Raw genomic sequence first — 222412 nt, forward strand, 5'->3', positions numbered from 1 at the left:
CAGAGGGAATAGTTCACATTTTGGATTGAAACCCTGCATCAAGACGAAGAGTGAACCATGGTTCCATCCTCATTCATTCTTCCCTAATGCTTCCTGTTATCAACTCCCCTATTCATTGGATTCTTCGGAGAGGCTTAGACAGGGTGAACGCACATGCACGTGGTAATTTTTCCCATGGAATCAAAAACTAGAGGGCATAGATTTGTGAAAGGGGTAAGATTTAGAGACCTAAGAGGCAACTTCTTAACTTAGAGGGTAGTACTAATATGGAACAAGCAGGCAGAGGAAGAGGCTGATGCAGCTACAAAAACGATATTTAAAAGACACTTGGACTTGTAGTCAGAGCGGAGCTGAAGAGCCTGCTCCCATGATGTGTTCCTCTGTGTAATTTCTCTGAGGATCACGGTGGACAGGTTAGTGATACCCTGAGATCCCGATAGCAATGCCGAATGGAGTTCAGCTCCTGGTAGAGCCACCCATGGCGGTAGGGTTAAAGGGGAGGTTCCAGATGAAGAGAGGTCCAACCAAGATCTCAGTGGTGCAGCTGGCAGAAGACGATGATACAGCACAATGGCAGTGAAGGCAGAGGAAGGCTGCAGCCATGTTAAGTCCCCAGCTGTCCTGCATTCCATGCCAATGGACCCCGACCACTGATCGGTCAACCACTGTGTGGTGGCTGCCCGTGCATCAGCCTCCCCATGTTAAATAAAGTCACGCACAGACATTCTCCATTAAAGGAATAACCCTTGGGAAGAACACCATACTCAACTCGAGTAATCGCACCACTGGTATTACTCTATGACTCTATGACCATACTGAGTAATCCTATCAATACTCTGGTTTCGGTGTTAATGATTTCTTGAACATGGTTAATAACCAGGAAACAAGCTTAGTTCAACCATTTCTTTGTAGAATTAATTGATTTTCTGGAGATGTTTTGTTAATATTTGATAATACTTTGGCTATTTGTTGGTTGGACCAAAATTAAAATGGACTTTTAAGAGTTCCTACACTCCATCAAAGATCTGCTTTCCTACTATTTTTGGAACGTAAGCATGGCGACTTCAATCTATCAGAGCAAGTGCCAAGCCATGCAAAAATTGTGGAAAGGTTGCAATATAGGGAGTGCCATTTGTATGTGAAAATCCGCCTAAAAGAAGGGTACAGTTATGCACCTGGTTATGTCTCCGAGAGCTTGTGGAAGTTCTGCTGCTGTTGCTGATTCTTTTCACCATGAAGTTTCATGTGGCCACTTGTTACTCAAGACCAGTGTTCAGACTGGTTTGGTCAGTGCTGCAGTCGCCTGTCCGAGTTTTCTCCACATGTTCACCCTCATCACTGGGTGATACGTTATTTGGTAAAGATGGTGCTAATAGATAGATTGTACTTGGTGTATTAAGGAACTGATTTTGTAGTAACTGAGTATATACAACAGGGAGCCCAAGATAAAAAAGATGGCTCTTTCTTTATCTATGATGCTGTATACAATAACACCATCTTCTTGTTCCACATGTGTTTCCCACCATAGGTGATCTTACTGCTATGCGATTAGAGAGATATACAAGAATGTTAATTCTTATAAATATGGCACAGACTAGTGAGCAAGGGACAATGGAGGCTTAATACTTTGAAGATTATAAGAAAACAGGTTCATACCTAATATTTATGGAAATATTGCATCAGAAATAAGTGATACTTCCTCAAAGATGTCCAAAGCATTTTACAAGTAATGTGGTTTTGTGGAAATGCACTTTATTATTGTAATGTAGGAAATGCGGCTCCTAATTTGTGCATAGCAATTCCCATGATCAGCAATGAAATAAGGACCAGATAATCTATATTTCCTCCAGTCCTTACCTACCTCCCCATGAGCCTTCATATCCAATACATTATTCTCCGCAACTTCAGCCATCTCCAAAGGGATCCTAGCATCGTTACCCTCCCCCCACCCTCTCTTTCCACAGGGATCAATCCCTCCATGATTCCTTTGTCCATTTGTTCTTCCCAACTAATCTCCCACCCGGCACTATCCTTGCTAGGGGCTAAAGTGCTACGCCTGCCCATTCACCTCCTCCCTCACTTCCATTCAGGGCCCCAAACAGTCCTTCTATGTGAGGCAATACTTCACCTGCGAACCTGCTGGGGTTACCTATTGTGTTCGGTGCATCGCATGTGACTTCCTCGACATTGGTGAGATCCGTCATAAGTTGGGGGACCTCTTCTTCGAACACTCCGCTTCATCCGCCAAAAGTGGAATTCCCAGTGGGCAAACATTTTAATTCTGATACCCATTCTTGTTCTGACATGTTAGTCCATGCACTCCTCTTGCACCATGGTGAGGCCACCCTCAGGTAGAGGAACAACACTTTATATTCCATCTGGATAGCCTCCAAACTGATGGCATGAACTCTGATTTCTTCTTCCAGTAAAAAAAAATTGCTCCCCCCCCCCCCCAGCTATTCTTTTATTCTCCACTCTGGCCTCTTTCCTCTTCTCACTTGGCTATCTCCTTCCCCTGGTGCCCCTCCTCCTTCCCTTTCTCCTATGGTCTGCTCTCCACCTCTCCAGCCCTTTACCTGTCTTACCCACCTGACTTCACCTTTCACTTTCTAGCTATCTTCCTTCCCCTCCCCCTATCTTTTTATTCTGGTGTCTTCCCCCTTCCTTTCCAGACCCGAGGATATCTCTCGGCCCAAAACGTTAACTGTTTGTTCATTTCCATGGATGCTGCCTGACCTGCTGAGTTCCTCCAGCATTTTGTGCACATTGCTTTGTATTTTAACATTGTTGGCTGAGGAATAAATCTTGACAGGGCACAAGAGAAAGCAGGCAATACTTCACTTTAATGCCTCATTCAAGATAAAGCACTAATAGCTACACAGCACTACCTCAGTACCACAATGAAGTGTCAACCAAGAGGACTCTGGATTTCCTTCAGTTGTTCCACATAGAGCCCAATGCAGCTGCAATCAGGGAACCTCTTATTACAGGCACTGATCTTACATGACTGATTAACAGAAGCCCCAAGTATTTAAAAGGAGATGCATAAGTATGTGAATTTCTGTGGCAGATATTCAATCCATCTTCACTGTTTCACTGAAATAGGGTATCACATCAGATGCGATTTTACAGTCCCAGATGGAATATTATAAAAATAAAGAGAATCCTGAACTTACAAAGAGGAATAATGGAACCTATTCAGTAGCTGAACACTTCCATGCAATAGGTATCTATTTCTGCTCAGGAATCTGATAGGAGTTCAAAGGGATGTTACAGCACAGAAGGAGGGGAGGCCATTGACCCCATTCCAGCTTCTCCACGGGCATTCCAGTCAGTACCATTCACTCGCTCTCTTCCATAGACCTGCAGTTTAACTTGCATCAAATGCACTTTCGTTGACAGTCTGCACCCCCTCCATCCTAATTCAGAGCAAATTCCAGGTCATTGTCACACACTGAATAGCAAAAGGACAGTTTGTCCCCCTTCAACCAGTGGATATCTTCACTCACCTCAACTCTAAACTGATTCCACAACCTATGGACTCACTTTCAAGGATTCTACAACTCATGTATTATTTATTTACTTTTTTATTATGATTATTATAGAAATGTACTTTTCTTCAGCCCAACCTGGTAAACCTGAGGTATGGGCACAGCCAAGTACACTCATTCCTCAATTACTAGGAACTTTCGAACTATTCCGGTGGTGTTTAGTATTGTGGCTTTCTGAAGATTTACGTGGATATTACTGTGTTGCCCTAATTGCTTAATGCTATTGTGCAGTGCCTTTGGGATGATACCAGTTGTAGATGTTACTATTGGGACAATGTATACATGTTCATGTTCCAAAGTCTTTCAATTTCCTCTTTTAATTCAGCATATTTCTGGTGTTTTTCACTTATTGATTTTTGTATGTTATGTGTGCATGAAATGGCTATATCCATTAAGTAAGTTGTTCTTGCTTCTGTATTATTATATCCAGTTATTATAGATTGTTCTATCTGTAATAATGGATTGGTCGTAATATAATTTATGGGAGTCTAATTCTAAAACTGGATCAGACTTGTAATTTATAGTGAAGTATGGTATCTTTTATGACTTTGTATTTTAAAGCAAGATTTTGGTGAATGATGTTTGCCTCTTGATTGTGCTTGTGTAAGGAATCAGACTGAGTTAATTTTCCTGCGGGATCCTGTAATGTGTTGGATTATTTCTTGGCATTTTCTACTTTTATTGTCTTGAATTTGTGGGTCTTTTATTATGTATTTTGATCATTTTGGTGTTAACCACCTGGCCCTTTATTGCCACAAGCAACCCTTATGTTTGTGTGAACTCTGAGCCAGGCCTTCAACGCTACCTTGTCAACCTCTAGTCTGCTCAGATTGTGGTGATGTCTTCCACAGAGGGTCATGTTCTTCCAATAGTTAACTTTTTCTTCAATAGTGTTAATTTCTTCATTTTTCTGGATTGTATTCTCATTTAAGTTTAGTGGTGTGTACTTCATATCGGAATTGCATGTGCTCATGTCGAGTGCAGAATCCTGCTTTTGTTGATGAAATTATATCCTTAAAAGTTTTATCTGACTGTTGTGTAGTCTTTTAATGTCTGTTATTCCTCTTCCCCCTTCTGTCCTAGTTAGTGTTAATCTAAGTGCATTCAACTGTACATAATGTTTTCTGAAATTTGTCATTTCAGTTATTTTTCTTTGTAAGTTTTCCAGATTGGTTTCGGACCAAGACATTATGCCAAAAGAATACGTTAATATGGGTATAGCGAAAGTGTTTATTGCCTTGATTATATCTTTATTATGAGCTCTGTTTGGCAGCTTTTCTTAAGCCTTAAAGCAATATCTGTCAGAAGTTATTTTTTGTTTATCACACTAGAACCTAAAAAGAAACGATCTAACCCATCAAGTCCATTGCCAACTCTCCTGGCTAACTAATCTGGGATCACATCTTTGGAATGTGAGATGTGGGATGAAACCAAAACATCCAGAGGAAATCACAGAGCTACAGGGGAAAACAGGCAAATGCTGCGTAAACAGCTCTAGAGACAGGATTGAACAGAGTTAATTAGAACTGTGAGCCACAGGTATTCTAAAAGAAATTAGAACCTTTGCATATATCCTAAAGTTTGAGGACCAGAACCATACAGAATACCCTTGTTTTGCCTAATTAGGAAGTTAATAAATGTGCTTTTTTAATCAAAATCTCTAATGTTTAGGATCCCAAACTCTCCATATGCTCCACTATACATACATATACACAGACGTTACAACTCCAAGAAAAATGCAGGGTGCAACATCAGCCTATATATGACCTTTAATCACCTTATCCAAGATGATGTACATAATGTTTTCTGCAATTTGTCATTTCAGTTCTTATTTTACTTTGCAAATTTTCCAGATTGGTATTGAGAGGGTTATCTCAATTTTCTTTTTACTCAGCAATTTCTCTCCATTCTACATCACGATAACAGACAAAGCATGATTCTAACCAATAGATCTGTCACAGACACAACCCCAGTGCAAACTAGGGTTAAGCAGGAATGTATCGTTGTTTTAACTCTCTTCTTACGAAATATTGCACATCACCTCCAACAAACTTCCTACTGGGGTGGATCTAGCCTACAGGATGACGGAGGAAAATCCTGACCTCGGTTACCTTTATGCCAGAACCCAGATCACCCCAGCTTTTGTAAAAGTTAGGGTATTGTGCTGGAAGGGTGAACTCCAAGTCATTTTTGACCTGTTCACTGAAACATTTGAGGCACTGAGCTTTAAACTCAGTGTCCTCCCAAACAGCTCTAATGCATCACATAATTCCCTGATAATAAATTCCACAATGACACCCTGGAAAATGTGGATCTACTTCCATAACGCATGAACCATCTCTCAGCAAAGGTAAATACTGATGGAGGAATTTACCACTGCCCTTGTGCATTAATGCAGCCTTTAGCCATCCGAGGAAAAGAATATCTGAAGATGAAGATCTTAAAATCAGCATTAAACTCATGCATCAATGATTCTGACATTTCAATAAGCTTTGGAGGCATAGACTACTTGCAGCATGCATCTTGAAACACTGGAGAAATAGCACCACTTCTGTCTCCACAAAATAGTCAAAGCCCATTTGAGAAAACACAGACAAACCAACATCAGGGTCAACGTCTCCAGAATCTAATCTCAGCCATTTCCAGTATTCAAACAACGTGCCTGACATAAGGCTCATGAAATCAGCAGTCGATTCCATATTCTAAACCAGCAAGAAATTACTAAGACAACGGAGAAGGTGTTTCAAGGATGTTCTCAAAGCCTCCTAGTAATTCCTCATCTATGACTGATTGAAATGGAGGAGACTCTTGTTTCTTCTTTGAGAGTATGCAAAGCGGAGCAAAAGTTAGCAGAAAGACAGTGTTTCGCACGAACTAATCAAACACCTTCTGCTCCACTTGTAGCAGAGACTCTGGATCCCACTAAGGCGTTATCATCCACCTCAGATCGTTCAACACTCAAGTAATTCAAGTCAATCTCAGCCTCGTGGAAGTCACTCAGGAAATTATGTCCTGCCACCTTCAAAAATCCCCGGGAGGGGTCACACTATTCCTACCCAGTCTTTAGTTGCACGCTACTAAGTCTTATCACCTCTCGGATTCACTCTGCTCTCACTCTCCGTATTGTATTCCATCGGCTGTCTCGTCATTCTGTCAGCCTATCTATGGATTCATTGCAGGTTTCTCACAAACCCAATAGTTTGGCTGTCCCTTCAGTTTATACAGGGTGAGAATTAAAGTCAGGTTGTATACAGTGTGCTGCAGCTCCTAGAAGATGTATTGGAAATGTCATATAATTGTCATCAATATATATTTTTCTTCTACAAATCTTTCACCTCTTCATATTCTGTAGCAGCCCTATTGTTCTCTGCTGTCTGCTTTTCATTATCATCACAGTCATCGTATAGTCCTGGTTACCTATTTTCTGTCTTCCAAACTTTGAAAATTGTATCTTTGACTTTGGTCATTCAAAGTTTCTTTCTGTTGCTCAGTACTCATTTCATCTCCAAAGGGTTCTGAAACATTCTTTAATACAAAGAGTCAAATTCAAAGACTTCAGATCAAATCATTGTAAAATTGATTACAAACAGTGGAGAACTGTTAAAGTATGAAAAAATGCAAGAAAATCTCTTTCAAACTTAAATGCAAGATATGGATTGAGATGGAATCAGATCACATTTTAAAATTTCAGCAATGTATGATCTGTATTTTATATGTTCATATAATTTCACGGCTTATTGGGTCCCAGTAGGTTCATAGAACAGTTTCTCTGTCAGTCTGTTCGCTTTCCTTGGGACAGTCTTTTCCTGCTGTCAGTTAATGTAATAACGGTTCAGCCCACTTGCATTATTCATATTGTAAAAAGCTAGATAGCGTTACACTGAAGCAATTGGAGCTAACGTTAATGGTCCTTCAACACATCAAGAGCAAAGGCAAAGCAAATGAGAGGTGCTTATTTACAGCAAGTGGGAATTTTCACTGGTGCACGTTTGAAGTGGAAACAGTGGAAGGAACTAATCATTAACCTGTGTCAGTTTTGCTGAATAAGTTAAAGAAGAGATGCAAGTATCATCTGTGTCATATTCTCCAGCTGGCAGCTGTGCAGAACAGTCTTGAAACTAGTACAACTGTTGGCACAACTTCATTCTCAAGCTTAACTATGGATGCAGAAGGCAGATTTATTTTAGGAGAAGATTCAACCATAGCCCAGCAGTGTATTCTTGGATATTAATGTATATTCAGAACTTTCTTTTTCATCCATCTGCTTCTTGGTTGATGTGAACAATTATTTTGGTGAGATAATTTAGTAATTCTGTTTATAATTAATTTAAAGTTAACATAATCTAATCCTGCTGTAAATTCCTGGTTTCCTGGATATTTCAGTAATTTAGCTTGCTGTGAGCTGTGCACCTTGGCATTTAATTGCTAGCAGCCTCCTGATATAGAAGAGGATTTTGCTGTGAAAGGATTTGAAGATACTGATATTTGCATTGTTGAGAGATCAGTGAAATGGAATGCATTAATGTAGCTCCTGGTGCTTGGGACAGTTTCAATGGAGCATTGAACAAAAACTGCCATCGTCACTGAGCCTGACTCATTGAAAATCATAATGCCAGGCAAAAAAGGTGATACAAAAGCAGCAAAGAAAGGAGGCAAAGAGAAAGAGGAGCCAGAGAAAAGCAAGAATGCCAACAAAAAGAGTCCAGAGAAAGGAAAATCTGGAGCTAAAGATGATCCCAAGAAAAAGAAGGAAGACAAAAAAGGAAAAGGGAAAGAGGAACATAAAAAAGGAAAAGAAGCAAAAAAATCCAAAAAGGCTGTTACCAGTGATGAATCAGAAGAAGTGTCTGAAGTAGAGCAAAGTGCAGATGAAATAGAAGAGACTGAGGAACTGAGTGAAATAAATGACGATGAGACCGAGATGGAGAGTGATATGTCAACATCAAAAGGGAAAAAGTTGGCAGCTATGAAAGGTGCTTCTAAAGCAAAGCAAGCTTTAAAAGGTGGTCGGAAAGGAAAGAAAGCTTTTTCTGAGACTGAAGAGACAGAGGAGACCGAAGAGACAGAAGATAATGAAAATGAGGATGAAGAGGAAGAAGAGGAACCAAAGCGCAATAAACAATTAAAACTGAAAGGAGCCACCAAAGCGATGGCAGGCTTTGGCAAGAAAGAGAAAAAGCAAGCCAAAAAATCAATACATCTGAAAGGAACTTCAAAAGCCGTCATGGGTCTTGCAGGAGATGGAAAAGCAAAGAAAAAGAAAAGAAAAGATGATGCAAAACTTCATTTAATGGGGGCTTCAAAAGCTGTGGGTTTAAAAGCATTCCAAGGCAAGACAGAAAAGCTTGCCCAGAAAAAATCTGTAAAAGGTATAAAGGCTGCCTCCAAGCTTTTCATGGGTTTTAATAAACCCACATTTAAAACCAAAAGTTCAAAAAAACGCAATTTGAAAAGTACCTCGAAAATGTTTATGGGCTTTGGGAAAAGAAAGATTCCAGCTGCAAAAGCCAAGAAGCAGCCAGTTGGAGTCTTGAAGAATACCTCAAAGTTCATGATGGGATTTAAGTCAAGTCTGAAAAAGAAGCAGGATGAAGAAGCTCCCAGAGGACCAAGAAAGGCGTCGTTCCTCTTGATTCGGTTGGGAGATAAAGCTGGATCACCTGAGAAAACTGAAAAAGCAGCAGGGAAAAAAGGACTGGGAAAACTGTTCACAAAAACCAAATTTGGTTTTGGAGTTAAGAAGAAAACTAACAATGCCAAATTTAGACCCAGCGCTCAGCTCCTAGGTCGTTTGGCTACTGCTTCCAACTGGCTCACCAGGAAATTTCTCTCCCGAAAGGCTAAATATGGAATACCATCGAGAGGTTCATTGAAAGGAATTGGATCCACAGCATGGTTTTCTAAAATTGGAGCCCAAAAGTTACCATTCCCATCTGGTAATGAGGTCCTCCATCACAGAGCAAAAATGATGAAAAATCCCAGAAAACAACAGGCCTGGAGCCACAGCCAGTGTAGTTACAAAGATAGTTATGAAGATAGAGGAATGATCCGAAACAGGACGTCACAAAATTATGCAAGGTATCAACGACAATTTCCTTCATTTCAACAATATGATAACTATGGTGATGAAATGGGATACTATGATACACCAGCTGAGCTATTTGATGAGAGGAGAGAATATTATGACACCGACTATCCTGAAGAGTATGGATATTACGATGATGAAATGGAATATTATGATTATTCTGGTACTCTATCAGAATATGAAGATGATGAAGCAGAATATTATGATCCCTCCTTTGGATATTTGCCTCGAGAGCAATATAACTATAATGATAATGACATTGATTATTATGATCCTTATAATGGTTATCTTCAATATGAACCAAATGGTTACTATGAGCATGATTTGGAATATGATGTTCCTACTCAATATTCATCACCAGACCAATATTCGTATGCAGAGAGTGGAGTAAATTACCACAAATCCCCTTATGCACAGTTTGGAGAGTTTGATCCTTACCTGGAGGATCCATATTCATCACAAGATTTTGGCTACGGGTTTAACTATAGTGAGTACAATGGGTCACCATTCCTTGAGTCATCTTACAATCAGTTTAGCTATCCGATGAGTGATATTGAAGAGCAAGAAGAAGTGGACAATGAGTCGGATTTTCAAGCTGACGCTTCTCCGTGGCTTTATCAGCAAAATACAGAAATGCCAGTTTCTTTTCCCAGACAGTACAGACTCTTCCCAAGGCCTCAAGTTAAGCTTTTTGGATATGAAAGACTTGAAGTCCCTAGACTGCCCTCACCATATTCGGTGTCCAGTGATTTTGATTATTCTCCTGAAGAAAATGGATTACAGGACCATTCCTTCACGTGGAATGCAGAAGAATCAAGCTCAACTTCTTCAAGTCCATTTCTTCAGCAATATGGCCACAATGCACCATTATCTCCACAGTCACCATTCAGGCAAGTGGGGTATTCCACAGGACAGCAAAACAGAACTTTCTCTAGGCTACCATCAACTCGTTTCAGTAAACCTATACATACAGAGCGCAGGAAACAGCCACCAGAAGTGCAGTATAAGAGCCCACCACCCTCATCTCAGCCATCAGGAAGACATTTTGACAGTCCTTCAGTCAGACAACAAATAAGGCCACCATCGCCACAGCTACCTGTTAAACAAAGAGGATTTTCACAGTCTCCACAACCATCGATCAGACGGTTTGGCCACCCTAATGATGCACTAAGTCCAAGGTTATCACAGAGGCCATTTAATTTGAAAGGGTATGAACCCCAGCTGCATCCATTCCCAAATCTATGCTCACCCAAACCTGTAAAACGAGCATCACCTTGGCAACCATCTCTGAAACAATTTAGCTCTCCAGTGGAAGGTGAAAACCAAAGATCATCTTCACCACAACTTTCTCGTAGACAGTTTGGACCTCCATCATCTCCTCAACCATCACCTAGGCATATGGGAAGATCTCCTCAGTTATCTGTCAGAATGTCAAGTCAAAAAAAAGCACCAGCAGAATTAGCTCCAAATACAATTTATCCCAATTTATTTAAACGCTTTGGTCATCCTTCACCTGTGGAATTCCGAAATCAACCTTCCCCAACAGCCTCACCAAAGCAAAATAAACCAAAATTCTTTCATCAATCATATGGACAAGAAGTTGACAGCTTTATAAAAAGGGATGCACAAAGTCTATCTCCATCAATGTTGCCATTGAGACAACATAGCCCACCTTCACCGCATTCTCCATTCAAAATGTTTGGTCGTAAATCAGGAACTTATGGAAGAGGAAATTCATTTAAGCACTTTGATCACACTCTTAATCGTGAACCCCAAAGGCCACTTTCACCTCAACTATCATTAAGGCAACATGGAAACTTTTCTCCCTCACAGCCCTCTTTAAGAACAGCATCTCAGAGAGAAATGAAGAATCTACCTTCACCACAGTTACCCTCAAAGCAAAGGTCACCTCTTAATAAGCAACCAATGTTTGACATTAAGGTGTCAGCGGCCAATGTCCCCAAACAAACTTCTGATTATCCATTTCTAAGGCGCTTTGGCCAGCGTAAGAACCAGTCCCAAAAGCCATCATCGCCAAAGCCATCAATTAGGAGATCACCCTCACCGAATCAAAGCAAAGGAGAAAGTCATGCTACAATTTTTCATAAGCAATCAGTTTCCCAAAAAAGTCTTAGACAAGATAATATGTCTTCTCATCCTTCAAAATTTGGTTCTAAAAGAGTTATGACAGATTCTTACAGAGCACCTTCCAGAAATCCTTTTTTAAAACAGTTTGGTCATTCTGCAGCAAATGATCAATGCAGGACAAATTCTGCACAACAGGCAGTCCGACATCATGGACCTATTTTAGATACAATGGAGTATCAGAGACCTTCCTCACCCCAAGCATCACTAAAACAAAAAGATAATCATTACAATGTCAAATTATCTCCAAATCTGTCCCCTCCACAATCATCAAAACCTTTCAGACGAAATCCATTTGCAAGGCGTGGAGGTCTTGCTACTGGCCCAAATTCAGAAGAAGATCTTGTTTCAGATATCAAGGCAAGCACTACAAATCCATATTTAAAGCATTTTGGTCAGCCTGCTGGAGAACCCCAACAGATGCCCTGTCCAAGATATTCATTTAAAAAAGACATTCAATCAGATCAAAACATTAGGGGAACTTCCCCAAAATCATCATTTAAGAAACCAGGCCAACCAGTTCCTTTGCAAGGGTTCCAAAGGCCACATTTTCAACAACATTCTTTGAGGCAGAGTGGAGCTTCAAGAGAACAAATGAGCTCCACTACTCCAAAACCAAAATTCAAAATGTTTGGCCATAAAACCTCCCAACTGGAAACCACAAAATCAAATCCTGGGAAAGGATTCTTAGGAAATATTGTAAAACTCAAACGCGGTGAATCCCAATGTTCCCCGTCACCTCATTCGTCAGTAAGGCAGAGAAGTCCTCCTGGATCACAAAGGCAACCTTCACCACATCCATTGATGAGATTAGGGAAAATGTCAGTAAATGTAAGAAGATCCCCAAATCCACCATCTCCACGTTCTTCAGTGCAACAGGTCAGTACACCTATGGGCCTTTTGCACTCACCTCCTGCAAGTCCACAAACGAAATTACACAGTCAAAAAAGTACCAAAATGCAAACTCATAGGCCAGCTTCACCAAAGCCAATATTTAAGCATTTTGACTACAAGACAGAACAGTCGGATGCTCTACAATCGTCTCAAGAGGAGGCAGGTGATGTCTCAGAACACCAAAGGCAATTGTCTCATAAGCAACCATTTACTCAACAGAACTATCCATCTGAAACTCAAACAATTAACCAGCCTCCTAGACTACAACTTCAGAGACCTATCTCACCAAAGTTTTCTACAGAGTATGCGAAGCCAGTGGAACATCCTGATAATGGAGAAAGTACAATGGGAAGATATGCTGTCGTTCTACCTCGTGTTCACTCAGTGCACAATCGAGCATCGCTTGCTTCTCGTCACCATCAGTCAAAGTACCATTGGTCTCAAAGTGATTCAAGGAAAATGGCCAGTGTTCACACAGCAAGAAAAGAATTTCTGCATCCACCACAGCAAAGTACTTCAAAACGTTCACTTTATGGGCAGGAGATTACAACTGTCTCAACAGTGCCAGGTCCTGTTTCGAATAAAATCAGTTCCCATGATTGGGAAGAAGATTATGACAATGAGAAAGGCCTGCCTTGGTTTAATAAGGTAAGTAATTTTTCAAGTGGCAGTGAATTGAACTATGATAGACCTATTAACGTAATGAATTGTTCAATTTGTTTTGCTGTTTTCCAGTGAATGATTAATCATTTGATATTTTGCTTGGAAAAGTCTGATAAATAATGCTCAGTGAAGTGGTGTTTGGAAACTCATTGCATGAAACTACAGCCCTGTCAGGTTCAGAAAGTTTAAAAAGTAAATTTCCTCACATCATGTCAAGGATTATTGATCATTTATAATTTAAAAAAAAGAATTTTAAAATACACAAGAATATGAATGAAATTGCAGAGTGTTATTCATGTCCTAGAATCCAGTGGAAAAATCTCTCACCCGCAAGAAGGTGAATTCAGGGTTTTATATCTTGACATACATGAACGTTGAAAATTAATTTACTTTGAACTTTGAATTTGGTTCACTTAGCAAATATGACAGTGTAATTACAGAGGACAGGTTGGGCTTCCCACAGATGGTGATAAGTGGAACTAGGGAAGTTCCAATCCAGTTATACCTTCCACAATGAGATTAACCTAAAAGAAAAAGCAGGCTGAAGAAGCATGTTTAATTAATAAAACAACAAATAAATCAAGGCTGAATTTCTTTACACCAAGGGAAGTTGAGATAGACAGTCAAAACGAAGAGGGGAGCTTATGTAGAACATGTTCTTTAGTCTGTAAATCTAAGACATGAATCTATGAACTGAAATACAATATACTATGTACTTAATATAGCTGATCAGAAGAATCATTTTTTACTCGAAGTTAGTAGAATATTTAGCACTAAAAGATTATCAAAGTCAGATAACTTCAAGCATTACAAGGTATTAAGTCAATTTTCATGGTGTGCAAGAAAGGATACAGAAAAAACCACAATACCTCCAGCCCTAGACAAATGAAGCAGTTTTATATCAGTCATGTAATTCCTAGTGCAGCACGTCAGTAGGCCAATACTGAGAAAATGGTGAATTATTAAAGAACAAGCTACACTTGGTAACGTTGTACTGGGAGAGTGCTGTATTGCCGGAAGGGCAACGCTAAGAAGATGCTGAATTGTTTGCAGAAAGGTAATACTGAAGTGAACAGTGCTGTGGGTGCATTAGAGAGGCTTTACTGAGAGAGTACTGGAGCAGCTGGTACTATGGGAATACCTGACCATTGTAAGGGTGATACTGAAGGACCATTCACAGTCAGAGGGGCAATTCTGAGAGAGAAGTACACTCTACAGGTCCAATACTGAGAGAGTGTTGCACTCTCGGAGAAAGAATCCTGGGTGATTTGCATCGTGTGCAGCTTTAGCAATGTGGAAGCAAAGAATTTGGTGTGAGGGAATTGATGAGGAAATTACTTCATTCTAAAATTTGTTTTAATTTTTCATTTAGAATTTAACTTGTAGTTTATTTTACAATAAGAGTATAAGACCATAAGATATAGGAGCAGAAGTAGGCTATTCGGCCCATCGAGTCTGCTCTGCCATTCAATCATGGGCTGATCCAATTCTTCCAGTCATCCCCACTCCCCTGCCTTCTCCCCATAACCTTTGATGGCCTGGCTAATCAAGAACCTATCTATCTCTGCCTTAAATACACCCAATGACTTGGCCTCCACTGCCGCTTGTGGCAACAAATTCCACAGATTTAACACCCTCTGACTAATCTCTCCTCATCTCTGTTCTAAATGGACGTCCTTCAAACCTGAAGTCATGCCCTCTTGTCCTAGAATCCCCTACCATGGGAAGTAACCGCCATATCTAATCTGTTCAGGCCTTTTAACATTCAGAATGTTTCTATGAGATCCCCCCTCATTCTCCTGAACTCCAGGGAATACAGCCCAAGAGCTGTCAGACATTCCTCATGTGGTAATGTTAGTCAAAGATAAGCAACTGCCCACTAGTGCTCATTACTGTTTAAGCATATGTATGCATGCATGTGTTTGAGTTCTCATCAATGTGTGAATGTTATATCCCATACAGCAGGGTCTTGTTTTTAGTTTGTTACGAACCCCGTAACTGGGTCACTTACCAGCAAAGATAGAGAGGTCCGCTGAAGTCTGATGGTACTATTTTTAAACGTTTTTATTTATAAAGGGGCACAAAAGTAAGGTTAATACAAACATTCAGATAATATACGTCGTCAATACTCAATCTAAAGCGCGGGTATAGTAATAATCAACATTAAGAAGTAGCTCTATCGTTTGTCTAGGGGTAAACTATTGTCCAATGGAAATATCAAAGTCTCTGAAGTTCATGCAGGCTTTTAGCCTTTCGGGGACCGCTGGGGTCTCACGTGTTGGAGAGAGAAAATAAACTTGCCAGCCTTTTGGACTCAACTCGTTGAATCGGGAACGTGAGTTCCCCGTTGTCAGTTCGAAGTCCTTTTCGGGGTTATCAGCCACTCGTTCCCCAAGCTGGGGGAACCGAATCACACGTGGCTCCCGAACAGCTTCCCGTCCTCACGGGAGCGATGAGCGATGGTGTCTCCTTCTGGTGCGTCGCTGGGGTTCTGCCTCCTGCAGTCCCCTTTTTATCGTGACCCACAGATTTGTAGATGTCAATCAAGGTAGGGTGATACAATCCCCACCCCACATTGCCCGAGGGTGTCCATGTCCCTGATAGCTGGCACGTAGTATAGAGTCGCAATTCACACAGGTGCCTCTAAGAACAATGGTCAAATCCGTTGCATTGTCTCTCATTTCCTGGGTCCAAGACCCGAATTAATAGCGATCTTGCGATTCTCCAGAAGGAGGGGGCTGATCCCACACCCTTCGGCCCCTCAGAGCTGTTGTACATTCATAACAAGTTGTCTTGATCTCCTTTGCCACTACATTAAGACCTCTAATGGGTCAGCTGGTGTGCAATGGCCACCATAAGTTAGAACAAACCATGCACAGACAGCTTCCATTCCTCATGTTTGAGACCTGGAATGTCAGGAGCTTCGTTAATAATCCCAATGACCAAGCTGAATAGCTCTCTGCTATCATGTGTCAGGGATTCAAATCTTTAATGTAAATATCAGCATCGCAAGTGAGAAAGGATGGGAGGAAGGTGGCCAGTTTAAAGGACTATACCTTCTCCTGGAAGGGCAAACTGAAGAGAACAATTGTCTTGACAAAGTGAACTTCACCATCAAAAAAAGAGACATTCTGACATCTCAATAATTATCCGTGTGGAATTCCCTGAACACTTTTATGGTTCTTCCTCTCACTGTAACATTGAACCTACACACTACATTGATCGATGTATATACCCAATCCTGGAAACTATTGATCAGGACAAGAAGGACTTCTATTCCAAACTTGAGAAAACCCTGGTCCGTGTTCAAGAGGACTACAAACTGATCCTCCTGTGCAATTCAATGCCAGAGTGGGAAAAGACCCAACTCTTTGGGAAGGGGTAGAGAAGTTCACCTTCAATACATTCCGAGCCCAGGAAGAGGGCAGTGGCTCCTCATGGCATTGAGAGCATGCTGCTTTCCCCATAAGTAACAAAGACATGTGATGGAGATAGAAAGAATAGTAAATGGATGGGGAAAACTTAGCCATTTGTGGAAGAAGATAGATGTTCCTGAGCCACAGATCTGATTCCACGATGTCACTGAGGACGTGAAGTGTTCAGTTAGAATGATCAGTACCAATAACATAAATTGAAAGGAAGATAATATCCAGCCAATGGGCTACATGAAGTTGAGATTAAGATTAAAAATTAGGACCTCAAGATAGGGATCACTGGAGCCTTGTGCTAGTTAGTAGAGAAATTGAAGGATAAGGGATTGTGTAGCTGAAGAGATGTCATATGGAAATTGGAGAGGCAGGAACTATATAAGACAGATATGTTTCATTTCAACATGAACACACTAATACCCAAGCAGAGAGGCTTTCTACTGCTACTAGATGAATTTAAACTATCTGGGAATGAGGATAGGAACTAGACAGCTGATTCAAAAGGGAGAGAGGTGAAAGTAGATGAGCAAGATAAATGTTTAATGGAGTCTAAGAGGCAGAGGTATGAATCTGGTAGATGGGGCACAAACTAATAAAAAGAAAACAATGTTTAGAAAAATTGTGTTCAAGACAAAGAGGTTTGAAATGAAGTAAATGAACTGAGGACATAGATAACCAAAGATAGGCATAGAACAGTACAACATAGGAATAGTCCCTTAGGCCCAAAGAGGTGTGCCAAACTAATTAAAATAAAAATCAAAAGCCCACCTTAATTATATTCTTCTGCTTACACTATGTCCATAAGAGACCTTAAGCGTATAACATATCGGAGCAAAGTTAGGCCATCTAGCCCATCAAGTCTACTATACCATTTCATAATGGCTGATCCATCTTCCCTCTCAGCCCCAATATCCTACCTTCTCTCCATATCCCTTCATGCCCTGACTGATCAAGAATTTATCAAGCTCTTCCTTAAATATACCCAATGACTTGGCCTCTACAACTGATTGTGGCAACAAATTCCACAGACTCACTACTCTCTGGCTAAAGAAATTCCTCCTCATCTCTGATCTAAAAGGATACTCCTCTATTCTGAGGCTGTGTTCTTTGGTCTTAGATTTCCCTACCATAGGAATCAACTTCTCCACATCCACTCTATCAAGACCTTTCACTATTCGATAGGTTTCAATTAGGTCACCCCTCATTCTTCTGAATTCTAGTGAATACAGGCCCAGAGACATCAAACGCTCTTCATATGACAAGCCATTCAATCCTGAATCATTTTTGTGGACTCCCTTTTAACCCTTTCTAATGTCAGCACGTTCTTTCTTAGATAATGAGCCAAAAATTGCTCACAATACTCCAAGTGAGGCCTCACTAGTGCTTTGTAAAGCCTCAACATTACATCCTTGCTATTATATTTTAGTCCTCTTGAAATGAATGCTAACATTGCATTTACCTTCCTCACCACAGACTCAATCTGCAAATTAACCTTTAGGGAATCCGGCACAAGGACTCCCAAGTCCCTTTGCACCTCAGATTTTTGAAATTTTCTCTCCATTTAGAAAATAGTCTGTCCTTTTACTTCTTCTACCAAATTGCATGACCATGCACTCCCCGACACTATATTCCATCTCCCACTTCTTTGCCCATTCTCCTAATCTGTAAATCCTTCTGTAGCATCTTTACTTCCTCAAAACAACTTGCCCCTCCACCTATCTTTGTATTGTCTGCAATCCTTGCAACAAAGCCATCAATCCCGTCATCCAAGTCATTGACATATAACATAAAAAGAAGCAATCCCAACACAGATCCCTGTGGAACACCATTAGTCACTGGCAGCCAACCACAAAGGCTCCCTTTATTCCCACACTTAGCTTCCTGCTAATCAGCCACTGCTTTATCCATGCTAGAATCTTTCCTGTCATACCATGGGCTCTTAACTTGTTAAGCAGCCTCATGTGTGTCACCTTGTCAAAGTCCTTTTGAAAACCCAAGTGCACAACATCCACCGATCCTCTTTTGTCTATCCTGCTTATTATTTCTTCAAAGAATTCCAACAGATTTGTCGGGCAAGATTTTTCCTTGAGGAAACTATGCTGTCTACAGCTTACTTTATCACGAGCCTCCGAGTACCCCAAAACCACATCCTTAACAATTAACTCCAACACCTTCCCACCCACTGACATCAGATTAGCTGGCCTATAATTTCCTTTCTTCAGCCTGTCTCTCTTCTTGAAGAGTGAAATAACATTAGCAGTTTTCCAGTCTACCAGAACCACTCCAAAATCTAGTGATTCTTGAAAGATCATTACTAATGCCTCCACAATCTCTTCAGCCTCCGCTTTCAGAACCCTGAGTGTTTACCATCTAGTCCAGGAGACTTATCTACCTTCAGTATTTTCAGTTTCCCAAGAGCCTTCTCCCTAGTAAAGGCAACTTCACACACTTCTGCTCCTTGACACTCTCAAACTGCCAGCATACTACTAGTGTCTTCCCCAATGTGCATCCCCTTTCATTTCCCACACATTCATGTGCCTATCTGAACTCAGAACAGACATATCATCACTGACGTATGTTGTGAAATTTTTTGTTTTATGGCAGAAGTACATTGCAAGAAGTAAATCACAACAATAATTTAATAACTATATAAAAATAAAGAAATAATGCAAACAGAGAGCAAAATAGCAAGGTAGTGATAATGGGTTTATGGACTGTTAAGAAATCTGATGGTGGAGGGGAAGAAGCTGTTCCTAAAATGATGAGTGTGGTTCTTCAAACTCCTGTGCTTCCTCCCTGATGATCATAATAAGTAGTGGTCATGCCCTGGATGGTGAGGGTCAGTAATGATCGATGCCTTCTTAAGGTACTGATTTTTGAAGATGTTCTCAAAGGAGGAAAGCTAATGCCTGTGATGGAACTGTCCGAGTCTATAACCTTCTGCAGCTTATTTATGATCCTGTGCACGGAAGCTTCCATAACAGACTGTGACACAATTACTCAGAACATTCTCCATGTGCATCTGTAGAAATCTGTGAGTGTCTTTAGTGGCATACCCAATCTCCTCAAACTCCTATGAAGTAGAGCCACTTTTGTGTCTGATTGCATCAATATGTTGGACCTAAGGTAGATCCTCTGAGATGTTGACGCCCAAGAACTTGAAATTGCTCACCCTTTCCACTGCTGATCTCTCAATGAGGACAGAATAAGTCCCACTGACCACTACACTCTGCCTTGTATAGGCAACCTTATTCCTGATGTTCCTTGCATTAAAATACTCTTTGCTCCTACCTTTTCTTACTGGTTATGGCATCTGCCTCCTTTCCAATGCTTCCACTTTCTGACCTGATGCTCTCGTTCCCATCCCCCTGGTTAGCTCTAGCAAACCTCCCAGCCAGGATATTGGTTCCCTGTCAGTTGAGGGGAAACCTGTCCCTCTTTTACAGGTTACCCCACCCCAGAAGGGTTTCTAATGATCCAAGAACCTGAAACTCTACATCCTGCACTAGTTCCTCAGCTGCCCATTCATCTGTTCTGTCTTTCTGAATAGCATGTGGCACCAGGAGTAATCCAAGGTCCTGCTTTTCAGCCTCTTTCTTAACTCTGTAGACTCAGTACACGAGATCTCTTCCCCCTTTCTACCTGTTGTGTCCCATGACCTCTGGCTGCTCACCTTCCCCCGTAAGAATGTTCTGTGGCCATTCTGGCACCCAGGAGGCAACACACCATTCTAGCATCTTTTTCGTGGCCACTGAATATCCTGCCTGTCCCCCTAAGATCATTATTGCTCTGCCTGACTTAACCCTTCCCTGCTGATCATCAGAGCCAGCCATAGTGTCACCTTGATGGGTAATCCACAGAGCAGTATCCAAAAGGGTATAATTGCTGCTGCAAGGAATGGCCACAGGAGAGCCCTTCACTGTCAGCCTCTTTCCCATACCTCTGCCGTACTGTCAGCCTCATACTGTACCTCTCCCACACTGTCAGCCTCTTTCCCATACCTCTGCCGTACTGTCAGCCTCATACTGTACCTCTCCCACACTGTCAGCCTCTTTCCCATACCTCTGCCGGTGGTCACCTGAACGACTGCAGCCTGCACCTTGGGTGTAACCACCTCACTAAAACTCTAGTCTATGATGCTCTCAGCATCCCAGAACATCCGAAGTACATCCAGCTCCAGTTCCTGCACACGGTCAAGAGCTGCAGCTGGGCGCACTTCCTGGAGGTGAGTCATCAGGGGCACCGGCAGTCTTCCTAGTCACACATTCACACCCTGCAGCAGGAACATTCCACTACCCTTACTGACAGCCCCACTTTAATAGGAATAATAACTCTAAGGATATGTGGAAGAATACTATAAATGTTATTGAAACCTGCAAGCGTGCCAGCTCAGAATTCCTGGTTAGAGGTTTTGCAAAGGAGAGAAATGAGTGAAAAAACAAGGTGTGGTAACATTGATTACTAAAGTTAATGCTATGAATAGCCCAAAGTCAAAGTAAAATTTATTATCAGAGTACATACATGTCACCACATACAACACTGAGATTCTTTTTCCTGCGGGCATACTTAGCAAATCTAATGCCCTTCCCTTGGACAACATCGGTGGCGTGGAGAGGGGAGACTTGCAGCTTGGGCAACTTGCAGTCTTCCATAAAAAAAACCCTGCCCAGGCTCGCGCCCTGAAAACTTTCCAAGGCGCAAATCCACGGTCTGTCGAGACTAACGGAGCCCTACTCACACTTAGCAAATCTAGAGAACAGTAACTGTAAGCAGGATCATTGAAGAGCAAACTGTGCAAATGCAAATACAAATAAATAGCAATAAATAACAAGAGCATGAAATAATGAGATAAAGAATCCTTAAAGTGAGGCCACCGCTTAAATGGAAGATTTACTAGTGAGTCACAGCCTATCCTTAGAGAAGTGTTTGAATATCTGGGTGGTGGAAATACAATGCATTTCAATACAAGAGCTGGTGTTGGTTGGACAGGAAGGTGCTTTGACATGTGCAGAGGGTGTTGGTGGCATTGGAAGAGTGAACTAGAGCTCAGCGAATGAAATTTTATGTGAAATTGAATGTGTTGGAAACTGAGAGCTTTTCAGCTGTGGGGTGGGGAAACCATAACTGAGGAAATTGAAGATATCTTGGAAGAACCAGTGTCATCAAACAACAGAGCAAGGGGAACTGGTAGAATTTGATATGACCTTACAGGAAACAAGATGAGAAGAAGTGTAGGCATTAGGTGTGGAAATATTTGGGCTTTTAATGGATTTTAGTCATTAAGCTGCTCCCTGTGGATAAAGATATTGAGAAAGTCAGCAAAGGTGATAGAACAGTCAAGTTCAGATTGAGAACTGAAAATCTGTTAATTACATCATCATTTTAACAAGAAAAAATGAGGGATGAAATCTGAACAGAATCAAAACAATTTCTATGTAATGCACACAAAATGCTGGAAAAACTCAGCAGGTCAGGAGCATCCATGGAAATGAACAGTCAACGTCTCAGGCCAAGATCTTTCTTCAGGACTATACATGTCATATTCTATATATACCTGTATATAGAATATAGAAGTGCTATATATCCCATAACGTGACATGTAAAGCATAAGACACGTAGGGAGCTGAGGTATAATGGACATGAGTAGTAAGAAACTGACTGAAAGGATAAAAAATTGAGTTAGACAAGAAGAAGTATGTGCTATGGAACAAGAACAGGCTGAAACTGTTGACCTCCAAGGACACCATGTACTTGTGGATCCTAGGAAAGAGGTAAAAACAGGCTCCATGTGCTAGGGGTTCTACGTGCTTGGAGGTTTTAGAGAGAGACCTCCAGAGAAAGTGAAGTCTGTAACTGTCCAGTAATGAGATCATGGTCCAGAGGGAGTTACAAGGAGGTGTTAAAGAGCTAATATTCAACCTCTGCTCATAAAAGAAAACAAACATGACCCTTGACAGCAGGTAGAAGAACGGTGATGGAGCTGGTTATCAGTGAGTGGAGCACATCAAGTTCAGAGAAGGACAGGTTGGAGTGAGCAAAGGCAGTGCAAAGATGGAGAAGTTCAATGTCACGTGAATAGTTGACAAAGAATCCATCTGGAGAGGGTGAGGGGTAGTGGAAAAGGTTCCGCTGGACAGACAACCTTGGCGATGGGAGTCACTTCCCATGACTTGGGGCAATGGCTTTAGTCAAAAGATATGGGCACAGAAGTAAAGGTAGCAGGAAGAGAGATCAACATAATGTCACAAAATGACTGAGTTGAGAACGCAGGAGGATAAAACCGAGGACTGAATGTTCAAGATCAGAGAGGTGAACATTGGATGAGACAATGGAAACATGACCAAAGGTAAGACTAGGGTTGGAGATTGGGTAAGAGTAAAGTGATGAGAGTATAAAGAAAAGGAGATGTTTTAGAATCAGGGCAAGTTTGCTATCTTTGATGCCTAAAAGGAATGGAAAACTGATTGTGACTATCTACCTGAATTGAACACTCACTCCCTCAAAATCAAAGATGAAGCACAAATCCTTTTGAATTCAGAAGAATAAAAAGTGATCTCATTGAAACACATTTTGACAAGAGATTCTAGGAAAGCCTGAAGGGTTTACTTACAAGAGAAAAATCTGCAGATGCTGGAAATCAAAGCGACAGACACAAAGTGCTGGAGGAACTCAATGTTTCAGTCCGTGACCCTTCATCAGGACTCCTGATTAAGGGTTTTGACCTGAAACATTGATGTTTATTTTTTTCCATAGATGCTGCCTGGCCTGCTGAGTTCTCTGTGTGTTGTAAGAGTTTACTTAGCTTGGTCCAGTATGAGGATATCAATGACGATTCCATTCACTGGCCCTCCGCTGAAAATGTCAGTGCTTCCAATGTAAAAGAATGTCTTAGGTCTCCTTTCTGAAACTGGTTTTAGGGGTGGAGTTGTTTCCTCAGTCCCCATATGGAATTGTAGAGGGGCAGTTGACTGGAGATGATTAAGTTGCGGTGGAGATGAAGGGGAATAGTTGGGGCTGGAGAGAAATCCGTGCATTAAGAGTGAGGGTCCCTAGGATGAAGGTAAATCAGCCATTTATCTGGGGGATATCCCAGTGCATTATAATGAAGGAAACACCATGTTGTTCAGGGAGTGCTGTCAGGGCAATATGATCCAATTACTCTGCAATACTCCAAAAGAAATGATGCATGGAGAATGGATAAACTGTGCAAGTGTGACTGTCTCCATAAGCTCTCAGAGTGGCAAAATAATGAATTATGAATTATTATCTTGTTTCAGTCCAAAACAAAAGTTGACTTTCAATTTCAAAACACTGGAAATTATAGAAATAATTTCTAAGCATCACATTTTTTGAGATTTATTATAGTGGGTTTTGATCTTATAAGTACTGTACCTCTTATATGGTATACATTCACTTAATTATGCACCATTCAAATTAAACACAACTAGTTTTATACCTACCCACTGTATACACTCACCTGAATGCTGACTATTCACCCAGTGGTATTGAGAATAATGGATTAAACAAAGGGTCGATAAACATCCTAAACTAAGGCAGCACTCAATCAAAGTCCATTCATCTCTATCTGAGGTGTATGCAGGGTCTAACTGGTGTTTGCCCTGAATGCAAAATAACTCCCCCTGAACATCCTGGCAAGAGATGAGTCACTAACAATTGACTTTGATTCAGTTGGTCAGATTTTTAAGTCTGCAGAATAAGTAATTTTTAATTTGCAACTGAAAAGAGATGGTTACTCCAGAGCTGGAGGTTTAGGAGTTCTGAAAAGTTCATTGTCAGAATGCAAGTCAACAAAGTGAAAACATTAACAATAGACCAGGAGCTTTAATTAAAATGTAACAAGGCATGTTTTTGAACTATTGTTTCTATCACAGTTATATGAGACTCCCAATCCAGCGATCAGGCATTTTATATGGTGTACTTTTACCTGATGATCAGAGTGAGCTTCAAATTAAATGTTCAGAATTAGATTGTACTTCTAGAGTAGGAAGTGACAGGGAGGGATCTGTTTCTAGACTGACCTGTCACTACAACTTGATACAGATTCAGAGGCAGTGTTCCGGTTAATTCATGCTGCCTCCAGCCAAGTGTTTCCAGAAGGCAGTTTACTGAGAAACTTCACTCACTCCTGCTCCTCTGTCTTTCCGGTTAGACTGATTGTCACTCAGCATTTAAAATTAATTGTGAGCAGCGATCAATTCTTTAGTTGTCTTCTTGGAGACGGGGAGTTCTTGCTAATAAATTAGATACCTCATTAGTTGATGATGTTTTTTTCTGAATGATGGATGCTTCATGAATTCACAATCTGGTTCACATTAATCCACATTTATTTTCTCCACATGAATCTCCTGTTCAGGACACTGTATTATATGAACTCCCCGCTATTTCACACACACTGTTATTAAATTCCTCTCTCTCTCTCACACATACATACATTGTAAGAATATTTAAGACATAAAATTATGAACAGTGTAGGTTATTCAGCCCCTTGATTCAACAAAACCATATTTGATCATCTACTTCAATATTATTTTCCTTCCTTATCCCCACATTCTTTGATCCCCCTAATATCCAAAACTCTGTCAATCTGTCAATGACTGACCATCCACAGTCCTACAAGGTAGAGAATTCCAAAGATTCATTGAAGGAATTTCTCCTCATTGCAGTCCTAAGTTGCCTACCTCTTGCTTTAAGGTTGTGCCTCTAATTCTAGATGTCCACCTCATTAAACTCTGTCAGAATGTTGCACGTTCCATTGAGGTTACCTCACATTCTTCAAAAGTCTAAAGGACAGAGGCCTTAACTATTCAATCGCTTCTCATATGTCAGACCTGCTGTCCCCAGAATTAGTTGGGAGAATCATCAGTACACTTCCTTTACAGCAAGTATTACCTTTTTTTAGGTAAGCAGCCTAAATTTGCACACAATGCTGCAAGTGTGGTCTTGCCAAGACCCTACATCCTACAAAAATTATACAAAAAGTAGTGGATATCACTCTGTCCATCACGGGTAAAGCCCTTGCCATCACCGAGCACATCTACATGGACCTACACCACCAGGTTTATGAACAGTTATTAACCCTCAACCATCAAGCTCTTGAACAAGAGGCAATAACTTCACTCAACTTCACTTGCCCCATCGCTGAACTGTTCCCACAACCAATGGACTCACTTTCAAGGACTCTTCATCTCATGTTCTCGATACTTATTGCTTACTTATTTCTTATTATATTTTATTTATTTTTGTATTTGCAGTTTGTTGTCTTTTGCGCATTGGGTGTTTATCCATCCTGTTGGGTGCAGTCTTTCATTGATTCTATTGTGTTTCTTACATCTACAGCATAGACCTGCAAGAAAATTAATCTCAGTATTATATATGGTGACATATATGTATTTTGATAATAAATTTATTTTGAACTTTTAAACTGCATAATTGCAGTAAAGAATCTTTATTCCCATATTCCTTAATTCTTATTTCTTTTACTTCTTTATTTGCTCTGGCCCCTTAGTTGTCAAGTATTTCTAGAAGATATTTTTGTGACCTTTTCAGTGAAAGCAGGCAAAAAGTATTTGTTGAAGTCCTCTGCTAATTTCTTATTCATTATAAATTTTCCAATTTGGAGTCTTTTTTAACATACCTATACCTATAGCAGCTCTTACAGACTATTTTCATATTTCTGTTTCTTACTCTAACTTTCCCCTTTCTTTATCAGTTTTGGACATTTTGATGAATTCTAAAACAAACACAGTCACTGGGCATTTTTGCTAGGACATTTATGAACTTTTCTTGAGATAAATCTTTAATTTCTCTTGTACATCATGGTCAGATCATTTTATCCATTGTGTATTTGTGTCTCAAAGAAATGTATACAGTACATGTTGCAAATTATATGTTGTAACCCATTCAAGCCTATGCTCAACTGTTCCATCCAACTCTCTAACCACAGATACAAACCATACACCATAACCCTCCTCTCTCAATAGGATGGGGACGGAATGGTAAAGTTTGGTGAGGTGATGACAAGAATATACAGGGGAGTAGAGGGGATTGTAGATTTGTTAAGGAAAAATTGATCGTTCAAAGATTGAAGTAAAATTTATTACCAGAGTACATACATGTCACCATTTACAATCCTGAGATTCTTTTTCCTACAGGCATACTCAGCAAATCTATAGAACAGTAGCTGTAAACAGGATCAACGAAAGAGCAAGAGCATAGGAGACAACAAACTGTGCAAATACAAATATAAATAAATAGCAGTAAATAACGAGAGCCTGAAATAACAAGATAAAGAGACCCTAAAGTGAGATCATTGCTTGTGGGAACATCTCAATAGATGAGTGTAGTTATCCACTTTTGTTCAAGAGCCTGATGGTGTAGCAACTGTTCCTGAACCTAGTGGTGTGGATCTTCTACCTGATGGCAACAGAGAGAAAAGAGCATGGCCTGGGTTGTGAAGACCTTTGTTCATTGATGCTTTTCTACAACAGCATTGCATCTAGATGTGCTCAAAGGTTGAGAGGGCTTTACATTTGATGTTCAAAGATACCTTTTGTAGGATTTTCTACTCAAAGGCATTGGTGCTCCCACACCAGGCCATAATGCAGCCAGTTAGCACACTTTTCACCACACATCTATAGAAGTTTGTCAAGGTTTTTGATGTCATGCAGAATCTCTGCAGACTCCTAAGGAAGTAGAGGTACTGTTGTGCTTTCTTTGCAATTACATTTATGTGATGGGTCCAGGTCAAGTCCTCTGAGATAGTCACTCCCAGGAATTTAAAGTGACTGACCCGCTCCACCTTTAATCCTCTGATGAGTACTGACTCACAGACCTCTGGTTTCCCTATCCAAAAGTCTACAATCAGTTCCTTGGTCTTATTGACAGTGAGTGAGAGGTTGTTGTTTTGACCCCACTCAGCCAAACTTCATTCTCCCTTCTGTATGCTAATTCATCACCTCCTTTGATATGGCCCACAACAGTAGTGTCATCAATGAAGTTGAATATGGTATTGGAGCTATATTTAGCCACAGAGTCATAAGTGTAAAGCAAGTAGAGCAGGTAGTTAAATCCTGTGGTGTACCTGTGCTGATGGAGATTGTGAAGGAGGTATTTTTGCCAATCTAAACTGACTGGGGTCTGCAAGTGAGGAAATCCAGGATCCAATTGCACAAGGGGGTATTGAGGTCAAGGTCTTGCAGGTTACTGATTAGTTTTGAGGGGACAATGGTATTAAATGCTGAACTCATTGGAGAGAATATTAAGGGGGGAAAGGCGAGTGGTTTGGAAGTTGGGGAAGAGTAAACGAGATGTGGAGAAAGGTGAAAGATCTGGAGGAAAAGAGAAAAATGAAGAAACCGTTTAGCAGTGATCAGAGAGATTGGGTTGGGGGATTAGAAATAGGAGAGGGGTGAGAAAGAAGACACATTGGATATGGATGGAAGAGAGAGAGCTTGGTTTAAGGGTGTAGTTGTATCTAGTTTGTAGAACAAGCTTCTCTTGATTTACTGTATCACAGCAAGGGGATTAATTGCCTCTCCTGTTGTGGTTTGCACCTGTTTCCAGATGTACTCCCTTGGTGCTCAGCCCCTGGTGCAGTTTCGGAAGCATCTGGAAGAAGATGGAGTGGATGACATGACTCAGCTGGAGTAAGTTCATCTAAATTCAGCTCCTTACTCTACAGTGTGGTGGACATTTACTCATTTAATAAACATTTCCTAGGTCTTCAAACTCACAACTTTTCATTCTTCTATTCCTCCAACCTGCACTACACTAATTACTAGGTATTAGCACTTAGTTGCTTCACATAGCCACTTCGCTTACTGTTGTTAAACACACTGGTAGTCCTGCAGGATTTTTTTAAAAACTAGCTTTCTTAGCTTAAGCTATTAAAACTAAGACAGTTCAGCTTACTGCAGGAAGGAAAGAAATTTTAAAACTTTCCTTTTTTCCATAGATGCTGCCTGGCCTGCTGAGTTCCTCCAGCATTTTGTGTGTGTAAATTGGAACCATTTGGCCTTTATTGCCCAGTTACTGATTAGTTCTTTTCAAATCTTTTTATTATTATTATTATTATCCAAAATACAAGAGTACATCAAAGTAAGTAACACTTACAATGTCTCAAAAGAGAAAAAAATTAGTTCTGATAAAGTTTTGTGTTCCTAGGTTTTAGCTGAGACTGAATTTGGTGTTGTTACATCGTGATTAATTAGTTCCAATGCAATCCGAAGAACCAGCAAACTGAAATACTTACAAACTTATGAGTTTTTACATATATTGTCAGGGAGGAATATGAATATTTATGTATATTGTCAAGGAGGACCTTGGATTTAAGAGCTCAACAGTGAAATGTTCAGACTCCTGTCTAGGTACCATATCCGATGCGGACGTTGGTGACCATGGTTTTCCATACAGATCTATCCCTTGTTCTTGGGATGACTTCCATTTCCTCGATGTGCAGCCACCTGGCTAGGCTTTTGATGTACATAAGCGGAGGTCTTCCTCTGGGTTTGCTCCCCTCGATCTTTCCAGAGAGTGTGAGTTTTTCTAGTTCACCTTTCCGCATGATGTGTCCTAGGAGTCTGAGTTGTCTTTCTCTTATTGTTGTTATGAGTGATCTAACTGCTTGGGCTCTTCTGAGAACTTCTTCATTTGATGTGTGTGTAGTCCATGATATTCTTAACATTCTCCTGTAGAACCATAATTCAGCTGCTTCTAGTCTCTTTTCCATTGCTGACGAAATGGTCCAGCATTCACTTCCATAAGTCAGGATAGAATAAATGTAGCACTGCAGTATTCTGTTTTTAGTGCTTTTATCCAGCTGGTATAATATTTATTTGATTACATTGTTTAAAGTTTGCTGATGAGGTGGAGGAATCTCAAAAGAGAGCATCAACACAATCCTAATATTGCAGTCCATAATAATTTGACTGACATGCAGATTGCTGAATAATTCGCAGAAAGGCATTTATGCTGTACACAAGCTATTGGATGGAACGTGAATAGGCATTTACACATTGTGGCACAAGAGCTATAAGAGAATGCCTTTGCAATGTAGTTATTAAAGATCATTGCGATAATTCTATCCTTTCAGAGACCTGCATGATGGTGCAGTGTTGTACAATTTAAAGAAGAGGTTTGAAAAGAAAATGATATACGTGAGTACTGTAATGTCTATTCTGTGTTTGTGAAGTTAAAAGGAGCTAAACAACTTATATTTGTAGATCAGGCATAACCAGTGAATGAGGTAGTTATGATGACTCCCAGCATTGATTTAACATATTCTCAACATTCTTCAAAACTCTGACTGGTTAAAATAAAGAGGAAACGTTCAGGATAGTCTTAAGAAACTTGAGGCCAAATATCAGGAGCACAGAAAAGGTGAAGCAGGGTGAGAAGTGCACCACTTTACAATCAATCTGTCCACTGGTCACCCCTATCTGTGGAAGGATGCGTTGTTCCCACATTGGCCTCTTTAGTCACCTTAGGACCTCAAAATTGGAAGTAGAAGCAAGTCATCTTTGATCCTGAGTGACTACCTAAAAAGAAGGGGGTGGGGAGTAGACAAAACCAATAAGATTAATATTTATGAAGAGCAATAAGAGCATTATTATCAATAACAATGAGAAGGGCTTTCTTTGCTCAAACAGGATACCTGGGCCAGATGGAATGATTACTAGGTCTTAAAGTTGTGACATTTCAGAGAGTCTACTTAATCTCCCAGTTCTTCCTGGATATAGGAAAAGTAACAGAAGGCTGGAAAATAGCAAATGTAACGCAATTGTTCAGAAAGGGTATAAAGATATGGCCAGCAATTGCAGGAAAATCGGTTTAACTATGGTTATTGGGGTGTATTTAGAAATAACAATCAGGAAAGAAAATTAATAGCATGGAGAAGTTTGAGTTGATAAATATGAACCAACAAGAAATTGGAAAAGGTAAAATTTGATTGATCATCCTTATTTGTATTTACTTAATGAGTTAAAAAAGAGATTTGATGGAAATAATATAGTCGATCTCATATGGACAGATACATATGGCATGTGGGATTAAATAAACAGTGAAAATTGGTGAGGAATAGAGATGAGAGAGTCCTGATAATTAAGTGTTTATCCAGCTGGCGGATGGCTCCCTAGGAATCAGTACGAAACTACTGCATTTTTCCGATTTATATTAATGATTTGGCTATGAATGTGGAGGGTAGAACTTCAACATTTGGAAGTAATACAAAACATGGAAGTGTAGTAATCAGTGAGGAGGATTGTAACAGACAATAACAAAATATAGATGATAACAAAATACAGATAAACTGGCTGAATGGACGGAGCTGATAAGCAAACCTTCATGCAGAAAATGTGTGACCTGATACAGTTTGGCAGAAGGAATGAGGGAGAGACAACCGAGGCAGAATGGCACAGATCTGTAGGATGTGCAGGAACAGGAGAACCCAGCTGTATATCTACATAAAATACTGAAAGTGCCAGGCCATATTCAGAGTTTGTAGGAGCCTAGGTTTCATAATGAAGAGCAGAATTCAAAGGGAGAGGGTCTATTTTGAGCTGTTAATCCGGCACCCTTGCTTAGTCATTCATTAAACTCTCGTTAAATCAACACCCTCGTTAAATGGATGCCTGTCTACAACTCAATGACCCTTCTTTTCCATTGAGTTGTTCTGTGGATTATCTGTAACGTTAATCCAGATCCCATTCACTGCTATTCAATATCACCTCTCACAATAATTAACTCGGAGGGTCTCTAACTAAGGAGTTTTGCTCCTCCCAGTCTCCCAATCTTTTATTAACTATGATAAATTCAGGAAACTAACTATCTCTACTTACGTTGTTCCAGCTTCCTCACTTTGCCACTCAATAATTCATTTGCAAAACCAACCAGTGTTGTCACTAAGCAAATTAGTTAAGTAACTAATTTTGTACTGGGAGAACTGAAATATTTCAGTTCAAGAATGAAGAATGGAAATAATTAAGGATGTAATTCAAAGAATTAGAACAAAGATATTTGAGTAGCAGTGAATTTAGCTGCTTCTTTGTGCTTATAACTAGTAAGTCAGAGTGACCTTCATGACAAATTTATAAACAAACTTGTTTCTTTCTTACAGACATACATTGGCAGCATCCTTTTATCTGTGAATCCATATAGAATGTACAACATTTATGGAACTGACACCGTGTTGAAATATAAAGGGAAGTCATTTATGGACAACCCACCGTAAGTGTCCGCTGTAAGAAGTGGGGTACTTTCAGTTTTATGATATACACTCAGCAGCCTCTTTATTAGGTACCAGGAGTGGAACCGGCGTGGTCCTCTGCTGCTGAAGCCCGTCCACTTCAATGTTCAACGTGTTGTGCATTCAGAGGTGCTCTTCTACACTCCACTGTTGTAACACGTGGTTATCTGAGCTACTGACACCTTCCTGAAAGCTTGAGCCAGTCTGGCCATTCTCCTCTGACCTCTCTCATTGACAAGGTATTTTCACCACCAAACTACAACTCACTGGATGTTTTTTCTGTTTTTCACACCCTTCTCTGCAACCTCTAAAGACTGTACTGCGTGAAAACCCCAGGAGATCAGCCATTTCTAAACTACTCAAATCAATTTGATTTCAACGTTTAAGAGAAGTTTGGATGGCAACGTGGATGGTAGGGGTGTGGAGGAATATGGCTCCGCCACAGGTCAATGGGAGTAGGCAGTTTTAATGGTTCATCCTGGGCTAGATGGGCCAAAGGGCCTGTTTCCATGTTGTGATTTTCCTTGACTCTATGACACCTGTCTGGCACCATAATCTTTCCATGGTAAATGTCACTGAGAACATATTTCTTCCCCATTCTGATGTTTGGTCTGAATACTTGACCATGTCTGTATTGCGTTGCTGCCACGATTGGCTGATTAGATATTTGTATTAACGAGCGGGTGTTCCGGTGTACCTAATAAAGTGGCCGCAGAGTGTAGATAATGAGTGAGGACATTGTGGGAAACAGTTCAAGTGCAGAGTGTCACCAGGCCGAGGAAGGGTGGAGCTATTCGGGCTCCCCTGCTGATTTTCATTCAGAGATCAATACAGACAACTCTGTGTGTTGACACCGGGATACTATTTAGCTGGAGTTACCTCCATGGTGGCATAATTAAGCATAAAGCTTCCTGAAGTGCTATCAACACCTGAACTTTTCATATAGCTGGAAAGGGAAGAAGAAATGGAAAAGAGCAATGTGGGCAACTTTAGAATACAGTTGGTATGTTTTGACTCTGGTCAAGCCAGACCTCCAGCTGAAAATGTGTGGCTAGCAGCATCAAGACATAATAAATCTTTGTGTATACTGTATACACTATTAGAGCATCCACTCTTTCTCTTGCAGCCACCTCTTTGCCATTGCTAATGCAGCCTACTCCAAAATGGTTGATGCCAAACACAATCAATGTATTATTATCAGGTAAGTCGTTTCTCTTTGACCATCAATGTCTGACTTTATTTGAAGTGTCTCAAAATGGGGATCATTCACAAAGTAACAATGCCCCGCCCCACACTTCATATATTTTGTAGCTGGTTCTATCACATCAATCTAGAATGACAGAAACAAAATAATTACTCAGAATAGCCTACAGTTGCTACTTTACTCACTGCAAACAATGCACCTCAAGCATCTCATGCCCATTAAGCAATAATATTCAGCTGCTCAGCTGTAAGTCAATACCTCTTCAAGAGTATAAGATGTCACAGCAACAATGTACACAGTGAAGGGTCTCAACGATATAGGATGGAATAGGGGAACACAAGTAACTGGAGCAGATGGAGACCATATGCTCAACTAAATTGCTTCTTTAACCCTTTACTTTACACCTTCTTCCCTGTCCAAACCCCATGTTTCCAACATACTCAGATTAAATCAACATTTTCAGCATCTGCAAAGCTTTATTTTATTTTGTGATTACAGAGAGGAATAGACCCTTCCAGTCCTTTGAACCGCACCACTCAGCAAACCCAATTTAATCCTAACCTAATCATGGGACAATCAACAATGACCAATTCACCTACCTGGCACAGCTTTGGACTGTGGGAGGAAACCAGGGGACCTCGGGAAAGTCCACAGGGACTCCCTACAGAGTGTGCCAGGATTGAACTCTGAATTCCGGCATCTCAAGTTGTAATAGCATCGCACTAACTGCTACACTACCATGGCTTTGTTTCTGCAGATTTATATTTCAAGTTCCATTCCTAATTCTTTTTCTTTCCATCCTCTGTTCTCCCTGTTATACCTCTTCCAGGCGGATCATTGGGAATTATCAAGCTTTCTGCCCCCTCTGTCAGCTGGCAGAACACTATCTGTGTCATTTAGTTTCCTCCACATCTCAGATCTTCTCTTTGTTCTCTCCATTGTTTTGTATCTTTGAATCTAAGTTTCATATCTGAAACCCTAACGTGCTCTCTTTTCTCACAGGTGCTGCTTGCATGTCACATTTCCAGCATCTAAGCATGTCTTTACATTGAGCATAGAATAGAGAACAATACAGTGCAGGAACAGTCCCTTTGGCTCATGATATTGTGCCAAACTTATTAAATTAGTAATCAAAAGCCCAGCTAAACTAATCCCTTCTGCCTGCACAATGTCTATGTCCTTCCATTTCCTGCACATCCATGTACCTATCTTGGAGCATCTTGAACACCTCCAACATATTTGCCTCTGCTACTGATCCAGGCATTTATCACTCTGTGTGCAAAAAAACAATTGTCTCACACATCTCCCTCTCACCTTAAATACATGGCCTTTGGTATTGGACATTTCAACCTTGGGGAAAATATGCTGACTATCTACTCAATTAATGCTTTGAATAATCTTATAAAGTTCTGTCAGATCTCCCCTCAGCATCCTCTGCTCCAGAGAAAACAACCCATGTTTGTCCAACCTCTCTTTGTAGCACATGCCCTCTAATCCAGGCAACGTTCTAGTAAACCCATCTCCAAAGCCTTGACATCCGTGGTATAATGGGGCAACCAGAATTGAATGTAGCACTGCAGAAGTGGCCTAACTAGGGTTTTATAAAGCTGCAGCATAACTTCCCAACTCTTGAACTTAGTTCCTCAACTAATAGAAGCAAACATGCCATTTGGCTTCTTCACCACACCATCAACCTGTGTCACTACTTTCAGGGATCCCAAGATCCCTCTGCTCATCAACACTACCAAGGGTCTTGCCATTAATAGAGTGCTATCTCTTTACATTTGATCTGGCAAAGTCCAACACTACACATTTGGCCAGGTTGATCTCCTGTTCCATTTATCCACAATATGCATTTGCTGTATGTCCCAGCGTATCATTTGTCAGTTATCTATACTACCCATAGCACCATAGACCTTCATATCATCTGTAAACCCACCCCATCTACACTTTCATCATTTAGAAATATCACAAATAGTAGATGTCCCAGTACAGATCCCTGTGGAATACCACAAGTCACCGACCTCTAGCCAGAATAAGTCCCATTGACCACTACACTCTTTGTCTTCTATAGACAAGGCAATTCTGAATCCAAAATGGCCAATTTACTATGAATCCTATGCATCTTTATCTTCTGGATGAACCTCCCATGAGTTACCTTGTCAACCACCTTACTCAAATCCATGTGGACCACATCCACACCTCTACCTTCATCACCACCTTGAAAAACCCAGACAAGCTGACAGGATGCAACTTTCCTAGCACAGTCATACTGACTGTCACTAATTAGGCCATAGTTTTCAGAATGCTCATAAATCCCATCCCTAAGAACCCTCTCCTGTAAATTCCACTTTACTTTCTATCTTTATTTGTAACAAGTGCTTCATGGTACTTAATCAAAGAGACCAAAGCCCATGTGATCATCAAACTCTTCAGATTCCAGTTAAATCACGTTCTTGACGCCAAGCACATGTTCTCCCCTTTATCCTTGTGCGGACCCACCTGCTCTCTAAGCACCCTCTTGCTCTTGATTTATGTGTAAAATGCCTTGGAATTGTCCTACTTGCCAAGGACTTTTCACGGCCCCTCCTGGCTCTCCTAATTCCCTTCTTGAGTTCTTTTCTGGTTTCTTTGTAATCCTCAAGAACTCTGTTTGATTTTAGCTTCCTAAACCTTATGTATGCTTCCTTCTTCTTCTTGTCTAAATGCTCCACCTCTCTTGATATCCAAGGTCCCCTTACCTTGCCATCCTTGTCCTTCCTTCTTACCCTAGCATGACTGTCTGGTACTCTGTCCTTAAATATCCTCCACATGTCATACATAGACTTGCCCAAAAACAACTGTTCCTATCTAAATCTCCCTAGTTCCTGCAAAATACATTGGTAATGTGCCCTGCCCCGATTTGATACTGTCCCACAATGTTCACATTTACAACTTAAGGAGTTGTGATTTTGGTTACCTAACTGTTCTCCTACCAAAAGGTCAGTAACCTGGGCTAGGCCTATTACCTCACAGTCATGCTGACAGTCACTAATTAGGCTGTGGCTTCCCAGTTGCTCATCAATCCGATCCCTAAGAATCTTCTCCAGTCGCTTCTGTACCACTGACTCACCTGTCTGTAGTTTTAGTCTATAATTTGTGGTCTATAGTTTGCTGCATGCTTTTAGATAGATATCAAGCGGAACTAGTAGTGAATCTTTGCAGTATTGTTAACAATTCTGGCCACTATCATTAAAAAGGAAAGAAAATCTCTGCTGAGAGAGCAAAAAAGGTATTCTTCACCAAAATTCTGAATTTATATCCACTAGCTTGTTTCTGTGCTGCAGACTCCATGTCTTTCATTTTCTTTGAACACTGTCGTTTGTTAGAAAAGTATTGTCAGAGGGTTAAGAAAAAGCAGTTTGACTGTACAGAATAGTCCAACATGGAACAAGTAGCAGGTTGTCTTCCAATTAGGAAGGAAGGATTAGACCACAAAAGGTGTCATTTTTAGGCAAGGTTTTCAGACTAGGAAACATGATGAAACCTCTGGAAATTCTATCTCTGCCCTGTAACAACACTCAGAAATTCCTTTGCCACTTTTTTATTCTCTAGATCATTTAACCAACTTTCCCAGACATTAGAAAAGAAATATCCCACCCCTCAGGTAATTACAGCAGCAGTAACATTAGCCCTTGGTAATCAGTCTAAGTGGGCTTGGTTTCCGTCTTTTGGCCTGTCACTGGGTGGGCAGGTTAGCACAGTAACTGCGACTGTAACACCCTATCTGCCCCCAGAGAGGACAACGGTTCTGAATTTACTATCTACCTTTCTGTTTTTCAAGTGGTGAAAGCGGTTCAGGCAAGACTGAAGCCACCAAACTGGTCCTCCGCTATCTTGCTGCTGTGCACCACAGTCACAAAGATAGTGTGACCCATCAGGTAATTTGCTGCAACTTTTGATAAAGTATATTGACAGGCAAAATACTTTTCAGTAGATTTACACTGTTAGACTTAATAGTCACCTTCTCAAATAGGTTAACACAGTTAAACTTCATTATCATCTGCTCAAATAGGTTAACACTGTTAAACTAATTAGTCATCTTCTCATATAGGCACTCTTCAGGTGCAATTTGAGCTGTAACTAAATTTTAATGCTTCTAACATTTTCTATCATGCAGCAAGCACTTTAGCAGGTTAATGTCTGTGATGATGCCGCTCTCAAAGCTCTGGCCACCAATGCATTTGCTATGGAATTCACTAGTTCTCAGGGTTAAGGGTACTCACAGGGTCCAAGTTAACAAGTGGTCATACCCTCTGCTGGGGGTCCGTAGGCAGTGACTGTTCTTCATGGCAACGAGTTCTCATTGATGTTTACAGTATTTCAGACTGTACCACCCTATCTGCACTCGGAGTGGAGAAAGATTCTGAATTTACCATCTGCCTTTACAAACAACAACATGGGCAAAATCAACTCTTTTTAATTTCACGGACTAACACCATTTATATACAGTCCTTTGTTCTGGTTGAAATCAGGAATTCACAATTGAACCTAGTACTTTGTCACACAACGTGACTTCTGATGCTGCATTTTATCAATTATTCCTCCAAAGGGGTTTATCATTGATCAAATGCCAAGAACAGGAGAAGGCGATTCAGCCTCCCAACCCTAAAGTCCAATTCACCATCTACACCATCATTTATCCACATCTGTTTCGTATCCCCACTCAACAAGATTCTATTAATTTCAACTGGCCTCAACATCCATTTCCTTTTGGAGAGAAAGGTCCCTGTAACACATGTGACTAAAATGGTAAACAATTTGAGTAAACATCAAGGAAAACCAAAAATGCAAAGCTCCTGCTTTCATTTTATTTGTTTGTTTATGTATTGACATGCAACTACAGCTAATCCAAATGTGTCCAGATGGGAATGGCATAATGTTCTTCAAATGGTGACAGAGTGGTAGCGATCTTCAGTTCTTCCAGCTTCTCCAACACAGTTCTGATACCTTGTATATCACAATATGTACACTTCCCTTCTTCTCTGAACCTCTCCAGAGAGAGATTTTAAAATCTGATAAAATTCCAGGCCAAATTTTAGTAAGTTAAGCAGGGAAATTTTTTTCCTGTCCCTTCCAAGTCTTCAAAAGCTCCAATTTCACCCAACATGTCAGAAACCAAAGCTGGATACGATATTTCAAGTTAGGCCTCAACAGAGTCATGGTAAAGACAAAATACGAGGAAATCTGCAGATGCTGGAAATTCAAACAACACACACAAAATGCTGGTGGAACACAGCAGGCCAGGCAGCATCTATAGGGAGAAGCGCTGTCGACGTTTCGGGCCGAGACCCTTCGTCAGGACTGTGTGTTGTGTAAAGACAAAATAATGTTTTTATTGTTTTGAATGTCTTTGATTGAATTGTTTGTGCTTTGCATCCTATTGTTAGTGTTATTTATATCTTTTTCCTCTTTTTCTCACTACTGCTCCATGGTTTTTGTGAAGATTGAGGTAAAGTATTGATTGCTGTGTGTACCTTTCATAAAAGCCAGAGTGACCTGCAGCACTTTCAAACTCAGGCAATTATTTCAAATACAATTGAGATTGCAACATCATTTTTGAAAGGTGTTTGCGAAACCTTGGAAACTTGAAATAATTGCACGAGCCCTGTCAATATTCATAAAGAAAAGTTGTTTTAAATGGAAATTCAGAGCAAGATAGTACCTTCCACAGGAATTTAATCAATTGTCATTGTTAATTGTCTGGTCAATTGTAATTGTTCAGCCAATTGGGAAAGGATTTATAACTTTCAGTTACAATTAGCCAACTTTTCATTTTTTTTGAATTCCCACATGATACCAATGCACTCTGAGTTTCTCCCACAGTCCAAAGATGTAGTAATTAGTAGGTTAATTGCCCATTGTAAATTGTCCTGTGATTAGGTTAGGGTTAAATGATGGGCATCATGGCTCGCTCAGTGGGGACCTGTTCCGTGCTGTACCTCTGGAAAAAAAAAAGATGAAATGAAATAAGATCGATCAAAGGTTAGCTCCTCACCTGCTGTGTGTTTCCCATATTTGAGGATCTTCATGCAGGGAGGATAGTCCTTTCTGTATCTTACATACAGCTCATTACACCTCTGATGTTTAGGGCAGCAATGAAGGTGCTCCATCTCTGTCCGTCCATATAGTCGCACACAGATATAGAAGGATTCTTCATTGCTGTTTCCATAACAATTTTTTTTGATCAGTCAGGGTTGTTAGCCCTGAGCTGGACCCCCGAACCTGGAGGAACAGTGGACCACTCTAAGTCTGGGCTTTGCCCTTTGACCTGTGTGGCATGGGTGACCCTACCAAGACCCAAAGCACAAGGCCCTGACTCCAGCCAACATAGCCTCCAGGTCTTTGAGCCTCCAAACCCAACAACAAGGTTGTGGTCCTCTGTATCTCCACTGTTGAAAGCCAATTGAAGTTTGAACATTTTGTGCTATTTTGAGCATTTAAATGAAAGTGCAGAAAATAATGTACTGAGAGATTTACTTCAACCATCTGCTTCAATGAAACTCTCTCATTTCATTTGTATCATTAACAGATACAGTCATGTGATAATCATTCTTGGGTCAGGTTTGGGATAATTACAACTCTCAAAGTTAGAATGGTACAGTGAGAGACTATAAATCTGCTTAAAGGGATAAAGTTGGGTTTTGTCTTGGTAAAACAATATTTTACAATAGATCATTTCAGGTGAAATGAAATCACAGTGTGTTAGAAGTATTCAACTAGCCATGTGCACTTGTGAGAGTTAAACCAACTTTTGTTTAAGAGAGGTGAGCTTTCATCAGGTCTGGCAAAGTCAGGGTTTAAACATTTATAAGATGCAGAGGCAGTGAGTCAGTAGAAGTGAGCCTTGAGCTGATATATTGTATTAATTTCAGAGGTCTGATTATTTTCCCCTATCTCTGAATAGATTCTTGAAGCCACACCTCTTCTGGAGTCATTTGGGAATGCCAAAACTGTACGAAATGATAATTCCAGTAGGTTTGGGAAATACATTGAAATTTTTTTGCAGGAGTAAGTACTAACATTCATTTGTTCTTGTTATCTAAATAACCATTCACCCGTAACTCAATATACTCTTCCCTGCATACTCTCCTAGTCTTTTAACCCCCACTCATCCTCTCTCTCATCAATGGAACATCCTTCTCCCGACATCTCCCCCTCTGCTCCTACAATGCCCTGTGCTACGAATGCTGGAAGCTTACTGGTTATTTTATCTCAGCCCTAATAACAATATCTCTTTGCAGCGGGGTGATATGTGGTGCCATAACCTCACAGTATCTTCTTGAAAAGTCAAGGATCGTGTTTCAGGTGTGTTCACTACCTTTAATGTAAATATATTAACACAAGTGGGTGGTTGGTCATTGGTGTGGATTGCTGGGTTAAAGAGTCTGTTTCTATGTTGTATCTCTCTCTGTGACTCTTTGATTCTGCTCTACATGGCTCAGGTCAAGCAGGCTAACTTGCTTGATGATATACTGTCATTAGCTGTGTACCAAGAGCCTGCAGAAACCAAAGTTATCCAGATGCTGTAGAAACCAAAAATATAGTCAAAAGGTATGCTAGGTATGTGCCACATGTGGGTGGAGTGTAAAAGTACTGTGGTTTAAACTGTACAGGAGAGTGTCTTCAGTGTCTATTAAAGGGGTTGGGAGTAAAGAGAGTGGAGGAGAATGAGTATATTTAAAAGCAGCAGAATATAAAGCAGGCAGATGTTAAGAACTGGGGTTGGGGACATGATAATGGGGTGTAGTTAAATAAATAGGGTTAAAGAGATGAGGTTAAAGTAGAAGTATAGATTGAGATGGGAAAAATGTGAGCACAAGACATAATTGAACCAATTACATTGCTATTTATTGGGAAGACACATAAAAATAATCTCCAACATTTACATTAAACTTATTTGCCTGGTTGAAAGTGGAAATAGAGCTAACTCATTCTTGAAAATGACCTGTTTGGGTTTCCACTCAGTCATGTCAACTTTGTGTTGTTTTCTACTTCAATCTTTCTCACATATTACATCTAGATTATTGGACGTGTCATTCTATGACCCATCAGAAGGCATTCATTTGCTTGCTACCTTTAACACCTTTAGTCAGATATTGTATTTTCAGTTAGTTGCCTGTGCTATTTCAACTAATTGAGCTAGAACACCTGATTTGCCACTGGCAAGTATGGTAGTATTTGCCATCGTGAACCACTTTTGCCCTGGTTCTGCAATGGCATGCACTTCCACTAATCCACCAACCTTTTGACGTGTCAAATGTCAATGCTCTCAATCCTTCAATAACTTCAAAAACTCTCAATCATTGAGTTCACCCTAGAACACAAGAAAATAGGAGCAGAAGATGGCCACCTGTCCCCTCAATCCTGTTTCACCACTCACTAGATAGATAGATAGATAGATAGATAGATACTTTATTCATCCCCTTGGGGAAATTCAACTTTTTTTCCAATGTCCCATACACTTGTTGTAGCAAAACTAATTACATACAATACTTAACTCAGTAAAAAATATGATATGCATCTAAATCACTATCTCAAAAAGCATTAATAATAGCTTTTAAAAAGTTCTTAAGTCCTGGCGGTTGAATTGTAAAGCCTAATGGCATTGGGGAGTATTGACCTCTTCATCCTGTCTGAGGAGCATTGCATCGATAGTAACCTGTCGCTGAAACTGCTTCTCTGTCTCTGGATGGTGCTATGTAGAGGATGTTCAGAGTTTTCCATAATTGACCGTAGCCTACTCAGCGCCCTTCGCTCAGCTACCGATGTTAAACTCTCCAGTACTTTGCCCATGACAGAGCCCGCCTTCCTTACCAGCTTATTAAGACGTGAGGCGTCCCTCTTCTTAATGCTTCCTCCCCAACACGCCACCACGAAGAAGAGGGCGCTCTCCACAACTGACCTATAGAACATCTTCAGCATCTCACTACAGACATTGAATGACGCCAACCTTCTAAGGAAGTACAGCCGACTCTGTGCCTTCCTGCACAAGGCATCTGTGTTGGCAGTCCAGTCTAGCTTCTCGTCTAACTGTACTCCCAGATACTTGTAGGTCTTAACCTGCTCCACACATTCTCCATTAATGATCACTGGCTCCATATGAGGCCTAGATCTCCTAAAGTCCACCACCATCTCCTTGGTCTTGGTGATATTGAGACGCAGGTAGTTTGAGTTGCACCATATCACAAAGTCCTGTATCAGTTTCCTATACTCCTCCTCCTGTCCATTCCTAACACACCCCACTATGGCCGTGTCATCAGCGAACTTCTGCACATGGCAGGACTCAAATCATGGCTTATTTGACCCAGGGCTTAACTCCTCTCCTAAGACCAGATCTCCATAGCCCTCAATTCCATGATCTAGCATTCACACGTCTCAAAGGTAGAGAATTCCAGCAATTCTCTATCCTTTGTGAGAAGAAATTTCTAAGCACCTCAGTTTTAAATGATTGCCCCTTCATCTTGAAGCCCTGTTGCCTCAAGCTATCTCACCAATGAAAACATCTTAATGTCCTACATCATGGCCCTTTAGGATCTTGCATGTAAAGTCATACTTCTTATAAACTTCAAACAAAATGAACTTCCATCTCACTTCTATTGTTAGGGCAATTCTCTATCCCAGGAATTAACCTGGAGAATCTCCTTGGGACCGACTCCAGTGCTACTGAACCTTTGATTAAACAAGTGGATCGATTTTGTGGCACACGAGTGAATCCGCAGATGCTGGAAATAACTAAAAACACAAAATGCTGGCAGAACTCAGCAGGCCAGACAGCATCTATGGGAGGAGGTAGTGACGACGTTTTGGGCCAAAACTCCTGATGAAGGGTTTCGGCCCGAAACGTCGTCACTACCTCCTCCCATAGATGCTGTCTGGCCTGCTGAGTTCTACCAGCATTTTGTGTTTTTATTGGATCAATTTTGTGTTCGGTACTCCAGATGTAGTCTCACCAAAACCCTGTTGAAATATATTAAAACGTCCTTGTTTCTAAATTCCAATCTCTTGCCAATAAAGGCGATTTGCTTTCTCAATTACCTGCTGCACTTGCCACAATAATTGATCACCCTCGTTGACACTACCGCTCCTCCGTTCCTGATCCTTGCACTTTTCATCTATAAATTGAGAAGTTTGCCTTTCATGGCCAAAAGGCTTACAGACAAATGATCTGTCTCCCAGGACGTAATTCATACTTAAACATCAGGGTAATACAAATGATCGGGGGAATATTTCAGTGCTAAAATAAAAGTGGTTTTAGTAGAAATTTTTGAGACTGAAGTGTAGCAAAATAGATGTGAAATGACGGAAATTTTTTCTGAGCATTTATTATTCCTTCATGAATTAATGAATTCATTATTTCTGATACAAGACCACAGATGGAATATTGTGTATTGGTATGATGTCTCTACAGAAGGAACTATTTGTGTGCAACAGAGACAGTGCATTGAAGATTCACCAGACAGATAGGTACTCTCTGAAGTTTCTGTTGTGGAAAAGAAATCTCAGGAGCAGCAGACAGAATAGATCAGAGAATCGTTTCAGACTAAAGCGTTTTATTACATGATATCATGGAGAGCCCAAACTCCTAAAGCGGAGCTGCGGAGCTCTGCAGCTCTGCTCAATATTGGATTACACTTTTATTTATACCCCAGGTGTACGTGACAAGAAGCACTTAAATCTGAAAAAGGAGGGAACTTCAACTACAACTCGTTAGAATAGCGAAGTTGCACTATATGTCCTTGAGCGGTTACGCATTTTCTTAAGTGTTAGTTCTCAGGACAGTATATCAGGCTTTCCCAAGCACATGTGATGATTCTTAGAACAAGAAGCACAGACATAGTTATTTTCCCATCCCATCTACAAAGCACATTTCAGTCACACAGTGTACTTTAGACGCAGGTAAGTGATCACAGACTTTGAGTTCACATACTAGAAGAAGGTCATTAACCCCTTAACGGTTGTCACAATGTCTTACTATTTTTCTTCCACAGTTTCTAAGGTACAAAGGTCAAATTTAATGTCAGAGAAATGTATACAATATACATCCTGAAATGCTTTTTCTTCACAAACATCCACGAAAACAGAGAAGTGCCCCAAAGAATGAATGACAGTTAAACATAAGAACCCCAAAGACCCCCCAGCTCCCCCCTCCTGTGCATAAGGAGCAGCGAGCAACAATCCCCTCCTCCCACCGCCAAGCCCAAGCATGTGCAAAGCAATAGCAAAGACACAGACCAAAGTTACCCCAAAAGCTTAGCATTTCATCTGAAATTCAACAACCCACAGCTTCTTTCTTTCCCGGGCAGGGGAAAGGGAGGTGTCCCCCATTTTTATAGCGAGCAGGAGACATAACAGCAGTCCGCTGATTCATGATGTTAAAAGTCCGTATCATCGCTTTTTTCGAGCTCTGTGTCCGAAGATTGCAAAGACCTCAGGTCTTCGGGCCCACAGTGAAAGATTTTCTGGCCTCCCCAACAACACACAAGTCTCCTGCCGTGACACCGACCCTCAATCCGCCCGTCTCCAGAGGCCCGAGATCTTAGGCTTCTGAACATGATTGAGATTCTCAGGCCAAACCCTTGGCATGTCGAATAATGGCCAGTCGGAGAACCCTGAGAACACTGTGTATAATACAAGTGGGCAGAAAATAATTTATTATCTTAAACACAAGAGAGTCTGCAGATGCTGGAAATCCAAAGCAACACACACAAAGTGCTGGAGGAACTCTGCAGGTCAGGCAGCGTCTATGGAAATGAATAAACAGTCGATGTTACAGGCTGAGACCCTTCATCGGGACTGAAATGGAAAAGGGAAGATGCCAGAATAAAAAGGTGGTGGGAGGGGAAGGAGGCTAGCTGGAAGATGTTAGGTGAGGCCAGGTAGGTGGGACAGGTGGAGAGAAAGGACTCTGATAGGAGAGGAGAATGAACCACAGGAGAAAGGGAAGGAGGAGGGGACCCAGGGTGAAGTGATGGCAGATAAGGAGAGGTAAACAGCCAGAGAGGGGAATAGAAGAAGAGGGGAGGGGGAGCGAAAAACTTTTTACCAGAAGGAGAAATCGATATTCATGCCATCAGATTTGAGGCTACCCTGACAGATACAAGATATTGCTCCTCCACCCTGAGGCACAAGAGGAATCCATGGACCAACATGTCAGAATGGGAATGGGAATTAAAGAGTTTGGCCACTGGAAGTTCCAGTTTTGGAGGATGGCGCAGAGGTACTTGGTGAAGCAGTCCCCCAATCTACAACGGGTAGTGGAGGCCACATCGGGAGCACTACTTTGAGCACTATCTTATATTATCCTACCTTTCTACTCTTTGAAACCACGAGATTAGTTTAATAAATGTGCCTGGCCTCCATCTGCTTCTGCAAATGCTATTCAGAGTGAGGACCCTGATTGAGGAACAGATTGCAAAATATCTCAGTAATAGTCACAGTAGACAACAAGCCACCAGCACTGTGTATTGGCAGAATTTAAAATCAGATTTGCACAGAAATAACAACAGGGCAGTTTTATATAAGGGAGAAATTATAGATGATAAATGGTGTTCAACAATGTTTATATGCCAGCAGACCAAATAAAACTATATAAAGCACCAGGAATAACTATATTTTGTTAGCTCACAAGCAAATGGAAATGTACATCCAAAGGCTTCATCAGAACTTTAAGCTCCACTTCCTCACCCTAATATTATTCATAACCACTGGCGTACTCTTAAGGAGTATGCCCTTAAGGATGACATCATTACTGTTCATAAAGACTGTGCACAGTGCACATAGAACCGTACAGCATAAGGAAGGCCATTCGGCCCACAATGTTGTACCCAACCAGCTAACAAGCAAACCAAATACCACACAAACATTAATCCCTGCTACCTACTCCGTGTCCACATCCTTCCATCCAAGTGCCTATTCAAACGTCTCTTAAAAGCCTCTACCACCATACCATGAGGTGTACTACAGGCATTCACCACTCCCTGAGTTAAAAACCTGTCACTCCCATCTCCCAATGCATGCCCTCTGGTATTAGACATTTCAACCATGGGAAACAGATACTCTCTGTCCACTCTATCTATGGCTCTCAATCTTGTAAACCTCCATCAGATCTCCCCTCAGCTTCCAGTGCTCCAGAGAAAACAAATCAGGTTTATCCAGCCTCTCATGATGGCACATGCCCTCTGAACCAGGCGGCATCCTGATGAACCTCTCCTGCACCCTCTCCAAAGCTTCAACGTCCTTCCTACAGTGGGGCAACCAGAACTGTACGCAATGCTCCAGGTGTGGCCTAACCAGAAGTTTATAAAGTTGCACAAGGGAATGAACAATGAAGGAGTCTGCTGTGTGCAGAGGGTGAATCACAAGTTAGCGTTGAAGGTTAGACCATGCTGCTGAAATGACTGAACGGTGATTTGGATGATACAGCTCAATGCTTCACCCATTGTATAAAGCAGTCAGGATCAGCAAATACAACCTATAAAGAGGACACTTACAGGTTTAAAACAGAGATGCAGGGAAATTTCTTTAGCCAGAGGACGGTAAATTTGTGGAATTTGTTACCACAGGCAGCTATAGAGGCCAGGTTGTTGAGTGTATTCAAGGTGAAAATTGATAAGTTCTTGATTGGACACGGCATCAGATGTTATGGAGAGAAGCCCGAGGAGGAGGAGAGAAGGGATCAGCCATGATGGAATGGCAGAGCAGACTCAGTGGGCCAAATGGCCTAATTCTATTCCTATGTCTTATGGAAATTAAACCACTAATACATTCAAATTTGCCAGGGCACATGGGAGTTGTTAGTTGTATGGAATTGCTGAGGAATTTTATCCCAATGTAAGAAAAAAAATGAACATAGCAGAATTATTTCTTCATTTTTTTTTAATATTTAGGCCAAAAATGAAAGAAATTACCATATTTTCTATGAGATGCTGGCAGGACTCTCGAGTCAGCAGAAGCAAAAGTTCTACCTGCAGGAGGCTGAGACATATTACTACCTGAATCAGGTACAGTTTCTAAAAGTTCAGATACCAATATTCATTGATCAACGAATAAGTATGACTCCTGGTGTAAAGATAACTGTCTGATAAGGTTTATGTTGTCTTCAGGGGTGCTTGAACCACAACAGATTGCTTAAGCTGCATCTATAATACCGGTGAAATAGTTAGATAAGTACTGAAGTTGCAGACTAATGAGTATATCTTGGTTAGTTTTCACGTACTGGTCTCCATTACAGTCAGGATCCATAGGCATTACTCAGCCCAGTGGATACAAACAATTCATATCAGAATCAGTGAAATAAGGCCAGAGAGTGGATGAATGTTATTCAGACTGCAATATATATTTTTAAACATCCAGACAATATTTGTATTTTCAGGGTGGAAACTGTGAAATTTGGGGGAAGGATGACAGGGAGGACTTCCTTCGGCTGCTCAGCTCAATGGAAGTGCTTGGCTTTAGTCCAGATGAACAGAACAGCATCTTCCGCATTCTCTCTTCTGTTCTGCACCTGGGGAACGTCTACTTTGAGAAATATGAGGTTTGCTTTTTAAGCATTAACATCTATACTGAAATGAAAGAAAAATGATTGAAACGCTCCTGGGTCAGGCCGTATTTGTGGAGAACTTGTCAGAACCATGCTCTGTCTGTGCAAGTTAATTCTGTGACGATGGTGTATCAATGTGATGTTTGATCTCTGCCACTGGCCACTCTTGTTTCTTTGGCTCCTAATGTTCTGAGGATGAAATACAGGCTAGAGCTGAATTAAGGATATTACAGTTATATTTACAGAATAATCAATCTCTTTAGTACAGAGAAAGACTACAATCTAATTGAGGGATTTTAATAGGTGGTAGGCAAAATTGTTGATTTTGCAGAACTAAATGATAAACCACAATCTAATTCAAAGTTTTAAAAGCTTTATGAATAGAATAATGTACCCTTGTAAGGATTTAATCTCATTGGGGAAGTACAAATCAGAAACAGAATCAGGTTTATTATCACTGGAATATGTCATGAAATTTGTTAACTTAGCAGCAGCAGTACAGTGCACTACATGATAATATAGAAGTAAATGAATTACAGTAAGTGGATATGTATATTAAATAGTTAAATTAAAAATAGTGCAAAAACAGAAAAAAATGAGGTAGTGTTCATGGGTTGAATGTCCATTTACAAATCATATGGCAGAGGGGAAGAAGCTGTTCCTGAATCATTGGGTGTGTGCCTTCAGGCTGCTGTACCTCCTTCCTGAAAGTAACGATGAGAAGAAAGTGTGTCCTGGGTGATGGGGGTCCTTAATAATGGACACCGCCTTTCTGAGGCACCACTCCTTGAAGATGTCTTTGATTCTACAGAAGCTAGTGATGGAGCTGACTAATTTTATAACTTTCTGTAGCTTCTTTCAATCCTGTGCACTAGCCACGCACCCCCCTCCCCACACACACACACACAAGATGGTGATGCAGCCAGTCAGAATGCTCTCCACAGTACATCTGTAGATGTTTTCCAGTGTTTTAGGTGACAAACCAAATCTCCTCAAACTCCTTACAGCTGTGTCGATAAGTTGGGATCAGGTCAGACCCTCAGAGATCTTGACACCCAGGAATTTGAAACTGGTCACTCTCTCCACTTCTAATCCCTCTTTGAGGATTGTTTTGTGTTCCCTCATCTTATCCTTTCTGAAGACCACAGTCAGTTCTTTGGTCTTACTGACATTGAGTGCGAGGTTGTTGCTGCGACACCATTCCACTAGTTGGTATATTTCACTCCTATACACCCTCTCATCACCATCTGAGATTCTGCCAACAATGGTTGTTCCACCAGCAAATCTATAGATGGTATTTGAGTCACACTTAGCCACACAGTCGTGGGTATAGAGAGAGTAAAGCAGTGGGCTAAGCACACACCCCTGAGGTGCGCCAGTGTTGATTGTCAACAAGGAAGAGATATTATCACCAATCTGCACAGATTGTGGTCATCCAGTTAGGAAGTCAAGGATGCAATTGTAGAAGGAGGGACAGAGGTCCAGGTTCTGTAGGTTTTCAATCAGTTCTGTAAGAATGATGGTGTTAAACACTGAGCTATAGTCAATGAACAGTATCCTGACGTAGGTGCTTGTATTGTCCAGGTAATCTAAGGCCACATGAAGAGCCATTGAGATTGAGTCTGCCGTAGACCTATTCTAGCAACAGGCAAATGGCAGTGGATCTAGGTCCTTATTGAGGCAGGAGTTGATTCTAACCATGACCAACCTCTGAAAGCATTTCATCACTGTAGACGTGAGTGCTACTGGATGATAGTCGTTTAGGTAGCCCACACTACTCTTCTTGGGCACTGGTATAATTGTTGCCCTTTTGAAGCAGCAGTGAGAGGTTGAAAATGTGTTTGAATACACCCACCAGCTGATTGCCACAAGTTTCTAGAGCCTTACCAGATACTCCATCAGGGCCTGCTGCCTTGTGAGGGTTCACCCTCCTGAAAGAAAGCCTGACACTGGCCTCCAATACAAAGATCACAGGATCTTCACAGCTGTAGTTATATTCTCCCTTTCAAAACAGGCATAAAAGGCATTGAGTTCTGGTAGTGAAGCGTCACTGCCATTCATACTATTGGGTTTCGCTTTGTAGGAAGTAATGTCTTGCAAACCCTGCCAGAGTGGACGTGTATCTGATGTCGCCTCCATCCTCACTGAAAATTGTTTCTTCACTCTTGAAATATTCCTCGGCAAGTCATACCTGGTTTTCTTGTACAGACCTGAGTCACCAGACTTAAATACCGCAGATCTGGCCCTCAGGAGACAACAAACCTCCTGGTTCATCCACGGCTTTTGGTTTGGAAACGTTCAGTATATTTTCATAGGCACACACTCATCCACACAGGTTCTAATGAAGTCGGTAACAACTGCAGCATACTCATCCAGATTCAAAGATGATTTCCTGAATGCAGTCCAGTCCATCGATTCAAAGCAGCCCTATAGGTGCTCTTGTTCTTCCTCTTGGTCCTCACTGCTGGTACTCCAGTCTTTAGTCTCTGCCTATACTCAGGGAGTAGAAGTACAGCCAGGTGATCAGACTTCCCGAAATGAGGGCGTGGAATAGCACAGTGGGCATTCTTGATCTTAGTGTAACAATGGTCCAATGTGTTGTTTCCTCTGGTACTGCAAGTGATTTGTTGATGATAATTATTTAGTGACTGTTTCAAACTGACCTGGTTAAAATCCCCCAAAATGATGGCGAAGGCATCGGGGTGTGCTGTTTCATGCCTGTTGATCACATCGATCAGATCATCTAGAGCCTGTTTGATATTGGCCCGAGGTGGAATGCATACAGCTACCAAAATTATCGCTGAAATCTCCCGCGGCAGGTAAGCTGGACGACATTTAATTGTGAGGTATTCCAGGTCTGGTGAACGGGATTGGGATACCACTGATACATTTGTGCTCCAAGAGGAGTTGATCACCTCCAGCTCTTCTTTTGAGTGACTCAAAAGACGAAGGGTCTGACGAGGATTCTCAGCCCGAAATGTCGACTGTACACCTTTCCATAGATGCTGCCTGGCTTGCTGTGTTCCACCAGCATTTTGTTTGTGTTGCTTGGATTTCCAGCATCTGCAGATTTTCACTTGTTTGTGATTTCCTTTATTTCTCCTGGTTTTGATGCTCACTCACTTTTTGCTATTTGCGCAATTTTTTTCTTTTTCTCGCGCATTGGGTGTTTGATGTTTTCTTGAATGGGTTCCACAGTGTTTCTTTGTCCGTGGCTGCCTTCAGGGGGATGAATCTCGAAGTTATATTCTGAATACATACTTTGATAATAAGTGTACTTTGAAACTTTGAATATGAAGTTAAACAAATTTAAGTCATCAGCATCTCCCACAATTTCATTTCACATTTCCAGCATTCATTGTTTTATTCATCTGGCAATTTCAGAAAACTGTTCAGCTTCCCCTATTTACACCTCTGTAAGGTTTACAGTTTATGGTCTTACTTATCCCATTATATTGCTCTTGTTACTTCCTCTGTCCTCATTTCTGCTACATTATAGACCTCCCTTATGTCTTCTGCTCCCCTCCTGCCTCTCTTTATATTTCAAAATACATTGATGTCTAATTTGCCCCAGCTTTCATGAAAGTTCATCAAGCAGAAATGAACTCTGTTCCTTTTTGCACAGACGATACCTGACACCCTTAGTATGGATTTGCTATTTTGTTACGTAATTCTAGCATTTGTAGTATTTTAATTTGTCCTCTATTGGTTGTGCCCTGTTACAGACTGATTCACAAGAGGTGGCATCAGTAGTCAGTGCTCATGAGATCCGAGTTGTGGCAGAGTTATTACAAGTGTCTCCCGAAGGTCTGCAAAGATCCATCACATATAAAGTGACGGTAAGTCATGCTCTTTGACTCTGCCCCCAGTGAAGTTCTCTGGAGTCAACCTCCTTGTGGAATGATCAAGCAGTTAAGCAGCTTTTCGGGCAGTCTGATGTTCACTTTACTAAACACACCAGATATTAAACCAAACCATGATCTGTTTGAAAGACAAAGGGAAATCCGTACCACGATTATCTAACTCAGCAGAGTGCAGCAAGAGGCAAAAAGTCACCTTTAGAATTAAAGATCGGTACAAGTTTAGCACTGTATGAATGCGAATCACTAATTTACAAGCAGTGCCCGGATCTTCAAATCTGCCATAATTTCCATCTGACTTAACACTTTCAATGTTGATCAGTCGCTGCCCCAAATTTTTTTACAAACAGTCAACAGAGATTTAACCAGACAGCAAAGATAAATTGTCCTCTTAGGGACAATGAGGTTCTCCTATGTGTTATGGTCTTATGGCCTATCTTCTTTTTTTTCATTCTGTTCCTCAGCAACATACTCTCAATGCTAGTTGCCTTATCAATTATTGCTCCAACTCCAATCACCCTGTTAAATTTCTGAATGTCATTACTTCCTTTTGGGTCCATGCCATTCATCCCAATTCTATGGAATCTTGATGTGTTTTCATTGTAAAATATGGTAAACCAATCCAAGTTATGGACAATATCCAAAGTGGTTGTCTTTAGCCTATTTTATCTCTCCTCTGCCTCCCATTACTATCCAACAGAATTCATCACAATTTCTTCATGTTGTGATCCCACTTTGAGAAACAGAGGTTGCGTAAAATCTCCAGTACTGACTTGTTAGAAATAAAATCCGTTATGGTGTAATGATGTACAACACTGTCACAGACATTGAAATGAAGTCTCCGCTGTAATATAAGAAACTCAGCTGTTGATTGATGTAACAAATATGATAGGTGAATAGTTTAGAAGAAGAAGAATAGCCCTTAACTCGGCAGTGGAGTTATCGGGGCACCGTCATGATGGTGTTTCCGTAGCAAGCTATTCTTGTTTTTACGAGGCCGAGTTGCTAGCTCGACGCTCAAACCGACTTGGATTCGAACTCGGGAAGCTTTGCTCCAGAGTCCAGCGCTGATATTATTGCGCCCCCAAGCGGGACTATAAGTGAATAGTAAAGTTCCTTTATTTGGTGGAACACTGCTCAATTTCAGATGGAGCCTTGAAACCACTTCCTTCTAGCTAAGATTTCAAATAGGGCCTTAGTGCAGCATCTCCTCTGCATATACCGGAGGTGCTGCTCCCCCAACAGTACTGTGGTCTCTGTACTGCCTCTCCAGTTATGCAGAGCGTCCTCAGAACCCTCCAACAGTGCAGTACTCTCAGAGTACTGCCCTTCCAACAATGCATGCTGGTTCCCTCAGCATTGCTCTCCTGCCATTGCTGTGCACCCTCAGCTCGCTTTTCCATGTTGCAGACCCTCGAACAATGCCGTATTTTCCAGTACTACTCCTGAAGGAGTACCACATCTCCTCAGTGTTTCCTGTTCAAGGGCAATACTGTCAAACTGTTGCCCTTGTGAGAGTTCCAGGACCGTTTCACTATTCCTCTCAAACTAAAGTCCCGCCAAAAACAGAGCACCACTTTCTCAACTATGCCCCCTAGCAGTCTGAAGTCCTTGAATACCGTAGCTTCACCTCAGGATTTTAAATGTGCAACTTTTTTTGGTTTCTGTTCCATCCTCTGCACTGTCACTCCAACAGGACAGGCAGCACCTATGGATCGGAACAAAACAGTCAACGTTTCAGGCTGAGACCCTTCATCGAGACTAGAAAGGAAAGGGCAAGAAGGTGGGGCGGGGGGGTAGGAAAGGAGTAAAAGCTGGAAGGTGATAGGTGAAGAAGCCAAGCGGGAGGAAAGGCAAGTTGGGTGGAGGGGGGGGGAATGATGTAAGAAGCTGGGAGGTGATAGTTGGAAGGAGTAAAGGCCTGAGGAAGAGGGAATCTGATAGGAGAGGAGAGTGGACCATGGGAGGATAGGAAGGAGGAGGAGCACCAGAGGGAGGTGATAGGCAAGTGTAGAGAAGGGAAGGGGCAAGAGGGGAATGGAAAAAGAGAGAAGGGGAGGGGGGAATAATTACCAGAAGTTAGAGAAATCGATGTTCATACCATCAGGTTGAAGGCCACACAGACAGAACATGAGGTGTTGCTCCTCCAGCTTGAGGGTGGCCTCAGTGTGGTAGGTAGAGGAGGCCATGGACCATGTGTCAGAATGAGCGTGAGGAATGGACTTAAAATAGTTGGCCACTGGGAAATCTTGCCTGTTGTGGACAGAGCAAAGGTTCTCAACAAAACAGACCCCAATCTGCATTGGGTCTCAGCGATGTAGAGGAGGCCGCACTGGGAACGCTGGATACAGTGGATGACCCTGATAGATTCGATGGTGAAGTGTTGCTTACCTGGGAGGACTATCTGGAGCTCTGAATGAGCAGGTGTAGCATTTGTGCTGCTTACAGGGAGGAGATCAGTGGGGAGGGGTGAATGGACAAAGGAATTGAGTGAATCCTGTGGAAAGCGGAGATTGGTGGGGGGGTAGGTAAAAGATGTGTTTGGTGGTAGGATCCCATTGAAGATGATGGAAGTCATCTTCTCCACCCAGTTCTCCACTTTCCAAGTAACAGTCCAAGGAACTGAGCCCAACTGCTTGATCTTAACACTAGCCAGCCTAGGGAGGATCCATTTCTATTTCCCTTTCATCCTGATAGCACATACAATGTACAGTGTTTTAATAACAAAATATTACACATTGACATTGAATTCCAAGGAGCTTTTATTGTTTCTTCCTCTCAGGAAACCATGAGAGAGAAGATTTTCACCCCTCTAACAGTGGAAAGTGCAGTTGATGCCAGGTAAGATCAAAAGCATTAATATTTTCTGTTTGATGTTGATTTATATTGAGACTGATTTATGTTTTTAAATAGTTTATAAGTTGATGATGTTTGATCATTTGTGGGAAAATAATATAATGGATAAAGTAGTCATCTCAATTTTATATAGAGCACAGCAGTTTTGTCATATTGGCCAATGGTATATGGTTTACGTTTGCAGTCTCTACACTCAGTGGACTAGAAGTGTGTGTGTGTGTGTGTGTGTGTGTGTGTGTGTGTGTGTGTGTGTGTGTGTGTGTGTGTGTGTGTGTGTGTGTGTGTGTGTGTGTGTGTGTGTGTGTGTGTGTGTGTGTGTGTGTGTGTGTGTGTGTAAGACAAGAGGAGTTCACACAAAACTCCCTGCCATATCCAGTTAGAAGACATGGTCATATGTGGCTCAGAGATCAGGTGGTTGGCTTCTGTCTCCATCAACTAGCACTCAAATCCAAACCTGGTCCTGGACATGACGCGAAGATTAGCAGCAGCAGCAGCTGAAAATTAAATATGGCAGTGACCAATTTTATGTTTACACTTGATATATCTTGCCAAAGGATTTGCAACCACTATTTATAGAATATACAGTCATAGCCCCTGTTGATCATAGTAAACTAGAAATATTAGTGTGTGGTATTTCTCTCCACGTATTTAAGTGATGAATTTCCTACCTGGATTTCATAGACCCATCGGTTAATTATAGGGGTCCATGACATTAGAAAGGTTGGGAACCCCTGCTCTAAGATACTAAAACAGTATCAGACCTTTGCTTTAATGTATGGAACTGGAAAAGCACTTAAAGTGTTTCAGGGCCAATTGAATGTGCAGAAGGTGTGAAGAATGCAATGTAGGAGAGAGGGGGTATGAAAGGTATAGAATCCAAAATGTACTGATCTGTCCTAAAGTCCAAGGCATATACAATATACAGTATGCAATACACAAAAGGGTTGGGAAAAGGGGAGAGGGAGCAGGAAGCACCAGAGAGACATTCTGTAATAATCAATAAATCAATTCTTTGGGAGGAAATGAAATGGCCTTCGCCATCCAACACTCCTCCTCCTCCACCCTCGCCATTCCCAATATCCTTTGCTCTTGCCAAATTTACACTCTCCTCTCCACAGCTTAGGCACTCTGTTGTTGTTGTTGTTGTTGTTGGGTGCTGTCAAGTTGTTGTCGACTCTTGGCGACCCTATGGATGGTGTAGTTGTCCACAGGGTTTTCATGGCAAGATATGGAAGTGGATTGCCAGGCCTTTCTTCTGTTGCCCAGGTTGGGACCCAGCCGGATTCGAACTCAAGACCATCCACCTCGAATCCAATGCTGATTACACCACCAGCTGGCCCAATGTGCTTCTGTACAGTAGTCTATATAGGTGGAGGTGATACGAAGTGCAGTGAATGAAGGAAATATGCAGGGTGCATTGAAGGTTGTGAGGGATGTTACTTGTGAATGGGAGGTGGTGGGGGGGGGTACATTAGGAAGGTCACAGCAATAGAGAAAGGTAGGATAATGGAAGAATTGAAAGCCATAATTGAACATTGTACATTTGACCCTGGGAAAATCAGGAGCCAATGTAGGTTGGCAAGAACAAGACTGATGTGAAAACTGGGTTGATGCTGAATAGCATACAGAAGTAAAGCTTTGGCATAGACCAGAGTTTACAAAAAAAATGAGATGCCAATTATGAAGGCACCAGATTTGTCATATCTGCAAGCTATTAAAATAGTTACGTTGATCCAGGATAAGGGCTGGCAGTATTACAAAATTGGGAAGAGACAATCTTGGCTGACTGACTGGATGCGGAGTTAATTCTTTTTCAGTTTGAGACCATGGTTCAGGAAGGGTCGGGATTCAGTGGCGAGGAAATAAATGTTGACCTTAGGCTGAGAGAAATGCCTTTAGTCTTCCCTTTACTTAACTGCAAATTGTGTTTCATCACATTGATCTCAGTCAAGCTACGAGGACATCAGAGGCAAAGCTGCACCTGGGGATGTTCAAGTATCTGTGCACCTGCTTATCTGTAGATTAAATGGCAAAGAGCAAATGTAAATGAACAAGAATCTTCTCCAGTTGATAACCTGGCTTAATTTAAGGATATATTTTCTTTTCTTGCAGAGATGCTGTTGCCAAGATCCTTTACTCACTGATCTTCAATTGGCTCACTGATAGAATAAACACATTGGTTTCTCCGAAGACAGAATCCATGTCCATAGCCATCTTAGATATTTATGGATTTGAGGTAAGTCATTACCAAGAAAGAGGCCAGTATGGAGATTTTAAACGCTTAATCAGTCTGGGCCCATAGAAAAAAATTTCTTTTCAGTAATTTTGGGATTTCAAGTTTTTAAAAAACCACTAGTATAGACATACCATGTTCTTTGTCAACACCTTTGACAGCTGTAGGACTAATGGCCTATATTAGGGCATTTCTGTATGGATATTCGGCCTGTGTCTAGGGAGTCAGTTTCTTCAGCCTATTCACTTCTATATGGCATACCAATGTAAGGTTTGAGGGAGAGTTAGAATAAGTCTTTGCCGGGCACCATTAAAGAGGCTGATGCAGGACTTCCATCATATGATTCTTCACCAATCACCAAACAGTGTGGGTTCCCACTCTGAACAAATAGGCCAAACAGAAAATTGAATGGAAACCTAGTTTATTCTGGTCTTGCTCACGTTTTTACACACTGATTTCAATCCCATCCTGAATTTCTTTATGGTAAAAATAAACATATTTGGAGCCTGATAATATATTTTCCTGGAGCCCGACTGAAAAGGACTTTGTCCAGACTTTGTTCTAACTTGATCCAATTTAATGTGTCCTTTCTTTTTGTCAGTGTTCTTGCCTCTCCCATACATAAAACTTTCTCTATTTTTTAAAACATAGTACTCAGCTCTATGCCATCCCTGCAGGTCTTATATAGAACAGAAGGCAGAAAGCAGAAATGTGATGCAATAAAATCCAAATTAAAGATTAGAGGGATGTGAACAAAACTTAGAATTTTCTCTGAATTATGGTAGTCCTTGTTTACTCTGCGCACTTTATTCTGATGTATCAAACCTTTATTTAACTAATCCATGTATCAATTTATTTCCAGGATTTGACTGTAAACAGTTTTGAACAGCTGTGCATTAATTATGCTAATGAATACCTACAATACTTTTTCAATAAGATCATCTTCAAATTGGAGCAGGTACAGGATATCATGTTTTAGTTTTAATTTTAGATAGCAAAAGAAATTTTGAACACTTCTTCCCCATTTCAAAGAACAATGGGGGGCCATGAATTTACTGGATTCTATCTCATTTTGTCAGCAACGGGAAGGTCAGTCCAGCTTTGAAATTACGCCTACGAGTACATAATGCTATGTCGGTATCCCATTCCAGTCCTTCTTCAGACTGTTGTTCCAGTGTACTGTCCCTATTCAGTCCCATGGTTGTATTATTCATTAACCCATCCACCTCCATCCTTGAGGCCTGATAATGGTTTTTATATTATTTGCTTTGTGAGATGTGAACATTGTTGGCAATGCTGCAATTTTCAACCCACCCCTCGTTGGCCTGGCAAAAGGTGTGGTGATTCATGGCCTTGAATGGCTGGAGTTCATCTGCTGGAAGTTTCCCACTCTGCTATTGGATCAGGGCTACCAGGATAGAGACATAGCTGTATGCTAGCATACATGCCTGGAACAAAGTCATGCTACAATGAGAATCAATTATCTGCAGAATGAAATGTGATTAATAATAAGTCAAATTGTGCCATTCTAGAAATTCCACTATAGACATCTGGTCATGTTACCCCCTCTGATGTCTGCATCAGATGAGCTTCTAATGCCATCGTTCTTTATGCAATCCAACTTTTGGGCATTGTTGATAGAGATGAGGTCATATTGCCCCAAAGCATGTCTGTAAGTGGCACTGAACCCAGCCAGGGCTGCTTGCTTCGTTACAGCATCATTTAAAGGACTTTTCGCATTTCATGTCTTCACTCCTGCTGTCTGCTGCAGGGCACATGCAAGACATTTCTCATTCAGAAATGTATTCACATCACCTGCCATACTTCAAGGTGAACACCACTGCCATTTCTGTAGAGGCAGCTCCTGGGTTATGTAAGAGTTCTGTTTCTGAAATATGTCAATCAGCTGGTATTCCCACATCCCAGGAACATTTCGTTCTATGTTAACTTGCTGTCATTCTTTTGGCTGAATTATCATCCTAACACTACCTATTATTAAAGTAATGGAATACAAACTACTGTATCCAGTTATTGATGAACACCATCAAACATTAAATCATCATTACTACTCCCCTGAAAAGTGATTTTAGTGTATGGAGGCATTTGTGTAATTTGGACTTTTATTACATGGGTAATTCGGTGCCCCGGGAGTGCCTGTATTTGAAACCTCTGCAAAGTGGATGCATTGACAGACACCCCACTGATTTCATTTTCGGGGGAGAAGCATCCAGGTGTCAGAGGTAGCACGTTCATGGCTGAGGACACAAAGGCATAGGAGAATAAATGCCAGCAGCCTTCACTCTCCAGCTGTGCTCCTGCTCTGAGGGGCTGCACACCATTGTGACTTCAATAGCAGCCTCATAATGAATTTCCTGAATGGCTGGAATTAGCCTTGTAAAGAGCAGAGGATGTTCCCGAGTACCTGAATCTCATGGTTCATTTGGGTATTCAGAGATCAGGAAACACGTGTGATCTTTTATTCTTAGGGAATTCATTTTACCTAACATATTTCAGGAGCAATACCACTACAGGAGCTGAATTGGAAGATAAGAGCTATTCACTGCTTCCATGGCTTGTGATTTTTGTGCATGTGCCATTCTTTCTAGTCGTGTATCATTTCAATGAAAACTGTTACAGCACCAAAGTCTAAGTGGAGTTTGCCACTGACCTCCTCAAAATGGAATTCTGCATCTGCATCACTCTGGCCTTGCACTTTGACATACAGAAAACCGAGTTTAATACATCAGCTGCACCTGATATAGCATAGTCAACAGGAGAGTTCAGCTGCACACGCAAAGTGCTGGAGGAACTCAGAAGGCCTGTCATCATCTATGGAAAAGCGTATAGTCCGTGTTTCGAGTCGAAATTTCCAGCATCTGCAGAATTTCCGCTGTTTGTGAGGCGAGTTCAACATTTGGCTCAATGGATTTCACATTATAGGTCAAAATCAAGTACTGTTTTATTAAAATAAGAAAAATATTTCAGAAAGTCACAGAAAGCTACACATAAACAGAGGGGAATTATGGTCACTGACTTAGCAATAATGTGTCCCAGATACAGAGCTGTCCTGAAAGTTGGAAACAAGATTTGTTTTTCATTCGAAAATGCTCATTGTGCCATTGCTTCTCGGTAAATATCCCATTTCAAATGTATCACGAAGTCACATTATTGATGACCCAAAGCACCTGTGGTTATTGTTGCACGTGTTACTTCAGACAGAATGAATTGATTCAATTATGCTGTCCATGCTGTAATAGACTTTAATAATCACTATCTTTATGATAGTCAGCATCAGCACCTTAGTGATTTTTGCAATAGTGACAGCCACCAATTTTGGCCATGGGGTTGAAATCATTCAGGACTTTCCTAGAAGCTGTCCCTATTACCCTAGCATTTATAATAACAGGATGAAGAAAACTGTACAGAACAAAAATGTGTTTTATTTATAATTCACCTTTGGAGTTTTGCTTGAAGGGGTTAATTATTTTTTAATTGGTTGATTTGAATGTGTATTTTCATTTTACAGGAGGAATATATCAAAGAACATATTGACTGGAAACATATTACCTTCAGTGACAACCAACCCTGCCTTGATCTTATTTCTCAGAAGCCTCATGGAATCCTTAGGATATTGGATGATCAAAGCTCTTTCCCACAGGTCAGGGTCATTCCTATGATCCTGCTTGTCAAAGTGTCCTTGATACTTTGCTCAAGGACAGTATGTTAAGCTGACATCTCTCTGCTTCTTATCTCCATATCTGTCTTTGTCTAATTTTTTCTTCCTCTCTTTCATTCTTGGTCTTTGTGTGAAGTCTGTGATTCTTGTCAGTTCCAATAAGCTTGCTTCTTCTAATCTTGGTAGAAGTCCAAAATGAGTCCCTGATTTACTGGATCTTAGCAGAGGTGGAGAAGCCAAGATTGCTCTTAAAGCTAGTTTGGCTGGGGAATTACATAGGGCAAAGGCTGAGATCAGGTTCAAAATAAATATCTGGAGTCAATTGTCCATTGATAATCTCTGTCTAGCTGTTCAGTGATGAGTTCTGCACAAGAGTTGATGACTTCATAAACAGGACCCCAGTGATAGTTCACACAAAATGCTGGTGGAACACAGCAGGCCAGGCAGCATCTATAAGGAGAAGCACTGTTGACGTTTCGGGCCGAGACCCTTCGTCAGGACTCGAACTCAAATTCGTCGGCCCGAAACGTCGACAGCGCTTCTCCTTATAGATGCTGCCTGGCCTGCTGTGTTCCACCAGCATTTTGTGTGTGTTGTTTGAATTTCCAACATCTGCAGATTTCCTCGTGTTTGCCCCAGTGATAGTTAGCAGCTTTGGATTCTCACTCCCGTGAGAATCAACACCTTAATGAATTGTAGCACAGTGATAGTCACTAACTTTAGCAACAGTACCCATTAAGAATCAGCATCCTCAGGAACTTCTACACAGCAAAAGTCACCAACTTTAAGAAGTGTATCTTAGTGAGCAGGTGTTAAGTTTTGGGGAGGCCAGGGACTCTTGGAATAGTGTGACAGAAAGAGTCGACATCTTCACAAAAGGTACTCTACTGAAAGCTGCATGCCTGCGAATATTACCAACAATGTGAAATGTACACACTGAAAGGAAGCGTCTTTAGGGGCGGTATCCAGTGGGAAGCAACACACTAAAGAGCTGTATCCCAGTCTGAATCTACATAATCTAAAACTATCAGAAACTGTACCCCTGCGATAATAACTACTACTATGTGATTATTTTAGGAACTGAACCCTAGAGAAAGTAACCATGAGAGGATGTAATATAATAGCAGACAGGGTCAAATTCATTTTTAATTCAATGAAACACCTGTCATGAAACAAGTGGACTGAACATAGAATATAGAACATAGAAATCTACAATACATTACAGGCCCTTCGGCCCACAATGTTGTGCTGACCATGTAACCCACTCTAGAAACTGCCTAGAATTTCCCTACCACATAGCCCTCTATTTTTCTAAGCTCCACGTACCTGTCTAAGAGTCTCTAAAAAGACCCTATTGTACCCGCCTCCACCACCGTCACTGGCAGTCCATTCCACGCACCCACCACTCTGTGTGAAAAACTTACCTCTGACATCCCCCCTATACCTACTTCTAAGCACCTTAAAATTATGACCCCTTGTGTTAGCCATTTCAGCCCTGTGAAAAAGCCTCTGGTTATCCACATGGTCAATGCCTCTCATCATCTTATACACCTCTGTCAGATGAACTTCATACTCTGTCAGTCCAAGGAGAAAAGGCCAAGTTCACTCACCTATTCTCATAAGGCACATTCTCCAATCCAGGCAACATCCTCGTAAATCTCCTCTGCACTCTCTCTATAGTATCACATCCTTCCTGTAGTGAGGTGACCAGATATTTACATTAGCTAAACTCAAGCCAAGTCAACTCCATTTTCAAGTAAAGGATGTATTTTTTGATATATGTGACCAGCAGTTTGATCACAAAATTCTTACAATTTAGGCAACTGACCACACCTTCCTACAAAAATGTCACTATCACCATGACAACAATCCTCTGTACTCAAAGCCAAAGATGCCTCTGCCTGAATTCACCATTAAGCACTACGCTGGGAAAGTGACATACCAGGTAACTATCTTCTTTATTTGTGCTGCTTTATCATTAAAGTCACATTGTCAATGAACGTAAAATGAGATCAGATTGTTGAATATAGAAGTTGAGATGAGAAGTGTTACATTTTGGTAGAAAGAATGAGAGGGAATGTATGAATTAAATGGTACAATCGTAAACAACTGAAGCAACGCTGCAGTTGGGGAGTGTGTATGTACACAAAACTTTGAACAAGGAGAAAAACTTTTAAAAGGCACCTTGGCTTTATTAGCAGAAGCACGCTTTACTAAAACAAAGAAGTTATGCTGAACTTTATGGAACATTTTTTTAGGAATTTTATTCAAATCGGGGGACTCTAGGAAAGATAATCAGAGACAATTTGCTGGAATTGTTGCAAAATGGATGTCTTCAGTTATGTGGAAAGACTCGTAAATCTGAGATGGTTGTCCTTAGACTGGTGAAGATTAAGAGATTTGATAGAAGGATTGAAGATCATGAATGGTTTTGATAGCATAAATAAGGAGAAAATGTTTCCAGTGTCCAGATGGTGGGGGGAGTGGGATGGGGAGGAGGTGTAGTAGAGTGAGTGATGGTGGTCAGGAACCAAAGACAAAGATTTAAGGTGATTGGCAAAAGTGCAAGTGAGAACACAAAGACATATCTTTTACACAGCACATTATAATGCAAATGCACTGCATGTATGTGACAAAAGCAAATCCAACAGTTAAATTCAAAAGGGAATTGAAAGATTATTGGAAGTGTACCACTTTGGATATCTCTATCAAAGAGCTAGCATGGGGCATGATGGGCTGAAAAACTACCTTTGTTTATGCCATACCATTCTGAGATATAATGTAATAGACCTGGAATGGTGTAAACAGATCAGGAAAGAGTAGGGAGGGGGAGAATCTTTATGTTGAGAGATAAAATAACATTATAGGGACCACTTAGCGTATAAATTTCACATTAAAAAGCATCTGGACTAGCAGTCCCTTACTTCATCATTCCTTATTTTGTAAGAGGTTTGACTAGGGCTCTATTTCATTCCTGTTCCTTTTTAACAGGTCCAGAAGTTTGTGGAGAAAAATCATGATCAGGTTCGACAGGATGTCATAGAATTGTTTGTGAACAGCAAAATAAAAGTGAGTTGGGAGATTTTATTTATTTGACAGCTTCAACTCAATCCATTGGTTATGTTGGCCTTTAGCAGCTATTGCTGAAATTCTTTGTTCTGGATCATGACAGAGATGTTTAATTGTCTGAGGGTTCCTGCCTAATTGACATGTGAAAATTAACTTTTAGGAGATGTGTCATGTACCGACAAGCCTGGGTTGTCCAGTGAGTCTAATTAATCCCTTTGTTCAAGAGCCTGATGGGTGAGGGGTAGTAACTGTTCTTGAACCTGGTGGTGTGAGTCCTGAGGCTCTCATACCTTCTAACTGATGGCAGCAGTGAGAAGATAGCAAGACCTGGGTGGTGAGGATCTTTGATGATGGATGCTGCTTTTCTATGACAACATTTCATGTAGATGCGCTTAATAGTTGGAAGGCCTTTACCCGTGATTTACTAGGCTGGATCTACTACCTTTAGTAGGATTTTCCATTCGAACGCACTGGTATTCCCATGCCAGGCCATGATGCAGCCAGTCAATACATTGTCCATACAGGAACCAATTGTTCTCTATGATGGGAATACTTGGGTTCACACTGAAGAAATAAACTTGAGTACTGAATGGTCCCCTTCATCTGAAATGACTTTGTGATGTTCCATAACACTGATCAGCCGATATAATTCCTGGAGAGAAACTGCTAAACACCATGCATCACTCCCTGACCTATATTAATCCTAATGTTATTCCTAAACCCAGTGCAATCCTATTGTATTGCTCTATTTCTAACCCCAGCCTCAGCCTATCAAAGAACTAACCCTAACATTAAGCTATTATATCTAACTATTAGCATCTAACCCCAAAACTTCACCCTTAAATACCTTTATCCTTGTGCTTAAGCGCCACTGTTCTTTCAAATACATATATATTCATATGAATAGCTGGTATGTGCCATAAACAACTCTAAAAAATCTTTAGCTGAGATGGAAGATGGCAAGTGAAGGTAGACATTGGGAAACATAAACTAAACAGTTACTAGTGAAATAAAGATGACAATACCATCAAAAGAAGAGCAATTTCCCTCTTGCTTTCAGGCCAAGCTCTAAGCGTTAATGTTACCCTATCTCAACCCAAATCCTAACTCTTAGCCTAGTCTTCCCCACACCCCAAACCATTCCTCCCTCCTAATTCTAGTCCACCACCGAACCTTTATGGACTGTCAAATTTAACAACAGAAATAATTTAATGACAGAATGCATTTCCTTTGCTTGCTAGATTCTGACCAGCCTTTTCATGGGACAAGCCATGAAGATGACATCACCTAAGAACAGTACCATCAGCCGAAGGTATGCTCCCACCGTGGCAGCCAAATTCCAGCAGTCCCTGATGGATCTAGTGGAGAAGATGGAAAGGTCAGTTTGGGATATTAAAATTGTACTTCCCTTTCCCATTCTAGAAACAGCCCTCAGTATCTAATCCGAACCCAGCCATAGACCCTAACCTAACATTTATTGGCTTTTCTGTGGCTCTGATGGACAGTAAATATCCCCTAGTGTGTTTGAAGAAAACCCAAAAAAAAAATCCTGAGTCCTGACCAAAGGTAAACCAAGAGAAAAAGGTAAACCTTCTTCTGCCATGGACCAATACCAAGAACCAAAGGGTCCCTGGATCCCTTTGGGATCAGGAGATTTAAAGCAAAGACCAAAACAGATGAACATACTGTCCGTCCCCCCCAACCCCCCACCACCACACACATTACCTCTGTGTGTTCATCAATCATTTGGTAAATGTTCTAAACCATTTCTGAGATCAGCTAAGCTACATTATAAATGTGAAACCTTTGATATTTTTGCAGGGTGCATCGCTGATTTGATAAACAGTTAATAATTAATATAACACTTCCAATTTTTCAGTTGCAATCCTTTGTTTGTCCGTTGCATCAAGCCAAATAACAAAAAGGTAAGCTGAACTCAGGAGCTTGGGTGTTGACCTTCGTGTCTGGAGTGCATTAATGTAGAGATAAAGACCTTTGAACTATTTGGGAACAGGTGAAATTGTGTCTTAAGGGTGTATTAATTGAACTAATAAAAGTAATGAATTGAAAATAAAGCAACACACACAAAATGCTGGAGGAACTCAGCAGGCCAGGCAGCATCTATGGAAAAGAGTAGAGTCCAAGTTTTGTGCCAAAACCCTTCATCGAGACTGATGAGTCTCGGCCTGAAAGGTTGACTGGTGCTTGGATTTCCAGCATCTGCAGATTCTCTCTTGTTTGGAATTAAAAATAAACAAAGCTGGAGTTACTTAGCAGATCAGACAGCAAGAGTCAAACGGAAAACTGGGAGATCATATCAGGCAAATTACTTTCTGTAAGCTCTGACACTAAATCTCTCCACAAATGCTGCCTGACTTTCTGAGCACTTCCAGCATCCCTCTGTATTTTAGTTTTGCAGTAGAATTGTTGGGTCTGAGGGCATTTTAATTCACTGTGACTTTTTCTCTGGTCAACTTCTGCCAATGTCATTTAGGAGAATGCTAAACCAGGAGATCAAATCCTACACTGCACCACACCAGTATGAATGAAAATAATAAAAGTGTTAATTTTATGAGATTAGTGAATTAGGCAGTATGTTGGAAATTGGCAGAAGATTGGAAAGGCAGGCATTGATCTGAGGTAGCCGGCATAGAGTTGTAAAAAGTAGATCACATCTGATTAAAAATTTTGAGGAGGTAACTAAATGTATTGATGATAACACTGGAGGACGGAGATTTAAGTGAAAGGAGTCAGAGACTTAGAGGGGATCCAAAGAGAACCTTTCTCACTCAGAGCGTGGTGAGTACCTGGGACACACCGAGGAGAAAGTGATGGAGGCAAAGTCACTGACAACATTCAGGAAGTGTAAGCCGAGTACTTAGAGTAAATCACCTGTGCATAGAGGCCAAATGCTGAAAGACGGAACTAATATGGATGGATGTCCGCGAGTCAGCCTGGGCAGGGTGCGCCAAATAGCCTGCTTCCACCTTGTGTGACTGTAACCTCCTAGATAAAAAGACATAGGTTCAAGTAGATATGTACAGGCGGTAAAATAAGCCGTACATGTCTGGGTAAAGTCCAGGTTGAGTTTACTGTCATCTGTACAAGTACTTGAGTGCAGAGGTGCGATGAAAAACTTACTTGTAGCAGCATCACAGGTACAGAGCAGCAAAAGCATGATATTCAAGAGAAAAACAGCAATTAAGCAGAAATAATACAAATATTATTACTAGAAAGGACATAAATAAGGAAAAAATGCAAAGTCCACCATATAGTACAAAGTGGTCATAGGGTTGCTATACTGAGTTCGTAATTAGGGGTGTGCAGGTCTGTTCAAAAACTAAAGAATTGAAAGGAAGTAGCTGGTTTTGATCTTAATAGGATGGGACTTTAGACTTCTGTTCCTTTTGTCTGATGGTAGCTATGAGAAGATGGCATGGCCCGGATGGTGGGGATCTCTGATGATCGATGTTGTCTTCTTGAGGAAGTGCCTCATGTAGACACTACTATTGGTGGGTAGCGAGGTGCCATTGATATATTGTGTTGGGTTCTCTACTTTCCTGCGCATTTGAATTTCCATACCAGACCATGATGCAGCCTAGGGAGGTTCAACAAAATAGAGAAATACATGCATTTTTGTCAGAATCACGTTAGGACATTGCGGTCCTTTCCTGCCTTGCCTGTTGCAGTCGTTTCTGTTCTATATTTTTCGATACAAATTTGGGCATCTTAAAAATCTGCATTGCAAAGAATTCAGAAGCCACTGCAAGTGGCAGTGTAGTTTGAGATCCTGTGATGGACGATGTTAGCATTGAGACAGGTCACTCAAAATTCAGCACAATGAAGATATTGTTAAAAGCAGAAAAAGATTGTTAAAATGAATGACCAGCTGGCCAAGAACCTTGTGGAATATTCCATTTTTGTTCAATGTCCTTGTTTGTCTCAGTAGATGGCGCCAGTGAGCAACACGACCAAGGGCAACATCCTCAGATGGTTCACAAAACTACTACTTTCACTTTGTTTACTTCATCTTTTTCTTTCAAATATGGTTCTGCTACTGTTGGAGCCTGTGATCTACACTATGGTGATGTGTTTTTTGGCGGATTGAGTGATCTGACACTTTGCTGTCTCCGGAGTTTGGCGAGGTTTCAAGCCAAGCATGCAGCCTGGAGGCCAAGAATTCTGAAGGCTCCACAATCGACTCCATTTCTCGCTGATCCTGCTGATTAAGGCATTGAAAAGGGTTGGGGGTCAGTGAGGGTAGGGGTGGTAGGGTGTTCAGTGCTGTGCACCTGTGTCGATTAAACCTTGATTAAATCTCAATCTCTCTCTCTCTCTCTCTCTCTCTTTTCTCTCTCCCCCTCTCCCTCTCACTCAATGCTGCTGGAGTCCTGGGTATTAGGCAAGGTTTAATCGATACAGTTTGTGGATTGGACTCTGTGGGTCACGTTGTGATGTGTTTCTGATTTCTGGTTTTGTTGTTGCTGTTTTGAGCGATTTTGATCTGGGTGGCAGATTGGCACTGTGGCCTCCAGATAGCGGCGTTGGATTGGACTGAAGGTGCCTGAACTCTTTCGATATCTTCTGATTCAGTGTTTTGTATTCTGTGTTTTCCACTCTTGTTTTTGCCATTTACATGATTTGTTCTTTTTTTTTTGCACGTTGGAGATTTGATGTTTTTCTTTTTCACTGGTTCCACGGTGTTCTTTGTTTCGTGGCTGTCTGTGGGAAGACAAATCTCAGGGTTGTATACTGCATACATGCTTTGATAATACATGTACTTTGAATCTTCGAGTATTAGAGGGTTTAATAGATGGAAAGATCCTCATTGAAAGTTAACTGTGTAGGGAAGGTGCTGTGGCACTTACACATGTTAGAGCAATACTTGGGCAACAGGCTGAAGACCACCACGGGGTCTCCTCCCAGTCAGAAGACAATTTTTTAAGACTGGATGTGCATGGAAGGTGTGTGAGAAACTGATGTTGAAAACTTTCTTTCCACAGGAGCCTGAACTCTTTGAGGTTGATGTTGTAAGCACACAGTTGCGATATTCTGGGATTCTGGAGACCATCCGGATCCGTAAGGAGGGCTATCCTGTGAGGATTACCTTTGATAATTTCATCAAGAGGTTTGTATGGGGTCCATCTGCACTCAGAGATCCTGTATCTAAATTGTGTCCATTTTCATGTTTCTATTAGACTTCCACAATATGAAGGCCAGTGCCAGTAAAACAGTTAGCACTTGGAAGGCCTCAGAGATTAGCTGATTACTTCTCTTGGTGTTGTGAATATGAATTCATATAAATGGGATTTAATATGTTTTTCTTGATAATTAAGCAAAATGAGTGTATGGTGTTTTTAGTGCCATGTGTAGTCATTGTAAAATCTCAGTCCAAAGTGCACAGGTGGAGAATATGAGGTCAATCATTGGTTAGATTGCATGCATGTTAGATTAACAATACGTGTTAAAGGTGGAGGGGTAGATTGATAATGATTGTTCTTCCTTCATTGTCCTTGTAAAGATAATGTAAAGCTACCCTCTTGATCTGCTCCAATCCATCTGGTTAAGGTATTCTCGCAATGCTAGGGATAGGATGATCCAAGATTTAGATCCAGCAAAAATGAAGGAACTACAATATAAACAAGAGAAAATCTGCAGATGCTGGCAATCCAGCCAAGACCCTACAGCAGGACTCCTGATGAAGCGTCGCAGCCCGAAACATCGACTGTATCCTTTTCCATAGAGGCTGCCTGGCCTACTGAGCTCCTCCAGCACTTTGAGTGAACTGCAATGTAGTTGTGAGTCAGGGTAGCATGCGACTAGAAGGAAACGTGCATTTGGCATTGCCATACAACCGCTGCTCCTGTGCTTCTGGGTGCTGGAAATCACAGTTTGGAAGGTGCTGCTTGTCACCTTAGTGAGTTTCCACGGTATCTTTTGGAGATGGTGGATGACATCTCCCTGTAATAATGCTTCAGGACCACCAGTAAGTTGCATTAATATAAATAAAAACAAAAAATATTGAAAATTCTCAGCACCTTGTGGAAAGAGTTGATGTTTCAGGTAAGAGACCATTTGTCAGAACTCATGACTTTTGTTCAAACTCAGAATAGAAGGGAAAGAATTGGAAGAGAAAGAGAAGTTTGGGATAAACAAAGCAGAAGAAGTAGACAGAAATTGTAGTGGAGAGCTGAGAGCCTCTTCAGAGTTAGTTTTCCTAGAAGAGAAAGATCTCTGATAGGAAAAATTAGCTTGATTTCTCTTTTGACAGACAGTCTATGTGTTTCCAGCATTTTCTGTTTTCATCTCAGATTTTTCAGCATCTGCAAGTTAAATTCATGAATTGATTTCTGAAACAAAATAATGTACAGGAAAGCAAAGAACTTTTCTTAGCTGTGTCACTCCTCACAGACAGACAAAGTCTAGTCCATTCAATCATAACAATGCAACGTATACATAGTCCATAGTTAATTACATGCTACAAATACAAACCTTACATATATTAATAAACTATATATTTTATAATGCTGGTGAATTTTGGTGGTTGGGCTCTGTTTCATTGGGCACTTCTTGGCACAAATATTATACAAACGCCTGTATGAGCGATGCTTCCTTTTGCTGTGTTCAATATGAGTTCACTTCATTATTTGAGAGGTTGTGAACAGAACTGAATGTTGCCCAATCATTAAATACCCTCAGTTCTGATCTTAGTATGGAAGAGAGGTCATCTCTAAAGCAGCACAAGATTGTTACTTAAAGCCAAGTCTTTCTTTCCAAATAAGAACTGGGGATAAAAGGATTGAGAAATCTGTAATGATAGGGAAGAAATTTAAGTGGATACCAAACCAATCAAAGACCAAGTAGCCTGCATTTTGAAGCATCCTCTGTTGAACAGAATGTTAATTTGGCATATAGCCGCTATGAAAAATGAGTATTGTTAATATTGCTATTTTTTTCTTGCAGGTACAAAATCTTATTGGGACTAACAAATCAAATAAAGGCAGATGGTGAAAACTGTGTTACCATTTTGAAACAAATTGTTCCAGTCAGCAGGGGAATGTACAGTATCGGACTTACCAAGGTTGGGTCACAAGTTCACTACTGAGCAAACTTAAGTGCATTGGCATATTATTTTACATTGCCTTTCCTGCAGAAAATCCGTCATTTCATTTTAGTTTTCTTAAAATATTGATTGCTTAGGGATTTCTCTCCATAGACCAAAACCAGTTGAAGCCAGTTTTCCCTCCTAATGAAGCCACTGATTTTCACAGCAGTGTTTCTACAGAATTTCATTGGAGTATAGCATTAAATAATTATTACAATACAGGGGGAAGCTATTGTCCCATCAAGACTGTGCTGGATCCTGGTAAAACAACGTGCATCCTTCTCTGGACTGCAAATTACTTCCCCTTGTGTCTCGCAAGAGATTCTGCAGATGCTGGAATTCTTGAGCAGCACACACAAAGTGCTGGAGGAACTCAGCAGGTCAGGCAGCATCTATGGAGGGTCTCAGCCTGAATTGCCGACTATTGATCTCCTTCCATAGATGCTGCCTGACCTGTTGAGTTCTTCCAGCATTTCTGTGCATATTTTCCTTGTGTCTCTCCACTTTGCTTCTGAGATCCCAGATCTTTGTCTCAATTTTGACCACACATAATGTAGTGACCTCCAAAACATAACCTGCCTTTGATGCAAATAAAATCCAAGAACTCCTTCTGACTTTTGTCCAAAAAATATACAAGGAATATAAGTATAATTCCCAAAAATTAATGTTTCTTACATGGGATATAGTTCCACAGAGAGATTATCACTGGAATTTAGTTCATGGATACGGATGTATAAAAATCCTAAAACAGTAGAAAAGATTATGGTAGTATGTAATTTTTGTATTATGCAACTACTTCCATTCCAATAGGGTTAGGCATTGGCTGCCTTACAGACTGCTAGAAATGTACCACTGTTCTCTGCGTCTCCAAACCCATGCCTCTATTTGATTACAAACGTCTGATGGTAGCTGTCTGCAGCTGACTAGCACCAAGATACAAGTGTACTTAGCTTCCACTGGGACATACATAGATTTTGGACAGGCTTCATTTGTGCTTCCATGGAGGTTAAAACCTGCTGTAGACTTCCGGTAAGATGGCGATTGCTTAGCTGCTCCGAACTTTTGTTCCGTTACTGTCGCTATCTTTGCACTAAATGTCTCCATTTTTTAAACCTTAGTTAGGAACTTTTTTGGTTTCTTTTACTTGCCTGTGAACACATCTACCTTACAATGTCTAGCAAGAGTTCTAAATCCGGGAGAAAGGAAGCTCTGGCTCTCTCGGCTGAGACTCTCGCTGTGCTCGAACAGCTCCGAGTCGAAATTTTAAAGGAATTTAGAACTGTTTTCAAACAGCTGGAAGCCAAACTGGATTGGATCAACGATAGAGTGGATGAACATGCTGAACACTTATCTCGCATCGATTCGACTTCTGAAGATTTAGAAAGTCGCGTTCGATACTTGGTCTGTCCCAGCCTAGAGGAAAAATCTAACAAACTCCTTTCCAAAATGGTGGATCTCGAAAATCGCAGCAGACGCTGTAACCTCCGAATTCTTGGGTTGCCAGAGGCCACCGAACAGGGATCAACCGTGAAGTTTTTCGCCGAGTTTCTCTGTGAGATATTCGGGAAAGACTTGCTTCCGAACCCACCTGAGCTTGAAAGGGCACACAGGGTTTACGTTCCCCCCGGAATACTGGGCTCCCGCCCGCGACCGGTAATTTTGTGCTTTCATCAATACCAGGTAAAACACCGTCTGATTATGGAGGCACGTCGCAGAGGTACTTTTACTTTCCAAAATACAATCATTCGCTTTGTGGAAAATTTTGCACCCCAGACCTTAAAGATGCGCGCTGAGTTTAAAGGCGTAATGAAAGTGCTTTATGATCGTAGTTTTAAACCCTCTCTTTGCAATCCTGCCGATTACGAATCAAGCTTAATACTGGAAAATGTAAGTGGCTTAAGTCAGTGAAGGAGGCTGAGGCATTTGTTGCAAGTCTTCCAGCTATCCAGTCATCTTTGGAACCCGATCGGACCTCCTAAAATGGTGGATAAGTACTTCTCGTAGTAAAATTACTTTTTCTGGACTCAGACTTTACTTGAATCACTCAGACATTATTCATTGAAACTCTAAGGGCTGTTGACAATCTCTCCCTGGATTTGGTGTGTCTTTTTTAAATAGACATTCTGTGCTTAATGTTTCCCTATGGACGTTTAACTAGTACTTGTGTAATCTATTTTATTCTTGTATAACTTTATCTATAGAGTTCTACAACTGACTCTAACTTGTTTTGGAGGTTTGAAGTCTTTATTGAAGGCTTCCCTGTTTGTTGGTTCACAGTTTAATTGCTGATTTATTTTTTCTTTTTTTGAATTTATAATTTTCCCCTTCCTCCCTTTTTTTCCCCCTTTCTCTTACTTTATTCTTCCATAATTTTTCACGGGTAGGTTAGTTTTGGTTTTTTTCCAATTTTCTCTGTATTAAGTTTTATATTTCTGCAGAAGATGTTCCATTTTGTAGTTATGTTTTCTAGTGCATAAACTAGTTACTATTTGCTATAGTATTTATATGGAACTGTTGTTAATGACACAGATCTGGAAGTTATATTTGGGTTAATTTTTTTGGTAGAGCTAGCTGCTTTTTTTGGTAGCCATCTAGTTTTGGGTTGTGTGGGTGGGGTGGATTTTCCAGTTCCAACATCACTCACTGTATTTATTGTTTTTCTTTATTGCTCAGGACATGTTTATGTTTTGATTTTACGAATCTATGTTTACATTTCTGCTCCCAGACTGCTACTGTATAGCTTGACTTTTTATATGCCTGCTGTCTTTTATGCATTAGTAATTGATAATGGCTAGTGCACTTAAATTCGTGAGCTGGAATGTAAAGGGATTGAATCACCCTGTTAAAAGGAGGAAGGTATTCTCACATATTAAACAACTCAAAGCTGACATTGCTTTCCTTCAAGAAACTCATATTCGTTGTTTTGATAACTCCCGGCTTCTGTCAAAGTGGGCGGGTCAGCATTTTCACTCATCCTTTGCCGCTAAAGCTAGGGGAGTCTCCATTCTTATTAACTCAAATATTCCTTTTGAACTCCATAATAAAATATCTGATACAAATGGCCATTTTATTATTGTTTCTGGTAAACTATATAACACTAAAGTTGCACTAGCAAACCTGTATGCCCCCAACTTTGATGATGTTAACTTTTTTGAACGTTTTTTTTCCTCACTACCAGACTTAAACTCATACTCTCTTATACTGGGTGGTGACTTCAACTGTTGGTTAGATTCTAATCTGGATCGATCGTCCTCTGTTACCAGATCACCTACTAAATCTGCCTTAGCTATTCAATCGTTTCTCTCTAATTTTGGTATCTCTGATATATGGCGTTTCCTTCATCCTACTGAGAGGGATTATTCTTTTTTTTCACATGTTCACCATACCTTCACTAGAATTGACTATTTCTTACTCGACAACCAACTTATTCCATTTGCCTACTCTTGTGACTATCAGAGTAAACTGATTTCTGACCATGCCCCAATTACTCTCTCTCTGAACTTTCCTGGTCTCCCTCAGAGGAATAAACACTGGCGGTTTGATTCAACTTTATTATCGGATGATGATTTTCTAAAATTTCTTAAGGATCAGATAACCTTTTATTTTAACACTAATACATCACCTGAAATGTCATCCCAGATAGTCTGGGATGCCATGAAAGCATATCTGAGGGGTCAAATAATCTCTTACACAGCAAATCTCAACAGAAGATCCTGTGCAGATCGATTAGACCTCATTAACCAGATTAAAGAATTGGATCAACTATATGCTCAAACTAAGAACCCTGAACTATACAAGAAGCGTGTTGAACTCCAAACTAAATTTAATCTTCTGTCTACTCAACCTGTCAAACGCCAACTTCTCGAAAGCAAGAGTTGCTTTTACATTCATGGGGATAAGTCTGGTAAATTTCTAACCAATCAGCTGAGGCGTTCCAAAGCCAAACAACATATTACAAAGATCCGGAAGGAGAACGGAGACTTTACATCGGATCATTTAGAAATTAATGACGCATTAAAAAATTTTTATTCTCGGCTTTATTCCTCTGAATCTTTGAATGACAATATCTCTGTTGATCAATTCTTAAAGAATCTGAATATTCCCTCACTTTCATCTGATTTTAAAGCCAAACTTAATGCGCCTATATCATCAGAAGAAATATCTTTTGCAATTTCTGCACTGTCCTCAGGGAAATCTCCTGGACCTGATGGGTTCCCTGTAGAATTTTATAAATCATTCTCTTCACTTCTCTCTCCTCAGTTACTTTCAGTATTATCTGACTCGTTTAATTACGGCAAATTGCCACCCTCTTTCAATGAGGCATCTATTATTCTTCTATTAAAAAAGGGCAAAGACCCAACAGAGTGTTCCTCGTATAGGCCGATTTCTTTGCTCAATGTTGATGTAAAGATCTTAGCTAAAGTTTTGGCTCATAGATTAGAAACCGTCATTCCCTCCATTATCTCTGATGACCAATCAGGTTTTATCAAAAACCATCTCCCTTTTTTTAACATTTGGCGTTTATTTAATATCTTATACTCACCTCCAACTGGGATTCCTGAATGTGTTATTTCCCTCGATGTGGAGAAAGCATTTGATTGTATAGAGTGGAACTACCTTTTTGCAGTCTTAGAAAAATTTGACCTCGGTCAAAGTTTCATCTCTTGGATCAAACCTGTGTCCTACTGCTTCTGTTTTAACTAATTTTCAGAAATCCCAGGTATTTAATCTCAAACGTGGCACCCGTCAGGGATACCCCTTAAGTCCCTTTCTCTTTGATTTGGCTATAGAACCTTTGGCGATAGCATTTCGAAATTGTCCTGAATTGACCGGGATTTGGAGAGGGGGTGTTGAGCATAAAGGTTCTCTTTATGCTGATGACTTATTACTCTTTCTCTCAAATCCGTCTACATCCTTACCTCTAATGTTTTCACTTCTTGACCAGTTTAGCCAGATCTCTGGCTATAAACTTAATTTACATAAGAGTGAACTTTTCCCAATTAATAAAGAAGCACAAGAACTAACATTTCATGATCTCCCTTTTAAAGTAGTCCATAATCAATTTACTTATCTTGGAATTACAGTCACAAGGAAGTTTAAAGATCTCTTTCATGAAAACTTTGCCAATCTTTCATATACTATAAAACAGAGTCTGGTACAATGGTCACCTCTATCTATGTCTTTGGTAGGTCGTATTAATGTTGTTAAAATGTATGTTCTCCCCAAATTTTTATACTTATTTCAATCTATCCCAATTTTTATTCCTAAATCTTTTTTTGATTCCTTAGACTCTATTATTTTGTCATATCTGTGGAAGAATAAGCGCTCTAGAATTAATAAAATCCATCTCCAAAAATCTAAAAAAGAGGGTGGCATGGCTTTACCTAACTTTCGTTTATATTATTGGGCAGCTAACATACGTTGTGCTACCTTTTGGTCTTTCTTCCACGGCCAACCGGAGTGCCCTAATTGGGTGGCAATGGAGTTGAGCTCCACTAAGAATTATCTATCTCTGCACTTCTTGGCTCTGCACTCCCTAGTAGTCTGTCCAGATTAATAGCTAATCCTCTTGTTAGACACACTTTGAGTATATGGGCTCAGTTTAGGAAATGCTATGGTTTCCATGGTTTTTCCGTTTCCAGCCCTGTCGTACATAATCACCTTTTCTTACCTACTACGTACGATTCAGCATTCCATGTTTGGTATAGGAAGGGCATTAGACATTTTGAAGATCTTTTCATTGATAATCGCTTCGCTTCCTTTCAGCAGCTCTCTGTAAAGTTCAATCTGCCCAATGCTCATTTTTTTAGATATCTCCAAATTAGACACTTTATTGCTCCTTTAATTCCTAACTTTCCTGAAATGCCTGCGAAAAATGCTATGGACTTATTTCTTTCCATTAATCCACTAGGTAAAGGTTTAATATCAATTATTTGAGATAAATTAGCAGCCTTACGACGGGCCCTGTGGATAAAATTAAAATGGCCTGGGAGCAGGATTTAAATACCTCCTTATCTGATGAGAGCTGGGACTCGATTCTCAAATCGGTTAACTCAACCTCTCTTTGTGCGCGCCATTGCCTTTTACAGTTTAAGATTGTTCATAGAGCCCATATGTCTAAATCTAAACTATCTCGATTCTACCCTAACATTAGTCCACTCTGTGATAAATGCAAGAGGGGCGTGGCCTCTCTCATTCATATGTACTGGTTCTGTCCTAGCTTGGAGAAATTTTGGAAAGATGTCTTCACTACATTATCGTATATTCTGAATCAGCACCTAGAACCAAACCCCTTAATTGCTTTGTTCGGTTTCTGGGGCGAGACAGATTTATGTCTGAGTCCGACCAAATGCCGAATATTATCCTTTGCCTCTCTCCTGGCTAGACTCTTGATCCTCCTTAGATGGAGAGATGTTGCCCCACCCACCCATGCTCAATGGCTTAACGACATTATGGCCTGCTTGGACCTCGAAAAAATTCATTATTCAGTTCTTAATTCGGATCTAAAGTTCCATAAGGTGTGAGGACCTTTTATCGAGTACTTTCATAACCTTCCTCTTGACTAGGGTTTTTTTTTCTTTTCGGTCCCTTGCTTTCAGCTCCCTTTTTTTCTGGTAGTAGGCATTATTATCCTCTGTTGCTAAGTGTATTCACAGTCTGGGAGTTTGATTGTCCTGATTTATATTCTCTAAATCGTGTTGTGGTTGGTCTGGAGTTTTTTTTTGTTTTGTGGGGCTTGGGGAGGATACTAAGTTTACTTGTCTTTAATTTAGGTGCTTTTTTGTTAAATTCTCTTCCTTTGTAGCATATTGTCATTGTATGCTTAATTTTGCACTGTATCAATGTTCCTTACTGTGATTTGGGGTTTTTTAATTTGTAAAATGTATAGAAAAAACTAATAAAAAAAACCTGCTGTAACAACTACTACATCGGAGAAATTCACCCCCGTGCCAAAGATGGGCTCTTGGCTCCATTAGTGGTTTTGCGGAAGGTTGGAGAAGTACAATGGTAGTGTGTTCCCTACCAATTCCCAGTCTTTCTGGCCTTCCAGACATGATAAATGTGTCAACGTGTACCCAGAACGTCGACTGTTTACTCTTTTCCATAGATGCTGCCTGGCCTGCTGAGTTCCTCCAGCGTTTTGTGTGTGTGTGTGCGGTTTTGCACTTCCAGCATCTACAGACTTCCTCGTGTTTGCAAACACGTACCTGTGTTGTCCTTTCCGTGGAGGCTGCCTTTTGTGTTTCTCCTCCAAATAACTGTCAGCAAAACCAATGGATGGTCCGTGATGAGAGTATCCATCTAACTGGAGACTCACTGAACATGGCGGACCGCAGCATTCCATAACATCCGACACCTTACTGGTCAGTCGCCGGAGGTAGAGTCTTCCCATTAATGAGCATGTGATCATTCCACAGGCGCATGGTGCTGCCCTACTGACAATTGTTTGTCCTGCAGCCAAAGGGGAGGAGAACGTGCGCTTCTCAATCATGATTGTAAACTGGGCTATACTGGTGGATAAATGGGTGTGGTTGCCAATACCACTCCAATGTGGTGCATTTATTTAAATGCACTGCATAGGCATATGAAACACACATTTTTCAGTGGAGTTTAGTTCCATATATAGAGTCTCATTCACATGTAGTTCCAGAGGCCAAAACAAGGTACAAATTCAGTAAACAAGGTGTGTGGTCAAAACAAGATACAAATTCAGTAAACATTTTGATGCTGTTGTGATGACGTCAGTGGGAATAAGAACATAAATTCTCACCTAACTGAGGGACCGTTCTTCTTTTGTGATCCTGAAGATCAAGGAAATAATAATTTTGATCTAATCCAAAAGTTGGTAAGCATTTACGTTTTTGTAAATACTGCCATTGAAAACTTAAGTTAGCATTTAAACAGGAAAGGGTGGCGAGGTAAAATAAAATGTTATAAAGCCATACATCTATCAATACAAGAGTGACAAACTGCCATCTGGATTTGTTTCAGATATTTATCAAGGAGAACTTGTACCACACTCTAGACAGTAAACGGGATGGCCTCATGCTTATTGCCTCTCTAACTCTGCAACGCTATGCCCGTGGTTTCTTTGCCAGGAAACGTTATACAGAACTCCGGAGAACAATCATACTGCTGCAGGCTTCAGCCAGAGGCTACATTACCAGGTACGAGAGAAATCCTGTATCCAAACTGGAGAGATTAATCTGTGTTAGAACAGAGCTTCATAAACAAGTTGAAAGAAAAAAAATGAATGGAGTGTTTTGTAATTCCAAAACTAATTGAAAGAAGAACACGGGAGCCAGGAGATGCGTGTGTACTTAGTTTTACTATATTGAGTGCATGCATATGACATGGAGACATAATGACGTATGCCATTCACGTACTTTTACATATAACCCATAATGAATTATGTAAATACACTAAGAACAATTAATCAAACAATATATTTCTAATATTACTTAACTATTAAATACACAACACTCCTCCCTGCATACCTATAAACTCCAACTCAATATAGAATGCATCTCAACTCAAATATGTAATGTATTGCTCTCTAGTCATCTTATATGTATACCTTTGTATACTTCTCAACTGATTGACATGTCATCACCAGATTACATCAGACGCAATCTCCGTGGTGTAAGAGAGTGGTCCAGTTCTGTCCCTAATCTCCCCAAGTGCCCACTTTTGATCACCTCTGTAGTGAAACATTGAACCTCCTTGTTTGAGGAGTTCTCAGTTTGACTCAGCTGTTTGTCCAGCATACTCCTTCTGAGATTGGGTTTGAGGAGAGCCAAGTGTGAGTGCAAGGGATGAGCCAGGAACAGCATGGTTGGTGAGTTGGTGGTTGTGAAATATGCTGCATTGTAATATGCAAGAAGGAAATTAGTGAGCTTCTGATTCAGTGTCAGTGTGGTGTGTTCTGCTGACATTGCTCACAGTGAGTTCTTTGGGCTCTGGACAAACCTTTCCACCAAGCCATTTGTGAGTGATACGGTCCAGATGTGGTGTGTCTTATTCCATTAATGTTCAGGAATGACTGAAACTGTTCCACCACAAACTGTGGTCCATGGTCACTGGCTAAGTGTTCAGGAACTCCAGTCCTTGCAAAGAGGCATTTCAACACATCAACTGTGTGTGAGGCTGTAGTGGAGGCTATACTTCGGGCCAATTTGTAGCTGCATCCACGACTACCAAGAAATTTGTGCCATTGAATGATCTGGAAAACTCTATATGAATTCTCTACCAGGGCAATGCAGGGCATTCCCAGGGATGGAGAGGTGCTGCTCTTGGCATCTTCTGGATGTGTTGGCAGCCCAACGGTGCATGGCAAGCTGGTAAAAATGGGGGAACTGATATTTCTGCTGCATATTCCACCCATTTTGGGTTACCATGTAGACCTGAGATAGTGGGGGCTCTTTTCTGGTTTCTCTTTGGATCACGCCTGCCATAATGAGGCTTTCAATTTGCATTAGGGAGAATACATCAAGAGGAATGTCCTCTTTTGTCAACTTTTCAGGTATTTTCTTTTCCAAGGATAAACAGGACAATCCAACAGCATTTCCATGATTAGCTGTCCTCTTGAATTTGATATTTTAGCTGTGTCCTCCAAGAAGCAGAGCCCATGGAACACTAATGGAACGTTATTCTGTGGCTTGAATAAGAACTCCAGTGGTTGACAATCAGTAATGAGGGTAAACTCCTCTCCCATACAAATACTGATTGAGACGTTTTACACCCCAGACCAGACTCAAGGCCTCTCTGTCAATCTGTGTGTAATTTTCCTCTGCAGTAGTAAGGGAACGAGATGTAAAGGGTATCAGATGTTCACTTCCATCACTCATTACATGTGACATGACTGTCCATAAGGACTATACCATAAGGTGAGGTGTCACAGGCAAACTCACAAGATATTGTGGATCATAATCTGTGAGTACAGTGTCTAACATCACCATTTCCTTGGTGCTTGATGTGAGGAAAGCTACCTCACACTGCTTTGTCCATTGCAATTTCTTTATGCTCAATAGTAATAAATTCAAGGGGTGGAGCACAGTGGCCAGGATTAGCAGGAACCTGTTATAGTAATTGACAAATTCTAAAAAGGACAGCAACTGTGACACATCCTCTGGTCTTAGGGCATCTACCACTGCTTGAATTTTCTCAGCACACTTGCATAATCCTTGTGTATCAATAGTGTGACCATAGTAAGTGATGCTTTGTTTAAAGAATTCACACTTGTCAAATTGTGTTCTGAGCCGATAATCTTCAAATGTTTTTAACACTGCCTTGATAATTTGGAGACATTCCATGTCATCATCACTGGTAACAATGATGTCATCCAGGTAACACTGAGTGCCTGGGCAGTGTTGCTGCACCTGGTCCATAGCTTTCTGCCACAGTGCAGGTGTAGATGCTACTCCAAAAATAAGTCTGTTATAGCAATAAAACCCTTCATGAGTGCTTATGATGAGAAACACTTTGGACTCTTCTTCCGTCTCCATCTGCAGTTAGGCCTCAGTTAACTCCACTTTGCTGAAGTTTTTCCCTCCAGAAAGGTTTGCAAAGGTATCCTTTATTCTTCGCAGAGGGTATTGATCTATTTTCAGTACTGGGTTGATGATATAACCATATAACAATTATAGCACAGAAACAGGCCATCTCAGCCCTTCTAGTCTGTGCTGAACGCTTACTCTCACCTAGTCCCACTGACCCACACTCAGCCCATAACCCTCCATTCCTTTCCTGTCCATATACCTATCCAATTTTACTTTAAATGACAATACCAAACCTGCCTCTACCACTTCTACTGGAAGCTCGTTCCACACAGCTACCACTCTCTGAGTAAAGAAATTCCCCCTCGTGCTACCCTTAAACTTTTGCCCCTTAACTCTCAACTCATGTCCTTTTGTTTGAATCTCCCCTACTCTCAATGGAAAAAGCCTATCCACGTCGACTAAAAAGATAGACAATAGACAATAGGTGCAGAAGTAGACCATTCAGCCCTTCGAGCCTGCACCGCCATTCTGAGATCATGGCTGATTATCTACTATCAATACCCTGTTCCTGCCTTGTCCCCATATCCCTTGATTCCCCTATCCATAAGATACCTATCTAGCTCCTTCTTGAAAGCATCCAGAGAACTGGCCTCCACTGCGTTCCAAGGCAGTGCATTCCAGACCCCCACAACTCTCTGGGAGAAGAAGTTTTTCCTTAACTCTGTCCTAAATGACCTACCCCTTATTCTCAAACCATGCCCTCTGGTACTGGACTCTCCCAGCATCTGGAACATATTTCCTGCCTCTATCTTGTCCAATCCCTTAATAATCTTATATGTTGCAATCAGATCCCCTCTCAATCTCCTTAATACCAGCGTGTACAAGCCCAGTCTCTCTAACCTCTCTGCGTAAGACAGTCCGGACATTCCAGGAATTAACCTTGTGAATCTACGCTGCACTTCCTCTACAGCCAGGATGTCCTTCCTTAACCCTGGAGACCAAAACTGTACACAATACTCCAGGTGTGGTCTCACCAGGGCCCTGTACAAATGCAAAAGGATTTCCTTGCTCTTGTACTCAATTCCCTTTGTAATAAAGGCCAACATTCCATTAGCCCTCTTCACTGCCTGCTGCACTTGCTCATTCACCTTCAGTGACTGATGAACAAGGACCCCTAGATCTCTTTGTATTTCTCCTTACCTAACTCTACACCGTTCAGATAATAATCTGCCTTCCTGTTCTTACTCCCAAAGTGGATAACCTCACACTTATTCACATTAAACATCATCTGCCAAGTATCTGCCCACTCATTCAGCCTATCCAAGTCACCCTGAATTCTCCTAACATCCTCATCACATGTCACACTGCCACCCAGCTTAGTATCATCAGCAAACTTGCTGATGTTATTCTCAATGCCTTCATCTAAATCGTTGATGTAAATTGTAAACAGCTGTGGTCCCAATACCGAGCCCTGTGGCACCCCACTAGTCACCACCTGCCATTCCGAGAAACACCCATTCACCATTACCCTTTGCTTTCTATCTGCCAACCAGTTTTCTATCCATGTCAATATCTTCCCCCCAATGCCATGAGCTCTGATTTTACCCACCAATCTCCTATGTGGGACCTTATCAAATGCCTTCTGAAAATCGAGGTACACTACATCCACTGGATCTCCCCCGTCTAACTTCCTGGTTACATCCTCGAAAAACTCCAACAGATTAGTCAAGCATGATTTGCCCTTGGTAAATCCATGCTGGCTCGGCCCAATCCTATCACTGCTATCTAGATATGCCACTATTTCATCTTTAATAATGGATTCTAGCATCTTCCCCACTACTGATGTTAAGTCGACAGGACGATAGTTCTCTGTTTTCTCCCTCCCTCCTTTCTTAAAAAGTGGGATAACATTAGCCATTCTCCAATACTCAGGAACTGATCCTGAATCTAAGGAACATTGGAAAATGATTACCAATGCATCCGCAATTTCCAGGGCCACCTCCTTTAGTACCCTAGGATGCAGACCATCTGGACCTGGGGATTTGTCAGCCTTCAGTCCCATCAGTCTACTCATCACTGTTTCCTTCCTAATGTCAATCTGTTTCATTTCCTCTGTTACCCTATGTCCTTGGCCCATCCATACATCAGGGAGATTGCTTCTGTCTTCCCTAGTGAAGACAGATCTAAAGTACTTATTAAATTCTTCTGCCATTTCTCTGTTTCCCATAACAATTTCACCCAATTCATTCTTCAAGGGCCCAACATTGTTCTTAACTATCTTCTTTCTCTTCACATACCTAAAAAAGTTTTTGCTATCCTCCTTTATATTCCTGGCTAGCTTGCGTTCATACCTCATTTTTTTCTCCCCGTATTGCCTTTTTAGTTAACTTCTGTTGTTCCTTAAAAATTTCCCAATATTCTGTCCTCCCACTCACCTTAGCTCTGTCATACTTCCTTTTTTTTAATGCTATGCAATCTCTGACTTCTTTTGTCAACCACTGTGGCCCCTTTCCCCCCTTTGAATCCTTCCTTCTCCGGGGGATGAACTGATTTTGCACCTTGTGCATTATTCCCAAGAATACCTGCCATTGCAGTTCCACTGTCTTTTCTGCTAGGATATCCATCCAGTTAACTTTGCCCAGCTCCTCCCTCATGGCTCCATAGTCTCCTTTGTTCAACTGTAACACTGACACCTCTGATCTGCCCTTATCCTTCTCAAATTGCAGATAAAAACTTATCATATTATATCACACTACCTCCTAATGGCTCCTTTACTTCAAGTTCGCTTATCAAATCCTGTTCATTACACAACACTAAATCCAGAATAGCCTTGTCCCTGGTCGGCTCTCGTACAAGCTGTTCCAAGAATGCATCCCGTAGGCACTCTACAAACTCCCTATCCTGGGGTCCAGCACCAACCTGATTCTCCCAGTTCACCTGCATGTTGAAATCCCCCATAACTACTGCGACATTACCTTTGCCACATGCCTATGTTAACTCCCTATTCAACTTGCACCCAATATCCATACTACTGTTTGGTGGCCTGTAGACAACACCCATTAGGGTCTTTTTGCCATTACTGTTCCTCAGTTCTATCCACACAGACTCTACTTCTCCTGATCCTATGTCCCCCCTTGCAAAGGACTGAATCTCATTCCTCACCAACAGGGCCACCTCTACCCACATTTCTGTCCCTACGATAGCACGTATACCCTTGTACATTCATTTCCCAGGTCTGATCTCCCTGCAGCCATGTCTCCGTTATCCCAACAACATCATAGTTACCCATTCGCACCTGAGCTTCAAGCTCATCCGCCTTATTTCTGACATTTCGTGCATTCAGATATAGAATTTTTAGCCCATTTCTCCTCTCTCTGTTTAAATCGCTGCCTATTGTGCTTAACCCAGCTCCCCAAACTCCCTTCGGGCTATACGCCCCTTGAATCTTGTTGTCCTTCCTAAATTTACTTATTCTTTCTGCACATTTAACTCCATGTTCCGTCAGACCATCCCTCTGTACATGTGTCCTCCTTATCACTTGTTCCGCCTCACCTTTCTCTACTACACACTTAATATTCCGGAACCGTGTAGTCCCCACCTGTCCTTTATTCTTCATCTCGCTATCCTCTCTCGCATTCTGGATCCCTGCCCCCTGCAAATTTAGTTTAACCCCACCCCCACCCCGAGAAGCACTAGCAAACTTTCCTGCAAGAATGTTATACCTAAATAAATGACCTTAAAATTCCCAGAGATCCTTACAGGCCCATCCTTCTTGGCTACTAGGACCACTGGTATTGCAAATGGGCTCCATTCTACCTTGGAAAGAATTCTTTCAAACTCCATGCGATCTAGCTCACTGGCCACTTTATCGCGGGTGGTATAAGGAACAGGACAGATTTGTAAAACTTGGGCGTGGCATCTTCATTTCACACTATTCTATCCTTGATATGTTTGAGTTTTCCAATGCCATCCTTGAACGCTGCTGTGGCGTCATCTATACCTTTCTTAATTCACTTTCAACTAACTCTGTTGCAGGGGTTGTGGCATGAAAATCGTGGATGGCTCTCCAATCACGTTATAGTTGTCTCAGCCAATCACGATGCCACAATGATGCCCTCCTGTTTTTACCACATACAAGCCCAATGTAGCTTGTTGTTTGTTGTATTTCACTGTTAAGAATTTCATTCACACGAGTTATCTTTTCTCCAGTATAAGTCCTTAGTTGGATATCTGCTGGCTTCATTTCAGTATCTTTGAAATGCCATTCAAACTCATTTCGTGGAATGACTGAAACAGCTGAGCCACTGTCCAATTCCTTTTTAATTAATTTGCCGTTTACTTCTGGTATAAACCATATTGCTTGTCTCTTGTTAGTTTTCATATCGTAAATCTCAAGGCTACGCAGTCCCTACATGACTCTATCATAATCAGATTTTTCATCAACAATATGCAGATTACTGCTCCTTTTGAAACTGCAGTGACTGTTTTTTTTATCTTTTTCTCTTCCCTGTGCAGTCTGTTTATTTTTGTTTGCCCGGTATGCTCTTTTTATGTGTCCTACTTTGTTGCATTTTCTGCAAGTTTGCCTTTAAATCTGCATTGGTCTGGAGTATGTGAGCCCCTGCCACAATGGTAACACAACTTGTTTGGCCAGGCTGATTTCTGTTTAGACATTGCAAATTTGTTCACGCTCACTTTCATTCCTGACTGCAACTCAATTGCGTCTCGGGCTGCTGTTTCCATTAATATAGTGATTTCAACTGCTCTTTAAAATGTGAGTTGTGCTTCAGTTAAGAGCCATTTTTGAATGCTTTCTTGTAAAATTCCACAAAATAAACGATCTCACAGTGCATCTTTAAGCCCATCTCTGAACTAAGAATGCTCAGACAATCTCTTCAATTCAGCCACGCAAGCTGAACTGGACTCCCCTTTCTTTTGATTCCATTTATGAAACCTAAAGCATTTTTCAATCAATAATGATTTCAGTACTAAATGCTCCTGTGTTACATTCATGGTATTAGCAAAGCTGATTTCGGTTGGTTTGGTTGGAACAGTCAAACTTCCAATCAAACTGTGTATTTTTCCACCAATTATACTCAGCAAAACTGGCTCTCGCTTTTCATTGTTTATTTCAATTGCTTCAAAATACCGCTCAATTCATTCAGTATACATCACTCAGTTACCTGTTGTGCAATTGAACGTGTCTATCATTCCAATGCAACCAGCTATTTCTGCTTTTTTCCCGATTTATTATCATTATCACTCAGTACACACTGTTAATGAACCTGCAATTTTGTGTTTTCTGCTTTCTTTAACTTGACTGTCTCTTCCCCTTGCTGAAGAAACACCTGCTGTGCTTTTTTTTCAACTCAAGTGTGTGTCTCTCTCCCCTTGTGAAGAAAAAAAATCATGCTGCACTTCAATAGGTAGGTAGTCATCTCGGCTTTGCTTTAAAACTACCTCTTCACCATTGTTATGTTTTGCAACTCCAAAACTAAATAAAAGACAAACACGGGAGCCCGGAGATGTGTGCGTACTTAGTTTTACTTTACTAAAGCACATACATATGACATGGAGACATAATGACGTATGCCTTTCACGTACTTCTACATATAACCCATAATGAATTATATAAATAAACAAAGAATGCTTGATCAAACAACATATTTACAATATTACTCAAATATAACTGAAATATTAAATACACGTCACAATTAGATCAGCCAGGTTCTTATTAAATGGTACAGCATCAATAAAGAACAATGGCTGCTTCTGAACCCTATTTTGTATGGTCTTATATTTGTGTAATGGCCTTATGGTACAATTCAGTGAATGTGTAATGACCATTGACACCTTCAAGTTTGATGATCAAAGCTGAATAGTTTGCAAGAGGATGACCAGTGGCAGTACAAAATGGACTCGTGTCAGCACACCAATCCTTGGAAATTTACATACCTAAGCCTTCCCAAGAACACTTCTTGTTCCAATATTTCAGTAAGGGAGACTGCAACATTGCAAAGTCTAATATCAAGGGAATGGACTTGTTCCTTAAGACAACAATATTTTCAAGGATGAAGAATATACAATGGTATTATATGTTTTTTAAAAATGGTATCCTTGGTCTTTTGGGCCAGGAGTATTTAACGCTCAATGGCAGCCCCTGTATTTAGCCAATTTAAACATCCTGCCCAAGGCATAGTTACGCTATAAAGAGGAGAACATGGGAAGTCATCTGCATAGATGTCAGTTAGGTTTTGTGAATATTAAGTACAATTTCCCAAAGACTATAGGACTTCCTAAACAGTGCGTTATGTTTTGAAGTTATGTCCAAACCCATTGTGAGACCAAAAGGAGAAAATCATCTTTCATATATTTTTTTTCTCTTTGTTTATCTTTAAGGAAAAAATTCCAGAAGTTAAAGGAGAACTTCATCAGAGTCCGATCCATTGTTTTCATGTTTACAAATCGCAGGAGATACCTCAGGGTGAGTTTGAACACCAAGTAGTCATTTCACCTTTCAGTATCATAGATGCTGTGTCCAAACCCACATTGTCTACCATCTGTTGTCCACCCAGTTCTGTATACATAGTCCATTTTGTCTGTGTCAGTCTAATTTACTTATTTGAAATCTATCTGATTTATGTGTATCTGGCTCAACTGGTTTGATTCCCCGAGCCAATCTTATCCATTTTCACTTTGTTTGCTGAACAAAGATCACCTGATCTACTTCATTGCATTCATTTACTTTCTTTCTAATCTGCCATTGAATGTTTTATCTACTAGGCCAAAGTATACCCAATATATTTAGTCCATACACTTGATCTCTGTCCACTTGGCATGCATCTGCTTGGTTTACTTGGCCTCCATCCACCAGGTTGATCTACTCCACGTTCACTGGGGTTGATATTTGTCCACTTACGGTTCAGGTGGATATGGACAATTACAAGCCACTATCTGATAGAGCCTGGCCAACTTAGTCAGGACAAGCCACACATTCATTTTATTCTTGGTTCAATTTGTTGTGTACAAGGTTGCCAATGTAGCGTTAATGTGACTCGGACACCCCAGTATTAAACACACACGTTTATTCACCAGGCTTCCATTTTACAAAAACCCTGCGTTCTGACATCATACAGACTCTGACCTACAAATACTCACATAATACATTACATCCCCCTTCTCAAGTTTTTTTTTACAATACTGTGAATTACCAAAACAATGCCTCTAGGTATGACTTTCTAACATTACAATAGCCATGACATAAACTAATAAAAATCTTAACTTCTTATACTGTATTCTACATTGTATCTTACAATACTAATAGCAGTATATTTTCTTTTACTAACATAGACTAATAAACCTTTTATTTCACACCTTGGAACTTATAACATGTGTGATTTTGTCTCAAACTGTGCGAGACTGTAGGTAGATCTAGTTTCTGTATCTAGCTGGAAGTTTGACTTGTCTCCCAGACCTTGTGCGATAGAACTGTGACTGTGCTTGTCCTTCAGAGTCAGTCTCTCGAGTAACCTCTGTGTCCGCATTTCCACCTCAGTCTGTCTGCGCCAAACTTTCACCTTCATTGTGTCGTGGGGTTTCGTCATGCCCCTCACTCTTGGTGTCGTTTGTTTCCATGTCTGTATCCGTGGAAATGTCCTGTGTATCTGTACGTGGAAACACCCTCTCACCTGTCTTCAGCAGATGCTTCCTGTTCCTCCTGTAGACTCTTCCATCCGGTGCGCGAACTATGAAGGATCTTGGTTGCTGATGCCTGTTCACAACCACAGCTGGCTGCCAAGTGTCTCCTCTCTGTATTCTGACATTTTCACCTATATGCAGATCTGGTAACTGTCTTGTATGTCTGTCATAGTAGCTCTTTTGCTTTATTTGCTTGTCATGTACTTGAGCATTACTTTCAGGAGTCAGTAGAGTTGTGGATGTTGGCGGTTTTGACTTCGGACAACGTCCCATCAACAGCTGTGCAGGAGAGAACCCCACACCCTCAATCGGTGTGTTGTGGTATTCAAGCAGAGCAATGTACGGGTCACCGTTGCTGCTTTGTGTCTTCTTGAGCATGTTCTTCACAGTTTGTACAGTTCTCTCTGCTTGTCCATTAGACTGAGCGTGCCCAGGACTGGAAGTAACATGTTGAAATTCCCAGCTTTCTGAAAACTCTCTAAACTCACCACTGGCATATTGTGGACCATTGTCACTGACGACAATATCTGGAATACCATGTCTTGCAAATGTCGACTTCATTGCGGTAATGACACCTTGACTGGACGTGTCACTTAACTTGGTGATTTCCGGATATTTTGAATAGTAGTCCACACAAAGCAGATATTCTGCACCATTGTAGTGAGAGATCTGTGCCAAGCTTCTCCCATGGTCTTCCTGGTAGTGGATGGGGAAGCAAAGGCTCTCTTGGATTGCTGTTTTTATTTTCATTACAGACAGCACACTGAGACACAATGACCTCTATCTGAGTTGATATACCTGGCCAATAGAGAATGTCCCTTGCTCTTTCTTTACATTTCACTATCCCCAGGTGTGACTCATGAATTCTGTTGAGCACTTCCTGTCTCATTTGATTTGGTACTATGAGTTTTGCCGCTTTGAACATTAGTCCTGATGCATAGCTAATTTCCTCTTTAAATGTCCAGTACTTCTGTATTTCTTTTGGAACATCTTTCTGTTGGCCATCCATTCATTGTAATGTCTCTTAGCATTTGCATTTCAGGATCTTTCAGTCACTTTCCTGAACATGTTCAACTTCTCCTCAGAGATGGGTAGCTGAGGTGTAACCCAGCTGACCTCCAGCTCTTTTCCTAGCAACTCTTCCTTTTGCTCTTTGAGGTAAGCATGGCTCAAAGCATCAGCGATGTGCAGTTCTTTTCCTGGCTTATAGGTGACTGTGAGAGTGTACCTCTGTAGCCTGAGAAGCATCCTTTGCAGCCTCATAGGAGCTTGGTGAAGTGGCTTTTTGAAGATGTTCTCAAGTGGTTTGTGATCACTCTCAACCTGGATTTCTTTGCCATATACATACTGGTGGAACTTCTCACACCCATAAACTATGGCAAGTAATTCCTTCTCGATTTGAGCATATCGACGTTGACAGTCTGTAAGTGCTCGTGATCCATATGCCACAGGCCTCCCATCCTGCAGTATAACAGCTCCTATTCCTTCCGAACTGGCATCCACAGACATTGTCGCCGGTTTATTGACATCATAGAACTTGAGTGCTGGTGCATTGGTAACCAACTGCTTCAATGTGTCAAAACTTTTCTTTTGTTCATCTTCCAAATGCCATTCAGTGTTGCTCTCCAGTAGCTTTCGAAGTGGAGCACTGACCTCCGATAAGTTGGGAATAAACTTGGCAAGATACCGTATCATGCCCATGAACCTCAATAGTCCTTGCTTATCTTTGGGTGGTGGTAGCTGTACCACAGCCCTGACCTTTTCATTATCTGGTTTTAGCCCATCAGCGCTGAGTACGTGACCTATGTATTTGATCTCTGTAGTTCTGATCCTACATTTACTTTTGTTCAGTTTTAGGTTGTACTCACATGCTCTCTCCAGGAGCTTCCTCAGTCTCTGATCATGTTCCTCAATGGTGTCACCTCATATCAGCAAATCATCAATGATATTGAACATTCCATCCAGGCCTTCAATCATTTGTGCCACTGACCTCTGGAATACCTCTGATGCAGAAGAAATCCCAAAGGGTAGACGCAGGAAACGATATCTCCCTATGGGTGTGTTGAAAGTGCATAATTTGGAACTTTCTTCATCCAGCTTGATCTGCCAGAAACCTTGATTTGCATCCAATACTGAAAAGTATTTTGCATTAGGCATGCGGGAGACAACTTCTTCAACCGTGAGCTGCGGATAGTGCTCTCTTTTGATGGCTCGGTTGAGATCTTGTGGATCCATGCAAATCCTAATCTTTTTCTCTGTGACCACAGTCACCATACTATTCACCCAGTCGGTCGGTTCTACTTCTTTCGTTATGACTCCCATCTGTTCCATTCTGTGTGGCTCCTCCACTACTCGATTCCTGAGAGCTACTGGAACCTTCCTCGGACCATGCACGACTGGTGCAACAGTTGGATCAATCTGGATGTGGTGTTTCCCTGGTAAACATCCTAGTCCAGAAAACAAGTCAGCAAAGTCTTTGAGAAAGTCATTTTCTTTCTCAACACCATAGATTCGCTTCACCAGGCCTAGCTCTATGCATGTTGCTCTGCCTAGTATTGCCGAAACATGCTGTTGCACAATCACACACTCTATCTTGTGTTTCTGTCCTTTATACACACAGGTGAGTGTTTTCTTTCCCAATGATGCTGTCTTGTGGCCAAAATATCCAACAAGCTTGCAGGTGGATTTTCCAAGTTTTCCTCTGATGTCCAGTGAGCTGAATGTTTCTGCTGACATTACATTGCACCTCACCCCAATGTCAAGCTTAAATGTCACATTCCTCCTGTTTATTATCAGATCTTGAGTCCAATCATCTTCAACATCCATCTCTGCATTATCAATATTCTTGATGCATACCTCCTGTTCCACTTCAATTGTGCCAATGAACATGTCACTGTTGCACTCACTCTGTTCCACAGCATGCATTTTCCTTGCTTGCTCCTGCGATTTGCACATCTTTGCAAAGTGATTTTTCTTTCTGCATAATTTGCATGTCTTACCAAAGGCTGGACATTTTCTGTATCCATGTTTATAACCACATCTGTTGCAGTTAACTTCCTTTTGATTATCCTGTGGAGCTGGCTTTGTCCTACTCTTGTCAGTTTTCACAGCTTTTATTTTGTATCCTTCAGTCTCTTCATTAAGCATTTTAACCTGACTCGACGTGATCTCGCTAGCACGGCACATATCAATCGCTTTTTCCAATGTAAGCTCGGCCTCTCTCAACAGCCTGCCTCTCACATGATCATCTCGTATGCCGCATACAATCCTGTCGCGTATTAAAGAATCATGCAGTTGTCCGAACTCACAGTTTTTTGCCTCGTTCTTCAAATCTGTTATGTTGGCGTCTATGGTCTCTGTCGGTCCTTGAGCCCTCGTAAAAAATATGTGTCGAATGTATGGTAGGTTTTTTCTCGGTTCGCAGTAATCTTGAAACTTTTTCTTCAACACTTCATTTTTATCTCGCTCATCCTCTTGGAAGACAAACGTGTTGCAAACCTTTATTGCCTCTGCTCCAGCCACATGCAGAAACGTAGCACATTGCACTTTCTCCGTCTTGTCATCTACGCCACTGGCGGTGCGAAACAGCTCAAACTGCTGGAGCCATACCTTCCAATTCTCAGCAATATTCCCTCGTAGGCTTAAACTCGACGGTGGCTGTAACTGTGACATCTTTTTACGTGTTTTCTCTTCCTTTCCTTTTCGCTTTCTTCTAACACCATGCAGCATTAATGTGACTCGGACACCGCAGTATTAAACACACATGTTTATTCACCAGACTTCCATTTTACAAAAACCCCGCGTTCTGACGTCATACGCACTCTGACCTACGAATAGTCACATAATACATTACAGCCAACTCTGGCCTTTATCAAAATGGAAAATGTTGGAAGTCGTCTGTGGGAAAAGAGATAACACTTCAGCTAGAATACCTTTCATCAGATGTGTCTCGGCGCTATCCTGGTCTGCCCATCAACTGTACACTCCAAAACACTGTATGGGTGTTGAAACCTGAGCAAGTAGATTCAGAGTCCTTTCTCCAGCATTTGAATAGATTGATTGCCTGGTGTGATGGTGACTGAGGTCAGATAAATTACATGGAAATCAATTTTGTGGCTATGAAATGTTTCTAAAACATGAGCTATACTGCCTTTCTAGAAACACATTTTTCTTTATTTTGTAGGTCCGAGAACAGAAACGGGAGAGGATTGAGATGGTAACAGATTTCTTTCCATATCATCCTTGGTTTGCACCCCTTTCATCCTCTCACTAGGATATAATCCAAAGTTTTAGACATTTGTTTAAAGATTCAGTACGGTAACAGGCCCAATGGGCCCGCGCAGTCCAATTACACCCATGTGACCAATTAACCTTTAACCCATATGTCTTTAGAATGTGGGAGGAAACCCATGCGATCATGGGGAGAATGTACAAACTCCTTACAGAGAGTGGTGGCGTTGAACCTGGGTCTGCCGCACTCTAATAGTGTTAGCTAACTGCAGCATACCATGCCGCCCTTGCTGTGACATCCAATAAATTTAGTGCACATTTACCCGATACACTTGGCAGTATCCACAGTGTGCATCTGCTTGCTCTCCTTATCCTCATCGTGATCCTTAGCCTGTAACAACACTATTAGGATCATCATCTTACCAAAAGGACCATGAACTTCTCTGAAAGTATTGCAATTACCAGACAAAAAAAAAGTTATAGCTCATTGTGTTTGTGCAGAATTGCAGCTTTTGGGAATCAAAGGGCCAAAGTCACCATTTCCTTATCTTATGTGCCACATCCCAAAATGCTCATCTCTCTATAAATAGTTGTTATTACCATATTGAAACTCCAGTTGTACTGCCATTATTACCCAGGAGAGAATTTAATTGCAAAATAATTACATTAAAACTCAGGAACAAACAATGAGAGAAGTGGTGAACGTTGCTCATCTGGACATTCCTGCCGAATTGGCGACCTTACTCCAAGCTGCAACAGGTAAACCTTTCAGCTGATCACTCACTGAAATTTTTCAACCTCTGTTGTTTCCTCTGCTTCACACTTTCTCTCTCTCTGTTACTCTGCCTCTCTATTGGAAATATTACACAGTAAACAAGTGCGATACGTCGACTGTAGCAAAATGATTGCAGATGTTGTATTCAGAAGGTGTGTAACTGGAAATTATGCCATTAAATTTCCTCCCACAATTTCTGTCAGCCATCCCTTAATCTGACTACCCCCAAACTCCCTACTACAGATTTCCCTCATCCCCCATTGAACCCTGAGGCCTCCATTGGTCAGGGTCAACCAGGGAAGTTGTGTCCTAGCTGCCTAGGCACACAAGCCAGGGCAGTATAATATGGAGAGCAAGCTGTTACCCATATGGCAAGTCTCACCTCTCCACGCAGCTGATGAACCCAAAGGAACGGCAGAGACCAATACAGATTGGCACAAGCAGCATCACAGGAGTTGCCAATCAGCATTGAACTCAATGTAAGACTGCCTTAGAGTCTCCAGCTCTGGATTTTTCGCTCCGGTTTACTCCCAAGGCCTTTCCAATAAGTAGGTATGGCCACAAGGCTGCAGAGGTTTGAGATCAGAGTTTTCCTTCTAGATAAGCCATGGCTGATGAACCACATCTGCTTGAAGTGACTGGTTTTAAGGTGCCAGTAACCTGCCTTTTCCCCTTATCCTTTCAGTGGAAATGGTTCCACCAGGCTTCGTAGCTAAGCCACACATGAAGGCCAGGAGCAGGAGTTGGTTGTCAGAGGCTATTTGAGATCCATATCTGGGAGCGTTTAATAAGTAGTGGAAGCTTGTCCCCATTACCACCCCAGGCAATAACAACTTGAAGGGACAACTGAACCCTGACAGCTGACTTCTGCTCCAACTCCTCTGTCAGTCGTTCTGCTCAACCTGTCTGCTTATCGGTCAACTCTTCAGTTCCCTGAAGCTTCCCCCATCCCTGGTCGTTGCTCCACATTGAGCTTCCACACGTGTTGAGCTTTAGACTTACAATTCCATTCATCAACGAATAAACTCTCCTTGGGCTTCCAGCCGGGTACAGGTGTCGATTATAACCAATGTTTCGATGGCAAACTGCCATCTTCTTCAGAGATGATGCCTGGGCAAGTCTAGTCTGGAGGTATTTATACCCACATAGTCCCTCCCTCCTGATCGGTTAGTACTCATCCAATCTGGTTTCTGTTCTCCCACCTTGTTTCAAATTGAATTCCAGTTCTTACTTAGTGCGAGATCTTCGTCTTTGTTAAAATTCTTTTTCTCTAGTCTTATTTCAATGGTTTCCTTTACCAGGTGGTCCCAAAAGCCATTGGCACAGCACAGTAGTTTTGTGCTGTTGAAGTCAATCATATGGCCATTGCAAATGCAGTGCTCTAGAGAAATGAATTATAAACAAGGTGGGAGAGCAGAAACCTGACTGGATGCAGACTAACCAATCAGGATGGATAGAATACAGGGGTGTAAATACCACCAGTCTAAACTTACCGAGGCATCATCCCTGAAGAAGCTGGAAGAGTTTGTCATCGAAATGTCGGCTATAATCGACACCTGTACCCAGCTGAAAGCCCGAGAAGAGTTTATTCGTCATACGCCGGGAAAGCACTAGATCCTTTTTCAATTCCATTCAATCTTTCCAAACAGAATGATACCCTCAACCCCCAACTAGAACTCAGTCAGATGACAACGGACAGACTAATAATCAGTGGTCTCCATTTTCTCTCTCAAACATTTATAATTGAGAAATCTAATCCAAGAGAAAGCTGTTCATGCTTTGATGTTTTGTTTTGCAGTAAATAAAGAAATCCACTCAGATTGTATTCTACAGACTGAAACTCCCAAGGTGCATTTGGGGCTTCAGCTAAAAATGCCTCTTGATATCAACAATTATCCTTTCTCCAGATTTGTACGGACCCACTTCAGGGTAGGTGATGCATGGATCGTTTTGCAGGTTACAGATTACATGAACCAACTGTTCTTCTTATTCCCTCATGGGCACCTTCTTTTGTCTAGAACCAGCTATTTGGAATGTTGACGACTCCACTGGAAGAAGCACTGACCCAAACCAAAGAGGACTTAAGGCAAGAAGCTGTCACAGTCTTCAAGCTGGTAAGGTCCAAAGAACAGAACTATTTGTGTCCTTTATACCAATACATAGAATGTGACCAATTAGTGCAATTGCTCATTCCAGATCTCCACCTACTGCTCTCTGAAGCAGTTTTTAATATCAGTATTGGTATTGGTTTATTATAGTCACATAAAACAAAGCTTGTCTGGTATACTGTTCACACTGGTTAAATTATTACATAATGCATTCAGGTAGAACAATTCAAAGGGTATGGGGAGAAGGCAGGGGAGTGGGGATAACCGGAAAAATTGAATCAGCCCATGATTGAATGGTGGAGCAGACTTGATGGGCCGAATGGCCTACTTCTGCTCCTATATCTTATGGTTTTATGGTCTTATAGAACAAGGTAAAATCCAAATCTTCTGACAACCTGGCCTATCCTACTGGCAATGAAGAGCCTCTAATCTTCCTGCCGACCAATGCTACAATCCATCTGAGTCTCCAGTGGAATTCTTGATTTGCAGCAACAGGAGAGTGGGCTGTAACCCTGGACCAAAAAGGAAATCCTGCCCTCGTTCAGGTTTATTGTCAATCAATTATGCACATGTATACAGCTATATGACACATTGTTCCTCTGGGGTCAAGGTGTAAAACGCTGCATATACAGTCACAGTCAGGACATATAGATACAGTCCAGTACATGCAGTCACAAAATGGTATCAGCACAAGTCCCTGAGTGACATGGCCTGAAGATTGACAGGTTGACATAAAGTGTGAGGAGCATGTTTTATGTGAAACAGTAAAATGTTACTGACACCATTAAAATAAAACAAAACCGAGTATAAACATGTGAAACAGTAGGAATTAAAGATGAAAAGTGGAGAGAACAGGATTGGCATCCGGTGTGATGTCTGGCACATTTGAGTGCACTAGAATTTCCAGACCTTCGTGCTTTAATTGGCTGTTGCTCCTGGACCACCGAGAAGGTTTGTTCTTATTTTATGAATAATCAACACAATCTGTTTCCTATATGCAACTACATATGTTTGTATGGGTGTGTTTGCTTATGTGTGAGCAGGTGTGTATGAGTGCCAGGTGGAAACAAGAAATCTGTTGAAAGTGCTTGCATATCTTTGTGTGTTTACATCGGTCTGATTATGTACTAATTGCCTCCATACATTCACTTCTGTGGATGTGAGAATGTAAAGCAGCAGTGAACAAACTCAACTTTTGGAATGTGAAGGTTCCAGGTATCTACCTTCTGCCCGTATTGTACTTTGTGATGTGTTTATTATGATAATTTGTCACATGGGTTGGGGCTTGGCATGAGTATAGTTACATATTCACACTTTGTCTTAATTTAGTTTAGCCTGGTGGACAGGGAGTGAGCCACGGGCAATGATTATTTTGTTGACCACTAATTATGTTATTATACTGCTTAGTATCACTAATATCACTATTAGACCACAAGTTAGACTGTTATATCGCTAATTTAGATTCATTATTTGTTTTTAATCACTACAAGATCACTCGTCTTTGCTAGTTTTGTAATCAAAGATCAAACTTACCTTTATCAATTTGGGAATTTGTTATTTTGGAAGCATGTCATAAGGTGTTGATTACCCTGGCTTAGTCACTCAGCAGTTTTGTTTGCTTCCAAGCAACTGCTCCAATATATTTATATGTGTGTATTCTGTACGGCTGGGTGTCAATGTCAAGTAAGAACCTGGCCACGTACTCACGAATGCACAGGGAGTGGAGTACGGGGGTGAGAACGCAACCTCGTGGGGCACCAGTGTCGAGAATAACTGTGTCAGAGGTGTTGTGATCTGCTGGTCAGGGAGTCAAGGATCCAAGTGCAGGGGGAGGCATTGACTCACAAGGTCCAGAGTTCGATGATGAGTTTGCTTAGAACAGGCCGGAGCAGGTTACCTGAAACTGGAGAATTCAGTATTCGCATTCTTGAGTTGTAGACTACCCTGGCACAATATGAGGTGTTGTTTTAGTTTACATTTGGGGGTGGCCAAGAGTAGACAAGTTGATGTGGGAAGAGCAAAGGAAATTAAAATGCCAAGCCACCAGGAGTTCCAGATGGCCATGCTGGACAGAGCAGTCGCCTAGTCTGTTGGTGTTGTGCTCTTAATGCTTCAGTACTGTTCGAGTAACATTGTGAATATGTTGCTGATTCAGCATTCTTGTTTGTTTAGATAATTCAATATGGGCTGTATATAAAAATACGTGAATTTCATACGTCATGACGGCACCACAAAATACGTGTGTGCCTCGCTTAAAATAAAGAACGAGTTAGACTCACATTTCGGATTCCTGTGCCCCCCTTTGAATTAGTTTAATGTTTTGAAGTTACAAAACATAACAGTTGGACTCACTGACTCAGATCATTTATGAAACTGCTCCTTGACTTCCAGTACTTGCTGAACTATGGTGCAGAGGAAGGACAAAGGAAGAGGGGTAGTGAGGAGAGGAAAAGGGAGAAGAAAGGAGGATGAGTGGCGAAGAAAGCTAATGGTAGAAGAAAGGAGATAAAAATGGGAGAATTTCAGTAACTGAGATACCTCACAGTTTCTGCACTTTGCAAATTGCTCAGAACAGAATAATAATAGTATTCTTCTTTCAGATACTACGATTCATGGGCGATCCCCATCTGAACGGAGCTCAAGAAACTCTCTTCGGTAATTACATAACCCAAATTGGTTTGGCCAACTCCAGTCTCCGCAATGAAATCTTCGCTCAAATAGCCAATCAAGTGTGGAGAAACATCAATGATAAGAACGCAGAGAGAGGCTGGCTCCTAATGGCTACTTGTCTCAGTAGCTTTGCACCCTCTCCTATGATGGACAAATACCTTCTGAAGTGAGTATTCTGTGAGGTAGGTCAGTTCAAGCCAAGCCAGGCGTGCGGAATTGGGTGTGATACTATTAAAGGCTATCCAAATATATATATCTTTTTAACAATTCTGTCCCGGCAGCTCACCAGACCACTTTCTTGGTTGATTCCCTTTGGTGTGTGCAGCCTTTTTAACTGGAGTTGCCAAGGCAAGTTTAATCTTGCCCTGTATGCATAGAGACACACTATCCATTTAGGAAAGGGACCGTGTGGAGATCCCTCCAACTCTTAATAAAAAACATTTACAATCACTTTATTAGCTACTCTAAAAAATATTTTCCTAGCAAATTTTGTTACGTCTGTTGCTCTAAGTTTCAACATAGCCAATGATCCTCATACAGATGAACCTGGAGCTCCTATGAAATACAATAAGCATTCATTGCTATAATATTCATGGGTGAATAAATCAAGAACAAAGGGTGGATTAAAAGAGCTATTACTACTTTATTTCAGCTCATGGCAACCTAGCTAATCATTTTTCTATGTATTCAAGAGCCTCTTCCCAAACTTACTATCCTGCTTCTTCCTGATCCTCCTGCTATCCTGGTCTCCCACCATCCCATTCTCCACTGAGACAAATCTCTTCTAGCTTCATGGGTCATTTGCCTGCTCTTTCAAAGTTTAAGAAAATTTTATTATCAGAGTACATACATGTCACCACATACAAACCTGAGATTATTTTAATGTGGGCATACTCAGCAGATCTATAGAACTGTAAACAGCATCAATGGGCAACAAACTGTGCAAACACAGATATAAGTAAATAACAACAAATAACAAGCATAAAATAACAAGAGTCCTTAAATGAATGTAGTTATTCCTTTTTGTTTAAGAGCCTGATGGTTGAAGGGTTGTAACTGTTCTTGAACCCAGTGGTGTGAGTCTTGAGGCTCCTGTACCTTCATCCTGATGGCAGCCATGATTAAAGAACATGGCCTAGGTGTGGAGGATCTTTGATGATGGATGCTATTTTTCTGTGGCAATCGTTCATGTAGATGTGCTCAATGTTTGGGAGGATTTTACCTGTGATGTACTGGGCTGAATCCACTACCTTTTGTAGGATTTTCCACTCAAAGGCACAGGTGTTCCCATACTAGGTGGAAATGCAGCCAGCCAGCACACTTTCCACCACACATCCATACAGGTTTGCCAGGATTCCCCTGCCAAGCACTGCACTCCCTCTAACCCCAGTACCTCCCCTACCCAGTCTGCTGTTCCCCTTCCTCAGAGTGGCCTGACCCATGGTAAGTGTTGTACAGATACTGGAGATCTTCCTCTGGTATAAACAGGAATGAGACAGGCACTGGAGACATCCACTGCCACTGGGGTTCCCAAAGTGGGGTCCATGGAGCCCATTCTTAATGGCATTGGTCCATACAGAGCATAAAAAAGGTTGGGAACCCCTGTTCTAGACCAAGGAAGGCAGCATTTGAAACATAATAGGAGGTGGGTTCAACAGCTTGGAAGAGTATGGATAAAGTAAAAGGGAAGGAGAGTGCGGGGAGGTTACTGAAGTCTCCAGGATAAAGAGTAAGACAGAAAGTTTAGAAAGGGATGAGAATTTAACTTAAGGCAACGTGGAGACAAAATTGAGAAGAAGTGTGGTGAATACAGGACTGAAGGTATTATTTTTGAAAGCAAGCAGGATACAAAATAAGGTGGAACTTAATCCAGTTTGAAATTGTCAGGTGGGCATTGCAGGGTCATGGTTGAAACGATCGCAGCTGGGAGCTAAACGTTCAAGGATATACATCCTATCAAAAAGGAATGCGGATGGGCAGAGGGTGAGGTGATTCTGTTGATAAAAGATATGAAATCATATCCTTAGGAAGAAGTGACATGGGATAAGAAGATGTAGAATCCTTATGGTTGGAGTTAAGAAACTGCAAGGGTAAAAAGATGAGAACATCTGCAGATGTGGAAATCCAAGCAACACACACAAAATGCAGGAGGAACTCAGCAAGCCAGGCAGTATCTATGGGCAGAGTAAACAGTCCATGTTTTAGGCCGAGACCCTTCATCAGGATTGGAAAAAAAGATGAGAAGTCAGAGCAAGAAGGGGAGGAAAGGATGGAAGAAGTACAAGGTGGTAGGTGATAGGAGAAACAGGGAGAGGGGGAGGGGTGAAGTAAATAGTTGGGAAGTGATTGGTGCTATGAGTCAGAGGGCAGCAGAGATCACAGAGGGGGAGCAGTGACAGAGAAATTTAAACCTTGTCAGGGGAAGATCCTGATGGAAATATATCAACATGGAATAGATCTCTGAATAGATTCAACATTCAATACTCAAGATTATTTAATGTAATTTCCTCTACACAGGTGTAAGGAAGAATAAATTAGTTGTTACTCCAGATCTGATGAAACAGAAAGAACACACAAAAGATAAAGAACAAAATTATAATATTAAAAATACAATAAATATAAATATGTATGATAGCTTATATACATAGATTGACCCTATGTCCATAAAGTGGTGTTAGGCTGTATAGTATATAAGGCGACTGATGAGAAATACTGAAGCAGTAGTGGGTTAGTGGGTGGAGGTGTTGATCAGCCTTACTGCTTGGGGAGAGTAACAATTTTTGGGTCTGGTGGTCTTCTCTCACTGTTACCATCAGGAAGGAGGGACAGAAGCCTGAAGGCACACACTCAGCGATTCAGGAACAGCTTCTTCCCCTCTACCATCTGATTCCTAAATGGACATTGAACCCTTGGACACTACCTCACTTTTTCTAAATATACAGTATTTCTGTTTTTTGCACACTTTTAATCTATTCAATATAAGTATGCTATAATTGACCTACTTACTTATTTATTTATTTATTTTCCCCTCTATTCTACATTATGTATTGCATTGAACTGTTTTTGCTAAGTTAACAAATTTCACGTCACATGCCGGTGATAATAAACCTGATTCTGGTTCTGATGTGGATGGGAGAGGGACAAACAGCCCATGAGCAGGGCTGGTGGAGTTCTTCATGATGTTACTGGCCTTTTCTCCAGCACCTTTCTGTGCATATGTCCAGGATGATGGATACAAATTATAACAGGAGATAGAAAAAGCGCATAAGAAGGGCAATGTTATGGGGTCATGGGGGATTTCAATATGCAGATAGATTGGAAAAATTACTTTGGTACTAGATCCCAAGAGAAGGATTTTGTGGAATGTCTACGTGATGGATTTTGAGAGCAGATTCTGATTGAGCCCATTAGGGAAAAGGCAATTCTGGATTTGGCATGCAATGAACTAGATTTGATTGGGGAGCTTAAGGATTCAAAGTGCATTTATTATCAAAGAATGTATAAATTATACAACCTTGAGATTTGTTTGCTTACAGGCAAAGCAAGAAACACAAAAGAGCCAAGTTTAAAAAAAAAAGACCAACCCCACAGTTCCCACAAAGAGAGAAAAAAAACATATCATGCAAACAACAGAAATGATCAACAACAACAGCATTCCAAGCCAAATTGAGTCCTTAGATCCAAATCCCTGGAGCATCTCGGAGTAGGCCCGAAGCCTCGGTATTCAGTTCATCATATTAGCAATGCAAGTCACTGCAAAGTTCACAGACACAAAGCACAGCAGCCAGGGGCAGTCTCACAGCCTTAGTGTCATGAAGAGAGGAGCTCCCAGAGTATCTAGGCTGGCGTTTAAATTGTCTGAACCTCGCACTAGGAGACAGGCCCCACAACAATGAATCATTCCAGGCGTAGACTTTGCTATTGGAGAAGCTCTTCAAGCAGGCTCGGCGCTTAGCACGATCCAACCTCACCGACTCTTGACACCCTGCCTTTCCAGTCTATCTGGGCCGGCATTTAGATTGTCCAACCAGCATATTGTACCTCGCATTAGGACCCGGGCCTCGCCACGCTGAATCACTCTGGGCCTAGAACACACTGTCCAGCGATTCACTGCTGACCTGGGTTTTGCTGCTGAAGAAGCTGTTCTTGACCTCTCCAAATCGGCTCAGCACTTAGAGCATTCCACATCTGCACCCGGGCCAGCTGGACGGGTGTCAGAACTCCTCCATCCTGTCTTCCTCTCCAAATCGTTCACTCCAACCAGCAAGGTTCCAACTCCAAGTGCCTCAATCGTGCAGCGCACCAGCAGGGCACATCCCTCAAATTCACTTCGTCCGCACTCGCCTCTTCATTGTTTGTCATGATAATTTACCACAATTTACTTCAAAGAAAGAGTCATTAATGTTTTTAATCAAATTCCTTTGCTTCCAAAGCTTCAGTAAGCTGTCGCACGAATTCGGTAGCACCATTTTAAGTCAGATCCTTAGGGAAAGGAATCCTTAGGAGGCAGTGATCATAATATGAAAGAATTCACCCTCTAGTTTGAGAGGGAGAAGCTATTGCTATCACTGTTAAGGAAACATAACTACAGAGGCATGAGAGAGAGGAGCTGGCCAAAGCTGATTGGAAGGGGACACTAGCAGGAATGATGGCAGAACTGCAATAGCTAGAGTTTCTGGGGACAACTCAGAAGGTGCAGGATAGGCACATCCCAAAGAAGAAAAAACATTCTAAAGGGAGGATGAGGCAACCATGGCTGACAAAAGAAGTCAAAGATGGCACAAATGCAAAAGAGAGGGCATACATTATTGGGAAGCTGGAGAATTGAGAGGTTTTTAAAAACCAACATAAGGCAACTAAAAAAAGCAATAAGGAGAGAAGAGATGAAATATGAGGGTATGCTAGCCAATAATATAAAATAAGACAACAAAAGATTTTTCAGATATATAAAAAATAAAAGAAAGGCAAGAGTGGACATTGGACTGCTGGAAAATGACATTAGAGAGGTAGAAATGGGGAAGAAAGAAATGGCAGGTGAAATGAATAAGTCTTGCATCAGTCTTCACTGTGGAAAACATCAGCAAATGCCAGAATGTCGAGAGTATCAGGAGGCAGAAGTGAGTGTTGCTGCTATTACTAAGGAGAAGGTGCTTAGGAACCTGAAGGGACTGAAAGCACAGTAGGTAAGTCACCTGGACTAGACTGACAATATTCCAGGATTCCAAAAGAGGTAGCTGAGGATACTGTGGAGGCATTGGTTGTGATCTTTTAAGAATCTCTAGATTCTGGAATAGCTAGCCGGCGGAACACTGACATCTGCACCGGGCTTCAAGGCAAGTGGTCCCGGATTCAAACCTGGCCGGCTCCTTGCACGTTTTCCATCCGTGCTGGGTTGAGCGTCAAGCTAGCAACTCAGCCTCGTAAAATACAGCCAAAATGCTAAAGAAACAGCAAGGTTGTCACCTGATGTGCCAGAAGACATGGTAAGGAACAACGAGATTCTGGAACGGTTCTGGAGGACTGGAAAATCACAAATGTCACTCCACTCTTTAAGAAGGGAGAGAGGCAAAACACAGGAAATTATAGGCCAGTTAGCTTAACCTCAGTGGTTGGCAAAATGTTAGAGTCCATTATTAAGAATGAGATTTCAGGATACTTGTTAGAACATGATAAAAAGTGCCGAAGTCAGCATGGGTTCCTTAAGGAGAAATATTACCTGACATAGCTGTTGGGATTCCTTGAGGAAATAACAGGCAGGATAGACAAAGAAGAGCCAGTGGACTAAAACACAAAAATACAACTGCAGATGCTGTGGATCAAAGAATACGTACACAATGCTGGAAGAACTCAGCAAGTCAGGCAGTATCCGTGAGAAAAGAGTAGTCAACGTTTCAGGCCGAGAGCACCGGATGCAATAGACGACTCCAGCAGACTCACAGGTGAATCTCTATTGCATCCGGTGTTTCCAGTGCGGCCTCCTCTACATCGGCGAGACCCGACACAGATTGCGGGACCGCTTCGTCGAGCACCGTCACAATAGACAGGACCTCCCGGTTGCCACCCACTTCAACTCTGCCTCTCATTCCCATCTAGATATGTCCATACATGGCCTCCTCTACTGCCATGATTAGGCCAAACTCAGGTTGGAGGAGCAACACCTCATCTACCGTCTGGGTAGCCTCCAGCTTGGTGGTATGAACATTGAATTCTCCAATTTCCGGTAATTCCCTCCCCCTCCCCCTTCCCCTATCCCAGGTCCCTCTCTGCCTCTCTCCCCTTTCAACTTTCTGTTTCTTTATCTCTACAGTTCTTTCATGCTTATCCCCTCCCCCTCCCCCTTTATCTTTCCTCTGATTGGCTTTCCACCTGGTGCCTCTAGGCCCTACCCCCTCCCCTATCTCTATTACTGGGCTTCTGCCCTCTCTTCCCCCCCATTCCTGATGAAGGGTCTCGGGCCGAAATGTTGGCTACTCTTTTCTCATGGATGCTGCCTGACCTGCTGAGTTCTTCCAGTGTTGTGTACGTATAGAGTCGATAGATGTTGTTTACTTGGATTTTCAGAAGGCCTTTGACAAGGAGCTGCACATGAGGCTGCTAAACAAGATAGGAGCCCATGGTATTACAGGAAAGATACTAGCATGGATAGGCGATTGACTGACAAGCAAAAGGCAAAGAGTGGGAATAAAAGGGGCCTTCTCTGGTTGGTTGCCAGTGACTAATAGTGTTCCACAGGGATCAGTTGGGTCCTAATTCTGCTCCTATGACTTATGGTGTTACAGAAACACAAGTTAAAGATGGAAATGCATGATTTAATTCCTTCTCTTCCTGTTTTTATTCACCAGATTTGTGTCGGATTATGGTTACAATGGATATAAGTCAGTATGTCAGCATAAATTACTACAGGCAATGCATAAGAACAAGTATGGCCCTGAGGGAGCCAGGGGCTATCCACCATGCCTGCTGGAGTGGATAGGCAACAAGAGGAAGGCTAACATTGCAATAGAGGTATCCTACTTTGATGGTGAGCAAAGATTCTCCAAACTGAATCGAATCACTTGATAGTGTCAAATCCACTCACACAGCAACTAAAAAAGAGTAAGCACAAATTCCCCCCCCCACTCTTCTCTTACACCATAGTCCCTTTAAAATCCAACTTTATGTTCCTTGTAATCCAATCATCCTAGACACCGCCTCTATTCATTCCCTGTATACTGTACAATTCCATCCAATCTAACTGGGTGTCCCCTGGCGATACCCACGTCCTTTAGCCTTTAATATTTTGTTCCCTTACTGCATTATTCATAGTCTTTAATATCCCACACAGTCAAATTACACTCATCTCATACCCTCTAGCATGTTTAAATATCGCACTTAGTTAATGCTATTCATCTCTCACTCACCATCAGAATCCCAGCTCGCTGAGTAAGGGACCACAGAGAGAAGGAATATACAGTACCTCATCTTGTAGCTCTCTCACCATTTAATATCCTACCTGGACTATGTTCTCCACTTCACTCCCCATCTCCCAAATAATCAATAATAATCTAATCTGCCAATAACAAATCCAATCCCATTCCCCAAACCTTTCCATATCCCTCACAGCAAATCACAAGCTCAACCCTTGTTCAAACACAACACTATCCCAACAAGTCAGACAGCATCAGGGCTGTGGGGTTGGGGAGTGAGGGAGGAGTAAAGTCTCAGGTGAGGGATGCTCCTCAAGACTGGAAAGCTGAGAGAATCAGAGGAGGGATGGAGGGAACAAAGCCAATGCCTTTTATTGGAGTACGGACCAAACTTTTCATAATATCATTACTTTCATATATTGGCAGTTGACAGATGAGAAAATAAATAAGGGAACAGATTGTAACTGAAATATCCACCATCTCCCAGGGGGGATGTAGGGGAAATCCTCAAATTCAAGATTGCGTCTCAGGGGAAGCGTGTAGCTGGGAGGAAGATGAGATTCTGTTTCTCGTGTTTCTGTTGACCAAGCAACAGTGTAGGAGGCCGAAGCCATGTTGGAGTGCAAGTGAAACAATATATTGGTTCTTGTTTTGAATTTCCAGCATCTGCAATATTCTATTCAAAATTCCATTTACACCAATTCCAGGTTCCCTTCCCCATGCTATCGCAGCCTGCATGGCCTTTAATATTCTTCCCAGTCTGCTAATTTCCAAATTGTTTTAATATTTCAATCTATCAAATCACTTTCTAAATACATCACTGTTCACACCCTTTAATAACACACCGTCTAATCTCACCCTTCCTTCCATCACCGCCTATTTTCCATCACCACATCTCGTTTTCCTTACTTTGTCTCTTCCAAGTCTCTGCAACAGTCTATTCCCACTATCCCCTCATTCCCCATTTCATTTAACAGCCATGATTTGATATCACTTTACTCAAAAAATATTTCTTTGAAACATTTTCTGCACATTCAGCTTTGCTTAACTGAGTTGCATCAAGTTCTCATCAGTGTTGATAGGCACTACACAAGAAGTAATCGGGCATGTCAGTCCTCAACCTCCTCTACTGTCACAATGAGGCCACAGTCTGGTTGGAGGAGCAACACCTTATATTCTGTCTGGATAGCCTCCAACCTGATGGCATGAACATTGATTTCTCAAATTTCCAGTAATTGTTCCCCCCCACCCCTTTACCATTCTCTATTCATGCTTCCCTCTCTCACCTTATCTCCTTACCTGCCCATCACCTCCCTCTCATGCTCCTTCCCCTTTCCTTTCTTCCTCCTGTCCTAATCTATCAGATTCCCCCTCCTCCAGCCCTGTATTTCTTTCACCAATCAACTTCCCAGCTCTCTACTTCACACCCTCCATTCTCACCAATCACTGACCACCTTGTACTTCTTCCTCCCCTCCCCTCACCTTCTTACTCTGACCTCTCATCTGTTTTTCCAGTCCTGATGGAGGGTCTCAGCCCGAAACGTCGACTGTTTACTCTTTTCCATAGATGCTGCCTGACCTGCTGAGTTCCTCCAGCATCTTGTGTGTGTTGCTTTGGCTTTCCAGCATCTGCAGATTTTCTTGTGTTTCTGAAGAAATAATTCTCCCAAGTCTTGATAATTCTCTGTATAAAAACCTTGCCTGATAAACTCTGATGAATTTATCCCAAATCTAACTGCTTGAAGTAGCGTTTTTATGCACCACACCAAGTTCCTTATCGTTCTGAACATTTATCCAATCTAAATGAAGCATAAGATGTAAACAAACTGTCAGCAAGTTAAGTATCTCCCTGTATATTTCTTACAGGCAAGAATTTTCTGTGTCCAGTGAATTCCTGGACTACAGGAGAAGAACTGGGACAAGATCTCCTGCGGCACAGGTGATTTTAGAGTCAACAAAAGAAATAGAAAATGGCAAAGATTTGCTCTTATTGGACTTTATGGCAGAGAAATTACATCTAAAATAGAAGGTTTATGTGTGCTGTGCAGTTGAATTTCTATGAAAAGATATCAGGTGTAAAAAAACTATTTACTTTAGACTAAGCAAAGTCTCGTGGTAATATGAAATCTGCTGCATAATACTGTTCCTTCAGATGATGAATCAGTGATTCCCCCATATTCAGCATCACTTGGAGAAGTTCTGAGTGGAAAGACAAAGGTGGTGGACTTCAGTGGGCGCCCACAATCTTAAAGGACAAAATTGACTGAGTAACACACACAAAATGCTTGATGAACCCAGCAGACCAGGCAGTGTCTATGGAAGGAAATATGCAGTCAATGATTCGGGCTAAAACCCTTCATCAGGAATTCATAGATACTGCCTGACCTGTTGAGTTCCTCCAGCATTGCTCTGGACTTCCTGCATCTGCAAAACCTCTTCTGTTTAGATTCTTAGACTGAGTCTAAGGTCAAAGACTGAGTGAGGGACATATCTGCTAGAGAGGATTTATGGCAGATGTTGTGCAAACCTATAAGAGAAGAAAATATACGTAATTGACCTCATCTTCAATTTTCTAACTGATGTGGATACATCTGTCCATTGGTTTGAGGAACCACTGCAAACCCTTGTAGAGCAAGAATTCTGAATTCACTTAGAGAAAGGCTTTAGGACCCACTGCACTCTTGAAGGATCAGATGTTCTGGAAACACCTTTTTTATTTAGCTGTTGCCATTCATGTTTCAAGACTATAGAATTTTATTCAACAACTCATTTCATTTCAAGTTGTAGCAAGTAGTGATTGAATGTGCTGGATACACCACACTATGGAACTCTGTGGAACAGCCTTAACTAGAAGGCAGCTTGTCACTTCTTTCCCAGAGTAATTAAGAAGGCTAAATGATACTTTGCAAACATCACCCAAATCCCAAAAGAGTGAATAAAAAGAGACAGAAACACACTCTCTGAAATATTCTGTACGAACACAGAAACATACAGGAAAAATTAACAAAATACAGGCAGAGACAAGCATAGTAGGCGCGCGCGCGCACACACACACACACACACGGAACACCATATTATCAATTATGCAAAAACAAAAAAAAACTCACAGAAGCACACTGACTTAGAGAAAGCACAGGCCCACAAACAGGAAAGTATGCACACTCAGAATACACACATACATACTAAAGTTGGCAAAAATATGCACAAAAACACACACAGATGCACAAACGTAAATACACACAGAAACATATAGTAGATACAGAATAACAAAACTAAACATTGAAACTCACACACAAAGAGAAACAGAGATACAAGCACATAAATATAGGAAGGTACACAGTCCTGCACAGAGACACATCCAAGCATTTAAAAACAAGTCCATCCACATACGTGAGCACATTTAGATACACAGAACTCATAATGTGATTTTTTAAATTGCAGAGATGTCACAGAAGGCTGGCGAGGGTGGACTGTGGCAAGAAAGGATAAAGGTGCATGGACTGAGCTTGGAGGCCACGACTATGTAATGGACTTGGTGTCTGACCTAGAACTCCCGACAGAGTTTCCAAGGCAAAAATCCTTCTTTATGATTTCTTCTGAGGGAAAGACAAGAAGCCGGAAGAGTCGAAATGTGTGAGTATTTGTTGGACATTTGCTGAGCACTGTCTTCTCCAGCTTTATGGAATTAGTTTAAATCCCTTTATGCCTGTGATATACCAACAGGATAACATTCCTTTTGAAGGCAACACAATTAGGGGCTTTTATATTGGGGTTATTGAGTCTTGCTGAGTTCTGTGAACAGTCTTTGCACGCCCAATAAAGTCAGAATCAGGTTTATTATCACCGGCATGTGACATGAAATTTGTTAACTTAGTAGCAGCAGTTCAATGCAATACATAATATAGAAGAAAAAATAAAACAATAATACTAAATAAATAAGTAAATCTTATTCAGTATACTTTACACAGTATACATATATTAAATAGATTAAAAATCGTGCAAAAAACAGAAATACTGTATATTTTAAAAAAGTGAGGTAGTGTCCAAGGGTTCAATGTCCATTTAGGAATCGGATGGTAGAGGGGAAGAAGCTGTTCCTGAATCGCTGACTGTGTGCCTTCAGGCTTCTGTACCTCCTACCTGGGTGCTGGATGTCCTTAATAATGGACGCTGTCTTTCTGAGACACCGCTCCTTGAAGGTGTCCTGGGTACTTTGTAGGCTAGTACCCAGGATGAAGCTGACTAGATTTACAATCCGCTGCAGCTTTTTTCGGTCCTGTGCAGTAGCCCCCCCACCCTCTCCCCCCATTATGCAGCCTGCTGTGACATACCAGTTCTTCTGCACTACCCTCAATTTTCCACACTGTCTTAACATTAATATCCATAATGGAATACATAAGTAGTGGCAGGTTGACTGTAAAGGGAAACTGGAAATGTTCTGAGTGAGTACTTACATGTCCCAGAGCTCTTTTCCAGCTTTGTGCCCCACCAGGAAGACAGGCTGTCTGATTACTGCCGGGAATGAGTAAAAGTTTAGATGCACGTCCAGTAACAAGTCTTTATTCCTGCTTAGTGTTTTTGGCCATGGTTTTGACTCGGATGAAGATATTCCTTCGCCCCCTGTCACCCAAGCACCCATCTTTGTGCCGGACTCAGATAGATATATCTCAGGATCCATTAGACAAGGTGAGATTGCTCAATCTGAGTTTTACAATAAAAGTCACAAAAAAAATGTGAAATTTACTCTCTAAGGCTTGAAACTGAGCATTAATGCTTTGACAATTTTTGCTGTGATTACTCACGACTACCTTTGCTAAGTTGAATAATATTTTTATGGGGATTATTATCCCAGTAATTACAACTCAAGGTGATTTGGAGATTACTACTCAATAATTATTGCTCGCAGAAATGATTTTGTCTGTTTGTTTTGTGTTTGAAGTAATTATCCTTGAGATATTTTGCCTTCTTGTCTTCAATAGATTCTGGTGCCTTCAATGAACGTCGATCTCAGAAAGGACTTGACCGCTATCTTGATAGCTTGTTTGATCCTGTTTTATCTTATGAAAATGGGGTAAGGAAAGTCATGCATATCCTAACAGGATCCACGTCATCAGTCACGTTAGATGCTTCTTAAGTAATAATGCTTTGATATTGGGTATGACGATAGTTTGCAGAGCTCATGACTAAACTGTGGCATGAAAAATCCTCCAACAAGATTAACACTTAAAAGGAATTTCATCATAAAGAAGTCAGGAATGGAATTCCAGCAGAATAACTTCTTTATCTTTTATTTAAGAATAATAATTGGATGAGATACAAATTCTAAAACCATAGAATACTACAGAGAGAAATTGGTGCTGTGGTTACAGCAAAGATCCAGACTACTCCACATCCAAGAACAGCACTATGTTTGTCCCTAGTCTTCACAACAACAATTCAAAATTATCCCTAAGCTGCCTCGTACTTTTGTATCTTCAATGTTGTTTTGGAAGTTTACATGTCACCACTGTGTGTGGGATATCCCAATATCCTGAAGGGGTTGTTACCCATGTTTCCTGGAGGGTATTTATGTGCCCCGAGTATGCTGTACGATGTTTGTATTACCACATTTTTCTGGGGCATAGTGGTGGCGTACTCTGTGTGCTTTCAACTTCTGTGCAATGTTTGTGTTCTGGTGGTATTTGAGTTGGATCGGTAACTTTGCAGGTTTTCCAATCAGCCCCTGTGATTTGAGGGTATAGAGCAAATGCCACTATATGTCTGATACTTGTTCATGAAATAGAAGGTCCTTCACCCATTGAGTCTATGCCAGCTCCTGGAGCATCCCCATCTGTCCCAATCCCTCACTATTTGCCCTATGATCTACTCTGTCTCACTTGGCCATCAAGCTTACTGCTGATTCTACTGCCACCCGCCCGCCTCCTTCCGTCAGAGTCGAGCATGGATATTGCATCTTGGCTGTCTTGATACATAAGCCTGGGAAGTACAATACGGGGAGCAAGCTGTTACCCATGTAGCGGGCTCCCCCTCTCCACACAACTGATGAACCCAAAGGAACGGCAGAGACTGATCGAGTTTGGCAACAGCAGTGTCGCAGGAGTTGCCACTCAGCATTGAACTTAACATAGGACTGCCTTGGGAACTCGACTCTGAATTTTTCCCTGGGGGTTTACTGGCCAATCCTTCCCCATGGGTGGGTAAAGCCACAAGGCAGTGGAGGGTTGAGAGCAGAGTTTTCCTTCTCCACCTACACGTTACAGAATTAGAATCAGAATCAGGTTTAGTGTCACGGCATGTGTTGTGAAATTTTGTTAACTTTACTGCAGCAGTACAATGACATACTTGATAAGTAAATATAGGGGAAAAGAACAAGAGTTACATTAAGTATATACATAAAATTAAATAGTTACGTTAAAATAAATGGTACAGAATAACAGAGATCAAAAAGTAGTGAGGGAGTGTCCATGGGTTCAATGTCCATGTAGGAATCGGATCGTAGAGGGGAAGAAGCTGTTCCTGAATCGCTGAGTGTGTGGCTTCAGGCTCCTGTACCTCCTTCCCGATGGTAACAATGTGAAGAGGGCATACCCTGGGTGGTGGGGGTCCTTAATGATGGACGCCGCTCTGTGAAGATGCCTTGGGTACTACGGAGACTAGTACCCACGACGGAGCTGACTAATTTTACTAGTTTCTACATCTTACTTTGATTTTGTGCCGTAGCCCCCTCCCGCATCCCCCCCCCATACCAGACGGACATGCAGCCAGTCAGAATGCTCTCCACAATACATTTATCTGATAACCACTGTGGGAGGAAATAGGAAGACTCAGGGGAAACCTACAAGGATATTGACAGGGATAACCCCAAAATGCTGTGGAATATCAGAACATCCAACATGGAATGATACAGCATAGGAACAGGCCCTTCAGCCCACAATTTAGTGTCAAACTAATAACACCAGTAATCAAAAGCTCAATTAAATTAATCACTTACCTACATAATATCCATATCCTTCCATTTCCTGCACATTCATGTGACTATCTGATGCACCCATCAATAACTCACTCTGAGACGTAAAAACGAGGTATCGGCTTTTATTGACTGGAAGAAGGAACGAGCAGTGAGTGACCACCATACTACATCCTGGAGACTGAGAGGCCAGGCTCAGACCTCCATCACCTTTATACAGGGGTCTGTGGGAGGAGCCACAGGAGCAGTCATCAGGGGGCGTGTCCAGACAGGTATATGTAGTTCACCACACTATCTAAGAGCCTCTATTATATACCACCACCCCAGATACCCACCACTCTCTGAGTAAAATACTTGCCCCACACATCTCCTTTGACCTCACCCCTTTTCAACCCAAATGCATGCCTTCTTGTTTGCTCAATCCTGGGAAAAAGATGCTGGCTGTCTACTGTGTGTATGCCTCTCATGGTCGAATAACCCTCTATCAGATCTCCCCTCAGCCTCTGATGCTCTAGAGAAAACAACCCAAGTTTTGTCCCTGTATTATGTTTTGAATCTGAACACTCCTGAACAACTAAGCAATTGAAGTACCCTCAAATTAATATGTATATCTCCATGCATTTACAATAAATATCTTTGCAGGTATCATTAGTTATTAGAATTTAATTCAGCCTTGAGGATTTGTTAAAATGTGGAGATGATTATGGCATAGGGTTTCATTCACTGATGAGATCTTATTGAGGTGAATTTTGCATTTTCTTTGATTAGCAGATTTAAATTGAAGATTCTTAAAATGTTAGCTAAACTGGTGCGTTAAAAGAATAGCATTTGTTAAAATTTTACTTCTGTGATAAGTTCAGTGGTGGGATTTATTTATCCACAAGTTTTGATTTTAAGTATTTTGTTATCTCTTTCCATTTTTGGACTTGGAGCGAACCTCCTTAGTATCAGACAGAATGAAGGGAGGCGGAAAGGTAGGACCTAGCAATGGAGACAGATCGCAGCCGAGTGATCAGGGACTTGCTGAGAGGCCTGGAGCCCAGCCGGGTTAGTATCCATAGTGTTGTTTGTGTGATGCCTTCTGCCGAAAGTTTTGTTAATGTGTTTTTTCCACCAGAATCAAGGTGAAACAATGACGTTTACAGCATAAGTGATACCTGCTCTCACAGTGGTGCCAGTCTCTGAGAGGTTTGTAACATCAGTGGGTTTGCTTACTTAATGAGCAAGGAGAAACAGCTAGAGCTGTTTCCCAAGGAATTGCTGCTGCATTAGACAGAATTGCCCTACTACTTCCTCCAGCACTGGACACAGAGCTTTTAGCTGATAACAGAATCCAGTCCAATTCCCAGTCGCCAGCCGAGTAACAATCCCAGATTTCTGCAGCAGAGATACCTAGACATAAAGGCAAGAAACCACAAATGTCTAAGTACAAGGAAAATTTGCTTGTCTGGAATTTAATTAACTCTGTTGTTCCTTGATTTTGTTTTTCAGTCTATGATCCTTCTCAAATAAGTGCCCAGCAGCAAGATTTCATAAACCAGCAAGCTTATCTTCTGGTGAGTTTAAATGATAACATTGACAATTTCAGAATCAAAATCAGGTTTAATGTCACCGGCATATGTCATGAAATTTGGTGTCTTTGCAGCAACAGTACAATGCATTATGTGTTGGCACGTGGCCAAGTGGTTAAGGCGTTCGTCTAGTGATCTGAAGGTCGCTAGTTCGAGCCTTGGCTGAGGCTGCGTGTGTGTCCTTGAGCAAGGTACATAACCACACATTGCTCTGCGACAACACCATATGGGTCCTAATGCCCTTCCTTTGGACAACATTGGTGGCATGGAGAGGGGAGACTTGCAGCTTGGTCTTCCAACTTGCAACTGTCAGTATTCCATAAAAAAACCCTGTCCAGGCACAGATCCATGGTCTATCAAGACTAACGGAGGCCTACACAATGCATTACATAATAATAGAAAAAAATATATAAGTCAAATGAAATAAGTAGTGCACAAATAAAAATTAGTGAGATAGTGTTCAATGTCCATTCAGAGATCAGATGGCAGAGGAAGAAGCTGTTCCTGAATCATTGAGTGAGTGCCTTCGGGCTTCAGTACCTCCTGAAATGGAAGAGCTCTGTATTTCTAATGGTTGGTAATTAGTTAATCAATCCATTGTGAAACTGCTATTGGTTATTTGAATATTGGGTGTGATAATCTTGGTGTGTGTGATCCTGATGAAGAATATTTAAAGTTGATGCATGGTTTTTGCTGCAACACTGTTCTTCCACATTTGCAGATTGGGCTCACGACAAAGAATTTCCACTTCGCCACAATGCAAGCGGGGCGCTGACGAGAGCGAATACCTTGTGTTCTGATTCAAATGGAAGAGAGTTGCAGCTGCAGCTGTAACAAACTGATATTTAACTTAGTCCATTTTTGACATTGATATCAAAATATAAGTACTTGTTCTTTCTAGCCCAATGCTGACTTTAGGATTCAAAAGATTTTTTGTTACATCTTTGATTGACTAATAGGCCCAGCAAATGACCATGCAGGCCATGGCTCTCCAACAGCAAATGACAAGTGTCGGCCCTCCAGACGCCATGCTGAGCCATAATCGAAGCCTGAACCATAACCCCAGCACTGCCATGAAAGCCACTGACAGCAACCAAAGTGCACCAAACCAAAAAGTGGGTCTCCCTCTTCAGGTAGGGGCACCATTGTTTGAACGTACCTGATGGGCAAATAAGCACTGCTTCCAAGCTCTCCGAGTTCTGACCTTGCAATAGTTTGGAGTTCCCTTAATATTATATTCTAACAGTGTTAAAATCCTTCATTATTATCCTCCAACAGTGCAGTATATTTTAACACTGCAAAGGAGTACTAACTTGGTTTGTGGTTTCAATTGATGAGATTACACTCAAATCCACAGTTATTATGACTGCAGGTTGACACGCAGACACTGAACCAGAGCTAACAGAACGGAGTGGTGTAACACACACAAAGTGCTGTAGGAAGGCCACAATAGGATGGTGTGCATTTTTTTTTTATAATTTCTTCCAGGTAAGAATTATGTTGCAGATAGAATATTAAATTATTACCTCCTCTGTGTTACAGACAAATGCTGCCAACAAAGATTTCGTCCAGCCAGTGATCTCCCAACATGCTGCCAAAGGAAAGCCAGCTGTCAACACGCCCAGTAAGTCTCCCTCAGCACAGAAACAAAAGTGTTCACTTTTAAATGGAGATCTTAATTAGGTTAACAGTGGAACGGACCAGCATGGAGATCAATTGGATTAGATACCTGTATCTGATTAACATAATCCATGTTAAGCACAATAGCTGTACCTAAGACAGAAATCTGTATCTTGGAGAGAAGAGTGGCAGTCTCCCACAACAAACAGAAAGCTGTAATCTGGATGGATAGAGGAAGCTGTGAAGTTTTAATGAACATGCTGAAAGCTTGAGCTTTACTGGAGCAATGTAAGAAGCGAAAGACAGAGAGGGTCAAGAGGGAGAGGTGGACAGGCAACCAGAAACTCATATTAGAATATTGAAACTTCTCAGAGGTGTTCTGCAAAAGTCACTCAACCTGTATGTGCTTTTCTCAATGTGGAGACCATATCTTTAAGTAGCAAAAAGCAGTCTAAACCAAATACTGTACAAATAAATCATATGAGGTTATTGGTGAAATAGTAGGAGATAACGGACAACTGTGTTGTCTCCTGTAGTTCCACAGAAGGTTCTACAGGAAGGTGAGGGTGTGTCATTGATGACAGAGTGCTCAATGAGTTGTGTCACAGACATTTCTTTGAAATGACAGAAGAATTATGGGGGAGATATTCTTGTTTGATGAATCCTACCAAAGGCTGCTAAATGAACAATAATCCATTGCATCCACCGAAGCTCTGAACATTGGCGTCCAGAGTCCCAGCTTAATGTCACATACGTATAATGGATGCGTTACAACGTTGAGTACTGGCTCCGTGAGAAAGAAACTTCCTATGCCAGCCTAGTGGAGATGAAGCAGTGAGCTGGAGATGGTATGGCAGAGTTTATGCCTTTGTGTTAGGGTATGGTGATGGGCTGAGCGTATAGCCAGGAGTCGGGAGAAACTGAGGCATGATTGAACATGGTGCCTGCTGAAGGTCAGTGGGTGAATTCACTAACTGGGATAGGACAAGTGTTGGGGCTGGAGTCCAGTAGAGGCACTGGGGAGGAAATGAATGGGACCACGGTGATGGTGTGTTGTGAGCTGGGAACAAGATAGAGTGCCTGATGGTTGCATGGGTTGGAGCCTGATGGGAGCACCAGGGAGGGAGATCAGGGGTGGAACATGAGAACATGAAATAAGATCACTCGCTGGAGTCTACTCCAACACTCATCAACATTATGCCCGATCAACCTCCTCACCACTTTTTGTCCTATCCCTACAAAGCCTTGTTGAACTTTATGCAATATGCATAATCCTTTCAGTATTTGTTTTAATTTCACCCAACGACTGTCTTCAGAGCTCTTCAAGGTAGAAAATTCCAAAGATTTACTACTCAAATAAAGTTATCCTTATTTTAATTATTTTACCTTATTTTGAGACTGTGCTCCTAGATTTAAACTCATTGGGAAACATCCACCCAGTACCTTTCCTTTAAAGCTGTCAGGAACGGGGGCCGGATGGACCCAAACGCAGGACGCAGACACTGAAGTACTAGGGGGAGGACAGGATGGGGATGCCATGGCATTTAAGGGTTAATGCAGGTGGGGCTGGATCCAAGAGTTCAGACAAGGCAGGCAAGCAGGAGGATCCCGGAGTTCAGACGAGGCAGGCAAACAGGAGGTTCCCAGAGTTCAGACGAAGCAGGCAGGCAGGAGGATCCCAGAGTTCAGATAAGGCAGGGCAGGCCGGAGGATCCCACAGTTCGGGGCAGGCAGGCAGATCCCACAGTTCGGGGCAGGCAGACAAGCAGATCCCTCATGGCGGGCCGCAGGGATCCCGGGCAGGGCCGCCTCCCAGATGGGAACACAGAGGCCTGGACCAGTCGCGGACACCTGGGCAGGTGTGGGGCACAACCCTTAGGGAGCAATAGGTGGAAAAGGTAGAACCCCCGCCGGGCAGCGGCAGTCCGGCCGGACCCGCCCGACGGAGGCAATGGGTAGGAAGCTGGGTCCAGGGTGAGCAGCAAACACTACCGTGATCCACCGGGTACATTGGTAAAGGCAACCGAAAGCGCGGGCAAGACGAATAAGACGGAACAGCAGAACCAGCGCACCCGAGAGGAGCAGGAAAAGCCTGACGAACTGGGTGAAACAGATACAGAGCCAGTTGCAGAACAGGCAAAAGGCAGGGTACAGAGCAGGATTCGGAGCAAACGAACCAGGTGTAGAGTAGGTTAAACCGACTTCGGAGCAGACAAGGAGTAGACGAACCAGGTATAGAGCTGGTTAAACCAGCTTCAGAGCTAACAGGATGCAGAACAAAACAACCACCCGCCCGGTCTCCGTCCCACGGCCTCTTAGAAACACCTGCAGCCAAATTGGCCACAGGTGTGCCTCTTTGATCCTGGATGATCTTAACAGGCTCAAAGGGGCCGGGAGGGACAGCTGCAAGACCCGGAGTCCGGAGCACTTGGACCGGATCGAGACCTGGAACGCGGATTCCGGACCGGACCCTGACAAAAGCAGTCTAAAAATTTCTCATATTACTGATTTACCATTCCACAAAACTATATAGTAGATTTTAGATAAAAAGTTAAAAAAGTACATAATACTTAATATGTAATCTCAGCAAAACCCAATATAATTATGGAAAGATATCTTGACTGTTGGGGTTCTTTCACTACAGGCCAACGAAATATTTGCCTTCCTAAAAGCTGCATTTATGTGTTAGCTTTCATTGATGAGTATATTCACCTTTGAACATATACAGGACATTACCCATTCTCTCACAATCTAAAAAAAATTAATCATTTCCATTTCTTCTACAAAGTTGATAACCTCATATTTCTCAACATTGTACTCCTTTGGCATTCCACACCCCACTCATTTAGATTTTTTATATCCTCTTGATGACAATCAATCCCACTTAACTTATCTTCCTTCGGCCAACTTGTCCATATACGTTATGAATAACTTGGGTCCAAGCACTGAGCCCTATGACACTCAATAACCTCAGCCTGCCAATCTAAGGTGGGTCTATAAATTGGTACCCTTTGCTTTCTATCTGTAAATAGCACTCAATCTATATACACTAGTGTATTATCTCTAGTTCCATTTATCTTAACATTATCTGTCAAACTTGGACTTTGTCAAAAGCACTCTGAAAAACAGAAATAAAACACTTCAGTTGGTAGCCCTTCCAAACCCTTCCTATACTCTACTCACATAGCAACAAAGGATCCAGAATGTTACTCAAAAATGATTTCCCTTTCATAAATCCATGCTGACTCAGTCCATTATTCATCATTGTTGAATGTCTTGTCAACATATCCATTATTATAGATTCCAACGTTTTTCCAACCACCTATAAAAGACTAACAGGTCAAGAGTTCTCCATTTGCTCTCTCCATCTATTCTTAACTGGTGTGCTCATATTTTCCTTCAATCTGCAACTTTTATCCAGAACATGTACCAATTTGAAAGATAGTAACCAGACCAATTACTGTCTCCGTTAACCATGGGCTGTTGAGACCATAAGGCATAGAGTCTTCTCCACATTCCATAATGGTGATGTATTATCCCTGTCAAACCTGCGAACTTTGATGCCCTTACTAATCGAGAACCTATCAATTTCTGTTTTAAATATACCCAATGACTTGGCCTCCACAGCCATCCGTAGCAATGAATTCCACAAATTTATATTCTCTGGCTAAAGAATTTCCTCCTCATCTCTGTTCTAAATGGACATCCTTCTATTCTGAGCCTCTGCCTTCTGGTCGTGGAGTCACCCACTGTAGGAAACATCCTGTCCACATCCACTCTGTCTATGTCTTTCAATATTCAATAGATTTCAATTAGATTCCCCCCTTGTTCTTTTAAACTTGCAGTGAGTACAAGCACAGAGCCATCAAATGTTCCTCATATATTAACCCTTTCATTCCTGGGATCATTCTCATGAACCTCCTCTGGACCCTCTCCAATGTCAGCACATCCTTTCTTGGACAAGGTGTGCAATACTGCTCACAATACCCCAAGTGCAGTCATACCAGTGCCTTATAAAACCTCAGCATTACATCCTTGCTTTTATATTCTAGTCCACTCAAAATGAATGCTAACATTGCATTTGCCTTTCTTACCACCGACTCAACCTGCAAGGTGACATTTAGGGAATCCTGTACAAGGACTCCCAAGTCCCTTTGCACCTCTGATTTCTGAATTTGCTCCCAGTTTAGAAATTAGTCTACGACTGTTTTCCTTCTACCAAAGTGCATGACCATACACATCCCTACTCTATACTCCATCTGCCACTTCTTTGCCCAATCTCCTAATCTGCCCAAGTCCTTCTGCAGTCTCTCTGCTTCCTCAACACGAACTGCCTCTTCTCCTATCTTTGTATTGTCTGCAAGCTTGGCCACAAAAGCCGTCAATTCCGTCATCCAAACCATTGACATATAACGTGAAAAGAAGCAGTTCCAACACTGACCCCTGCAAACACCACTAGTCACCAGCAGTCAACCAGAACTCCTGGGACATAATAATCAGTGGAACTGTGATCTCATGCCAAGAGCTGGGATGGTTAACTAGGCACCTGCCAGTCATGGTGACAGTGATCTTGTTAGGCAGTTTAGTTGAAGTATCTCTGCTTTGTATCAAAAAATAGTTTCCTTAGAGCCAACAGTTAACAGCAAGGAACCTAGGGTCTTTGCTTGCAGCTTTCATGCATTGCATTAACAGCAAATACAGGAATCTCCTTGAGTGATGTCTGCCCACTGACCCTCAAGTGCCTGGCCTTTCTGACCTCAGCGACTCAGACTGTCTGACCACTTATAGTCTGAGGAAACCCCAGGACAGGATCAAGCAGAAGAGAACCTGAAATAGTTGTGTTCCCCTCCGATTACTGCTTCATCCACAGGTGTTGTTGCTTGGACAACCTAACAGGATTGTGGAGTAGGAATTCAACCCCAGCTAATATAAGAATGTAGCACTACATGTACTCCTTTTCTGGAGTGTGGTTCATTAAAATTAAAATCGGTGGAAATGAATTTCAGAAGTGGAGCAGATGGGCTGTCCAATAAGCATTTTTTATAATCAACCAAGGTTAAATTCCTACACCAGAGTTTTACCGAACGTGAGAGTCTAAAATGGAAAATACTATATGCCTTAGAATCTGGTTTGTTTCTTTCTCGAAGCAGTTCCCTTTATGTGTCATGCACCATTCACTCTCCTTGATGAGCTAGAATTATTTTCAAGCCCCGGCCTTTATAAAAGACCATTAGAAAAAGCAAACAAAATGGAGTCAATAAAATCTCTTCATTAGTAGTTCACTTATGTGAGCGAATTCATAAAATTCAGAATTATAAACATAAGATCATAATACTGCAATTTAGTGCTTTGTTAAGCTACACTGTTCTTGTTATTGAAACCATTTTACTGGGAATACCACACACATTCATTGTATTAATTTTTTCTCTGCAATTCAGGAGCTTCCCAAACACCAAACCTCAATGTTGCAATGCAGGACCCTGTTCGTCACACGACACTGAACTCCGAGCACTTTCCAGAGCCAACACACAACATTAAGGACATCATAAAGCAATATGAGCTTCCAGCAGCTCACAAGCAGTCTGGGCTAATCAGGTAAAGCTGAATAAAAATATTTTCTAAGCATGGACCTCATATGGTATTATTCATTGGTGGTGTCTGCTAATTAACAATGGCAATTGCTGTTTACACCCCTCCAAGAGCAGGGCTATTAAAGCACAAAAAGATCTGTTGCAGCCTGTGTCACACAGTACAAGGATGTGAGTTTGCACTATCATTAAGAATTCTAACAAAGAACAAGTGTTTACACAAGTGTTAAGTTGACAGAGCTTGTACGGCGAAGAAATGTTTGGAAGGACATTTCAGCCACTGGACAGTAAAAGATACATAAACAGATACATCACAGAAACAGGCCCTCAGTCTACCAGTTCCAAGATGACTATCACCCACCCTTTTACACTAATCTTACAATTTTTTTGTTCTCTCCGGATTCACTCCCCACCCCCCTCCACTCCAGACTCTACTGTTCACCTGTATGTTAGGGTCAATTTACAGATGCCAACTAACCTTAACTAGCACGTCTTTGCAATGTGGCAGGAAACTAGAGCACCCAGGATAAACCCATATGATCACAGGGACAACATGCAAACTCCACGCAGAGAGCACTGGAGGTCTGGATCATACCTAATCATTGGAGCTATGAGATAGTAGCTCTACTAACTGTCGCACTGTGCCACCCTTCAGGTAGAAGACAAAGCAAATACGGTTTTATTTATTAGGATTTGACACAATGGGATAAATTGGTTGTGGATTAATTCATTGAAATACTGTACCACAAAATTGTCTATGGGCCAAAATGGATCTGTGGCTTTGTAAAAAGAGACATTAAGCATGTCTATAGATCATAAGCCACATTTCAATAAGGTTGAATATTTGTGTTTCCCTCTTGTCAGAAAGGAACGTGGTATGATATTCACCAGGAAAACAGACCCACATGACGAGGCCATGTCGATCCTGAAAAGACAGAAAACTCTGTATACATCTCCGGTAAAGCAACTCCCCTTACCTCTTTCCATACCTTTTTTTTTAACGTTGCTGATGACTTTTAAAATTTAAACTAGGAGACAAATGTCTTGGAAATTAATGTTTTACAGATAAAACTAGAATAAAATGGGTGTGTAAATGAGTGAAATGTTTTGTGCTGTGTACTTAGTAACTCCATGAGATTGCTAGTTGTTCACTGAGCATGAAGGCATGAGCATTTATTATAAGCAATTGACAAGGGTACCAGGAACGGACAGGAAGCATGAGCCAAGACATTGAACTTCATCATCGATCTCAATATCTTGCAGCCTACGTTATTTAGAAGGTTGTGATACTAGATGTGAAGATTATTATTATTTTACAACAAAAAATAGTTTGAAACCTTCAGGTTCTGATACTTGTGATTTTTCACTAATTGCTGTTACAAGAAACTGCAGTAGATTGGAAATCTCCAATACCAAAAGAAAATAGGTTAAAATTATTGTCTTTCTAAAACTGCTTTACAGCAGGAAATGCAGAGGCAGACCCAAAAGCAGGGCAGTGGAGACAATTTAGCAATAAATAATGTTTTAGTAATAAACTGAAAAACAGCAAACCACGAGTATCACCAAACAAGAGAGAAGAGATACTAAATGCAACAGGTAACAAAGCGACTGAAAGCTAGGAGCAACTGGTAGAGTTTGGCTGGTTCGATGGGTGAACAAGGACTGTGGATGAGAGCAGGGTTTAAATAGGCTGCAGGTGATGAGTTGGAAATGAGTAGCAGGTGACTCCTGTTAGCTGGGTGGAAACTGAGAGGTGCCTGCCTGTGCAGGCTTGACATTTTAGTTCCCTGTTTGTCAGTTCATATGCATCCAAGACACTGGAAAATGGGGAGACCTTTCTGAAAAAAACCTACAGTGTGACACCTGGGAGTTAGGTTGTATATGTAAGACCTTATCCCATCTTCAACATGTCTCCTCACGCCTCTGCAGGGTACCAAGCCAACTTCCTTCCAGGTGTTCGGCTGGCCGGGACATCAGTAAGGGGCAGACAGTCCTGGATTTTGGCTTTCCTTGGCAGTTTGATGGATGTACTTTCTGTTATCAATTTCCAGATGCACACTTACTACCAACAAATTCCTCAATCTGGGAAATGTGAGCAATACAGTCTTACCTCAAAGATGAGCAAAAGACAAAATTCCAAACCTGAAGTGATAGTGGCCACTCTTTGTGTCGATACAGTGTTTTAATGAAGTGTGGCACCAAGTAGCATGAGTAAAATTGAGATCAATGGAAACATAGAAAATAGAACATCAGCACAGGATAAGGCACTTTGACCCATGATGCCTGAGGCACCCACAAAGAGGAAAACTCTCCACTGCCTGGAATCATGCATGGCACAAGGATCTGCTTGTTAAAGACCAATCCTTCAGTCCCAGTGCATCACTGAAGGAGTACAATTGACCATTTCTGTTTTCATTTTATCAGACAATGCCGCAATCTGTGTATGTATGTATGAAGTATGACAGGAACAACATTCAGGCAAGACAACTTGCACCACGTAATCACAGGACAACTAAGCAAAGCTCCTTGATTCTTAGTGGAATCTCCGTCATTAACAATATCAGGTCACTATTAAACAGATATTTATCAGAACCAGCTACATAAGTTTGGTAACTGAGAGATTTCATAGATTGTGCATCCTGAAATGGGTGATTTGGTAAAGCCTTTTCACTACATGGCAAAAACAGAATACTTACCAATTCCATCAAAGACTGCAACTATAATAACATTCAAGAAACCAGACACAATCCAAGACAGCTCACCTTAAAACGTTCATTGCCAATCTTCAAGTGTGCACTATCTACAAAATGCATTACCACAACTAGCTCAGGTTTCTTCAGCGACACCTTGCAAACCCATAACTTCTAGCACCTCGAAGGACAAGGGCATCAACCACAGAGGCACACCAGCAACCACAAGTTACCAGGCACGTTGCACACTATCCTGATCTGGAAATACAATGCTGCTGTTTCTTCAGAACTTCCTGCCCCACAGCACAAGCAGAAGCAACAGGCCAGCTTACCAGGCTCGTCTCAAATGTTCAATCACCTGTTGAGTGATGTCCACATTCCAAAAATTCATGCAAAATCAATGGTAGCCAGAGCCTAGCTGCTAATCCATAAGCCTCTCTTAGCTCCCTCCCCAGTCACCCCTTATTTGCTCCAATCACCACTTCATTCACTCAGTTCATAACACACCCGGATCCAGCACGCCACTCCCCTTCCCCTCTCTCCTCAGTATCAAAGCAAGTTGAGGACGTGTCACACAGAGAGCAGGATTATGGGGAGAGCACCATCAGTGTGATAGTCCCTTCAAAGTAAGAGATTATTTTGGCGTAGAGAAAAAAATGAAGTGAATAGAGTTCTTTCTCATTCTTTGTACTTTATCAAAACAGAAACCACAACCGGATCGATTAAACGAAAAGAGTTCCAGTGAAGCTGTTGCCATGGTGAGGCCAGTTGGTAGTTCAGCAATGAAAGCCAGTGCCCGTCCTATGCCAGTTGTCTCTGCCAGACATCCTATGTTCTCCGGAGGTCAGTAATAGACCGCAACTCTACTTAATTTGCAATGCACTGCTTCTGATAAAATGAATCTGCTTCTCAATTGCCCACAGCTTATTGATTATTCATCTGATACTAATGTTGAGCAATATGCTCTGAAACCTTACATTTCTGGTGAGAATTTTAGTACTCAATCTGTGAGATAATATACTACCAAATGCTCATTTATCCAGTTTGCAGTCAAATCGTTATCTTCCTTCTTGGAAGATGTGAAGTAAAACAGGGATTGTACCTGGAATTAAGCATTTTTGAATGTTTAATAAACATCATGTAGTTGTACTAGATTCTCTATAAATAAAAGCTTTGCATGCAAGATGTATGTTATATTCTAAGATGCAGTTTGTTCATTCTAAATGTTAAATTATTTACGTATACATATAATTACTGTAGATATTTACTTTGTAGTATTCCCTGAATTAAATTATGAGAACTGATTTCATAATCTGATCTTCTACTTTCTTGCAAATAGAAGATTAAGGGGTGACCGGACTGAAACGTTTAAGATTTTTGTAGAAATTGATAGAATTTACTTCATTGGTTGAAAAAAATGCTATAGAATGAAGTGTGTGACCTTAAAATTAGGCCTAGGCTTCTCAGGGTGGGTGACAAGAAACAAATCTTCACTCAGTGGATAATCCATTCTTAAAAGCTGATGGTGCTGAGATCGAGCTTTATAGATATTGTTGGGTAATGGTTTTAAAGGTTAAGGAAACATGGTGGGTAAAAATAATTCTCTGTTTCAGCCAAAGTCTAACTGAATAGCGGAACAGCTCAAGGGGCAAAGTAGGTTTCTGTTCTTCCTTTTACCAATTTACAACCGACACTGGTCCTCCAGTTCTGATCACATCCCTCCCATGGCTTGTGACCCAAAAAACACATCACAACTGGAAGCCGTTGATTAGACTAGACAATCAAGAGCAAGAGGCTGAGATAAAAATAGTGAGATAGAGAAGTAGAAATGGAAAGTGAGAACTTGAATAGGAAATTGTAGAACTTAACACACACAGAGCAAATTCCACACTTGTACTCAAATACCCCTTCCATTGACTGACTCAATTCTCAGAAGACATTGACGAAAGCTGTCTATTATTCAAACTCAAGTTGAGAGCCAGTGAGCTAATGTTCAGATTTAATCAACCAGAGAATTTGTATTGGGAAAATTACATAAAACTTTTAAAAAATAGACAGTCTATTGGTCAGCCAATGATTTGTAGGCAAGGCTGGGTTCATGAATAAACTCACATCAACTAATCCATTGTTCTGCAAAGAAGATTCATTTAGTCATTGAACAGAGTCTGTTTAAATAGAATAATCCCAGTCACTCAAGCCAAATGCTGATACTGGAATTACCTGAGATTGAATTGAAGCATTTAGTACTTATGTACAGTAAGTGTCCTTCATTCCCTGGATTTCTGAAAAAACTACAGTACTTACAATAGGACATGTTCCAACAGTATATTCCATAGGTTCATGAATTTCTGTCACTTATGTCAGAATCTATAACAAAATCTTCCAAAATAAGCAGGATAATTTCTGCAGGACAAATGCAGTGAGTAGAGAAGAATGAATTATATGTGTAAAATCAATATTGTCACTTACAATAATCTAATTGTCAATATCAATTAAGAGGAAAATCACCTAATCATCTCCACTATGGCTGGGTGTAACATTCCCACTCTAACCAACCAGCTAATAAAACTGAGTTCTCTGGGCTCAATCCCAGAGCACAAAGGATATCCCAACAATATAGAAAGAAACATGATATTGTTTTTGAAAGTTTAGAAGAACATAAGATGTTATTTTGGGTATACTCACAATATTAATAAACATGGACTAGTTTTTTTTCCAAAATCAGAATTGAAAGAAATTTGTAAATAATTAAAGGGGAAATGTCATCCTTGGACAGTTTCATAATTTGCCAGAGTGTTTTCCTCAGCGTGTGCTCAGTAACCATCGAGTGTCTATCAGGACAGGTGGCTGCTCCATGTTGCTGATGGGACCACAACTGCAGACCTCCATTAAAGCTGGATATCTAGTTCTTGTTTTAAAATGTTATAGGCTATAACTGCGGCAATAACTACATTGTCACAGTAGCTCAGATTGTGTTTATGAAGCACTTTTGGAAGTTTTCATTGGATCTAGAAATGAAAGCATTGTGCTGTAGTAAACACAGCCATCGATATGTCAATAGTCAATAGTTCTTTGCTAGTTTAAACAAGCTTGTTTGAAGGGCTATCAACTGAATAAAAAGTTATTCTGTCCTCAAGACCATCCCTTTATTTCAGTACTCTACTAGTTTGTCAAAACTGAGAGTATTAGCTGTTATCCTTAGAGATCCTCAGGATCAAGAATGACTTGTTTCCATTTCAGTTTTGTGGGCTCTGGGCTCACAGACAAGGCCAGTTTGGAAGCTACAGACATCCCCCCCCCCCCCCCCATGAAGGAGGAGCTAACTGATGGATTGGGCCGATTTATAGCAGCTCTAACGACACAATGATTACTCTTGAGCATTGGGAAGGAGGTTGATGGGAGAGCATGTCAAGGGCAAACTGAATCAATGCTAAAACATCTACCCTCATCTGGCTGTTTCAGTGGTTTATAATAAAACACACTAGGATATTGTAAGGCAGGCTTTTCATACAGAATTTGACAGCTAAGTATGTTAGTAGATAGCTGCTCTGCTGGATATCAAAGACTCAGTTGGCCTATTTAAAGAGAGCAAGTCTTACCATTGTGCAGTAGTGCTGTGCATTAACGTTGGTCGCCAACCTAACATATCAGAAAGTTATATAATGTGTGTGTGCTGCTTCTTGAAATAAACTCTGCAACATGAAGAAATGAGAATAAGATATTTATTCCTTGCAGCCTCAACTTCCAGAGAACTGACTGGAAATGATGAGAGAATCCAGACCCAACTACATGGGCAGCCTTGTGAAGCCTGCTACACCTACAGCAATGTTCCCTGGAATATCTACGTTCGTAAAGAGGTATGAGGACCTAGGGGTTGTGAATATTGAAGACTAGAAGTAACTTTACGCATCACCTGAGCTCTATTCATTAAAACTCCATAAAGATCTTCAAATGTCATTTTCATTAAACAGAGTTGTCAAGTTTCTTTGCACAATACACACTAGGTCATTTTCAGTATAGCATAATCTGATTTATTGCTATTTAGCCATAAACCACAAAGCAAGAAGCAAACTCTCAACAGGAGGTATGGAAGTCTTAGGGTCCCTCACTATCAGGTTCAGGAACAATTGTCGCCCTACAATCATCAGGCTTCTGAACAAACGTGGATAACTTCACCAATCACTACTCTGAACTAATTCTACGACCTACAGATTCACTTTCTCAGACTCTTTACAAAGCACATGATCACTATTATTTTCATTTGCGCAGTTTGTCTTCATTGCATATTGGTTGTTCATCAGTCTTTGTATATTTTTTCATAAAATTCTTTTTTTCCCTTCAAGAAAATGAATCTCAAGTTAGTATATGGTAACATATACATACTTTGATAATAAATTTGCTTAGGACTTTGAAATTTGAACATTGCTGTCTGAAGGACAGATGGTACAATGAAGGGTAAGGGATGGGAGAGTGATCCCAGAAGGTCAGTGAGATCTGGGCATGCTTCATAAGAATAGTGTCTGCAGAAGGCATATTCTTTGTGCAAATGGGCATTAGGGACCAATAAGGATCCAGGCTATAAGTAACTGGTCTTCACCGCTTGGGAATGGAGTGACCTTCCTAATGCAATAAAGAACAGCAAACTATGAGAGGTGACAGAATTCAGCAGCAGCCTCAGGTTTACAAAGCTATAAGTGAGTGTGACCTTGGCTTTCCACAGAAAAAAATAGGCTGCCAAATTACAGGAGTCGAGGAACCCAGTGGACACAAAGAAGACAAATTGGCCTTTTAAGTAACATAGCTCTGAGATAATAGTCTGATCTACGAGAAGATTTTCCTGGAGAATGTGATCAGGGATGCAGTCACCTACACTGAGCATGCCGAGTGCTAGAGGGTCACTTCCATGGATGGAGTGTCCACTCTGAAAAGCAAGGACCACACTGCTGGTAAAAGCTGGTTGTTCTGTGAGCAGTAATAACTCATTTCTCAGACCGTTGATGTTGAACATGACATTGGAGGTGAATACTGTATGTTACAACATTGTTGATATAATTTGGGATCTTTTATTCAAAAAAAGGTTACTGTAATAAATGAAAATCCCACAAAACAGTCAAGAGAATTTCCAATTAGGTCCTAAGACCTCAGATGTGGGTTTAGTATTTCCATGATGTAGCTCCCAACTAATTTTCTCTCTCTTTTCTTATTCTAGGTGTTTTATCCAAATGACAATTTCCACAGTCCTGTAGTACTGGATCTAATTTTCCGACAGGTAGGCGAGTGAGTGCATTCACAGTTCCCTGAACAAAAGAGACGTTGAACTTGGGCCAATTTTTCAGAATGACCATCTCTGATATCTCCATCCCTAAGCCTGGTGAACTAAAGGGGAGTTGGACAGGGGAAGGTATTTTTTGGTGGTATTTGATATTTCCTGGCTCCCTGAGTCTGCCTGTCCTCATTTTCCTCTCTCCTTCTCGTGAATGTGAGCTTTCTCAAGATTTAAGATTCAAGATCCAAAATCATTTAATGTCATTTCCTGTGAACAAGTTTAAACGAGAACAATATAATTGTTACTCCGGATCTGATGCAGCACAAAAAAAATATACAAAAGATAAAGAACACAATAATAATTTAAAAAACGCAATAAATATAAATACCTACATGGATTCATTGTATGTCCATGCTAGTCTGTACACAAGGTGAGTGACAGGAAATGATACAGTAGTTGTGGAGTTAGTGGCTGGAGGTGTTGATCAGCCTTACTGCTTGGGTAAGGTAACTTATTTTGAGTCTGGTAGTCCTAGTGTGGATGCTAGGTAGCCTCCTCCCTGATAGGAGTGGGACAAACAGTCCATGAGCAGGGTGGGTGGGATTCTTCCAGGTGGGCCCTTTTCCAGTACCCTTCTGTACATGTGTCCTTGGTGGTGGGTAGACTGGTGCTGATGATGCGCTGGGCAGTTTTGACTACCCGTTGTACAGCCTTGCTGTCCGCCACAGTGTGGTCTCCGTATCGCGCAGTGATGCAGCTTGTCGGGATGCTCTCCACTGCGCATCGGTAGAATATCGTGAGTATGGGTGTGTACAGTCCAGCTCCCTTCAGCCTCCTCAGAAAGTGGATTTGTTGATGAGCTTTCTTGACTGTGTAGGATGTGCTCTGGGACCAGGAGAGGTTGATGTGTACTCCCAGGCGTTTATAACTGCTTGCAGTTTCCACTGCCAGGTCTTCAATGCGAAGAGGCGGGTGAGTGGCTCGAGTTCTCCTGAAGTCTCCTGCAGTGAAAATCCAGGAGAGCCTGGAATTAGGGTACAGGGAGGAGTAAAGATTGCTGGTTATCTGACCAAGAATGTTCACCCCAAAACAATGCTGGTCAAAAAAATCTGAGTTCAGTCATCTGACATTCTGTCTCACAGGAAGGTTCCATTCTAATTATCTAATTTTATGTGTGAGTACCAGTCAGAAATCGATGTTCCTTCTTTTAAACATTTGGGATATCATAATCAGAATCAGGTTTACTGCCACGGACATTTGTTGTTTAGTGGCAGTATTACTATAAATTACAACAAATAATCAAATAGAGGAATAACAAGGGAGTGTTCATGGGTTCATGACCATTCAGAAATCTAATAGCAAAGGGGGAGAAGCTGTTAATAAAATGCTGACTGTGGATCTCCAGGCTCTTGTATCTCCTCCCCAGTGGTAGGAATGAGAAGGGGGCATGTCCCAAATGGCAGGAGTCCTTCATAATGTTTGCCACTTTCCTGGAGGCACAGCCTTGAAGATGTCTTTGATGATGGAGAGTGTTGTGCCCACTCTAGATCTGCCTGAGTCTACAACCGTCTGCAGCCTCTGTCGATCCTGAATCTTCGATACCAGGCGGTAAATGCTCTCCACTGTACATCTAGAGAAATTTGCAGGGGTTTTTGGTGTCATACCAAATCTCCAAAAAATTCCTCATGAAGTACAGCTACTGACATGCCTTCTTTGTTATTTCATCGATGTGTTGGCCCAGGATAGATTCTCTTGAGACATTGATGCTTGGGAACTTGAAACTGCTCGCCCTGTCCACTGTTGAACCCCCAGTGAGGACTCCCAACTCCCCCTTCCTGACGTCCACAATCACGTCCTTCATCTTGCTGACAATGAGTGCAAGTCGTGACGTCACTCAACCAGCCGACCTATCTCACTGCTGGTCGCCATCGGAGATTTTGCCAACAACAGTGGTGTCATCAGTGAACTTATCGATGATGTTCGAGCAGTGTCTAGCCATACAGTCAATGTTGAGAGAGTAGAGCAGCGGGCTAAACAAGCATCCTTGAGGCATGCCTGTGTTGATTGCCAGTCAGGAGAAGATTTTACTACGTACCTATCCACACTGTGCTCTCTCAATGAGGAAGCCAAGAATCCAGCTGCAGATGGTGGTACAGAAGCCCAGGATTTGAAGTTTATGATTAGTTCTGAGCAAACATGGTGTTAAAATGCTGAGCAGTAATTGACAAACAGCAGCCTGATGCATGTATTTCAGGTGTCCAGGAGCTCCAAAGCTGAAAGAGAGCCATTGAGATTGCATCTGCTCTAGTCCTGTTATAACAGTAGGCAAATAGCTACGGGCCCGAGTCCTTGCTCAGGGAGGAGCTAATGATTGCCATCAGCAACCTCTCAAAGCATTTCATCACAGTAAATTAGAGCGCTGCCAGGCAACAGTCATTGAGGCAACACATACAAACAAGCTGGATGAACTCAGCAGGTCATGCAGCATCTGCTGAAATGTGCAGTCAACATTTTGGGCCGAGACCCTTCGTCAGGACTGAAAAAGGAGGGGGCAGGGGCCCCATAAAGAAGGTGGGGGGAGGGTGGAAAACCAATCAGAGGAAAGATCAAGGGGTGGGGGAGGGGAAGCAGGGAGGGGATAGGCAGGAGAGGTGAAGACGGAATGTAAGGGGAAAGCACTATGGGTAGTAGAAGAAGGCAGAATCATGAGAGAGGTGATAGGCAGCTAGAGGAGGAGACAGAGTGAAGGTGGGATGGGTGAAGGGAGAGGGAGGGAATTACTAGAAGTTGGAGAATTCGATGTTCATACCAAGGGGCTGGAGACTACCCAGACGGTATACGAGGTGTTGCTCCTCCAACCTGAGTTTGGCCTCATCATGGCAGTAGAGGAAGCCATATATGGACATATCCGAATGGGAATGTGAAGCAGAGTTGAAGTGGGTGGCAACCGGGAGATCCTGTCTGTTGTGGCGGACGGAGTGTAGGTGCTCGACGAAATGATCCCCCAATCTGCGTCAGGTCTTGCCGATGTAGAGGCCGCACCAGGAGCACCGGATGCAATAGATTACCCCAACAGACTCACAAGTGAAGTGTGGCCTCACCTGGAAGCCCTGAATGGTGGTAAGAGACTTCTCAGACCTTCGGCAGTCCGAAGACCCATCCGCCTCTGACTCTAACCCCCACTGGAACCACGGCCTCCCAAACATGGGCATCAGCCCTCAGCACGCCATGGACTCACTTGCTTCTGATTCGGACCTCAGTTCTGGCACCCTGCATGCCACAGGCTCCGACACCCCCAGCTCTAGATCCAGCTCGGACCAAGATCCTAACCCCATCCAGACTGGGACCACTCTTACTGCCGCTGGGTCCTACCGCTCATCTTATTCCTCTACTACCCCCTATCCTCCCCGCGACTCCCAACCCTCCCTCCACCCCTCATCTCCCCTCCATTCCTCTGATCCCTCATCCTCCCCTCAGCCCACTCTCCCTGAACATCCCAACCCCCCTCTCCCTCCTGAGACCTCCTACTCTTTACCCTCCTCTGACCCTATTCCCAACCCTTGCCATGTCTTCACCATCCCCTCTGAGGCAGAGCGTCCTGTGCTTAGCAAAGGCCTCACTTTTGTGCCCCTCCATCCACACCTCAGTGAGTTCCGTGCCTGGCATGACACTGAACTCTTCTTCCGTTGCCTACATCTCCGAGCCTACTACTTTAACAAGGATTCCCCTCCCCCTATTGATGACCCCCTTCTCCCGTCTTCAACCCTCCTCTTCCTCCTGGACACCCCCACCGGGCCTTCTACCTGCACTCGATCTTTTCATCTCCAACTGTCGCCGAGACATTAACCGTCTCAACTTCACCACTCTTCTCTCCTGTTCCAACCTCACTCCCTCTGAACGCACTGCCCTCCACTCTCTCCGCACTAATCCTAACCTCACTATCAAACCCGCAGACAAAGGTGGTGCCGTAGTAGTCTGGCGGACGGACCTCTGCCTCACTGAGGCCAAACGGCAGCTCTCTGACTCCTCCTCTTACTTACCCCTGGAACAGGACCCCACCAAAAAAACATCAAACCATTGTCTCCCGTCCCATCACTGCCCTTATCAACTCCAGAGACCTTCCATCCTCAGCCAAAAAACTCATAATTCCCACACCCTGCACTACTCGGTTTTACCTCCTCCCCAAGATTCATAAGTCTGACTGTCCTGGTAGGCCTATAGTTTCGGCCTGCTCCTGCCCCACCGAACTCGTATCTGCCTACCTGGACTCCATTTTGTCACCCATAGTTCAGTTGCTCCCTACCTATATCCGGGATACATCCCATACACTCCACCTCTTCAATAACTTCCAGTTCCCCGGTCCCGACCGCTTCATTTTCACTATGGATGTCCAATCCTTATACACTTTAATTCCCCATCAAGAAGGCCTCAAAGCCCACCGCTACTTTCTTGACAATAGACCTCACCAGTTCCCCAACACCACCACCCTCCTCTGGTTGGCGGAACTGGTACTCACACTTAATAACTTCTCTTTTGGCTCTTCCCACTTTCTTCAGACCAAGGGTGTAGCAATGGGCACTCGCATGGGCCCCAGCTATGCCTGCCTCTTCGTGGGTTATGTGGAACAGTCTATGCTCCAAATCTATACTGGTACTGCTCCCCAACTTCTCCTTCGCTACATTGACGACTACATTGGTGCTGCTTCCTGCACCCATGCTGAGCTGGTCAATTTCATCGACTTTGCCTCTAACTTTCACCCAGCCCTTAAATTTACTTGGTCCATCTCGGACACTTCTCTCCCCTTTCTCGATCTCTCGGTCTCCATCTCTGGAAATAGACTGTCCACTGACATCTTCTATAAACCCACTGACTCCCATAACTACTCTTTCCACCCTGCCAAATGTAAAAATGCTATTCCCTATTCCCAGTTCCTCCAACTCCGCCGCATCTGTTCCCAGGATGAGGCTTTCCATTCCAGGACATCCCAAATGTCCTCTTTCTTTAAGAATCGTGGTTTCCCTTCTGCCGTCATCAACGATGCCCTTACCCGCATCTCCTCCATTTCCCACACTTCAGCCCTCACCCCATCCTCCTGTCTCCACAACAGGGATCGTTGTCCTCACCTATCACCCCACCAGCCTCCAGATCCAGCATATTATCCTCCGCAACTTTCGCCACCTTCAACAGGACCCCACCACTAAGGACATCTTTCCCTCTCTACCCCTCTCTGCTTTTCGCAAGGATCGTTCCCTCCGCGACTGCCTGATCCACACGTCCCTCCCCACAGATCTCCCACCTGGCACTTATCCCTGCAAGCGTAAGTGCTACACCTGTCCCTACGCCTCATCTCTTACCACCATTCAGGGCCCCAAACAGTCATTCCAGATGAGGCAACACTTCACTTGTGAGTCTGTTGGGGTCATCTATTGCATCCGGTGCTCCCGGTGCGGCCTCGTCTACATCGGCGAGACCCGACGCAGATTGGGGGACCGCTTCGTCGAGCACCTCCGCTCCATCCGCCACAACAGACAGGATCTCCCGGTTGCCACCCACTTCAACTCTCCTTCACATTCCCATTCGGATATGTCCATACATGGCTTCCTCTACTGCCATGATGAGGCCAAACTTCGGTTGGAGGAACAACATCTCATATACCGTCTGGGTAGTCTCCAGCCCCTTGGTATGAACATCGAATTCTCCAACTTCTGGTAATTCCCTCCCTCTCCCTTCCCCATCCCACCTCTACTCTGTCTCCTCCTCTAGCAGCCTATCACCTCTCATGACTCTGCCACCTTCTACTACCCATAGTGCTTTCCCCTTAGATTCCTTCTTCACCTCTCCTGCCTATCCCTTCCCTGCTTCCCCTCCCCCACCCTTTGCTCTTTCCTCTGATTGGTTTTACACCCTCTCCCCCTCCTTCTTCAGTCCTGACGAAGGGTCTCGGCTCGAAACGTTGACTGTTCGTTTCAGCGGATGCTGCCCGACCTGCTGAGTTCCTCCAGCTTGTTTGTACGTGTTGATTTGACCCCAGCATCTGCAGTGTACTCTGTGTTTAGTCATTGAGGCAGCTTGGCCTGCTCTTCTTGGGCATAGGAATGGTTGCTGCCCTTTTGACAGACGGGAGCCTCTGACTGCAGCATTGAGAGGTTATTGAGCAGTCCAGCCAGCTGGTCAGCACAGATTTTTAATACCCCACCCAACAATTAGGGCCCGACGAAGGTTCACCCTCTAGGGGGTCAAAGGTGATCATGTTGTTGTTGAGTGCCATCAAATCAGCATCGACTTGAACCATCCACCTCAAAGTCCAGAGCTGATGCCACTACATCACCGGCTGGCCCAACAACGATGACGACCAGAGGAGATCAGATAAGAACTACACTTAAACTGAGCAACACACGCAAAATGCTAGAGGGACCAAGCAGGCCAGTTAGCATCTAGGAAAAGAGTACAGTCGACATGGCCTGCTGAGTTCCTCCAGCATTTGGTGTGTGTTGCTCAAATTTCCAGCGTCTGCAGATTTTTTTTCGTCTATATGTAAACTGCCCTTCTACAGGAAAAAAACACCTGCTAGGCCCCTGCAAAACCAGTACTAATGTCATGCAATCTAACAGCTAGAAAATCAAGTATTAAAATGAGAAACAATGAATCTATTATGAAACAACGAATTGAATTCAGCCACATACCATTAGAAATTTGAAAAAATAAAGCTAAAATATGCAACCGGAATTTCGTTAAATAAGTGATACCAAGAGACTTTGCCTGCAGAATGTTAATGGCCACTTTATAAAAAAAACTTTTATTAAACCTTCCTCTGAAGTCTTATTTTAAAATTGCAAATCCTAAAATGATTAGGTGTCCAATAGTGAATTGGTATTGTATATTTCTCAACAACTATTGGTGAATAAAGAGGGCTATGGTTCTTTTCCATGGACCTTGTTTTATTCTCCCCCACAACGGTGTTAACTCAAGGCAGCTTATGTGGGATCAGAAGTGGTTGCAGGATCTGGAGCAAGACAGAAAATGCCGGAGGAATGCAGCTGGTTAGGCAGCGTCTCTGGAGGAAAATGAACAGTCGACTTTTCAGGTTGAACCTTCGTCAGGACGGGAAAGAAAGAGAGGAGACAGCCAGTATGAAAAGGTGGCCGGGCGAGGAGGAGCAAGAGCTGGCGACTGACTGGTGGATCCAGGTGAAAGGGGGATGGGGAGAGTGGGAATGATGTCAGAAGCTGGGAGGTGATAGGTGGAAGTGACAAAGGGCTGGAGAAAGTGGAATCTAGCAGGAGAAGATAGTGGACTATGGACTATGTGACAAGGACGCTGCAGAAGTGAGATTGCCTGGTTGAGTGGGGTTGCAACAACAACCTTGCACTCAACATTAGCAAGACCGAGGAATTGATTGTGGGTGGGGAAGTCAGGAGGACACACACCAGTCCTTATTGAGGGGTCCATAATGGAAAGGATAAGCAGCTTCAAATTCCTAGCTGCCAGCATCTCAAAGGATCTATCTTGGGCCCAGCACATTGATGTAATTACGAAGAAGGCATGACAAGGCTTTACTTCATTGGGAGTTACAGGATCCTGAAGATCATACTCAATATTTTAGGAATAGCTTCTTCCCCTCTGCCATCAGGTTTCGGAATGGTCCATGAACACGGCCTCGTTATTCCTCTTTTGTATTATTTAGTTATGTTTGTAACTTCTGGTAATTTTTATGTCACACACTGTACTGTTGCTGGAGGACATCTAATTTCACAACATATGTCAGTGTTGATCAACCTGATTCTGATCCTGAATAGAGGTGGTTACAGGACTTTGTTATTAAGAACAACGTTTATGTTATTCACCAACTGACCAGAGAGTGACGCAAGTGAGTTTACAGACTGGCTGAATCTATTCCAAATTATGAAGGTATCATTATGAGTGAGAGATTGGATGACTAGATAATAGTTCGGAAGAAATTGTGGGATTTGGGGTGAAATAGCAAATAACTTTGTGTTATTTATGGCTATTCTTCTTCATTGACTAGTTGATAATTAATTAGCTTACCAGCAATATATCTAGCAATGTTAATTACACCTCCCCACTGTAATGAATGGAATTAAGAACAGGTAAGACTGATATGAAAGAACAATTACTCATAGCGAAGAAAGGAAAAACTAGTTCGTTCATTCATAGGAATTGCCATACTTAAAATTTTTGTTTTAATAATATTACGGAAGCTCATTCATATGTAGCGGTGTCCAGAACTGAGCATTTTATCTCGGAGATGAGGTGTACATAGACCTAGGTATATCACAGGTTTTGTAATTCTCTGAAACCTTCTGAACAGTGCTAGTGTGTTTGGTTCTTTTTGTGCATTTGCTTGGGATATTGAAAATCCTAAAGGTTTATCTTTACCATAGCTTCTACTAGCCTCTCTTAAAATGTGTCTCTCAATCTCAAGTGAAGTTATCTACTGTTCTCCAATGACTGTCTCTGCAGAACCATTTCACCAGTTTCACACTCTCTGACTTTCTGGCTGGACACTCTGTGGTCCACATGAAATTTACCCCATTTGTTTTTGATCCTGACTGTCAGTTACAAGGTTTTGCTTGCCCTGGAAATCTGCGACCCTCACCTGATCTTCTACCTGGCATAATCTTTCTGGTCTCTGCACCAGAAATTATTCCCTCCAGCTCATTTTCTTCTCCTGCAAATTTGGCCGCAGAAGGCTCAATCTTGTTCTCAAACAGTGACTCTAACAGCCTTCCTTGGTGAGGAAGGGATTGTCCTGTACAAGAGGAGGAGCCAAACAATTAGATCCTTTGTTCAACAATTGTGTTTTCAATGTTACCTTCACAGTTCAGCTCAGCACGGGATGACAGAGAGATGTTAAACCATGCTGAATCCCATCAGCGTGTATAAAATCTACAGATCATGCTGACCACAACCACAGACGTACCAGAGACAAATTCTCATGGCAAGCCATACATTCTTAGAACAAGCCATAAGTTCTCAATATTTTTCTCTGTGATGGTGGAATTCTGCAGTCAGTACTTAAAGCCATTTTCATTGGCAGCTCACCAGAATGCGGACATAACCTACTCCAGCTTGCAAACAAAATGACTGTACCCTGTATTCCTGGCATAAAGTATACATTGACCAAATCTTCTATGCTTATGTCAATACCCTGCTAAAACATGAAACCTTGAATGTGGCAATCCTCTGGTGCTAGGTATCCCCACAGATGCTATTAACCACTCAATGAACCTACCCCAAACATCCTTGATTCGCAATTTATTTACACAGCCTTCCTTGGACCGGAATGGCCAATGGAATCTCATTAGGCATAACCAGAAATTCTTCCTCAATAGCCTAGAGTGTGAAAATTCACTATTCCATTCTGTGGTTGCATTTTGCTTGCCATCTGCCATAAAGCATCTGTTTTAAAGTGCAGGAACCCCAGCCCAGGGTTATAGTTGAGAGGTTGCCATCATTTTTGTAGGCCAAACATAGTCAGGAGCAACCCTGAGTAAGTGACCCAGATGAAAGGTTGGTCAAGGATGAATTTATCAAACAAGTAACTCAAAAATGACAGCATAACTACCTTCTCAATCTACAGAGGATAAAAATTACTTACATACATAATCAGCCTTGTGGAATAGTACAACAGTTTTAAAATCACTTGTATTATAAATGTCTTGAGTTCCAAATGACCATTAGCAGGGCAGTAGATTGTTCACCAATTGGAGCATGATGCATTTCAGCAGCAATTTATCTGCAAACCACAGCCCATTGTAATACCGTGCTGTGGAGTTACTCAAATGGTAATATTGAAAACCTCTGAGTGAACATGTTTAATTCTGTTCAATAGAAAACAGATAATGTTACCAATAACTGTTGATATACTGTAATTCTTCATCAATTTACGAACATTCTATTTATGGATTTTCATTACAATGTCATGGACTCTTCGGAATGTGTGCCTTCAATGTACAAGTCACAGACGAGAAGATCTGCAGATGCTGGGAATCCAAGCAACAAAATGCTGGAGGAACTCAGCAGGCCAGGCTGCAGCACCTATGGAATAAAAGTACAGTTGGCATTTCAGGCCCTGCTGAAGGGTTTCGGCCCGAAACGTCAGCCGTACTTTGTTCCATAGGTGCTGCCAGGCCTGCTGAGTCCCTCCAGCATTTTGTGTGTGTTGCTTCAATGTACAAGTCTATTTTTCACTATAATGAACAGAACACCGTTCTCTGCCCATGAGAAACAGTGGATCAAAATATCCATCTTGCAGCTTGCCCGGCCTTTCCAATTTAACTGTAATTTTTTCCAAAATTTTTCCAGGAATACATTCCTTTTATAACTCATAGAGTGATTGTAGATTGGTTAAAAGTCCTCACAACGTGACTGTGCACAGAATGCAACTTACATCCCCCACGGCTGTAGTTGAACAACTTTTAAGTATAATGTGAGGCTTTGTTTAAACTTGTCTTTGTACTGTGAGTGTATCAGACTCACAACCCTGGAGTGTCAGGGGAACAAATCAATCTACTGGGGGATTATCAGGTGGATGTTTTTACACTGAGAATGGTGAGCACATGGAACGGACTGCCGGGGTGGTGGTAGAGGCAGATGAAGTGTATGGTCATGCACTTTGGTAAAATACAAAAAAAAACTGAGGCGCAGAGGGACATGGAAATCCTTGTGCAGAATTCCCCAAAGGTTAATTTGCAGGCTGAGTCTGTGGGGAGGAAGACAAATGCAATGTTAGCGTTCATTTCAAGAGAATTACAATATAAAAGCAAAGGTGCAATATTGAGACTTTATAAAGCACTGGTGAGGATTCACTGAAGGATTATGAGCAGTTTTGGGCCCCTTATTTTAGAAAGGATTGCTGTAACCGGAGAGGGGTCAAAGAGAGTTCACAAAAATGATTCCAGGATATAAAAGTTTGTCATATGAGGAGCGTTTGATGGTTCTGGGGCCTGTATTCACTAGAATTCAGAAGAATGAGAGTTACCTAATTGAAACCTATCAAATGGTGAAAGGCCTTGATAGAGTGGATTTGGAGAGGATGTTTCCTATGGTGGGAGAGTCTAGGACCAGAGTACAGCCTGAAAATGGAGGGGCATCCTTTTAGAACAAAGATGAGGAGTCATTTCTTTAGCCAGAGAGTGGTGAATCTTTGGATTTCGTTGCCAGAGACAACTGTGAAGGCCATGTTTTTATGTAATTTAAAGGCAGAGGTTGATCAATTCTTGTTTGGTCAGGGCATGAAGGGATGCGGGTAGGGGCTGGGGGAGGGCGGGTGGGGGAATGCAGGAGATTTGGGCTGAGAGGAAAAATGGATCAGCCAGGATAGAGTGGTGGAGCAGACTCGATGGGTCAAATGGCCTAATTCTGCTTCTGTGTCTTATGGTCTTATGGATATTTAAGAGACTCTTGGAGAGGCACATGGATGAAAGAAAACTGGAGGGCTATGTGGGAAGGAAAGGTTGGATTGATCTCGGACCAGGTTAAGGGTCAGCACAACATTGTGGGCTGAAGGACCTGTACTGTATGTTCTATGGTTACAGTGGTCAATATTCAACTGCCTGAAGCTTAATAACAATCCCATTAACCTTAAAGCAACATCTACTCTTCACATAAATGTACAAATGCTGCAGCTACACACTGAAATCTAATTCAATGTGGTATGTTCATGGAATTGGAGATACTTGTGAATTATCTACAAGCTCGAATCCCATTAGTCGAAGAGGAGGAAGAGTTGATAAAGGTATATAGATATAGGTATATGATAAAGGTGTATATAAAGAAGCAGATCCTTGGGAATAAGTTACAGCCTCTAAAAAGAAGAATTTAGCTTGGAAAGGCAGAAATTTTCATGAATGGTCCTTTGTGGAGATGCCATGCAACTTCTTAATGCCTCTGTTTTTTCTTTCATTTCTGCAAAGATTGTGTACGACACATTCTCTGAAACCTGTGTGCGGCTGGACAAAGAGCAGCAAATGAAGATGAGATCGTTACTCGGTCAGTATTCTGAAATCTCCCAGAAGGGATGGAAGGAGGAAAGGCTAGCAGAGTAAATTAATTTTAAAGTGGGTGAAATCTTAGAGAAACATTAATTTTAATGTGGGTGAAAGTGTTATACCAACATGAGTTCTAAGGAAAAACAAATGCAAGTGATGAAATGAAAATCAAAAAGCTGCAACTGCTGGAAAATTGAATTAAAAGCTGAAAATACTAAAAAGTCTCTGCATGTCAGGCAGCATCTACTGTGTAGAAAGTGAAACTTCTCTTCTTCCGCTGTCCATCAATTTTCGATGATGACTGAGGCCTGGTCAAGGTTGTAAGGAAGACCGGCAGTTGCCCAAGCTGTAAGTCTCCCCTCTCCACGCCACCGATGTTGTCCAAGGGAAGGGCATTAGGACCCATGCAGCTTGGCACTGGTGACGTCGCAGAGTGATGTGTTGTTAAGTGCCTTGCTCAAGGACACAAACACAGCCTCAGCCAAGGCTCGAACTAGCGACCTTCAGATCACTAGACCAATGCCTTAACCACTTGGCCACGCGCCACAAAGAAAGAGAAACAATTAATATTTGAAGCTGAAGACTCTTCGTCAGTATACGAGAAATGAGAAAATGGGTTAGTTTTAAGCTGTGGAGTGAATGGACAGAGGAAATTTGACAGAGGAAATATCTCTGATAGGAAAAGCCAAGGTTTCCAGGGTGATAAACCATTGATGAAGCGATACGGTTGATGGGACAATGAGAGCAGTTACTGAGCAGAAAATAAATGAAGGAAGATGTAGAAGGCGTGAAATTCAGAGTGTTGAAACTGCCCGGCAGGTCAGTGCTTGCTGGTGGAGGGACAGAAACTAAGTCAATATTACAGATAGATGACCTACAGCAGAACTGACCAATTCTGATAGAAACAGAGAAAGTAAGTAATCTGAAATTGTTGATTTGAAGTTGATTCCACATGCGAAATGTGCCAGACAGAAGATGAAATGCAAACAAGAGAAAATCTGCAGATTCTAGAAATCCAAGTAATACAGACAAAATGCTGGAGGAACTCAGCAGGTTGGGCAGCATCTATGGAAAAGAGTAAACAGACGCTGTTCTGGGTCAAGACCCTTCTTCAGGACTGTTTGGGGCCCTGAATGGTAGTGAGGGAGGAGGTGTAGGGGCAAGCAGAAAGTGAGTGGGTGGGGGGAAGAGAAAAGCCACCTCCAACAGGATTCCACCATCAAGCACATTTTTCCCTCCCCCCCCCCCCCCCCGCTTTCCACAGGGATCGCTCCCTATGGCCCTTGTCCCTTGTCCATTTGTCCCTCCCCACTGATCTCCTTCCTGGCATTTACCCTTGCAAGCAGAACAAGTGCCACACCTGCCCCTACACCTCCTCCCTCACTACCCCAAACCCCAAACAGTCCTTCCAAATGAGGTGACTCTTCACCTGTGAGTCTGTTGGGGTCATCTACTGTGTCCAGTGCTCCTGGTGTGGCCTCCTGTCTATCGGTGAGACCTGATGTAGATTAGGAGACCGCCTTGCCGAGCACCTACACTCCATCCGAAAAAACAAAGTGGGATCTCCTAGTGGCCACCCATTTTAATTCCACTTCCCATTCCCATTCCAACATGTCTGTCCATAGCCTCCACTACTGCCACAATGAGGCCACACTCAGGTTGGAAGAACGTCTGGGTAGCCTCCAAACTGATGGCATGAACATCGATTTCTCAAACATCCAGTAACTGCCTCCCGTCCTTCTCTTTCACCATTCCCGTTTCCCTCTCTCACCATATCTCCTTACCTGCCCATCACCTCCCTCTGATGTTCCTCCCCCTTCCCTTTCTCCCATGGCCTTCTGTCTTCACCTATCAGATTCCCCTTTCTTCAACCCTTTATCACTTTTACCGATCAACTTCCTAACTCTTTACCTCAACCCTCCACCCTCCCAGTTTCACCTATCACCTGCCATCTTGTACCTCTCTCTCTCCTCCCCCCATCTTCTTATCCTGACTTCTAATCTTTATTTTCCAGTCCTGATGAAGGGTCTTGGCCCAAAACGTCGACTGTTTACTCGTTTCTATTGATGCTGCCTGGCCTGCTGATTTCCTCCAGTATTTTGTATGTGTTAATTAGATAGCAGATAAAGTATTTTTCCTCATGCATATTTTGGGCTGCATTATGACAGGCTTATAGGCCAGGGGTAAGGGTGGGGGAAGGATGATGAAGAATTAAAGTGATAAGCATCCTGAACATGGGGTTCCTTGCAAAGGGATCACCCGATCCACATTTAGTTTGTCCAGTTTAGAGGAGGCCACAATGTGGGTGCTGAATGGAATACATTGCAAGTCAATCAGTGCTTCACCTGAGAGGACAGTTTTGTAGGAAGGGAAGTGGTGATGCATAGAAAACACCAGAATAAGATTTACTGATGGAAAATGGAAGAACAGATCAGGGAGACGTGAAGGAAATGCTTCCTTCCAAATGCTGAAAGAGGGTGGGAGGGGAAGATATGGCTGATGCTTAATGCCCTTGTGGGAGATATGAAAATTTTACAACTTTTGTGACTAACTTTCATTCTGTTCTCAACTTCATGTGGTCAAATTGAACAACTTCATCTTCAGCTCCACTTAGCTGCTCCATTTGAAAGGAAGGGCTATGCATAGCATTTTGCAGGAACCTTAGGACAGTCTGTGTTTCAGCCCTCCCTCGACTACATTCTCAGTTGATTGATGACCATGTTAGCACCACTTCCTGCACTCCTACAGATATGAACCTGAACAACACACACAGAATGCTGGGAGAACTCAGCTGGCCAGGCAGAACCTGTGGAAAAGAGTGCAGTCAACATGTCAGGCCGAGACCCTTCGGCAGGACTGGAGAAAAAAAGATGAGGAGTCAGAGTTAGAGGGTGGAGAGAGGGGAGGAAGAAACACAAAGTGATAGTTGAAACCGGGAGGTGGGGAAGGGTAAAGTAAAGGGTGGGGAAGTTGATTGGTGACAGGGCTGGAGAAAGGGAAATTGGATAGGAGAGGACAGAAGACCATGGAAGAAAGAAAAGGGGAGGAGCTTCAGAGGGAGGTGATGGGCAGGTAAGGAGATAAGGTGAGAGAGGGAAATGGGAATGGGGAATGGTGGAGGGGGAGGAGGTCATCACCATAAGTTAGAGAAATCAATGCTCATGCCATCAGGTTGGAGGCTATCCAGGATCTGCAGGTTTTCTCTTGTTTGTGATTGGAGTACTATTTCTGAAGTTTATCTAATGAAGACAAAATGGAAGAACAGGAGTAAACATTAGAGTAGTAGACCAGTAGGACCACATCATCTACCCAGCCCTTGTGGCCATGTTGGAGGGTCCAGGCTGACCAGAGAGTCCCCCATCTGCGGTGGATTGCTGCCAAAATAATCTGCTTGTTCCTTCAGAAACCACTGTTAGGAGCTACAAAATGACAATATAAGGGAGATCAGTGGAGATACAGCCAGTGCAAGGTGCTGGGGTAAGGAATATGAGGCTTTATGGACATCAGTGAAGAGTCAGCTACATAGGGCATAGATGAGAATGACGCTAAGTAAACTGCGAGAGACCTGAAGGAACATAAATGGAAAGGTCAGTTTCTGGCATTAATGCCCATTATAGCGGTGCAGGAAGTCACTGATAGATAGGTCAGAGTGAAGAGTGATGGGTTAAATTGACTGTTTCTTAGCTGATAATCCTGTTTCCTTCATACTAAAGCTTTTTCTTTGTTTAATCCCTCCTACCCATCATTTTTAAAAAAATATATTGTCAGTATTTACTGTGAAATGCCCAAATGTTAAAGAGCCAAACGTCGGTCTACCCTTGATGTTTAAAAGCTTTCCTTTTGAACAAATATAATGTGCACCTGCAGCTTATATAACATGACTTATTTCTCTTCTTCAGCTGAAAACAACATTCAGGTTTCGGCCTTGGTGAAAGATGAAGCTGTTAAGAGGAAGATTGTGATGGCAGCCAAAGAGTCTTGGGACGTGTACTTCTGCCGTTTGTTTCCTGCGTCTGTGAGAACAACTTTCCTGGATTTGTGTACTTCATTTAATTTGCCTGACAGTTTTAGCGATGCAAATTTGCAATGATTGATGAATCTCTTGCAGGGCAGTGTTGGCACTGGAGTGCAGGTCCTGGGAGTGTCTCACAAAGGAATTAGTCTGCTGAAACTAGTGAGAGGCCGTAGCACACCAGCAGAGAACCTGAGGGTACTGAGAAGTTACAGGTACAGAGAAAAGACACACTTGTGCTCTCTCCTTATACTGTCTGGCTGACATGCCCCATCCTTGTGTGCCTTTTTAAAGTTAAAAATCCAAAGTAAATTTATTATCAAAGTGCATACATGTCACCATATATAACCCTAAGATTTATTTTCTTGTGAGCATACTCAATAAATCCAATAACCATAAAAGAATCAATGAAAGACCACACCAACTGGACTCTGTGCAAAAGCCAGTATGCAAAAGACAACAAACTGTGTAATTACAAAAAGAAAGGGGGAAAAAAGAATAAATAAATAAATAATGAATACATAGATAAATAAATAAATGGATGGATAGATAGATAAATAGATAAATAGATAGATAGATGGATAAATAAATAAGCGAGAGAGAGAGAGAGAGAGAGAGAGAGAGAGAGAGAGAGAGAACATGAGATGAAGAGTCTTTGAAAGTGAGTCCATAGGTTGTGGGAACAGTTCAGTGATGGACAAGTGAAGTTGAGTGAAATTACCCCCTTTGGTTTAAGAGCCTGATGATGAGAAGTAATAACTGTTCTTGACCCTGATGGAACAAGCCCTGAGGCTCCTGTACCTTCATTCTGATGACAGCAGTGAGAAGAGAGTAAGCCCTGGGTGGTGGAGGTCCCTGATGATGGATGTTGCTTTACTGCGACAATGTTCATGCAGATGTACTCAACAGTGGGGGGGGGGGGGGGGAGGGGGCCAGTGATGGACTGGGCCATATCCGCTACTTTTTGTCGGATTTTCCATTTAAGGGCACTAGTGTTTTCATACCAGGCCATGATGCAACCAGTCAATATCTTCTCCGCCACACATCTATAAAAGTTTGTCAAAGTTTTAAATGTCATGCTAAATCATTGCAAACTTCTAAGGAAGTAGAGACGCTGCTGTGCTTTACTGGCCTTCCTCTATGATTTTTTTTTGGGTAATAAAGTGAAGTTTTAACTGACTATACCACTACACCAGGGATTGTTGTTGTTTTCCCAATGTACTTTACCTCAGAATCTACTGCCAATAAACACCAGCCGTAACTGCCCTCCCAAGGATACTCTTGGCTATTGTAGCCCTGCCCCGTTCATATTCTGGTTAAAAGCAGCTGACACTCCATGAGCATAACAGCTTTGTTTTCTGTAGTCAATACAACATCAAGCAAACCTCCAAGGAAGCCTCTGCCATTGTCTCAAAGCCATTGCTTAACACATTCTGCTTCCTTGTTACTAATACATTGCCTCTTCCTAGCGATGGTCTGAGGCTGAGTTAGACTGCATCAAAACTTTGCATTATATCTGAATCTGAAATGAGCATTTCCATCACAATGTATAATTTTTGCCTCCACATTACCAACAATGTCCCTACTTCACTCCACTCCAGTATGCTGCTGAAATCCTCATCCATGCCTTTATATTTAGCCTCGTATTTATAATATACAGTGGATTCAGATTAATTGGGAAAGCTGCTTATTTGGGACAGCTCTTAAAGAACAAAAACTAATTGAGAAAATAGGCAAGATTCCCTTTGTTTATTTGGGACACTATGCTGCTTAATTGGGACAGGAGACCATTTCCAAACAATTTCTAACTAGTGCTAGTCATGTGTACTTCTTTGGCCATTAGACACTAGACCGTCATTAGAGTGAAAAGTTTTTAAATAGGGTCAGGTGTGTGTGTTTGTGTTCAAAAAGCAATGATTTTTGTCTTTGATATTTGGTGAGAAGTAAGCAGTGAGACAATTCAGAATTGTTTTGCTCACTGCGGTTTCAAGCATTCAGGCTTGGAGATGCCAAAAACGGCCAGGAGTGTAAATGAAATGATTTCACTACTTCAACAAGTTAGAAACTACAAAGAATTCAAAGGTATCGACTAACATCTTGGATGTTACAATGAAAATGAAAATTTGGAAGAATCATCAAAAGTATTGTATGAAGGCAGTCCATTATCTGCACTAGGTGTCTGCACTGATTTTGTTCATTTACAGTCAATGAAAAGAACATGACAGTGTAGACTAAATTAATTCCTCTATTGATAACTATTAGGAACTAATACACAGTTTTAAAGTACTGTAATAGTATTGGGAGTGTTCTAATTTGTTCTAGATTGTATTTAGATACTTAATTTGTTACTCAGTTAAACTTGCACCCTTTTAATTATTTGCATGAAACTTCAGCTAATTGACACAACTGCTTAATTGTGCCAAAATGTACTGGTCCTGGTTGTGTCCCAATTAACCATAATCCACTGTATTTATAAATTATTATGTTTGTATTATAAGGCCATGAAACCATAAGACATAGTAATAGATTTAGGCCATTCAGCCCATTGAGTCTGTTCCATCATTCCATCATGGCTGGTTTATTTATACTCCCTCTCAACCTCATTCTCCTACCTTCCCCCCATTAGTTTTGATGCCCTGAGTAATCTTTCAACCTCCATTTTAAATATACCCAGTGACTTGGCCTCCACAGCCATTTGAGGGAATCAGTTCCACAGATTCAACACCCTCTGGCTAAAGAAATTCCTCCACATCTCTGTTCCAAAGGGACATCCTTCTATTCTGAGACTGTGCCCTGTAGTCCTGGACTCTTCTACTATTGGAAACATCCTCTCCACATCCACTCTATCTAGACCTTTCAATATTCAATAGGTTCCAATGAGATTCCGCACCCCCCCCCCCCCCCCCCAAGTCTTACATTTCTCTATATTAAAGATGCTACAGAAACTTATTGTTTTTACATGGGAACATGTGAATCAGGAACAACATGAGATCACTCACAGGATGAAGATGAGGTGCTGCCTTAGGAGATTTGTTGTGTTGTTGCAGTGCATCTTGTAGATAGTACACACTACTGTAACTAGTGGAGGGATTGGAGGGATGGTGGAGGGATTGGATGCTTGTGGAAGGGGTACCGATCAAATTGGCTATTTTACCAATGTTAATCCTTCCTCGTGTAATAGGAAGTGCCTGAGTCACTTAAAGATGTGATCCTCCCTAATCTTGTGAAATTAGTAGCATCAGTGTAGATATAATCATCCGCCATCAACTGGTTCATCTTTAAGTGGGAAGCATGTCCCTGTGGCAAAGGGAGTAGCTCCTGATTAAGTTGCTCAGCTGTCTGGTTTGAATGATAACAAATGCCCAGTGGCAACCACCATCCCCAAGGAAAACATGTAATGGATGTATAGAACAGATCTTCCCAAACTCCCCCAAACCCCAACTCAGCCTCTGAGGTCCCCTAAATTCAGAGTTCCAACCTCAGTTTTGTTTACCCCACTCTCAAATCTCTGAGCTGCACTCTCAAACTTTCGACAATAAGCCTACCCACACCTCTGAACTCCCACTCGCTAAATTTCTCTGAGCTCCAATCCTCCAATTCCACTCACACTTCCGCCCCCCAACCACCAATCTGTGCTTTTCCTTTAATCTTTAAGCTGTCCCATTGCTAAAATCCAGATTCCTTCCATCCTCTCTGAGATACCAGATCTCTACATACAGTGGCTACTTATTTAGGTATAATTCGTGGCTTTCTGCTGCTGTAGCCCTTATCCACCTCAAGGTTCAAATTACTGTGCATTTTGAGATGCTTTTCTGCAGCCCACTGTTATAACGCATGGTTATTTGAGTTAATGTTGCCTTCCTGTCAGCTTGAAACTGCCTGGCCATTTCACTCTGACCTCTCTCACTAACAAGGCATTTTCACTCACAGAACTGTTGCCCAGTGGAAATTTTTTTTTGTTTCTCACACATTCTCTGTAAACCCTAGAGACTGTTGTGCATAAAAATCACAGCCCGATCAGCAGATTCTGAGATACTCAAACCACCCCATCTGGCACCAACCATCATTCTACGGTCAAAGTCACTCAGATCACATTTCTTCCCCATTCTGACATTTGGTCTAAACCTCTTGACCATGTCCACATGCTTTTATGCATTGAGTTGATGCCACGTGATTGGCTGATTAGATATTTGCATTAACAAGAAGGAGTGCCTAATGAAGAGGCTACTGGGTGTATATTACAATTCTGCATGTTGGACTAGACAAGGATCCTAGTTTCCAAGAAGCCTTGGAAATACAGAGCTATAATTTTATAAAAACAACCTCATCAGTATCATTATGATTGCTTTACAGCTACACGGACATCATGTTTGTCACCATCCCTTCTGAGAACATGTTGGATTTCAACCTCACCAATGAGAAACTGATTTTGTTTTCCTCCAAGGCTCCACAAATAAAGAGTGTGATTGATTACTTCATCACTGAGCTGAAGAAGGTGGGTGAGGGCTTGTTTCAGTCTGCCTCATGTAGTCAGTGTATGAGGGAGATTTCAAAACCTCTTCATGAATCATGTCATGTAGCAACAAAATTCTAAGCTTTAAAAACAATAGACTTCGGTCAGTGAGTAGCCATTTCTCCTTTGTGAGACAAAGCTTCAAGATTGTTTCCAAAAATTTGGACAAATTACCCAGATTTTTGCTTTGCTATGAGAGCATGGCACTGTGTGATGGCTTGTGTTATGAAAGCAGTACATTATCCAAGGGGGGTGCTGAATAAACACAGTCCCATTGGGGGTGATTTTGAGGGGACATTGAATTATCAAAGGGGGGGTAAATAAACACAGTCCCATTTGGGGGTGGTTTTGAGGGGGCATTGAGTTATCAAAGGGGGTTGCTGAATAAACACAGTCCCATTGGGGGTGGTTTTGAGGGGACATTGAATTATCAAAGGGGGGGTGAATAAACACAGTCCCATTTGGGGGTGGTTTTGAGGGGACATTGAATTATCAAAGGGGGGGTAAATAAACACAGTCCCATTTGGGGGTGGTTTTGAGGGGACATTGAATTATCAAAGGCGGGTGAATAAACACAGTCCCATTGGGGGTGGTTTTGAGGGGGCATTGAGTTATCAAAGGGGGTTGCTGAATAAACACAGTCCCATTGGGGGTGGTTTTGAGGGGACATTGAGTTAATAAATACAGTCCCATTGGAGTGTGGTTTTCAGGGGGTACTGAGTTATCAAAGGGGCAGTGCTGATGGAGCAATGAGTTGTCTTTCAAATGAGGTATTAAATTAAAACTGAGTGCACTCTCATGTGGATGTGAAAGATCCCTTGATGAAAGATCAGCGGAGTTCTGACCAGTGCCTCTGCCAATATTTACCTCCCAACTAACACTGCTAAAACAGATTTTCTAGTCTTTAATATTTCATTACTTGTGGGTTATTGATTTCCCTGATTCATTACATTGACAAAAACTCGTCTATGCAATATTAAGTGGATGTTCAGTCTTCGACTAAAGAGCACCAATCAATAGTCTAGGTCACAATGCTTAACCTCAAATATCATTAAGTTTTAAAGAATAATAAAAAAGGTTTGAAGGTTTTCTCGAAATGACCCTTCTTTAAAGCGTGACTGCTCTGCACAAGCAGACATATCTGACGATAACAGAGTGTTTCTCCTGTTAGCTGGGATTGAGTTATCTGCGACCATTCTCTCTGGTGATGGGGTGTTGGATGTTGTGATTCCTGCTCCCCAGATGGATCATTATCCTTGTTCTCTATTGCCTCTTAAGAGCTTATTTCCTTATCTCTTTCTTCATTAATATTAACAGTATCTCACCTTACCCATATTCTGCTCACTATCTACTTTATAAAGTATCATGAAATATTTTATTACGTGATCTGTGATGCAAAATAACAATAATGTGGTTGTAAGAGCAGAGAGTTAACACCGCCTGTGTTATGGCCACTTGCAGGATTCTAATTATGTTGTAGCAGTGAAGAGTCACATCACAAACAACAGCTCCTTCCTACGATTTCACAAAGGGGACATCATCTGCCTGCAATCCTCGGATGGTGTGGAAGATGGTCAGTATCTGAGGGAATTTAATTTTTCATTCTTAGAGCTCAGCTAAAAACCCAAATGGCTACCGCCTTATGCTTAAATCTGAATGATTGAATTAGTTATAATGAGCTAGGTTGTTCAACCAATGCCTTTTGTGGAGTATTGGGCCATAAAGAGAGGGATTTCAAGTATCCTTGTTTATGAATCACTGGCGGTCAGTGTACAAGTGCAACAGTTAGCCAGGCAACAATGTAGTGATCTTCACTGAAAGAGGATTTCAGTGCAGAAATAAAGGCAATTTACTGGAATTGCATTTGATCCTGGTAAAACGAAAACTTTACATTTGAGTGTGGAGCCAGTTTCTCGGTCTAATGAAGAAATATTTGCAATAACAGTAACCTGATTTATTCTGGGGAAGAGGAGAGTCTGATGAGGAGTGTTGAAGCTGATTGAGTCTATACCCTCCAAAGAGCGGATTTAATTTAAATATAAAATATTCCTACGTAACTGGATAGGGTAATTGCAGACATGATGATTCCCCTGGCTGGGGCGGTTGGAACCAGAATTCACAGACTCAAAATAAGAGTTGCTCGTTCATGACTGAAATTAGAACAATCATTTCTTTTTAAGGATTGGAAATTCTCTACCAGCAAGGAAAATGGAAGCTCAGTGGAATATTAAAAATGGGAATTTATATATTTTTTGGATACTGGGGGAAATCAAGGGATCTGGATAAGTGCAGGAAAGAGGCACTGAGGTGAAAGGGTCAGCCATGGTCATACTGAATGATGGAGCAGATACAAGGGCCCAGATAGGGAACCAAAAGCTCCATGAAGTGTTCTCATTAGCCTCGTAAAACGACATGCTCCTTAACTGGTTGGCGCTATGGGTTGACAGGGTGGGGGAGCATGATGTGAGAAGTTCAGTTCTCTTCCCACTGTTGCATAACACAACAATGACCAATGATCACCAAGGTCTGAGCAAAACCAGGGACACCACATGGGAAAACTGTGGACAGAACGGTTGATTTTAGAACCTCTCCGTAATTACTGTAGGTTTCATGGTCAGCTCAATGGCTGGAAATTCTGTTGTGCGTCACAACATTTTTGACTGCTGTGCGAGAAAAAATTCTCCCAGAATTGTTTGTTTAACCTTATTACACACTTTGCGAGGGTTGCACACCCTGGTTCCAGCGGTTGTGGGTTCAGACCATGAACTCAGTGAGTGTAGTTTCACAATTGGGTTCCAGCAGTTGTGAATTCAAAACCTGGACTCTGCAAATTGTACCTCCTCAGTTCAATGAGTGAGGACTCACACCCTGGACTCAGAAATTGTAGATTCACGCTCTCAGCTCATTAAGCGTCTGTTCACTCCCTGGATTCGGGACATGTGGGTACATCCCCTCATGGTGGGTATGTTGGCTTTCGCCCTGATATAAAGTGGATCTTCCCTTTGTTCGAGTACAAATTCATTCCCTCATGCGGGTAAGGGTGAATAAGATATAAGTGGTGCTGTTTCCTCACAGCTGTCTTACTGTTCTCTTGATTATTTGTGACTGTCCTCAGACCGATGCTATGGATGTGTAGTCAGAAAGAAGGTGATATACGTGGAGGAATTAAGAAAACACATTCCTGATTTTGGTGGGTTTAAAGCATAACCATTGTACTTTCTGATTTGTTTGTGTGTACGTCGTTCTTCTCATTTTCTGTGTTAGTATTTTCAAAGTGTGATGGCCCAGGGGATTCCCTCCTCCTCTCAGTCCATCATTGGAAATATCTGGTCCTCAATTTCAACTCTGCGTGCATGGTCCAGCCCAGTGTGGATGATGATAAAGGTTTAGTGTGCACACTGTGAGATTTTTTTTGTCCAGTCCAGATTCCTCTGCCTTGAAATTGTCTGTGCCAACTGGACAGAGCCTTGCCCTGCACTTTGTGGCCGGTTTGATCATTGGAAAGGTACTGAGGAAACTCCAGCATCTCTGAGTCAAGGAGATGAGGGTGAAAACTGGGGAAGAAAATCTAAAAACCATGTTTCCTGAAACAGTATTACTTTTCAGCAGGTACTTCTCACCATTGTGTTAATGCCTGCCTTCCTATGTTAGCTATTCATGTTACTCCTGTGTTCATCCCTTTCAGGATGTTTCTCCATAAATCCTGCTCTGTGACTGCACCTTTCTTTGTTACTCTTCCATTTCATTCCATTACTCTATCTCAGTGTGTTTATCATTGTTCATTTTCATCTTTCTGTGTAACACTTTTACCTTGAAATGAGCCATAGAGGAGCCACACAGAAAAGTACAATGTAGTTTGTTCTACTTGCTGCACCTATCTGTGTAGATTTTGTCCAGATTTTAAATCTTTATTTCTGACTTTGTGGAATGACTCTCACTCATTACATGAGGGGTGATTGATAAATTCGTGGCCTAAGGTAGAAGGAGTCAATTTTAGAAAACCTAGCACATTTATTTCACAACATAGCCCCCTCCTACATTTACACATTTAGTCCAGCGGTTGTGGAGCATACGGATCTTGGACCTCCAGAAAGTGTCCACAGCAGGGGTGATTGATAAGTTTGTGGCCTATGGTAGAAGGAGATGAGTTATACAGCTCTTGTTACATGCACATGCAGTTCAACTCTTTGAGTGATTATGCAGAGAGTTTGAAGTTAGTAACTCATCAGGGGTGATTGATAATTTCTTGGCCTAATGTAGAAGGAGATGAGTTATTAACTTGAAACTCCCATCCAAACTTGCCTTAAATGTTGAAATCAAGCTTGCATGAACCACTTGTGCTGGCAGCTCGTTTCACACTGAGTGTTCCCCTTAAACTTTTTCACCTTTCATCCTAATCCATGACCCCCAGTTGTAGTCCCACCAAACTTCAGTGGAAAAAGCCAGCTTGCATTTACCCTATTTATACCACTCAGGCTCTTGTATGCCTATATCAAATCTCCTATCAATATTCAATGTTCCAAAGAATAAAGTCTTAACCTACTCAATCTTTCCTTATAACTCAGGTCATCCAGTCCCAGCAACATCCTTGTAAATTTTCTCTGTACTCTTTCAACATTATTTACATCTTTCCTGTAGGTAGGTGACCAAAACTGCACACAATACTCTGAATTAGGCCTCACCAATGTCTTATACAACTTCAACATAACATCCCATCTCCTGTACTCAGTACTTTGATTTATGAAGGCCAATGTGCCAAAAGCTTTCTTTATGACCCTATCTATCTGTGATGCCATTTTCAATGAATTATGGACCTGTATTCCCAGATCCCTTTTTTCTACCGCACTCTTCCAAGTCCTACTGTTCACTGTGTAAGACCACCCTGGTTGGCCCTACCGAAGTACAAAACCTCGCACTTGTCTGCAGTAAATTCCATCTGCCGTTTTTCAGTCCATTTTTTCCAGCAGGTCCAGATCTCACTGAAATCTCTATTAGTCATCCTCACTGTCCACTACACCCCCAAGCTTGGTGTCATCCACAAATTTGCTGATCCAATTAACCACTTTATAATCCAGATCTTTGATGTAGATGACAAACGACAATGGACAATGGACAATGGACCCAGCACCAATCCCTGTGGCTCTCCACTAGTCACAGGCCTCCAGTCAGAAAGGCAACCATCTACTACCACTCTCTGGCTTCTCCCAGAAAGCCAAAGTCTAATCCAATTCACTACTTCATCCAGAAAGCCAATCGACGTAACCTTCCGGACCAACCGCCCAGGTGGGGTCTTGTCAAATGCCTTGCTAAGGTCCATAAGGACATCATTCACTACCTTGTCTTCACAACTTTCCTGGTAACTTCCTCGAAAAACTCTATAAGATTGGTGAGGTTTGAGTTAGATCAAACATGATCATATTGAATAATGGTCATGCTTGAAGGGTAAATGGCCTACTCCCTCTCCTCTCTTATTGTGGGTTCTTGGGTGCTCTTATTCAGTTAATGCACAAACTCACCGATCACTTTTCCACATCTCTCTTTAATCTTCCTTCTTCCAGTCTTACTGCTCTATAATCTTTGAAGGGCACCAGCCTTCTGGCTAGAAAACTGATTTCAGTAAATATAGTTTACTCTTGTGTTCAATCTGTGTTTTTAAATCTGGTGTGTGCATGTTTGCTGTGTTTAGTGCTTCCTGAGGTTGTCCAGGTTTTACATTCAGAGTTGGTACACTGTATATCAATAACCCACCGGGTCAGTTGTGATCATACACTGTATATCAGTAACCCACCGGCTCAGTTGTGATCATACACTGTATATCAGTAACCCACCGGCTCAGCTGTGATCATACAGTGTATATCAGTAACCCACCGGCTCAGTTGTGATCATACACTGTATATCAGTTACCCACCGGCTCAGTTGTGATCATACACTGTATATCAGTAACCCACCGGCTCAGTTGTGATCATACACTGTATATCAGTAACCCACCGGCTCAGTTGTGATCATACACTGTATATCAATAACCCACCGGCTCAGTTGTGATCATACACTGTATATCAATAACCCACCGGGTCAGTTGTGATCATACACTGTATATCAATAACCCACCGGGTCAGTTGTGATCATACACTGTATATCAGTAACCCACCGGCTCAGTTGTGATCATACACTGTATATCAGTAACCCACCGGCTCAGTTGTGATCATACACTGTATATCAGTAACCCACCGGGTCAGTTGTGATCATACACTGTATATCAATAACCCACCGGGTCAGTTGTGATCATACACTGTATATCAGTAACCCACTGGCTCAGTTGTGATCATACACTGTATATCAATAACCCACCGGGTCAGTTGTGATCATACACTGTATATCAATAACCCACCGGCTCAGTTGTGATCATACACTGTATATCAGTAACCCACCGGCTCAGTTGTGATCATACACTGTATATCAGTAACCCACCGGCTCAGTTGTGATCATACAGTGTATATCAGTAACCCACCGGCTCAGCTGCGATCAGACACTGTATATCAATAACCCACCGGCTCAGTTGTGATCATACACTGTATATCAGTAACCCACCGGCTCAGTTGTGATCATACACTGTATATCAGTAACCCACCGGCTCAGTTGTGATCAGACACTGTATATCAGTAACCCACCGGCTCAGTTGTGATCATACACTGTATATCAGTAACCCACCGGCTCAGTTGTGATCAGACACTGTATATCAGTAACCCACCGGCTCAGTTGTGATCATACACTGTATATCAGTAACCCACCGGCTCAGTTGTGATCATACACTGTATATCAGTAACCCACCGGCTCAGTTGTGATCATACACTGTATATCAGTAACCCACCGGCTCAGTTGTGATCAGACACTGTATATCAGTAACCCACCGGCTCAGTTGTGATCATACACTGTATATCAGTAACCCACCGGCTCAGTTGTGATCATACACTGTATATCAATAACCCACCGGCTCAGTTGTGATCATACACTGTATATCAATAACCCACCGGCTCAGCTGTGATCATACACTGTATATCAGTATATCAGTAACCCACCGGCTCAGTTGTGATCATACACTGTATATCAGTAACCCACCGGCTCAGTTGTGATCATACACTGTATATCAGTAACCCACCGGCTCAGTTGTGATCATACACTGTATATCAGTAACCCACCGGCTCAGTTGTGATCATACACTGTATATCAGTAACCCACCGGCTCAGTTGTGATCAGACACTGTATATCAGTAACCCACCGGCTCAGTTGTGATCATACACTGTATATCAGTAACCCACCGGCTCAGTTGTGATCAGACACTGTATATCAGTAACCCACCGGCTCAGTTGTGATCATACACTGTATATCAGTAACCCACCGGCTCAGTTGTGATCATACACTGTATATCAGTAACCCACCGGCTCAGTTGTGATCATACACTGTATATCAGTAACCCACCGGCTCAGTTGTGATCATACACTGTATATCAATAACCCACCGGCTCAGTTGTGATCAGACACTGTATATCAGTAACCCACCGGCTCAGTTGTGATCAGACACTGTATATCAGTAACCCACCGGCTCAGTTGTGATCAGACACTGTATATCAGTAACCCACCGGCTCAGTTGTGATCATACACTGTATATCAGTAACCCACCGGCTCAGTTGTGATCATACACTGTATATCAATAACCCACCGGCTCAGTTGTGATCATACACTGTATATCAGTAACCCACCGGCTCAGTTGTGATCATACACTGTATATCAGTAACCCACCGGCTCAGTTGTGATCATACACTGTATATCAATAACCCACCGGCTCAGTTGTGATCAGACACTGTATATCAGTAACCCACCGGCTCAGTTGTGATCAGACACTGTATATCAGTAACCCACCGGGTCAGTTGTGATCATACACTGTATATCAGTAACCCACCGGCTCAGTTGTGATCAGACACTGTATATCAGTAACCCACCGGCTCAGTTGTGATCAGACACTGTATATCAGTAACCCACCGGCTCAGTTGTGATCATACACTGTATATCAGTAACCCACCGGCTCAGTTGTGATCATACACTGTATATCAGTAACCCACCGGCTCAGTTGTGATCATACACTGTATATCAGTAACCCACCGGCTCAGTTGTGATCAGACACTGTATATCAGTAACCCACCGGCTCAGTTGTGATCATACACTGTATATCAGTAACCCACCGGCTCAGTTGTGATCATACACTGTATATCAGTAACCCACCGGCTCAGTTGTGATCATACACTGTATATCAGTAACCCACCGGCTCAGCTGTGATCATACACTGTATATCAGTAACCCACCGGCTCAGTTGTGATCATACACTGTATATCAGTAACCCACCGGCTCAGTTGTGATCATACACTGTATATCAGTAACCCACCGGCTCAGTTGTGATCATACACTGTATATCAGTAACCCACCGGCTCAGTTGTGATCATACACTGTATATCAATAACCCACCGGCTCAGTTGTGATCATACACTGTATATCAATAACCCACCGGCTCAGCTGTGATCATACACTGTATATCAGTATATCAGTAACCCACCGGCTCAGTTGTGATCATACACTGTATATCAGTAACCCACCGGCTCAGTTGTGATCATACACTGTATATCAGTAACCCACCGGCTCAGTTGTGATCATACACTGTATATCAGTAACCCACCGGCTCAGTTGTGATCATACACTGTATATCAGTAACCCACCGGCTCAGTTGTGATCAGACACTGTATATCAGTAACCCACCAGCTCAGTTGTGATCATACACTGTATATCAGTAACCCACCGGCTCAGTTGTGATCATACACTGTATATCAGTAACCCACTGGCTCAGCTGTGATCATACACTGTATATCAATAACCCACCGGCTCAGTTGTGATCATACACTGTATATCAGTAACCCACCGGCTCAGTTGTGATCATACACTGTATATCAGTAACCCACCGGCTCAGTTGTGATCATACACTGTATATCAGTAACCCACCGGCTCAGTTGTGATCATACACTGTATATCAGTAACCCACCGGCTCAGTTGTGATCAGACACTGTATATCAGTAACCCACCGGCTCAGTTGTGATCATACACTGTATATCAGTAACCCACCGGCTCAGTTGTGATCATACACTGTATATCAGTAACCCACTGGCTCAGCTGTGATCATACACTGTATATCAGTAACCCACCGGCTCAGTTGTTGTCACTTTATGTTACTGGAGGGATCTTGGTATTGCTTATTGCCAACACTGTTCTGGGAGATGAAGCCACATGGATCTAGAGCTGGTAAGGATGAAGCCTTTATGCATCAGCCTGCTGAGGGACCAGCAGCTCTTACTGTCTGCCCTAGAAGACCATAACATATATGAGCAGAATTAGGCCATTTGGCCCATCGAGCCTGCTCTGCCACTTCATAATAGCTTATCCCATTTTCCTCTCAGCCCCAGTCTCTAGTCTTCTCCCATATCCCTTCATGCCCTTTCCAATCAACAATTTATCACCCTCTGTCTTAAATATACATAAAGACTTGTCCTCCACAGCTGCCTGTGGCAAAGAATTCCACAGATTCACCATTCTTTGGCTAAAGAAATTCTTCCTCATCTCTGTTCTAAAAGGATGCCCCTCTATTCTGAGGCTGAGTTCTCTGATCTTAGACTCTCCCACCACAGGAAACATCTTCTCCACATCCACTCTATCAAGGCCTTTCACCATTCAATAGGTTTCAGTGAGGTCACCCCTCCCCCTTCTGAATTCCAGTGAATACAGGTCCAGAGGCATCAAACACTCTTCATACGACAAGCAGTTCAATCCTGGAATCATTTTTATGAACCTCCTTTGAACCCTCTCCAGTTTCAGCAGATCCTTTCTAAGACAAGGGGCACAAACGTGCTCACGATACTCCAAGTGAGGCTTCACGTGTGCTTTGTAAAGTTTCAACTTTATATGGAAAATGAGTTCATGTAGTCAAATCTTGGAGGACGCAAACCTCTTCTAAACAGGAAAAAAGTCAAAGGCTGATTAAGGGTGACTCCCCCGCCATGGTGGGTAAAACAACAGCTGACAAGTAGAGACTTCTAAAAGAGAGTTTGCATTTTGTGAATGCGTATGCCCCTCCAGACCCAATGTCTTCCAAGCACACATCTTTAAACAAACAACCTCTCTCTTGAGTTCCATCATTCTCCGGAGATTTCAGCTGCTGCTTGGGATAAGGGATCAGTCTGGTATCCAGTACTGTGTCGAATCATCAGGGAGAAATGGGGGAAGTATCTATCCTACTCCACTATCTTGCTATCTGGACAAAATGGAACCAGTATTATAAGTGCAAGAGATTCTGCAGATGCTGGAAATCCAGAACAACAAACACAAAATGCTGGAGGATTCAGCAGGTCAAGTAGCATCTATGAAGAGGACTAAACAGTTGACATTTTGGGCCGAGACCCTTCATGAGGAACCAGAATCAATTCCCTCAGCTTCTCACCACTATATGTCTCAGTAGCTCCCATGCAGTAAACGTTGCATTGGGGTCACTGGGTTACGTCAGCAAGACTCATCTTGGTTAGACGGCGTCCACAACCAAGTACTTTACAACTCAGCTGCATTCTTGACTGGCTGGAGAAGGAAGCAAGGAGATTTCCCCACAATGAGGCGATAACAGGATGTGGGCACGGCTCAAAGCTCTTCTGTCAGGAGAGTGTTAAATGGTGGACAAAGATGGTGAGGAGAGAGTTCATGCAGATCAAACGTCTTGAAAGAAAGATATACCACAGTCAATCTTTCAAGGATTTTGCTCTGGGGCAGATATACAAAAAGAAGAATACTATGTTGAGAGACCAGCAGCTCTTACTGTCTGTCCTACAGAGTCAAATCCTGAAGGAAACAGGCTTCTTCTAAACAGGAAAAAAAGTCAGTAATGAAACTGCTGGCCAAAGGAAGCTCCCCTGGCCTGGTGGGCAAAGCAATAGCTGACAGGTAAGAATCTTTTCAAAGAGAGTTCATAAGAACTGAGCACAAGAATGTTCTGAACAAGGTGAAAAGCAAAGATGGTAAGATTGGGGAATCTTGGATCATAAATGGTTTGAAAGGAAGTACATGGCAGGTAAAGGCAACTGGACTTTCTTGAGGAATATAGTGTGTGAGAGAGAACAAAAGAGAGAAATTAGAGCAAAAAAGAGCCATGAATTAACCTGTGGCGAGAAAGATTAATGAGAATCCCAAGACATTCTTAAAGTATATCAGGAGCAAAAGGGTAGCTAGGGATCTCCATAAAGGACAAAATGGGTAATCTATGTATGGAGCCAGGTGACATGGGCGAGTCCTAAATGAATACTGCCAAGCAGAGTGATATGGAAGATTACAAGTTCAGGGAGTGATATGTGGATAATCTTGAGCAGAAGGAGGAGGTATTACGGCATAGACAAGGGTCGCTAAATCTCCAGGGTTGGAGATCTATTCCATGTTGGCATTGGAAGCAAGGAAGGAGATAGCTGGGGCTCCACAGAGATTTTGCATCTTTGTTAGCCACAGGATTGGAGCCAAAGGCTGGAGCATAGATAATGCTGTTCCTTTGTTTAAGAACAGTAGCGTGTACAGACGAGTTGGGATTAATCAGTCACAGGGAAATTATAGGAGAAAATCCCAAGTGATAGGATTTATGTAGATTTGGAAAGGCACTGACTAATCAGGGATAGTTGACATGGCTTTGTGCAGGGAAAGTCCTATCTCGCTAATTTGATTGAATGTTTTGAGGAGTTAACTAAGAAGATTGATAAAAAAAAACAAGTAGTAGATATTGTCTAAATGAACTTCAGTACTTGACAAGGTCCTACACGTTAGGCTGGTCCACATGGAATCCAAGGCAAGTTTACCAATTAGATCAAAACTGGCTTAGTGATAGATAGCAAAGGGCAGCAATGAAATGATGTTTTTCTGACAGAAACTCTGAGACCAGTGGTTTACTACAGAGACTCTTCTGTTTGTGATATATGTCAATGACTTGGTTGTGAATGTCGGAGGTCCCTAACCCTCTGTGTAAAAACAAAATTTGTCCTGGACATCTCCTTTAAATTTCCCCTCTCAATTTAAACCTCTGCTCTCTGGTTGTTGAGTGGCACCTGGAGATGTGCCACAACAACCTCTCACTCAATGTCAGCAAAATCAAAGAGATGATTATTGACTACAGCAGGAAGAATCCAAAGGTTCATGATCCAGTCCACATTAGGGGATCGGAGGTGGAGGGCGTCAGTAGCTTTAAATTCCTTGGTGTTATGATTTCAGAGGATCTGTCCTGGGGCCAGCACGTAAGCACCATCACAAAAAAGGCACGACAGTGTTTCCAACTTTCTTAGATATTTTTGTAAATTTAGCGTGTCACCAAAAACGTTGATAAACCTCTATAGGTGCACAGTGGGGAGCATCATAACTTGTTGCATTGTGGCCGGGTATGGAAACATCAACACTCAGGAACCGAAAGAAACTACGGAGAGTGGTGGATACTTCCCAGTCCATCACAGGCAAAGCCCTCCCCACCATTAAGTCATTTACATGGAGCACTGCCACAAGAAAGGAGCATCCATAATCCAAGACCCCCACCATCCAGGCCATGATCTCTTCTTTCTACCACAATCAGACAAGAGATACAAAAGACATGGGTCCCACAGCACCAGGTTCGGGAGCAATTATTACCATACAACCATCAGGCTCCTGAACTTCACTCACCATAACTCTGTACTGATCCTACAGCCTCAGTGTTTTTACTTACACGATTTGTCTTCTTTTGCACATTGTTCTTGTCAGTCTTTGTATATAATTTTTTTTGTAAATTCTATTGTATTTCTTTATATTCCTATAAATGCCTGCAAGCAAATGAATCCGAAGGTAGTAAGTGGTAACATAGAACAATACAGCATAGTACAGGCCTTTCAGCCCATGAGGCTGTGCTGGCCCTTTAACCCTTCCCTCCCACATAGCCCATTCTTCTTCCAGCTAAATGCCTTTCCGAGCGTACTTGTACCTGTCTCTACCACCACCGCTGACACCACTAACTATGTTAAAAAACCTCTCTCTGACATTCCCCCCAAAACTTCCCTCCCAAAGACTTAAAATGATCCCCCTTTTGAATAAGCCATTTCTTCCCTGGGAAGAAGTCTCTGGCTCTCCACTCAAACTATGCCTCTTACAAACTTGTACACCTCTGTCAAGTCGCCCCTCTTCCTCCTCCTCTCCAAGGAAGCTCCCACAACCTATCCTCAGAAGGCACGCTCTCTAATCCAGGCAAATCTCCTCTGCACCGTCTCTGAAGTTTCTGCGTCCTTCCTACAGTGAGGCCACTGAAGCTGAACACAATACTCCAGGTGTTGTCCAGCCAAGGTTTTATAGAGCTACTGCAATCCCTCACAGCCCGTGAACTGAATTCCCCGACTAATGACAGCCAACACACCACAGCCCTTCTTAACCACCCTATCAACTTGCACCGCAACCTTGTGGGACCTATGGATGTGAACCCCAACATTGCTCTGTTCTTCCACACTGCCATTAACCCTGCCTCCTGCCTTCAAGTTCGACCTTTCGAAGTGAATCAATTCACACTTTTCTGGATTGAACTCCATCTGCCAATACTCACTTCCGGTAAGGTGGCGACATGTTTGAACGCGCCAGCTTCTATGGAGTCAACCAATGGTGCTATTGTCATTTTAAACATTTTTATGATCAGAAGACCCCACTGGGCATTAAAAACTTGAAGTTCTGATGGTCTATCCCATCAGTGAGTTGTTCAGTGGCGGAGAAACCGAAGGCGGTGTCGGTCTAACAGCGAGCGATCATCTTAGTCGCTTTTCTTGTGATCGCAAGTCCCTGTTGGACATCAGTGGTGTGGAATATCGAAAGCTGAATTTGTTGGTTTATTGGTGAACGGCCAGGGAGCTGCGTGGCCTCGGTTGGCACTACCCCCTGTGTTTGCTTATCAGAAGTCAAGCTGTTTTGTATTCAACTGCAGACTGCAGCAACATTCACGGACACAGGGACTTGGACTATATATTTATTTCTCCACATCCTGGAAAAGGATGATCAGAGTGACACACAATGCACGTGTACACAAATGATGCCTAACTAAAATTTTATACAACTGCAACGTGACTTCCTGACTTTTATTCTCAAACCCTGACTGAAGAAGAGACCCAACATTCCCTCATTCTTATTCTAGCCTATCAGTATACCCATGCCTGATCTTGCTATCGTCCATGTACTTCTCCTTGGTGAATACTGAAGTGAAGCACAGGTACTTGTTCAGTACCTTGGAATTCCCTTTACTCTTAGTTGCCAAACACATCTCAAGGTCCTGACAACCTGTTTGTTTTCAGCACTCATTTCCCTCTTATTGAGCACAGTGCTCATTTTCTGAATGAGCACACTGAGGGGAATGAAGGTGTGTGTGCCCGTTACAAAGAACAGTTTTTAACTGAACCCTTTGCTTGTTTGGACAGGATGGAAGTTTGGAGCTTTCCATGGCCGGTCCGGGCTGGTTCCTCTGGATTACGTGCAGCCTGTAGCCGCCCCAGATTTTATTCACTTGAGTACGGACAAGAAAGAAGAACCGAGGGACAAGAAGGGTAAAGTGGCAGCTTCGTCCTCAGGCACGGTGGCAGCTGCTGTGGGATCGACGGCAGCAGCTGAGCAGCTTGACAGGAAAACAGAGGTTTGTGACTGAACCTCTCGGCCGTCCACTGCACTCCGTTGTTTTGTTCCAGTCTACAGGAAGAAAGTGGGGACTGTAGAGAGAGTGCCGAGGAGATTTACAAGAACGTTGCCTGAATTGGGGAGAAGCCGTATGAGAATTGGTTGAGTGAACTCGGCCTTTTCTCCTTGGAGCGACGGAACGTAAGAGATGACCTGATAGAGGTGTATAAGATGATGAGAGGCATTGATCGTGTGGATAGCCAGAGGCTTTTTCCCAGGGCTGAGATGGCTGACACGAGAGGTACTTGGAAGTAGGTACAGAGGGGATGTCAGAAGTAAGTTTTTCACACAGAGAGTGGTGCGTGTGTGGAATGCACTGCCAGCGATGGTGGTGGAACAGATACAATAGGGTCTTTTTAGAGACTCTTAGATAGGTACATGGAGCTTGGAAAAATAGAGGGCTATGCAGTAGGGAAATACTAGGTAGTTTCTAGAATAGGTTATGTGGTCAGTACAGCACTGTGGGCCAAAGGGCCTGTAATGCGCTGTAGATTTCTATATTCTATGATCCTATGCTCATGTAATATTTATCATTTCATGGTAAGGAGCAATCTCTTTAACTGCATGATGTCAGATATCAAGGGAAAAGCAGTGAAGTAATGGAGGGGGGGTCATTTTTGCTCTGCTCCAGTGACAGTGCCATAGGTGATTGCCACAATGGACGCTGGTTGTAGATTTTTCATGTACTCTGTCCTACTTTGTCACAGCATTCTGGATATGAAGCTTACATTTATGAACAGCCATTTACTTTTAGAATAGTTCCAGGAAAATTTCCAAACAAAATAATCGCATCCTGGACAGTCACTCAAATTTAAAGTAGCATTCAATTAAGCAAGATCAGCCAGTGATTCTCAAACTGACAAATGATCTTACTACAGTACTGAGTTTCGAGTTTAAGAGTACCTGAATTCAGTACATAAGGGAGATGTAGAATCCAGCAGGTTTCCTACATCTGCCGGTGTTCATTGACCCTTGTAGAAGGAGACAGGTGAAGATGATCTGTGGCTGACTTTCACGTACAATACTCAGCCCCCTCAACACAGTAAAATGCACAGGCTCACTAGCAAGGAAACGGTTTGGTACTGTACTATGATTGACAGGAGTTAATTGTACCTTGTGGGATTGGATGTACACCTAGTCAGGAATGAGTAGGAAGATTGGTACCCTTATCAGTGGGAATGGATTATTCAGAATCAGTATGAATAGAATGGGAGTCAGTATCTGTGGGAATAGATATTGTGATAACATTAGCAGTGGAATGGAATAAACAGCATCAATTATCAGTGGGAATGTGACCTAAATATCTCTACTGCACGTCATGAAACACTATATTGAGACTCAAAGCAGAAAAAGAGAGAAGTCTATTAACAATGTATAAAATATTGCTGCTTTTATCTCTATTAGTCAGTTTTGTAAGCAGGTGAGTGAGTGCTGTTCATCCGGGTCTCAGGTTGAAGTCACGATGCACTCTACATAGAGCTGGGTGGTTGATTGAGCAGTGAAGTGCTGACAATGTGAGGTTTAGATTTTATACCATCTTTCCCACAGCTTTCATCACCCTGCCACCCTTCCATCTGGCTCCCAGAGAGGTGGGAGTGGAGCTCTTGTTGCCACTGAGATTGAGGCTAGTGGCAGATGTTAGAATTGTGCAGAGAAATTAATAAGAAATATTTTAAACGTTTCTTTTCCTCACCTTGCCCCCTGTGGTGTTTGATTCCTTACCAGGAACTAGTTTCAGAGATGCTGGTCTGCTCTCATTTATTCACTCGAAAACTACAAGTGACATCACAACAAATTTGACCCTCACCCAACAAGCTGATGCACAAGACTAATCAGGGGAAGGATCACAGCTGAATAAACCCAGGCTGATTGCAGATTTCCTATTCATAATGATTCTTGTTTTTTTTTAAAGAAGCAACCTTTGCTTATCATCCTTCAAAATAAATGCCAAAGTCATGAATGCGTAACTTTTAAACTTTTCTGCAGGCCTCCCCTCCAGTCAGTACGTTTATGGACAGTATCCCTGACTATGGTCTTCAGGATAACCAGTACACCATGACAGAATTTGCAAAGAAATACTTCCGCCAGTCACAGAATCTTAGAAGGTGAGAGAATGACAATTGTTGATCAGTGATAACTTTGGGTAGCACCAACAGTGCCCAAAATTGCAAGCCTGTGTACTACAACCCGGATTATTGTATACATCCTGACTATGTCCTCTTTGGTTTTGTGCTCATCTTTTTGAGGTGTTTCCTTTCCAAGTGTAAACCTGGTTAAGATCAATTATCTAGCATTATCCCAATGTTTAATCAGCAATCCCTTACTCATTTCTCCCATTTGTTTGGCAAATCTTGCTCAATGTGTCTGGTGATGGAATTTCACCATTAAATTTTGCTAGTTCACTCCTTCTCTCTTCCTCTTATGTACACCTCATTCGTTTGATATGAACCAGGTTGAAAAGAAGTTAATTTAGTAATTCAGTTAGTTTATCCTCAAAGTTTTGATCAATTGAATTCTAGAGCAACATGAAGTTGTTTAGATCACAGACTATCTGCTAAAATCTTGGTTACATATCACTTTTTTGAGGGCATGTAATAATTCATCATGGATTATGTGTAAAAGTATATGAATAGCATATGGCATGACGTTACCACATCATAAGCACGTATCTCACTTGAAGTTAAAATGAAACTAAGACACACACCTTCTGGCTCCATGTTTTACTTTCAATTAATTTTATATTTTGGAGTTACAAAACAGAAGACACTGTAGCAGTGAAATGGCTGTGAATTGTAGTAACTATTGTAATACTGTAAAATCACTATTTGATGTGAAATATTAACTGTGGCATTGACTAGTGATAATAAATAATTAAGACTCCTTAGACTCTGTAATTAGCTGACTAGTTTGACAGTTTAATTAACAAGGTTATCTGATTCACAGTGTTTCAAGCTCACGTGATCTCACTTTTTCAGATGGTTGGCTGAATTGCCCTCCTTCACCGGCACACTTCTCAAACACTGACTGAGTAAACCACACACTCTCACACACACACACTCTCACACACACACACACACACACACACACACACACACACAAACACACACACTCACACACACACACACACACTCACACACACACACACACACACACTCACACACACACACACACACACACACACACACACACACACACACACACACACACACACACACACACACACACAATGAGAAGGTTCCCTCTCTCACTTCTCTTTTATGTCCTTTCCAATGTAAGAACATTCACAAATTTTAGTCGCAGTTTAGCTTCTAGCACTTGACAGTCAGAATTAAGGCCACTTTCCACTAATAAAGATTCAAATGTACAACCTATCCAAATAGCTTATTTGTCATCCAATCTTTCATGCTCTTCTGTAAGACTGTTTTATCTAGATGATGCACTACAGTGCAACCTAAAGGAGATGTGGAGGTGTGGGGTTTTACCTCTGAAGAGGGGAATCAAGGGGGAAAGAAAGCAAAAAATAATAGATCCTCATTCTTTACTTAGAAACATAATTAACAATTTGACACTTATAATGGTACACAAACTAATATGTTATATAAAATGGCCTAAATTACCTTTACTCAATTTTTTTCTTTCTACAGTGAATCTAATAAAGAGAAATCTAAAAAATCCAAAGATCACAAGGAACTGTCTGAACTGGTAAAGTACTCAAAGGTGAGAGTTGCCAAGAGGGCTCGGGATTGGATGCTGATGTTGCAGCCTGGATGGTTAAAAAAACAACTGGTTCTTTAAGCAAAACTTATTTGAAGCTTGGAATCTCCTTTTAAACTTTTGAAAAGACTGCTTTGCATAATTAATGTGATTCCATCCTTAGAATCAAGAAATCCTAGAGAGAAAAGAAACAAAAACAGGCCCTTCAGCCCATTGACTCTGAGCAGACCAGCAACCACCCTCAACCCAACATTATTCCTGGTGTCCTGTTCCCTAGTCCCTGTGAATATAATTTGTCCCTGAGTGATGGGAACCTGCTTTGATTCAGAATTCTCCACAACATATAGATTTTTCTCTAACAAGAGGAAGTCTGCAGATGCTGGAAATCTGAGCAACACACACAAAATGCTGGAGGAACTCAGCAGGCCAGGCAGCATCTATGGAGAAAAGTACAGTCAACGTTTTGAGCCGAACCCCTTCAGCAGGTCGGAAACTTCGACTGTACTCTTTTCCATAGATGCTGCCTGGCCTGCTGAGTTCCTGTGTGTTGCTATAGATGTTTCTCTATCCTGACTGGTTTAGTTAGTATTTGGAGATTGTCACTGCCAGTGAGGAGCATGGAACATGAAATGACATCATTCTCTGTACGATTTTCACAGAATCTATAAAAGTGACCTGTCCCAGATAGGGACAGGTCAAATTTTAAAGGAAAAGGAAACAGCTGTCATCATGTTTCCAAACAGAAAAGATAAAATTTTGATTGCCTATCAGTTTTTTTTCAAATAGAAGTATTCTAGGAGATGGAGTGACATCCTACGTTGTCTTTTGGTCACACAGCAATTAAGCACTGAGCATTTTCAAATTTACAGATTGTTGCCAAGATGAGGGACAAGCACGCGGCAGGTTCATAAGTGGTTCTTACTTTATAATATAGTTCACCAAGAGCTCACAGAATGTTACAAGGACCATTTCATTTGAAAAAAGAACAGCTACTGGAGACCTCATTGCATCATTGAATTTCCAGGGATCTATATTGCAGGGGCAACCATTATTGCCGTGCTTGGACTTGGGAAGGACTAAGTTAACCAGCCTATGGATGAAAGTGTAATATCAGCCACTTGCCAAATGTAGGTGGGACACTGCAGGTGAACGGCCCTTGAAATAAATACCCACCCACCCTTGCACTGGTGTACATGCCCATTGGCACATATCAGAAAACAAAACACCAGCAAAACAATTTATCTGCAGAGCAGCACTGTCAGCTTATGATGTAAGCAGATGCCTAATGAGTAACTTAATGACTTTCTTCACAGACTCCAATCCAAGAATCCCTGATTGAATTCTCCGATGAAATTATGAATAAAGTAGCAGCTGAGATTTTTGTTGGTAAGACTCAATGGTGATTCCCTATTTGTGAAATTAAATGCCACCTTCATCATTTCACTGCAGGAGTGGAATATGGGACATCCTGGACACCAGCCACTCTGGCTTCATCCTCCCAAATTAATTTCACCTTGGCTGTGAAAGTAGGGTGGTGAGAGTCTCATCTTGCCCCAGTCCATTTCCCTCCACTCAGAACTCTCACCTCAAGCTATTGCGAGACCATTTACCTCTTTCTCAATTCTTCTATTTCTTGGCACATGAGTAACCTGTGTGTCTGCATTGATTTCTGGCCTCTCACCAGTCCCTCATGTCAACCTGATCATCAATTCTATCCCAGTCCGGATAGACACCATGACACTTTCGCCTAACAATGTCTTGCCCCTAACTACCATCCTCCAACCCCTCACCCTGACTCTTGGCCCAAGCACATTACCCCTTTTTCCTGCCCCATTCAAACTTCTGCCCAACTTGAACCTGAGTATGAACTTGACCTTTTAACATGATTTCTCAGCAAATTCCCTCAATGTGATCCCTCCCATTCTGACACCCACACCCAAATGATTTCCCTCATTCACTCTGCAGGATCCTGGGATAATAAAGCTAAGATCCTTGTCCCAGGACCTCTTCTGCGAGGTTGTGAGCTACTCGTCCTGGCCTGGCTTTGGGGTATTTTTCTCTGCAGCCTTTAAAGCTCCAGCTCTCCGAAACCTAGTACTCCTTGCACCTTTAAAGAGATTTTTTGGCTCAAAATTCTTCCTCAATGTATTTAAATGAATCAGATAGGCACAACAGTCAGAAAGATATTTGGAGAAGTAGCCTATTATCTCCACAGTTTATTTTATTGTGTAGAGGTCTCTCCCTCATACAGTAAAACAGACTCTACAATCCTGAGGTCACCTATTGCAAACTTCCTAATAGTTTTTTGTGTGGACATAATCATTGTCATAGTTATGAGATTGTCATGTTATGTGGGCCATCATGCTCTTTTCATGACCACGATTGCTCTTGGCAAATTTTTCTACAGAAGCGGTTTCCCATTGCCTTCTTCTAGGCAGTGTCTTTACAAGACAGATGACCCCAGACATTATCAATACTCTTCAGATTGTCTGCCAGGTGTCAGTGGTCGCACAACCAGGACTTATGACATGCACCATCCACCACCTGCTCCCATGGCATCACATGACCCTGATCGCAGGGCTGAACAGGTGCTACACCTTGCCCAAGGGTGACCTACAGGCTAGCGGAGGGAAGGTGCGCCTTACACCTCCTTTGGTAGAGACATATCTCTACCCTTCCACCCAGTGCGGACATCAGGAGTGAGAATTCTAGTAGTGCTGAGATCCATTGACAAATGGGATTGGCCAGTGTAGTCAGTTGGGGATTGAATTTTGCGTTCACCTCAAGTGAACAAAGATGGTTGATTCCTCCATCCCCTTCCATTTGTTATTGAACCATGTTTCCTTCCTGCAGCTGTCATGAAATTCATGGGGGACCATCCTCTCAAAGGCCAGACAGAACAAGAAGTGATCTATACCATCCTTAAGGTAAAGAGTGCATGTGCTCTTGTTTAGTGGTGATTGTGCATAGTGCATGTATGTTGATAAGCAGAATGTTATAATGACATTCTTTGAGGGCCTTGACTACAAAGATATGTGTGTCTCTTTAACTTCACCTTTGAAAGACAATTGGATATGTTTGTTAAAACAGATCCCTGATCAGATGAACACTAAAAGGATGATGTTCAGGAGATAACTTCATATAAGATATTGCAAATTAATGAGTTTTCTATGACTATTGTGTGTGTGTGTGTGTGTGTGTGTGTGTGTGTGTGTGTGTGTGTGTGTGTGTGTGTGTGTGTGTGTGTGTGTGTGTGTGTGTGTGTGTGTGTGTGTGTGTGTGTGTGAGAGAGAGAGAGAGAGAGTTGTGGGCCATATACTGTACTTAATCATCATAGTCTGCTCTGTTACTCAATAAGATCTTGGTTAATTTGCTTGTTGGCCTCATCTCCACTTGTCTGCCTCGTTGAATCCCCCATAGTGCAAAAATCTTTTAATATGATTAATTACCCAGTACTTGCAGCATGAGAAATAGAGGCTTCCAAAGATTCACAATTCTCTGAGAAAAAAAATTTCACTCTTAAGAAAATATGGTCTCTGCACCTACCCTGCCAATTTCCCTCAGAATCTCATACATTTCACCAATTAATCTTCTGAACTCTAAAATATATAGCCCCATTCTACTCAAAACATATGTTCACCTCCTCAATAGGAATGTGTGTACACATTTGCATTCTTGTGTTCATGACTGTGTTGTCTTGTGTTACACTCAGCAGCCACTTTATTCATGTATTATTCATTTACGGGATGTGGGCGTCCCCAGCTGAGCCAGCATTTATTGCCCATCCCTAATTACCCTTGGTACACCTGTTTGTAAATGCAAATATCTAATCAGCCAATCATGTAGCAGCAACTCAATGCATAAAAGCATGCAGACATGGTCAAAAGGTTCAGATGTTGTTCAGACCAAACATCAGAATGGAGAAGAAATGTGATCCAAGTGAGTTTGATCAAGGAATGATTGTTGGTGCCAGACAGGGTGGTTTGAGTATCTCAGGAACTGCTGATCTCCTGGGATTTTCATGCACAACAGTTTTTAGAGTTTACAGAGAATGGAGAAAGAAACAAAAGAAATCCAGTGAGCGGTGGTTCTGTGGACTAAAAAGCCTTGTTAATGAGATAGGATCTGAGGAAAATAGCAAGGAGACAGTAACTCACATAACCACACATTACATCAGTGGTGTTCAGAAGAGCATCTCTGAACACACAACATATCGAACCTTGATGTGGATGGGCCACAGCAGCAAAAGACCACAAACATACACTCATAGAAACATAGAAATATAGAAAACCTACAGCACAATACAGGCCCTTCAGCCCACAATGTTGTGCTGAACATGTACTTATTTAGAAATTACCTAGCCCTCTATTTTTCTAAGCTCTATGTACCTATCCAGGAGTCTCTTAAAAGACCCTATCGTATCCACCTCCACCACCGTCGCTGGCAGCCCGTTCCATGCACTCACCACTCTCTGCGTAAAAAACGTAACCCTGACATCTCCTCTGTACCTACTTCCAAGCACCTTAAACCTATGCCCTCTCATGATAGCCATTTCAGCCCTGGGAAAAAGCCTCTGACTATCCACATGACCAATGTCTCCCATTATCTTATACACCTCCATCAGGTCACCTCTCATCCTCTGTCGCTCCAAGGAGAAAAGGCCAGGTTCACTCAACCTATACTCATAAGGCATGCTCCCCAGTCCAGGAAACATCCTTGTAAATCTCCTCTGCATCCTTTTACAAGGAGATACCTAAAAAAGGAGCCACTGAGTTTATGTGCAGGGCAGAGTAGGGTTGCAAACGTTTCATATTGGACAGGAAGTCTTGTATTTAAATAAGAAATTGGTCACCCTGTACAAATAGAATGTAGGAAACTATTTTTAAAACCTGGCACTGACCTACTAAGATCAAAGTCATTCTGTAGGAACAGAGTCTTTACAACATTTGTATCCCAACTATAAATTTGACCAAAATTTACTAGAATCCTGTAAACAAATAATTTTATTTTGTTGTGAAGTTGTACCTCCTATGAATATTGTCTTCACAAATATAGATCATTTAAACTGCTCTTCCATTGATTCTATTTATGGTTATTGGATTTAACGAGTATACATATACTAGATGTACAAACGTTTGTACTTTGATAATAAATTTACTTGGAACTTTCTACTCACAGACCCCAGCTCTTACACATTGCATGTGGACAACATGCAGGAGAGAATTTTCCTTCTAGTTAATAATTAGCCACACACACTCACATCGGGAACTTTGTTGGTCTCTCCTTCGGAGAAAGCAGAAAGATCAATATTAATCATTTACATTTTTATATCAGTGGCGTTTTGCTTTTGAGGAATTCCGATACTGTGATGCCTGAATGAAGTTGGTCCTGTCATAGAATATGCCTTACCCCTTCCACGCATCCTCGCCCCCCAAAGTGAACCGGGGATACCCCCAGATTTAGTCATCTCTGGGCCAGTCCGAGCTGCTGTCACATCAGAGAGAAAAAATGATAAAGGAGCTGTTAACGCTAGCATATCATCATACCATGGTCAGAGTACAAATCTCATCGAAGGGGCCCTCCATTGTACCTCTAATATTCACCCCATACTTCACTTTTTCTCACCCTCTTGGTGTCGTATAGCAGCTTGCACTCACTAATGTGGTACCATTTAGTCCCCATTGGCAATTATGTTGTATAAACTATCAGACCAGCAATTTTTGACTATCTTATTGTGACTGTCGTTTAATGATTTACATCCAAACAATTGAAACTTTTCCAATCCTGAGTCCTGCTGGGCTCTAATAACTTTAAGGGAGACCTGGGGGGCATTTTTCCACATTGTTGGGGGTGGTTATATGGAACAAGCTGTCAGAGGCATTGATAGAGAAATACCTTTACAATGTTTAAAAGCAATTTGACAGGAACTTGGTTTAGAAAAGAGTAGAGGGATATGGGCCTAAGGCACACAAATGGGATGAGTTTAATTCAGGCATGAGTTAGACCAAAAGGTCCTTTTTTTCTGTGCTGTACAAGTCCATGACTCTGACTCTTAGCTTGTTATCCTTACAACTCCTGCCTAAGTTTCTACCATCATCATTGTGTTGTTGTTCCTTTTCACGCCTTGTGGCGAATCGGCCAGCATTTTTTTTGCCGCTTGCTTAGCGAATGTCTTTTACGAGGCCGAGTTGCTAGCTCGACGCTCAACCCAGCACGGACGGAAAGCATGCAAGAGCTGGCCGGATTCGAACTCGGGACCATTCGCCTTGAAGTCTGGTGCTGATGCCACTACACCACTGGCCAGCATCATCATTATGTAGAACCATGAAAAATACCACAAGCCTTTTATAGATTTGTGCCGGGTTCTTTGAATTGTCTTTCTGCTCTTGTAAACACTGACGGATGTGTAGTGTTCTCAAGGGTCTTCTCATTAACTGATGAGGGAAGTGTGCAATTGTTTCAGATATATTTGCTCTCACATTTGTTAGGACTAGGACAATATTCCAAGAAAACTCCTTAACTTAAAGATAATTTTTCTTTGAAAACAGATGAACAACTCCTACGTGATTCCCCTTCACCGAGCCCCGTCTGTGTACCCTCCACCTAAAGCCCGTCTGCATCTTCCTCATATCCCCTTCACCGAGCCCCGTCTATGTATCCTCCACCTAAAGCCTGTCTGCATCTTCCTCCTATCCCCTTCACCGAGCCCCGTCTGTGTACCCTCCACCTAAAGCCTGTCTGCATCTTCCTCCTATCCCCTTCTGCAATGTAATGATGCATCTCAGAAACCTTTACTGATAGCTAAATCTGTAAGGACATAATTCTTCCAATACTTGCATCCCTTATGCAAGTTACAAGGGATGATTGGGATTTCATTAATAAAAATGATTTTATCTGTGCAAGTTATACCTTATACAAATTTTGTCGTCACTAACACAGCCTACTCACAAATTCCTGGCTTAACTGATGGTTGTTATGTACAGTCATTGCTGGGGCAGCTCTAAAAGTTATGTTCCTTGACATGTGAACTTACAGTAGTTTTCAACTGGTTGTACCTTCTAAAGTTCAGCTGACTACATTTCCATCTGCCAACTCAACTTTCAAATTCTGTGAGCTTTGTTCCATTCATGCTCATGATCTGCTCCCGAATGACTTTTTAGGCCATGTTTCACTCAGTAAATGGCCACTGATATTTTTGCCATTGTTACCCTGTAGGCCTACACTGCGAGGTTTTGATGCGAACCATTTGCATTTGATAAATCAACCATGACGAGGTTTATTTGTGGACTGTTTTCATTTCAACAATCAGTGTTCCTGAGATAACACAGAACAGCCCTGACAAGATCCTAGTAGTCTTCCACAGCTGTACACTTTATTTTAAGTGTTTCTCTTTTTATCAAGCTTAGGAGGAAGTCAGGTGAATAACTTCAGAGCCGAATGACTCTGGAATTCTACCAGTAGATTTTGGGGTCAATAACAAGCAACTGCAGATCCCTGCCGATCTTATTTCAGAGTAATGATTGCAGTGTGTGTGTGTGTGTGTGTGTGTGTGTGTGTGTGTGTGTGTGTGTGTGTGTGTGTGTGTGTGTGTGTGTGTGTGTGTGTGTGTGTGTGTGTGTGTGTGTGTGTGTGTGTGTGTGTGTGTGTGTACGTACGTACATGGGAATGCTTTTATGTATGTGCCTCTGTGTTTATGCTTGTGTGTGTTTGTATCTGTGAGCCCGTGTTAGTGTGTCTGTAGCTTTGTCTCTGTGTTTCTGTTTATCTGTGTGCCATCTATATTTGTGTGTGCATGTGTGTGTTTTTGTGTTGAGGGTCTGTATGCTTTTGCTCCGATCTGCCTGACTGGGGGATGCAGGGATGGAAATGGCATGAGGTACATGTGCTCAGCAGGTTTCTACCTCGAACCCAGTCCAGTCCAGAGCGTAGAGGCTGAAACATAATCGATGTCTAAATGAGTCTGTTCACCTGAGACCTGGCTCGGCATTGGGCCTCTATTTGTGGTCTAGTGACACACGACATATGTCTAGCTCAACGAGAGAGAGAGAGAGAGAGAGAGAGAGTGTACAATGTGTGAAGAGATCAGATGGCTGAGCATTCAGCATTTTAGTCACATACTCCAGGACTTGATGCAAATTGATGCTTCATTTTACTTTCACCTGTCCCTGTTCTGTCTTTTGTAGCTATGTGCAGAGCATGAGGTGATGAAAGATGAAACCTACTGCCAGATTATCAAACAGATTACCGACAACACCAGCTCCAAAACGTAAGGAAAAAGCAGTAGGAGTCATTGACCTTTACTCTATTGACCAAACATAGGCACAATTGCTATTAAACACAGTCCACATCTGAACGTAGTTACTACGAATGATTGTGTAAAATTAAGGAGAGATGCCCACCATTTATACATGCTCACGAGAAAATCTGCAGAGACTGGAAATCCTCAGTAACACACACAAAATGCTGGAGGAACTCAGCAGGTCAGGCAGCGTCTACGGAAATGAATACTCAGTCGCCGTTTCAGCTGAGATCCTTCTTCAGGACTGAGAAGGAGGGGAGGAGATGCCAGAATATAAAGGTGGGGGAGGGGAAGGAGGCTACCTGGAAGGTCATGGGAGAGGGCAGGTGGGTGGGTGGGAAAGGTGAAGGGCTGAAGGTCATGGGTGAAGTCAGGTGAAGGGCTGAAGAAGAAGGAATTTGATTAGAGAGGAGAGTGGACCACCATGGGAGAAAGGGAAGGAGGAGGGGACGCAGGGGGAAATGATAGGTTGGTGAGAAGAGGTGAAAGATCGGAGTGCGGAATTGAGGAAGAGTGGGGAGCGGGGTGCGGGGTTAATGTTGCTGATAAGCATTCCCGCATTTAAGTTTGCAATCCAATCAACCAGTGCCCAACTCGAGCTTACTTTGGAAGGCCTGCTTCCATGCTGGAGGACAGAAGTACAATCTACCAAATAAGGTGACGCAGTGTTACAGCTTGTAAAGCTGCTGCCTCACACCTCCAGCCACCCAGATTCAATCCTGAACTCTGTGCACGTGAAGCTTCTGCGTTCTCCCCGTGACCCCTGGATGCTCCACTTTCCATCCTCGTTCCAAAAACACACCGGCTGCTTGGTAAATTGGCCACTGGGAGTTGCCTCTGGTACGTAGGCAAGTGGTAAAATTTGGTAGAGGGTATGGGTGGAATTAAGAGGAATGAATGATGAATAAATTGGGATTAGTGTAAATGGGAGTTTGCTGATCAGCATTAGCTAGATGGGCAAGGGCCTATTTCAGTGCTGACTGACTCAATTGCTCTGAAAGTACTGTGTTTCTCATACAGGAAGGAGATTATCAACAACATATTATGTTGTAATCCAGAAATTACCATCTGTGTTTCAGATAAGAAGGAAATGGGGAGATAATATCGACCAATTCAAAGTCTTGGTCATAGTTTAATAAATAAAACTGGAGATTCAGTGAGAAGGTCAGAGGTTCAGTCCCAATGCAGAGTTTGAGCATTGAAATTTAAACCGACACTCTGGGAGTGCAGAACGGTCTGAGATAACTTGTTAAAGGAAGAGATAACCGTTTGTTCATTAGGCTGGAACTAACAGATTCCACATTCAGAGAAAGAAGTATAAGGAGTGTTTGTTCCAATGTCCTGATCAGCTGTTAACCTTAGCTAAGGCTACATCCACACTAGACCAGATAAATCCGTAACTGAAGCTTTTTCTCTTCGTTTTTACCCTCCATCCACACTAAAACGGCGTTTTCCTCCCCTCAAAATGGAAATTTTCAGAAACACTCTCCAGAGTGTGTAATTTTGAAAACGCCGCTTGGCCAGAGCAGTGTGGACGGGGTAACCGGAGATATCTAAAAACGCTGTTATGACGTGCCGGAACAGATGGTGACGGCAGCGCGCCATTTCATTGTTTTCTTAAACGCAACCTAACAATTTCAGAACAGACGGCAATGAGACTGAAGCCAGAAGAGTTAGATACATACTCACCAAATACTTTGACCCATGACTTACTGAATAAATAAGTATACTCACTTTGCCCTGTTTTCTGTCCTTGTTCGTCTGAAGGTGGTTTACCTATTTATGCAAGTACTTCTCTGACAATAGATGTGTAACAGCCTAATGTAACATTGTATGGAAATACAAGATAACACTGATGCAGACATGTTTTATACATTTAACAAGGTGCTTTATTAATGCAACAGAGTTAGTCAGTTTTTCAATGTTCATCGTCAGCCGGGTCAATCTGTCCGTGAACTCCCTGTCGGTTGCCTCCGTATGCTCCAGTATTTGTTTTTTTTTAATTTTAAGTCCTCCTACGCGAGAGCCAACAGCTGTCCGTCGTTTAAGTTTTTCTAGTCTGTAACTGAACAAACGCGCACCAAGTCTTTCACAGCAAGATTCGACACCAAACATGTCACTTGTTTTCAGTAGATGTGTGCTGCGCATGCGCAGTAGGAGGAGTTTCGCCAAAGTATCCGTTGCAATGTGGACGGAGATATTTTCAAAAACGCTTAGTGTGGACGCCTATCATTTTTAGGCAAAACCGGCAATTTCAATATTATCCGGTCTAGTGTGGACGTAGCCTTATATCACTAAAATAAATGATCTGGTCTTTATCACATGATCTTTTAGGATACTTGTATTTGTGCATTGCCTGTTCATCATCAAACTATACTTCAGTGAACGTAACCACTTGGAGGTTCCTGAAGTTGTGAAAGGTGCTATGTAAATAGAAGTTTCTCTTCCAAGTGACTGGGTGGCAAGAGTACTTTATGAACTCAATCACCAGCTTCCTGCGATCAGTAAGTAATGAAGTTGTTTCTAATGTCTGTTGCAGTGATAGTATCCAGCGTGGCTGGAGGCTGCTCTATATTCTCACTGCCTATTACAAGTGTTCAGAAGTACTTAAACCATACCTTTTTAAATTGCTGGAGACTGTCTGCAGGATGCCTGGTGCCAGCTTTCAAGGTACTTTGTTTTATTTCTCTCTATTTTATTTGGATGCAATCGCTTTCTTTTCTCTTTTTCTGTTTTGAAAACTGAATGCAGTAATACTGACAGATCAATTCTGACCCACACTGTGCAGGAATCACAAAAGCTTGTCACCAAAACCTGAAGAAGACTTTCCAGTTTGGTGGTAGAACCCAGTTCCCAGATGGCATGGAGCTCAAAGCCATAATGGTTAGTGAATAACGTTAGCATTTTAATGGGATCTTGTCAGTTTATTTCTGCCACACTTCTTCAAACTTTCCCAAGGCATGCAGAAACATTCAGCAATTCATTAAAAAAATATATATATCTTTATATCCTTATTGCTGACCTTTTCCATTTAAATGAATGGACCTGTTACCACCTAATCTGGCATAAATTCAGTGGAAGATTCTCCAGAGTAACTTCTGAGAAATTGCAACAAGATCATGCTGATAATGGCCGGGCAGCCAAATATCACCAGCAGGGCTTAGCCAACATATTCAGAATTTATGCATTCACACACAATGTTGAGTTATGTCATGGGTGGGCAGGTGAAGGTCTGCATTTCGATGTGGAACTGCCAAGTTCCCTAATAAGATCTGGCCTAACATATCACTATTCACAAGGCAACTGTAAATCAACTTTTGAGTTTTAGATAAAAGGAATGTATCCAATGGTGATTAAGAAAATGTATGTTAGCAGAACCTAGGCATACAGTCCAAGAAATTCTGTTGCATAATGTAATATTTTCCTACACTACTCGTAATATTATCAAAAACTTGATTATTAGTCATAACTACCTGCGTGCTTCCAGAAATTTCTTCCAAGTATATGGAGGCTGCCCTGGTTAAATATGTCTTACATGTTTTAACTCCAACTTTTGCAAAGCACTTGTACACATTTGAGAGTTACAAAGTAAAGGGTTCACTCACACCAAGCCAAGTCTAATTGGGTGACTGAAACTTCCTAAACTTTGTTGAAGGAGGGCCTGACTGTACTTAACCTGCTTCCAGTGAATGTATAAACATCCATTTCCTTTCATGTGGATTGTGCTTCTTAAAGTTCCTTCCCACCACACAACTCCTTGTTGACCTTGTGATCACTTGTCTAAAGCACATCATCCCAGAAGTGTGAACGGCATGGCCGAAGCTACTCCAGCCTAATCCCCAGTTATGTTTCTACTACCCAAATGCTTCCAGTCACAAGTCTGACAAGCTCAGTTCCTAGCCAGACCCCCATCCCATGTCCAATTGGCACATTTTCATACACACACACACACACTCACATACAGGTATATAATATTTTAATAGTTTCACACTTTCCACCCCAGTTACTTCACTCCAATCCAAATCCTACTGGCCCATGACCTCACATAAAACTACCACTGGCTCAATGTTTCAATAAGCTTTGTCAGACACTGGTCTCTATGGTATATATGAAATGTAACAACTAGATAGAATGTGGGTTACCTAACAAAGAATTGGATAAGTGGATCTGCTTTAATTTGGGGATGATTGACTGTCATGTACTCCAGGATTCTATGTAGAGTCTTTGTGATTTAGTCCATTGATATGGACTTGAAAACATAATCTTAACCCTGATGACAATCTTACTGACAACACACAAGTTGAAAAACAATGGGAAATCCTTCAAAAGAAGTAGTTGGCACGTAGCTTAGGGTCTCATGTGGACAAGTTTGAGCTGGTGTATTTTTGGCTGGAAAAACCAAGAATGAAATAATAGTGATAGACGTTTCCTTGAAAGTGGAAATTCAAAGAAGTAAAACCAAAAGTAATAATGGACTTGGAAGACCATCAGTTAATCAGAATGAGAGCTTAGACTCAGTTTTTGCTTTCCATTCCAGAAAGGTTCCTGCAAAGATGTACAGCACAGATTCATCAGGATTATGCTGAAATATGAGATTACATACTGTAAGAGTGATTTTTCATACTGGGCCTATTCCAATTTACTAGATCAGCTGGGGAGTTTATTGCTCATTATAAAATAAGTTTTGAACTGATGAAAAGGAAAAACAGCCAAAACAGGTTGTAGCTGGGAAATTTCATACCCTCGTTAGGAGAGAGTTTACGTAAATGCTATTGACATATAATGATTTTGGAACATGGCTTGGTCGTGGGGAATGGTTCTGATGAAATGAAGTGTATGTTTGTTAGGAGTAGTTAAATAAAATAAGTCTCACTGGAACATCTTGTATGACAATTCCTTTCTCTAAAGGCCGGCAGGAGCTCGAAACGCCAAATCTTTTTGTTACCTGGCAACGTGGAGCGACATCTGAAGATAAAAACCTGCTCGGTGAGTCCTGAATAGGCACCCAAAGTATGGCTCATTGATCAGTGTCAAAGTAATCAAACACTGAGTAGGAAATGAAATTTCATCCAAGTCCATATTGGGACTGAAGTTATTGACTTAAGTGCCCACCATAAACTCCAAATGCAAGATTTCAATCCATAGCATCAAGCATCCCTTTGCTTTCATTGAACTGCTGAGTTCTTTCAGCAATTTATGTTTCGATGCAGGTTCCAGCATTTTCATTTGCTTGTTTCTCTATTCCCTGGAAAGCATTTCCAAATAGACAAGTTGGGCCAAGAGGCCTTTTCCATACTGTATAGCTGTAAGGCTCTACAAAGCTCTGTGATCCAGTTCCATCTCCAATAACTGCCTGAAGCTAAGCCAGTCTGTCCACAATCTTGGTGTTACTTTTGACCCAAAAAAATGAACTTCAAATGAAATATCTATGCCATCACTAACATCCGTTATTCCCACCAGTAGCATTGTAAACCTGCCAATCTTAGTGCATCTGCTAACATCAGTACCCATGCCTTTGTTATAACTAGACCAACTACTTTAACACTCTTCATGCATTCTCACTCTCCTCTTTGTCTCTCCTCCCTTAACCCCTTCACTCTCTCTCCCCCATTCCCATCCCCTTCCTTTCTTCTCCTCTCACCATGTCTTCCTCACTCCATTTCCCTTCCATTCCCATTCTCTTATATCTCTCCCTCTCTTTCACCCTCTCTCATTCCCCTCTCTCACACATCTTTCAATTCTCTTGCCCCTTTATTCAACCCTCTCCCCTTTCTCTCTTCCCCCTTCTCTTTCTCACATGCCCCTTCTTTCTCTCTCCACTTCCTCTCAGTCATGCTGCTCTCTCACTTTCTCTCTGAACACCTTCATTGTCTCACTCTCGTCTGTACCCTTTGCTAACTCTCTCCCCATCGTTCACCTTACCTACCTTCTGATTCCTCTCCAACCCTACTCTCATCCCTTCCACGCACTCCACTCCCTTCTCTCCCCTCTCTCTTTCAGTCACCCCTTTCTACCCTCTCTTCTCTCTTAACCTCTTATTCTCTCCCATCTCTCCACTTTCCCTCCTATATCTTCTTACCCTTTTCTCTCCCTTCCCTATCTTTCTCATTCCTGCCTCATCTCTCTCCCCTTCATTTCTTCTCACATTACTCTCTGTCTCTCAACCACTTTCGCTTTCTTCCTTTAGATTTCCCTGTTTCTCACCCTCTCTTTTCTTGTTTTCCTTTTCTCTCTCTGTCCCTTCCTCTCTGTCCCTTTCTCTCTCCTCTCTCCCTCCTCTCTCTGTTTTCCCCTCCCTATATCTTATCTCTTTATTTTCCATCTCTATTACTTCACTCTCTCAACACCCTCTCGCTCACCCATCTCTCTTTAACCCAACTCTCTCTCCCCCTCCATTTCCCTCCTTTGCCCTTTCTGCTCTCTTTATATCCTCAAAATCAGATTCAGGTTTAATATCTCTGGCATATTTTGTGAAATGTGTTATTTTGTGACAGCAGTATAGTGCAATACATGAACAAAAATATTGAGGCAGTATACAGTGTCCATTGATCATTCAGAAATCTGATGGTGGAGGGGAAGAAGCTGTTCCTAAAATGTGTGTGTGTCTTCAGGTTTCTGTGCTTCCTCTCTGATGATAGCAATAAAAAGGCATGTACTGAGCGATGAGAGTCCTGAATGTTGTCCTCTCTCATTCCTCCCTTTCTCTCTCTCTCTCTCTCTCTCTCTCTCTCTCTCTCTCTCTTTCCCGCTCTCTCTCGTTCTCTCTTTCTCCCTCCCTCCCTCACCTGCTTTCTCTCTTGCCCCTTTTAACCTTCTCCCCCCTTTTCTCTCTCTCTCCTCCATTTTTCTCTTCCTTCTTTCCTCTCTCTTCCTTCCTGGCTCTCTCTCCCCTGTCGGAAAGAGTTGTGAAACTGCTGTTGTGATTTACTGTAGAAATAATGCTTGTGATGATGCTTTCTCTTTTTGTTCTGATCCAGGTTGTAGTTGACGTGATTGAAGATGTGTGTACTGAAATGGGACTGCAGAACCCAGAGGCCACAGAGGAATATTCTATTTTTGTCATCACCAATAGAGGTATTTGCTTTAAGTGCCAATTTTGGCATGTCTGTAAAGCAGGGCAATGTGAATAGAGGAGGAAGCAAAGAATAGAGTATTTACAAGCATGTGAAAATAGTGAGAGTGATTGGATTACACGCTACAGTCTCATGTGGTGTTCTCCATTTTCTTGTTCCAGGGAAAAATGTGCAACCACTCAGCAAAAAGGATTATATCCTCGATGTGGCTGCAGCAGCAGAACAAGACGATCCAAACTTCACCTTCTGTTTCCGACGAGTCCTCTGGATTCAGCCTCTGAAATATGAAAATGAGTTATGTGTAACTGTGCATTATAACCAGGTACGCAAGATACTGCGATAATCAACAAGCTGTGTCTGACAGTTGTTATAAAGAGGGTGTTACGTTCCCAGTAACCGGGTGACCTACCAGCAAAGATAGAGAGGTCCGCTGAAGTCTGATGGTACTATTTTCAAACGTTTTTATTTATAAAGGGGCACAAACGTATGGTTAATACAAAACATTCAGATCATATACATCGTCAAAACTCAATCTAAAGCACAGGTATAGTAATAATCAATCAGAAATAAGCTCTATCATTGTCTAGGGGAATACTGAGTCCAAAGGAATATAAAAGTCACTCATAAATTTTCAGGCTTTTCCGTTTGGGAACTGCTGGCATTTCACGTGTTGGAGAGAGTGAGTGGTGAGAAAGAAGGAACACTTGCCCGTCGTCTTTATGAAGAAAATCCCGGTTGTTAGTTAAAACGGTTTTCCTTTGGTTTCAGCCACAGACTCCCGATCCGGAATCTAACGCACGTGGCTTCCTTCAAAATGGCTTCCCGCTCCAACGGGAAGCGCTATCGTGTCTTCTTCGTGTGTCTCCTTGGTGCGTCTGAGGCCCCGCCTCGGCAGCCCACCTTTTATCTGGACTGGCAGGGTTGTAGATGTCAATCAGGGTGGGGGGGTGAGGCAATCTTTCCCCCAGCACCCAGCCCACGTTGCCCTGAGGGTTTGCACATAGTCCAGTCCCTTATTCCACAAAGGTGTCTCCCAAGACAATGGCTATGTCCAAGGCTTTTGTCTGGCTGAGAGGCCAGCCCACATTCCAAACCGTAAGGCTGCTCTCTCTCTCTCTCTTGCGATTCTCACAAAGGAGGGGGCTGGGGTCATAACAAGGGACAACTAACTCTGCAGTGTTGAATGAATTCTGACCTAGATGAGAAAAAGGGATGATTTCAAATCAGTGTAAGATGGTGGTGTCAAAACAAAATGGATCTCGTTCTCCCTCCTTCAGTGAGTCGTTTTGCAAACAGCCCTGGAACAGTAGCAGTACTGTAATATGGTATTTGCTACTCTTCCCACTTCTCATTAGAGCGAGTTGCTAACCTCCACTGTGTGTTTATTACATACCAAGACTCCCTCACAAGGACAGGCATTGAGAGCACGAATCCCAAGCTGTTACTGAAGCAAAGCTGAAAACAGGCTTGTCCTGAGCTCACTGCTCAATGGCTTCTATACTTATGTTCCTAAATTGCCAATTCTGGGCCCTGGAGTTCCTAATCTCACCAGTTGTGGGATCTAGTGTTCACAAGCTCAACAACTTTAGTTCCTTGTGTTCCCTAGGTCACTAATCAACTAGTTTGCAATACTAGCAATAATAGGTGGAAATGGCATGTATATGAACCTCCAGCCTCTCAGAATGAGATCTGAGTTCAGTGCATTAGTCAGTTATAGAGGGCTATGAGGTAGGGAAATTCTAGACAGCTTCTAGAGTAGGTTACATGGTCAGCACAACATTGTGGGCCAAAGGGCCTGTAATGTGCTGTAGATTTTCTATGTTCTATGCTGCTATGTTCTATTACAAATATATTTCTGCTTTCCAATCCAGATTGTTGCAGATTACGTGAAGGGACTCTTTCATGTTCTGAGTCAGGAGATGATCAGTGACAGTAAGCTCCAGCAAGCGTCGAAACTGGCAGCTCTGCAACATCGGGCAAAGGACAGTCTCTATCTTCCCACCATGTGAGTCCATTACAGAAGGCATCTCCTTGTCCCTGTCCATGTTCAGGATTGCATTTCTAGTGAAGGTGACATACATTAACCACACCTAACTGCTTCTTGAAACCGTGATGTTGACAGTCTTTTTCAGCCACCTTAGTCCTTTTGGAAGATCTATTGGTTATGCAGCTCCAGGGAGATTAAAAGAATGACAATTATATCCAAATCAGGGTGGAATGTTACCTGCAGCCTGTGGAGTTACTGTTCTTGTGCTTGCTATCGTCTTAGTGCTCTGTATTTGGGAGGTTTAAATAGATAATTAGAGATCTCCAGAGGTACATTGGAAGATATGAAGCCCCAGATTCATAACATCTTATTAGCTTTCTGAAAACTTTACCTGTCGACAAGTCAGCTGTAGCAGTTGTTGAAGCAACAGGCACAATCTTGACCTCAGACCATGTCACATGGAGATGAATTTGCAAGTTGATAAATAGATCCTGCAAGTCCTAGAGCAAAAACTTGGAGAATTTCCCAACTAGAATAAACAAAACATTGCCTTTGGGGTCTAAGGTACTAGAAAAGCTGCTTACTTTCAACCATTTGATTCTTGAACCAACCAGTAAAATCCTAATCACTGCAGTTTGGCAACATTGTGACCACATTCGCTATCTTGGTCTACAATTGACTTTCTTTATGTTCTAATTGTGTTTTCTTTTAAAAATTGTGTATAATTTTATTATAGCTGATAAAGATCAGTCTGTGGTCAGGGACAAGAGGGTGTGACTGTGAGTGAGGCAGATGAGGGAATTGGAAATAATGCTGGAAAAAGCCTCTGCCCTTGATCTTGTCCAACAGGTCTGATGTTCTAGCTCCCTGTGTGGACAAGAGTGGAGGCTGTTGGAGGGATGATCAATCTAACCATGGCACCATGGTTCAGGGAGTCGTTCAAGGAGGGAGAGAGATGAGAAATGTTGTTGTAATTGTAAATAGTATAGTCAAGGGAATAGACATAATTCTCTGTCACAAGGGTTGAGAGTTCAGATGAATCTGTTGCCAGCCTGCTGTCTGGGTTTGGAACATCTCATCTGACCCGTAGAGGAATTTGGAGAGTCAGGGGAAAGATCCAGTTGTCCTGGTCCATGTGGGTACCAGTGACACAAGAACAAGGAAAGACTTTTGCTAAGGGAATTTAAGCTAAGAACTAAATTAAAAAAGCAGAACCAAAAAGCTAATAATCTCTGAATTGCTACCTGAGCCATGTACAAATTGGCAAAGAGTCAATAAGATTAGAGAGTTAAATATGTGGCTCAGTGATTGGTGTGGGAGAAGTGAGTTTGAATTCATTGGACATTGACACCAGTACTGGGGAAGGAGGAAGCTGTTCTGATGAGATGGGCTCCACCTGAACTATGCTAGAACCAGAGTACTGATCAAGCACATATCTAAGGCTTTGGATAGAGTAGGCGTTGGGTTCAACATATTGGGAAAATATGGATAAAGTAAAAGAGAAGCTGAGCACAGGATAGGTTACTAATGTTTCTAGAATGAAAAATAAGACAAAAAGTTTGGAAAGGGATAAGAATTTAATTTCAGGCAACACAGAGAAGAGGGATGGTGAATACAGGACTGTAGGTGTTATATTTGCATGTAGTATACAAAACAAGGCAGAGGAGTTTACAGCACAGTTAGATATTGGCATTGTGGTTGAAAGAAGATCACAGCTTGGAGCTTTATATCCAAGGATAAGACAGGCAGGTGACCAGAGGCTCTGGAGTGGCTTGTGGGTAGAGCTAAGAAAATGAAAAGGTAAAAAGACCCTGATGGAAGTTATATAGACGTCTCTGAATAGTAGTTGTACAAATTACAACAGGAAATAGAAAAGGCTTATTAAAGGGGCAATATTATTGTGGCCATAGAGGACTTGAATATTCAGATTTCAGATTCAGTTTATTGTCATTTAGAAACCACAAATGCAATGCAGTTAAAAAATGAGACAACGTTCCTCCAACTGGGAAAATCAGATTGGTACTTGGTCCCAAAAGAAGGAATTTGTGGAAAGCCTACAGGATGGTTTTGTTTTGATAGGGACACTAGCTGGGATGAGATGGTTGAGCAACAATGGCTGGAGTTCCTGGGAGCAATTTGGAAGCTGCAGGGGATAAGTTCATCCCAAAGAAGGAGCATTCTAAAGAGAGACAAGGAAAGTCAAAGGCACCATAAAAACAAAAGAGACACTATACAGTATTGCAAAGTTAACAGGAAGCTAGGGAATTGGGAAGACTTTAGAACCCAACTGAAGGCAGCTATAAAAAGCAGTGTAGGAAGAAAAGGTGAAATGTGAAGGTAAGCTAATCAATAACATAAAAGAGGATGTCAAGAGTGTATTTTCAGATATATAAAGAGGAAAAGAAATCCAAAAGTGGATGCTGGACTGCTGGAAAATGATGCTGCTTAAGTTGTAACAGGAAACAAAAAAATAACGGATGAACTATATAAGTAATTTGTATCAGTCTTCACTGAGGAAAACACTAGCAAGACGCCACAAATTCAAGAGTCACGTGTCAGAAGTGCTGCTAAGGAGAGGGTGTTTCTCAGGAGAGAGTCGAGGACCAAAGGCCACAGCCTCAGAAACATAGAAAATATGTGCAGGAGTAGACCATTCGGCCCTTCGAGCCTGCATCGCCAGTCAGGATGATCATGGCTGATCATCCAACTCAGAACCCTGTACCTGCTTTCTCTCCATACCCTTTAGCCACAAGGGCCATATCTAACTCCCTCTTAAATATAGCCACTGAACTGGCCTCAACTGTTTCCTGTGGCAGAGAATTCCACAGATTCACCACTCCCTGTGTGAAGAAGTTTCTCCTCATCTCGGTCCTAAAAGGCTTCCCCTTTATCCTTAAACTGTGACCCCATCGTTCTGGACTCCCCCAACATCAGAAACAATCTTCCTGCATCTAGCCTGTCCAATCCCTTTAGAAGGACATCCCTTTAGGACAGAGATGAGAGGAATTTCTTTAACCAGAGAGAGATGATTCTGTGGAATTCTTTGCCACAGAGTGTCGGGGAGGCCAATTTATTGGCTACATTTAAAGTGAAGGTTGATAGGTTCTTGATTAGGAAGAGTGTCAAAGGTTACAAGCAGAAGGCATATAAGTGGGGTTGAGTGGGAAAAATGATCGAATGGTGGAGCAGACTTAATGGGCTGGGTGGCTTAATTCTACTCCTTTGTCTTCTGGTACAGTGATGAATTTATGATTTTCTCATGAATGCTGTTTATATGATATAACGTGTCTGTGATGCTTTTGCAGATAGGTTTTCCACTGCACCTGCACATCCATGTACGTGTGCATATGACAATAAACTCAGCTTTGACTTTTGCTTCTTTTGTTTTTACCCACTACTCTCCTGTCCAAGTCAAGTTGGACAAAGCCCCATCATGTATGAAGACAACAGTACGGTAACAGCTTTGCCCAAGAAACATCAGCAACAAAGTATAGTGTCATGCCATATCTATATACGTAGTTAGTAAATTGATAATGCATTGTGAAGTTAGAAAATACTTGGAACACTTGCCACTTCAAGGCATCTTTGGAAGCAGGACGATATAGGTTTGATATTTGGTTGCTTTGCATCCCATGAATAGACACATAAGTACAAAGTGAATCATAGTCCACTGTCAGACACTAATTCTGCCGTTACTCTATGCAGAGTTATAGTCAAAGTCTGGAGTCGAGATTATTATCAAATGCACAAGAAAATGCATGTCTACGCTCAATGAAAAACTTACTTCCAGCAACTTCACGGGCACGTAGCAACATCCACAAGAAAAATATAAATTAAATAGAAATTATATATAATTTTTACAAGGAAAAAAAATTATAACAGGAAAAATAAAGTCCATTTTAGTGCAAAATGGTCAAAGTGGTCACAGTGTGACTGAACTGTAGTGCTAAGGGTTTTGCTGGTTGGATACAGAACTGAGTCGTTGAAGGGAAATGGCTGTTCTTGAACCTGGTGGTGTTGGACTTCAGAGTTTTGTCTGATGGTGGCTGTGAAAAAGGTGGCATGGTGGGGATGTTTGATGAAGGATGTTGCCTTCCTGAAGCAACATCTCCTGTAGATACCAACTGTGGTGTGGAGGGTTGTGCCCATGCTGTATTGGGCAGAGTTCACTACTCTCTGCTGCTCTACATTTCTGCACATTTGAATTGCCATACCAGACCACAATGCAACCAGTCTGGATACTGAAATCCAGTACAGCACACCAAAAATCCACTTCAACTCTAAAATAGTACATTCTACTCTCTTTCTAATACCTGCATGTCTAATTTCAATTAATACTTATTGTACAGTGATGAATACAATTACAGATTGTTCCTTCCTTGGCAATTGTCTCGCAGACCTGTTAAAATAGTCAGTCATTTTTTTGTGATCTTAATGCTACCTTAACTGTTATTGCTTTGCATTACCAGCAAACTGTATACATTGGCACAAGTTCCTCCAACTCTGTATTAAGGTTTGGACAACAATACAAATCTCTTGACCATGGCCTGAAAAATGCTGGTTCCAGCATATTTGGTGTGTAGTTGATCTGCCGTCCTTTCTTCTGAGATATTCTGGAAATATCTATTGGTGGTTTGGTTAGATCTGTGATCACATCATTAAATGGTTGTAAATCAGCATTTAGATACTTGTCAAAGCCTGTTTCTAAAGTGAATTTGTTACTTTCTAAAGTAAAATTGTACAGATACAGTACTTTTTAAAAGAAGAATGGTACAAAAAACTGCCTACAAGCACACCTATAAAAATGAATGGCACTACTTATAATGATGTTATTCATGTTTTTGGGAGTTGTCCTTTCCCTGTAAGTTACCATTAACTCTGTTTCATGGTGCAAGTTTCTGGCATTCTTGTCTCCCTTTTCCATGAATTTCATCATCATACATCCAACATCAGGCATTAGGCTTTTTGTGCCTACCAGATCTCTGAGTGCAAGATCGAAATGTTCTCCAAAGATGCAATACCTTGATACGTTTTTGGATGCCATGGTATAATCTCTCATGGTTCCTCCTAGTTTTTGATTGAGTTGCGCAGGCTTTATAACTCTCCGTGATCTCAATGACTCAGGTTTGAAGTCTTATTCTAACCTGTGAACTACCTCTGACAACAAGAGCTGAGTTCTGCCAATAAGACCGCTTCCTTCCACTCCCTCCTTGAGCATTCAGTGTCTTCACACTTCCAGCTCTGTGTACCAGCACAGGGAAAGGATTGGCCCGTGGGAAGTGAATGATTCGTAGGCTTTGCATACTGGCCCAGACTTCCAGTGAAGAATGCTCATGCTTGAATTGCTGTTTACTTTCTTTTCCCATCAAAATGATGTTGCAATATTCTGGTCTCCTACAAATACTGGAAAACTCAGTAGGTCAGGCAGCTCCTATGGAAAAAGAAACAATCGGCATTTCAGGTCTGTAACTCTTTCTCAGATGCTGACTGGCGTTAAGTTTTTCCAATTCTGATCCTGTTTTACTTTCACTCATCTCCTTCGTGTTTGCACTTTTATCTTGACATATGTCACCAGTTGCAGATTTATGCCACCTTCCTTACTTTCTTTAAAATACAGTTGGTGCATTTTTAAAAACGCACATGCTGTTTACCAAGACAACATAGCTGGCTACTGTACTCCCCGCCTGTCTCTGTTCAAACCTTCAATTGGCCTTACAGAGCTTACATTCAGAAGTTAAACCTTCAGGATACATTTCCTGCTCTTTCTGGTGTTGTTCCTTCCAGCTATGGGGCTTTGACTCCACAAGGTAAATGCTGCTCGTAAAGATGAGAGTCAGATTTATTTCTTTTTAACATCCTTGTTACCAGTTAAATGTATTCTGCGGTAGACTTTAGCTGCTGCTGAACTTCTTGTAAGCTCTGTTTACTGTAATAACAGCAGAATACAGAAGCTTCAAGCAAGGATGTTTATTCTAACTTCAGCAGCAAGGAACTTGCTCTGCATGTTGCATTTATTTACACGGTTACGTAGAAATAAACCACACTGAGGACATCCTCCAAGTAATATGCTAAAAGGAACAAATTTGGCAGATTAAAACTGTGAATCGATGAGGGGCTATGTGTCATAAGCACAGCAGAATTTCATTCCAGCCACAGCTGTTATCTCTTTGCCTGGCATACGGCATTGATATCGAGCCATGGGGTCCATTGTGTTTAATGAAGTGTCTGCCAAGACCAGACCCGTACTGTCAAAGGAGGAAATGCTAACCTTGTGAGACTCTGCATGCTAAGCAATGGACACAACCCTTAGACTAAACTAAGCAATCCCACAACTAATAAATCATTTAAAGTTGTGCAGTCCTGCAATGTCCCCATGTCAATGAAACTGGACAACTAAATACAGTAGCTATTGAAGACCATTCTCAATGATTGAGCTCAACAAGTAAAAGTCAAAAGGCAAAGAATTTGCAATGCTGTCTGCTGTAATTGTTGACAGGACAAGCCAACTCAGTTCCTTCATAAAGTTACAACCATTAGAAGATGCAATAATCAAAGAATACTTTTCACTCTAAATTGTATCAGGAAACTGCTAATAGTATAGACCCAGATGACTTGTCTTGCTGAACACCCTATGCCTCTAACCAAACTGTTCCAGTATGGTTATAACACAGCCAACAATATGGAAAATTCACAGGCATGTCCTATTCAGGAAAAAAAAACAGAAAAAATTGTTTCCAGTTAATCACCACCAATCAGCCTGCTTTCTATCATTCAGAAAGTGTTAGAAGTATTGTGGACAGTGCTGTCAAGCGAGTATAACACCAGTGAACCCTGGTAAAACTTGTATCATTGAGTACCAAGGGGAAAACATACCAATGAATGGAATCCTCTTACACAAAATAGGTTACATTTTGTAGCTAGTAGTCAATAATTCCATCCCCATATTTCACTGCAGAAGTTCATACCAGTGCCCACGAAGAGCAAGGTGAGATGTGAGTTTCCTCAAAGACTATTGACTGGTGTCACTCGCATCTACTGCGATGAAGTGCTTTGAAAGATTGGTTATGACTAGAATTAGTTCCTCCCTTAGCAAGGTCTTAGACCCCCAGCAATTCACCTACCACTACAACAGTTTTGCAGAAGCTGCAGTCTCACTGGCTCTTCACTCTGCTTTGGAGCACCTGGACAACAGCAAAACATACGTCAGGCTGCTGTTCATCAATTACACTCAGCGTTCAGTGCTATCATCCTCTCAGTATTAATCATCAAACTTCAAATCCTTGGCCTCTGTACCTCCCTCTGCAACTGGATCCTTAACTGCCTCATTGTGATACCAGTATGGATTAGTGGTAACACCTCTTTCTCACTCACAATCACAATCCTCAAGGATACGTGCTTAGCCCACTGCTCTACTCTTTCTATACTCATAACAGTGGGCTAGGCACATCTCAAATGCCATCTATAAGTTCACCGATGACACCATTGTTTCTGACAGAATCTCAGATGGTGATGAGGAGGCGTACAGGAATGAGATCGATCGATCAGCTGAATGAAGTAGTGTCACAACCTTGCACTCGAAGTCAGCAAGAGATCAAGGGCTGGATTGTGGACTTCAGGAAAGGGAAGCTGAGAGAGTACACACAGGTCAGTGGTGGGAAGGTTGAGCAGCTTTAGGTTCTGGATGTCAGCTTTGCCGAGGATCTGTCCTGGACCAAACACAATGATGCAATTACGAAGCAGGAACACTGGCAGCTCTACTTCATTTTGTATTTGACGTGATTGGTATGTTATCAGAAAGAATGCAAATTCCTAAAGATGTACAGTGGAGAGTATTCTGACTGGTTGCGTCACAGGCTGGTTTGGAGCCTCCAGTGCACAGAGGCTGCAGAGGGCTGTAAACTCGATCAGCTCCTGCACGGGCACAACACTCCCCACTATTGAGGAGATCTTCACGAGGCCGTGCATCATTTAGGATCCTCACCATCCAGGACATGCCCTCTTCTCATTGTTACCATCAAGGAGGAGACACAGGAGCTCTGGAACATCTGGACAATGGTGATACATTCATCATGATGCTCTTCATTGAATACTGCTCAGCATTTAACACGATCATCCCTCAAAGCTAATCCACAAGCTCTAAGAACTAGGCCTTGATACCTCCTTGTGTAACTGGGTCCTCAATTTCCTGACTTGCAGTCCCCAGACAGTATGAATTGGCAAAAACATCTCCTCCACAATCGCCATCAGCACAGAGCTGTGTGTTTAGCCCCCTGCTCTACTCGCTTTATACCTAAGACTGTGAGGCTAAGTACAGCTCCAATGCCAGATTTCAGTTTGCTGACAGCACGACTGCTGTTGGCCAAATCCAAGGTGGTGATGAATCGGCATATAGGAGGGAGATCGAAAATCTGGCTAAAGGGTGCCACAGCAACCTCAACCTCTCACTCAAAGTCATCAAAACCAAGGAGCTGATTAGTGACTACAGGAAGAAGAAACCAGAGGTCCATGAGTCAGTCCTCATTGGGGGAGAGGGTCAATAACTTTAAATTCCTTGGTTTTATTATATCTGTCCTGAGACCAGCACAAAGTGCTATCACAAAGAAGGTACAGCAGTGCCTTTACTTTCTCAGATGTTTGCACAGATTCGGCATGTCATCTAAAACATCGACAAACTTCTATAGATGCACAGTGGAGAGTATCCTGACTGGTTACATCATGGCCTGGTATTGAAATACCGATGTCTAAGAATGGGAAATACTACAGCCTAGTCCATCATAGACAGAGATCTCCCTACAAATGAGCACTGCAACAAGAGAGCAGCACCCATCAACAAAGACCCCACCATCCAGGCCATGCTCTCTTCTCACTGCTGCCATCAGGAGGGAGGTACAGGAAGTCTTATGTCCCATATCACCTGGTTCTGAAACAGGTATTACTCTTCAACCAATAGCCTGCTGAAACAGCATGGATAACTTCACTCACCTTGACACTGAACAGAATCCACAACCTATGGATTCACTTTCAAGGACTTGACAAATTATGTTCTCAGAGTCATTTATTTACTTTTTTTCTGTATTTGCAGATTGTCATCTTTTGCACATTGGTTGTTTGTCAGTTTTTGTGTGTAGAGTTTCATTGATTCCATTGTGTTTCTTTGTTCTATTCTGAATGCCCACAAGAAAAATAAATCACAGGGTTGTATTGGGTGACAATAAATGTACTTTGAACTTTGCAAAGGCTCTGTCCTGTGGTGTACAAAGGGGAGCTCTACCTGTCAAAGATCTTTCTTGCCTTGGTTGGCTGCACACTATCTGTGACCTATGCTTGCCTTGTCACTGATATCCACACTACCACAAAGAATAATAAGGATAGGAGATGCATGGAACACCATCATCTGTAGGTTTTCCTCCAAGTCATAGATCATCATGACACGGAAGAGCGTCACTTGTTTCAAGAATCACCCCTTGCATTAATGATCAGTGAGGAACAGAGAATTTGTATTTACCGACAAGTAACTTTGATTGTTTCAACTAAAAAGCACGTGGGTTCACAAACTGTGTGCATGTTACTAGAATCCCTGACCCTCCATGAACAGTCAATGAAGAGAAAAGGTATTCTTCGGGAAAGGAGTCTACACTGGCCAGGCATTTCTCATGGTCCCGATCTCCACATTTCCGTGCAGTCCTCTTATCTGCGATGGTTGGTCTCTGGCTGCTGGAGAGTTATCGCTCCTGCATATTTGGAGCTCCTGAGTCTTATACTGTTCCTCAACAATTGAACCATTGGATCTACATCCAATTGGCTCAAGCTCACCCGACCTACCTGGGTCACCTTCTTACTGGTCATTGTACAGGGCTATGACCAACATTGTTCCATGGCTCTGCACACCCCAGCTTTGTGTATTTGTGCCTTTACACTCTGACTGGTCCGAACCAGGTAAATGAGGCAACCCAGATAGAGTCTAACGAGATTACCAATTGCTTCATTGGATGTCTGGCAGTTTACATAATAAGTAGCTACTCCTCTGAGAATGGTCTCAGATTTAGCAGGCCCTTACCTGGAGTTTCTTGTGTTCACATTCAGTTTCTCTGATTAGATTGTCCCAGAGCAAGAGTCAGTCCGGAGTCCACAGAATGGGAGGAAACAAAGACAATGGATTTGTCTAGTAAACACGAGGAAATCTGCAGATGCTGGAAATTCAAACAACAACACACACAAAATGCTGGTGGAACACAGCAGGCCAGGCAGCATCTATAAGGAGAGGCGCTGTCGACGTTTCGGGCCGAGACCCTTGAGTTAGTTCTGACGAAGGGTCTCGGCCCGAAATGTCGACAGTGCTTCTCCTTATAGATGCTGCCTGGCCTGCTGTGTTCCACCAGCATTTTGTGTGTGTTGTTGTTTCACTGGATTTGTCTGCTTCCCTTGTCTTGATTCATCAAATCACTACTTTCTTCTGGCCAGGATGATCCTTCATGGCTGCTGAATCTAAATCCTGGAACCTCCAACTCAACAACATTGTGGAAGAGTCTTCACCATCCTGCAGTGATGGAAGAAGGTGAATCACCAATACCTTCTGAGGGACGATTAGGAAGGGACAATAAATCCTGGACTTGCCCCAGATCCAAAAAAAAAATTCAATGCAATCTAAAGTTGCAAGATTTTGTCCTCGAAGGGTTTCAGCCCAAAACATCAACTGTACTTCTTCCTATAGATGCTGCCTGGCCTGCTGTGTTCCACCAGCATTTTGTGTGTGTTGCCTGAATTTCCAGCATCTGCAGATTTCCTCGTGTTTGCACTATTTTAGCCTGCCAAAGCTATTTTGTTGGCACAACAGAAGGCTTGTGAAGGTAGAGGGTAAAATGAATGCAACAAAATACAGGGAAATCATGGAGGAAAACCTGATGCAGTCTGCAAGAGAACTGCAATTTGGGGGAAGATTTGTTTTCCACCAAGACAATGACCCCAAGCATAAAGCCAAAGCTACTCAGAAATGACTTAAAAACAACAAAGTTAATGTCCTGGAGTGGCCAAGTCAGAGTCCAGACCTCAATCCAATTGAGAATTTGTGGCTGGACTTGAAAAGGGCTGTTCCCTCACGATCTCTATGCAATCCGACAGAGTTTGAGCAGTTTTGTATAGGAGAATGGGGAAAAATTGCAGTGTCCAGATGTGCAATGTTGCGAAATTAACAAATTTCACGACACATGCCGGTGATAATAAACCTAATTCTGATTCTGGTTCTGAAACCAGACTAGCTAATTGCAGACAATTCCCTGGGAGGGCTATTGATTTGCATTGAACATAGATGTAGTTTGAAGAGTCAAGAAACAAGCCCCATACACTCACAGATTAGAGCAAATGAAATCTGCTCATTTCCTAGTCTGAATCCTCCTGAGCTGGTGAAATCATATATCAGAGGTTACGTGTACCAGGGGATAAACAGGAAAATCAGAGTCTTGGGTGACCATAGTGGGACTTTACTAGAGGTCCAGATTGTGTGATCTACAGATCTCCTAGTAGCTTAGTTTGGTGTTGATGATAATCTACTGTTTTAAAAATAAATTCTTACTTTGTTTGTTTGTTTCTTTCTTTCTTTCCAAGTCGTGAAGTGCAGGATTATATCCCTACCCAAATTTACCAACATCAGCGTCCACAATCCTGGCTGAGTATGGTAACTCAGAATGCCCAACAGGTTCAAGCCCTCAGCCCGCACCAGGCCAGAGCACAGTTCCTGGGTAAGTGTCCAATTTCACACAGTGGGTCATGATTTACTGTTGGCTTATGATAAGGAGTTTCAGCCAAGACTGACCTTGGCGTAGCTGTATGATTACACACAATGTGGACACTAGCCACCTAAGTGGAAAATGTGGAATAGAGGAATTCATGGAACAATACTAGTTCAATTGATTTCAAGATCCCATGCCATTGTCAAGGGTTAGAGGATTGAAATTGCTCAGTCAAATGGATGGGAGAAACATCCATAATCTCAATTCTGCATTTTGGATGTCATTTTATGAAAGTATGTTATTAAATTCCATGATGTGGTCTATAGACTTCCATAGATATGACAACATGGACAAGGTATTGAGGAATTCCTATAGCCATTGGAACCATAAGATGGAAGAAGAGCACTTCCTTCCTTGCTATTCATACTCCCATCCCATTAAACTGCTTCTGTCCCCACCTAAGACTAGACTGTGACTGACTTTCTTGAGAATGATTTTCTTCTACCCAATATTGTCCTGATCAACTCCCACAAAATGTACAACACTTGAGTAGAAGAAAATCGTTCTCAATTCCCAGTGACCGGCCGGGACAGAAAGATTTTGCTGTTGTTAGCAGTGGGAGGAAAGTGAGAACAATTGTCTTTAGTCTGGATCATATTCTTTTATGCAGTGACCACCAATCCCATCCATCGAATCTCTGATCTGTTCGATCTGTTCAAGTGACTGGTTTCTCTGTACTCCCACAGGACTTGTGAGTGCATTTCCTATGTTTGGCTCCTCGTTCTTCTACATTCAGAGCAGCAGCAACCAAGCAATAGTTGCTCCCTGTATTGTAGCTGTCAATCAAAATGGACTCAACTTCCTGGACAAGGAGACTCATGTGAGTAGTCGGTTAGAAACAACGGAGACAAAGGACATCACCACAGTAAGCTTATCCCTCATTCACTCTCCCGTTCACATACTCATCCAATGAATCAACCATGCAGGTAACACATACAAAGATCATGTTACAGAACTGGGAAAATGTCTGCAAAATATTTGTTTTGTCAATGTTTATTCCCTTATTAGTCATTACGGGATGTGGATGTTTCTGGCAAAACCAGCACTGCTTGCTCATCCCCAATCGCTCTAGAAAATAATGAAGGCACATCTACAATGATATTGGATGCAGGGTTCAAATATTTATCCTTCAGTGACAGAACTGTCAGGATAATATGGTACACGCAAGTGTTGGCATGCATTTGCCACACTTGTGCTTCTTGGTGGCATGGGATGTTGGCATGGGATGTTGGCATGGGAGGTGCAGTCAAAGAAGCTTAGTGAATTTCTGTAATACATTGAAACACGCTAAAGCAATGTTATTTTGCAAGTGGACGGAGTTAAGCGGAGGGTGCCAATGAAGCAGTTTGCTTTGACCTGGATGGTGGGTACTACAGCATGGTTGAACCTGCATTAATCCAGACTATCATACTCGAGATGTGCCTTATAGATAACGGAGAGATCTTGAGAGTTAGACAGTGACCCTAGAGTACCCATATATCCCTCATCACTACCTCTTTGGCCAAAAAAGCACAGCAGCCTATTTTATCATGTGCCTTAGTACCCTGAGACCTCATCCTTCATAACCAACTCCAACACCTTCCCAACCACTGAAGTCAGACTAACTGGCCTATAGTTTCCTTTCTTCTACCTCTCTCCCTTCTTGAAGAGTGGAGTGACATTTGCAATTTTCCAATCTTCCAGAACCATTCCTGGATCTAGCGATTCTTGAAAGATCATCACTAATGCCTCTACAATCTCTACAATCTCCTTTTTCAGAACTCTTGTGTGTACACCATCTGGTCCAGGTGACTTATCTACCTTCAGACCTTTCAGTTTCCCAAGAACCTTCTCTCTAGTAATGGTATCTTCATACACTTCATGCCCCTGACACCTGGAACTTTCACCATACTGTTACTGTCCTCCACAGCAAAAAGTGATGTAAAATACTTTCCAGTTTATCCACTATTTCATTGTCCCCATTACTACCTCTCCAGCATCTTTTTCCAATGGTCCAATATCCACTCTCACCTCTCTTTTACACTTCATGTATCTAAAGAAACTTTTGGTATCCTCTTTAATATTATTGGCTAGCTTACTTCCATATTCCATCTTTACCTTCTTAATGATGTTTTAGTTGCCTTTTATTGGTTTTTAAAAGCTTCTCAATCCTCTAATTTCCCTTTAATTTTTGCTCTATCATATGCCCTCTCTTTAGCTTTTATGTTGGTTTTGACTTCTCTTGTTAGACACAGTTGTGTCATGTTTCTCTTTTCTTCCTCTTTGGGCTGTGTATAGCCTGTGCCTTCCAAATTGCTTCCAAAAATTCCAGCCATTGCTGCCTGCAATCCTCCCTGCCAGTGTTCTTTTCCAATCTATTCTAGCCAACTTCTCTCCCATGCCTCTGTAATTCCCTTTACTCAGCTGTAATCTGATACATCTGACTTTAGCTTCTCCTTCACAAATTTCAGGGTGAATTTGATCAATTTATGATCACTTCCCCTAAGGGTTCTTTTACCTTAAGCTCTCTAATCAATTCTGGTTCATTGCACAACACCCAATCCAGAATAGCTGATCCCCTAGTGGGCTCAACCATGAGCTGCTCTAAAAAGCCATGTTGTAGGCACTCTAGAAATTCACCCTCTTGTAATCCTGATTTTCCCAATCTACCTGCATACTAAAGACCCCATGACTATTTTGCCCTTTTGGCATGCATTTTCTGCCTCCTATTGTAGTTTGTAGGCCACATCCTTACTACTGTTTGGGGCTCTGTATATAACTTGCATCAGTGTCTGTTTACCCTTACGGTTCCTTAGCTCTATCCACAATAACTCAACACCTTCCAACGCTATGTCACCTCTTTCCAAAGATTAGATTTTGATTTTTACCAACAGAGCAACTTCGCCCCTTCTGCCTATCCTTTCGATACAATGTGTACTCCAGCTATAATATTGTTTCAGCCATGATTCAGAGGTGCCTACAAATCGCACCTGCCAATCTGCAACTGTGCTGCAAGTTCGTCTACCTTATTCCGTATTCTACGCGCATTCAGATACAACACCTTCAGTGAGGATCCTCAATGATGGATGCTGTCTTCGTGAGGGACAACCTTTTGAAGATGTCTTTGATGATGGGGGACAAGCGTTAATGATGGATCTGGCAGCGTCTACAACCCTCTGCAGCCTCTTTCAATCCTGACTTCATACCAGACAGTGATGCAACCTGTCAGAATGCTCTCCACAGTACATCGGCAGAAACTAGCTAGTCTTTGGTGACACACCAAAACTCTTCAATCTCCTAATGGAGTATAGCCACTGCCGTACCATCTTCATGATTGCATCAATATGTTGGGCCCAGGATAGATCCTCTGAGCTATTGACATCCAGGGACTTGAACCTATCGCCCTTTCCACTGCTGGCCCCTCCATGAGAACTGGTATATGTTCCTCTGACTCCCCCTTCCTGCAATACACAACCAATTCCTTGGTCTTACTGACGTTGAGTGCAAGGCTGTTGTTACAGCTCATCTATCTCACTCCTGTACGCCTCCTCGTCACCATCCGAGATTCTGCCAACAACAGTTGTGTCATCGGTGAATTTATAGATGGTATTTGAGCTCACAGTTATTAGTGTGGGGAGAGTAGAGCAGTGGGCTAAGCACACAGCCTTGAAGTGTGTCTGTGATGGTTGTCAGTCAGGAGATGTTATTTCTGATCTGCACTAAATGAAATTAAAATGCTAGTGAATCTTTTGCATGCCTTCCTTAGAAGAACAGAACGATTTTACACGTTGGTCATGGATAGCCTCAGCAAATCTTATATTACTTACAGCATTTTGTATTTAAAAAGATAATGCCAGGAATTCTCCGCAGAGCAGGCATTTGTAAATGGAATGAAGAGTAAATAAGGTGATACTGAGACAAAAAGCAAAAGGTCGGACTGGAAGAAGTGTAAATGGAGAAGCAACACACACAATGCTGGAGGAACTCAGTAGGTCAGGCAGCATCTATGGAAATGAATAAACAGACGGTGATTTGGGCCAAGACCTTTCTTCGAGGGTCTTTTTTGGATTCTCAGCATCTGCAGATTTTCTCATGCTTCTAACATTTCAGAAGGATGACTTTTTAAAAAATCAAAACTGGGATAAAATGGAGACTAAGAAGTTTTAAAAAACAAAGAATGTGGGGGGAGGGGAGTAGAAAACAAAGGGGAAGATGTGTGATAGGTGGAAAGTAGTCAGAGAGAAAGAGGAATAACACAAGAGTAAATGAAGTGATAATGGGGCAAAAAAGAAAGAAGTCAGACTGGAAGAGGTGTAAATGGAGAAGACAGGAATAACTGAAGCAATGCTGGAAAGCTGAAATTGAAATGTTGAATGTATAGGTTGTCTGGAAGTGTTGAATTTGACATGGAATGTTGAAGGTTAAATAGGCTGATCAGAAAAAAAAAGATGCTTTCTCTCGAACTTGTCTTGAACTCTTAGGACAGAGATTTCATTTCAGTGTGGGGAAAGACAATTCAAGTGCTTATATGGGGTTCAACTTATGAACTGAATGGAGTCATTCCATAGGGTGATCAGCTTATTCGTCTTTGGTCCACCTAGTGTAGAGGAGATCACATTAGGAGCATACACACTGTTCTGAACTGTAATAAGTAAATTGCTGTTCCATATGGGAAATACGTTTGGATTCATAAACAATGTGAAGCAAGAAGATAAAATAGCAGAAGTGACAGTTGTTGGTGGTGATTGAGGAATAAACTGGAGAGGACTAATCCCTCTGGAACTCCTGGGGCTGGTGGAAGGGGAAGGAAGGAGCAGTTGGATCTTGCAATGGTACTGTTCTCAGGAAGGGAGCAAAAGGGATGAGGACAGGGCCCAGAAAATGTAAAAGACATTATGCAAACTCTAATTTCTAAGTACTTGCTATTTATTTTCTGTTAAATTTCTGTCATAGCAAAGATGTCACTCGCTCCTATCCTCTGAGCATTGCAAAGTAATGCTCCTCAACGTCCTGATCCACCCTCACCCATCATCAACACCCCTTCTCGTGCAGCTGTAGAAAATGCATCCGCTGTCCATTTCCCCCCATCCCACATCCACTGACCTCTGTCTACTTGGCTGTTCTAATAATTTCAATATAAGCTGCAGAAGCAACGTTTAAACTTTCAATCAGGTATATTTCAACCTCACAGACTCTATAAGTTTAAGACTTTTAGACAATGGGTCTGGCTCTCCATTTTCACTTACTGTGGGCCATCTCATTTTGCACATCATCCCTATTGTCATTTACTGTCTCCTACCTTCCCCGCCATCACTTTGTGACCCTTTTATTTTTCTCTCCCTTACTTTTTTGTTACCATCTTAAAACTTTGATCTCTTTATACTTCAGCTCTGAATAGAGATGTTTGACCTGAAATGTTATATCTGTTTCTCTCTTCAAAAATATCATTTGACCTACTGAGTATTTCCAGGATTGTTTGCTGATAATTGTTAATTCTATTTTAGAAGGACATTAGGTCCCTCTGATTATTGGTCTTCCCCAGGTTCTGGCAGGGTTCTGTTCCCATGAACTGGGAAAGAGAGAAAACAAGAGTAAAGCTCCAATAATCCTCAGAAAACCTCTGTGGATTGGCAACTAACTCACCTGGGCCCCATTCCCACAGTGGATCAGCAAATTTGCGGGTGACAACAAGATTGGGAGTGTGGTGGACAGGCAGGGAGATCATCAAAGCTTGGAGTGGGATCTGCACCTGTTGGAAAAGTGGGCGATGGAATTTAATGCAGCCAAGTGTGAGATGCTGCACTTTGGGAGGACCAACCAGGGTAGGTCTTACACAGTAGGGCACTGAGGAGTGTGGTAGAACAGAGGGATCTGGGAATACATAATTCATTGAAAGTGGTGTCACAGGTAGATAGGCCACAACGAAAAACCTTTGGCATATTGGTCTTCAGAAATCAATGTACTGGGTACAGAAATTGGGATGTTATGTTGAAATTGTATAAGACATCTGTGAGGCCTAATTTGGCGTATTATGTGCAGTCACCTATCTACCAGAAAGGTGTAAATTAGATTGAAAGAGTACCGAGAAAATTTACAAGGACGTTGTGGGTCTGAAGGACCTGAGTTATCAGGAAAGGTTGAATAGGTTAGGACTTTGTTCCCTAGAATGTGGAAGATTGAGGGGAGATTTGTTTGAGGTATGCAAAATTATGATGGATATAGATAAGGTAAATGCAAGCAGGCTTTTTCCACTGAGGTTGGGTGAGGCAAGATCTAGAGGTCATAGGTTAAGGTGAAAGGTAAAATGTTTAAGGGGAACATGAGGAGTAACATTTTCACTCAGAGGGTGGTGAGAGTGTGGAACGAGCTGCCAGTGCCAGTGGTGGATGTGGGGTCGATTGCAACTTTTAAGAGAGATTTAGATAGGTACATGGAGGGGAGGTGTATGAGCCATCTATCTATTTTCTGTCTGTATTGTATTTTGTGGCGTGGTTACTTTAGCAAACTGTCACGTGGGTTGGGGCTTGGCAGAAGCAAATGCATATAGTTACTATAATTATTTACGCTTGTTAGTTTAGTTTAGTCTAGTTGAGAGGGGGTGATTTTTTTGTTGAATACTAATTTAGTTTGACTGCTTAGTTATGCTACTTGCGATGTTACTGAAACTCTAACTAGATAATTATTAGACCACTTAAATATGGATAGAACAGTAATTCTGATGTTGTAATTAGAACGCTTATTTACGCTGATCTGAATACTAAGATCGCTATATCGCTAATTTAGTTCCATTATTTTTTTTAATTGACACAAGATCCTTCACTTTTGCTGGTTTCGTAATAAACGCAAGTACCTTTCTTGACTTTGGAACTTCGTTCTTTTGGAAGCACGTCATACAGTGTCAATCTCCTGGCTTAGTCTCTCAACGGTTTTGATTTTTAAAGTAACCGCTATATCGTGTCAATACAAAAAATAGTTACACCGAACGAGCACCAGCCTACGGCTAAGGATTGCCTCGGACGCATTGGCCGAATTGGAATCACAACACTGAGAAACCTCACAGGAGCTTGCAGCTCGTTGATTGATTCTGTGTATTTGTGGTTTGAACGGTCAACCCTGCCCGACCACTGGGGACTGTAACTCGATTGTGTGGTGTTTGCCTGAGGGTTCATCGCTTTGCTTTGTTGAAGTGCAGAAATATTCCAGTTGCCAACGTTTGAATTGAAGGTTGTTTGTTAGGTCTGGTTTTAAGCACTGTAAACGCACAGACTGCTTGTTGACTAGGCTTACTGAATCGAATATCTCCAGTGCTGCGGACAAACAAAGAGTTAATTGCGAGTGGGGAAACTAAAGAAAGCAACGAGTGAATCAAAACATGGATCTGATGTCAGCGGACCTCTCAAAAGAGAGATTAAATTTACTTCAAAAGCTTCAGCAGGTAGAATCAAACATCTTCAAAATGAGGATAAAACAAATGTGAACACAATTAAATGTTTATCACCATCAATTAATGATCTTATGAAAATTAAAGAAAATGCCTTACAAGTGCAATCTCGTCTAGAGCTCTTGACTAACTTCTGTGAAGCTGTTGCAAAGCAACATCACATGCTAATCTCATTACTTCCCAAGCTCGAGCAGGAAAGGCAAAATAGATGTTTTTCAAGCATTGATCACTACTGTAGTGCATTCATAGAGAACAATAAATAACAATTGAACCAAACATGTTATATTGAAGGTCATGTTCCATCAGACAATGTTTCTCATATTCCAAGGCAAGAACCCAGAAGATGATGGAGACCTGAGCAACAGATGTCAAATGTCAGTGCTTGAAGTTCTGAGGCAGCCAAAGCATCTTCTATATCCAGTACTTGCTCTGCGTGCATTAAAATGGAGGCTGATTTAGCTGCATTAGTTTCACGGCAACAATTATTGAAGGACGAACGTGCTGGAAGAGCAAGAGGAAAAGCTATGGAAAAGGAAGGAGCAGGAAGAAATTGCCAAAGTTAATGTGCTAAGGGCTTCAGAAGTGGTGAGTGCTGAAAGTGCTCCAGCAGGCCGGTCCTACGGTGTGTTCCTATATTGAAGAAAACCAAAATACTCAGTGTCAATGTCGATCAATTTGTTTCTCAAGTGCCTGAGAAACATGAACAAGACCCCCAAGAGATAGTTCAGGTTGTTTACTCTCAGCCTGCACTAAGGAGGCACTCTGAACCTATGTCATAACCAACAGTCCAAAGGCCTCCAGACAGCCACTTGCAGCATAGACACACTCTCATTTCAGGCAATAGAGGTCAGAACAGTGTTATTGAGGAAACAAGATGAAATAACAACCTTATTAGTACAACAGCAACACATTTCATCTTTGCCTAAAAGGGAGATTTGATGGAGATCCATTGCATGTCATGCATTCATGAGAGTTATTGAAAACAGCGTTGAAAGCAAGACTGACGGCGATAGTGATTGCCTCTATTTCCTTGAACAAGACACTAGAGGTCGTCCTAGAGAACTTGTCAAAAGTCACCAGCATGTTGACCCGAAGAAAGGCTGTCTAAAAGCTAAGGCTTTACTACAAGAACATTTTGGTATTGAACAGAAATTTGCATCCTCCTACATGCAAAAAGCCCTTCTATCAAATCTGAAGATGTGAAAGCTCTTCAAGACTACATTTTATTTTCTTAGAGGCTGTTGCAATGCCATGGAAGAAGTGGAGTACATGCATGCCAATGTGCTGATTGTAGTAAATAAATTGCCCTTTATGCTTAGGGATAAATGGGGAATAGCGGTCGTAACCTGCAAGAAAAGCACAACCGGAAGACTACTTTCATGCACATTGTTGATTGTATTGAAAGGCAAGTAAAGATTGCTACACACCCAGCATTAGAGAACCAAATTTCTTGCTGTTCACCTGGCAGAGAATTTCTCCTGGTCCCTCATCATCAGCTCCATAGCAAAGAAAGCCCAGCAGCATCTCTACTTTCTGCGAAGGCTGAGGAAAGTCCATCTCCCACCCTCTATCCTCATCACATTCTACAGGGGTTGTATTGAGAGCATCCTGAGCAGCTGCATCACTGCCTGGTTTGGAAATTGCACCATCTCGGATGGCAAGACCTTTCAGCGGATAGTGAGGTCAGCTCAGAAGATTATCAGGGTCTCTCCTTCTGCCATTACAGACATTTACACTACACACTGCATCCACAAAGCAAACAGCATTATGAAGGACCCCACACACCCCTCATACAAACTCTTCTCCCTCCTGCCATCTGGGAAAAGGCACCAAAGCATTCGGGCTCTCACGACCAGATAATGTAACAGTTTCTTCCCCCAAGCCATCAGACTCCTCAATACCCAGAGCCTGGACTGACACCAATCTACTGCCCTCTACTGTGCCTATTGTCTTGTTTATTATTTATTGTAATGCCTGCACTATTTTGTGCACTTTATGCAGTCCTGGGTAGGCCTGTAGTCTAGTGTAGTTTTTTTTCTGTGTTGTTTTAACGTAGTTCAGTGTTGTTTCTGTATTGTTTCATGTAGCACCAAGGTCCTGAAAAATGTTGTCTCGTTTTTACTGTGTACTGTACCAGCAGCTATGGTCGAAACTACAATAAAATGTGTCTTGACTTGACTTGTGAATATACAGAAAGCTACATCACCTGCAGGAAGCAAAGGTGTGAACAAAGCTAAATCACAATTTTGGCTGAAGGAAGCAGCTTTGCCACTACTGTGGCCACTGTGAGAAGTAAAGCTAAAACTGAATACAAAGTACACTGCAGATGCTGTGGTCAAATCAACACGTACAAACAGCTGAAGGAACTCAGCAGGTCGGGCAGCATCCGTTGAAACGAGCAGTCAATGTTTTGGGCCGAGACCCTTCGTCAGGACTCACGAAGGGTCCTGATGAAGGGTCTCGGCCCGAAACGTTGACTGCTCATTTCAACGGATGCTGCCCGACCTGCTGAGTTCCTCCAGCTTGTTTGTACGTGTTGAAAAGCTAAAACTGAGCCTAGAACTAACAAAAAGGAAATGGTCTCATCAGTCAGAAGGGTTTGTCTGTGAACACACATCAGATCCATGCCCTTAGCTACAGAAAAGGGCTCATAGTGCGAAGACAGCCTTCCTAAAAGAGAATGGTGTCCGCTTTGGTCGTTTGCGTACAGGACACGTCAGCAAGGATTGTGCAGGGTATGCAGCAGACAGGCATCCTGTTATACTTCATATTCACTCCAATAAGAAGGATGTAGAATCAAATCAAGCTGTGTAAGAGTCAGACACAGCAGTAAGTGGTGTCCGAGTATCTAACGGCCATGCAGGGGCTGGTGATTGTGATTGTAAACTTCCCATAGTTCCAGTACAATTGAAATCTAAGAAGGGTAACAAGACAATGGTTACTTATGCTTTCCGAGACCAAGGAAGCACCGCAGTGTTCTGCACAGTGAGCCTCATGAGCAAGCTGAACCTCACGGGTTCTCTTACGCACCATAGGTCAAGAGAAGATTGTGAGTACCTACATTGTTTCAGAATTGGAAGTGGCTGGTAGTTCTAAGGTAAGGACATGTTCGGCGCAGCTTTGTGGGCTGAAGGGCCTGTATTGTGCTGTAGGTTTTCTATGTTTCTATATCTATGCACAGGAAAGTCTGCCTGTCCACAGAGGGAACATACCGCAACAGAGGGATTTCCAGGGATCGTCTCACCTGAAACAAGTCCATCTGCCAGAGATCGATTCAGAAATTGAGCTGCTGATAGGGACAAATGTTCCGAAAGCATCGGAGCGGTTGCATGTGATTTGCAGTGTTAATGATGGAGCCTCTGCAATTAGAACACTGTTGGGTTGGACTGTGAATGGGACACTGATGGAAGAGACTGTGCCCAGCCAGAGCTGACGGTTAACAGGATCTCAGTTTTGAACTTGGATGAGCAGTTCAAGGCAGACTTTCCTGAATGCAGTCAGGATGAATAACCTGGTTTGTCAAGAGAAGACCACAAGTTCACGGAGCTGGTTGCAAATTCTGCAAAACTGGTAGATGGCCACTACCAGATTAATTTACCTTTGAGAAAGAAAGAGGTTAACATGTCAAATAATATGAAGATTACTGAACAGCATGCTCTAAATATAAGGAAGAGGTTTACCAAGGATTTGCCGTTTCACACTGACGACACAGCTTTCGGGAAGGATGTCATCTCCAAAGGTTATCTGAAAGAGTGCCAGCAGAGGGTCTGGAACACAGTGGTGGGAACGTCTGATATTCTACATCATGGTGTTCATCACCCTAGAAAAGGGAAACTTCATGCTGTGTTTGATTGTGGAGCAACTTATGGAATTATCACTTAATGCTCAGCTTTTACAGAGACTAGGCCTTACTAGCTCACTGATTGGAGTTGTAACCAGATTCAGCAAAGAACCACTGGTGACCATGGCAGATATCGAATCAATGTTTCAGCAAGTTAAAGTACCTGTGGAAGATGCTGATCTGCTGAGGTTTCTCTGGTGGCCTGATGGTGACCTCAACCAAAATGTGGGCATCTCTTTGGAGCAACTTCATCACCGGGTTGTGCCAATTTCACTCTTAGGAAATGCACGGAAGACAATAAAGAACAGCTTTGCCATGAAACAGTAGATAAAGTTTTACATTGCTTCCATGTTGATGACCGCCTTGTGTCAGTGTCCTCTGAGAAAGAAGCAGTTTCTCTTTATCATGACCTTGTATTCTTTTGTGCTAAAGGCAGCTTTTGACTCATAAAGTGGATAAGCAACAGACATAGTGTGCTAGCTGTGATACCAGAAGAGCAAAGAGCAAAAGACATGAAGGATTTGGGGATTTGGATCAAGCTATACCTCTGAAGGAGAGAGTACTGGGTGTGCAATGATGCATTCAGTCTGATACTTTCAAGTTTAAGATCACAATCCAAGATAGACCACTCATGAGAAGGGAGATCATCTTCACAGTTAGTTTTATCCATGATCCTTTAGGAACCTTGAGTCCAGTGGGGCTATCTGCTAAGAAGATCCAGCAAAATCTGTGTAAGGAAGGGCTCAGTTGCTCATGAGTGAACAAACTGGCTGGAAGAACTCTTCAAGTTGGAAGGCTTCAAGGTTGTTGGATGTTTGATACCTCTAGATTTTGGAGAAGTTACTGCTACCCGGTTACAACACTTTACAGACACAGGCGAAGATGGCTATGGAACAGTGACCTCCCTATTGTTACATAACACACACTCTTAGGTGTACAGTGCTTTTACTATGGGAAATTTAGGATAGCTCCATTAAAGTCAGTTTCCATCCCTTGTATGGAGCTCACGGCTGCTACAACAGCAAGCTGCATGGTGGAATGAAATGAGCTCTTCGGCCCATCTAGTCTGTGCCAAGCCACTAATCTGCCTAGTCCCATTGACCTGCACCCAGACCATAGCCTCTGTGCTCCTCCTGTAGCGTTTACTTTAAAACAAACCATAACCACTGACATACTAAGCCAGGAGATTGATACTGTATGAAGCACTTCCAAAATAACAAAGTTTCAAAGTTGACAAAGCTACTTTTGATCCTTTATTACAAATTCAGCAAAGACGAACAATCTTGTAGCGATAAAAAACTAACAAAACTAAATGAGCAATATGGCAATATTGTGGAGGAAGGAGTTGCTTCATGACTCCGTTTTTTGTAATTTCTGAAGCTTTGTTTGCAATGAAGGTTTGGAACCTGGAAGTATATTAAGAATGAAACTTCTAGGTTCCAAACCTTCATAGCAAACGGAGTTTCAGAAATTACAAAAGGTCTCATAAGCATCTCAATGGAGGTATGTAAACACTTCAGGTAACCCGGTAGATGTGGCCTCTAGAGGGTTGATGGTGAAATCATTCCTGAAGAATGAGACATGGATGTCAGGGTCTCAGTATCTTCTTCAGCCTGAGAGGGAATGGTCCATGAATCACAATTATTCTGCAGAACATCCACCAGAAGTTAAGAGGAGTGTTACAATGAATGCCACGCAGATTGAAGAGGAGGTGGACGCAGTAACAAGTATAATCCATCATGTCTCATCTTGGACCTGTTTGAGGAAGACAATGACCTGGATTTTTAGATTTAGGAACCTGCTCTTGTTCCTTAGTCGGAAGAGGAGGCAATTGAACATTGCTCTTGCTCAGTCTGACTTGGATAAAGAAAAACAAGAGTATTCTTTGAAGAGAGAGATTGTGAAGGCCAAAGGTCATATTGGCTGAGATTGTCTCTCAGTGGAGGAGCTCAGAAAGGATGAAATGGAGATCATTGGGTTTTTCCAATGTAAGAGTTTTCCAGATGAATTCAATCACAAACAAGAGAAAATCTGCAGATGCTGGAAATCCAAGCAACACACACACACAAAATGCTGGAGGAACTCAGCAGGCCTGGCAGCATCTATGGAAAAGAGTAAACAATCGACATTTCGCACCAAGACCCTTCATCAGGCCTGGTGAATTCTCAAAGTTGCCAAGGGGAGGAAGTGTGAAAAGGAACAGCCATATTTTCAAGCTCAATCCAGTACTTGAAGATGGTGTCTTGAGAGTTGGTGGACAGCTTAGTAAGGCAGCCATGTCCTAAGAGTCTAAACATCCTGTTACACTGGCAAAGGATCTTCATATCTCAGACATCATTCTGAGACATGTACATCAAGAGGTGGGACATGGTGGCCGTAACCACGTTATCCAGGTTATGCCAAAAGTGCTGGATTCCCAGTGCTAGTACAGGTATAAGAAAAATCCTGTCTAAGAGTATTGTTTGTCAATAGTTGTACACAGCTCCAGGATGCCAGCACATGGCAGATCTACCATCTCGCCAGGGTCTCGCCAGATGAACCTCTATTTACATGTGTAGGGGTGGACTACTTTGGGCCTTTTGAGGTGAAGAGCAGGAGCACAGTGAAGAGGTATGAGATCATATTAACCTGTCTAGCTATACAAGCTGTTCACATCAAAGTGGCATCTTCTCCAGGCACAGATTCCTTTGTTAATGGACTTCAATGCTTTGTAGCAAGATGAGGACAGGTTCATGAACTGTGCTCTGATTACGCAAAACTTTGTTGGAGCTGAGCGTGAGATGCAAGAAGCCACTGAGAAGTGTAATCATTCATGGATCAGTGATGTCCTAACCCTAAACACCACCACCCCCATATTGTCCATATTGTATTTTGTGGCGTGTTTACTATGGCAATCTGTCATGTGGGTTGGGGCATGGCAGAAGAAAATGAGTATAGTTACACATGTTAGTTTGGTTTAGTCTAGTTGAGAGGGAGTAAGCCACAGGGTAATTTTTTTTGTTGTATGCTAATTTAGTTTGGCCTCTTAGTTAAGCTAGTTGGGAGGTTATCTAGATCGTTATTAGACCACTGGAATACATATAGAACACTAATTTGAACGCTGATTTGAATGCTAAGATTGCCATATTGCTCATTTAGTTTTGTTAGTTTTTTATCGCTACAAGATTGTTCGTCTTTGCTGAATTTGTAATAAAGGATCAAAAGTAGCTTTGTCAACTTTGAAACTTTGTTATTTTGGAAGTGCTTCATACAGTATCAATCTCCTGGCTTAGTATGTCAGTGGTTATGGTTTGTTTTAAAGTAAACGCTACAGGAGGAGCACAGAGGCTATGGTCTGGGTGCAGGTCAATGGGACTAGGCAGATTAGTGGCTTGGCACAGACTAGATGGGCCGAAGAGCTCATTTCTGCGCTGTAACGTTCTATGTTGGAATGACTCACATTAAATGTGCTCTGTTTGCATAATCCCTTTAGACACATTGATCCCACATTCCTTTTAAACTCACTGAGGCCCTGCCTCCGTGCTTGCTTTAAGCTCACCTCGTTCACTGGAGAGCGCTTTAAAACATTGCACAGCAATGTAAAAAGTGAATTAAAAGTGAGTTGGGATTTTCGTAGTCCCAAATATCCACGGCCATGGGTTTCAGATTTTCAGAGTTTTATTGTAATTTTAAATGGTAGAGAGGGAGGGGAAGGACTGGATAGGGTAAAGTGAGGCCATTGTTGCTCAATTTACAGAGTTGCTTTGTTAATAGATAAATGAGAGCAGTTACAGAGAAGGAGATTGGTATTGGTCCACATCAGCGCCAACCTCACAGATAATCTAGATCACTTGGCAATTCGCATACAGATACACAGAGGACACCATCTCCCTGCACTGCGTTCAGCTTTGCATAACATCAACAAGAATACATAAACTGGTATTATAAATTACTGCTCAGATTTCAACAAGATCACCTCTCAACCCCTGGATCTTGGCCTTGGGGCTCCATCTGCAACTGGCCTCCAGACTTCAGCACAGCTCAATCATTTAGAATGGGTCATAACGTTTCATCCAACCTGTCCATTAAAACTGCTGCTTCCCAGGATTGTGGGTGCTTAGTTCCTTGCTCTACTCTCTGTATACTCATGGCTATTGGTCCAAATACAGTGCCAACTTAGTCATTAACTTCAGCAATGATTCCCCTGTTCCCAGCTGGATCGAAAACAATGATGAGATAGAGTATAAGAAGAGATTGTAAACCTGACGTCTTGTTGTCAGAACAACCTAACCCTTAGCATCAGCAGTATGAAAGATCTGGTGGTTGACCTAAGCACCAGGAGGAGGAAGACCAGTTCAAAGTAAATTTTTTATCTAAGTACATGTATGTTACCATATACTTCATTGAGATTTATTTTCTCCAGACATTTACAGGAAAAAATAAATACAATAGATTTTTTTAAACTGTACATAAAAAGACAAACAAGTCAAACTGTGCAAATAAAAATTAATACTGAAAATGAGTTGTAAAGTCTTTGAAAGCGAGCCTGTAGGTCATAGAATCAGTTTAGAGTTTTGCCGAGTGAAGTTATCTACACTGGCTCAGGAGCCTGGTGATCAAAGGGTAATAACTATTCCTGAACCTGGTGGTGTGGGACCTGAGGCTTCTGTAGCTCTTGCCCAATGGTTTCAGATTCATTTATTCATCACGTGCACATTGAAACATACAGTGAAACATGTCTTTTGGTAGTAGTGAGAGGGAGACATGGCTCGGATGATGGATGCTGCTTTCTTGTGGCAGCGCTCCATGTAAATGTTCTCTGGTGGGGAGGGTTTTGCCTGTGATGGACTGGGCTGTAGCCACTGGGCTTTGGTCTTTCTGTACCAGTCCGTGATACAGCCAGTCAGGATACTGTGCATCAGTAGAAGTTTGTCGAAGTTTTTGGTGACATGCTGAATCTACACATGCTGAATCTCTAATAAAGTAGAGGCACTGTTGTGGCATCTTTGTGATGACACTTGTACACTGGTTCGAGGATACGTTCCAACTCCAAGGAATTTAAAGCCACTGACATTCTCCACCTCTGTTCCCTAATGAGGACAGGCCCATGGACCTCCTGCTTCCTCCTGTAGCTGATAATCAGCTCCTTGGTTTTGCTTCTGTTGAATGAGAAGTTGTTGTTGTGGCACCATTCAACTGGATTTCCTAAATGTCGATTTGTCACCACCTCACCATCAGTGATGTCAGCAGCAAGCTTAGATGTAGCATTGGATGTGTACTTCCCCAGGCAGTCATAAGTATAAAGTGAGTAGAGAAGGGAGTAAGCACACTGCTCTGCTCTGTGGTTCACCTGTGCTGGTGGTGAGCCCAGAGAAGTTTTTGCCAATTCATATTAACTGGGATCTACTAGTGAGGAAATCGAGGATCCTGTTGAACAGGGAGTGTACCAGAGTCCAGATTTTAGAGCTTTCAAAGCGAAGATGGTGTTGAATGCCGAGCTGTAGTCAATGAAGAGCATCCTGATGTATGCCTCTTCATTGTCCAGATATTCCAGAGCTGAGTGAAGAGCCAATGAAATTGTTGTGAATGGCACCGATTGTTGACTTGTTGTGATGATAGGCAAATAGGAACCGATCCACGTGTTCCTTAGGCTGGGGAGGCGAGCACAGTGCTGTCCTCATCAACTGAGCTGCTGGAGAGACAGTTCAGAGGCATCCATATCAACAGCAACCTCACCTAGTCCCTCCGATGCAGGGATCAAGAAAGCACATCAGCATATTTACTTCCCCAGGTGTCTGCGAAGATTCTACTTGCCCACGAGGAGTCTCTCAGCCTTCTACCGATGTGCTATGGCAAATATCCTGAGAGGTTGTACCTCAGTCTGGTATGGCCACTGCTCTGCTCTGGACCGATGGATCATGCAGGGAATGGTAGTAACAGCTCATTCCGTCGTAGTCTTACTTCTTTCTTGCATCCAGTTCATCCTCGCTGTGCATTGCCTCAGGAAGGCTGATAGTATTGTCAGCAAAGTCTCCCCCCCCCCCCCCCCCGACTATTCCCTTTTCTCACTTTTATCTTCTGGGAGAGCCTAAAGGAGATTAAAAGCTTGGATGTCCAGACTTCGGAACAGTCCCTTCCTTACTGTTCCAATCAGGGCTTTCACATGGCGCTCCATGTTCTCGTTCTCTTGGTTCTGCCCCTCTGTTTTCCGTCATTGTCATTTTAGCAAGTCTCCAGACTGCGTTACAATCTTTGCACCACTCATGTATTTATTGTTACCCTGTTTGCTGTTTACTTTGAAAGCTTCACACACAAAAGGAATTTCATTGCACGCTGGTGTATATAACAATAAACTAATCTTTTTTTTTGGGTCTTAAATTCCTTTATCTATTTTAGATGTTTATTGCAGAAAGATGGTATCAAGATAAAAATGACAAAATAAATTTTAAAGTAAGTTCCCACTATTACAATTTCAGTTTAACTTCAGACCACACCCTTTTTACGTATGCAGTATGAAAATAACTGAAACAAAATATACAAAACCAATATGATAGTGGCAATTACTTGACATGCACGTGCTTAACTTTCAAATTAGGCTAGACCTCAAAATGAGTTCTCCTCGCTCACGCTAGTAGGCCAATTAAGGAACTTCGCAATCACTCTATTCGATCAATTTTACTTGCAAACAACTTTCCTCACCAAACCTGGGAAAAGCATTCAAACATTGTCCTTTCTCGAACATGGCAACTCTTCACAATAAACTAATCTAATACAATCCAATTCCAATATAAAGCTGTGAGATGCTGTGAAGCTTTGGTCTGGAGTTGGAAGAGATATCTTCAGAATCATTATAACTTATTATTGTGACACTCTCCGCAGGAGCTGAAGGTCAATTTCTCATTGAAGGAGGTACAGTCCTCACTAACTGAACGATTGGGTCCCAGTAACAGCTATCCGTACGTTGAGATTAAACTGGGGGACCTGATGTCTCAAGAAATAATGCAACTTCAGCTTGACCAGGTATGGGAAAGTTGTGTGAGAACATTGCTTGTCTACAAATAATTTGATATAGAAGCAAATCTGCTCCTTCCATAATGCGTGTCCATCACCTAAGGCAAGGTCCTGTAAAATCTGTCCAGCTCATCCAGAAGTGAATATGATTTCATGAAGGATACAGGATATTAAAAGAGAAATGCTGTCTCCTCTCCCCACTCCACACCCCCCCCCCCCCCCAAGATCAGCCTGGGCCAATGCAGACTTCTCAAGACAAGTCTCCAAAATGGTCACTCTTTTAGAGGAGAATTTTTGTGGCTTTCTTACGTGTGCTGTCATACTTTAACGCAAGCTACTGTACACAGTAACCCCAACCCCCCACTGCCTGAACAAGTGGTATGAAATCCAATCATCTATGCAAGTCATATGATGGAGATGTAGGGAAAATATTCTTTTTTCCGCTGAGAAGGTGCAAAGCTGCAGTCCAATTAGTGCAGTGGTGCTAAGCTCTCAGTGATTTTTTTTAACAGGAACACTGAACAGGAGGATAAACTACAAAACTATGCATGCTCAGACTTCTAGTATTCATGATGTCGAGAAAGGAATTATAGAAATTTACTGAGCAGAAGGTTGCTATTTGGTCTGTGCTGGCTCTTTGGTACAGCAGTTGTACCTGGAGAAAGGAATAGAAATGAAAGGTGATTAAGCTCTCGGGACCCAATGATTGGCCTTCGAAGATGTTGAAAATGGTGTCTCTGGAAATGCACCAGCTGCATTCAGAATCATAAGAGCCAGCACTGGATAGTTTCATAGGGATGGAGAATAAGTTTTAGCATTGTCACTGTTTATATCTCATGAATGGATAAGGAAAAAACATTTCAGATACAAAAATGGGTCTGTATAACTTCTATGAGTAAAAATGAACTATTGTTCTGCGACCATTGTGATTCAAAGTCACACTGGAGACACTGTTTGCATGTGCACTTCCACAAGTATCATTTGGGGGTAGTTTTTATGACAGGAAAAAAATGCTATAGCAAATGAAAATCCTGTTGGAAATTTGGCAGACAAATTTCTCAATAGGCTCTTAACACGTAAAAATAGGTATGGTGTTGTTCTTCTCTAGATAAGCTTTCTCGTCAGCCGAATAGCACTCTTTAGCTTTGCATTTCTGGGCAGAGTGGCCAGGCTGTTGCCACTTCACCAGTAGAGCTGTCCATCGCAAATCCAGTTTACTGAGAGCATTGCGAAGCCCTGGCTGATAGCTGCTCACTCATGGCAGGTCCTGTTTTGTATTCCTGAACTTCCTGTACAAAGACTCATTGCTATGAAGACGTGCTAAAAAGTAATGAAACACTTAGTTTCCAAAGATGCTGCACACTATCAGCAAACGGGAGTATCACACCTCGCCTGAATTTAGACTGATGGAGTTTCAGAGTGTGTGATCTGATTCTGCTGTGGCATAGCACTGTGTATGCACGAGTAATTGCTAAGGAACCATTGTCCACAAGAAAAGTTTGGCCAGTTGAGAGCAACCTACTGCAGCTTGTTTAATTCCCCATGGAATTCAAAGTACTAGAAGAGTGAACTGATTGGGAAGTTAGTCCGTGGAACAAGTAAAACTGATAGGGAGTAGAGAAGCCTTTCAAAGGCTCAGTAGGCAATGCATCAGCAAGATCTTCGCAAATGACGTTAGTTTCCCAAGTTAGCAATGGAAAGGATGTACCGCTGCTTGCGAGATATCGATAGGTGATTTTCCACAAGTGTCACGTGTACTTCAGATGAGTGTTCCAGCCACAACAGTGTTACTTTGAGATAAATAGGGTTAACATACAATTCACTCCTGTTCTAATAAAATGATGGAACAGCTTAAAGGGCTGAATAGCCTTTTTAGGATGCATCGTGCTGGGTCCTCTATTAACTACCTGATACATTCTCCTGCAGGGTCTGGAAATGTGCCGAGTTACAGCCATGCACATGGAGGCGATGCTATTGGCCCGAGAGAAGAGGCTAACCCTCCCACCCAGCGAGATTACCTTGCTCTGAAATGGCCCTCGTTTAGCCAGCTGATCCGAAAATAGGAACTGCACCCTCATCATTTCAACAGGCTGTAAAATGAGCATGTGAACACTCCAAAAATAAACATGTCATCTGTTACATTATAGAAGATAAGATATTAAATATCAAAGAAATGTAAAAGCAAGACTGTCAACCTCAATAAAAATAATTGAAAACAATTATTTTTAAAATTTTTAGCTGTCAAATATTGGTACAGTGAGAAAGTGCAATAGTACAACATCACTTGTTGAAGGTATATTTTGAATATGTCCATTGAAATAGGAATATAATTTTGAATCTTTACAACAGCTTCTATCTATTACGAGTTCTATATTTACACCCAATCTCTATATTTTTAAATAGAATTGAAAATCTTGGTGCATGCATTGTTTCAGTAAATGTGGTATATTTTTATAAAACTAGAGTTGAATCATCTATTGAATATTTGTATTAGTTTCAACAGGATCCAAAAAAATTACTTTTGTTTTGTACAATTTATTGCATAAATGTATTTAATCACTTGTTTTTTGAGAACACAGAGAAGAACTGCTTCCAATTGCTTTGACTTTTATTTCCCAGAAAACACATATTAATAAAGGATTAGCATTTATAACATCTGCAATAGTCATTTTTAAAGAATATTTTAACAGGTTTTCTCCATTTCTTAAGTAAATATTTAGAAAAATTCACCCTGTTTGCCCCTTGCACTGAAGCACTCTGGTTCTGTCAGCTGTGTTAAGTCTGGGGAGGACAATCTCCGGCCCCACCGACGTGTGAGATTGAGGCACGAGCCCACCCCAAAACCCCGTTTGTGAGGATGCTGTGTAATTCGTTACCCTGTTACAAATGAGTGCCACAAAATAACAGAGAGTACACCACATGCAATTAAAAGATTTAGCTTTATAATTCTTAATTTGACTAAAGGGTTAGTAAAGAAAAGAACAAAAAAAGAAAAGGGCCCAGTTTAATGAAACAGTCTAATATGCACGTTGGAGATCACGGTTTCCCCAAGTCACAGATACTCAATTGATCTCACCCCGTCGAACCACGGTCCTGCTCCGGGTCGAATCCTACGATCTCTTCTCTCCAGCGTCTTCCCTCTTTATTCCCCTCGAACCACGCAAAAAAAACCCCAAGCCTATCCTTAGTGTCCCTCACCAGAGAACCCTCCCCTTCAATTCGACCATCCTAATTGGGTGGCAGACTCTCATCTTCAACAATAACCCAAACGTAAGGGGAAAACAAGCAGCTCTCACAGAACAGCACAAAATGAAATACATACAGCATAACAGTAAAAATATCAACCGGGAGATTACAGCATTTTTGCCTAAAGGCTCGATTTAGCATGTTTTATCTGTTCATGCCGGCAATCTCAAGTAACAATGGGAGAATTAATTATTTCACACAACTATCTACAAACACACCCTTGTGATAAAAACTAATGTAAACCATGTGTCAAACTTTATGAGCTGGTGATTTATTTTTCTATCGGTCAGCTTCCTATGTGGTTGTATATCAGTTGACATGTAGGAAAAAGACTGAGTGAAGTTCTCAGTCTGTGATAGCAAAACTCCTACAGAACAGGTTCATCCTGCTTGCTTGGAAAGAAGGACGTGAAGGAAAAGAGCACTAACATCCTTCAGTAGGGGAAATTTCTCAAACATAACAGAGAGCAACTCGGCAATTATACAAAAATAATCATTCAGGCCGCTGTCTTCCGCACCATCACTGGCCTTATCAACTCTCATCTCTCACCCACCAATCCCACAGTTTCCTAATCCCGAACCTCCCGCTTCCACCTGCTACCCAAGATCCATAAACCTGCCTGTCCAGGTAGACCTGTTTGTTCCTGCTCCACTGAACTTCTGCCTGCTCTGTTTTACCCCCCCCCCCCCAGTTCAATCCCTTCCTACCTACACCCATGATACCTCACACACTTTTGATCTTTTCAATGATTTCAAGTTCCCTGGCCTCAATCATCTCATTTTCATTTTGGATGTCCAGTTCTATACACCTCCATTCCCCATCAGGAGGGCCTTGAAGCTCTCCGCTTCTTTCTGGACAACAGACCCAACCGCTTCCCCTGTGCCACCACTCTCCGCCATCTGGCAGAACTGGTCCTCACCCTCAATAATTTCTCCCTCGGCTCCTCCCATTTCATTCAAACCAAAGGTGTGGCCATGGGTCCCAGCTATGCCTGCCTGTTTATTGGCTATGTGGAACAGTCTATGTCCCAAGCCTACACTGGTGTCCGTCCCCCAGTTTTCCTATGCTACATCAGCGACTGCATTGGTGCTGCTTCCTACACCCATGTGGAGCTCATCAACTTCCACCCTGGTCCATTTCTGACACCTCTCTCCCCATTCTCAATCTCTTTGTCTCCATCTCTGGGGACAATCTATTGACTGATATTTTTATAAACCCACTGACTCTCACAGCTATCTGACCTATACCTCTTCCCACCCTGTCACTTGTAAAAATCCCATCCCATTCTCTCAGTTCCCCTGCCTCTGCCACATCTGCTCCAGAACAAAGGAGATGTCCTCCTTTTTCAAAGAAAGGGGCTTCCCTTCCTCCACCATCAACGCTGCCCACAACCACATCTCTTCCATTTCACACATGTCTGCTCTCACCCCATCCTCCTGCCACAGCACCAGGGATAGGATCCCTCTTGTCCTCACCTACCACCCCACCAGCCTCCGTGTCCAGTATATAATTCTCTGTAGCTTCCACCATCTTCAATGGGATCCCACCACCAAGCACATCTTTCCCTTCCCCCTACTTTCTGCCGTCCGCAGGGATCGCTCCCTATACGACTCCCTTGTCCATTTGTCCCTCCCCACTGATCTCCCTCCTGGCACTTATCCTTGCAAGCGGAACAAGTGCTTCACCTGCCCCTACACCTCCCCCCTCACCACCATTCAGGGCCCCAAACAGTCCTTCCAGGTGAGGCGACACTTCACCTCTGAGTCTGTTGGGGTCATGTACTGCGTCCGGTGCTCCCGGTGTGGCCTCCTGTAGTTCAATGAGTCCTGATGTAGATTGGAAGACCACTTTGCCAAGCCCCTACACTCCGTCTGCCAGAAGAAGCAGTATCTCCCAGTGGTCACTCATTTCAATTCTACCTCCCATTCCGACATGTCAGTCCATGGCCTCCTCTGCTGCCCAGACTCAGGTTGGGGGAACAACACATTATATTCTGTCTGGGTAGCCTCCAACTTGATGGCATGAACATCGATTTCTCTAACTTCCGGTATTTGCCCCCCCTCCTTTTTACCATTCCCCATTCCCATTTCCTTCTCTCACCTTATCTCCTTACCTGCCCATCACCTCCCTTTCTTCCATGGCCTTCTACTCTCTCCTGTCAGATTCTCCCTTCCCCTGCCCTTTATCTCTTTCCCCAATCAACTTCCCAGCTCTTTACTTCACCCACTCCCCCTCTCCTAGTTTCGACCATCACCAAGTACCTTGTACTTCTTCCTCCCCTCCCCCACCTCTCTTCTTTCTTCACAGTCCTTATGAATGGTCTCCACCCAAAATGTCAGCTGTTTACTCTTTTCCATAGATGCTGACTGACCTGCTGATTTCCTCCAGCATTTTGTGTGAGTTGATTGGGTTTCTAGAATCTGCAGAATTTCTCGTGTTTGTGGATGTTCTATCAGCACCTCAACAAAATCCATAACATTTTATTCAATAACAAACAATTTGAACAAAGGCCATTTAATCTTTACAGAGTGTAAGGCACAGATTTACCAACTTCTCAGAAATGAATGAATAAGATTTGGAGACAGAGCAAAGAATAGTAATGACATTAAATTGAATGATAAAAGAGTTCTGATAGGGCAAAAATGATTATTTGTTCGCATTCGCTGTGGAATCAATGATAAAGCATCCATCTGTTTAATGTCTTTAGGATGAATTCTCTCACACAAATAGTTGTTGCAATGTGCAGTGTTGCAGGACATGCTTACCCAGGAACTGCTAAGACCACAGAAAGATAAATATTTGCAGATAAGTACATTGCATTATAATATTAAGGGTGAGTTTGTTGTTATTATGTTAGTTCAGGATTATTGTGCGGAAAGAGGCTATAGAAATGTTGAGCTGAAGAACTTCCTTTGCCTCCCCTTTCCACTTCCAAGCTTAATTTACTATTACAAGCTGAGAATTCACTGTTATGACATTCACTGTTATGAAACTGAACACGGATAAGCCTGTCCTTCACCTGCAGCCTCCTTGG

General features: G+C 42.0%; 1 protein-coding gene across 1 annotated transcript; it reads left to right on the plus strand.

Moving 5' to 3' along the window:
* The first annotated feature begins 28349 nt into the window (after positions 1-28349).
* Positions 28350-218762, plus strand: myo15aa (myosin XVAa). The gene is made up of 64 exons (XM_073060850.1): positions 28350-28432; positions 29878-29941; positions 31900-32009; positions 33155-33229; positions 37056-37152; positions 38718-38723; positions 40179-40282; positions 40516-40579; positions 47161-47274; positions 47646-47807; positions 51539-51652; positions 54456-54514; positions 56642-56765; positions 57625-57720; positions 60289-60420; positions 62258-62383; positions 63430-63507; positions 64749-64885; positions 65387-65432; positions 68511-68635; positions 70471-70588; positions 78605-78780; positions 87511-87595; positions 92993-93025; positions 93717-93798; positions 95613-95743; positions 95833-95928; positions 98523-98758; positions 105435-105613; positions 107865-107937; positions 109440-109631; positions 110572-110684; positions 110978-111068; positions 113888-114012; positions 114457-114521; positions 115496-115669; positions 116079-116160; positions 121595-121751; positions 122609-122702; positions 125139-125277; positions 128170-128291; positions 129644-129703; positions 141637-141712; positions 145611-145726; positions 145820-145938; positions 150077-150218; positions 151698-151809; positions 153352-153426; positions 164770-164981; positions 167009-167127; positions 168667-168739; positions 170050-170122; positions 171590-171663; positions 176920-177002; positions 179575-179705; positions 179824-179918; positions 181944-182021; positions 184013-184109; positions 184270-184430; positions 185980-186113; positions 197697-197830; positions 198568-198701; positions 216001-216141; positions 218059-218762. Exons 1-64 carry the CDS (start codon positions 28350-28352, stop codon positions 218158-218160), a joined length of 7020 nt encoding a protein of 2339 aa, XP_072916951.1. The 3' UTR covers positions 218161-218762.
* Positions 218763-222412: the final 3650 nt, after the last annotated feature.

The sequence above is a fragment of the Hemitrygon akajei genome, chromosome 11 (genome assembly GCF_048418815.1).
Source record: "Hemitrygon akajei chromosome 11, sHemAka1.3, whole genome shotgun sequence".
Classification (NCBI taxonomy): domain Eukaryota; kingdom Metazoa; phylum Chordata; class Chondrichthyes; order Myliobatiformes; family Dasyatidae; genus Hemitrygon; species Hemitrygon akajei.

Coding starts and splice junctions, on each gene's coding strand:
- myo15aa (XM_073060850.1), top strand. CDS start 28,350: ATGTACTCCCTTGGTGCTCAGCCCCTGGTGCAGTTTCGGAAGCATCTG. Junction 62,384..63,429: donor CTGGGAAAGTGACATACCAG/GTAACTATCTTC, acceptor CCTTTTTAACAG/GTCCAGAAGTTTGTGGAGAA. Junction 128,292..129,643: donor ATATCTACGTTCGTAAAGAG/GTATGAGGACCT, acceptor TTCTTATTCTAG/GTGTTTTATCCAAATGACAA.